This window comes from Acanthopagrus latus, chromosome 16 (assembly GCF_904848185.1).
Source record: "Acanthopagrus latus isolate v.2019 chromosome 16, fAcaLat1.1, whole genome shotgun sequence".
NCBI classification, from domain to species: Eukaryota; Metazoa; Chordata; class Actinopteri; order Spariformes; family Sparidae; genus Acanthopagrus; species Acanthopagrus latus.
The window spans coordinates 15,215,137-15,472,605 of record NC_051054.1 but is presented as its reverse complement, the minus strand read 5'-3'; the positions used below and the strand labels follow the sequence as shown (position 1 = coordinate 15,472,605).

The 257,469-nt window shown below is 44.6% G+C and overlaps 9 protein-coding genes and 1 long non-coding RNA gene across 20 annotated transcripts in view; 6 read left to right on the top strand and 4 right to left on the bottom strand.

Annotated features, from left to right (window-relative positions):
* Positions 1-13,168: 13,168 nt before the first annotated feature.
* On the bottom strand, positions 13,169-17,742 carry LOC119004579 (adhesion G-protein coupled receptor G2-like). Of its 3 annotated transcripts, XM_037071609.1 has the most exons (11): positions 17,575-17,742; positions 17,286-17,442; positions 17,044-17,175; positions 16,601-16,711; positions 16,470-16,509; positions 15,597-15,697; positions 15,399-15,520; positions 14,886-15,151; positions 14,720-14,810; positions 14,346-14,629; positions 13,169-14,264 (listed from the first exon to the last, which is right to left on the bottom strand). In XM_037071609.1, exons 2-11 carry the CDS (start codon positions 17,433-17,435, stop codon positions 14,143-14,145), a joined length of 1,419 nt encoding a protein of 472 aa, XP_036927504.1. In that variant the 5' UTR covers positions 17,436-17,442; positions 17,575-17,742; the 3' UTR covers positions 13,169-14,142. The 3 variants fall into 3 exon arrangements, with proteins under 3 accessions (XP_036927504.1, XP_036927505.1, XP_036927506.1); XM_037071610.1 differs by lacking the exon at positions 16,601-16,711 and having other exon boundaries at positions 17,575-17,741; XM_037071611.1 differs by lacking the exons at positions 15,597-15,697; positions 16,470-16,509; positions 16,601-16,711 and having other exon boundaries at positions 17,575-17,741.
* A 14,138-nt stretch (positions 17,743-31,880) lies between these two features.
* On the bottom strand, positions 31,881-34,510 carry LOC119034317. The gene is made up of 2 exons (XR_005079531.1): positions 32,241-34,510; positions 31,881-32,143 (listed from the first exon to the last, which is right to left on the bottom strand). It is a non-coding gene; the product is annotated as an uncharacterized LOC119034317 (long non-coding RNA).
* A 5,273-nt stretch (positions 34,511-39,783) lies between these two features.
* On the top strand, positions 39,784-53,031 carry LOC119005096 (bcl-2-modifying factor-like). Of its 2 annotated transcripts, none has more exons than XM_037072575.1 (4): positions 39,784-39,983; positions 41,864-42,060; positions 42,725-42,927; positions 48,537-53,031. In XM_037072575.1, the coding sequence occupies exons 2-4, from the start codon at positions 41,889-41,891 to the stop codon at positions 48,651-48,653; spliced, it is 492 nt and encodes a 163-aa protein (XP_036928470.1). In that variant the 5' UTR covers positions 39,784-39,983; positions 41,864-41,888; the 3' UTR covers positions 48,654-53,031. The 2 variants fall into 2 exon arrangements, with proteins under 2 accessions (XP_036928470.1, XP_036928471.1); XM_037072576.1 differs by lacking the exon at positions 39,784-39,983 and adding an exon at positions 40,938-41,048.
* Positions 53,032-103,827: 50,796 nt separating this feature from the next.
* crim1 (cysteine rich transmembrane BMP regulator 1 (chordin-like)) lies at positions 103,828-140,237 on the top strand. 3 transcript variants are annotated; one of them, XM_037072430.1, is made up of 15 exons: positions 103,828-104,617; positions 108,960-109,121; positions 109,392-109,565; positions 118,277-118,519; positions 122,601-122,780; positions 125,054-125,257; positions 126,118-126,246; positions 126,574-126,727; positions 129,529-129,650; positions 131,438-131,656; positions 133,413-133,628; positions 134,943-135,164; positions 135,939-136,061; positions 136,658-136,836; positions 137,910-140,237. In XM_037072430.1, the coding sequence occupies exons 1-15, from the start codon at positions 104,320-104,322 to the stop codon at positions 138,102-138,104; spliced, it is 2,820 nt and encodes a 939-aa protein (XP_036928325.1). In that variant the 5' UTR covers positions 103,828-104,319; the 3' UTR covers positions 138,105-140,237. The 3 variants fall into 3 exon arrangements, with proteins under 3 accessions (XP_036928325.1, XP_036928326.1, XP_036928327.1); XM_037072431.1 differs by lacking the exon at positions 122,601-122,780; XM_037072432.1 differs by lacking the exon at positions 134,943-135,164.
* A 690-nt stretch (positions 140,238-140,927) lies between these two features.
* On the bottom strand, positions 140,928-165,290 carry eif2ak4 (eukaryotic translation initiation factor 2 alpha kinase 4). Its single transcript, XM_037072429.1, has 39 exons — positions 164,869-165,290; positions 164,633-164,748; positions 162,664-162,766; positions 162,359-162,532; positions 161,947-162,027; positions 161,697-161,848; positions 161,503-161,603; positions 161,252-161,409; positions 160,435-160,973; positions 158,078-158,193; positions 157,811-157,965; positions 157,294-157,727; positions 157,129-157,201; positions 156,958-157,047; positions 156,753-156,875; positions 156,493-156,597; positions 156,348-156,411; positions 156,150-156,229; positions 155,967-156,068; positions 155,835-155,885; positions 155,500-155,736; positions 155,147-155,222; positions 154,696-154,817; positions 154,406-154,455; positions 153,597-153,765; positions 152,873-152,989; positions 152,676-152,741; positions 152,408-152,578; positions 152,189-152,323; positions 151,877-151,984; positions 151,396-151,524; positions 148,288-148,374; positions 147,642-147,754; positions 147,503-147,558; positions 146,940-147,043; positions 145,762-145,830; positions 144,871-144,915; positions 143,882-143,997; positions 140,928-141,358 (listed from the first exon to the last, which is right to left on the bottom strand). The coding sequence occupies exons 1-39, from the start codon at positions 164,995-164,997 to the stop codon at positions 141,301-141,303; spliced, it is 4,974 nt and encodes a 1,657-aa protein (XP_036928324.1). The 5' UTR covers positions 164,998-165,290; the 3' UTR covers positions 140,928-141,300.
* A 2,666-nt stretch (positions 165,291-167,956) lies between these two features.
* On the top strand, positions 167,957-171,643 carry LOC119005037 (actin, alpha cardiac muscle). The gene is made up of 9 exons (XM_037072433.1): positions 167,957-168,103; positions 169,505-169,655; positions 169,745-169,873; positions 170,014-170,124; positions 170,217-170,301; positions 170,589-170,750; positions 170,843-171,034; positions 171,130-171,311; positions 171,401-171,643. The coding sequence occupies exons 2-9, from the start codon at positions 169,527-169,529 to the stop codon at positions 171,542-171,544; spliced, it is 1,134 nt and encodes a 377-aa protein (XP_036928328.1). The 5' UTR covers positions 167,957-168,103; positions 169,505-169,526; the 3' UTR covers positions 171,545-171,643.
* An 872-nt stretch (positions 171,644-172,515) lies between these two features.
* On the top strand, positions 172,516-179,505 carry arhgap11a (Rho GTPase activating protein 11A). Its single transcript, XM_037072268.1, has 12 exons — positions 172,516-172,960; positions 173,049-173,208; positions 174,173-174,240; positions 174,334-174,430; positions 174,521-174,777; positions 174,885-175,048; positions 175,144-175,284; positions 175,905-176,078; positions 176,178-176,307; positions 176,454-176,562; positions 177,249-177,363; positions 177,457-179,505. The coding sequence occupies exons 2-12, from the start codon at positions 173,080-173,082 to the stop codon at positions 178,911-178,913; spliced, it is 2,841 nt and encodes a 946-aa protein (XP_036928163.1). The 5' UTR covers positions 172,516-172,960; positions 173,049-173,079; the 3' UTR covers positions 178,914-179,505.
* A 1,805-nt stretch (positions 179,506-181,310) lies between these two features.
* Positions 181,311-183,748, top strand: grem1b (gremlin 1b). Its single transcript, XM_037072598.1, has 2 exons — positions 181,311-181,633; positions 182,090-183,748. The coding sequence occupies exon 2, from the start codon at positions 182,091-182,093 to the stop codon at positions 182,637-182,639; it is 549 nt and encodes a 182-aa protein (XP_036928493.1). The 5' UTR covers positions 181,311-181,633; position 182,090; the 3' UTR covers positions 182,640-183,748.
* Positions 183,749-184,650: 902 nt separating this feature from the next.
* Positions 184,651-237,445, bottom strand: LOC119005105 (formin-like). 3 transcript variants are annotated; one of them, XM_037072597.1, is made up of 18 exons: positions 235,888-237,445; positions 227,258-227,424; positions 222,544-222,664; positions 220,189-220,250; positions 217,817-218,517; positions 214,498-214,639; positions 209,916-210,003; positions 206,912-206,973; positions 206,554-206,642; positions 205,565-205,694; positions 205,321-205,467; positions 205,186-205,245; positions 204,977-205,097; positions 198,490-198,582; positions 193,696-193,747; positions 189,055-189,204; positions 186,646-186,727; positions 184,651-186,561 (listed from the first exon to the last, which is right to left on the bottom strand). In XM_037072597.1, the coding sequence occupies exons 1-18, from the start codon at positions 237,443-237,445 to the stop codon at positions 186,517-186,519; spliced, it is 3,870 nt and encodes a 1,289-aa protein (XP_036928492.1). In that variant the 3' UTR covers positions 184,651-186,516. The 3 variants fall into 3 exon arrangements, 2 of the variants coding, with proteins under 2 accessions (XP_036928492.1, XP_036928491.1); XM_037072596.1 differs by lacking the exons at positions 227,258-227,424; positions 235,888-237,445 and adding an exon at positions 222,809-225,556; XR_005070382.1 differs by lacking the exons at positions 184,651-186,561; positions 186,646-186,727; positions 227,258-227,424; positions 235,888-237,445 and adding exons at positions 190,570-190,657; positions 222,809-225,565 and having other exon boundaries at positions 189,076-189,204.
* Positions 237,446-241,125: 3,680 nt separating this feature from the next.
* LOC119005103 (ryanodine receptor 3-like) overlaps positions 241,126-257,469 on the top strand; it is a 112,053-nt gene continuing 95,709 nt past the window's right edge. For all 4 annotated transcript variants that reach the window (XM_037072595.1, XM_037072593.1, XM_037072594.1 and 1 more), the window contains exon 1: positions 241,126-242,926. In XM_037072595.1, the coding sequence (XP_036928490.1) occupies positions 242,879-242,926 (48 nt within the window). In that variant the 5' untranslated portion in view covers positions 241,126-242,878. The remainder of the gene's footprint in view (positions 242,927-257,469) is intronic.

Sequence of the window (257,469 nt, the reverse complement as noted above, 5' to 3'; positions counted from 1 at the left end):
AATGCTCCTGTTATGCCTCATAATCTTTGCAGCGGTGAGAGAGAGGGAAAATGGACAGCCCGCCATTATTAGTTTGACACATACTTTGCATTCATTTATTAACACGCTCCATAATGCATAGGGTTATGCAAGAAAGACTCACAGTAGAAGTCATTACTCTCTTAGTGACTCATCATCCCATATTTATCACATCTAAAATGCTGACATAAAGCCTCAGTTTTAGTCTGAGACGGGACAGGACTGCGTTTCAGGGAACTTGCATTTTTGCAATTAATCTTTCAAAGAAGTTTGACAGAAAGACCCGCTTGGATTAAATAATGCTATCATAAATAAACACACTCGCTCTGTGAATCATTAACTGTCGGAGCGATACTTACTGGCTGCGCTACACTTGGACGACTTTATAAAGAAAGTGTCTTCTGGGTCACTGAAAACAAAATTAAAGTGGAAATCCACCTTGAAAGAGAAATCACTTGCACATGGGACACATTTCTTACATAGCTGGAAGCTAGAAAGACACCACTTGTGGAATATGTTTTCTGAAGCTCTTCCAGTGATTGTGACTCGAGTGACACTTGAATTTTAGTTCACAAGTTGATTTGACTATCCGCGAATTATGTCAATGTACCGCAATCGCATGTGTTTTCATTTGTGGACCAAAATGAAACAAAACAAACAGGGCATAAACGTTAACGATAAAGCACAGCACATAGGAATAAAAGCATATGCAGTATGTGTACAGTGCTTTATGTGATCAGGAGTTTCCTGGCCGTGACCTACATACTCAAAAGCTTCTTGGTTGATTGTTCCAGATTTTTGAAAGTCTGGGATTACGTGGCACTCCAAGTGATTTAGCAGAGACATGGCTACCTGTCTGTCTTGCTCAGCAGCTTTTCTCACTTCTCTCTGACTGTCATCATTCGTCATCCGCTTTTAGTTCAACTCTACAATCGCGTAGCCCCTCTGCACGGACTGCTGTGTCTCAAAACATTGTGTATTGTGTGCCGGTATGTGAACCATTAAAACAAATACCAAATCAGTGAGTCACCTGAGAGTATGGGAGTGATGGCAGGAGAAAAAGGGGAAAGGGAATACATCTTAACATATTGTTTGTAATGCTATGCTGGAATACTGCTTTGGTTTTATAAGAAAGGGTTTATATGAAGATATAATATTATTCCACATGTTTCAGACTATGTTCAAACACAGAGAAATTTGTCATTTTTACTCAAGGTGGCAGTGTGTTCCATTTGCCCTTCTGTGGGTATTTGTGTGAACATTATCTGGCTATTATCTGATAGCATGTCAGATGTTTTGATCGAGAGACCCCCAGTAACACAAATTATACAACACTCACATGCTCCTGGGATGGTTCCGTCTGTCAAGTTGGGAAGTCATTCTTCCGACTGTTCGCTTGTGTCATGTCAGGATGTGGGAGCAAAATGGACTCGTAAAGAAGTTGATTGGCGCTTCATCGCTGAGAGCTCAAACTATACTGTGATTATTATAAGTCATTTTTACTAAAGTACTGTTTGCACGCAGGCATGCAAATCTTTCTCAGCGTACTCATGCTTATTGACTCTTTCGTCATAGTTTGTAAATCATTGCACTCCTGGGCCTTGTTGAGCTAGAGTGATTGTTTGCTTTCAATGCAATAGTTGCTATAACTCTGAATATGCTTTCTGTCTGAGAAATGGTTAACCATGACAACATTTTGTCTCTTGATACCCAAGAAATCACATAATCTGCAGAGCATCTGCTCAGTCCGCTGCGATACAGGACGTTCCTGTTTCTTCTCTGTACTTTTTACCAACTCACACATTTATGAGCTGCTTTGTCTCTTTATGACAGACTGTCCCAGACTGGGATCCCTGCATGCAGGCAGGCTGAGCTGGGCTGATCGGAGCTGAGGGGGCCAGCGGCTCAGCCACAGGCACACTGAACATTACGTGCCGTATAGATACTACCAGCGGGTTGCTCTTCTCATTGTGTAATTGGGCGGATAATGTTCCGTGATTCCCTCTCTTTTGCACCTCCGTATGTTCCGCATGAGCAGCTCGGCGCATTTTAGTATCCTGAAAATGAAGCGGGGTCAGCGAGCGGTCGGGTTACCCCCCTCCGCTGCTCCAATTCTGCAGATGAGCTGATGGTATCGCCACAGCAGCGGGACGGAGACATCAGAGGGCAGAGTTCACCCACTGTCCTGGGCCGTGAGGAGCCCTGCTGAAGGCTCACTGCTGCGATAAAATTAGCTTTCTTTGTGATTTAAATCATCAATATAAAATTATAAGCATTTGGGAAAGAAAAGAGAGTGATCTTTGCGTTGAAAACAAAAAAAATACGTACAAAGAAACACTTAAAATCTCTAAAAAGTTATTAATTTATGAGTTAGGAACAAGCAGAATTGAGTGTGTGGCTGTATATTGGGCCTGGGTGCCCAATTCGCACACCTCGGCCCTGCGTATCTGGGTTTGCAATGCGTGGAGCAAGACCAGGGAATTAACATGAATTACTTCAAATCACAGTTACAATGTAGTTAGGGCCCTCTTCCTAATGTTGCTCCTTTTCCTTGATTGACACTCCAGTTGTCTCAAGCTTAAAACATTTTTGTTTCTAGGCTGCTTCTACTTATCCACACTCCCTCATCCGTGATAAGTATAAATCCGGCGAAGGTAACTGTTGTGGGGTTTTTTTTGGCAAAACTTTCAATGGTTGTCAACCCATTTATCGGCTGTATTAGTTCAGCTTCAGTTCTCACTTACTGACTGAGATCTCTCGTAAAATCTGCGGTCATTCAATACTCTCCTTGCCGCCTCTTGAGGAGCAGAGATTTCTCCAACAAGCGGCCAAAGTGTTTATACTTCTTCTACAGAAAGAGCGATTACAGCTGACGTAAAATAACCGCGTGACCCTTGGGGATGACACAACTCTGGCAGCCTTTTGCCCTCCGGGGCTTTTCAGAAGTGAGAGTTGTCATATTTGACTTGAGGTGAGAGATGACAGCTGCTTTCTTGGCGTCAGAGAGCATTTTTGTGCTGCAGAAAAAGCTGTGAGCAGTTCTAGAAATGATTCATATGATGAATTTATCTGATCCTTTGTTCTTCCCTTGTTTTGCCTGGATGATGATTTGAAATGCAAATGATCATCTTCTGATTTACAAGTTACAAATGAACCCCAGATATTCCTAATTTACTGCCGCCTTTTTGTGGTGGTGTTGTTGTTTACTTGTGTGCTTGCTTGAGCAATCCAGCTCAGAAAAATGATCAAGATGTCATTTTTTGGCCCATGTTTGTTGGTCGGTTGGTCAACAGGATAGCATAAAAACTGCAGAAGGGACTTCAATGAAACTTGGATGGAGGATGGTCTGGGGCCAGAATAGACCCAAATAACTTTTGGTAAGGATCTGGATTAAGGGATGTAAAAAAAAATGTATATTGTATTGTATTTATATTCTATCATTACCTCATTGATATTAGAACTACACAGTGCCCCTTTAAGTGAAATGGGAACTGACATCTGACAAAACAATGTGGCAAAAATGCAGGTTTTTTTTTTACACATACTCTATCATTTAATAAAACCGCCACTTGTTTCCAGGCTTTTGTCTCACTCTGGCATGTTCGTGAGTCCCGGTTGTACTGGAGTCCATCTCCTCCTCTCATCCTGTCGGACTGCAGCGCACCCTGTGGCTCGGCCCATGTGGAAGCAACCTGGAGCCGCTGGCCTGTCCAGCTGTCGGGCTGAAATAGTCACACTGCATGCTGATGCCTTTGCATTTATGCAGTGCGGGCAGACATGAGGACCGTTTCACGTAGACACATGCTGCTTTACTAACAAGGTCTGTTAGCATGATTGAAGCGCTTACATCACTGCACCTTCTCTTGCGTATGCAGTTAGGGAGTCAGAGGCTCTTGGAGTGAAAGAGAAATACATTTGCAGGGATTGTATCTCGGCCATCTCCTCTGTTTAGGTATGGGAGAGGTTCAAATGCTACACTCAGCGGATTTTGTCTATATAAGGCGTGTTCTTTTCAGTGCTACACTCATTTATGGGGGAATGTAAACACGTGGCTGTCGGCGGACTAATAGCCATTAGCAGTCCTATTGTTCAAGGAGAGAATGTCTAAGATGACAGCCTTGATTGTACACCTTTATTGGTAGGTTCCATGTGGATATACTCCTGTATTGTACTTCTATTCTCTCTTGGGTGTAGTGGAAGCTGGTGGTAGTAAATTATCAGGAGGAAAAGGTGTGAAAGGTCCTGACTCTCCGAAAAGTTTGTGTGACGTGTGTTAATTCGCAGAACAGCCCCCGAAAAAGTTCACTCAGCGGGGAACAGAGTTTTTTTTTTTTTTTTTTTTAATGGTGTTTTGAACAAGCCCTGCAGGCATAAATGGAGCGAGTGGTGCTCTGTCATTGTTGGGAACAATTCGACAGGCAAGTGCAATGAAGACGGATGCTGGACCCCATATTTCACATAGGATGATACACCTTTTCCTCCCCATTCGATATGCTTTGGCAACCTCTTGACATTAAAGGGACCTCAGGGAGGAGCTGCATTTGAGGCAGATGTGAAGGCCGAGGCCCGCGTTTCGAGACGGCCAGATAAAGAGGTCATGCTCCTGTTTTAAACCTCTTTTAGTGCTAAACAATATACATTTTGTTAAGTGTGCAGGCCCACAGATAACTTTATGAATGGTGTAACCTGAGACATCCCATCAACAGGCTTCCCTTGGAGGCAGACCCAGACACAAACAACCTTATAGTTTGACCTCCTTACCCTGTCCCCCTGCATCCTCTGCTGCCCCCTTTCCCCTGATGCACCCTCTGCCGGAGGTGATACTTTTCCAACAACCCCGCAGTCTCTGTCGGCAAAAGCGAGGGCTGCCTCTCAACCCAAATAGCTTAAGAGAGAGCAATCTCCAAGGAGTCCCCCCCCATGCTCAATGTATTCCATATGCTCACTCAGAGGCCGAGAGGCACCCTATACCTCACATCTGGCACAGACCACCTATGCTAGCTGACATATCCCTCCTCAGACGATCAGACCGGCTGCCTCTCAGTGGAAGGAAGCTGGCCTCGTCAATGATCTCCTCCTCTGATCTTCGTATTTGTTTCCAAACTGAAGACGTCCAGGGGTAGTGGGTTTATCTGGCTATGATACGAGGAAACTGATTACTTTTTACTAACATTATCTCTTGTAAATGGCATTGTGTCTATTATTTATATAATACACAAAAGTATAAGTAGGTAGTAGGATGGTTTTGTCTGATGATGATGATGACGATGATGGTGACCACTGGTTTGTGAACTGCTGTTTTGAAGTTTGCCGTCGCCATCTTGGTCCTCTGGGACCATGTGACCAAGTTCAGACTAGAGGGTGGAGTTGAGGAGGACATCCTGATTGGGTCTAAGGCAGTGGTGGTCACTTGTCAGTCACAAGGTAGCCATGCCCTGGAGCATGTCACGCTTAGCTTAAACATTACTATAAATCTGCATGCAAATAACGCAACTTTAGTCCAGTTGTGTGTGCGATGCTGCAAAAGTCCAAATGTGCATTCAGGTGATACGCTAATTGTTCCTATTAAGTTCCGTGGCAAACAGCTGCATCCAAATTCATATTGGATTCATTTTATTTTAACCTTTTCGTGATCTGTGACCAGGCTGAAGTTGTTTTATTTGTGCACAGACCATCTTAATAAATCAAACCTCCAACATAACTATCTGCCGCTGAACTTGCATCATAAATCCAGCCTGTACAGTAAGTGGATGTAAAGGCAGAGCTGCTGGCCCTAACATACAGATGGGAGCATCTTTGCCATAGTTTGCCATTGTGTTTTTCAATCCTCAAGGTTGCTTTTCTTCAAAGGTTAACCGAGGACATGGTGTGTTTAAACAAGACAGGTCTGATAGCTGAGGCTTTACCATGCAGGCAGCCTGCCGCGCCGAGGTGCACTGAGGTCACCGGAGTGGTTTAGTAAGACTCCTCTAAAAGGTGAACAATATATCCTCCCTCTCACTTTTACACTCTCCGAGGAGAGGGAGGGGATTGCTCTTCTCCCCTCTTTCTCCTCCTTTGCTCCCTCGCTTTATTACCTCCGTCAGCCCTAATTTGGGTTGATGGGGTGGCTGTTGCATGACAAGACACATGTCTGGGCCCCTGCGTGAGAAGCCTGGCTCACTCTTGCTGGGCTTGTTTTCTTTGCGTGACCATGTCCCTCCCTCTGTCACTCCTGGCACCTCCCGGCGAGCCCCCCCTCTGACCCTGTTCATGCCCTCGTTAGCTGGCATGTGGCTGGTTTATTTGCTTTGGCCAGCCGCCCGTGTGAAAGGCACATTCTGACCACGCTCAGGGAGGGGTCATCTCAGAGGGGGAGCGATGGCAGAGGTGTTGGTGGAGGTGGTGGTGTGTGCGTGGAGGTGGAGACAATGAATTGGGGGGGATGGGGGGGTGGCACGATGGGCAGCTGAAAGAGCTCTGTGCTTTGCATGTTCGTGATAATGTGCAGCTGGTATATCTGAATGTGTGACATCGCTGCCTGGTCAAAGGGAAATATGCCCCACTGTAACTGCTTTTGAGGAATGGCATGCACAGGCAGGTCACTCAGAGTTTACCGTCCCCCTCGCCGTCCATTGAGAGTTCCAGAAGAAAAGGGAGCAGGAGTATCGTGGCAGTGCGTGGAGATTTCTGATGTTCCCGCTGATGTAATCCAACAAATGCTCACGCAAACATTCCTGTCCGTGCACATTCGCTCTCCTGCCAAAGTTCATCCATTGTGTGCTGAGCGAGTATACAAATATAGATTGGGGCAACGGGACAGGACTGACACGAATCTGCAAAACGGGGTTCATGCCAATTTTAAAGGCTTCTCCCACACTCACTGCGGAGCCTGGGCAGATTCTGCGCACATGCCGATGACACGAGAGGGCGTCAAACTGATCGAAAACAACTTAATTGCATTACAAAATCAAAAGTTACAAACACTGAAAGTCAAAAGTTACATAAAAAACAGCCATTCAGCAACAGGCCATAGGACACTCCACTGAACAAGAACTTCTTAACAGTAAAATTAGTTTTAACAGGCGCAAATTTGCAATAGCTGCAACTAGGTTTGCACAGGCATCCACACATTTATGGATTCAGATTGACACAACCTCACTGATGTGGTAAAGTGTTGCTACACTGGCACACCTGCATGCGCGCAATCAAACCTACTTCCATACACAAACATTATATTTCAATCTTTGCACTGGATTCATTTTGAAATCTTGTTACTTGTCAATAAGCACTATATGGTCTCAGGCTTAAATACAGCTTTATTTATGATCTACAAAGCATTCGGACCCAGCAGGGACAGCATAAACACAAAAGGAAAGTCAAATCCACTTGAACCTGTCGCTGTAGTGTCCATGGTTTCACCCATCTAGTTCGGTTGTGCTTCATTTTTCTCCTCTGCCTGCTCGCCAGTGCCATTAACTTTAATTTAATCAGACATATCCTTGATTAGAAGCAGCCCTATTCGCGAGAGTGGTGTCAGAAAATGTTGCTTAATTATACGAGCCGTTTCCTTTCACACAGGCACGGAGAGAACAAGCTTGGCTGTCACTGCGGTGTCCTGTGTGCAGCATTGTTGGCCGAAACTCGGGCGATGCGAGGCGCCGCAAAAGTCGGGCCTTCGTTGAAGTTAAGGCAAGGTCATGGTTTCAGTTATTATCAGAGCAAACATGCAGGTCTTTGATCGGATGTAAACTCTCTGATCCATCACCCCAATCTCTGCGTACTTACTTTCTGCCTTCAGACATAAATCCAGAGGCGTGAAATGGTCCAATAAGGATATAATTATTCTGTATACCGGCTCCACTGTATCTATGCCCTTATCCTTGACTGATCACTTCCAGTTGCCTCTGATTGGCCACCAGTGGAAATCCAACAACTCCAGGAAGTGAAACCCTCAAATGGGCACAATAGAAGTCATCATGCACAGGCCTCAGGGTATTTGAAAATGTGCAATATCTAAATAAATAAAGACACTGGGAGCAGGAGAAAACAGCACATGTGGTCCTAATTCTCTGGAGCTTCAGTTGGTTGTGTTGATTTTACTCTCCACAGTGTTTAGTGGACCATCATTAACTCAACACAACGGCATAACACAAGACTGTAAAAGGCGACCACTGTATCGTTATACCACTTGGTACAAAAGCACGCGCACCTTGACGCACAGACCGTCGTGAAAAATATAGAGAAGTAGGGAACTTTCAGCTGATGTCACTTCCCTCTAATCCTTTAAGTCAGAGAAGAGACATAGCGAACGGCAGCAAGACGAGGCCCATAAATCAAGCAGGATGTCGAGACAGCAGGATAACACAGTCCGACATGGTCGCAAGTATGTTCCAGATTAACCTCTGCCACCGCTTCAGTCAGTACTTCTGCTGGGGATGGAATCACTTGGAGCTGTCTGGCTCTGGAAGCTGGAAGTCACGCTTCGGCTGTAAACACAGACACTGGTCTCTAACGAGGATCCGAGGAGCAGAGTCACACCGCTCTTTGGTCTCTTGAGTCCGTAGATCTTATGTTCCCGGCACAGCGCTGTGATTTTTTTTTTCTTTTTTTTTTTTTTCGCGTGATGACTTTTAAACATGTTATTACTGAGCGATGAGTGCGTCACACGGGTAGGACTCATCTTTCATGCATTTTTAATGGACGCGTTCGAGGAAGCATGTGAGGAAGATTTATTTTTTTCCAAATGAACACTCATCAAACCTAAATTGTGCGGTCTGACAATACTGTTTTGTGAAAGAGCTGGACCGCACATCCTGACAATGCACGAATAACTTAGAGGAGCCACATCCTTATGTTTCGAGGCTGCCATAAATGACAAACAAGAGACATTAAAAATGAGCCACGGAGACGATGAAAAAACAACCTTCCCCCCGCTGCTCCAGGAAACAAACTTTTCTGGTGGTCTCATCGCATTAAACTGCCACTTACCCCAGTGCTAACACACAGATACAAACAGGATTTGATTAGGACTGGCACAGGACTTGTATTTGTCTCCCCATGTGATCTCCGGGCCATTTATTTACACAGTGGAATATATTCTCACACTTGGATGTGTAGAAGGAAGCACTATGGAGTGATTAAGGGCTCCCTACAGAGTGAGACGGAGGAAACAGACAGAGTTTATCACGCTTGGGCAACGGAGTAACTTAACTGAAATCAGATCCCTGTGGGCACACACACTCGAGACACATGTACATTTGAACCACTGTGGTACAAAAACACACGCTCATACACGACCTCTTTCTTTGGGATTTGACAAAAGAAGGAAAAATGGTACAACTAGCTTGATATTTGGACCCTTGGGGGCACTGGAAACAAGCTACAGACCTACCGTTGACGCATTTTCACATTATAAGGGCACGCTTACAAAATCAACAGTGGCAAATGTTCACCTCCCGCTCACTTCCATTCCATATGAGCGAGAGGAAAAAATAAAAGGAGTAACAATTCGGCACCCATTATAAATGTATGTATGTATGTACTGACAGAGAAATGGCTGGAGAAAAATTATACCATTTGTGCATACATTGATTCCTTATACATCGTCCAGTTACTATGCTATTTGGTCTGCTTTCTCCTGGAAAAATTACGGTTAAAAAAAAAAAAAAAATCAGAGGAAGGACGCATGCCATTGCGCAACCAAAACAAGATGAGGTACCTCGGTCCCTCTATCCCCAGGTAACAGTGGAACAACTGGAATTACACTGCAAATAAAAAGAAGGGGCAAATCAGGCGTAGAGGGAGAATGATAGAAACTAGTGCCCATGTTGTTGCGTTACCTCTCATCACTGGAACTCCAAAAGGTTCCACTGGATCTGTCCGTAACAAAACCTGCCTTGTTATTAGCTCAACAGGTTGTTTTACTCTGGCTCTAAGGAGCGATGAGATCAGGGTTTCTAGGTCAAATCGGGGTTCTTTTTGCTCATGTAACTTGTTAAACGGGAATAAAATCAACACAATTTGTTTTGTTTTTTTCAGTTTCCATGTTTTGGCACCACATCAGGCCTTAGATATATTACCAGCTTTAACCACGGCCACTGCAGAACACTGTAGATGCATTTTATTTTAGAGCGCAGACCGAGCGCTCGTTTCCTACCTGTGAAGCTTTTTGTAATTCTGCAGCATTAAACCAGCGGGTGAATCAGTCCCTGTGGTAAACTCTCTTAGCATTGTGGGAAAGCCTGCACCATTTGTGTGAGGCGAATACCACAACTTCACCAAGTGTGAATTTTAAGGGCCGAACGACAGCCAAGTTAATAGCGAGCAAACTAGGGCGCAGAGTGAGTGAATCCAGACGACTTAAGCCTCTTAAACAACAACTTTCAAGCCTCTAAAGCGCGGGCCCGAGCTAGTAGTTATGATGTCTGTGTGAATCCTGGTTAAATGAGGAAAATGCGTCGGAGCGAAATGCTGGCAGCAGTATATTAAGAAGAATGAAGGATGATATCATGACATGTTTACCACATTTCTGTGGAAATGTTCGAGATTAATCGCATGTGTTATCAATGCGTTTTTTGTTTTCTTTTTATTATTTATTCAGCCTGCTCTTAAAGCTCTCAGCATCTGTGAAATACAGCTTTTCTGACTGCCACTGAAGGTTGCTTTGTTGGCGGTTTGTAAAGTAACAAACATCATAAATTCTCATCTTGTTTCTGTTTGTCCGTTCTGATGGTTCAACAAAAATCTACCACAAAGCTCGCTACGCTGTCGCATGCAAGACCGTGCAACGCAAACCTCATAGTCGTCAGTGTCGGACGCACGATAGAGTGATTTTGATAAACCTGCTGACATACGACGGACAGATCTGAATGTGTGAGAGCTGTTTAACGTTCCCACTCTTGAGTGAGCGATTAGGAGACGCTGAGGTTACGTGATACGAAGGCCCAACGATCATTCCTGCTGCTGCACATGACGTGAGAAGGGGAGACAAGCAACTGTAGGGAGGAGAAGCTTGAAACCCAGAGGTCACGCTTTCAATCCCAGTGTTTCAGCAAGGTCGCGCCCTCTGTCCCCTCCCCTCCTCCTTCCCCGTCTCCCCTTTCTTGACCCCTGCGCTCTCACCACATCGTCTTCCCACCTTGATGAAAGACGTCGAGGACAGAGCTGGAGCCGACTTCCAGGACTGTGTGCGTGCATCTGGAACCGTCTGGCCACCCCTCCCAAAAACACAAGGCGGGGTGTTTGTTTCGAGACTTTTTCCCCGAGTCACGGCCAGTAACCTGAAAGCACCTTGGATGCCCCCCCCCCCCCCGCTTTCCTGCAGGAAGAGGCCTCATTTCGTGCTCCCTGCAAAAGTAACACAGTTCCTCTGACGCGCCGCAACTACCCGTCATAAATCTACACACTTAACTGCGGGCCCTCAAATCTATCAGCCTGAGTGCTTTGAGTCTGGGGGCCACATCATGACACGCAAGGAGGCGGGGGCACCCAGTCACGCAAGCGCTGCCCCACGCTTGGACCTCAGCCTGATTTTACTGCAGCCGGCAGGGAAACCAGACGCTACAAAGGCCCCGGGTCCACATCAATTTTCATGAGGAAAGTTACTAGGAAATAAATCATTTTGGGGATTTATGAAAAACGAGATGGGGGTGGGTGGGGGTGGCGGTGGGGGTGGGAGTGTTCGAGGAAGCGTGCTGCTTTGACCCAAAGAAAACGGTGAAGCAGGGCTGCATAAAAGTTAGCAAACCTTGACATTGCAAGAAGGGTCAAATTTAAGGGAACTCCAGCCTAATAAAAAAAAAAATGCTGTTTGTACATAGTTGCATATCATTAAGTTAAAATGAAAGATACACCTAGCTGCATATTATGTTATGACTAGTCATAATTCCTCCAGACACGCAAGGTTCCAGGAACAAGACCTCGGGCTTTATAGGTCATTTGAGATCAGCAATTTGGCTTTTACAAGGCAGGATTCAGTCCAGACTCCATTTAATAAAACACACGCAAGGCCGATGTTGCCTTTCCTGCACCTGAACTACGCCAATCATAAAACCAAACCTACTCACACTTCAGGAACAGTGTTATTAATATTGTTCCTGTTCTGCTAAAGCCTAACGATCTCCAATGAAAGGGAGGTTAGAAACGGCTGCATGGTGGAAATTTTCCACTTTTCTGGGAATTAGTCCCCTTACTTACTAATTTTATCTGTCATAGGTGCCTGCAGCAGCGAAATCCACCCACTGACTCCTCAGTAAGGGGACAGTGTTTTGTGTCATCAGTCGCATAAAATCTGAAGACGCGTGCCAATGTGTTGGTGCCTCTCCAAGCCACCACACTCCATGTAGTTAAAGAGTAAAGAGCAATTAAGTTGTTTCTCAGTTCCCCTCCACTAAAAGAAACACATCCAGACATGTAAAATTTTTACCCCGGTGTCCAAATTTTCACTCCGCTTAACTGTCAGTTTTATGGGACGACACAAGAAGAGAACACTCCTCATTCACCAGCAGTGCGAGGTCATCTTCTTTTTTATGTATATACATATATATATATATATATATATATATATATATATATATATATATATATATATATATTTTAATAAATTTCTAGTTTCATGCATTTCATACTGGTCTATCTATTTTCCCTCTTTCCAGAAAGCAGCGAAACCACACTCACCACAGATCATAATCTCCGTGTGGGAAAACGTTTCCTGACTTTTGATTTTGCACATGAATGAATGAAAAGCAGCGTTGTTGATCTTTGGCTCAAATAAGTCCACATGCTTGGCTGTGAAACCTCTAGTTCTAGTTTTTTCCTCTTTTCTTTTTTCTACAGCGTGTTTTACCATCATTTACCACAGTGCTGTGATTTGTAATCGCAGCCTGCATGCTAATGTCAGTGCTCAGATGAGGCCTCTGCTGCGGCTTCCTAACGTAACGGACACACACAGGTACATCACAGAAGCCCGCTGTGCTCCGCATGAAAGGCCGTTTTTTCGGGGCAACACAAATCAGATGTGTATGGCTGTAATTACCCTAGTTTTCAGTTGGCACGCTGCGGCCATTTAGAAGATTAATCAGTCATAGATAAATAAACAGGCTTCGCTCTCTGAATGTCACTCCCAAGCTCTACACACAGAGTGCTGCATAAGTGAAGACTGAGACAGACAGAGATCCCATAAACTTTATTACACCAACAAAGAAAAAGGACATGTTTTTAGCCGTGAATCTCCAGAAATTTCCTCACATCATGTGTACGTAATGATTGAATTTTCAATTTTGGTGAACTTATCCTTTAACAAACCACTGTGATTACAAATGAGTTCATAAAACATTACTGGTTTTCCATTAAAAAAACAACAAAAAACAAACAAACAAATGAAGTTAAAACAGCAGAGAGTATACACATGGAATCAGAAATATAACGTATAACATGGTTAAAGATTGGAACTGTTGTGAACTCTTGAATGTTGAATACATCAGATGTGAATCATCACACACAGAGAAAAAAAAATATATACAAAATGCATAGGTGGCAACAACAAAGATCAGAAAATCCCCATTGCAGTTTGCCAAGACTTACTAAACTCATTAAATGATATAAATGCTACTTAAATACAATCACATTTCAGAGAACAGTTTCGACATCATGCCGTGCCCTCGGGCCTCCCATCACTAGGTAGCCATGAGCTCATTTTTTCTTGTTAGCCAGTTCAGGCTCCCCGCACAGTGGATACTGCTCTCTGTAGGCACAAACTAATTATCTGCAGGCACGCAAAGCGCTAGCTGGCTAGCTCGGCCCCCCAACACCGTTAAGCCTGTGAGGGACAAGACTTCCCTTCAGCTTTAGGGGATTTTCTTCTTTTCCCCATCTTCAGTCCACGTGACAAACACATCAGCCACAAAAGGGGGTAATATTTTCCTCTTAAACATTTGCATTCCTGTGTATGACTAAAGCTTTCATTTAGGCGCTCTGTTGTGATATATTCTGAGTGAATCACAACCCTTGCTGCAAAGTTTTCTCAGTGAGTCAGACGGCGCTTGTGCCTGACCAGATGAAATGAAATGCTGCCCTCTTGTGTCAACATAATCTCACATCACTTTTTTTTTTTTTTGGAAGAATGGCCAGTACTGTGCGGACACTTCATTGATAGGGGGACGTCCTCACTGTGTTTGATGTAGCCGTGCTGCCGCTGCTGCCTGCAGCGTTACTGTCCCCTGTGGCCCTCTTCCTGGAATTGTAATAGTAGATGAAGAGGAAGAAACCTGCAAACAACAGGGCAGGTGGGTTACAAACGTTGCGTCACTCTTAGGCAGTGTGAGCGTGGTTCAAACTTTGGACGGTACCTTGAAAGGAGTTGAGGATGGTGAAGATGTAGTAGGAGGGCACGAGCAGAGGTCCATAGCTGAAGAAGGCAAAGGCCCAGGTGATGCCGAGCAGGAGGACCAGGCCTATGATGGATAAAGAGTTTGCCTTGATGGAGCTGACGTTCTGGGCCTTCTCTTCTTTGGGTTTTATGGTAACAATCTGACGCACGGTTGTGATGAAAACTGCAAAGGTGAAGAGGAACACGATGGCATAGTAACCAATGTTCACCCCCTGGTGGACAGCAGCATCAGGGATCCAGCACCTGAGAATCATGAAGAAAAATGATCATATTATCATATTATATTATTATTCTCTGTGAATAAGAAGTTAAATCAGAGTAAGAGTTGCTCACATTTTGGATGAACTCCCATTGTCAGTTTGAATGACCACGTAGCCATAGTTTTGAGAGGCAAGGAGACCAGTCACCACCACAGCCGGTGTGCCTGAAGAGGAAGACATTTACATTTTTTTCCCTGCTTCGAATTAAAGCACGTCTTGCTCAGTTTCAGTTTTCTTACCCCATCCTGCGACGTAAACCTTGGTCAGGTAGTGTTTGATCTCTGCAGGGAGCTTCCACAGATTAAAGTACAAGTGTATGGCCTCCATGAAAAACCAGGTGAAAGTGGCCAACATGGTGTAGTGCATAGTCGCCGCCATCGCCACACATGCGCCGAAGATCCTCAGGTTGGCAACGCTCTCGTTGACCAGGAAGGACAAGTTCAGGGTGAACATGGCGACGAAGAGGTTGATCAGGATCTTAGTTGCATCGCTTGCTTTGCCTTTTCTGTGGAGTGAGTTTTGGGGTCAACAAAGGCTTTTACAGGGACAGTTCACCCCCAAAACTAAAAGAAATATTTTTCCTAACAAAGGCAGTCAGCTCCAGCTGATATCTGCCAAACTCGGCAACTCACTCCAAAAAAAAAATCTAGATGGATAAATAGCACGACAGGTAAAGGGAAAAATATGCATTTTTAATTTTTGGCTGACAGTATAGTTAGTTAGAATTAAACATCTTCCTTGTTATTCCTTACCTGATGAGACAATGCATGAAGAGAGCCACTGCCAAGAAGAACAGTGACATGCCGCAGCCAACTGATGTGATGTAGGTCAGAGCTCTGAAATCTGAAGCGCTTATGTTCTGACGCACGGGTGACTGGTGAAGAAAAGAGACGTGTTAGGGTATGTGTGAAACGATCGATCTGAAATGACTTGTAACGCCATCGTCTCACCATCAGTATTGCAAAAAATGTCAGATGAGAGCACTGGCATGTGATGCTGCCATTTTTCTCATTTGTCTCGCAGCCATCCGTGATCCATTTTTCTGGTTTTCCTACAACGACAGAAAACGTTGCTGTACTTTCTTTTTTTTCTCTTTTTTTAAAAAAAAAAAAATCTTTTTCACATTAATTTCTGCAACATCATGCAGAAATCAGTATTTTGTTCGATCATTGTTGTAAAAAGAAATCCCAGGTTTCTGTAACAATATTATCAGATGTAATGTCAGGTGAGCTAACTAGCTAACTGCAGCTACAGTTAGCAGCAGTTAGTAGTTATTTTAGCACCACTGTACATATTGACAGTTGGCATTACTTTAAAAGACTGATAAAGTGAAGCAGACTAATCATTCTCCAGTTGTTTAAACTTCTCGTACAACTTAAATTCAGTGGTCTACTTGGTAATTCTGAGGTAATCGATACAAGCAAATGGGCAGATACATCATTCACCTCAATAAAAGTCGGTGTTTGATGACAATTTTTTTGAAGCTGTCATTATAAGGTAAAACAGCTACATGGTGTTGCTTTAATGAGACTTGAGGACATTTTCCATGCTTGTGGCAACAAAGCCAGATATTTGTCTTGGTGTCTTGGTTCTGTCGCCTATACTGTTTTTTTTTTTTTCCCAACTCTAAGCAAGTGGTTTTTGTGCCTAAACACAAAGAGACCATAAGCCCAGCATTTTCATGAGGAAGAAGTTGCAACATGCAGACGTTTAAAGTTTCAACATGTGTAACATGAACACAGAAACATAGATTGCCATCATTTTTTCTGACAAATGGGCTGCATGTGACCAAATAAGACCTGCTATTGCACATTGGAATGTACCTTTGCCATCCCACGACACACAAGTGGCGTTTAATCCATTCTGTATTAGAATAAAAAAAGAAAAATCAGTATACTCATTCTCTCCTTGACCAATTTATAGTCATATATCATCCAGTTTTCATTTATTCCACCTTGTCCGTGACATTGTATTGAATGTCTATAGTTTTTGAGAGATTGGAAATGGCTGTCCCCATTTCAATTCCAATCATCTCATTGTTGAGAAAAGTGCGGCCGGAGTCAACCTGTTGAGAGGGCAGCACCATTTACAGTTAATGACAGGAAATGTATGTTAAGGATGTAATTATATATTCATTGTGATTCTATTAAAGGTGCAGTGTGTAAGACTTTTTAGTTTTAAACATTAAAAAACTGAACAAAATGTGAAAAGATGCTGTGCTGTCATGTCAAAGAAATATGTATTGTGTTGCGGAGATTTCTACTGAAGTTAGCACGCAGCTACTTAGCAGTTAACATTAAGTATGAATATGAATTTGACAGGTGGCCAGCTCTTCCATGTTACACCTTTAAAGTTGTCAAAATGACATAATGTAAGGTGAACTTTACTTGACTTTACCTGACGCACTCCTGGAAAAACCACGACTGCAGCAAATGAGCCATTCCTCTTTACTGCCATCCTGCTGGCCTCTTTGGGGATGCGCACCAACTTAGAGTACTTTGTCTCGGAATCATAGTTTTCGTCAAGAATCTACAAAGAACCCACCAAAGGATGAAGATTAAGAAGATTTTCAGACAACTCAGGGGAATTCACATTTCTTAAGATTGTGTTTTACTCCTGCGTCGCCGCAAAATGCGTACCTTGACTTCGTTTTTTGTTGTAACACTGACGCTGATACTGCCTTGTTCTTTCTCGGCGAGTTTCGTAATGACTCCTTTAATATCTCCGCTCGAAATCTCTGCTGAGGTGTAATTCCCCAACATTTCCACCAGGGCAGTGATATCATTCATGATTTTTCTGCCATGGAAACAAATCACTTATATTTTTTATAGTAAGCTAAGGTCACAATGCCACACCACAATGAAGCCGCCGAGTCCAACAGTGTGTGTGTGTGTGTGCTTGTGTGTTACCGGAAAGCTGGACACTTACGCGGCATTTTCGAGGCTGCTGCCACTGTTGGCAGGGGTGGGGAAAGTAACAGAAATAGGAGAAGAAGAAGGAGGAGGTGGAGAAGTAGTAGTAGTAGTAGTAGAAGAAGAAGTAGGAGAAGAAGTAGTAGTAGTAGGAGAAGAAGTAGTAGTAGTTAAAGAAGTAGTGGTAGTAGGAGAAGAAGTAGTAGTAGTTAAAGAAGTAGTGGTAGTAGGAGAAGAAGTAGTAGTAGTAGGAGAAGAAGTAGTAGTAGTTAAAGAAGTAGTGGTAGTAGGAGAAGAAGTAGTAGTAGTAGGAGAAGAAGTAGTAGTAGTAGGAGAAGAAGTAGTAGTAGTTAAAGAAGTAGTGGTAGTAGGAGAAGAAGTAGTGGTAGTAGGAGAAGAAGTAGTAGTAGTAGGAGAAGAAGTAGTAGTAGTTAAAGAAGTAGTGGTAGTAGGAGAAGAAGCTGAACTGCATCTCCATCTGCAGTAGCTGTCTGTCTTCAAGCAAACGGTGAGATTGAAATTTATTTCTGCAGAACAAAACACACACACACATACAAACTCAACAGAAACAATTGCCTTTTACTACCACTTTTTTCCTTTTGAAAGAATGACTACTGAGGTGTGTTTAACATACTACAATGTAAAAAACAAATGACAATACCTTTGCAAGCAGCTTGTGTACAGTTTCCACAGATGTTGTCTTGGCTCAATCGAATATTCTGAATACCTTTAACACATTGAAACACAATGTTACATCTTGTATGTGTGGTGATGTGTAAAGTAAAAAGGGCTGTGGTAAATTTGTGTATTCACCTTTGTTCAAGCAGTTGTGAAGGTTTAAAAGGAAACCTGCAACAGAATGAAAGGTGTATGAGATGACTGGATAAAAGGATGAATTAATTAATATTTTATTTTCGTCTCTGGATATTTTTCTCCACCCGTTCCTCATTGAGTTATTCAGACACATTTACTAACTGCAAAAATAATAATGTAGTAGCACAGTACATCAACATCTGAACAGAAACACCATCTAACTGTAAAGACCTCCCCCAAATGAGAATGTTCAAGGAGATTAAAAAAAAGAAGAAGAAGAGCAGAAACAAAGAAAAAGCAGAAACTCACGGCCCAGTTGCCAGGATGTAATGTTAGCGGTTAACTTTTCTGCCAACCACAGACGTGGCATTTGACGAGGCAGAGGCTATGAACCAGACTGACATTTGGATCTCAGGACATCTCGAGAAATTTCAACCTGTATTGTGGAGACCAAACCCGAATATTCTTCATTGGAGATCAGGCCGTCTCCAGCTGTGTTTGTGGTGACTAAAAGAGGTATTCAAACCGAACCATGATGTTCCTGCCAACCCTAGCCAAGCGTTTTTTGTGCAGAACTCTAACTGGGGCATAAGCATATCATTTGGACCAAAGAAAAGTTTAAAAAAAAAAAAAAAAAAAAAAAGTCATGTTGCCAAATAAAGAAATGTAAAGCTTGGTCTTAACTGTGATTTAACAGAAACGTACTTTGCCAACCTTTATCATCAGGTGACAAACTCAGCCCCCTAAGCGCAAGACACTTTCCACAAATGCAAACAAAACAAGAACGTTTCTGCATCTGCATCCATCAGTGCCAAACACTGTACATTTGATCCAGTTCAAAGCACAATGGTCTGCTGTCCCAAAGAGGCTGAGTAATTCATCTGTCGTGTTACATTTCTCCTCCCATCCCATGCTTCAGAGAGATATTCAAAAAAATGCAAATACGTTATCAAAGTGGTATTCAGTTTAAGTTCCGTCCTCGATACCTGTCTAAAGTCTAAATCGGGAAATAATTTCTAGTATACATCCTGATATAAAGGACGGTATGAAATTAAATGATTTTCATTCTCCACATTATTTAACTCACAATACGCAGATTCTGTTGCCTTCAGTCACCCCTGGACTAAGCTTCTCCACCTCCACATTTACTATTTGGAGGTACTGTTACTGTACTGTCCACCGTTTCCTGATAAAAAAGACATTTTGACCAACAGGGGGCAATATCTCACTGCACTGGTAACAACCTGTCTGTTGACGCACATGCGATGACATGTTTTGATGGATTTTTTGGTGTTTGAGTATCTCTCAAATAAAGAGGGCTTATGCTTGAGAAATATGCCTGGCTATATCTAAACTATATGATTCATTTATCAGCATTACCTGAACTTTTGTTGTAGAACTTTGACGGCATGCAATTGTCATAGCGTTGGTCTTGCTTCAATAGAGCCTCATTATCCACAGTCAAGTTGGTTCCAAGATCCCTTACTTGGAAGCTGCAGTTGAAATCTCCTGTGCGACAACAGCCTTAAAAACACAAACCACAATACACTCAGATTCATCATAACACCTAGACAACAAATTGAATTGTATAGGTTTTTTTTCCCCAGTGGCTATTAATCAGGTAATTTTAACTGTTTGTTCACTGTTGACATTGAAACAGAGTTTAAGTCCACTTTTGCTGTGATCCCGATGGACAACCTCTGAAATGTGATGCAAAACCACAATTCAATCTGGATTTTTCTTTTTAATTTCAGCCGCACACAATTATCCCTGGACAGTGTGGTCAAGCTTACCTGATGGATATTGAAATTCAGCCCCTAGATTCCTGGTACTGATAAGCAGTACATTTGTTTGGCTGCAGGTCTCATTTGTGCCTGTAAAAAAAGAAGAGGTTAAAAAGACAAATATAATATAAATGTGAATCTATAGACCAGACGCCAACTGTTTTATGTTGGTTCCTGTTAAACCCACTCACCTGAGCTCTCAGATATGTTGGGCATGAGGAGTACTCCAAAGAACAGGATTAATGCAGTCATCCAGCGACTCTTTCCATTTAGTGGTAACATCATCCTAAGGAGCGAGGACAACAATTATAGAAATATTTTATGGTCAGATCAATTATGTGTCATTAAGCTATCTATACATCTTCTTTTAAGCGCAGCAGTTTCCGTTACCTGAGTGAGGTGATGTTCAGAGATGTGTTTCCAGTGGCTCACCTCAACCTCACAGGCAAAACATGTTACAGATAAGAATACCACTGAAGTCTGATGACCCCTCCTGTCTGATTTACCTTGCAAATCACTTCTCATGTTCGTGCTCTCAGCACGGAGCTGGCGGGCTGCATTATTTAAGCTCACCCGTGCTTCAACTCATTCTCTCTGTTAGATGTTTTACTTTTAAGACAAATCTTGAGGTGTGCTAACGATTTTAAGAAGACAGCTCCGGAATTTCCCAATTTTCCAGTTAGTGGGGCTGGTGATGATGCCACATTTTACAGCAAAAGAAAAGTCTCTTTTGTACATTGGTTCACTGGCTCACCTCAAGCCATGCTAATGGTGTAAATTATCTCAACAGCTATTTGCATGGTCCCCAAAGCATGACTTCTACTGACTTTGGTCCTCCTGTGCCACCGCAATTCACATTTACGGTTTTGAGTGAAATGTCTGAAATTTGCTGCACACAGTCAAGCACCCCTCAGGTGAAATTCAACTCCCAGGTAAACTTAAGCAGAGGAACACACTAAACATGACAACTACCAAAACAAAGATAAGACCCACCAATACGACGGTGGGTAATGAAGAGAGTCCACAGTGAGTTGGGCGTCTGAAATTATTAGTTTTGATAGAATGAAGCTAAACAAGTTCAGATTCTGTTCTAAAGTAAAAATGCCATTTTTGTGAAAATCTGTTAAATGCAATGAATGCTGATACAGAGCAAAAAATGGAGAAAAAAAGAAAAGATGCATGATGTGGTGTCACTTTAAATGCTTTCAATTGTGCATTAATAATCAAAAAAATCTCAAAACACACAGGTGTGTGCAGGTGTGGGGCCTTGAAAACCCATTTTCTACCAAAGATGGGGCCCTGCAGACGTTTTGGAACTGCTGCACTCGACCAGGATGGGAAATAGGGTTTAACCATAATAACTGCTTAATCTTAGAATCAGAATCATTTTTATGGGCTTGACATGATGACTGGACACAAGAGAAACAACTAGCTCGGCCGGCTCTGCCCGTAAGGAATAAAATCTTTACCACCAAAGTGGCAAATCAAGTTTCCAGAGACACCCATTATGCCCACTGACTTACTTGAAGTTTATTTTTTTTTAAAAATCATTCCTGTTTTTGAACACTACATTACAGTCAGCATGATGGTGCAGTAAGAAATAATGCAAAACCCACCTGTCATTCACACAGGTCCACACAGTGTCGGCATGTTTGGATGCAAATAGAATAAACAAATTACTTTCAACCCTGCTATGCAAAGACTGTGGACAGTATGTTTGCACAGTTTTTTGCATTTTGTGCGAATATGAATACATAGCATCTGTTTCCCTTTTGTGATCTGAAGTTAGGAGGCAGGCTCCGAGGACTGATGGAGGGGAGGGTGCGCTACAGATGAATTGGAAGTCTGAAAATGTGTTGGTGCTGCCCCCTGGTGAAAAGAAGGAAGTTAACACTCCTGTTTCTCAGCATTCAACAAAACTTTAGAAGGGCACTATGTAGTTTTAGAGATGACGCTATTGACGAGGTAATAATGCAAACCTTTTTCAGTAACTGCACAAACAAGCTGTTCTCAGATGAAAATAAGGTCCTCAGAACACTGTTTGAAGCTAGACAGGTGGCAGGGTCCGCCTCATATTAACAGTAAAGCAGTATGAAATTGTGTTTCTTTAAGGTCAGTTTGTTTCTTCAGAGAAATATCTTCCTCTTCCGATAAAAAAATTTTTAAAAAATGTCGTCCCCACCCCAAAAACTACACCATGCAGATTTAAATATAACAAGCCTTTTATTGATCATCTCTTTCTGAAAACATTTTGGCTTCAACACCTTTTTTGTATCGTCTGGAATGTCGCCAATGGGCTAATGCAACCCTGAAAACATGAGAGACCCGAACAGACAGCGCTGCAGATAAACAACACTGCGGCGGACCATAAATTGACGGATGGCAGAGCCTTTAGAGGAAAAACTTGAGCTCCTCTGTGGTTGTTAACAGGTTGAAAATGTCATTATAGCCAGCCTGCTAGCCTGCTAAGGCAATTACTGCCCCCACCAGCAGCACTAAACACATTTAAGACCTGATCGCAGTCTGGATAGGCCTGGTCGGATTCATTGATGGAGTTTTTATTGACAGCTTGGAGTTAACTCAGCGTATTGAACCGTGCGGTCGGTCCGGTGATGTCATTGTTATCCCTCATTAATGCCTGTGTGGCCATTAGCTTGTTGTTAGCGCTGCATAATGCGGGCAGGTGAGCAGGCAAACCTCTCCCTCCATTAAACTGTCTCCTGCTTCATTTGTCATGTGCAAATTGAACAGCTATTATGTTAGTGATGCTTGTAGTCGATGTATTAAGTGATTTGTAAATCGCTGTAGGTTCCGCCAGCGCTCATCAATAAACAAATTGGCGTTGCCTGGTGTGAGGCCGGAGATAATTAAAGCCGTTTCTCCTGTTTCTGCAGGCTTTTTTTTTCGCCATGTTGTTGTTGTTTTCAGGAGCGGGTTTCTTGGCGGTTTGTTGCATGATAGAGCCGAGGGCTTGGTGCCGTATGGCAAATGAATATTTGATGGCCCTTAATGGAGCCTTCACCCTCACAGCTCCGTTGTCTCCCACCATGCGCAGCAGAGGACTGTGGTGGAGCTATGTGGTCGGCATCCATTTTGGCGCTTCCCTGGTGAATTTGGTCGCCTGTTTGGTCTTGCCACACAACAGCTGCCCGTTATTTCGTCATGACGGTTGGGGGCCTAGCTGTAAAGCTTAACAGGCAGACAGCTGCTGGTGACGCTGGAGCTCAGTGGTATAACACAATGCACCAGATCCACGCCCCTGCCCTCGGTCCTGTGCCCTGTGCGTGAACTGTGCTGTCCTCATCAAGGTCAGCAGATCACCTGCCTTCCATGACGGAGCGACAGCCTCATGTTACACGTCATCCCACACACATCTGGATGCATGTGTCAATGTTTGTGTCCAGTGGGTATAAAACATGGTCCACATCAATCCTGTTGAGGAGATTAAGATCTATACTCCGGGGCGATATGACGCAGCCTGTCATTCCAATTAGGAAAGTGACAGTGAGGCAGAGCAGCTATGCATTTCACTCGGTGACCTCATCCTCCATACAGCACAATCCATAACTCTCTGACAGAGACTAATGTTTCACTATCGGCCTGGTTGTGTAACCGGATCCTGCAATCAAAGTGTTTGGGAGTCTTGATGAAGATCAGATGAAGGGTGTGAGGAAAAGGAGGAGTGGGCTCGGCCTCGTGCTGGAATGTGGGATATCGGAAAGGTTGCGTGCCGTGTGTGTGTGTCTGTGTGTGTCTGTGTGTGTTCGCGGCACCTGTTTGTGCTGTCTTTGCATGTCCGAGCCTGTGTACACGCATGCACACACACACAATCACAGCTGCCCCTCGCATTACACAGCTATTTCTGACCTGCTCAGTCAGCCGGACGCATGGGGGGGGGGCAGATAGGTCACTTTCTCTTTTGGTTAATAACACAAACACACTCTCACAGTGTGCGGCAACAGCACATCAAAGCTAATCTTCTTGTGGTATCTTTGAATGTACAGCACAGTGACTCCTTGTTCACCTCACTGATGGTGTCTGTCACCCCGCACAACCATGACTGATGTGGTGGGGGGGTTGAGCTCACTGATTGCCTTACAGCCACGGTGTAAAACCAGATCGGCATTCGGCTAAAATATTTCAGATATAAATCAGTTTAATGCAGCTGGGCTCGTTCTTGGGTTACCCAACTACAACCGCAGCCCCCGCCTCGGGTCTCCTCCGTACAACAGTTTCGTGTCAGATACAATGTGAAGAAAAAATGTGGAGAAAACATAGTTTATGAACTGTGGAGATTCTGAATAGCCATAGGAAAAAAAAAAAAGAAAACAAGAGGTCGGGTTTCTCACATTAATCTTGCATCACTTCTCCCTTACAAGGTCACAGGTGGCACCCTACACTGGCCACTGCTGTGCTTCCCCAGACCTCCACCACACAACCAACCCAAGCAAACAAACAAACAAAAACAGACGGACGCTGAAGCGGAACGTCATTGTGGTTGACAGACATGCATTCGTCACCATCCTAGAGTTACAGTAGGCCTGCTCAAGGTTACCTTGGTCGGAGCCGGGATGAACTTTTGTGATCTTTGAGGCTTTCGGATGCCATCCCCGTCACGACAATGGGAACAAAACTGAACACCGCAACATATTCTTAATTACTCCACTACTGTGTCACTGTAGCTCACAGGTAGACAGCGTTGACCACTCTATGAGAGGTAAATGGACTGATCCCCAGCCCGTGCAGTCTTTTGTCTCAGTGTCAGTGGGCAAGATATTGAACCCTAAATTGCTCCAGGTGGCTGTTCCCTCAGCAGTGATGGAATGTAATAAAGTACATCCAATCAAGTACAGTTGTGAGTTACCTGTACCTATTTGAAAAGGTAGCTTCACCCATTTTATACATTAAAGTGTGTTTACAGGTGTTGAGGAGCACTACTACATATTTGGAAGAAAAAAGTATTTTGTGGCTCCAGAGGAAGCTGCATGTAATCTGATAAATAGCCTCCATTACCCAAATTGTATTGTGGGTAATGTAAGAGGCAGGTGTTGAAAAGTAGTCCACTGTCAGCATTGTGCTCCTATAACACTGTTGGACTCACTGAAGAAGGTTTTCTGTTTTCTCTTTTTATTCTTCCATGTCAAACCTCAGCCTACATTACCCACAACGCAACATAACCTGTGAGTGACATCACTGGAGGCATTTATCAGATTACATGCAGCTTCATCTGGAGTCATGGAAGGCTTTATGCTACTCTTTTTCACAAATGCAGTAGTACTGCTCAAGACCTGTGAACACACTTAAATAAACTGGGTTCATTTCAAATTTAAATATTCCCATTGTCTGATACGCTGTACTTCCACCTCACTTTGTTTTGGAGGTAAATATTGTAAATTTTTTCCTTCTTACATTTTTTAAAGTAATTTGGTTTTCTGGCAGTTAGAAGTTGATCAAAATAAAGAAAAGAAAGAAAGAAAACTCTGATCTGGATCCTTGCATGGCCACCTCTGCCTCTGCCACCTGTATATGAATGTGTGTGTGAATACATAAATGCTAACTTCAGATGTAAATTGCTTGAGGTAAGACTGGCAAAGTGCTATAAAAAAAAGCAACCACCGCGTTACCAGGAAACACACAGTATGAGTGACAGTATCTGGCCATCATCTGCCTAATTTTAAACACATTCATAACCCCCGTCTCCCCCATCACCCACCCACCAGATTTTCAAGCATACTATGACATCACCAGTCTACATCTCGTCTCTGAGACGTCTTGCCATGACATCAGCGTCTGCACCCGGACAGGGGGTGTCTCTCTCCTTCCTGTGACCCAACAACTACACTCTTCTTAGCGGCCAGCGACCCCAGTACAGAAACCATATCCAGGACCTCAGAGGGGGGTAAAAGGTGGAGCAGCGAGGAGATGTGGCGACACTGGAGCAAGGTGAAGAGTGACTAGCATTTAGGTTTGAAGTGGAGGGAGGGAGGGTAATGGTCAACTTATCTCCTTTCAGGTGTGGGGTGTGGAGGTCACACAGAGGTGTGAAGGGCCTGGGAGAGAGCCAGACTACAAACCTTGGACATGTGTCACAATAGAGGTGTGAACGAGGAGATGAGTCTCATAGGAGTGTGAGAAAGTGGGGAACAGAAGGAAGGATGGTGAGGAAGGAAGGACGGAGGCAAGAAAGACTAACATCTCGATTGACAGAAGTTTTATTTATGTGTTTGAGAGGGTCAGCAGGTTGAACTTTTGTTCCTTAAAGTTGACCTATTTATGAAAATGTCTACTTGAGATTTATCTGACAACAAGATGTCAAAAGAAACCAAAAAGGGTGAAATCTAAAGCACCCTATTGTCCAAAATTTCGCTGCAGTTAGCAATTTGTAAATGTATTTAATTTGTAGAGGGGCCCATGACCACATCTCTTCATCCTGTCTATAAATACCCCCCAGGTAAGTCAGAGGGGCAAATACAGACAGGAATGATCTCACTGTGGGCAACGCCTGCAGATCCACTTTCCTTATGAATTGATGATTTCATCACCCTGTGGTAGAGTTACATATTTGAGGTGCGGTGCGTCCTGACAAAGCCTTTATTATGAGCACTTTCAAATGGGCCAGGCTGTTCTGTTAATAGCAGTGGTATTGACTCACTGCAGCCTTCATGCAGTATTTAAAATGTGCACTTTAAAATGACATGCTGTAGCTTAGCGACTCCGTGCATTTAGCAGCTTGTGGGTCAGTCGAGTGGCTAGAAACAACCACTGCACAGCATTATGTGCCTCTAAACCATAACATGGAAGTGTTGAATGTAGGCAAAGAGGGGGAAACGACACAAAAATGGTCAGGTTTAGGAACATGTGCTAGCTCAACAATTTCAAAAGTTCATATGAATGTGTGTGAAGTCTCAAACCAATGTTCTTCACTTCATTTAAATAAGGTTTCTGTTAGTCCATAAACACTGCATGTATACTCGCCAACATTCATAAAAAAAATATGTATAATGTGACATTCCTGAGAAGAGCTTTGAAAATAAAATTCTACATACAGCACATCATCATGTATTCATCATGTGTAACCTGGATAAAGCGCCCCAGCTCAGCCCTGCCTCTGTTTTTGCCCAGTGGTCATTCGTGGTATTGCAAATCCCCTGCAGCCTAAAAACACATCTGTAACACTGTACACATGTCACCTCGGAGTGCAAACAAGGTCAATTGTGACTCCTTCTGTTAGGATTCTTTGATCCATTAAGATTTTTTATAAACTCCTGTCATGCGGAGGAAAACATTTTCAGAATCATGTAATGTCAATAGGCTGAGGAGAGCCAGCGAGAGGAACACTACTCTGACGCCATCTTTGGGTCCAGTATCTTTTTCTAAATAATATATCCATCAGCTCAACATTATAATCTACAGTTCTGTACATTGTGTTGCTCAGTCTTGTCAAAATGCCCTAATGTTCCCACTATTCAAATTTAATGGAGGCGATGATGGAAAGGAATCCCTGACCTCCCTCCCGGGATCACTGTAAAGAGGCTCGGCCCCTGCTGCTGCCCTGGTGTGTGGGACATAAATAGGCACCCAGCGTGACCTTAAGGAGGTCCCATTGTTTACGGCGACATGATCATTCCTGGGCTGTCCTCAGCTGCAGGTGGTCAGGAGCTCCCTGCTGAGTGCTGGAGAATCCCAGAGTCAGCACATTAGCCTGTCAAAAGGAGCAGATAAGACAACCGGGAGGGGGGAGGGGGGCTGCAGGGAGAGACCCCTGCACCCCCACTGAGTTACCGGGCCCCTCAATCACCACTGCTTGACGGCTGTAAACATTGTTTTACTAACTACGAATATCAACTGGAATTCATTTACTGCATCCATCCCAAACTTTGCTACTTTGCTTGTTATTACTTGTGTTTAGCTGGCTTTAAATCTGAGCTATATTTACAGTGGAGCTGCATTACTGTATAGTTAACCCCGGGAAGTTCAAATTAATATTCAAAGGGGCAGGTCATGGAGTTCAGCGGGCAATCTGCAGCAGATTAATGAGGCGAACAAAGCAGTGGTGTATTTCGAGACCGATTTCCAGCTGGATGGAAGTAAACAAACATGACCCTCCGTCGAGCTCGCACAGGCCGAGCCAGCAGAGGCAGGGGGTACGAGCACTGAGGCGGGAGCGGAGAGAAAACTTCACAGCGCATTTGTCTGGTCTGAGAAATCAATAAAACTGCTTTCATGTGAACTTCACAGGAAAGAACAACCTCGAAACACTCACAGAGGTTCATTAGCGATTAGCTTTTTTTTTTCTCTCTCTCTCTCTTTCTCTTTACTACAGCAGGCAGAGGAGTGCAAGTAGTTGTTGCCTTTGGGCAAAGTGAAAAGGGCAAAAAAGAGAAGAGGAGGATGATGTTTTTTTATTGCAAAGCCTGTTGGCGCTGTACAGTGCATCTCTTCACCATATGGGACTGACAACATAAAATATGCATGTTAATCCATATGTTGAGTCTTTTTTGCTATGAATATTTAACACTCCAGTCACAGTGAGGGATATAAGACGAGGCTCTGCGCTGTCTAATAACAGCAGAGGGGTCTAAAGTGCAGTGCCAGTCTTTTCCCCCGATTATCACAGGCGTTGCGATCAATAAATCAGAGCCGAACCAAAAGACCCGAATTTCAAAAGTCAGCTCGTTTGTAACTTTGCTAGCCACCTGACTCAGAAGAACAAAGCCACTGTAAGGGGGGGAGGGGATATTGATCGAGAGCCATGGAGAGGCGTGGCGAGTTCAGGTGCAGGTGAGTATGGATCCGTACATACGTAGTTTGGAAGGACAGATGTTGGGGTTGTGTGGAGGTGAAGGTTACGGGTTCACACCCACGGCAGCTGTGAAGAGAAGTTGTCTGAGGGTTACTGGGATCTTTTATTGATGCAATAATTCAACAGGGGCTTTTGTTTTATGTGAGAAGCTGCTCTTTAAAAAAAAAAAAAAGTAAGAATTTTGAAATACCTTGAGGATGTTACTTGTGAGAGATGGATTTTGTTTGATTTTCATTATCTAAAATTCCCTCCCACTTGAAAGGGGACCCTTCCCCTCCATTAATAATTGACATCTTATTACTTATCCCCCCCTCATTTCAGCAGGCTTTGATGTTAGGCGCGCTCTTTTTTTATCAGCGCGGTGCTACGTATTGATCGCCCGGGCAGATAGGAGCACTATCAAAGAGATTCCTCGCGGGGCAGTCAACACCCGGTCACCTCATACTCCTGGAATGTGGTCAAGCTCACTCTCGCTGTCACATCTCTTCGCATCCCCGTACTCCTCATCTGGCTCATCCTCTCTGAGCGCAGCTTATCTGGGTTAAATATTCACAAAGAATAACAAAGCTGCCGAAATGACATCATCTGAAGTGGAAGGAGAGGATGCGTTCAGTAGGGGAGGGCATATGGCTGAAAGAGGGGGTTGTTCACCAAATGAACCTGTTAGGTCTCGTGTTCTGGCTGAACATTACAGCAGATGATGATCTCATTCATAAAGCTCATTATGGTTCACTGGAGATGCTTATCGTCAGCTGAGAAACAAACAACTGCAGACAGAATGTAAACACTGTCAAAGACATGTGGCGTGGCGCGCTGGACAAATACTGCATGGTTGAAAACAAAGTGGATTTAATATCGGATGGGATCGGCTTGTTATCGTACCCGAACAACCTACCCAAACAATAACCAGGACACAAAAAAAAAAAAGCCTATCAGTCACACGTGAGCGGCGGGAAAAGTGCTCAAGAGTGTTGTGAGGACGATAAGCGCCATGCCGCCACACGTGAGATGGATTACGATTTCAGGAGATTTATATAATCCATCCATATTGGCAAACATAGAACTTTCTTTGTTCACACTCTCCAATCCTGGCACATCGCATACATTTAAGCCCCATACGCAGTCGCTGCTTTACAGCCCGGGCATCGATTGTCATTCGACACTCGGAGACCAATCATCAGAAGCACTTACAACAAAACACAGAGCTTGCTCATAATGAGCATATCCTATTTAACTGAACAGAAAATACATTTTCACTGGCAAACACTTAGAGACCATTAGCAGTAGTAGTGGAAGAGCCAGGCGTCTCTCCATCATCAATATCCCATAAGTGGGCCGCTGTGCGAAAAATCTCCCAGGCCGCGGCTGCTGCTGTTGTTGTTGACGACTTGTCCAGACTGACTGACAGCACTTTTGTTTTCCGCGGATTAGGCAATCTGACTTCATCACAGTCCACGAGGGGGTTCGCGTAACGCTGCCTTGGAGGTCACTGCACCCAGGTGACCCCGACGACGGGGCCGCCCGAACTCCAGACCGAGACTAGACAGTGAACGTGGTGACCCCACCTCGCTCAGACACACACAGGTGCACGCACACACATATACCTCACATACACGCTCCGACCAGGGTGTAAATTTTTAATGGAATATACATTAAGGAGCATTCATGGGCTGATACATGATGTTTGCCCACAGCTAATATTTCAGCAGACAGCGTATCAGATCAGGATTGAATGATTGATTTTCTATCAGGCTGCTCGTCTTGAATGAATAATTCAGGGTCATAGCTTGTGACACCTCCGGCATATTCCGTTACATGCTTTTCAACGCCAGGTACAGTTTGATTTTTGAAAATGTTATTACAAATGGTCAGAAATTGATGAAAACAAGGCTTGGATCAGGTGAAAGCGGATTCTATCTCTGTGCACACCGAATGTATTTTTTGTCATATCCTTGTGCTTGTGTGTTTGTGTGTCTGTTTGCACATACACGTGCTTCTTTGAGAACGCTTTGGGGAGTTTGAGGGCTACGTGCACGTATCTATTGATGACTTTCTCTGCTGGCCTGCTGTCTGTGATGAGAAATGAGAGATGGCTGTGTCTGAGGTCACACACTGATTACTTGTCTCCACACGGGGTCAAATGACACTTAAATGCTTTGTTTACACTTCTACAGCTACGACGCAGCCAAGTATAGTGAAGCCTAAAGATGAAAAGCTGCGGAGTCTCTAATGTGGCCTCATGGTCTATGTGTCATACAAGGGAAGAGGATAAGTGCCACCGTAAAAAAAATGTTTTAGATGACTTTATTTTTCACAATTCTGATTTGTTTGGTTTTTTTTTTAAATCAGAGAAAGATGTTGAAATTCCTACATGAAGTGTAATTCCTGAGAAAACAAGGCAGAATTCTGAGAAACAATTTAGAATTCTGGAGACAGATGGTCAGAACTGTGAGGGGAAAACTGTCACAAGTCTGAGGGAAAAAAAGGCAGAAATCTAAGAAACTATTTAAAATTATGAGGAACAATTTAGAAATTTGTGGGCAAATGTCAGAATTCTAAGGAAAAAACAATGACATTTCTGAGAACAACTTATAATTCTGAGAGACAATTCCGCATTCTGAGTTGAAGAAGAAAATCTGAATTGTGGGAAAAGAAGTTGTAATTCTGAGTATATAGCCTCTATTTATATTCTGAGATTAAAGTTGGAATTCTGAGATAAAGCAGAATTGTGAAAAAAAAGTCAGGACACAATTTCTTCTTCTGCAGTGTCCCTAATCCTCTTAAATATCACAGGGACAGAAAACAGGATACGCCCATAACTGACATACAAAAGACACATCTGTGTATATCTTGTTACCAAAATACTCACAAAATTACGTATGACAACCAAAATAACTCAACTTACCAAATCAAAACAGTAAATTGAAGTTGTTGCCTCATAGTTTATATGTATACAGTGTTTAGTTTCAGTTGGTGACCCAATTGTGGTCTGTCTGTGTGGGTTGATGATAATCAGCTATCTTAATTTTCACTCCCAGATTCATAAGAGAGACACCAGACATGAGGGGACTGGATTTATGTGTTGATTCACAGCTTGAAGAAAGACGATAGCGCGCTGTTTTTTGTTTAATAGCTCCTGCATTTTTCAGGAGCATCTCCCGTTTCAGCTGGCTGGAGTCCTAGAACTGGACGAACAAGCGGCGGATAATTATCCACACCAGTGTTAAGTACAAATTGCACAGACTGGGTAACTGAAAGGACTTGCCGAAGCACATCACTCACAGTAACTTGGCCGCGAACTCGCACTGACAACCTTTTTTCACTTGTGCAAATAAAGCACTCCTGGGAGACAGGGGAGCACAAACACACAGCCCGATCCAAAAGAAACACTTGACGCGGACTGCTTATCGTGAAACTGTCTCCGCTGCATGATATGAGTGTAGAGCATGACTCAGTGTATTCGGTTACACTATGAAGGGCAGGTGGCCCCGAGCAGACCAAAGTCATATTTGATGTCCAACATCAGACTGCCTACACCTGAAGAGTGTGACATCACAATGATTCTAAGCTGATAACCCGGCAACAGGCCAGCAGTTGTTGTGAGGATAAAGGATTAGCTGCCATTTGCTTTTGCTGCTCTTTGAACCAGAAAGCGCAGGGCAGAAAAGGATCTCACATGAAAGCACCAACTTGCTGAGAAAGCACAGAATTGGGGGGCAGTACCTCTCATCAAAGAGCCTGATGCACTTCAAGAGCAGAAAACTCAAGCAGGGGAGGGCTTATGTGTTGCTGGTGTTTGTCTTTGCAGGTGACAGTGTGTGTGTGTGTGTGCATATGAGATTTTTTTCTTTTCTGTCTGTACGTTGACCGTGTCTGTCTGGCATATCAGGTAAGGTCTCTGTCTCCTTCCTACATTGTTGGTGGATAATGAGGTGTGATTAAATATGAATGCTAAGTGTTTGGTGGCTGGAGCCCAAAAGCTGAAACTGGATCCAGTCGGGGCCCACAGGCAGCATAATTAGCAGCTGATGATAGATGCCATTAATGGCACTTTTCCACACACTGTGCTTTTGCAGGCCTACTGAACCGGACCTCCGCGCAGCAGCGCGCTGCCTCTCAGCCATCCACAGTTAATTAAGTCACAGATAAATAAATCCTGATGTATCTGTGGTTGGTGCCACAGTGTTTTGAAAGCAAGAGCTCCGATTGTTATCAGCCTTTATTTAAATTGTTTAATGATCAACAGCGATTAAATATTAAGCCATTTGTCACATTTATTTGATCTCTTTTTATTATCGCCTCTGGGGATTTCATGTTGAAAGCATGATGAAAATCCTGTGGAAAACAATATCAGCATTTCAAAGCGTTGACGGGCCAGTGTGACGCCTTTAATGGTGGAGAAAAGCCCTTTGTGCGCGCTCGCAGGGCTGTGTTGGGTTTTGAGGGCCCTCTGGATTGTCATAACCCCAGTGTGAGATTGACTCATTCATGGCGGGCAGCCTCCAAGTCTTCATCCTCTAGCCTCTCCGCTACACGGCCCCGGACACCGCTGTGCTGCGTCACTTCAGAGGAGAGAGATGGAGACATGTCCACAGCTGTTAGCACATGCCTGCTTTGAGGTGCTGTGGCTTTAATGTGTGGAGCAGATTAAACAGGGGCCCTTTGTGGAGGCTGGATAACTGGTCAGCTCTCCCACACAGTTAGCCAGTCTTATCTGTGTTGGTGCTGCCGCCACACGTACACCCCCATATTCTCCAAAGAGCGAGCAGAACAGCTTGACACGCCGGTCAGTCTCATTAAGCGAAGCCCAGAGTTTCCCAGACGAAAGCCTGCCTACGAGTAGCCGACGGGCAAAACACTGGAGAAACTCGAAGAGACAGGCTTCTGCCTCCCAATTGATTCTTCTCGCTTGACATGAAAGCATCACCTGCAGTCTGTGAGTTGCTGGACTTCTGTGTGTCTCAGCTATAAGCTGCGGTGCACCGCGCACGGCTGTGCTGCGCTGCCTGCAGTGAAGATCAAATGGTGGATGGTTCAGCAAAGGGTCAGCGTATGTGGAGCAGTGGAACATGCCAAAATAGTTTTCCTCTTTTCCCACAGAGAACCTTCATGTGCTGGGATTAATGGGGGAGTGAAATGAACATGTCTACACAGCAGATCCACATTGACATGGTGACAGTGGGTCTGTGGTTTGTCATCGTGGGGATCAGCTGACATGGTTTCAAATGTTTAACAGTCAATCACACAAGGAGAAAATACCTATTAACAGGATATGTAAGTCACACCCTCATTTAATACAAAAAACAAACAAGAAGCCTATTGCCACTCCAGAAAAAGAAAAAAATGGATCAGTGCCATTACTTCCACAGTTATTATGAAATACAGACTCATCATGTTACAAGAAGTATTATAACAGCATCATGATAAAATGTGAAAAGTTTTGTTATGACAATAAATGTTTCATATCAGATCTTTTACAGATACTATGAAAAACAAACCTCAGATCACAACATGAACATTTTTATGTTATAGCAATAAATTATCACATTATATTAAATTATTCACACTAGAACAAAATAATAGTATATTGTAATGATAAAAAAAGGTTTCTTGTTTTAATGTGACAACTGTTTATGATGATGAAACATATAACAGTAACGACATTATAACAATAAACTTTTTGCATTAGAACATGAATCTGATCCATTTGTCTTTTGCTGGTGTGGCCATATTAAAAAAATCAAGACCAAGACGTGTTCGTCCCTGTCTCAATACTTTACAGCTTCTCTACTTTGTCTTCGGCACACAGTCCAAAGCCCATTTACTGAAGACATAAATCTTTGGAAACAGGTCACAAATATGTCTTAATTTTCAGAAAAGGCTAAAACATATGGGTATTATGGTATGGTAGTTTTCAGCACATTTGTTGGGGACTCTTTTCAGCCACGTGTCGGTTGCAGTCAGTGTGTGTGGGACTGACGGAAAATAAACCGCAGTACTCGCATGTATGGTAATGCAACAACATGTCACCCAGCCTTGAGAGCATGACAACAATGGAGGTCTATGGCACGGATGAATAAGCTATATCAAGCTTTGTTTACGCAGACAACTCATTGTAGGCTTTGGTCTTGTCATGGGATTTGTTGACAAGAAGAAAAACACAGCCAGAGTGATGCTGTCTTCAGTCATCATCTAGACTACTGGAACGACAAAGAAGTAGGATGATCTTTACAGTAAAGCCGCTCTGATGTGATGACCTCATTCACTGTAGGATCCCTATAGGGATATTTAACACCAGACGCATTCGGCTTCATTCATATGTGTCTATATTTCTCTTTAGAATGACTTTTGTTTAGTGTGGGATGATCCCCACGCTAAACAAAGATCTTTGTGAGTGAGTCAGTAAGTCAGTTTGGGAGTGCGAGTTTTTGCTGGTAGTCTAGAGCCAGACAGGGATGTATGATTACCAGACAGTGTTGAAAATGGGGGCCGTTTGTGTGTGTGTGTGTGTGCTCTCAGTTACGGCGGTCAGATCAGATGTCGTGGCTTCATAGCCGGCGTCACCTTCACATTATTCTAAAAGAGGCTGGGTTCAAGCACAAAATTAACCCTCTACACCTGCTACATTATTCAGTCTGTCTTCACCTGAGAGGGCCAGTTAGGGGCAGTAGACTGAGGGAAAATACACTTTCACCATTTGTCTTCTGACTGTTGGTAAAAATCAGTTGTAATAAAACTTATAAAACAACTGGTAGATAAAACCACATTTCGACATTCATATAAAGGGACTATTTTCCCTCATCTGGGTGGTGATAGTATATGCAATATACATGTTTGTTATTGTTTGTAAGGCTGCAATGATTAGTTGATTAGTTATCAACTATTAAATGAATCACCAAATATTTTGAAAATCAATTATTGGTTTCAATATTTTCTTTTAAGGAAAAAGGTCCTAATTCTGTGGTGGTAAGTACACCAATTTCCCACATGTCACTCACTGGATAAGTTGCATTTTGGGTACTGTAGGCATCAAGCCTTTCTCTATTCCACACATTCCAGTTCCTTTTCAGAACCTGGTGCCCACAGTGCAACTTGGCCACTAAGTGACATCACTGGAGGATATTTGCGGAATTTCATGCAGCTTCCTCCGGAGCCACAAAAGGTTTTATACTATTTTTTTCACATATTCAGTAATACTCCCCAAGGCCTGTAAACATACACTAATGTGTAAAATGGGTGGAGTTACCCTTTAAATGTGAATTTCCTGGTTTCCTTACTCCACATCATTTGGATCTCAAAAGAAACATAAATCAACATTTTTCATAATCATATTGACCAAAAAACAAATCAATCTTAAAAAAGTATTTGGCGAGTGACTCGTCAATGTAATAATCGTTAGTTGGCCTAAATGTTTGAAAGTGGAGCAAAACGTCAGATACTGCATACATTTCTCCAGATGACTTGACTTAGAAAAAACAACAGATGACTTTGATGATGATAACAAACCTGAGGCAAGAGGTTTCCACAGATGTCTCAGCATATGTGTGTGCACACCCAATCTTACAGCTTCAGAAGCTGTCTCACTCTTTGTTCCTGATCTGCCTTGCTGATCCCGATCATGTCCAGATTTAATTTAAGAGTAAATTTGTAAAAATATATATATATATATATATATATATATATATATATATATATATATATATATATATATATATATATATATATATATATATATATATATATATATATATATATATATATATGTCCTGAATATGTCCTGAATTACAGTGATGTCACTGATAGAAATACAAGATTTCTCAGTGTCTCCAGGGATTCTTTAGCTGGAGTTGACACGAGGAGTTCTGGGAAGCGCAGGAAGTCAAGCGTCCCTCTGTTATCGGGTCACTGCTCCAGCATGATCTCTGCCATTGGGTCAGTGTGCCACACATGTCTCATCTAACTGGCTCGCAGTCAGGATGCGGTTGCCATGGAACACGTCCAGTTGGAGCGAATGAAATCCCTGCTTTACTAGTTTCTAGGCAGGATTCACATGCTGAGAATCTTTTGGTAGCAGACAGGCAGCGTGTGTCTGTGGCGTGTGTGTTTGTGTGTGTGTGTTTGTGTGTGTGTGTGTGTGTGTGTGTGTGCACGTGCATATAGAGAGTGAGATATCAACAGGGAGAATGGGCTTTTGAGGTTACAGAGGAAGTAGGGCATGTGATTGCGCAGCCATGTGTGTTTGTGCGTGCACGGGGCATGCACGTGCGTGCCACTTCTGCGAGTGTGTGTGGGGGCGTGCGTGCGCTGCTCTCCAGAAACAGCTTTCTGATGTAACACAAACTGATGCCTGCCTTCGCTTACTCTCTCAGGGCTCTCAGGCGTCTTTGGGAACTTATTTATGAGCACTTGCTCTCCACAAGGCAAAAACAAATCAATGATAATACTGTTTTGCATTGAAGAGAGAGGGTGAGACATTAGGCTCTGAATTCCACTAATGTATTCTCATTTTGGGCGAGAGAATTCGTGGGTGTGCACTTCAAAGACTTAGAGACATGCCTCTCAACAACACAAAGCCATAATCCACATACTGATAGACACAGCTCAATTAGTTAAGTCAACAATGTGTTGTATTCATAATTTATGTTCCTAGCTAGTGGTAAGAGCTGCAGTGGATTTATCCATATTCATTATTTATGTTATAGAGGCCTGTGTATGTGTCTCAGCGAGAGCTGCCTTATGGCCTCAGTGATTTCGGCAGCTCCTCTCAAACACTAATACATCACAGACTAATGCATGTTAATGAATAACTTGTTTTCTCAAGATATATGTTCTAGCAACAATACTGTATGCATAGGATTTTCATTAATATTTAATTTTTGGGCTTTCGAAGAATAAACCGAAGGCTTGGTTACAAATTACCATGCAAGGGCACTGGAACATCTTAACTCTATGACAATGGCTTTAGTTATTACAGGTGTTTTCTTGCAATCTCTTAAGTAGGGGTGTCTCTTTTGTTCATCTGAAACACAAAAGAAAACGGCAACTAACACTGCCACGTCTTTGCGCCTTTTGTCGTTTACAGTGCTCACTCATGCAAGGAGTGATCAAGTTTCCAATATCACAGCGAGCGAGGAAACCAATCCCCTCTTCCACGCCGCATCCCTACCTCTTTTTTTTGGAGAGGCCACAGGTGCGCCAAACCTCGAGGTTCGTCCAATTCAGACAGGACAGAGGAGGCAGCGACCCATGACTTCTCACACAGCTCAGTGGTGATCACAGCTGAAGGGCGGGGAGGGAGAAAGAGGAGTTGGGGGGCAGGGTGATGCTCTGTGAGAGAATGCAGAGGGGTCGGCTACAGCTCCAGCTGTCCGTGGGTTTATTGATCTGTGATAGCCCTGAGGGGGAGGGGGCAGATCACCAGCACTGCCTTGCCCTTTAAAATAACAGGGCCACTAGTATCAGCTCAGTGAGGACTGTCAAGCTGCAAGCTGACTGTAAATCATTCGGAAACTCAAGAGAGAAGTGATTATATTGGGAATTTCCTGAGGTAACTATGGGTCTGTCTAGGTCCGGAATTTTCTATGCACCTGTGTTAGACAACATGGTGTTTATATGTGATGACAGCAGTATGATTCCAACATTCAGAAGGATTTCCAGGGAGCTAGAATGAAACTAAGTTGAATAGTGTAATTTATGATTTAGGGATGAACATAATGCTGACCTGAATTTATGTCAGTAAAATGTGGCCTGGTTCCTCACTGCCCTACATTGTCATTTACTGAAAAAAACACCAATACACTTCAGAAGGTGGGCATGAAAACAGTTCAATAAACTCTGCTATGGCGTTACAATCACTTGTTTTTTTTCACTGCAAAATGGTCAACTCAAGAACCCAAACAACCAACTGTTTCAAACGCCTGCTTGTCTCTTGTGACACCATCAACCTGTTGTTTTCATGTTTTCTCGGCTACAGGTGCCTATATAGACTGATCATAATCTAGACCACTTCCAGCAGGATCTAGGTCAGTTCTACTTTTAAAGAACAAAAAAGTCAAAACTGCCTCTCGGTGAACAGTTTGTTGATCTAACCAGAACATATTTGGGTGTTAATAACTTTTATAGTCAGGCAGCTTCATGTGAGGATTACAGTAAAAGGTAAACGTTGGCAATGTCATCATAACACTGGAACACTAACTGCATATTTAGGCAACACTGTATAATAACCATAATGAATAAATTGTACATTTTAGACTAGTTAATTAAGCTTTACTTTATGGTACCTCTGCTGTTCAGTGTGCAACTGTTTATAGCAAAGTGGCAACTGATGTTTGTAGGCTAAATGGTTAATAAATACCGTGCAGTTAATCTATAAACGTAATTTGGATAGCCGTTATGAAGTTGCAGATGAGTTGTCTGATGAAAAGTGTATGAAGACTTCATTGTCATCATCACTTCCTAAAAGGATGTTTATACTCTTAAACTGCACATACATGTGGAGGCTGATACCAGATCACATGAGCGTGTCGCAGCTCTCAGTGTTCCTATTTTCTCCCTCCGTTCAACGGGCATGTACCCTGAAGCCTCCTGGTGACAGCGCTCCACAAACGAGCACGGAAGCGGCGCGAAAGCGGTCTCGTGCTACGGGGGGAATTTCCCGTCCACGTGTCTGAATACGCGATGAGGAAGGCGGGATAAAAACAAATGCGGCGATTGGTCGGAGCGGCCGGGTCCGCACACGGTTGGCGGAGAGCTGCCTTCTTGTCGAAGGGGGAGGGGGAGGGGCGTTTATTTACTAACTTTCAGCACCACACCACGAACGGGAGGAGTCAGTTTGTAGCTGACGTCGGCGAAATGAAATCAGCTTGATGCAGCCTTCCTCGCAGAATGGAAGTAGCCGTGGAGGTGATACGGACTAAACTCGCCTGACTTTTCCCCCCAGGATACTGAACTCCCGATTTTGTTTTTTGTTTCTTTTTTTTGTTTTTTGAGTGCAAGGCGACAGTTACAACGAAGCCGTCCTCTGTGGTAAGTCCGTTAAAGAACACATTTTAATGCGGTTGTTCGGTGTACACTTCACGGACCTTAAAAGCGGCGCCCGTGACCTTAGGAAGGCGCAACAAAACAACGTGCCGCTGCTGTCTCAGGAGCAACAGCTGCAACGCAAATATTTGGACATTTAAAGGGAGAACTACTGAGCCCAGACTTTCACACTAGTACAAATAAAATGGCTTAAAGTTCAACTCAGCCTGTCATTCATACAGCAGAGATTTAAAATACACCGGCTTTCCCGGTTTATGTTTCACAGTCGGTGAATGGAATTCAAACCGCTTCACTGTTGTTTTTGAGGCATGTGTCTGTCCTTACTGGAGCGCAGTGACATACATTTTCTCCACGAATTAAAACAGTTACAGCTCATAAACGTGTATTTACATGTTTAAGACGTATGGACATTTCGTTGTTTTTTCCCCCAAATGTGTGCGTTTTACGTTCTTTTTATGTCTCCTTACCATCCTTTTTGACACAATTCATGGGTATGACTTAAGCCGGCGGAATGATAGCTACGTTTCAATCACAAATTGTCGCGAGGCAATTGGGGCTTGAGGAGTCCCCGCGCCACCATGGGTCTTGATGTGCATGATAGGCTATAATGTGGACAATGTGTGATATAAGGCTTTTGATGCCACTGGACTGAAACTGTGTCAAAGCTGCCTCCATCTCCACCACCGCCATCTCACCCCCCCCTTCCCTTCCCTTTTGTTCGGGTTATTTCGCTTGCAGCAGGGGGAGCCACCGCCTGACACAAACACACTGCTCACTACCAGGACAGTGGAGCAGCAACCCTGGGTGTCTGGAAGTTGAGCCTTTTCTTTTTTCTTTTCTTTCTTCTTCTTCTTCTTTTTTTTTTTGCCTTCCATGTTCTTACTCTTTGTTTGTCAAAACAAAGCATTAAGCGGTTTTACGCACAGGGTTTATTGTGAACGCACACAGTATATTGTGAGGTCTGGGCATGCTAGAGACAGGCCGGTCTGCTTATGTTGGGTGAAGAAATGAAAACTGCTTCTCAGGGTGCTGGCAAGCTGACAAACCAGGGTAGGGAGAGTGGCTTAGGATTTTCCTCAAAGACTGTCATTACTCTTTTGCTGTGGACCCTAATTTGGAAGTGTGGTGGTAGTCTAACCCTGAATTACAACTCAATGGTGACTTGGGGGTGAGCCGGTGAGGCAACTTGAATTTCACCCATATTTTGATAACTGTTTGACCCACCGTATGATTCAGGGCTGAGTAGAGAGCATCACTGACGCCATGCTCCTTGAGATTCTTGCCATATTTTATTGATTTGTTATCACACATTTTTACTAGTCCTGTCCTCAGGCCTACATATTTATTCATAAGTGCACTGATACCTGTGATTGTTTGTATTATTATAAGCTAGTAATCACGGGGTAGTTCTTTGGGAAGACAGGGCTTCTTAGCACATACAAGAGAGGTTCTGCCTTTCATTTAACCAAGTCAGCCAAACTCCCATTTGTAAATGTGACTCTACACAGTCTCCTAACCACAGTGAACTTTGTGGTTTCATCATAGAGATGAACTGAGCCATTTGTCTAAATAAGCACCAAGCTCTTTGCCACAAATGAAGGCAGGGCTTTTGCTCATTTTCTCTTCCCAACTTGTCCAGTGCGGTTTTATTGATTTGAGGGCACTCTTTATACACCAGACAGGTTGTCTATAAAGATAATGAACACTCTGGGAGAATGAATGTGTCTGAGATCATCTCATCAGTCCTAATGAATACTTGCCCAAGGTTTTCAATCATTAATGAAGTCAAATCTTGGCATGCTTTCAATTCATATGGAAGACAAATGTCCTACATTGAGATTTTTCTCTGTCTTTTTTTTTTGAAGGCTGCTCATCCGTTTGTCCCCCCGCATGGACGATGAGGAGGATGATGTGTTCGAGCCAGACCCCCACTGCTGGCGCACAACATTCCGGGAGATAAAGTGTGAGGACCGGGGCACACAGACACCTGGCCCTGCCCTGGCACCGTACAACGGCATGCTGCCTTGTGGAGTCGCAGAGGAGCCCAGACCACTCTTCTACGGTGAGGCTGATGACGTACCATATTTCAAAAAAGAAACAGGAACGCTGTCGTGTGCGTGACAATCAGTGTTATAAAACTGAAGCGTGAAACTATGATGTGAGACTCACTGTGAGAAATGGGTAACAATGTTGCCACACTGATCTCATCCTTGGCGCCTGGTAGTCGTGATCACAGCGGCTTTTATGGTCTGTATGGAGTGTACCCAGCTGCTTTGCTATTCAATGGCGCCAGACGGGCATTGTGACTGAAAGGACGTGACAGAAGTGCTCACCTGCATAAGCAATAACTGCACAAAGATTATCAGTGGCAGCAAAGTTGCATTGGCGCCATACACAAGTAATCATTCCAGAGTAGCTCCATGACAACTGACTGGAGTCTAATCTGTGTCATGAGAGTTTATTGTGGGTGAGTGACTCCTGGAACTCCTATTTCACTGATTAAAAAGGAACAACAAATGGGAAAGTTGTGATTAAAGCCAAACATTCTGACTGGTTGAAGACATGTTCAACAGCGCTTGTCTGGTCTTTGTACCTGTTGCTTAATCAGCATAGATATCATCACAGAAAAAAACACCCTGTCAGGCGTCATTCCTGTACTTACATTTTTAAGACTCAACACTTGTGGTATTGACAAAATAACAAGTCTCGGCCTTGACACTCAACAGGCAACGCAGGTTTTCGATTGCACTTCCCAGCACACTTTGAGCTTGTCGGAGATCAGGAAGCGAGGCGACGAGACAGCGGAGGGGAGCAAAGAGGGATGGAGCAGCTTCCCCGGCCGCAACCTGTGGCACGCAGTGTGGAGGCCTGCATCGGCCAGAAACTCCAGCTGATAGGAGACCAGTTTCACCGGGAACACCTACAACTGGTGAGGAGGAAATGTGCATCATCACAGACACTTAGGCCTCTAGTTTGATGGTAGTAAACAAGTGCAAGTGGGCCACTAATATCCCAAGCAGTGACAGAATCTCCCCTCAGTGCCCTCCATGAGGTGATGCATTGGATGTGTCCAACAGATTGTTCCCTGTGACAGATCTCTTTCCCATTACTTGGATAGCATCTTTAGAGAACACTTAAGGTCAGCCGGCAAACTAAAGTGCGGTAAAGACAGGAGGATACAGTGTTATACAAACCCAGTCCTTTAATATTCTGCTCATAAGGATAATGAGAAAAACACCATAAATACTTCTTGGTACTTCCTTTATAACATAGCAGTTGTAAAGATATAGTGAATTTCCCACCTCATTATTTCTTATGCAGGAGGAAATTTAATTTGTTAAATGAGCCATTTTTGGACCTAATGTGCCTCCTTGTTTTACCCGGAGGTGTATTCTCAGGGTAATACGATTTGTCTAACCTCAAGTTTTCAAATGAAACTTAATATTAATGTTACAATATGTTCTGGTTATGGCTCATTGCATCAGTAGCTTATATGGGTTCATAACAGACTTCCAATAAAACATAACCCTACTGCCGTCAAAGTAGACGTTGCTCTGCTTGTGTGTGTGTGTGTGTGTGTGTGTGTGTGTGTGTGTGTGTCAGGTTAGGCTGACATTTGTCAAAGCCAAAGCAGAGAAAGGTTTTGTCCACACATTAATAACACCACCCACACAGTTGTTTTTACACACATATAGACATACATACATAGATCCCATGTTGGTATGGTGAAGATTTATGTTGTGCAAAAAGTTTGCCCTCTTTCATTGTGTTTGCTACATATTTGTTTTGGAGAGGGTTTGCACATACACAACTTACAGAGCCCAGCGTCCCCCCCACCACCCTTAAGCCAAAGACATTGCTGAACCAGGACAGCCCTTCCCCCACCTTGCCAGCCCTAGGCCCTCCCCCTGCCTCCTCTTCCTGTTTATTTCTCTCTCTCTTTCTTTTCTCCTGTTTCCTCAGTGTGCTGTAGAGGCAAGTGGTGTGGAGGATGCCTGGCCTCGAACAATACACTGTGGTCAGGATGACACTGTCCACTGAGTCTGGGCCCTACATAATGTTGCTTGTCTTTTACAACTGTGAAACACGGTTGTGTCATTGGCTGGAAAATCAAAAAATATACATAAACCCTCAGCGTAGTGCAGGAGTTTCTTGTCGCACAGTTTAACACACATATTTATTCACACATGCGCATTTAAACCCACGTAGTGATACGTCCATGAGAAAGCAGAAGTAGAGGGAGAAGGTAAACATGTTGTAACCTGAAGCTCAGTGCGTGAGCCTCAAGGGGGACAGCTGTGGTTGTAGGGAGTCTCCAGTCAGCCCCTTCCCTTGGCCACAGGAGACAACCAAATAAGCGGTCTAAGCAGCCATAGAAAGAGGGGGGTGGGATCCATAATGATGGTATAAAATTGTATATGAGTAGAGGAGGTTGGAAATGAACCTCAAATGATCAAGTAACAAACATCTTAAGTTGTCTTAAATAGAACCCTCCCTGCCCTGAACTTTATAGAATTCTCTTTTTTTTGTTTACTTCATACTCTGAAGTGTGAGACTGTTTCTGATTTTCTCATGCACTTATCAAGTTATTTATACCCGTGCAGCTCAGCATGACTCATGTATTGTGACACTGGGAAACGCATTGCAGACAACCAGACAGTCAGGGTTGCTGCGATGTGTGTGTGTGTGTGTGTGTGTGTGTGTGCGACTGGGATCTGTTGACGCACAACTGAGGCAGGCCTGGGTCAGGGGATGAGGAAGTCCCCTGTGCTCTTTTTTGCTGGTTGAGTAAACAGCAGAGAGGACAGTCAGAGTGAGAGCGGCCCCGTGAAGTCATATCCTGATGTGACAGGAGACAGATACACTGATGTTGCGATAGTGAACAAGCGTTAAGAGCTAAGTCTTTTGCATACTGAAGAGGCAGGGAATTTTTAATGTTTACTTGCATAGAGAGCAGCATGCAGAGGTGGAGACAGTACCCACATATCATTCTTTAAGTAGCAATACCTTAGTGTAGACATACTGTTCAAGATCAGAAGTGTTAGCATCAAAAGAAAAAACTTAAAGTAGCAAATGTTAAGAGTGCCCATTGTGCAGAATGGCATGTTTCAGAATAATGTCTTTGATTTCTCTTTAGTAGAAAACATTTAAAAATCATCCAAAAACAATTCTAATGTTATGAGATCTATGTATCGTGTTGTAGATTTCTCCTGAAGTTAGCATGCTTACCAGCTAGCCACAAGTCCAAAGTTTCTATTGTGGTGTTGCGAGTGGTGTAAAAACCAGCACCGTTCAGATTCTCCCACTCTGGACTGCTAGCTGTACGGTTAACTGAGCTAACTTAGCTATGTCAGCTACAGTTCGCAGTTACTCTAGTGATATGCTTCCCCTAATTGTTTTGAATTCAACAGATGGTTAATTCTTGCGTATTGCACGTTCATTGTTGGTGGTTGAACTACTTTGTATAGTGTATCTGCTGGGTCGCTTTTGAATATGTATTGTATCAAAAAAATACAATAACTGGCACCCTGAATTTTAGTGGGGTATAATTATTAAGTAGCAAGTACCTCAAATCATAGGTAAGTACAGTACTTAGTTACCTTCCCCCACTGCCAGCATGACCACTGTTGACACTTGCCATTCAAGTGGAGTGTGTAAGTGGCTGGAGGGATGTTTTTACAACCCAAACACCGACATGCGGTTTTTTGAATGCTTGATTGAAGCCTCTGTAATTGCTATTTCTAGCTGTGCTTGTGCAATTAATTGTATCATGTGTGTGTGTACTTATGCATGAATACACCCATACTTGTTTTTCTGCTTGTTGCTGCCTGTCACTATCACACGCTCTGACAGTCAGTACAGAAACTCTCACTCCATAATAGCTTTGCAGTTTGTCAGGTCCCGTTCCTGTCAGTGGGTGATTGCAACCATTCAGTGCAGACACTTGTCTCTTAGCCATCCAAGTGCTTTTGACTGCCCTCTTCTTGATGGATTTGGGGAGCGACGTGGCTGCAAGTGCTCTCCATGGGAGCCCTGGCCCCTCGTGAGAGGAGGGATTAGGTAGCGAAGGCGCGCTGGTGGATGCTGACAGATAAATTGCTCCTCAGTCAGAGAGGGCTGGAGGGGACGGCGAGGTCCCCAGAGAATGGCTGACATTAGCCAGCCCGCCATTCGAGACACGCCAATAATGACGGCCACAATGGCAGGAAGATGGTTCTAGCCTGCACAGGGCAAGGAGCGGAGTTAGGTTTCATCCCCATGTTTTTTTAAGAGAGACGACTCCTGGTGCTTTCGATAGGAGGTGTTGAAAGCAGGGTTGAATATCGCCTCTGTGAGTGTGTGTCTGCACGCACACACTGTTTGTGGCTTTATCTCTTGGCTGTTGCAGCGAGGGCACGGCACTCTCTCCTTTCAGCACTTGCGGAGGGGGGAGGAGTGGAGTTGCACTGGAAATAAAAAACACATGAAGCTGGCTTTGGATATTTACTTTTCCTTCATTGTTCTGCGAGGACTGTCGTTCACATTGATGTCCAATTGTGCTGCTCTGTGTTATCTAACACAGAGGCTCCGTGTTTGTGTTTTTCCTCGGCTTCTTGTCTCCTCCGTGACGTGACTAATCCAGAGGTTCTTGCTGTTGGGGCTGTCCTGTTTGCTCGAGAGATAGGGCAGAGCTTCGTAGCAGCTGGCTGGACAGACATGCCGCATGGGACGCTGATAAAGCACATCAGGCTGGTGTCAGAGTGACGACACCAAGCATCTGGCTAGACTCTGCCGCTCTATCGCTGGCTAAATTTAGAGCCCAAGCTTCTTTTTGACAGTTGGTGGCGTGACTCATGACTCAGTTGGGGAAGGCCTGCGCACACTTCTTTTTTGTCACTCGCACTTTCTCTTTCTCTCTGTTTGTCTCTCTCTCTCTCTCTCTCTCTCTCTCTCTCATACCTCAGTGGGGGCTAAAGGTCACCATCACAAAAACGTTCTGTTTCTGTTTCTAAAGATAAATTGCATCTCACGTAGCTTGTAGTTAATACGCAAGCTTTGTGTCGTGATAAATCCCTCAGTCAACTTTACGTTTTACACATATTCACACACAATATACATGCTCTTTAATCGCCCTTCATCTTAGAGATGATACTGACTGCAGCCTCGCATGTCATCTAGTTTTAAGTTTAAAAGACTTGGAGCATGCCTGTGTTTACTTAGTTGAGCCATGTATGCTGCCAGCTCACCACTCTGCGCTACACATAAATATTGCTTGTTTATATGAAGCATACGTTCTGATATTATTATGTACTTATCAAAATATCCCCAGGCAAGATTTAGCTGTGTCATACAACACAGAGCTAGTCTTATCAAGAGTCCTGTCAGCCTTTGATTTGATTTGATTTTTTTTTCACCTCTCGATTTTTCTTCTGAACAAAAGTGAATTGTTAGTACGACACATACACACTGGTTTGAACCTGGCAAAGCTTATGCAACACCCTGCAACGTTCACCGCAACCTGATAAGAGTGCAGAAACCCAGAGGCTTATCACAATGGCAGTTCTTGGCTGCTAACTGTGTCAATGTTTGGACACCAACTTAACAGTCATGTAAATATGGCATATCTTATCTCTGTTTTTGGATGTTTTACCTTTCGTAAACAGTCGCGGAACATTTCTGAGAAAAAGGTGCCACACTTTGGTGCATTCTCAAGGAAAAAGTCATTGCAAGTTTCCCGCAGTTCACAAACCCCATGGGCGGAAAATAGCCACGGCATTATCAGGCGCGGAGGAGTCTGCCTTTCGTCCACAGAGGAGCCACTGCACTACTGTACCTCTCTCGTGCAGATACGTGTTTCCCAGAGGCACCCTGCCTCTCATCGAGAGCTCCCTAATCCCATTTGCTGCAATTATCTTATCTTTGCTTCTCAATGGCAGAGATAGCATTATCCCCCTATAATCGCACACAATCCAATTGGTTCGCAAACCTGAGAGAGCCTCCTCCTGAGCCAGTAGCTGCTGGTCCCTGCCAGAAAGATTTAGAGAAAGTGTGACCGTATGATGAATGTGTTTATGACTTGGAATGTGTGTTGGGAAGGACAGATTGTGTAGGTATCCGGCGGCACACAAAGAGAGGCCTCACTAATAGGTATTGTTGGGGACAGAAGCAGACTGTTGTGAAAATATCAGCGCCGTTCCGGTGTCTGGTTTTGCCTTACCCTCTTCTCAGCTGACCCTTTTGACCATGCGTCCTGTCAATTAGCTTTAGGGCCGGGTGATATGACCTTCAAAAAAAGTGCAATATTTCTAAACTATCTGGGGATAAATGATAAATCTCAGTATTCTGAAATCTCCTCCTTAACACAACAAGGTTTTAGTTAAATGAACATCAGTTATGTGGATATAATGACTAAGTGAGCTAAGGCAACAAGTAAGAGGGTCTGGTAAGTTCAGAAAATCAGTTTAATTACGTAACTGTAATGCAGCCTTAACTGTAATATTTTTATACTTTCGGAAAAGTGCACTAACTTGTGTCTGTTTTGTCTTGTTTTTGTTTCAGTATCATCGAAACCAAAGGAACCAGGGGCCGCTGTGGTGGCGCCTAGGCGCAGCTCTGCTCAACCTTCTGTTTGACAGGGGGTTCATCGCTGGAGGAGGTGGAGCGGGACGGAGGTGAGGGGGGTCTTTGCCTCACATCCCGTTTTCTTCATCTCTCTGAGGAACTGGACTCCTAATGGCACTGTCAAATCTAACACGGGTCTGTTTTGGGGGGGAAGAAGAAAGGAGACTAAAAGTCACCGCGGGACGGGGACAACCAACTTTTATACAAGGTCATGTGTGTTTTTTTTTCTTTCCAAGAAGATGCCATGATGCTCCGAGATTCCTCTACAGGACAATGTTCATATTTTGGTATACGTGTGGTGTAGCAGTTTTGTACAGTACATTGTTCTCTTTCAATTTTTTGCACTTCCAAACATGTATCCATCTTTAATGACCTCCCCAGACCCTGGGAATGCCTTATTCATTGTATTCTGCCAGAATGAGTATTGAGAAATTTCGACAGGCAAGACGAGATGGTTAGGAAAATGAAAGGAAATGTGGTGTGAGGTTTTCTTTTCTGAAGTTTCCCAGGCGACCGGACGAGTTGAATTACTAATTTCCAAAGAGGCAACTTCTCAGAACAAAGCATTTTGCACCTCACCTCAATGGAACATCTCTTCTTATTTTCTTTATTTTTGCTTTTTTCTATTTTTTTTTCTTGGTCCTCTGTTTTCTTTGGTATGCTATTAATTTGTGAACACAATCCCTCGGTATCATTCGAAACATTGGGAATAAAGCAAAGTGCACCAGCGGTTTAAATAAGCCTTTCTTCAGTCACGTGCTACATGTCGAACAATCAGAACATTTTGATGGGAACTATCAGGGCCAAGTGTACACTAGTACCGAACATCAGTGACGGGTCAAACAAGCTACGTGACTGTCTACAAATGTGTACAGCAGCATTCAGTCAGATTGCAAACAAGCACTGGGTGCTGTTACTGAAACTGAAACCTTATTGAAAAAGAAACTGTTAACTATATTATAAAAGTATTATGTTAATTGGCAAAACCATAGAATATCTGCAGCAAACAATCTAACAGCTGGAAATGCACAAACAACAGTGGAATAAGTCAGCTGAGTCAGTATTTTAACACACTGCATTTGAACACCTTGGCTGGATGTTGTCTGAGATGTAGCACACTGAAGAAGGGCTGGGAAAGAAACTCCACAAGATGCATGAGAAGATATTAAGATTAATGAGGTGTTGTGCTAACTTTTGCATGGAGGTCGAGCACCTGTGCACTAGAGTCTAACATTACAGTAAAGCATCCTTTACCTTGAAAAAAAACCCAAACTATTTGGCCAAGTCTGCCGTTTTAAATTTCAGCGTGAACACCAGACTCTCCCTCCCCAGTTTAAATTTGTCCCCAAATTCGTCCCCCAAATTCCAGTCCTCCCTGTGTTTTAGATGTGTTTGTGTCATGTGATTGTTTTCAGACCTCCATGCCCTTGAAGTGGAACTGTGGATCCACTGTTTTTGCACTAGACGTACACCCTTCGAGAGTTCAGATTGTTACCAGGCTAACCTCTGTCTTGTATGAAGGTTTTCAGTTATGACTTGTTTTCTTGCCACAACATTTCACTCTTGCGTCCGAGACAAATAATCAATGTTGAGACCTGACTGAACTGAACAGCCTGAAATCAGGATCGGATATGTTTTTTTTCTGCAAAATCTCACACACACCAGTGTTTCGGACCACAATTAGTGCCGCGTGCCTCCATTGCAAGGTTCACGTTCCTGGTTTGTTTGTTTTTTCGCCGCCCCTGTGTGTTCTGAACACCAAACAACACTGCATAATCAATCTGTGAAACAGATCTTCTCAGGCTACTTTTATGGGGTTTTACATCATTTTATAATCTATTGGGTGGTCTCGTGTTGTTTTTGGTGCTCAGTTCCAGATCTGGGACAGTTTTAGTACGCCACCACTGACTCAAATGACAAACAGACAAAAGAGGAAATGACTGTAATTATTGTTGAAATATGAATATGTTTAAAGACACTGTTGAAGATGCTGTTTGTTATATTCTCCATTGCTGAATTCAGGCCAACCTTTGGACCCAAGGAGCAGTACATATCAGGGGTCTGTAATTACTCGCTCCTTACAATGTGTCAAGTTTATCACTGCATAATTAGGGTTTCCTCTCATTTTCTTAAGGATGTCTCAGGGACAGACTGTGTGGGCTACTGGTAACCTTGAGAATCTGTTACATGGTTAGAAGGCAAGCAGTGTTTTTATGACGAAACCTCTCGAGGTGTTTTTCAAGTCTCTTTCTTTTCATTTCAGTTTAAAACAAAAGAAAAAAACCCCTCTTGGCTGATTTCTTTGCACACATAAAGGTACAGTTTGACTAAGGAGTCTGAGGCGGACTTGCTGACTGTGGTGGTGACGGGGGGCTGCTGAACATGTAGTAGTAGGCGCGTGAGGTGCACTGAATGTGGTTGTGGTCATAGTTTCCTGCGGATCCTGAACGCTGAGCCAGTCCCCGTAGCGCCCCGTCTCACCATTGACTCTAGGTTCCCCCTTTGCGTTGCTCCTTTATAACATGGGTATTGTTCATTGGTTCATTTTTTTTCCCTTTGTAATTTATTTTTTACCCTCTTATTTATTTTTGTACATTTGCCCATTTCTACTGTATACACTTGTGTGTGCAATTTTCTTTTTTTTTTCCTCCCATTTTTTTCTTTTTGGTCTTTGTTTTTTGACTTCTGTTGGTTTTTCCTCATGTGATACTCAACCCAAACTCTCCTTTTTTAGTGTCATTTATCTCCCGTAGGCTGTGAAAAGTTTGAAGTTTGGACCTTTATGAAGGAAAACACCTGTGGTCAGTCTGAATCGATGTGGGTTACAATGGATTTCTATGGTGGCATGTTTGCGCAGCGCAATTACACGTTCCACATGGTCATTGTTGCACCAGAATTCAGTACTCATGTCAAATCTTCACAGCTTCAAGGAGAACTGTTGTGTAGAGGTAGTAGAGTGTCCATCCATAAATCCATATAACCATTTGGAGAGTATTGAGCACACAGGTAGACCGCAGAGCAGTGGAGTCGAGCTTACATGTGTTTGATACTCGGAAAATAGATCTTGGGTGGAGTTAAAAACACTTTAAAAGGTGGTGATTTTCCAGGGATGGGCCTAACCATTTCAGACCTTTTTCATTATCTTTCACCCGCCACTGTGGGTAGTTTCACAATATGTGGCTGAGAAAAAAGCAGCAGCTTCGATGAAGTTTAACCTTTCAACAGGATATGACCTTTCCTATTTCTAATTAATGAGTCATTACCCATCCAAACTGTTACTAAAGATACACATGACATCAGAAACGCTTCACGCAGCAAAGAGAAAAAAAAAGGTAGCCTTCGTATTCTTCTCAAGTCACGCGTTCAGTTCTTAAACCTTGATCATTGTGTTGTAATCAATATGCACTGGAAAGTACTTTGTTTCTGTAGATCCCATGGGTCCCTTATATGTCGTGTGTTCATGTATAGTATATACTCTGGATTGTTCTCTCGGGCTAATCTTGCCACGTGTCAGACATCTATCTGCGCACCGACCAAGTGCGCTCGGATCGATGGTCTGTTTGATTTATTGGAAAGGGAAACAAGCCACCATGGTGCCCTGTATAATTTTGTTAGAATGAGGTTCCCAGGCTGCACTCATCATGTTATATGTGAGTGTGGAGAATCCCTAGAGTGGGACATGTATTTTATGGAAACCGTCAGTGTCTTGAATTTTGTAGTCCACTTTATATAAATTTGAAGTTTTTCAAGGAAGGTTTCAATTTTGATTTTTTTTTTTTTTTTTTTAAACAATAACATTTCTTCTTCATGGTCTTTCTTAACTTTTTAAAATGTATTTTCTTAAGAAAAAAGGGGTCTGCTTTTACAGTTCGTGCTTGTAAAATAATTTTAACACGAGTAGGATCCTGTTGAAGTCCATGAGATCAAGGGCATTTTTTTGTTTTTTACCATAAAAATGAACTTGCAACATTCCTTGCACATGTCATCACGGTGTATAAACAAAAACCAAGCAAACCAAAATGATAAACGGTTGTGGTTGATTTGGCCCATGAGCTTATGGCTAAGGAATATTTGCCCTTTCTTTACAGAACAGATAAAGTGTACATGTATTTGTAAAACCCTGGAATATGCCTTTAACTGCTCAGTTTCAACAAAGTCTTGATTATCACACACTCTCTGTTGTACCAAGAAATGAGACCCAGCGAAAATGTAGCATTTTTGTAAACATTGACTGTGTGTTTTCGAGACTCTACTGTGCACTCATTTTTGTGTTTATATATATTTTTTGGTTGTTGATATAATATGGAAGTAAAGACAATTTGTTATGTAGTGCAATATGCTGTACATATGGAGCTTTGCTCTACAAATCTTTTTTTCTGGATTCCTTGTTGTTTATTGGTACTTTTTTTTCAATAAAATTTTATTGAAGGTGTCAAGTTGAGTCAAGTTTGTGTTTGGACGATGATATTACATCTCGGTGGGCTTTACAGGAACACAAACCATCGTGCTACCCGAAGTTCCAGCTTTCCTTAAACTCATATGAGGAAAAATTTAAGAAGTAGGCACATGTTCAATTTGCGCTCCAAACAAACGGGGGGGCAGCATATCACCAAGGTACCTGCTAACATTAGCGAGTGAGCTCCATTAGCTGTGCAGTTAGTGGTCGAGACTGGGAGCTTGTGGCACCAGGGGATTGTAGGTGTTTACACTGCGAGGACAGGAGCTTTGGACAGTGTGGGGGCTAGTTTGGACAGGCCAGGGCTAGCTGGCTAGCACGCTAAACATTATATGCAACACAATAATAGACATCACCTTTTATTACTCCCTTCACATTCTGTTAATAACTTAAGTGTTAAATGTTTCCTGCCCAAATTCTTATGCTTTGCGCCTTAAATTGGTTATAAAACTGTCCTAATTTTAATACTGATGCCTCTTTATGGCCTAAATAACCAAAGCAGACCATCAGTGAGGAGACTGTCTATTTCTTCATTGTTATCATAGTTATTGACGTTTTAATGCATGAGGGTCATATTCCACCTTATCCATGTTGAATAAGTCATGAAATAATTTGAGTACTTTGAGTGCTGAGACCCTATGTCTCATCACTAGCCCAAGGAAAGAAGCTGTCGTATAGCCATACCATGCATCCTGCAACAACTGTGTTTAAACAGAGATTTACAGTATTTAAAATGTGTGGCATCTTTCTGTAACCTGCTTTCAAAACAAACGTGCATGCTTGCACTACCAACTTTTCAACTGGATGTCGACAGCGGCCGCCGGAATCAACAGAAAAATGAGTAAAATCGTTAATGTGTAAGAAAAGACAGGCGAAACAATTTAAGAATTCAGAGAAAAGAACAGGTGTTGCAGATGAGGAATAACAGTTACGGAAACAAACTAAACACGCACAAGTCTCGCTGTAATTTCAGACCTTCACACCTGAAACTGAGCTAAAAAATCTTGCTGGAGAACAAACACCCCTCTTCGCTCTGTTCCAACTCATTGAGCTTGAGCTTTTTATTTTAAGAAGTTCTATTGTGAAGGTAAGCCATTGATGGATTAGCCAAGTGTCTGAGGCCAGCCAGGCATTTAAAGTTGGCCAGGCGTTTGGCAGAGACTGCCCATCACATCCCTCCCGCTGGTAGGTCATTAATTTAGCGGGGGGGGGGGGGCTCCCAACCTTCTCTAATAACTGTTGTCTGCACTCCACACACGAGCCAGTGTTGCATGACATCTGAATGAGCCGCTGTATGGAGCATATGAGAAGAGTTACCTCACAGTGCATTACTGTCACTTTCTAAAAGGTTAAGGCCGATGCTGCCGAGCCTGCGGATTAGTTACACTGCAGCGCTGGACGCCCTGGTGACATGGCCGTGATTGATCACTCCTGACACATATAAACATGAAAGTTAAGTGTGTACTGCTGGAGCGGAGTAGTGTTTAATTCTCAGTGCTCCAAAAGTTTGTATCCACCCGTATGGAGGACGTTTCTTGATATCTATTGAGCGCACACAGTTCTGTTTGCTCCTTGCAGTGTTTTTACAATCACACCCAGGATTTTGTTGCACCTTTATTCAACAGGCCAGACGACTTGCAGTCGCCTCCCTCGGGGCGGACGCGTGGCTCTGCTATTGTCAGGCACGCCAAGTACGGTTTCACGCTCCGCAGCACCTGACTCACCTGTCTGGCCACTTTCAGTAAAAAGAAAACTCCCTTGTCTGTGGGCCCCTCGGCGCGTACGCACGAACACGATGACGTGTCAGAGGATGTGGTTGAAACAGAACAACAGCTTCCACCCTTGTCACGGTTGGTGTTGTGAGACCACAACTGCTGAGCACTCACCTCCTAACCCTGTGAAAGGTGTTTTGAAGTACAGGAATTTCAAGCATTTGTAGGAGCAAATTAATTAAGTATTAATACAACTGTCACAGCATGTAAAGATCGCGATATATCGGATCTCAGTTTCATCACTGCAGAGATGATTGCTTGCGTTTTTTTACAATGTTCTCCTAAATCCTGAGGCAGCAGTGTGCTGAGGATGTTCCCCGCCTCCATTGCTGTTTACCTCGGCTCCATGGCTCCTATGGTCTTCTCCTCGAGGCCCAGCACTTTAATGGGGAGAGCATTGGCTTTCCCTGGCCCAAACAATGGCTCCTCTGTTCCTCTGGCCGGGCCGCCAGCTGAAAGAGACACCCATTAGAGAAGCGTCTATCTCTGGGGTCAGGCCCAGGGGTCACGCACAAGTACGGCTCTTGTTTATGTCTGCAAAGCCAATCAAAACACTGCAGCCTACGCCGTTAACTCCTACTTGCCTGGCTCTCCGGCAGACTGAAGAGGAGTTTCTGCTCGAGCCAAAGTCACAGGGCGCAACAAATTCAACCACAGCTTCGACTCGTCCCTCCTTCTCCTAGCTAAAGTGGCGTATCGTGCCACTAAGTGTATAGAGCAGCAGTGTGAGAGAGAATAGAAGCAAATTAGTGCTGACAGGCACCTCAGCACCTGCTCCCCACCGCCGGCCGCAGATTCTCCCCCCAAGCCCCGAGAACTCCTCAAGTGGCTCCTCTCTCCAGCACACACAGGCAATTACTAAATTATCACCTGTGTGCTCGCCCTTTTGATTGGGCTATAATGTGATGTGGGTACGGTTTGAGGAAAGGAACGGTAGTTAATTTTAATGAGTCTGAAATTACCTAAATTAGTTAGTGTGCTCGCACCAAAAATAGAAAGGACTGTTCAGAAAACGCTGGAACAGGAAGTCATGTTGGGGACTTCCGTAAAACAAAAGAGAAAGAAGGAGCTTGGCCAAACGCTGCAAAGCTAACAACTTTCCCTTCAACCACAGCAACCTCTGCAATGTGTAAGAATTTTAGGAAAAGTTGACCAAGGTTATCAACAATGTAAGAATAAGTCATGACGTTAAGATATCTGCATATTGTGGTGCAAAGATATTTATGAAAGCTAGCATGCCAGTCAACCAACCCCTGCACATCTTTGTCCAAAGCTCCTGTACTAGCGGTGTGAACACCAACACTTCACCGGTGCCAGTGTTGGTTCAAATACGACCACACCGACCATTGCTGCCCCTGGATTTGCTTGCCTAGCTTTGCATCCAAACATTAATGGGTGAAAATTGTGAAAATCTTTTGTTTATTCTCCCAGGTATAAGTCAGAACACTCTACACTAGCTCTGGTCTTTAAAAATGTGTTGTCAGTCCGTAGTCATGACGATCTCTCCGCAAGCCCCGGATTTAAGTGGTGGACCAGCAAAGTGTCGGTGCAACTCTGGAACCAGATTACTTGGCCGGGATCTTGAACCACCTGAACCGCCTTGGCCGAAACACTGGTAACAGAACCACCAGCACGGCTGTAGAAGGCACTTCCTGTTGGTATGATGGTGGCTATTTTCCTTGCCCACGTGTTCGAGCTGCAGGGCCTATGACTAAGGTAAACAACGCAGATAGTATCTGCCATGTCTGCACAACCAGTACCACAGCCCCTCCCACTGCCCCTACTTCCTCCACTGCCCTGACTCCAAACACACACCTAGTCGTCCTCTTTCAACTCTGATAGCACCAAAAACACTGCGGGCAGACAAGTGTACTTTGAACTAACTGGAGTCATAATGGTAAGTGTTTGAAAAGGGCTTTGCCAATACCGAATGGCATTTCTGCTCGCTTGTGCATTTGTGAAATGTTAGAAATCTGTAAATATGAGAGTAGAAAAACAACAACTTTTAAACATCAAACTTAACTCCCACTAGCCCCAGCCATCGAAGCGGTCGAACACTTTCAATTCTAACCCCCCCCACCACCACCACCACAACCCCCACCCTCTGCACACATCTGGTGCTCAGGCGGCCAGTTGTCATGGGAATAAGTGGCTAAGCCAACAGTGTTGCATGTCGCTGTGCAAGGGGGAAGAAGGGCTGATCGGGGTTCAGCTGAGCATGCCGTGGGCGCAGCAACTCAGCAACCTCCCCCCTTTTTCTGCTGTGACTGAACACAGCTGACCTCCTCCTGACAAAGACCCCGACCCTAACCCCCCTCACCACCACCCACACCCTCCTCCAGCCTGCCCCGCTCCGCCCTCGGGCCACCCTTATATCACAGCTGGGAGGAGAGTATGCAGAAGAGTTGATCTGGTAACACTTGGTGGCTGATAATGAAATAAACAGGCCCTAGCTTTCCGCGAGTGCAACCGGGGGCCGTTCTCTCATTTTTAGTTCCTCTAACTTTTCCTCTAATCCACCGCGCTCGACCGGCTCTTTTCTCTACTTTCTCTCTTTGGAGGAGAGGTTGGGCAATCACTACACAGCACTGTGAGTTCCCTTTGTTTACCAAGAGCAACCCAGCAGAGCGCAGAGCTTTGTTGAGCAGCAGTCACTCCCGGCCTCACAGCTGTGACACACACACACACACACACACACACACATGCACAGAACTAAAATCTCTGACTCACAAACACTAGCTGTATCCTGTGGTCAAGGGGAGGGATTTAAATCCTCCGAGCACAGCACATGAACCTGCTGAACTTGTCCTCTCCGTCTCCTGCTGGCTATTGTCCCCCCCCCACACTCTTAAGTTTTTGTTTTTTTTCCCAACTTTATCACAAAAATCTTCATACTTATCCACCGCTATTTGGACCCAATTAAAAGATACACCCCGTAAACCTGCACGCAGCAGGGCGGCCATCTCTCACCATGTGCGAAAATCCATGCACTTGGCATGTAGCTGAGGAGAGAGCTCGGTCTAATTATGATTTTTTTTTGGGGGGGGGGGGTGTCACTCAATAGACAGTGCATAAACAAGCCGGGTCATTGTTGGGAACTAATTGGCAGGAAAAAGGTTCCTGTAGCTAGATAAAAATAAGCAGTCACTGTGGTTTTCCTGAGGACACACGAGGAGCCCTCTGCGCTGGCACGGCCTGTGGTGTGCAGTAATGAGAGAAGAGCTCGCCTGATGCCCAGTTTCCAGGCGCACTGTCTTCACAAGGAGGCAGCACGCACAAAAGCCTCCGAGCCACAGAACCGGGCCAGTTCAGTGGGTGCAGGTTTTTCGTTTCTTTTTTTTTTTCTTTTTTTTTTTTTTTTCACCCAGCAGGTTGGCAGCACGCCAGAGACGACAGGCAGGCGGCCTGTCTTGTTAGCACACCTCACCTTGATAACAGGAGTGGATGAGACCGAGGAAGAAAAACAACCAAGCGCACCAGGGGTGGGGCTCTGGGACAATTCTGTGAGTGTGTGTGTGTGTGTGTGTGTGTAGGTCGAAGTGCGTGTGTGTGCCGGCTCACGCAATGGACCTCCTCCAAACAGTAACAACTGCAAAAACATTGGGTAGAGTGTTAAACTCAGAGCAGTTTTTCCGAGCTCATGTTTCACAACAGAGCACCAGGCACTCCCCCCCTCCCTTCCTCCCTCCCTTTCTCCTTTTCTCTCTGACTTTTCTATTTTTTTCTTTTTTTTTCTCCTCTGGCCTCCCATCCCCCCACTCCGCTGCTTCTCCTTCACTTCTTTTTTTTTTTTTTTTCTTTTTTCTCACTTATTGGCCCTGTTTTTCTGCTCTCCCTGGCTATCTGTGTGTCTATCACATGCACGAACACACAAAACTTCTCGACCCCCAACTCCCCCCCCACCACCACCACTACTATTCTTACATGCATGCCCTCCTCCCCCTCCTCCCTCTCGTCCACCCTGCCTCCCCCCTCTTGCTGGCTGTTGTTGCTGACTGACAGTGCTGATTTACTCCAGGTCTGGCCGGCTGCCAGCTCATCTCAAACAATTGCATGAGCTACAGGGGCCGGCTGGTGGAGCCAAGTTTGGATGGCAATAAACAAAGTCGTACATTAGCTCCTCTCCTCTCCTCTCCTCTCCTTTCTATCTTTGTGATCACTACTAAACTCTTTAGACTTTATCGTTACCAAATGTTTGGGAGACCCCTTGCCGGGATTACATATGGCTGCACATGATTCATCCAAATAGCCAATGGTTGTAGACTTTCTTCTCCTGTTACATTACAGTTTCTTCCATTGTCCTCCGTCTCCGAGCGTCCCTCTGAGAGAACGGTCCAGACGTTGATCACACACACTGCCATCTCAGCTGCTGGCCACCTCCAGCAAAACAGCGACTGGCTAATGCAAACGCCCAGAGGACTGTGGGTAAACTATTGAACCCATACTTTTCAAAGAGAGAACCACCTGGGATGGAAGCTGAGAGAGAGCGATGCACACTCCAGTCGCCGCGTTCCTGGCTGCTCATCATTAACCTGCAGTCACCTCCATCCCACCATGGGGGGGACATGAAAACCCTGCTTAAGACAAACAACACAACAGATACACACATTCCCCCTAATAACGTTGGGGAAATGGGACAGGGGATATTTTGTGCAGAGATTATTAAAAATCCTCTAATGTAGCTGTAATTATATTCCTGTTTTTTTTTTCTTTTTCTTTCTTTCTTTCTTTCTTTTTTTCTTCAAAAACAGCTAACTTTTGCATTTTTGGTGTTTTGGCACAATGGCTCCATTAAAAAGCGCTGGTTCTGACAGGCGGTCCCAGCAGAACTGCATCAGGGGAGCGCAGCCGAGCAAAAAAACAAGACAAGCCATTCCAACGAACAGATTTGCTCATAAATAATTCCCTTCCAAGACAGCTGAATGAATTTCAAATGCAGACAGAGACGAGGGTGGGCTGGAAAACAAAGTAGCGGCGTAATGTGGAGTCGTGTGCAACATTTGTCAGTTAAACAGATTTAAACTCCAGCGGTGACAATAAAAAAAAAAAATAAAAAAAAAAACAAAAGACCCCCACTTCTGTTCTAATGCTGTTTGTTGTACAAAAGTTTACCTCCAAATGCTATTATGGCCTCAAGGGTTGACCTTAATTCCCTGGTATTTCGCTCTGTGCACCACGCAGAGCCGTGAACCACCGCGTGCTAACGATATACGAAGTGGTTGGGTTGACCCTGTGAAGTTTATGTCCACTCATATTACAGATTACTGCGCTTTCCAGCAGTGAACCTGTGGTTCGGGGTGAAAGAGTTTTTGGTTTTAAAGGATAAGTTCCCCACAAAAATGAGACTTCAGCCATTATCTGCTCACTTTCTTTGCCAATGCAAAGTCAGGTGGAGCGTGGCAGTCTGCAGAAATATTTCCGGAGCTTCACAGCAAAACAGGGTGACTGTGACCTTAACAAATAAAGTAGATGGGGACTTATTTCAAAAACTCAAAAAAATGACCGAAAGAAAGAAAACAGAAAGTTACTCTGTACTGCTTGTCCAATGTAATCCAGGTCTCTGGAAGCGCCAAGATCTGAAATTGATCTGAAAAGATGTTCACTGAAGTTGTTAAGGAAAATGCTGCAATGGCGTTGTGCTGTGAACCTCCAGATAAATGTTCTGTGCACTACGAAACCTCATCCAGCTTTCCATCAGCATGGTGGGTGAGTAGATTATGACAGAATCTGAGCTCTTTTTTTAATTTACTCCCTCGAACCTGACAGCAACTGCACTATCATCCCCTGAGACTGATGTGAAACTCCTCCGACAAGCACTGTGAAAGCATCACCGAACCAGCGGTGTGCTTCTGTGGCGTGCAGAATGTGCAACACCACTGCAGACAGAACAAGCTGCTCTGCAGACTTGTGAGGGGCGTGAGGGGTTTCATGTGACTTTGTGCTGTGTTGTGGTGTGGTGAGGTGTGGTGAGGATGGGCCCTGCCTACCGAAACGGCTGTGACGCCGGAGAGAGACGGCGGTGAACCTTGTGGTCGCCGCAGACGGAGTGTGGCAGCTGAGACTCACCACACCGGGCAGAGGCAGGCTGGGGCCTTCAACTGTAGCCTGACCACTCTGAAAGCCACCGGCATACTATGTTATTACATCTTATTGAGCATTATAACATGGCTGATCATTTGGGTTTGACATGCATGGGCCTGCCAGCTTGTCACAATTGCAGTGTAGAGCTGTCAGCGAACCATGAGTCTCCTCCTATCTCGCTGGAAACTGTTTATGTAAACCCAGGTTTGTTTTGCAGACGAGAACGCCTCCTGATACTGTTTTCAAGGTTTCCTGGGGAAAACAGCAAGCAAGCGTGATCTGCCTCAAAGCAGATAACACAGATGTAAATAACTCCTCGTCCCCAGCTTCAGAGATAACAAGAGGCCTAACACCATTGTTTTGGCACACCCTGACCTATGACAGTTGTCCGCATTTGACAAGATCACAGTCTGGGCGATTAAACGGACAGAAGTTGGTTCTCACTCGAAAAACAGTGAGAGTCCTGTATCATCTCCCCTGTCGTTATCTTACCCCCAGCATGTCCCCTAATGGGTTTACACCGAAAATCAAGTAGATTAACAGCATTAGGCTTAATAAATCCAGTCATGGGCGCGATAAAGACGGGGCTGGGGAATCTAAGCTGTAGCCAATCCCTGCCTGCTGGGCTCTAACATCGCAGCGCTGCTCTAATCTGGATACCGGCAGAGGGATTTCACGCTGGGAAGAAGTGACATCAGCCCTTCCGCTCTGCTGGTTAAGGTGAAAAACACATGCAATTATGGTGAATATTTATGTCAAGCATCAGAGATTTTGTGATGAAATGCAATGATGGTGCAAGGCAAAGTCAGAGGTCTATAAAGCCAGACCAATCTCTAGAGTGCTTGGGCAAAGGTCTGGCTGTACCCAGTATCATTCCGTTATATGGGGAAAAACTGCTCTGGCTTGTTTGTATTTCTTTAAAGGAGACATAATTATGCACATTTTCAATATCTTCTGCGGCACGAACACAGGCATGTAGTCCGCCATTGTTGTTGTTATGAGACGTCACAGGGTTCAGAGGTCAGAGGCAAGAGGTCGAGGGGTGGGGCGATGGCGTCATGGTTTTGGGAAGTATACGGATTCGCCGTCCACATGAGAACGGGAGGGCTGCGTTTTTGGGATTTCTCCACCCAGAGACCCGTTTTCAAAAAAGTAGTTTGTGGTCTACTAGCACTTGTCGGCGGTTTTTCAGCAAACTGAGTCTGTTGAATAGACAGCAGAGCCTGTTGGTGAGCCATCAGACACTCTGATAGGCTGTTCAGAAAAAGTGAAAAAGAAAGGGAAAGTCCCATGAGCCTTGCTTTAGCATCCATGGCACCATCTATTTAGCACAGTATCTCCTTATATTTCATCTCAGCCTCTTTGCCAGTGCCATTTGCAACTTTTAATCATTCTGGATTAGAAGTTTATGCTAGTGAGAGTGGTGTGAAAATTATAGGTAAGTTAATCATTAGACCGGTTCGTTTCCTCTCACACAGGCACAGAACATACAAGGCAAGTTGGACATCGGTCCTTACGGTGCGTTCAAGTGCAGCTTTCTGGCCAAAGCACAGGTGACATGAGGCAGCTCAATAGGCCAGTTCTTTGTCAGGTTCTTTGATGTCTGTCTGTCGTGTCTGCGCCCTGGTACCCACAGTCTACATCCAATGAGTCAAGAGTCAGCAGCAGTGACTCAGTATGACGGTATCGATGCTAAACTGTGACTGTAAGAACTGATTTCTGAGTGTGTAAGTAAGTATGTAGCTGTGCCCGACTGTGACAGTGTGGAGCCACAGTCGATCTCATTTCGGCTGGTTGCCTAATTCAATCCAGCGACACACTGTTGCACTGTATCATTTAGCGGGCCGCTCTCAGACGTCTCATTCAAACATGTTGCTCCCCTCCAAAACAGATTTGTTGTAAAGGTCGTTCCACCTCAGTAAATAGAGGGCACCCGGGGATGAATGGCGACTGCTCTCACGGGCCCCCAGACAATACTGACTCCTACAATGCCTTTAGCTGGCACACAGATTTCAGTAATTAGACTGTGACTGTTGCTGGCAGGGGGCCAGGGTCAGAGCCGGAGGACGGGAGGGGGGAAAAGGCACTGTTCCCTTACACACAAACACACACGTAAACACACACATGCACTGCATGCCCATAGCTTGCCCCTCCTGCTGTCATGCCATGTTTGCCCTGTAAGCTGCAATCCTTCAACCCCCTCCCTCCATCTCCATCTATTCTCTTGTGTCGTGTTTTTTATGGGTCTGAGTCAGGGTCCTGGGGTTTGTTGGGTTTCTTTTACCACTGGGTAGTTTGGGCTTTTTAGGGGGGGAGGGGTAATTACAATGGTGGGGAAAACAAACAGGGGATGGAGCGAAATGGGACTTGGCCCGTGGTCACATGGGAGCTATTTATTCATTATTGGGCCAATGGGAACCTTTGTTTTCTTTGCTTTAGGATGTTTAGATGGGGAGGTGCAGACAACAATTATATTGTGGAACGGTAAATCTGCTGATTCATTAGTGGGCAGTGAAAATAGTGGAGTCTTCTTGTCTCACAAAGTATTACCATACAGTTCTGGGCTTGTTATCTCAATTTCTAAAAACAGATCAGTGTGCAGCAGAGGTGGAGTTGAACAGGCGTCTGTAGAGTTTGGCTTAATTTCTACTCTCCCCTCCTCCTCTTTTGCTCTCTCTCTCTTTCTCTCAGAGTACCTCCATGAACTCAGGCTGAACCGCCCCGTACTCCCGAGGTTTTATGATCTACGTATCATGGTCAGTCACCCCAAACCAGCGCTGGTTGGCAGAGTGGCGTCGAGTGGTTAGCAGCATAAGACAAACTATCCAGATACGATCTTGAACTCTTGAACTTATCGCAGATATACAGCGAGAGAGTGGGCAATCAGTCTCACTCCGTCTCTTTAAATCTGTCTCCCTGTCTCTCTTTCTCTCTATCACTCTTTTTGCCTTCCAGGCTCGTGGCAATTAAACTTGGCAATGAATTTGATCATGCAGCCAGACAAAAAAAGAGAGCTCCAGGAACCTGCGTGTCTGTGTTGTAATAGTGATGTTTCGCTGCAAACAATCGTCTCTCATGACGGTTGTTTTTATGAGCTCGAGCGCCGCGAGTCTGGACATTGTCTTTACCCACTCCAGCCTAGCGTAGCTCCAACTTTTCCCCTGGGGGGGGAGCGCAGGGGGGTGGGGGCGGGGGGAAGGGAAGTTGGCAATCCCCTGCTCTCACGCACCCTCTAGATTAGAACATTAGAAATCGCAAATGGGGAAGAGGACAGAAATATCCTCAGTGCCTATACCGGCCCCTCCTCCACCCTCTGTGACCCCGGGGTCATCTGCTTGGTAATGACCCCCGCTGAAACGCCACTCTGAGGGGTCAGCCGGTCCTGTCAGTGGAGTTGTTTACATATGGAGGTGATGAGTGAAGAGCAGGAACAAGGAAAATACAGCTATTAATCAAAAAGGAAATTAAGTTATTAAGGAACACTGCGAGCATTGTGCCTTTCTCTAGAAGTATGACCTGATACAAGAAAAAGATGCCTTTTTTTTTTTTCGCAGGAGCTCCATCTGACATGTGAAACTCAGTTGATTCCCAACAGTTTGTTGTATCTTGCTCAGTCTCTCATGTAAACAAATAACCATGGAGTAATTGCTGAGAGTGTATTTAATGTGCTAAGCTTATCAAATGTCATCACATTATCTCTCCCTCCGATCTCGCTTCCCTATTTCTCTCACAGCACATCGTTTAACTCGCTTGTTTGCCTTGGCAGCACCAGCCAAGGCGGTGTTTGCGGCGCAGGCCCTCATGCGGCAGTGTTTACCAGTGGCTGTATTAAGTCAGTGTCATGCTGCAGCATTTGAATAATGAAAGCTGCAGCAGCTGGGCCTCTGAGAGCAAGAAACAAGAGACCTTGTCTCCCTCTTTCCCTGACTCTCTCTCTCTGTTTTTGTCCTCTCAACAACTTCTCTCACGTGGTTCTCACACCCCGAAACCTCATGCTTTCAATCACGGCCATGAGGTTTGAGCGCGTTACAATGGCCTGCACCAATTCCCTGGAGTCTGCAGAGCCAAGTCATGCTCATGTTGCCGCGTCGGACAAGGAGGTTTGTGTCTGAATTAATGTGATAATCAGCCCAGGGAAGGCGCACTACCATTATTTTTATGTTGTACAGTATGCACCCTGTAGCCTCGCCAATGTCTACAATCAGGGCTGTGTATATATACGGGCAGTAAAACTCATAATTTGCTTTAGTGCACCTAAACATTTGATGTATGATTCATGAAGACCATGATTTGTTTACATGTGACACATGGATGGCTTTACCCACCGTGGTAAGCCTGTTTATTGGGAGTGCATGACTGTTTGGCAAAGTGTTGACGCCGCGAGGGCTGAACTCCTAAGAATTATCAATAAAGGGTTAATGACTTGACCTTTGGCGACTCAGTGGGTAAATCACGCTTGGAAATCCCCCTCAAAGGGTGGCACTTCATCTGCACAGCTTAGAATCGTCCCCCTCCCCTCATTAACTTTCAGAGTCCACCTCCAGCTAACATCCATCCGACGACAACCCCCCCGGTCAGCCTCTTTATCAGTCGTGGGGCTACAAACACCTTTATACTGGTTGGTCCGTTAATGCTCAAAGGACTGTGAGGATGTGTCAACCAGAGTTCAGTCGCATGCTTAAGCTGTAATGATCACAGTGTAAATGTTCCGTTCACCACCTGGAGGGAGGCGCTCATCTCTCAGCCACAGCAAACAGTGGCAGCATCACGATGCTCAAATGTTTGTTGCTGGCAAACTGCAGAACAAGCTTTTTTTTCGTCCTCATCCACCCATGGGTTGTGTCTGTTTTGGTCACCGACACTTGTCGAGATTAACGTGAGAGGAAATGTTCTCTTGCTACAAATTGCAGGCAGCATGTCGCGAAGTGGGTGAAATGTGAGCCAGGACTCAGGAGAGCCAAGCAAGACTTTCTGGAGCAACCCGTCCAGCAGTTTTTACAAAGACATAACACGATACCACCAAGCTCGTTTTTGTACACTGAAGAGAACAACAGTGTTATAATCCTGGCCAACTGTGTGATTTTGGAGAACATGCCAACTTTCTGCAAGCAACAGAGACACGTCGTGTAATGCACGACAGGGATACCGAGGCTGTGACCGCACTGACAGCACGGTCCAGAAGAGTGTTTTGTGGTACCCATTCAGAAAGCGTGTCCCCTATTCATTGCAATCACTGAAGCTTTGCCTGATAACGTTGCGAAATCTTTAGGAGGGAGCGGAAAACTACGGGTATTGATTTCAAAAATTAATTTCGAGGACTGAGCAAACAAAACAAGGAGTCCTGCTCCAGGGGGTTTGTTTTCACTCCGTGGCGATGGCCGACAAACTTGAGCCAGAGGTGGATCAGTGTTGTACGGCGCTGTCGGTTTGGAATCGGGTGCCACTGGATCTCTAAAGCACGTTGTTTGTTTATGCTGGAGCCATGCCTGATACTCATCTGATTACACAAATAAAGGATCAGCAGATTAGATTCACTTCTGATAACAGCTCCGTATGAAAGGCGACAGGCGTTATTGTGCCGTGACCTTTGGCCTAAAAACCATTTCTTCATTGCCATCGGAGCAGTAGAATTACTGTAAACACATTATGTCTCTTGCTCTTGTCTGCCTCTCATTGTTATCCTCTGGTGCGTCCGAGCCTGATCTGCAGAGTTAAACTAAACAAGCTGAAGTCTTCCTGGCCAGCTATTACTATTACTGGTAGAGGAAGCCAGCAGAGGCTCCGGTCTGAGGTAATCTCACCACCGGGGTAATTGCACTCTGTAAAACACTAACTGGATGTTTATGTCCAGGCCCAGAGGGAAGTCATTAATGCCATCTTAATTAAGGGTAATAAAGCTCTTTTCTTGCCTTTCGGGGTGGAGCAACCTTGACTTGATCTCCGATATGCCGTACGGGTCAATCCAGAGACTCCATAGCTACACATGGCATTGTGTTCCACCCTCACCTTTGCCTGTGTCTCCATCCCTCCATACGGAGGAAATAAGATGATGGATTTTGTCCGCTCTGTGAGTGTAAGCATATGTGTTTTGCCATACACGCAGAATGTGTGTTATGCTGGTTAATCTTTTCTGTGCCAAGCCATAAACTCCTCTCACCCTCCCACACACACACACACACACACACACACACACACACACACACACACACAGACACACACACACACACTTCTCTTGATATTTCACCGTGGCAACATCTATAAACAACAAAGTGGAGAACAATGAATAATTCATCAACAGGTCCTCTGTTTTTCACCCTGCACCGTTTTTTTTATGATAGATAATTCTGGGCACAATGATAGTGGGAAATGATTAAGCTAGACAAGCATTTTCAAATGAGATGCTTCAAACCGCTGCGGCAGGAAAAACAGCCCGCCAGGGTTGGGCCAACACAGTCATACAGTGACTGTAGCTCCGGTGGCTTAGAAAGAATAACAGTGGGTCAGAGAGGGAGAGAGGGAGCACACACTGATATGAGTAATGGCAAACAGCTGTGCGGGCCGGGCCGCTAAAAATACACGCACATGTGTGTGACAGGTGTGCATGTGTGTGCATGTGTCTGTTGTAAAACTGCAGCGCGGTGCGTGCTCAATTTCGTAGATGGAGAGATAGTTTACATGAAATAGATGAGAAAATGTCCTGAGTTTACCGCAGAGTTAGCACGAAAAGATTGTGTGAAAGAGTGGGAGGCACTCTTTTACACTGCTGGATGAAGTGTACAGATGCTTTATTGACGTATAGAGAACCAGTACAACAGTGTTCAAGTAGACCATGTAAACATCCTGCATTTAAAATCTTGACTGATTAAAAAGAATGGAAGTCTTATTAAATAACCTCAGTAAAAGCACATGCATGAATGTTCATGTATCATGTCATATCAAAGGAAACATCAAATCATGTTACATCATTACACTGATGTTTCAGAGCATCAAAGCATGTAAACCTCTTCTAGTCACACAGTTACAAAGTGCTTTACAATAAAAACTGCAGAATAAAAACAAAAAAGTGGTAAAGGCACGCTAACAGCCATCCAAACTAAACACAAAGAGAGTAACACAGAATGTCATAAAGCAGATTAAAAAAAAAGTTGAAGTGGGGTTTTCAAAAGGAATTATTAGCTAAACCGATAGCCGGTAAACATGGACCTAAACAATGCAGGTCTCAAACCTGTTGGTAAAGTCGACTTTGCTAATGTTTTACGAGGAGGGAAATGCAATCAGTGTGTTTGTTACACCTCATGGACACACACATCGAAGCACGGTGGAGAACTCTGAATGTAAACAGAAAGTTTGTTAGCTTGCAGGAAAACTCCACGGGGCCCTCCTTTAATCTATAATATATCCGGAGCTGTCACATTAAATGCAGTGGTGTAAAAAGTGTGATGTTTCCCCATGGACCGAGATGCAGTAGAATAAAAAAAAAGAAGAAGAAAATGGAAATACTCAAATAGCTTTACTTAAGTACAGCACCTCTCTTGAAAGTACGAAGATGCTATTTTCATCCCTACAAGAACTGCTGTTGCTACAAGCAAATAAACAGACAATCTATTTTAAATGAAGTAAACTCTTAGTGTTTGCAATGCAGTTTCGTCTCATTCCCTCCCTTTACGTCCAACTCTCGGCGGGAACCCTGTGGAAAGGTTCCACAGTTCCAGTAACAGGATCTGGAGAGGTAGGGTCTGGACCCCAGGCAGCAAAAACAATCATCTGGCTTCTACTGGGAGTTAGGAGCAGGCCCTCCGCCAATAATAACAACTCTCTCATCAACCGAGGGAGCGAGAGCAACGGAGAGCAGCGAGGGGGAGTAAAAGTGTTTATCTCTTGTTGTGTTGTGTAGGTGGATATGAGCGTTTCTCGGCGATGCTTCACTTGTGGGATCGAACGTCGGAGGGACTCATGTGCGACCACAAAAGTCAGCCCCGTGACCTTTTGTTCTGTCACATGCACAAACACTCGCACACAAACTGTCAAACAGCAGAAAGAAGCAACAGGAGGTACCTCTCACTGCCATTGCCACCATCCTCCATCACAGACACAGACACACACACACACACACACAACCGAATCCATGTAAACACAACATGCGTTATCAAGGATGTGGCTTCTACTCCTCGGAACGGTGACGCTGCTAAAATCTCAGAAAAAAGTGGGATGATAAGGTCGACGCAGCACGCGGGCTACACGAGTACGCATTAAGATCGGCTGCAGTGCATGTTTTTCTAGACAAAATCACCCTTCCACTTGCGTCTCTCTGGAATGTAAAAATTGTTTTGGAAATCCTAAAGTGGAAATGCAACGGAAAGATAACAATACACGCGCAGAAAAACAAACACAGATGCACACAAGCAAACAAATTTAGTGATATCCTGTTTTCTTGTGAATCTCTTCCTCTAAATATAGTTTGGTGTGTGTGTTTGTGTGTGTGCACGGGGCCCCGTGTGTGTGTGTGGTGTGTGTGTGTGTGAGTGTGATTTCAGTCTAACTAAAGGGATTAGGGAGGCCTGTCTTAAATATTCTGTCTGGTTTCCCCTGAGGCCTTCTGGTGAGGACAGATCCCTGCTGGAGACCGACTCTGTCTGCATGAATCACAGCGTGGGCGTACGTATGTGTGTGTGTGTGTGTGTGATCTTGCATTTTTATATGTATGGACTTTGTTTTTGCTTGGCCGCTCGCGTTGCCGTCCATCTTATCCCCGTTCCCCCAGATTTCCCCCTCTCTCTTATCTTTATTTTTCTGCCTGACAACCGTCCTCTGCCCAGAAACACCGGCCGTAGGCTCCCGGCTGGAAAGACCCGAGCCGATGTCATTCACACCAGTCAAAGCTGCTGTAAAACACCCCATTAACGCACACCTGTGACCGCATAGCAGCCACCCGTACCGGTGCTTATTTGTCATTCAGCGAACTGGTGTTTTTAGCTACTGTACCAACATTTAAAGCACTTCGGTGCGACTGACATCCCTGGTGGCATGTGGTAATTTTTGTCCCAAGTTGTTATTGAAAAAAAAAAAGAACAACTCTGAATTTTTTTTTTAAAGAGGACTTAATTGCCCGGAAATCAGTGAAGTCAACGGTCTGTGCTGTTTAATGTCTTTGAGCTGCTGATGAGAGTGGAAGTGGAGAGCAGTCTTTCAGCGGCATGTTGACATCCTGTTGAGTCAACCATTCTCCGGATGAAAAGCTGCTTTTCTCTCTCTTTTTGTGCAGACATTCTGAATGGTTGCTTCGAAGTGGGAGCATGCAACCAAGTACATTTACTCAAGTACTGGACTTAAGCACAAATTTAAGCCATCTGTACTTTGAAGGTTTGGACTGCTGGTTGGACAAACGAGCATAGTGACGATGTCACTTTGATCTTAGGTTAATAGTGGTGGCATTTCTCACAGGACTTTTACATATCAATTCATTAATGGAGAAGACTGATCTATAGTGAGGTTGCAAAGTAGCTGGAGTCCTATAGAAAATAGTTCAACCCTGCTCACACATTAAAGAGGAATTTCTGTATTTTTTTTTTTTTTTTAAACTGGGCCTGATATTTACTTTTTTGGGTGGGTGAATGATTTATACTAAAGTTCTGGAATCCCTTCCGTAACTGTGTCTGATACTAATAATTGCAACCTCAGCCTAAGAGTGACGAAATCAAGAGCTTTTAGTGGATGTAACTTTGACAATCAGTGTTGCCCCAGAGGATTTCATTACAGCGCTGTCTCGGCTCCCGGCTGAGGCTCCCAGCTGCAGGACCAGCTCTAAAACTTTTCATGACTGAGTGTTTCTGGTTACAAAACGGATCGTAGTATTTAACAAAAAGGTCTATGTTGTCAGACAACCTTGATAAAAACAAGCATTTTCAGTGGACGTAACCTTGCGGTTGGAGCTGCCCCAGTGGATTACATTGCATCCATTACAGCTGTATTGTGGGTACTAGCTGAGGTGATCGACTGGACTGATTCCTACACTTATGTATGAGGTATTAATCATTTCAACACCAGAATATGTAAATAAAGGGCCCATGTTTAACAATGCCATAATTCCATTTTTCATGCATGATTAATACTTATGGCATGAACATTTTTCTGGATTGAGTACATTCACTTTTAATATTGTATGTACATTTTCCTGACTGTGCTCACATGCTTTAATTTCTACCAACTATGTCCCGCACCACTGTCACTTTCCTGAACATAAAGAAAAGAAACTGTACTGTACTGTATACGCAATTAAGTCACACTTTCCCCTGTTGAATCCCCCCTTGGAGATTTACAGTAGTCTGAAGCGAGGGGTGGATTTTTTAAATAAACATCTGATGATGAAGCAGCCTCAAGGCTGCTATGTTAAAGCAATAAAGCTCTCTCCCCTGTGAATCGCAGTGACATAGGAACAGCTAACAGAGGATTTCACTCCACTTTGTGTCATCCAGTGGCTCTCAGTTGTCCTCAAATCATTGTAAAATACTGCCTCTAATGGCTTTCTTCTTCAGGGTGGTTGAGCAAGGAAATCCTGAGAGTCCTCCTGTTGAGAGAAGAGAGAATTATTCTCTTTGAGACGAGCTGTGAGGTTGGTGTGCATGTCCGGGTTTAAAAGTTCAGCTGTCTGAAAGACGGAGGTTGAACTGGGTGGTGCTGTGAACACCTCTGTGGCCAAGTAACCCAGTGTGTGTACGTGCCAACATGTGCATGCCCTCTGCAGATGCAATGCAACCCATTTAACTTGCATCCCCCTGCAGCAGACACTAAGACTCCGATGTCCTGCCCTCTCTGCCTTTCATTGCATTGCAGACTTTACTGTCGACTGACCTGATGTTGACCTACCAGCTGCGGTATCTATGGTGAACATGACCTTGATACACAGTTTGCTCTGCAGATCTGAACATGGGGTACACTGTTGCTCTGCTCTCTTATCAGTGCGGTCTATCATGATTGAGACTCATTCACACTGTGTTTAACTCCCAAACTTAACCACAAAGACACACACTGCCATGTATACAGCTGATGTATACTGAGGGCATATTCAGTTGAGCTTTGTTGCACAGCTGGAAAAAGCAGAGGTTATAAAGGTCTTTGTGGATCCTGCTCGGATTTGGACCCTTCCTGTACAACACCTGCCGTCTGTTTCTGGTTACTTTATGAGCGCCGGGTCACGGTGTTCCAGCTCGAGCCCACAACTGTTGAGCGGATTTGTCACCACAGCAGGGACACATCCTGCTGACTGGGGACTCGGAGGAGAAGTGTAGTAGTTTAATATCACTGCTTCTGTCAGAGAAGTCCAGTCTGCCATAGAGGTTTTGCATTGAATGCATTTAACCGCAGCTACAGTTAGCTGCAGTTAGTGACTACGTTTGGAACTGTTTGGAGTGTGAATTTGCATATAGCACCTGGTGTTTTAATGGGCGTGTTTAAGCCATATAATCAACCCACAGTTGTTTAGAGAAGTAGGCACCTATTTGGTTCAAGTGTTGGAATGAGGTGACCAAATGTGTTCATTTTCACTTCTGTTTCTTGCCACATGCACGACTCCAGCTCTGTAGAATGAGTTAAAAAGCTGAATGTCTGAACGCACTGTAAACTGTGCATCTGTTGCCGGTTGTTTTCTTCACTCCCCTCTCCACTCTGTCTCCTCCACTCCTCCGGAGCCTGCAGGGTCTGCCCAGGCTGTTTTGATTTCGCGGCGGGTGAGTGGCAGCCTCGACCCCACCTGACCCCCAGCGCAGCTTCTGCTGATGTCAGCGTCTTGGTGCAGATTGGAGCGTGTAGTTTTTAAACAAAGCCCCAGTCTCGGCGCCCCGAGGGGGGCTCATCCACTCCGTTTCTTAAAGGGGCCGCGCGCTAATTCATCCGGTGGTTTTGCTTTGACGCACTCGGATCTCTGTTCTCTCACCCCGTGTGCTTTTGCTTTTCATTGTCTATGTCACATGCTTGGTCCTGCACACTTCACGGTTGTAGGATTAGTCAGGTGTGTAATACTTGTTACATAGGCAAGAATGTTCTTGCAAAATACAACAAGTGAAGACAATGACAGCGGAGGGCTGGATGCCAAGCCTGGTCAGGATATCCTGCCATGCCCCCTCTCTGGTCTGAATGAGCTCTCTGTGGAGGAGGAACAGACAGCATTATGAAACCTACTCATATCTTGTCCTCTTATCACCACTGTCTGCCTGTACACTCACCATATTAATCAGATTTATTGGCCTTTTGAAAACTTGTTTTTTTCTAATCTTTTTTTTTTCTTATCTTGGTCAGGACATTATCATAAAGGAGATTTTTTTTTTTTATGTGAGTAGCCAAGTTTCTATCCAAATGTACTGCAAATGTTAAGGGTGTAAACATTCATAACTTTCCTAAAATCATCAGTATGTGAGGGAGTGCCAGTTTTGACGTTGTGATCTCTGTGTTTTGTTTTACAAAAAGCATGTTTAGCATGCTAACCGGCTAGCCTGGGCCTCTCCCAGTCCAAAGCCCCAGCGCTAGCAGAGTGAACAACAGTACTCACCCTGTGCTCCGAGCTCCTAGTCCAGACTCCTAACTGCACAGCTAACTGAGCTAGCAAGCTAACGGCAGCTACAGTTTGCAAGCAAGCAGCAGTTGGTAGAAAACATTATACCATGGCAGGAGAAGGGTCCACAACAAGATGACATAAGTCATAAGACATAAGTCTGTCATTTGAGTTAAATGTTCGCTTCATCCCAGCATACTCAGAAAAGGTTTCCATCTGCCATTAAGCACATTAACTCTTTTTGAAAAAAAAAAAAAAAAAACCTTTTGCAAATTGAATGTAACTGTTTTATTTATTTATGCATTTATTTATTTACTCTTAGTTAAATCCACTAATAGAAAACTAGTAAGGCTTTTATGGTTAAAAAAGGTAAAACACGGTACCCTTTCTCTATTTTGATCCATGATGTAAAACAGACAGCAGCCTCCGCAGCAACAAGATAATCACCATGTCGTGACTATTGCAACAGTTTGATTTGTCTCAAGAGTGACTGCAACACAGACATGCAAGTTTGTGACTGCTTTTCGCGTGCGTGAACATTTGTGGTTTCTACATGCTGCACACTTTGCGCCTGTGGTCAGCTTGCAGTTGGAAAACATAAAACAGATACACACACACTGTCACGCTGATTCATAGCAGATATTAGTGCATCGCATTTTGCAATGAGGAGGCGGTCTGCGCCGGGACACAGCAGAGCGAGTGGCTGCACAAAGGGGAGATCAGCCTGGTTAGGTCAATGTAAACATCCCATACAAAACGCCCTTTACATTCGCGCAGGACACACACACACTCACACGGACACACACTGAAGTCATGGTGCTGGCATGTCGCCTGCACCTGACCCAGCTTTATTGCCCCTGTGTGCCCTCCTTGGCTGAGTGTGCTGTGTGTGGAAGTTTTGTGTGAACAGCTGGGCTGAAGACTCCAGGCTCCAGAGCTCGGACATCTAATATCTCCTGGCTGGCCCTGAGGTCTCCAGTCATGGGGAAACACCATCCATAAAGGAGCTCTTATCTGAACTGGGGCCCCTTTACATTGTGCTGCTAATAAAACACCACAGAGACTCTTTGACTGTATTCCAAAATCCCGGCCATATTTTAGATAACAGCTCTGGATCAAAAGAGTGAATCATCGCGGGGTCTTGCCATCTTAATCTTTCCGTCATTTGCTTGGTTCAGCAGCCGTACTCTTACTCCTCCAAATGAAATTACACATGATTAATCAGCTGTGTTACAGACAACTGTCCTTCTCAGTTACTCTTGCAACAAAACAGGGACTTCACTTTGGCGTTAGCTTTTGGATTTACATTTCGGGGGCTTTTAGATGCAAATTGAAGCACGTTGGTCAAATTGATCTTCGCTCACTTTATGCCCTTTCAAATTCAACCAGTCACAGTGTCTGATTTAAGGGGTCACCATTTAAGTGTAATGTTACAGTTACACAGATCTCAGTAAATCAGATAAGAAGTCATTATCTAACACTGGTGCCGTTGTCTGAGAAGCCACACAGCACTGCTGACCGTCTCATCATGAGATTTCCATTAGTTCATTATTAGAAAAGGCTTAGTGCATGTGCATCGTAGAGGGGAAGAGGGTTAGGCAGCTTCACTGGCAAAGACTGAGAGGGACACATTAAACTACTAAGAGTACTTAACACTTAACACAACTTTGATACAATTAACTATATCTATTCAATGTATATGCATTGTGTAATTACCTCTCTACAGCACAGATCAATGTTACTGTTACTGAATACCACATGGTATTATTTTGTGTAATGTGTCATTTCTAAGGGTGAGACCTGTAATTATTAAAACAGACTTTCAGTTACAACCAATAACCAAAGGTGTCGCCAGATCAACCCAGAGTTCCATTTTTAGCTTTGGCGACTTTGACATTCTGAGGTGCAACTAGCAGCTGTGTTCAGGTGAAAAGTGCCACAAACCAACTCCACACTCGCACCAAACAGAAGAAGGACACAGTTGACAGCTAGACGGTGAACGCAGCCACATATTTCCCACAGGAGCTGGCGGAGACAAAGAAACAGGGCTAAAAAGAGAGTAAATATTTGACTTAGATATGCCAGGTGGCTGGGAACAAAGCTCCAAATGAATCCCAGAATTTGCTCTGTATCTGCTCTGTGTTTGAATTGGCAACTTGTAGCTTATCCAATTGCCATATCAACATAAAAGGTGGTCATATTTCAGCATCGCGTTCCCCCCAAAAATCTGTTGTTGCGGAATTAAAGAGAAGGATATCAGAGCTTGGTGCAGCCTCTGTAGTGTCGAGTTCCTCTACTGGACAGTCTTGGGTAGACGTGCCTTCAATATAAGTAGTTATGGAGTTGGCGACACTTGACCTTGTGGTCTCCGACTTGTTTTCCTAGCCTCCAGGCCACCACTGCCTCATATACAAAACATAACTCTTCTTCTGTCTGGTCTGCCTTTCTTCCTCCTGGCATCTCTCCAGTGCCTAAAGACATCTGAGTAGTCACAGGAGATGAATCTCAGCGGAGGCTGGCCGATTGTTTGAGATCCTAATGAGTTGCTTATGAAAGCAGCACTTCCTGTCTCTCCTTCCCACATTTTTTTTTTTTTTTTTTTTTTTTTTTACAACCGCACACAGTCCAAAACCAATTCCACCGGACAAAATTAAAGAAATATTAATAGATTCCTATAAAGTTAAGAATCCGGTCCCCTCTGAGAACTTTTTTTTTTTTCTGCAAGATTGTTTTTCCTTGAACCACTGCCATGCTTTACCCTGTGCTGCTCTGCCAAAAAGCTTTAGGGGAACAGAGGGGTGAGGTATTCAAGGGATATGAGGGCAGTTTGGTGGGGAAGGGTGCAGCCTAGAGAAATGTGATCCAAAATTATAAACATGGCCATGAACATAATACGTATTCATTGTGTCAGTATAGGACAAAAGGGAATCAGAGAAGACATACTTTGCGTATGAGACTTTTTTTCTGGTTTATACTACTATTTTGGGTCACCACGATAGGTTTACAGGCTTTAATGCTCAAAAAAAGTTTTCTTGTACTGTCAGTTTTGCTGTGTCCAACCAAACCAGACCACCTCTGATTCTCTGACCAGAAGTCCTCTGATCGGTCAGCTCACACGTGCCTGAGCCGGCATCATTCAGAGCAACAGAGCAGCTGTGCTTAATCAATTATTATGGGCCAAACTATCTCTTAAGCATAAATTGTGCAAATGTGTGACACGGTGACACAGTGGGAACACTGACGAGGTGTTTCAGGAGCAGTGTTTTCTGTGGGAGAGAGGAGCTTCTGTTGGTGCGGACTTTGCCTTCTTAACTCTCAGTGTCTTTTACATGCACATGATCATACACAAAAATCTATATAAAACAATGAAGGAAAGGGAAAAACAACATTTAAAAGCAAAACAGGTCTCCTTTAAGTGTTTCAGTGCACCGAATCTACAGATGGTTGTTCTTATGAACAGTTAAGTGCAGTCTGAAAAAAGTTGGAAGTGACTTTAGAGGATGAATTTATTGTTTTTAGGCAGGGCTCAGAAAACCACTTTCTCATATATATATATATATATATATATATATATATATATATATATATATATATATATATATATATATATATATATATATATATATATATATATATATTTATTTTTTTGTTGTTGTTTTTTTTGTTTTTTTGTTTTTTTTTTGTTTTTTGTTTTTTTCCCGTCCTCATCCTGCAGCTGTGGTCTTTTATTGAGCTGGGTTTAAAACAGCCTGTCACAATTAACATAATAAGCATCTAATATTGAGGGTCATTACAAGGGGGGGTATTTAATGGCAGAGGTGGTAACCACAATGTGACTCAGCACACAGAACACACACACATACACACACACACACACACACACACATACACGAGCAGCAGTAATTAAATCTCCCAGCCCTGTACAGTGAGCAGTCGCACTGCTAGATTCATGTCCTGACATGTACCCTGACCTCAGCAGAGAGGGGAGCAGCCTGAGGCGTGAATCCACACTTTAATAAGTCGTTTCTCTGACACGCTGCACTGGCTACAGTCCACTGTTCCTGGCAATAAGTTGAGTCTGAATTTAGAAAGAAATCAAGTAAAAAAAAAAAAAAACCTTCCATTTCTTCAAAGGCATCCACCTTTAATAAAGTCATAAACGCGCACCACTCTTGCGGAGTGATGTATGATTGACATACGCTGCGTTTGAAGGAAGCTCGTCTTCTGCACTCGTGCTGCCCTCTCCTCCAGCTCCAGCACAATGTGCAACATAAAAGCCAGCCACTTCAGAGGGCTTGTTGAGCTTTCAACTTCAACATGCGCCTCCCGAGACCTCCACTCACTGTCAGAGCGCTCAGAACAAAGCAACACCATCCACACGGCAGCCGCTGGAAACATTGGGCTGCAGTGTGTGTTTGTGCCTGTGTGAGTAAGATAGCGAGGAGGAGGGCATACTGCATTAATGCACGGAGATATAGTTTAATAAGGTCTCTGTTTATCCTCATTTGGTTTCTAACTTGACTGACATTGATTTGGGTTGGTGTGTTAGTGCTCAAACGGTATTAAACACAGTGTGTCAGTCAGAAGGGCTGTATCAGACATGAGGCTTATCCATTTGGCATGGAGTCTGTGCTCGTGGTAATGCAGGGTGCATAATAATACAACTTAGAGTAAACAAACCTGCACAGATGTGCAACCCTCATGATGCGCCATTATTAGACTAAACATGTCACGGCATGAGGCCGTTTGAATATGGATGACCTGAGTTTCTGGGGAGGGAAAAAATATGCGTCTTGCGGAAGAATAATGTTTTGTTTCTCTCCGTGTTGTGCTCCAGAGAACGCTGTTATGTCATTTGGCAGCCACGTTGGCTTGCAATAACGCCACCTCCTGATGTGAAAGGTGGCCAGTAAAGCATATGATGTGTACCTGATGTGCCACATTTTGCACAAATGTCAACCTTGGTCATGGTAGCTGCAGTTTACAGAAACCTTAACTGCTAATGTTACATCAGGGCAACTGGGCTGTTTTTCTGAGTTGTTCATGTTGTACTGTGTCTATTTGTTAGTTTGTGGTAGTAGTAGTACAAGTTCTTGATTTACCTCAATACTCACTTCTCCTCTGTAACCATCACTGGTAGCCTCTACTGGACTACAGATGTCAATTAGTTTTAGCAAAATCGGGTACAATATGTGTATTGTGCATTGCCCTTTTTTAAATGAACAATCAGCAAACAATACATTGAAACTACAGACATCTGGGGGGTGGGGGTAGACCTGAAAAATGATTATGGCAAAGCTTGAAAGCAAAACTGACTCATATGACTGTAAGCGCACCTAACTAAACTGCAGTCCACGCTCATTCAGTCCAATTTGTCCTTTCTTTTATGTTGTCCTTGGCTCGGACGCAAACAAGTCTTCAAAGGGAGCAGATGACCTGCGTTCTGCCTCCCTCCAGCCAGCACACACACTCAGTACCCCTAGCCAACACACTTTGGTTTTTTAAATCTCCTTGAAGATGGACACATCAAAGACATCCTTTGGCAGGACTGACCCGGTCTGACCACCATGACTGGAACCTGTTTCTTTTAAAACAAGCAGTCCCGCTCCGAGCCATGACTTTGCAGGTCACCTGCCTCACCACAACCTGGGGGGGGGGGGGAATGAGAAGTGGGGTGGGGTGGTGTTTTTTTCTTTCTCACACACCTGCAGTCGTGCAATTTCCTTCGCTCTCCTCAGGTTCCTCGACTCCTGTCTCTTTTAGACATGTAGCTCTTGCTCTCACCTCTTCTCCCCCCTCCTCCTCTCCTTCATCCCTCTCTCCTCGCCTCATCTGGGCGGCATTAGCGGGACTGCTGACACGCATGGCTCTGATAGGCGAGGAGCAGTGTGTGGAGACATGCTAAGTGTGCCAGTGGAAAATTCTGCCCGCAACCTAAAACAGGCCAGCCCCAAAAGCGAGGCCACAACAATACTGCCACCTGGCTCAGCTGGGCGTTTAGGGCCGGGGGGGCTGCCGTGGTGGAGTGGTCCCGGGGGAGTTGTAAGAAAAGTTTGTGAGGAGGAGAAGAGAAGAGAGAGATACAAGACTCTCCTGACGGAGCAGGCTGATGGGAGGTGGGTCCTGACCTGTCACTCTGGCTGATGCATTAATCTGTTGACAAGCCCAGCTGCTCCCACGGCTCAAGCCTTCCCAGAGAGCCTCCGCTCACAGCAAATTGGCCGTCCGCTCCAGTCAGAGCTGCCTGACTCAGATCTATGGGCTGAGCTGTTACCTGAGGCGAGTCGGGCCAAGAGGCCGCCTCCCTCCCAGCCCGCTCTCCTAAATTATAGCCCTGCTTGGTTCACAGCGCCTGAGGCCTTGTGTGTGTGTAGAAACGCAGTGGCTAGCTTGTCGTTGCCGTGCACACAAACACAAATACAGGCACCAACACACACAGGAAGACACAGAAAAGAGAGACAGGGGCCCTGTTTGGTCCACTTATCTTTGAACAGAGTGTTCCAGTCCAGCAGCTCCAACGGCCTTGGACGGTCTGCCCTCCAGACAGAGCTGCATGCTGTAATTATCCTGTAATAAGGCTGCTAGCGGTAAATGCTCAGTGCTATATTCCTTGAGGTCCTCAAGGAAGTAGCCTTAGGCGTTCCCACAACCTGCACACACTCCTACCGTACAACTACAACAATGTGCCAGTGTGTAAGGTGCATTTACCTATAGAGTGTGACTATATAGGCTTTGTCCAGTCTGGACTTCATGCTGTTCTCCATATTTCAGCACATTAAATGAATCTTTAAATATTACAGAAACCAATTGATCTTATCTTTATAAAGATATATCTGCATATGAATGTAGACTCGAAAGGCAAGTGACAAGACTTGATTTTAAGCAATCTGCTTTTTCTTCATAGCCTATTTGCAGTCTGAGTCATATTGGCGAAACATGTATGAGTGGGTTTTGGTTGCATAGAGGTAAATAGTTCATCTGGAGAGCACACTGGCAAAAATGCACTCACAGGACCCATCAAATATCATCAGACAATATTTAGCTTTAACTGCAAGATAAAAACATACATTCTCTCCACTTTAATTAATGCTTGGGTGAGGGGAAAATATTAAATAAAATAAAATTTTCACTTTTCCCATTGATATACTTTTAAATGCCAGATATGTTTTATCATCCAACATTATCTGTAATGGTTACAGTGTAGCTTTTTGTGTTTTCAAAGCTCTATTTTTCTACATACATTATTAATTTGTGTTCTTCAGTGAGTAAATATAGGAAGTTCATCTTCGGGACAGCGCTTGTTGCGGGACGGTTAAGCTTTTTGACACAGCATTTATTTCCAGCTGATATGAGGCCTGTCATTAGGCTGTCACACTTATCATATGCTAGCAACAAGTCTTGTCACCATCGATCAGCTACAGGGAAAAATCTTCTGTGTTTGCGTTGTCATAATGTCATTGAAGACCGCACCAATGTTATTCAAAAAACAGAAAAAGCCATTTGACTCAATTAGTCTTTCAAATCACAAGTGAGGGTTAACAGATTCATCGACAATGAGATTTGCAATAATAATGTATAGATATGTAGATAATTTGATCCAAATTCATTATGGAGATCACCACACCTCAGTTGGTGCCGTAGACTCTCCGGTCCAAGATTTGTCATTCTGCTCTGATTACTGGCATGTAATAAAAACAATGTTGTTGAGTTTGGATGAGAAATGTCTCTACACTGAAATGTTTCCATTGTGTATTTTCTCCCTTGCAGCCTCTACCACAAGTGTAATGTTGAGTGATTCAAAAGAAACGTGTCAGGAGGTTCTGGAGTTTGCTTTCTTAAAGGTTGACTCCACCAGTTTTTACGCAATGACATCAGTTTACAGGTCTTCTTGTGCGCTACTGCATATGTGAAGAAAGTAGTTAAAAAGCCCTTTGTGGTTCCAGAGGAAGCTGCACATAATCTGACGAATTAACCTCCAGTGATGTCACTCGGCAGCTAAATTGCATTTTGGGTAAAGGAGATAGCAGGTTTTGAAAAGGAGGAAGCATGTGTGTGATTAAAAAGAAAAAGGCGATCTGATCATTTGTTGTCAAACTGTGAGTCCAAAACTGTCACTGGAGTTAATCTATCGGATTACATGTAGCTTCCTCTGGAGCCACAAAAGGCTTCAACTGCTTTTTTCACGTATGCAGCAGTACGCTCCAAGGCCTATAAACACACTTCTATATGTAGAATTACTGGAGTTATCCTTAAAGCCCAGACCCTATCATTAAAATTGACTGCTGCATTTTTTTTAATACTTCAATTAGTGACAGTTACAGCTATCGCAATACCATAGCAAACCATGACAAGTAAACTGAAGGTCTTGTGACAGTGCTGGTAAGCCAAACACATCTGTCCTTATATCTAGGGTGCTGCTGGTATAAATGCTTACACACAGTAACATCTTTCCCAGAGTTACACAAATAGCCCAATACATTTTGAACTAATAACAGGGCCATAGTTACACAGTTTGATTCATCTTTAGGTCATACAAAGTATGCCTGGGTTAAAATGGCAATAGTTAACAAACAAATGATGCTTCTCTCTTTGGCACAGATTAGTTGGTGCTAGATGTGCCAGTAAATATGACTTCTGTTTCAAATACAATATAATATTGTTTGTAGAATCTTGATCAGACAAATGAATATAGTATTTAGTTAATTATGTGAGTTATTTGCTAAACATAATAGTAACTGGTAACGTTGCCCAGACAGCATGAACTGATTGCTGGTTTTTCCAATCGACATGTTTCGCTATCTCGATTGATGAAGTGACCAGCCTTGAAGAGTCCTCGTTCAAAAACCTTTACGTGTATCTGACAGATGTCTTGCCTCGAAAACGAGAAACCAAAACTGAAAACTTTTTCTTTTAAATTATTTTCACTTCCTCAAAACTCAATTCAGTTTTCAGAACTTTTTGTTTCTGTCCAAATGTGACTGTACATCAAGTGCTATATCCTGTAATTTAACTCTACCGTGGATATCAGTGAGAGATTGGTCCAGAAAGAGACAGAGATGAAGAGAGATGTCACAGACGGAGACAGAAAGAGTGTGTGTACAGTCAGCGTTCTCGACGTCTGGTGTCTTTGATGTCGACCGAGTAGTGCCCACATGTCCAGCCCCTCTCTGCCAGGAAATTACAACTCCGTCCCCCCGGAGCCCCGCTGACTGCTGGGAGAAACGCTCTCTGTTTGATGTTCTAAAGAGGGATCTCCAATGCAATTTAGCCTTTCATCTCTTCCCTTTTTCTTTTGTCTGTGATTCATCCAGGCTCTGGCGAAGTTGCCGACATTTTCACAAGTCAGAAGTAATATTGTCCTGAGATGTAAAGACAAAGAGAGGAAGGCGACAATAAACAGAAACATATAGAGTCATCTGTAATGTCAGTGACGGTCATTTGTGTCATTATTTCAGATTTTCTGAGCATATCAAAGCTGCAATGAGAAATATTCTAATGTTTGCAGTGTATCAAATGACTATGTGAAACGGGCCAAACCCAGCGATGATACTACAGTAAATCATGTAAGACTGCATGTCAACTCAGCGCTAAAGAGAATTTTAGCATCTCTCAGGTGATTGTCTAGGTTTTTATTCTCACACATTGAGGTTTAAGCCAATGTAGCATTTGTAAGCAGAGGCGACTCCCCTGGTCTTAAAAAATAATCCTGATTGAATTGTAAGCTTATGAGAAAATTACCCTACTTCTCACGCGATTTATCACTTCAGTGAACAGTTTGCTAATTACTTCATGGTGTCAATCTATAGTTTTAAGGCTTCTTGAATGCAGCACGGTGTGATTGGCAATTGTGACCACAGTGTGTTTTTTTTTTCAGTACATCCTCCCCAACTTGATCCCTTTGACCGAACTGGGTCACTTCTGGCCCCATAAAGCCAAGATGACAACGGCAGGCTTCAAAATAGCAGTTCTCAAACAAGTTGGTGATGTCACAGGGTTTACACATGGTCTGACTTTTCAAATTTGGACAGATTCCAGTCACAGCAGGAAGCCCTTTCAACAAAAAAGATCTATATTAGTCAAAGTACATGACTTACAAAGCACCAAACAGCTGGTAGAGCATTTAGTGAGACCAGAGCAGCAAGGCGAGTGAATATTGGATATTGCAGCCAGATCCACAGCTCCAAATGAATGCTAATGTTGTTTCATTGTCTGTTTGCCTTGTCAACTTTATAATGGGAAAAATATGCCAATGCTGTGCTAAAAGTTTGTTGTGCTGCTCCCAAGTGGCCATAAAACACTTTTTCTATATATAATATAAAGGGTAACTCCCTCCACCAATTCGAAAGGCTTTATACTAATTTGGTGGAGTTATCTTTGATTCTAGCCATGTATCCTATGGCTGCAACTGTTCTTTCAGTGCTGACCTCGAGGTAGTTCAAAATGCAACACTCCATTTCCCTTCCACCCCTCTGACAAGTGCAGCTCCTTTTTCCTCCAAGCCTCTGTTTGGACCATAACTCAGCAGACCTGCCAGTGAACAAACTCAGGATCCAACATCTGTCTTCTTGCTATTGTGGAAAGGGCTTGGCACTGCTTCGCTTTGGATCGGGTTCAGTTTCAGATTTTATGCCCAACCAAAAAAAGAAACTGGCTTCTCAGGGTTCATAAGCTATCGCTGATGGATTCATGCAGTCACAAAACAGCTGTTTTGCGTTGCCCTCCGTTTGCTCTGAGTTTTATTAATCAGCTCTGGGTTCACCCTGGTGATCTATGATACATTAACAGTCTCGTGTTGGACCGAACATGCACACTGCAGACCCAGCTGGGGGTGTTTGTCTTACGCACCGAGTCGGATTAATGTTCAACATGCTGTCGTTTGGCTAAAGGGTAGATTGCTTTTCAAAACTCAACTGCGTATTAACGCCGCATCCCTCTGCCCACTAATGTTCACTACATTCATGAGGTCGAGTGGGAGTGCCAGGTGATAAAACCAACTGTGAAAGCCTCCTTTCTAGTTTGGTTTATTTTCTTCAACTGTGACTGTGGGACATCCTTTTATCTGGCGAGGCAAAAATAAATAAATATGACCACAGCAGATCATTTGATTGTTTGAAGTAAAAAAAGAGAGCTTTCATGACACGAACACGTCACCACCGCTGTTGACAACGTTTCGTTCGGAGGGCCAAGTATTTTTCCTTTACCACTGGACCTCAGCCTGGACTCCTCAAGAGTTAAGTGAATAACAGCCTGGCTCTGGTTGACCTTGGTGAGCATTAGACCCGTCCCCTTTGACTCCGTTTAAATAGCCTCTTTGTAACTTCACAACCCATGAAGCAGAATATATCAGATTAATAGCAATGAGGCTAAATTGCTTTCTCAGAGGTGACTTCAAATGCACTCAAAAGAGCAAATCATGCGCAACCATGCTTGTGTGCACAGTCACAACAAACAATGTAATTAGCAGGTCGGCGCGAGTGCTGGTGAATGATGATCACACTGACAGTATTTGACAGCTTGCAGGTAAATCATCATTACCTCAGCTGAATAACACCGGTCCATCTATAAGTGAGCTGTACTTCTCCTAATTGTATACGATGGACTCTGCAGTCAGGGGATTTGTTTTGAGTTAGCCTCAACCTGAAACATATGGAGCGCTATAATTTCTTGGCAGGCTTATGTGGCAAGTGCCTGACCTCTTCCTGTGGTTCTTTTGTTCTGCGAGGGGCCGGGTGGTATCAGGGGATTGCTTATCACTCTGACACAGGATGCCAGCGGGGGTCACGGTGCAAGAGGGGAAGTGACAGTGTGGCACTTGCTTGTTTTCACAGGGAATGAGGCGATATTGTGACACGCGGGCCGTGCACCTCAACGAAAAAAACAGGAACAGCCAATGACGTCCTTAAAAGATTGTCAATTTGCGGTAGGTAGTGTTATTTTCTGCGGCGTGTTCGTTGAACTTACTGACAGTGCTGAGTTTAGCTGTCGTTTGCCGAATGTTGCACGTTCTATTCTGTGTCTGTCTTGACTTCTGTTTTCATGATATATCCAGGCGCATAAGACACTAGAAAAAAAAAAAACAAAACAAAAAACGATGCGTGCAGCAGTAGGGCAGACATGGTGACATGCTGGTTTGGGGTGTGTGTGTGTGTCTGGTGGAGGGATGTGGTTCTAAGGTCGGGCTGAGACGACGGGGAGTGATAATCTCACTCTGTCACAGGTGCATTTCCCTGGAGTATCTGTGGTTTTACACACCAGTCACACAGCTGTGTGTGTTTGCATTAACGCTGAAACAAAGACGCCACAGCTGCCGCAGTTGCAGAACAGAGAGCGCTATCATAGTGACCAAACTGATTGCTGAAGAGTGTGAGGGGAAGTGCAGGAGTGAATTTTGTGCAGAGGCACTGAGAGAAACTGTTACATGGCCCTATATGTTGTGAGGGCCTGTCACCTGTCTGCATGCTGGAGAGTGATGCTGAAAACAGTTGATTTACAACACCTGGAAATGTTGTTTATGCTCAGCTCACGAGAACTTGTGCACTGTTGAAAGAAGCATCTGTTGGTCATTTCAGTGCTTAAGTAGATACAGAAGTATTATCAGCTAAATGTAGTTAAAATTGGGCAATATTAGATTATTCATACTGACGCATCACTGTGGATGAAGCAATACTGTTGTGACTGGTTAAAGTGGAGCTGGTTTTAACTCCTCCGTGCAGTTCAGTAGTTGAGCCTGATGGTTCATGAGGGTTGCGCTCACTCCAAGGCTCAATCTGAGGTATTCTGAAATTATTAATGAAGCAGAAAAGAAGAAAGAAAACAAGCTTCGCCTCACACACTTGTACGATTTTATGGAAATTTGATAATTGCATCCTTGTAGGCCTCAAAACTATTGTTTATATCAAGCCATCTGAGAAAATTGGAGCGCAAGTATCTCATAGATATCTGACACTAGACTGCTTTTTTGCAATGCACAAGGACAAAATGATATGTGCATTGTGTTGCATCTTTAACAACAGCTGGTCCTTGAATAAATGTACTCAGTTACTTTCCACCAATGGTCCAGGTGACTGTTTCAGTACTGACTTTACAGCTTCAGTAAATAATGTAATGATGTTGACACAGTGTGGTCAGTCAATGGCATACTCAGTGCACACCAGCGGTCACAAAATGAAAGATCCTCCCATAACATATCACAAAAGATTTGTTATCATTTGCCCAGTTAGAAACCTTATTTGAGTAAGTGAAAAGAAAAGTGAAAAGTCATGCATGTAGAGCCAGATATTAAGCTGTCCAACAACAAAGGTCACGTCATGTGTACAAAAAAGAAAAATCCATTAACTCATAAATCATTGCTGAACATGTTTGTCTTGTGACTGGTCTCAACAGAAAGGAGAACAGAGGTTAGAGCTGGTCAAACGTCTCCGCCCCCCGTGACCTTCTGACCCCTGATCCCTGGGTTCCCCATCAGAGCTCAGACTTGGAGGTCAGAGGTCTGACCTCACCCGCTTTAGCTCAGCGGGCTAATGGCCTGCCACTGTCACCGCCTGCCACAGTCTGACAGCTCTATGAGCCCTCATCACACTGGGCAAACTGGAGAGCTGGGTTAAGGGGCAGCTGAAGGGGGTTCGTCTGTGGGCTTCAGATCTTTATATGCATTAGTGTGACACAACACTGATATCTGTTATGCTTGAAACACACATGGACAGAGGGGCTATAGTTATAGGCACTGACACAGAGGGATTGTGTGTTTACAGGCAGTGGAAGCATGTGGAAGCATGTAAGCCACAGAATATTAAAACAAGGGCGACTCTGGTGGTCACACGAATGGCAGCGCAAAAGGAGAATTGTGTGTGTCTGTGTTAAGAGGTCCTGTGATGCCGAACAATGGTTCCTCTTCATCTGGTCATGTGGTGTGTGTGTGTGTGTGTGTGTGTGTGTGTGTGTGTGTGTGTGTGTGTGTGTGTGTGTGTGTGTGTGTGTGTGTGTATGCATGCGCACGTGTGATTTTGTATGCAACCGTGTGTTAGTGTGTTCCTAGTAGTGCGGCTTGGTCACATGAAAATAGTGCTAATGAGGGACTACTGTTCACAGCTGGCACCAGTGGTCAGACCTCTGTTGCACACACACACACACACACACACACACACACTGCAAGGAGATTAGAAAGTCTGGCAGGGAATAATGACAGCGAGCAAGATTTTCACCAGGCCTCATAGAGAAGGTTCATCCTGTCATCGTGTGACAGAGGTCAGAGCCTCTCAGTGAGGTTTAGTGGTTCAGCACACATCACAGATGACCCACCAACTGCACAGCTATTAGCTGTACATGCCAGAGCTGATTTAAACTGGCGATTCGTTTTTCACTGCACATTATAATTGTAAATGTGTCCTGCTTTTCTGAGCTGCATATGCAGAATCCAGTAAAAAAAAAAAAAGAAAGAAAGAAAGAAAGAAACACCTGCTTCAAGCTAGCATCACCTTGTCCAGCATCAAATAAGAAATAATAAAAAAATAAAAATAATAAAATGCTCTGGCAGGTTGGTGGAGACCAAACAAGAGCTAAAAGATGAGTGAATTTTAGATTTCAGTTCATCAGGTGGCCAAACACAAGACTCATGGCTAATGCCGAGATAACACTACCACCTGCGAGCCAGTCTGCTGGTATGTTTACTCTCAGCGGACCGCTATTAGCTGTGCGAGTTATGTTATCAATGTGGGTTTCTTCTTTTGTGAGTTTTCATTTTAAAACGTAATTATTGACGCACTACTACAGGAATTGATCATTAACAATTGTGTTTTCTTGTCCCTCTGTGCCCTCTTCCTCTTCAGTATTAGTCAGCAATATGTGTTTTGCTAGCTTGTTTTAATGGTTACCTTTCCCCCACGTGGCCAAAAATATTTCACACTAGAATTGAACACTGAATTATAATAAAAGACGAATAACTGAATGATCGAAGTTACTGGTATGTTTCAGTTTTCATTGTTAATTTTCATAATTTCCAAAAAGAAAAGTCCTTAACTACTGTTGTGGAATATTAAGAAGAGGGTGCAGCAAGATGACATAATCAAAAGGATCTTAGGGCATTTTCCCATTGGGATTAATTAAGACTAATCTCTACATATCTCTACGTTACTGCCTTATATGGCATTAATAACTTATTAATCACTTGAGTTATGTTTTTTCTTCTGTTCACACATAATTTCTTTTTCCTCTTATTTGAGTGCAGGAGCCGCAAATAAGGATTGCGGGAACAGGCAAAAAAAGGATTTCAGTTGTTGATTAGCGCACACATGCACACATGTGCTCACCAGAGCCCATACATATGAACAGTCGAGGGCCTATTGCACCAGTCGGTAATCACTGTCCCATTAGAAGGCTTTTGGCCGTAGGGGGTTGTTTTAAAAACCTTAATCCCCTGTCCCAGCGGGGTGCTTTTGCTTGGCCACTGCCCAGCGTCCAGGTGATACATTATAGGAGGGCAGTGGATGCTGATCGCCGTGTATGTGTGTGTGTGTGTGTGAGCGCTCCTGGCTCACAGGGTTTCTCATTGGAAACCAGCCAGCTGACAGCATTTGGCAGTGCCTGTTGAGTCTTTGTGCGAAAACTTTCTTCGGCCAGGGAACCAAACACACTGTGTAATTGTTGTTCGTGTCAGACACTACCTACTACAATGTGCACTTACTGCAGCCAGATGAAGATGGATGGATGGGTCTCCGTGTTCGAGTCACTTCGGAAAACAAAAGCTTTTCTGGGTTTGTTTTTTCAGCTTTTTTCTTCCTTCGTTCGCTCTTCTGGTGCCTAATTAGAGAGTTAGATTAAAGCAGCGCAGCGTGACTCAAGAGCAGCCATCTCATCCCCGGCTCCTTTTGATGGAGGGGATCCGCTGCTTTAATTACTGGTCTTCATTCATTCATGTTTCACTCAAATTGCTCCACGGTCACATGACGGGGATTATCCGCTACTCGTGGTCATGGTTGGTTGTTTGAAGATCACACAGCCTCTGAAGCACTGATCACACAAACACACCAACTAACAAAACACTTTCCCTCACCGGGTTCGCCTCATCGACACATTAGGCCGCCTGACGCAACACTAAATCTTTAAGAAATCAAGGCTATCAAAGATTTTTTTTTATCTTTTCTTTGTGCCACTTATCAAAGTGCATATTAATGAATCCCAGGCTGGTAAGTCTGGTGTGGAGAGAACAGAAATAAATGAAAATATCCTGCAAAATAATTCAGTTACTGTCTCCTCTGAACTTTGGATCGCTTCGCTGGATCCAACTTTATCTGCTGTAACTCTGCTCTTCTTCATGCAACATCAGATCCTTCAGGGAAACACATGCAGTCAGTCCATACAGCACACTGGTCAATACTGAGGAAGCCTAAGAGAATGATTGCTCCTTGGCAGTGTTTCTGCTAATGAAAACCATACGAGGCTCCTCTGGCCGAGGGGAGGATGTGCAGTGGAAACAGTAGATGAGCCTCGAGGCCGTGAGTGATACATTACCGCCTAACCTTGAGGGACCGCTCGGCTGACAGTGGGATCAGAACAGTGCAATCAATGCCACATGCCACGAGGCGCGAACGCACGCAGAGTGGGAATCCATCATGTCTCTGTGACGAGACCGTCTTCGAGTTATGTTTCTGTTAAGACATGTCCTGATGGGGGGGGGGTTACTGCGTGTGAATGTACACATGTGCGGCGAAAAACAGAAAACAAGTGAAGGAACCGCTATTAAAGCCATGTGTTTGGGGCAGTGCCATGCAGCCGTGGGTGCCAGGAAGGAGAGATGGTGATTTTGCAAGCCTGCGCGTTGGCACGGGGTTTCAATCAAGGGGAGAAGTGACAAAGATTTAAGGCTCAGGGAGCAGGGGTGCATGGGGGGGGGGGGGGGGGCGGACGGGCTGGCGAGCTTTGGTCATGGGGATGTGGAAATAAAGTTTTTACATCCCCAGCTGTTTTATAGCGCCATTTACTTGGGAGCAGGTGTGAGGCTATTCAAATCTCCTCTTGCTAATAAAATCACATCAGAGTGAGTTGCGCATCCAGCCTGTGCGACGACAAATAGGGAGCTAAAGTTGCAAGTGAAGGTGGAGAGAGGCATGGAGGAGTGATCTCTGAAGGTCGGAGGCGACTCCTGCAAGAGCCCAATCCCCCCCCCCCCGATCCTCTGTCGTTCAGCTGTAAGCTCGACTCTTTGTCTGACTCCTTCAATTAAATGTGCGCCCTCAACTTCACGTGTGCAACTCTTCGCACACGGATCAGCGAGGGCAGGGGAGGGGAGCAAAGGCGGTCCCTCTCACGCAAAGAGCCGTGATTGTGTCAGTGCATCGGGCGCCATGCCAAAGGGAGGGGGAGGGAGGGGAGGGGTGAAAAAGTTTAGGCGGGGGAGGGGCCCACAGGTGCCGAGCCTTAAGCCTGGGGGAGGAGTGGAAGGGAGAAAAATCAGGGAGAGGCAAGTGGATGCATTAAAAGGGAGGAGGAGGAGAAGGAGGGAAAGAGGGAGGGAGGTAGCAGCTCCCCTCTCTCCTGTGAGGATGGGCAAATGAGGGCCAGCGCACATTTTTACGACTCCATAACAGCAAATGGCCTCAAACAGGACAAGGAGGCCAGCGGCACGCCAAGGCCCCTGACAGAAAAAAAAGTTCTGTGAGGGAATAGCGTGACATTCGAATGTGTCAACAAAAGGAACTAAGGCATTTCTCTAAAGATACCCTAGCCACGACATACGCTCGCCCACTGCATGATAAATGCTTTCCGTCAGCTTTTCCAAAAGTGCGTGTGTGTGTGTGTGTGAGAGAGAGAAGAAGCCGGAGTCACCGCTCAACATTTTTGAAATACGATGTGTGAAGATTCTATTTTTTTTATTTCAGCTATTGACTTTCCCCAGCTGATTTTTTCTCCCTTCTCAAGCACACACACACACACATACACACACACGCATGCACTCACATTAAATTAGCTCCTTTCAAAAAGAAAAGAGAGAGGAGAGAGGGAAAAAAAAACATGCTGCTAGATTGTATTTGCTCAGCAGAATTTAATATGAGCGAGCTGGAGGTGCTTTTCTTCTGAGGCCAATCCCCTGGAGACACATCCATCTCTGGGAGATGGTTGGGAGGACAAAGGAGGACTGCCCCCAAGGCTCAGCCCAGGCGTGCTTAAAACACACACACACACACACACACACACGCACGCACGCAGATATCAACAGTTGCGAGTGCACACATAGACGTGCACACAGATGCGCTTATTCACACAAGAGCAGCGCTCAGACAGAGACCGCCTTGTCTGACGACGACTACAGACTTGGTCAAACAGAGGGAGGGAGGAGGGAATCGGGGGAGAAAAAGAGTTGAAAGGGACGCAGAGAGGTAGGGACACGTACCATAAAGTAAATAGATGGACTGGAGGAGAGGGCATTTAATGAGAGGCGACATGCTGGATGGAGGGAGCTGAAGGCAAAGGGGAGGTGGCGCTGGTGAGGGGAACACAGAATGGAAGAAACAGAGGGAAAAAAGAGAGTAGGAGGAGGTCGTAGTAGGCAGTAATGCCCCGTGACAGCCCTGTCAGACTGAGGAAACTGCATGTTTATGTGTAGGGCTGTGGCAGGCTTGCCAGGCAGCTTGTGCTGAATGTTTAAACCGGCTCTTCACACCTACTTACTGTCAATCACTTCAGGTGTTTGTCAGGTACACATCCCCCGAAATGTAACTGAAAACTTTAGACCCTACGCTCCTAAACAAACTCCTTCAAACGCAGCCCGCAAACCTGCCTCAGCCTATCAAAACCAACTGCAACCTATTATACAAATGTGATATGTAGTTTGGGGAATTGGGTAATTGTGTTTTGGTTAGTTGGTATAAAAAGTCGCATAATCACTCGAGTGCGAACCCCGCTGAGGATTCATGCCCTGGAACAGCCTCTAGCCTCGCTTAGTTCATTTCCTGTTCCTGGCGGAGGCAATGAGGGATAATAAGCTCTGCGCTACGCTTACTGCTCTTGATGATGTGGTCACACAACCTCACTAATACGGCAATCAGAGGGGAGAGGGCCGGACAGAGAGCTGTCTCACTAAAAATCCCTCCCCCCCTTCTCCTGTGATGGATGCAGAGTGATCCTCCGGAGAAAAGTGTGTTGAAAACATGTCACCAAGACCACTAAATGCGATGCAGCTGAGAGGGGGATCGCCCATCTTCTCGTCTGAAGTGACGGCTGCAGTGAACCACTCCTCTTGGTGTGGTGTAGTGTGGCACAGACAAGACAGTCGGATATAAAAGCAGCAGTCCCCCGAGGAACATTGGCATAGACGGGCTGTTTCTCGACGGAAACTTAGGAAAGATCGTGTTTCTGGCCGGGGGTGGGGGGGTCTCCACAGCGCTGTCAGACAACTGTGATGGGTCATGGAGAAGGATGTGTGTGTGCATTGTCCCATGAAGTCACACTCACTCATTTTCTTAGCCCCTCAAAACAATTACAACAGGCTATAACATGTGAAACACAGCTCCAACACTCCAACAAAGCGTGATTACACAGAAACCAATAAAACGGGGGATGTGAGTGATTCACATTAAAATCCTGCAGCTTGAACCAAACTTGAATGTGAGTGCTACCGCAGCCCCACTCCCTCCCTTCCACACACACACACACACACACACACACACACACACACACACACACAGCACTCCTCAAATCATAAACAGATCCTCAGTTATTTCCACAAACGTCGCTGCTGCCTGGGTCACATTTACCCCGGCCTGGTCGCAGATACCCATGACCAACCTTATTACACACTTACCCAATTACCTAGCGAGTCCTTGGCAGGTGGGGGGAAAAGGGGGCACGCACCACACACACACACACGCATGCATGCATACAGGGTGAGCTGGAGGCTGCAGGGGTCGTCAAGTGCGAACAGAGTGCGAGTTGATATTGACAAAGTGCATCGGGGTTGCGTCCAGGCCTGGCCTCTATCCAGCTGGCTCCGGACCACGATACAGGTGCCACACTGGATCACCACCCTTCTCCTCCACCCTACTACACCCCCCTCGCCCCACCTCTTCCCCTCCTCCCACATACAGCTCTCCAGCTAGTGTGAGCCTCCACAACAGGTGCAGTAGGTTAGGCTGCAGGCCCTGACATGCGAGGAAACAGACTGTTATTGTGGGCCTTCCTTCCATCATCTCCTCTTTTTTTTTTCTTTTTTTTTTTTCCCCTCCACCTCTTCTCTTCCCGACAGCCCTGGGGAGCAATCGAGAGGTCCAACCTGAACGTCGTGTAACCCGAGAGCAGCTCGTCTGTATTGTGCAAGGATGTTGAAAAGAGGGGGGGGGGGAGATATGTTGCACATGCAGAGGATTGGACAGCTTGGCAGTGGATTTGTGTGGAGATGTGCGTGTGTGTGTGTGTGTGTGTGTGTGTGTGTGTGTGTGTGTGTGTATTTTGGAGGCAGTAATAAGACCGTGAAATGATAGATTCCCTTCCCTATGGCTGGCAGCGGCGCAGGATTAGACACACTGCTTTTTCGGTTTTGCTGGCAGTTGGATGGCAATTCATCCATCTGTCAGCGTCCACCGACAGTGCGACACTGACAGTCCCGAAAAAATGCAAAGTGTGCACGTTACATAAATACGATCGAGTTATAAAGCTCTCTTGCAAAAAAAAAAAAAAAAAAAATGGTCCAGCAAAACAAAAACCTGACAATTCACAGCGACTGCTCTCTGTCTCTACTGTATATTTGCACAGGAAAAACTTTGCAGCCTACTGCATTTCATTATGAGAAATCCAGATGTGCTTCTTGGCTGCCAGTGAATGTCTTCAGCTGTGTATGACACTGTTGTTGGCCTCCCTGCACCGAGTGCAGACAGAGAAACGACGCCTCAGGGCAAGACTTTCTGCTCTCTCCCTCTCTCTCCCTCTCTCTCCCTTTGCCATCCCTCCCTTTTGCTGATCTCTCTCTCCTTTGTCTCCTTCCTTCGCCCTCCTCCTCTCTTTACTCGTGCTTTTTTGCACCTTCCTGCCTCTCATCTCTTGCACTCTCCATTGTCCGGTCCTCCTTTTCAACCCTTCCTTCCCCTGCTCTTTCTCTCTGCCTGCTGCCCTTATCGCATCATCTGCCGCATCAGAGAGACGAGGTTGGTCTGACCAGTGACAGGTAGTCAGAGGGCATGTGGGAGACGGCTCCAGAAAGTCTGCCCCTATACCTACTTCGACACCGGCTCTCCTTCCCCCCTTTTTTTTTTCTTTTTTCCCACTCAAGCACACACAGTCATTCTCAGCCTGCATGCTGGACCTGTCGTGTCAAATGCCACATTAGTCAAAAGGAGTCCTGGAGGTTCATAGAGAGCAAGTTGTTGCTGATATCGATTGAGCCACACGCTACACGAAGTTAGTCACTGCCTTTACTCTTGAAACACCTCAGGGCCCAAGGCATTGACATTTACAGTTTCATGTTATCCTGATTCGGGATCAGTGCTTCTTGTTTTTCTTCTTGCTTCTGGGGCGAATAATGTGGAAGCAAAGGTCAAGGTGCACCAAACAGCCAAAAGCATCACAGCACCTTTTTTTGTGTGTGTGTGTTCCTGTTCCTCGAATCTAGCTGCACTGATGAAGGTTGGAGTTGATAGATAATAGCTGGAAGGATGACGGAAGGAAAGTTTCTGCTGCGATTTGTATCGATTTTCCAGCTAATGAGGCACATCACTGTTGATTTCATTCACACCTCCCAGCCTTTCGCACCGGCAGAAAACCTGTGTTGCCCTGAGGGATCACCACAGGGGAGACTCTGTCGGATGATTTTGTATTCTCTCTTTACTCAGCTGATCAATAATCACCTCACCATGCCTCGAATTTAAATTCATATTTACTCCTTTGCAAGTAAGTGACCTTAAAGAAACCCTGATTATTGGATAGTTGTATCATTCTGCCCTCTATTGATGCCATCACGCAATTGCAAGATGAATTTAGTCCAAAATGATTATTTTCTCTTTAGATACTATTTTAAACATGTTGAACCATGTCAGTAAAGCGTCCTGACCTTATAATTTGCACCTCTCACCTAAAGCAGAACCATAAAGAGGATACATAAAGAGGGCACACAAATCCATATGCTCCTCAACGGGCTGGAAAACACTGAGGAGTTGAGGGCAGAGCAGGCTGCATCAGAGTTCTTACTTCAGTGGTCTCATTGACCTCGGCCAGACAGGCCAGTGGACACGGCTGTGCACTGAATCGGATCAGACGCAGCTGACAGACCACCGTCTAGACAAAGAGCAAAACGCCTTCCTAGAATTGTTTGTTGGTTGGCTAGTGGTGGAGAGAAAAACAGGAAGAGTGAGTGACTAAGTCGGTAAAAACCTCGGCCCGGGAGGAATAAAAGCCTTCCTGCCTTTAGATGTTTCTCCTCACACGTGAGGCGACTGGCAGGCAAGGAGAAAATGTCATCGAGTGTATGTTATGTGTGATTAAAAAATAATAATAATTAAAAAAAAGGAGCCTGAGCACTGTGGGATGAGGTGCAACTAAGGTTACAATGCACTGCCTGCATGCCATCACACGGGGGCAGCACCGCATTGAGGGAAAATAAAAGTGAGCTCATGCGTTTTTTTTTCTCTCTCTGGCACTTGAAGGGGAAGTTTGTAAGACATGACTGGAATTTTGGTTGGAAGCATCCAAATTATTTTGTGCTATCAGCACAGAGTGTGAGGAGCACGAGTATTGATGTCTACATACTGGCTTTTATGATGACATATAACGTAATACCATAGAGATAAAGATATGATATCACGTGTAACAAGTGTTCCCGCTTTGACATTTTGGGAAATGTGCTTATTTTGTCTGGACAAAGTCAGCATGCAGCCAGTTAGCATAGCTTAGCATAATGACTGGAAAGAAAATAAAGTGGGGGGAAACAGCTAGCCTGGCTCCCTCCAGAGGAAAACTACATTAAGAAAAGCTACTTTTGCGCAGGGAGAGGCTAGCTGTTTCCCCCTGTTTACTGTCTTTACTGTGCTAAAATAAGCTCACTGGCTACTCGTTCATATTAAACAGACAATTCTATAAGACTTAGAACCATATAATAACCCTATTTACCAAAATGCTGAGCTACATCTTTTAAAGTCTACCCAGCAAGACCACCTCTACTTCAGAATGCTCAATAAAAAAATGTAAGAAACACTTCTCATCATTCCTTCCACTCCTTCCACTTTACCTGGAAGTGGCAATTCAGACAATTTTACATCCCTCAAGTGTGTTTTGTGTGTCAAGTAAACACAGAGTTTATGGATTCACAGAAGTATTTATACAGCACATAACTTGCACTCTCCCCCTCCTCTGACCTGTATCTACTTTCCTTAAGGCCCATGTGACTGCAAGCACGCACATGCCGGCGATGGTAATGATGTCAGCTCGCTCGCTTCACCTTCATAAAGGTCAGAGAACGCGCACATTTCTCGCATTCTTGCTCCCGCCGCCTGTCCTTCCCCCCACAAAGACAGGAGTAAATCTGTGTCCCAGACATAACATTAAGCAGTGATCATTTTCCCCTCGCAAGGTGGTTGTTTCACCTCGATGTTTGAGTTAGTGGCACTGTAATTATGCCAGAATTTACAGCTGAAACACAGGTTGCGACATTCCTCTGCCAGCTGGAGGTCGGCCTGTAAATCTGGCACCTTTACCTGAGGGTCCTCCCCCTCGAAGCCCACAGAAACCGCTAGAAACGTCTGTGTATGGTCACAGCACAGGTGTATGCGTACGTTCAGAGCGAGAGCAGGATGTGATGCGAGTTAATCAACAGGATGAACTCCGAGGAGGTGGAGTTAATTACATTCCCTTGATTCTTAAGAAGCCTCATTAGCCTGATTAATAGTCACTTAATGAACACCGCAGGCTATTTAAGACTTGGAGTTGATATTTGATGAGTGGAAAAAATCTAATGAGATGACTCACCTTTGTTTGCTCATTTCCTTTTATTTATTTTCGAGTTGGGAGAGTTTACAATCAAGTGGGGTAAAATGTTTTGGAGAGTTTTGAGGTATTATGCATATGAAACATTTCATAGCTGATAACATACAGCTGGAAATGTGTATGTAAAATGTGAGACACAGCCATGCTGCTGCTCAGGGTAAAAGGTGTTTTCCACAATCTCTAACAAGGAAGAAAGTCTCTCCCAAAGGTCTGTATATATGGTTAGAAGACATCAGTGACACATGATGGCACATTTGGACCCATTCATAATGGTCAAAGTTATGCTACTGTTGGGCTTAATTTGATATATATATATATATATGATTGGTCTTTATCAGAATAGAATTACATTTAGAAATGTCCTGAAAGTAATGTACATTAAAGCTGCAATAATCAATATTTTTACAACAAAATAGGAAAACAGGTTTGATTTTTTTTTAACGTAATGTGAAAGGAGGACAAATCCACATCCAGACTTTACACACAAAAGCTTTTTATAAACAAACTGTATGCTACCTGTCTAATATGCCACATATTTCCTTCAGGGGCTGGTGGTGACCAAAAGAGAGGTATAGGAAGCCTATCATGACTTGTTAACCAAGCCTTCCCAGTATGCCTTGCAGGAACACTTGCCCCTACTCTTTTGCCTAGCTATGCTATGATGCTAACCAGGACTACAAACTAGGCTTCTAGGTGATGCTTCTTGTCTGCTGGACACGTAAATAAACGGCAACATAGTCTCTGTGATGTCACCCATAGGTTCCCGAAGAGCCGGCGCTCAGTGTGGTGGCTCTGGTGTTGCCATCATGGCAGTGCCTACCCAGTGGGCATAGAAAAGGAGCGCAGGTGGAGCTGAGGCAGGCTGAATGAAGCCTGGTTGTTCACTGCTAGCTAGACAGTGGATAAGTGTCACTGAAACTACACTTTTGGCACTTGGCTTTGGCTTCTTTCTTCAGCCGGAGAGGTTGCTGCTTGTTTAAAATACATTCTGGACAACAAGATGTTTGGCTCCTTTACATTGAAAATCATTTAAATTGCGTTACAATGACCTCATGCAATATAATGCCTGTGAAACACAAATACATCATCTACTTTAATAAGATTTTGGTGACGAGGACGTTTTGGACATGTCTGACACCATCCATATTATACTGTTCAACAGGGAGCCAAAAGAAAAGGTCTTGCATATGCTCACGTATACTGTAAATGTACAAGACAGTTTCAGTTCATCTGCATGACAAATATCTCCAGCTACACCCACTCAAAATGGTTTATGACCAGGTAGAAAATATGGGTTACAGCCTCGCCCTCTACTCATTTGCTGTAACTGAAGACTCTCCGAGGCTCACTCGTTCAATAGACTCAATGATCCCATGCAATGAGGAGGAAGATTACACTGGCCAGGTGTTATGGGAATGGGACACAAGGGCTCATTTAGGCTTCAATCCACTGAGGAATTCACCATCATCACCTAGATTTGCAGATTAAAATTTCTGAGAGGACCACTTAACGTTCCGCTGGAGCGGGACAGGGGTGAGCAAGTATGCCACTTGTAATTGTCAAACAAGCTGGTGGCCACTCACTCCCCGAGGTCACAGGATCTCACCGGCAGAAGGGGATGGAGGGAGAGCGAGAGGCCCAGTGTTGGGCACAATCCGAGCCAGAGGATCTGAGCCATGACTGTAGGAAGGGTCCGGGGCTGAGTCATACCAACTCATGATGCCAATCGAACCCAAAAACCTTATGTGTCATTACGCTTTTAGAAAGTGTTGATGTAGTTGGTTGGTTGAAAATGCTGTAAGTCGACACTGCGCGTGGTGTAGAGTTTAGAGTTATTCTATTAGCACTAGATGTTGTAACTGTATCTTGTCAGTGCTGACATTTGGATGTTTAGCACATGCAGTATCTGCCTTTGATGTCTGCACATCTGAGTTTAGCAGTCATTTGGTTATATGTTAACTTTGCATGATCATGTGATTTTGAGAATCCATCTAGACAGGCTTCAAGCTGCGTGCTTGTAGCCAAACACACAGTGGTTTGGACCAATCAATGAGAGGAGCGCCGTGCATGCATGTCTATACCTAATTTTGCAGCCATACATCAAAAATGTCAACCTCATATAGGGAGGGGATCCTTTGTGTCATTACAATACATCATCTAGGAGCCATTAGTGCAAAAGTTTGTGCCAATTCATCAAGTAGATGTTGGGATATTTTTCACAGGATAAGACAAAAAAAACCTGTGACCTAATCTGATGGTAGATCAAATGACATCTGCCGAAGCCTCCGATCGAAAAACACCTCACTCAGCAGTGATTTACAATATTCAGGATGCACCTCCCTCTAGGTGGCCGGCCATCTGCTCAGATTTCTGTACTCTCCCCATTACCTCACAGAAAGCAGCCAATTCACGGACTACAAAGCCAAAGTGGAGTACCTAACCCTCAGGGCTGGATGAACCCACTGAACCCTAAGAACATTTACAGCTTGAAGCCAGAACAAGAGGGGCGGACTTGTAGTTTTGTGTCACTGTGTCGGCACACTGCTGCTGCGATGACTCTGGGGGTGCTGCGAGAAGACTGCAGGAGACCCGACGGTGTCAAAACACATTATTATAGGCCCTGCATGGGAAACAGCAGCTGGAGCAGACCTCACAGAGAGAAAGAAACAACACAGGGTTAGGGAGGCAGAAGAGAAGGAGACAAGAGGGGCGGCATGAACAAAGAAATGATGTTGGGTGTTTTTGTGACCTAGACCCGTGAATCAGCTCTGACAGCCTGATGCATGATGAGTTAGTCTTTCTGTTGGACTTCTGCGACTCTTTCCGAACGTTTTCGCACAAACAAGCGAAGAGAAGCAGAGTGAGAAACAAAAGCACTTGTGAGTCCCTCTGGATGGCAGTCACGGAAAAAGGGAAGTAATCATCTCTGTCGATTATTACCTCAATGTGCTGTAAACTCTCAGAAGAAAAATCATCGTGCGGGAACTTTTTGGCTCGTTTTCTTCGCGCTTTGTTCACACCTCTTTGTCATGCATCAGATCTTTTATTTCTTATTTTGGCTGCTTGCATTAAAGAAAACAGATGACCTCACTGGTTCTGGGTTTTGAAACAAGCCATTCATTAGTCTCCGCGCTAAATGCTCCGACTGGCTTTCATACTCTTTCGGCTGTGAGTATGCATCGCCATTAAAAAAAACCCCTTTACCACCACGACCACCTCCCCTTGGCCTGGATCTGTGAAGTATGTCTCCATGCGTCCACAGATAAGCTAAGCAAGGGCGATAAGCAGCACTGTACACTGATCCTCGGGGGGGAAAAAATCCTGGAGCACATCCCAGGGACTTGTAATCAGGTGTGCCGCACGCTGTCCACTCAGCGTGCACTCAACAGCCCATATCGCACTCCACATTCAGCCCAGTGCCACCTCCAGAGTTGTGTTGCTCCAACCATCATTCGCACCCTTCTACATCCCCGGGAACACCTCCTCAGCCACCGGTCTGACGCCTCCGCAGCAGTCGGGGTGTAAATCAGCTGCCTGTGCAATGGATAAACGAGAAGCAACAGGGGTGGGTGACACGAAGAGGTCGAACAATCTCTGGAACAGATTCAACGCCGCTACCCCACCAGTGATGATTAAACCCACTGTCACAAACATTGGCACGAATAGGATATCCCGGGACTTCAGTGCTGGGAGACGCTGGGAAAAGCTGGTGCCACTACCGCTGTGTTTTCCCAGAGCTCTGTGACTCAGAACATCATTAGCACACACACACTACCGTTAGTCAAAGCCCTGTGAAACGCCCTTTACTGCCTCACCTTTTCCCCTTGTTTGCTCCACTCAAAGACTCACGTGCAACACCCGGGCGCATGGTGTAGCAGACTGGGCTCTGTTTTTTACGTGAACATGGCGTCAAATCTAATTGTCTCTGTTCGCGCCTCATTCGGCACTTATTTGAAATCTCAAACAATTCAGAAATGATGGATAGTGTCACCGTGGTTTGCGGCGCCAGGTGTAACAAAAGGGAAGTTTTTCCAAATGCCAGACTCATGCAACATTTGACACAGCGCACATGCTCAGAGTGAGTCTAATGAGGGTGTGTTCTAGTCGTGTCGTTGATTGCTGCCATTCTTGAAGAACAATGCCTCATTTGTGATCCCCAACAGTATTTATACTTTTAGCAACTAGTGAGGATGGATAGAAAGAGAACCAGAAGGTGCTGTGTTGACCTTTAGGCTGGCCAAAAACAAACCCCAGGTCCTTGATAGCAGGATGAGAGGGCCCACAGAGCAGCCAGCTGGCCCCGTTTGAAAGCCCATCACCCAGGCAAATAGGTCAGTGCCGCTGGGCCACAATCTCTGAAACCGAGGCTCTCCAAGGTGCTGGTCTGATCTGTCGTCAACCAGCAGTGGGTGTCCGGCCAGCGGTCAACGGGTCGGCCCATTTGACAAGCGCTTTTAAGGAGGGGACGGAGCTGAGGGAGGGCGGGGGGAGAACGGGAGGACAAGAGCCGGGTTGTGCTGCGAGGGCTGATTATGCGTACTGCGAGGCCGCTTTCCTGGATGTTGTGTTTGTGTTGGAGCCGGTGGCTCCAGGCAGATGTTGCAAATGAAGGAGGTGCTGTTGTGTGTTGACATTGTGGGGGGAAATCGTCCCGGATGACATCTGATTGGCGTTTGAAGAAGAGATGTTTCCAATGACAATGAAAAACAAAAGATCCCTAATATTGGACCATCCTCGCACTTTGGATATGTGATATTTATTACAGCATCAATCCTTTCCAGTTCCAGTTTTTATTGCTAAGTTCTTCAGAGCTGGCAGCCAGCTTCTTGTAAAGCAGACTTTTTCTTAAGATTTGTCACGGTGGGAAATAATGTGTTTTTATATGCACTCTTTATTTTTGTTAAACAGTGTTGTTTCTCTGGGTCCTCTGCCTCTGTGGCACAATCAGCCTCCAGCTGTGCCCACTGCCCACACACATATACACACACACTCACACACACACCATCCATCTGCCAGTGTAAGCACACAAACACTGCCACAACAAACATCAGATGACCTTTTACCTCCCCGAAGCCGCCTGCGCACACACAATCGGACACCTGCAAACACGAGTGAGCACACACTCATCCGCACACAAAAGGTAAAGCTGTGGACTGATATATGGGCTTGATAAAGCCCGATGTGTTTGATTACGGGGCTCTGACAGACTTTACGGCTGCATTGTCGAAAAGAGATAAGCTGCTGGTGACAAGAGGTCTTACAGATACTGTATATCAACTCTGTCGTAAAAGTTGGTCTTAATGAGGAAGGGAGTGTATGGACCATATACTGTCCTCTGGTCCAGACGTCCTCAAAGTCCTTGAGTGGGTTCCAGTGGGGTCTGCGGGGAAAAGGGGAATCATTTATTTTTGCTAACATTCCAGCCATAAGTAACACAGTGACACAGGGGTTCATACACTATCTGTAATAAACAACTCTAAAAGCCACAGTCTTATCAGATGGGGGACCCGGAGGCTAAATCTTTGTAATGGACCTCCCTGGTCTAATTGAGTCAGTTAAACGAGACACATTATTCTTTCTTGTTTTTTTTTATTTTTTTTATTTCGGTCAGTGTTTTATATAGGTTCTTGTGCATGTACAAGAATCTACTGAGTTTAAAAGGTCAAAGTCTAACAGGACAACTAGCAGAAGCTTTTCTCTCCCACAGAAAACACTGCTCCAGAAACGCTCCATAGGTAGTACCCCCTTTAATTCTGTGACTTTGTGACATCACATCACAACACCCTGTCACACATTTGCATAATTTATAAGTAGAGGCTTAGAAGATAAATTAAGAATGAGAAAACTAACTAACTAAAGCATGTAAATGTATTCTAGTAGTAATACAAAATGATGAGCTTGAAATGAGCGTAACATGTGTTCTTTAGGGAAATGATGATCTTGCTGATTTTATTGCCATGATTTTATAGACTGTAATCAGTATTACAATATGTAACATTTTGAACTAAAGCAAGGACTGGTGATAAAATCATCCATGCTTTTCTCTCTCTCAGAACACTGTTTAAAGCCAGTAGGGTGGCAGGGTCCGCCACGTACAGTAAAACAGTGTGAAACAGTTTGCTTATTTAATTTAGGCAAGAAGCTTTTCCCCTTCTGATAAAAAAAAAGTTGCACCTTTAAATAGTTCATCACATTAACAATATCTGTTAAACCACACAAAAGGTGTGTGTTTGGTTTTGTTGACAGAATATGAAGCAGAAACACACACACAAAAGCAACTTGCACTCGGGGCATTCAAAGTTGCATCATTGCGCAACACGGCGCGGGGATAAATCAGTTCAAACCCGCCCTCCGTTCGCTCCCTGTGACTGGTCGCCGCATGTGTCAGTCAGGGGGAGGGGTGCACCGCTAATTTCTATATCCCTGTGTGTCAATTTAAGAGTCAGATTGCGCTCTCTCTCGCGTGTGCGTGGATGTCAGCCACCGCAAGACCCCGAAAGGTAGTCGGCGACAGCGAGCCTGCCCCGAGCGGACCTTCCACTGCCTCGGTGCGGGATTTCCTTGAGACCAGATGAGACTCTGGAGACGTGCGCCTACCTGCTCGCGCTGAGCCCCTCTCCGCCTCTGGATATCACTGCCGCTTCACACGCATCCTGCACACTTTGAGTCTCGTGGTATTTATAGATATATATTTTGTTCTCGTTCTGTGTCACGGAACGGCACACGCCTGAGAGAGGACTCATCAGAGTGAAACTTTGAAAGGAGACTTTTCAAACTTTGGAGTTCCATCCAGTAGCGGTGAGCTCATGTGGTTTCTCATCTGACAAGAAGAGGAAGAAAAAGAAGAAGAAGAAGGAGCATTTCTCTGGGAACTTACAGAAGGCTTTATTCTTTGGGGGGGGGAACATGTTCAGCAAGTGCTCCGTGGTGTTATTGAACGTGCTCTTTCTGGTGCGGGCGCTCTCGGCTCACGAGTGCACGCCGTGTAGCCAGCGGACGTGTTCCGGCAAGGCGACGCACGGCTGCGAGGGCGGCCGGAGCCTGGCCAGGGATCCGTGCGGATGCTGCGACCAGTGCGCCCGGCTGGAGTGGGAGCCGTGCGGCGGACAGGACTGGGCGCACGGCTACTGCGCCCTGGGGCTGACGTGCGCCTCTTTCAACACCACGGGGGCAGCCACGCTCCCTGAGATCGGAGTGTGCAAAGGTGGGTAGCACTAACAGTGTTTTAATGAAATCACTGAGAGATTGAACGTGTTGAGTTGTTTAACGGTGCTAAGAAAAGAGCCGGAGGCGTCAGTTCTTTTCAGCCGACCTCCTCATTGAAGCGTCCTGAAGGCACCACCATTCAGACGTCAGTTAAGTCCTGGCTGCAGGGACTGTGTCAGTGTTTACCTCGTCTCTGGTCTCGCCTGGAGCAGCTCCCCCCGGGGTCTGAGGGGGGCTCTTGACTGGGCCGGGGAGAGGAGTCATGTTCAAGCTGCTCTTTCTTTTACCCCCTTCAGAGCTTCATTCACTCTCAGGATGACAATAAGATTGGCAGCGGTGATCTGGCACCAGGTTACACCTCAGCTTCAGTAGGATGAGTGGTGGAAAACAGGCAGTGATTTTTAGATAAGACAAAAATGTCCGTTTGAGTCCATGTGAGGGGCAAAATAGTGGATTACCCCCATAGCGTGACTCTGCTTTTAAACTTGGACTGTGCTGTAATTCAATAAATCAGCTGCCTGCTTCTTGTCTGTAATGTTTACACCAGGGGCTTCAGTGTGAGATGTCATGGTTTGACAGCGCGATTGCAAAAGACCCCAGCAGAGTTTCATTGGCAGTCCTGTGAAGGCGCACTGCTGGGGCTTGTTTTGCCCTGGATGTGCTCGTGTTACGCACAATTTGAGCAACCTTTCTGAACTTCAAAGAAGAAGCTGGGTGTCAGATTCCTGGCGGTGAACGAAGTAAGTAGCAATGGCCTCTTCCCCTGAGGACCACCCCCCCCTCCAGGCCCCTTCACCTGCACTGTGTCCGCCCTCTTTTGGAGTGATTGAAAGGGACTGACAGAGAGTAAGCAGCTCACAGTGGGTGTCTGGATCCCCCTGACCCGGCCCTCCCATCATCCCTCTGTGGGGTGGTCCAACAAGGGTTTTTCAAGGGGTCTCGAGCCCCCAGGCCGTCCCGGGAGACGCCGCTGCTGATTGTGCCTCACACACAGGTTAGCTTGGCGTCTGGAGGACATCTCCTCCGCAAATTAACAGCTTTGGAGACCTAATGGCTCCCCTGATTGAGTCGTGCCTCTGGTGCTGTGGCTCCAGGGGCCTCGGAGCACGCCGCTGACCCCTAAATCAGACACACGAACGCACACAATCTTGATATCCCAGAGGGTCTTGGTGGGGGTAAATCAACACCTCCCAGTGTGTTTTCAGGGGCCACGGTAGGCAGGCTGCTGGAGGCTGATCCCAGATTTCCCTCCTCGAGCTCCAAGGGTCTTAAAGTGATTAGACTCGCAATCAGGAGTAGGGGGTAAATGTTTCCGCTTTCTGATCCGCTGCTTTTCTGCTCACAGTTTTGATTTTCTGGGTGGCCATAATCTAAGTGACTGTGGAGGCACAACAACCTTAGGACACAGGTGATATATTACACGAGACGTGGCGATGCATCATTGCCCAGCCTGTGACCTGTTATTCTGTGTTTAAATCCAGGCTTATATGCCATAAGATCTCAATATAATTTGGCTTTTAACACCAAAGCTGATTAATATATCAAAAAAAAAAATGCAGATTCAGGCTGCACTAGGTGATTCAAAAGGGAGTATGGAACAGGTTCCTTTCAATCATCTGCGACTATTGAACCGACTCTTTCGGTTCTGTTGGTTTCAGAGCCATCAATTCTAACCTGCACAAGCCTCAGTCGGATCATTAATGAGTCAGACGGACTAAATTGACAGGTTCCCTGTCCTCCCTGCTACCAGGCGATGGCAGTTTAACAAGGGGGTTGCATTTGGATCATTTGGCTAAAAAACAGGATGTCATCCCCCCGTGAATCACCAACTGGGTTGCATGTTGAGTCTGTTGGATGTCTCGTGACTACGCAGGCACCTGCTCTTGGGAAAAGTCATATTTGAGTCAGTGATCAGGTGAAATCATTCAAGCCTCTGCTGCCAAACGACTTGTTCTGGTGTTCTCATTGTATTCTCGCGTCTGTCCTCCCACGCCGCGCTTTCCCCGAGCTCCAGGGGCACTTAACATACCACGTAACAGAATGTCTGTTTTACTGGGACGCTATGTTCGCTGCACTCCTTCACATGCCTTCTCCTTCTCCCTTCCTCTGGTATTATCTAATGTTTCAAAGACTTCCTTTTTAGCTCGCTATCAGCCGGAGGGCCTCTAGAGGTCAGTTTTCCCATCCTGGCCCTGGATGCCAAGACAAGCAGTCTCAGTGGCTGAGAGAGGAATCCCCCTGGGATGAAGCCATAGACCCTGGCTACAGTCGTGCCAGGCCAGATAATAGATACCAAGGGCCAGACCAGACCGGGGTCAGGCTAAATGGGGCTAGACTGAGGCAGACCAGCTTAGGACAAACTGGGCCGACTGGGGTCAAGAACAAAAATGAGTTAATGAGACAATGCCCGCAGTGTCCGGCCCAGCCATTCATTAATTGTTTTGACTTCCACCTCTTTTTTCTACATGCCAGATTTAGCGCCCCACACAGACAGGCACCCCTGCCACCACCACCTCAAAAGAAAATACCCTCCCAGGCACAGGAAAGCCTCGGGATGGAAAAAATGTGGAGCCGAGGATCATTTTAAGGTGAAAGGAAATCACAGCGAAAGTTTCGGTGTGGTTTATTGAAAAGGCTGCTTGTGCTTTGCCAGCCTCGTTGGCCCATCTGGGAGAGCTATTAACAGCACAGGCTGGCTCAGGTTAAAGGTAGTATTACCTTCACCCCCCTCCGTCGGCCGGTGTTTACTGCTCTGCCTGTGAGCATCGTCCATCACAGAGGAGTCGTCCGCACCACCAACCTCAACTTGAGGAAAGTGTTTGCTGGGATGCTGCTTTCTTCTACAGTCACAATGACTCACTTCGACAGTAAAATGTATTACTGAAAGACACTGACTTTACCCCACAGTGGAATATCTGCTTTCAGTTAACAGGCATGTGTGTTTTATCATGATTTACAGCATTTCAAAGCAAAGCTGTGGAATTCTGTTTCTTTCCAATCACTTTGAGTCATCGCTTCATTAATCCTCTGACTCCTAACTGAGAATGAAAAGCATTTGAATTTGAAATTTTGTTTGAAAGGAACGCATCCAGGAATTGTTTCTGAGTTTCTTTAACAGTGTGAGATTTATTAGGGAATAATGCAAGAAATCAGGTGTATTCAGATTGCTTGTATCTATGATTGCGTACAAAAGGTTTGTTTGATCGGTTATGATGTATTACTATAGAATAAAGCAGTTGTAAGTGATATATTTTTGTTAAGATAAGTGTTGAATAGCTCAGTTTTCACTGTTACAGAGTATTTGGTTGGTAACCTGAATGTCTCTCCTGCCGTAATAAGAGAAAATAAATGTTATGGTATCCCTGCCCACTCTATCCAATCACGACAGAGAACTCCGTAAACTAGCGGTCCTGTCTGCTTGTGATCGTGCTGAGAGTTTGTTGCTTGTGTTTGTATTGGATTGCTAAACCTTTTGCACCTTTTCCTCCGCTGCATTGTTCTGGTGTGTAGCTGTTTTGAGAAGAAAGCCAGAGTATTATGATAAGCTCCAATCACGCGTCCACACTGCTGGTTTGAGGCCTGGGAGCTAAATGCTTGGGAAGGGGTTACTCTGTGTTACAGTTTGTCTCATCCTGTTTACTCTGCTGCCACTCTTAGCACGCTTGGACGACTGTGAAGGAGGGTAATTTGGGGGTATATATATATATATATATATGGGTGTGCATTCATGTGTGCATGTGAAAGGAGCACAATGGGTGATGTATATGTTGGGGCTGTTTAATCCCAGGGGTTTCGGTGGTTGTTCAGCCCACATGGCAGTAACGGGACACATTCCTTCCCATGGTAAAGTTTTCATCCGAGCTGGGCTAAGCCTCGAGGTGCCCTCCCAGGGGGGTGAGGCTCACTGGGAACAATAAAGCGGGTATGGTGCAAGTGGCCTGCGTACAGAAGAGGCGTTCCAGCAACCAGCAGAGATGGAGACCCTGGGAGGGCCCCATGCTGTGGAACAAAAGCAAACAAATGGGCTCAATGGCTAAAGTAGCGTGGCACGACGAGGAGGGAGGAGGTAGGAGGTAGGAGGGAGGAGGGACAGCAGCCCAGAAATACACTGGTCACTTCAGGAATGACGGTGCCAGGGCGATGTGTTGCAACACGGCCTGTAAGCTGGCTAACCCTCCGGCACTTTTGGGAAACCAATCTCGGCTTCTGGCACGTTTCACCTCGTGATTACGCCCTGTCCAATGTCTTTTTATTCCCAATTAGAATAGACAAGCTAGCCAGATTGAGAAGTCAGTGTTCTTTTCCCTCATGACCCCCGTTCGCCTCGCTGTCCTCCGCAGTGCTCCCTGACCATCCAGAAGCAGGCCTGGAGGACGAGCGCTGTCCCCTGATGACCGGCTGCGACAGAGCTGGAGGTCAGTGCGTGTGCGATGCCCGTCACTCCTGCCTGGGCTCTTTCGCCTACCCCGACCAAGAAACCTGCATGAAGGCCAGCAAGTCAGGTGAGCCCTCTCCCTCCGTCACGCACACATGTTGAGATGCAGACACACAAGCACAGAAGTTAGGGGGAATAAAGCTGTCCATTGAGAGGAGCTAATCCATAACAGATGTGGTTCTGAGGTGACTAACGCTACTTACATATCATAGTGATGACACACACGCTAAAAGCTTTGTCTAGCGGTTCCCCTCTCACCCTGAGTGGTGCCATTGTCTGTGACTCATTGATGACAGTGGTCTGTGTGTGTGTGTGTGTGTGTTTGGCTGGATTTCAGAGGGTCGGAGGCACGAGCACCGGGACAGACACAGAGAGAAGTATGTGGGACCATCCAACCCGGCCTGCATGTTCTCAGGGTGTAACCTGACCGCCGAGGGCTGTGTGTGTGAGTCTCAGAGCTGCCATCACCACTTCGCCTACATCAACCGCAGCCAGTGCCAGGAAGCCGCAGGTAACCTTCAAATGACCTGCGACTGGAACTGACAACCACACGGCAGCCCAGAAGCGGCTTTACTCAGCTCGAGTTATTTAGTGTTAAGATGTGGGGATTTATACCGGAGTCTGAAATAGATTCTGCAACTACAAAGTTACAGCCCACACTTAAGGACCATGCGTGTGCTGGGCATACAACATTATTCAGTATGTATCTGACATGATTTTTGCAGAAAAAAAGGCATAATTACAACACTGAAATGGCACATTTTGGACCGGAATGGACTGGGGCCAGCTGTTTAGCATGCTGATCTTCAATAGATATCTCTGCCACACAATGCATAATGTTCACAATCACAATGTTAAAACTGCTATTTATTCACATTCTGTTGCTTTGCGATGGTTTTCAACTAAATTTCTTACATATTGCCCCTTTAATATAAACACTGATATAAGCTGCTTAAGTTTGCCCTCTTGTATAAACAACCTGTCAGCGGAACACAGAATTCCTTATGTCTAAGCTCATTATGTGTGTAAGGAAGCATATTGGCGCAGACCAATTAAATGCTTGTGACTCCAAATATGGTCGCCTTTGAATATAAGTAAAGGGGACCTTTTAAAGTTTAGGGATTTTAAATCTCTTAGATGCGATTTATTTCGGAGACATATCATTATCATATATTTTAATCTGTTCTCTCATACTGTACAGTGTTACAGCACTGTATTCCCCCTCCTTAGCATCTCTCTCTTTAAGACCCCTGCTAAATACACACTCTCCTCTGATTGGTCAGCTCACACACGCCTGACCCAGTACCACTAACAACAAGATAGCAGCTGTGCTAAATCAATTTCTTACATGCCAGACTGACTGCTAGACATACATTATGTAAATATGTGAAATAGTGAAGTCACAGAATTAAAGGCGGGACTACTGATGAGGCTTTCATTAGCAGTGTTTTCTGCGGGAGAGAGGAGCTTCTGTTGGCGCGAACGTTGCCATTTTAAACTTTCACATGCACAAGAACATATATAACATGCTGAGGGAAAAGAAAAAATCAGAATGATTGAATGATTGATCATCAAATCAGTTGCAGATTAATTTGATCATTGACAACTCACTGATCATTGCAGCTCTACTTTCCATGTTACAGTCAGAGGCTGGGGCAGGTACGGGAGGAGGGAGAGAAGGAATGAAAATTAAACAAGAGTGAAAGAGAGAAGGTGCGAACCTGACTGACGGAGGAGCAAAAACAGAAACGGCCTCCAGTAGCTGCTGAGACTGATGATGGAAATATGGAGTGATTCAGATGGATAGAGTGTGTAGGATGAATGCTTTGCCCTGTGTGGGAGGTAAAAAAAAAAATTCTTTGAATCATTTGAGAGAATCCAAGAATTTATGTTTACCTCCAGCCCTAGCAGTCTGCCTGATTGACACTTCTAGGTGAAAAATCGTTATTGGCACAGAGACTTTAGTTTCCTCAACTGGATTGTGAGGTGACTGGTAGATAGACAGGCGCTAAGTGGTGGCTGCCTCCTGAGTGACTTGGATTGCAAGATTGGACAGGACTGCCAGTGAGTGATCCCCTGTGTATGTTGGGTAAACCTCATCTTACTGAGTGAGCTTTCTCCAAGCCAGAAAACTGGAAAAACCATGCTGTAAAGCTGAGCGAAACTGGTTTCGGTGTTATGGTGAACAGATTAAGTCCGAAGCATGTGACTGTGACTGCTTTGTTTTTATCCACATGTTGTTCTCCTCTGGGACTCAAGGTTCTCCTTTGCTTTGCAATTGGCTGACATTTCGGATGGAGAGCAGCTCGCTAGGAACTTCTTGAGGTTATTTAATAACACAGAGGGTTATCACAGAACAAGTCTGGAGTCATTTATTTCAGTAAATCCCACAGGAAGCGTGTTCATCAAACATCATATTGTTTAGACGTATCATTGAAGTCTAGTGTCCCAATGAAAGATCTGCTCCACTGTGTTTTGCAACTCCCTCATTTCAAAGCCGGAGCCCAAACGGATGACAGTTTAAACTCACACCAGTGAAAACTGTAAACAACATTTTTCAGCAGCTTATGAGTTCTCGCTGCGACACACACCCACCCTCTCTGATGGCCCCTCATTAAGTAAGAGACCAGGATGTGTGCGTCTGTTATGTCTGCAAGTATGCATGTGCATGTGGAACGATGCACACGTGTCTGCGCGTGATAATTATCTTGTTTGTGTAGATGTCTCGGCAGAGATTTTCCTTTGTCTGTCATCAGGAGGAGCTTCCTGTGCGACCAGACTGGGAATCTGTGGTTAGGATCCTTTTTCGCTCAGTCCTGTTGGACTCCGCAGTGACTGCGTCCGTCAACCCCTTGTTGTCCTGACACAGGCAGTTATTAAGATCTGCAGTAGCTTGCCCTGGTAATGTGCGATAGCAAATGCATCCCGTAAATCTGCTCCTGAGGTTGAACGCTCCATTTGTATTTGCATGCGTTGGGAAAATTGCTTCGTAGATGCATCGTGATTCTCTCTTGAAAGAGAGAATCGAAAATAATGTAAATAATAAAAATAGATAATAATTTTTAATAATTTAAAACCCTTTGTTTATTTTAATCATTGATCGTTAAAGGTGTAATATGTAAGAGTTAGGCCACCTGTTGAATGGGGGCAGCATATTGGTAGTGTAGATGCGAATTGCTGCTTAAGTAGCTGCTGTTAGCACAGTTAGCCGTAACGAACTGGAGCTCGGAGCACCGTGACAGTGTCAATGTTTACACCGCTAACACTACGACTTCAGACCAGGACAGGCCAGGGTGGTTCTGGTAGAGTAGAGTATTGCTCAGGCCTCTGGAAATAGCAGCTTTTGCTCAGGGGTAGAGCCAAGTTCTTGTTATCGGAAGGTTGCTGGTTCGATTCCCCCTGGTCTGCTTGCGGAAGTGTCCTTTGGCAAGATACTAAACCCTGATGTGCTGGATGGTACCTTGTATGATAGCCACCGAATGTATGAATTACTGTGAGACGTTTTGGACAAAAATGCCCTAAATGTAAATGTAAATGGGCACTGACTGAGACCCATCCTCCCTCTCACTCCTCGCCTGAACCTGCCATATCTCTCTCATACCCGTAAATCACCTCTGTACTTCATTCCCTGTCGTCAGAATGGCTGTGTTGAGTCTGACCTGAAAACCTCCTCTGTTATTAACAACACCAACCTCCAGAATGAGCTAATAGGACGGTGGCTAACAGAACTAACTAGTTAACATCACCTACAGTTAACAGCAGTTAGCAGTTATTCTGATGATATGCTGCCCCCCTCTTTGTGGGGGGGGCAGGAATTTGAATTCAACACAAGGCCAATGCTTACATAATGCAACTTTCAAAGTCGACCTTGTGTTCCAACACTTTCACAGAAACCCTTTACAGACATCAGTAGGAGCATACTGTAGATTCTCTTCTTCAGATCTCACATGTGGTAACGGTTTGGCCTCTCACTTTCTGTCTGACGCACTCAGCGGCTCATCCCTCTGCCGGGACTCACTGTGATCTGTTAAAACTCAACATCTTTTCTGCCTCACCACAGTTGGTGCTCAGTCACCTAATGCTGCCTCGTGTAGCAGCAGCGGGATCCCGTTCTCTCCCTGGCGCACAAAACCACTGATGTAATTTGGCTGCGAACGTTCAATCGGCGGCAACGTGGTGTGCTAGACGTATCACCCACATGTCAGGGAAAGAGGATGTGATAAGTGCGGGCGGGAAGATAGGAAATCATAACATTTTGTCGAGGTATTTGTGTCAAGAAGAGGCCCCGGGGTCCTTGGTTTACATATTTCATTCATGATAAGGCCCCTAACTGCTGTTTCAGAGGAATTCCCCTGTTGCCGCTCACTGACAGGAACAAGTCGACAGTGTAGCTGATTCATACATCTGGCATCACTTAATACTAATATTTGCTCAGACAAAGTGATTATTATTAACTGTGATTTGTCTCTTGGTTTGTCGACTTATTTGTCCTTGTGGACTGAGAATAGAGCAGAATCATGTAGAAGTTCATGGGCGGTTCATCAGACGATGAAACGGTGCCCACTATGATGCAATGGCGCAAACTGACCTTGCGCCCACAAATTCACTTGCCCACCTATGCCACCTCCGTCCTGCCTCTCTCTGCCCTTGTGAAAGGCCTGTTAGTTCTGCTCGGCTGCAGCCTCTTTGTGGCAGAGCTATTACTGGCCGAGCCAGACCGCCACTCACTGGCAGGGGCGCGAGACGTCTGTTTGTGTGTGCATGGAAGCGACGGCCCCTGTTGCACACCGCAAGCTGCTCGTTTCCCTGCGTGTGACTATTTGTATGTGTGCAGGTGGTGATTTCAGAGAAGGAAACAAAACTCTTGTGAGACAAAGAACTTCCCTTAAAGGTATGTTGGGACTGCTCTCAGCCCACTCGCTACTCATGGTCAGCCGCTGACCAAACCGGCCAGCGTTAGGCCAGCAGGAAAACCCAAGAGACACACTCACATGAAGTCTTCCTGCATTCCTACATGTGCGAACCTAACCCCATTCAATAGATCTGGACCTAAAACCTCAGTCGTTGACCCAGCCATAACCATTAAGAAATCAAAGACACACTGGCTGCAGCCTAAGCCAGCTCTTGTTGTTCACAGGCACATTTCTTCTATCATCAGCCAATCAGTTCCCAGAAAGGGAACAGATCCTTATGGCCAAGATCCACACATAACTCAACCGGCTCGTCCACAATTTATTTAACATCTGTCTACACCTCAGCCCCCCCATGGAATTGTTTTCTATATTTACTACCGATGAGTGTCCTCTGAGTGCACGTGACAACTGTTCAGCTTTATGCATAATGTACACTACCCTAAAGCACAGCACAGCACACTCACCCTTTTCATATGCATTTTGAGGGTAGATATAACGATTGTCGATCTCCGTTTGAGGGATGGGCCCTTCAGCCAGATAGACGTCCCGCGCGCCTAATCTTATTGGCCATCTGACGGCAAGGAAAGGGTGTGTTTCAGTGGAATGCACACATTCTATGTTCACTAACTACACACACACACACACACACACACACACACACACACGAAAAATCTATGTGCAGATTTTCACCTACATGTGGACACTCTCATTACCTCACCCAGACATGCTCACTCACAGCCGCAGCGGTGTTACTTAGGACGCTGCGATCACGTTTTTGAAATACAAATATTTAGCCAAAGAGCGAGAGAGCAAGAGAGCAAGAGAGCGAGGCGTGCAGGCAGCAGACGCAGGCCTGCTTGCATGCCTACGCCCGACTACCTCAGGCTTCCCACCACGGTGTGAAGTTCCCACCGAGCGTTTCTTCCCGGTGACCCCGTCTGTGCCTTTTGGCCTGGACCCCCTCCCAGGCCTGCTCCGCGCTCCTCACACGTACACTCACACACGCTGATACACACGGCGAACAATGCCGACTCTCTCGCCTGTAACTGCTGGTGGGCGACGGGCCAGGCCCCCACAGCTTTACGTGAGAGACGGCCCTGATGTGTCCCTTTGCAGAGCAACTTTATAAAACCTGAGGACAGACCAGAAACCCACGGAGGGCAGCTGGACTGAGACAGCTTTGTTCTCAGCTGACTTGCTTCCAAAGTCAGTCAGCGAACAGAACTCACATTGTGCGCTTTTTCCATGAGTAAACTCAGGCTGTCAACACAGCCTCCTCTGCCTGGCTGAGCCGCTCTGGTTCGGGGAAAGACTGCGCTCCTTGTACAGCGGGGCTTGAAGAGAAGAAAAAACCCATTTAGATAGGAGGTGTTTTTCTTTCTTTCAATGAGCTGCTGAGATGCCAGAAATATGCATTGTTAAAAAAAGAGACTATTCCGTGGTAATGAAGCAATTTCCGTTCCTCGCCTCTTCCAGACTAGTGTCAGGTGTGTGTGTGTGTGTGTGTGTGTGTGTGTGTGTGTGTGTGTATGTGTGTATGTGTGTATGTGTGTGCCTCTTGCAGGTCAAAGGTCTCCCATTCTTTGCTATCTTACAGTCGCACAAGTGCATGTGTTGCCTAATCTGCACAGAGAACTTATCAAGCATACCAAATCAGGCTTTTTGTGTTTGTGCAAGCTGGAGTATGGCCACCATTGTGATACGAAGATTGGTTCAGTGGTTGCTGACTCACTAATTACAGCCATTTATGCTCAGAGATAGAACACAAACAGCGCAGGATAAAATCCATTTGCCGCTGACTTTTTCCATCCTCCCTGTCTGCCTATTGTGTTTACAAATGCGGCAGCGGGAAAATTATATTAATTGGACCTGCAAGGGTTGGACCACTTCCACGGATGGATACAATTCTATTCATTTGAATGACAATGGTATGTCTGCCAGCTGCTTTTCCCAGCGCACTCTAACCCCATCCATTATCACAACTGAAAGAGTAATCAGCCTTCTCTGGGACTCATACAATTCGCGGAAAGTGTTTTTTCAGTGCAGAACGTTGTGCAGGATCGTCCCAGGGTGTTTTCTCTATGGCTTTAAACACTGTGAGGTTTTCATATGCAAAACCAGTCTTCAGCTGAGCAACAGCAGCGGCGGCAGACTACGTTTGGACTTTATTGGAAGTAAAACATTCGCCAATCAGCGTTTCCAACTGAAGTTTATTTAACTCCGGCGCAGGAATTAGGCCAAAAACCGTTAAAAGGCTCGCAGCCTCCCTTAATTTGGGGGTTTTCCCCTCATTTTCTATGACACTATTCAGCCACGAAGTTTATCAATGAGAGCTTTGTGGTGGGCCCTCACTGTTCCCAGGTTGCTTGAGTAAACAGTACAGTACAGATACCTCACACTCCGGCTCTATTTATCTGGAGCCAGAAAAATTCAACGTTTCCCTTATCCTCAATTTCATCTGTCAGAAATGTTACCTCCACCCACCGAAATACAGCAGGCGCAGTCTTACAGTCCCCTCTCCGCCATGTTTATCCTGAGTCAGGCAGACATCAAACAGCTCCTCAACTGCGACGCCAGCAGAGCATCGGGTCGGAACAAAGACGATGTAGTTACGGGGAAGAAATTCTAATCAGAAGAGAAAAATCTTCTGAATTTTTTTTTCTTAAACACACTAAATACACAACCTCTTCGTTTTCTCGACTGAATAAACTGAATAAGCAAACGGACCTTAATGGGCAACACAATTTCATACTGTTTTACTTGACTTGTTTACAGTTGGCGGACCCTGCCACCTTTTCTAGCTTTAAACACTGGGAAACTTATTTTCCTCTGACAACATCTTGTTTATTCGGTTATGGAAAAGATAAATGTCTGAGTTTGTATTATTACCTCACCAATATAGTCCAAATAAAATGAATTAGAATTTTCTTCTCCCAAACAACACAGTGCCCCTTTTCGACAGTATACAGTGTAATTCAGAGGTCTGTCTGTTGAGATGAGGAATCATTATCGGAGGATCTGGAAGTCTGGACCCTGAACCGCTCGCTTCGGTTTCCCCGTCTTTTGGCGAAACCCAGAGGGATCCACTTACAGGTCTTCAAATGTCAGGGATGAGGCACATCCTCTGAGAGACTCGTGTTGCTCCGTGGAGCCAGCAACGGTCTGGGAAGACCATCAACAGAACTTGGCTTCTGGAAACACTACCAAAACCCCAAGCGCAGTTACGCAACCTCAGCCCGTATCATTTCCTCCCCTCAAAAACCCTGCGTATGCAAAGATCGTCGAGCATTCCCAATAACTAAATCACTATCCCCTTAATTGAACTTTCCTATAAGGCAGTCATTTGTTGTCACGTTTTCCTCCTTTAAATGCCAGGGATGATTTAAACTACATGGATAACTACCAGATTATCCTCATTCTCATCCATCATCCCCGCGCATGTTAATGTTTCCGCTCTTCCTCTTCAGCTGTCAGAGTGCTACAAAGTGTGTGTTTGCTGTGCTTTCAGCGGGGGGATCTGGGAAACGACTTAGTGATTGACAATCATGGGACGGGACCCGAGTCTGCTTCGCCGCAATCCTTCTCCTCTGCCTGCACTGTATACATTACAGCGACACTGAGAACCAAAATAAACACGTCTTTGGTTCGGAGTAATCCAATCTTTGTAGGTAGCTACTGTTCTCATACAATGTCTGCACAGAGGGGCGCTCCACTTTTCTTTTCCTGAACAGGCTCCAAAATACACCCCTGAGCCCCAATCCCAGATTTCCAGAACCTCCTGCACCCCCTTTCCTCGCTAACAAGGGGTATCAGAGCTATTATGTGAATGAATAGACAAACACAACCTGGTATGCTTAGCGAAGAAGGGGAGATTCTAGACTGGCAGGAAGAAAAAAAAACACTCTGTTGAAGGTTGGCTGGTATTAATGACTGCTTTTTAGAGCGTGAGGGGCTGTTTGGGTTGCGAGCCAGGCTGGGTGGGATCAGAGGCCCGCAGACAGGATACGCATGGAGCCTTGTCGTGTCTATGGTTGCCGCTCACGCTTCTCTGGCAGGATGCTGTGAAGCTGTCACGGACTGAAGTGGGGATCTGATGGCTGCACGGGGTTTGTGTTGGGCCAACCGTGTGAACTCCGTAACACGAGTAGCGCTGCTCTGAAGTGTCTTAGCTGACACTAAGAGCAGGCAGCCCTCGCACACATGCACAGAAAAACCGGTACTTGCTCTTGGAGAGCAGCGTCGGCACTGTCACAGCGAAAAGCAGCCAATGTTTTACTAGCATTAATGTGCGTCCTTGTCTGTGTTTCAGAGGAGCTGCGGTGCGCCGGAGTGACGTGCCCCACTCTGCAGGTGCCCTCCTGCCCCAAGGGCTCAGTCCTGACCAAGAGCTACACGCCCCCTGCTGGCTGCTGCCCCTCTGTGCCGCCCCAGTGCACCTGCGACCTCCGTGCCTGCCACAAGCCTCAGTGCCCGAGCGGACAGCGCGCCGTGCCGCTCAGCCAGGCCAGCGGTCAGCCAGGAGACTGCTGCGACATCTTCGAGTGCCAGAAAGGTGATTACACAGAGCTGCACGCCGCTCTACAAACCATTTCGATTGGCCTCCCGCTGGGAGTGGGTAGCAATGGCACAGTCGGTGTGAGATTCATCGCCTTTGAGGAAGCAATTATTTCCCTTAGAGTAAGGCTTTCCTCCCTGCTGACTAAATGTCCACAGATGAAAAGCAAAGCTGCTGATTGGATAATTGCTGTTGGGCTGTTTTTGTCAGGCTGGGTCAATGCCTCTCAGGGTTAAGACCATGGTTCAAAGGCATTTTTTCAGGGGTGTATCCACAGATTTTTACTGTTGCCTGAAGCAATATTGCAAATATAATGGATTTTAAATACGCCTGTGCACCATTTTCTCACCTGGTAAAAAAGAGGAACTGCAAGGAAAGCGAAGCAAAGGGAGATCACATGCAGAGCATACCTGTCAACACTCCGGATTTTCAAGGGAAGTCGCCCATTTCTAACCCTGTTCTCCCACTTTGCTCCCAATCTGTATAATCTCCTGTTGCATGCACAAAAGACCCTCCTGATGTGCATCACTCATCGCTGCGCCCGCTTAAGCCCTACGCTGCGCTCCGATTCCCGCTGAAGAAATTGATGAAACGGGTCCCAAAAAGAAGAAATATGCTTCCAAATCTTCCCCCTTTTTTAAAGTTAATTTCAGATGTTGGCTTTCAATCACTTTGCTTCACTTTTATGTACTAATTAACTTTACTGTGAGCCCTGAATTTAAGACTTATTACATGTAATTCTGCTTTATTCTGTTAATCTGGGGTGTTAGGTTATATGCAGGTGGTCTCCGTCTTTTCCGCAGCCTTATGTTGGCAGGTATGATATAGACGTGGCCCGGAGGCAGCCAGGAGAGTCAGGAAGGCAGGGAGGGGACCTGTGGTATTGGTCTGTTTACTCTGTGCTCCCAACAAATATTCGCTGTTTTACCAACAGAACAAATTCCCATTCTGGCCCCTCCACATGCATAAATGAGTGCCGTGTCCCGGAATTAATGGACTTAACGAGCCCAGTGACCAGAAAAGTGCTTAGGCTACGAATTTGCTCAACAGAAGTGCAGTGTCAAAGGGTTCCTGTCTGGTCACACGTCCAAAGGGAAAAGGTTCAACAGTTCATTGATGGGAATGCTTTTTATGTGCTCCAGTCTGCCAGTGGGGAGGGTAATCGAGTCCGGCAGGCCGGCGGGGGCTGAATGGCAGCCGTGGGGGCCATGGGATCAGTGTTTTGATAACAAGTGTCTGCTGCTCTTTGGGCCCGGGGCTTGATGCCTTTTGTGCTGCCCCTACCGTCCGTTAGGCCTGCATGACTGCGCGCCGTGTCAGAAAGCTCCACAGACAGGGACACGGACAAGGACACACACTGGGGGCCCCCCTAGTCACCTCCCCGGCCCCTAAAAGCACTGGCTCCACATACTGTATTCATGTCAAGTCTAGGTTGCTCTCAAATACCGTACCTTTTCTCTAATGGAACACACTTTAGCACGGCCCCCTATTGTCTCCGTGTGTCAGGCTTGGACTGATTAACTTGTTTCCATTGCCCACTTGGCTGAGGGCTCGTATTTAGTCAGGGTCAGTGTGTGCGGTGACAATAAATCCCACCTGTGTGTTTTGGCCGCCGTCGCAGATATAGTCTTTCCACTGCTGGCCGGAGAACGGCTGCAACTGGGTGGCAAACTAAACCTGGCAGCTCCGTCCTGACCTGATGTCATCTGATGTCACAGATAATCCCGTTAGATCCTGTTTAGCCGCGCTCTGTTGTTTATCAACACGTTAGCTGTAACATACACCGCATACGTCCTCTGGATGCCGCCTGGGCTCGGGGCTGAGATCGTCACACCGATGGTTCTCAGGGCTCATCTAAGAAAAACACACAACAACCATGTTCTCAGAAAGTTGATGTTAGGGACTTAATCAAAATGTATATCTCTACATTGTCATTTAATATTCGGAACTAATCAAAAGTCTGTAAAAAATGATTTTAATAAATCCTGCCACTATTCCTCCCTGGGGAAAGTCATGCTTCCCTCTGTGGTTTTGCCTAATTCGCCTCTAAACCACAAGAAGCGCCAGTATGACAGTCCATTATGAATGATTTAGACCTGCCTGGGGTCAGTGTTTTATGGCCCATCCATCTCCGCATCCAATCCTCACCTCAATTTAGAGAAGACTGAACATCACAAAGCATGACTGGAATTTAGACTCGGTGCCGCAAGTTGTTTTAGGGATTACCATTAACAAACACTGCGGAAATCACATGCGAGCGTCCCCTCGTGTGACTTCCTATTGCTTCTGCGAGCGTTAGAAAACGTTGCCGCGCCTTTTGATTTCGGCCAGCTAGAGTGCTTATTGCATTTTCTCTGCTTGGCTTTGCACGCACGCAGAGCGGAGGCCGGCAGGAGGACTGAGGAGGAGGGAACACAAAGACGGCGAGGAGGAGAATAAAAGATCAACAAATCCCCGCTCCGCTTTCAGCTAAGTTGGCCCACCTGCTTTGCGTTAGAGCGCGGCGCTGCTCGTCGGGAAGGCGCGGGGGTCATCGGCGCGGACGCTTTGAGTCTGCGCTCAAAGGCGTGCAGATGCCGGCCACCAGCCTCCACTCTCGTTTATGGGGAAAACCGCTGGCCCCACATCTGCTTGCATCTGTGCAATGCATTTACTCGCCTAACTAGTGCAGCTACTCATCTGTGATTGTGGAGACTTTCTTACATAACCACGTTGCCTCACCTCCCTCATGTTGGAGTGTGTTTGATGAAAAGTTAGTGTGTGGTTACTTGAGATCTCCGAACGATGAGTCACCCAAACCGCCGTGGTACATTTGAAGACGTAATCGAGCATTACCCACTGGGACGTCGTGTTGTAATCTTCCTGTTCCCGCGGCTATAAAAACTACCACCATTAATTTTAAACGATTAATTATGTTTGTGTCATTATGTGGACTGAGGATGTTATTATTATGTCTTTTAGCTTTTTAAAAAACTTTACAAACACATATTCGGCGTGTAATGATTCTCCAAACCCATGGTTCAGTTCAGACCTTGATTTTTGTTTGTTTGTTTGTTCCTTTGTTTTTTGGGGGTGTTGAACAAGAATCTCAACAAGACTATAATTCCATTACGTCAAAGCCATCACTCACATCCATTACATATATTTACTATGTAAACAAAAGCAAATGAGTCACTAAAAAACTCTTCTCTTCAGACCAGCGCAGTGAAAAGTGGGATGGGAGTGAAATGCAACACATTTTTAGTTTACAAGCAGCCCCTGAATGCACCGTGAAGAGCACAGTCACTTAACAATAGCAGGCAGTTTTTCACAGTCCAACAAAACGTTTTAGGGAGACCAATTTGAGGAGAAAGGCTCTTATTATTTTTTTTTGCAATAATTGTTGCCCTTTTGAGTGCAGGATTGGCAGCAAACTGTTGTAAGTTAGTGTGAGTCAAGTAAAAAGTGAAAATAAAGTGTTTTGACGCGGCCCGTTTTCTGTGAACGAGACCAGACTCAGGTTTTCCAGCGGTGCTGTAACTAAGCCCATTTATCTCACAGTAAAAGGGAGCAGGTTCTGAGTGCTTGGATGCTTCTAGAAAAGGCAGTCTGGAGTACTGATTCACTCCACCTGCCACCAGCACACTGAGCCCAGATTCTGCCAAAGCCTCAGACCCACTACTGTTTTCTTTTACTCGGCAGTGCAAGAGCCCAACGCCTTTTCAATACTTGATAGATCCCTGTGAAATTCCTCCTCACGGACTTGGCTTCATTGTCTGATGAATGCCATTCCTCCCTACAGGCTTTCACCTCGGCACCATTTGGTTCAGATAAACATTTCCATCAATCGTGGAAAATGAATGGATGTTTACGGATTTGTAATTCGCTGTATACAGCTGTGAAAGTCTCTCACCGATCAGCCTTGACGTTTGTGATTAAAATCTGTGTTTCGTCTGTCACGCGGTCACGAAAACAAAATTCGTGTGTTAATCTCTGCCGAATGTGACGGACACCTGCCCGTGTGCTAAGCGTCACAATCCGCACATGGTGCCCGGTTTGATCCGTCTGATCATTCTTTTCCCTTGTCTCTCCTCCGTAGTCTCTCCCAAGTGTGTCCACAATGGGAAGGAGTTTTCCGAGGGCGAGGTGTACCGCATGGACCCCTGCTGGCTGTGTCAGTGCCGGGGTGGGATCTCCTTCTGCTCCAAGGCAGAGTGCGCTGAGCTGGACTGTGAAAACTTTTACATTCCTGAGGGCGAGTGTTGTCCCGTCTGCATAGGTACACACATTTACCTTTTATTATTATTATTATTATTATTATTATTATTATTTAACCTTTATTCTGTTAAGATATAACAACATAATTCTTAATTTGGCCAAACGATAGACTGTTAAAACAGGTGGAGTTTGATTCACGGTAGTGTCTTGGATTTTTTTAAAGGGATAGTTCACCCCAGAAACAAAAGTACATATTTCTCCAGTTTCCTGTATTGCTATTGATCCATCAAGATTCTTTAAGTATGAGTTGCTGAATTATGGAGATATAGATGCCTTCTCTCTGAAATATGATGGCACACAGTGTATCTTTCCAGAAATTGTGACCCGGTTACTCAAGATTATCCACAGATCTTGTTGTAAAAAGTTTAATGTCAGAGCTGTTTTCTTTCTGCCAAAAAACACCCGGCAACCATATCACTACGCAGGAGGAAGCGTGCATTTACTCACGGACAAGAGGCTCAGGTTCATGACGGCATGGGGCGCAAACATTAATGCTGTTCTACTCGGCTCAGATATAATGTTAGCTAGTTGGTTGGCTGAAAACTTGGGAACTCCCACTAAAGCAATCTAGATAGATAAATAGCACAGCTGGTAGCACCCACATGAGCTCAAAGCCATGTTGGGAGCTCTGATATGGCCCATATGGCGACCACATCACAGCCTGCTAAAGACAGGAGATGCAGACGGTTGCCAGTTCTGGCCTCGGCCCGCTCGGCTACAGTTGATCGGGCGTGTGAACGGTGAGTGAAGAAGACAAAGAGCGAGGCTGCGTCGGAGATCATGTCAGGTCACCGTTGGAAGAACACCTGGAATACGCAGGCATTCAGATGGTATGGAATGCTTTCATCTTCTTCCTATGGAAAGCTGCTCTCCGCTTACTGTACGGTTCACTGCGGAGAACATTGGCTGAAATACCCTCAATCTGGATCAACCATCGTATCTAAGGTTACCTGGTTGTGGTTACACTTGAAGCTGCATTAATCGTTATTTCTGTTTTAAAGGTATACTTTGCAGAATTTTCTGGGAAAAAAATGCAAAACAACAAAAAAAAAACAATGTAAAGGCTCTTACAAAAGTTATCCATCTCAGTCATCACTTATGATCCACTAGAAGTGCTAGAAGTGTGTGGTGCTGTCTTTTCCTTAAAGAGCTGCACACAGACACACAGAGGCATGATGTGACTTTTAAAGTAATGCTTGTGAAGGTTGTTGATTGTTGAGTCTCATTTCCAGATTTTCAAATACCAAGAGATGCAGCAATCAGCTGTCTCTCTGCATAAAGTTACACAGTGTTTCTTTAAAGTGTTTTTATTATAAGGGTTGTGGTGCTGAATACAGGAGGTGTCACAGTTAGACAGAGAGAGAGACCAGAGGAGAGAAAAATAGATGCTGTTCAGGTTAATCACAGCCTGATTAGACGGAACCTCTACGGCCAAAACTCTGCCGGGGTCTGACAGGGCAAACAGGACCCCCGGGTACATAACAGCGCAACCCCTCGCCCTCCGACACGCATTCAGCAAGCCCCATCAAAAACATGCAAACGCGCAGAAATATGAATACACCTTTGTGTCAGGCAGGGATAATGCTGAGACCACCTTCTAACCTGCCTCTGTTAGCAATAAACAGTGGAACAAAAACAATGAACACTGTTTATAGTAAATGGAAAAAAGGCCCGGGCACTGTGCATCACCTCAAGCTGAGCAGAGCTGCTTAATGGTTCCTTCTTAAGACTAATGGCTTACACATCAAAACATTTCTTGAAAGTGCTTTGGAGTGAAATTTATTGTATCATACTGTGATACAGGGTTAGGGTTCACAGCTGAAACTCGCATGGATGACTTCAAGCTCTGGGACCGGCCCTTGTGAATGTCATCACCCTCGCCGTGGTCCCGATGATCAAATCTCGCTCGGGACGACACAGTGATACCCCGAAACTCATCTGTCTCGTCTCAACTTAAATCCCTCCGTACGTCGCAGCCAGAGGCCTCTCCTCACTCGTAAATGTAAATGAGTCATTTAAATTCAACTCCACAGGTCTTGGTGATGAGCCAGTTTGCATATCTTGTTAGCTCACTCATGGGGCATCCTGCATCCTCTCAGCCTGTCTCCTGTTAATTCAATTACAGTAGAGGATGGACTGAAGCTATGGCTTTAAATTCCACTCATGGCAGCCAAACCAAACTGTACATGTGATTGTGCTAAGAATCAGATCCAAGATTCTCCTCTTTCCTCTGATTTTCTTCTTTAACCCTCAGTGTGTATCTCCCCCCCCCAGATGTGGAGTTACTGTCGATGGACAGCACCAAGGCGAGCTGCTGGGTGAACAACAAGCTGCGAGCCCACGAGGAGCAGTGGAAAGAGGACGACTGCACCTTCTGCCAGTGCGTGGACGGAGAGCCGCACTGCACGGCCATGGCCTGCAAACAGAGCTGCCAGAACCCGGTCAAGATCCCCGGAGAGTGCTGTCCCTTCTGCGAAGGTACGGCGCAGGCCTTCAAAAACCCGCCTGTCTCTTATTATTTATCGTATCTTAACATATAACCCGGATCTATGTGAGGCACACATTAGCCCACATACCACATGGAGGAGGCTCCTGTGTCCCCGCAGCTTTGCCACAGAGGCCATGTCAGCATGGGCTCATTAAAGGGGAGGCCACGGAGCATTCTTCGAGCTGCAGGGTTCTTTGTGTTCCTTTATTACTGTTGCCCGCCAAAATGAGACCCACCTGTGTGTGCGAGGCTGCGCCGGGCTTTTAAGGCAGGAGGCTGCGTAATTGAAGTGGATCCTTTTTTTTTTTTTTTTTTTTGTGAGCGTAATTAGTTACAGCTCGTTGGGCTGCTCCTCCCAACGAACGTGGCAAGAGGGCGTCTGACGGGAATGGCCGCGGTGCATGTGCGCTGCTGTTGTTGACTCCACAATGGAGCTGGCCCAGATTCAAGCGAGTCTGGGCAGTGCTAGACACTGTCTCCAGTCCAGGGGGACACTCTGTTATCTCCACGTGTAGACTAACCAAAACTAAAACATGCTCTTCAGATGCATTTGACTTATTAATAGGAGACGGTTCCACACAATAAGAAAGAAAGGTATAATCCCCCCTTACAGTGCGACCCACCCTGGTGTAATTGCTCTGCATTTATCCGTAATTACTGTTTACTCCAGAATAGGAGCACCGTAAATAGGTAGCTATTACAGTTGGCACAAATAGCACAGATGAGGTGTTACACCTGAGGGGATCCTGGCACACGTATCAAAAACACAAAGAAAATCATAAAATAAATCTGTTCTTCGTTGTGTCTTGTGCAAACTTTTTATCCTCCATCATCTCTTTTTCTTCTCCAGAGCCTTCCTACGAGACAGTCAGCCCCATGCTCTGTCCTCCCCTGGAAAACTGCTCCCTCTCAGGAAACGACTGCCCCTATGGCTTCCAACAGGACAGGAACGGATGTCTGCTCTGCCACTGTCTCAACAGTAAGTTTACTTTCCTCCAGAGGGTTCGAGTTTGACTGGCGGGAGCTTGAACGTGACACACTTCTCGACATGCCGCCTCTTGTAGCTTTGCCTTAAAATGTGTGGACAAACAACGTAGTATCTACGAGTTCGCTCGTGCTGACGTCAAACAGTCGCTCGGTTTGGATATCAGCAAAGACATGTTCGCATTCAGGACAGCTCATTTGTGTCCATGGCTGCAGTCTTTACAAGAATGTTCCTGCCTTTATGCCTCGTAGCAACTCATGCTCATGCCTTTGATGGATTGTTGTGCCCATGATCAGATGACCTCTCCCTCAACTCTTTCAGATGACTCCTGCCCCGACCTGGGAAAATACTGTTCCCTGAAATGCCCGATGGGATACGAGAGGGACGATTTCGGCTGCGAGGTGTGCGAGTGCAGCATCCCCATGCCCAAGTGCCGACCTCTGACCTGCACTAAGACCTGCCCCTATGGCTATGTGTAAGTACACCCAGTGAACCTGTGGGTTTCTCTCTTCTCCACCCCCCCAAGTCCACATTTGCTAATTTTTCATCTGTGTTTTCAGCCTGCTTCACAAGCATCTGTGGCTGTTGGTGACATCACATGCAGATATATCATTAAATATGCTCGCTGCATGTACATGCTCATAAAGAATAATCTTAGTGGGTAGTTGTCTTTATTTTACTACTGAGAAAATGGTTTTGGGGAAGAAATTCTAATCAGAAAAGACTGATTTTAATTGATTTGATCTGTTTCAATAGGTAGTTAAAAACGTAATAACCACAGGCCAGTGCCTGTTTGGTCCTGATCAGCAGGAGGTAGAAGAGGCTATGGTAACAGTACCGTAGTTTGGCATCACAGATCAAAAGGCCTACCTTGGTGGCCGGTCCAAGCCAGGTCTCTAAATCTGTGTGTCAGAGTGTGTGTGTGCTTGTGTGTGTGTGTGTGTGTGTGTGTGTGTGTGTGTGTGTGTGTGTGTGTGTGTGTGTGTGTGTGTGTATGTGTGAGAGAGAGTGTGTTTGTGTGTGAGTAATTCACTGTGAGGTCCTGCAACTCCTTTCCTCATAATCCCATTTAACCCAATCAAACATCTGGAAGTGCTCTCCAGCAGGACGCTCGGTCCCCAGGCGACGCTCTCATTTCATAAATCATCGCTCCGTCTCAAAACGACGATCAAAAACACATCAGGACAAAAGCTGCCTTTATGAAACGTATATAGTTGGGATTCTTCTGGTATCTCAACCATGCTATGTGGAGCCACGGCTCAAGATGGGCCTGATATGTCTGTGCAGGAGAGGAGATGAGGAGAGGAGAGGAGAGGAGAGGATGAGGAGAGGAGAGGAGAGGAAAGGATGAGGAGAAGAGAGAGGATGAGGGGGAGCCCATGGGGAAAAGAAGAACAGGAAGTCCCGGCTTTATCCTTCATAAGCAGCTGTTTAGGTCTACCCTCAGAAGTCAGAAATCCTCTGAGAGCCTTCCAGCCTCACAATGCAGATCTGTCTACTCACACAGGATCTCAGCATGCAGCCACCACAAAGCAACAGAAGGCACAAAGGATCTCTGTGTTTATACTGTTGATGACATCCTCTGTGTACTGTAATGCACATATCCAAAACTGCAGGCGCGGGATGAATGTAAACCCTGTAAAGCAATGCGTGCCCATGTGTTGAACACTCCTCTCCTGTGTCCAGATGAAGGGCTTTTCTCAGGGTCGCTCTTACGACTGAAGTTGTGTCTTAAAAATCCTCCATAGCTCAAAATCATCACTGTGACCTCACAGGCCATGAATGGCATTCTTCTGGCCATCACACTTGCGGCACACTGGAAATTGTGCCGAGCCAGCAGTCCCAGGGCCGGGGGGCCCCCAGTGCCTCCCCGAGCCCCTCTATCCCCCTGGAGCCCAAAGCGCTGCTTGGCATTCCACACACCATCTTTAAACAAAGCCTTGCTCTAAGGTCGCAGCACTCTCTGTCTCTGTATTTGTACAGTGAGGCTCTGGCCAAACCCTCACAATGTTGTTTCAATAGCTGTTATTGCTGTTTCAGCATAGATAGGGCGCTCTGTTTTCTGAAGGCTGACATGCTCTGTCCTCTTTATGGGACACAGCACCCATCCATGGGTTCGAGGGGCTTATTTTATTTATGCTGGCCTGGCAGATGAAGATTAATCGAGCAATTACCCAGACCTAATGAGGCCACTGCTTCATAAAATGGGTATCATCACTTACCCTGAGAGAGAAAGAGAGAGAGAGAGAGAGAGAGAGAGAGAGAGAGAGAGAGAGAGAGAGAGAGAGAGAGAGAGACAGAGAGAGAGAGAGAGAGAGAGAGAGGGGTGGAGAGGAGGCTTGCTGGGTTAAAGAGGCCCGAATGTTAGACAGAGAGGGATAGAGAGTGAGGCTAGAAGTGTGGATGCAGGTCACTGTTTCATCTGTGTTTTGACAATCTATCAACCTGCAGCTCATCCATGTTTTATCAGGCGGATAATTGGATCCGACCGGCCTATTTCCAGCCTCTGCAGCCTCTGCACTTAATACTGCTCCGCTTTCTTTTTAGGTGAAGGTATCCCTTTAATTAGGCTTTGTTCCGACAACTGGACTCATCCACCGACAACAAGGAACAAAATGTGATTTAATTCATTCATTTAGTCTATAACGGGGTCAGGGACCTGAAAGCAGATAGGAATGGTGTCAGGATGCCTTCATTTTGGATGACACAAGGATGACAGCAACTCCCATGATCCCATGCACCATACATCTTCTGTCTAGTTTTGATTGAGAGAAACCCTCTTTATGAATTGTCACTTATGCCTGACCCTCAGAAGGCAATATCTCTCTGTGCTCCTCAATCAACATGCCCACATTAGTTCTCTTCTGGCCGCTGCTCTTTGGCTCTCTTATATGTCTGCCAAAGGCTTTTGGAGCAATAAGGATGGCATCAAGGGCGAATTGAAAGCATCTGAATTGGCTTTAGATTGCTCCATCCACAGTCTGCGGGCTGGTATGATGTGCAAACCACAGGGAGCTCACGTGTTGGCCTTTTTATTTGGCTTTTCTTTAAAGGCAGCTAATGTAGAGAGAGAGAGAGAGAGAGAGAGAGGGGGGAAGCAGGTCCAGATGTTGATTATACCAGATGTGAGCATCTGGTTCTCAATCACAAACACCACGATGCTCTCCTCTTTTATCTTGGAGATATCCTCGATGTGGCGCGGTTTTCATTTGGACAGCACAGGAGTGGCATTGTTTAAGCTATTTGATTTTTTTTTTGTGATTGTTGTCCCCTCAGGAGGAACAAGCACGGCTGTGAGATGTGTCGCTGCGTCAAGTGTCCCCCCTTCACCTGCGACAAGCACTGCAGCGACGGCTATCGGCAGAACAGGAAGGGCTGCTCCGTCTGCATGTGTAAAGGTAACCGAGCTCTGGCCTTGCTGCAAAGCACAAGACGGTACCTCAATAGCAATTATGTGACAATAGATCAGGGGTGTCAAAGTGGTAATTTTAACACGATGATTGCCATGTACTTAAGGGCATTTACTCTATCGATCTACACAGGGTCTTAACTGCAAGCGGGACAAAAAAAAACCCCCACAAACATCTGGTTTTTGTCTTCAGTGTAAAAGGGTACAATTGGCATTCATTCCCAGACCAAATGACTGCTCTGATCAGTGGTGGTGGAGTTGGACATCTGGAAGAACACCCTAGTTTACACCCATTTTCCGACGCGGTGCTACGACACATGGATGTTGGCACACAGAGCTGCAGACAGGGGAGAACGCTGGATGAGTAGTCCCAGGCCGTTGGTCGTGGAAGGCCAGAAAGGGCCTTAACTTAATCTGTTGGCGGGGCCCTTTGGAGATCACCTCGTCCTGGGCCCGGGCAAGACCATTGGCAGGCTTGCTGACACGTGAATAACTTTACATCCGTCCCCGTTCAAGCAGCGCTCGGGCATCTTTTGGTGTGCCAAACAGCCAAATCAAGTGCAATGTAACGAGGAGGAGAAAGAACAGAGATGTCTCACACCTTCTCTACTTCCATCATCAGCTCCAGAAAGACCCTGTGTAATTCAGAATGTTATTAAGTTATCTGTTGCTTTCTACCTTCCTGTTGTCAGGAGCGTATGTGAGGTCAAATGTGACACAAGACACAGAGTCTTAGGTGTGAGCTGTATAAAGGGTAGAGGTTGGAAGGAGATAGGAGAGCTCAGTTAGCAGAGTTGAATTTCTGCCACTAAGCTCCAGCTTATGTTTCCTGTGACCTTCTGGTGCTCCACTGTGGAGACTTTTATGAAGGCTTGTTTTGGTCCTTGTCGGTGTGTTGCTTTATCCAGCGGCTGTGTGCGGAGCTCTAATTAGATTCCCTCAACCCCCCTGAGTTTGAAGCAAGTGTACAGACTCCATATTTATGCGCCACCACATTTTATGCGATGTGTTTATTTTTTTTTGCCAGTTTAGCTGCATTATAAATATGTCTGCCTCAAATATACCTCTGGTTTTCCTGCATGGCGAGATGATCAGTAGGACCAGCTGGCTCCTCGTCTCCGCAAACAGAGCTGCGACCTTCTGCAAATACACTGCTGTTTACCTGATTCTGAACCCTTGTATCGGCCTCTCTGTGGACTGCTGAAATATTCAGGGATGGGAAACTTATCTTTTTTTGGAAGTGCATTTTTCACTGTGCGTTGTTTCCAAGCCAAGGTTTCACATGAAAGAGAGAGGAGGCATCTAAACATAAGCCTGAACTCTGCAACGTAGCACTGCGTTCGGCTTTGTTCCAGATCCCAGCGGATCCCTGCAAGCTTTAACGGCCGTACTGTGTTTAACACGTGCAGGGTTACTGGCAGCGTGGGCCCTTCATAAGTTGTGATTGGTCTGCATTTTAGGTGTTATGTGATGATATGACGATATTTGGGGATTGTGGGGAATTCATTAAGCTTTATTCAAGGTTTGATTGTGAACTGACATTTGGTACGCATATGCAATAAAGTAATTCCAGCAAACAAAACCACAACCACTTAGCTCTCACTTAGTCCTACAGTGAAATTGGCCCCTTTTTAACAGTAAATCATAAATGCACTTAATGAAATTTCCACGGTGAATTTACAAGGTTCTTAACTTGAATGTTTGCACAGTTCCTCCATGGGTCTTTCCTCTAATCCCCCTCTAAGGTCTGTGCCTCTCTCGTTTGTGTCTCATTAGAAAGTGGCCATGCCCCGAGCACCACTGTCCCAGCACCGATGCCCAGCTACTGCCTCACCTCCAACGGGCACCGATACGAGGAAGGCGACGGATGGCATGACGGCTGTCGTGACTGCTACTGCCACGCCGGACGGGAGATGTGTGTGCTCATTTCGTGCCCCGTGCCCAGCTGTTCTCATCCAGTTGTGAGGCCTGACCAGTGCTGCCCCACGTGTGAGGGTACGTCAGTTACTTCGTTTTGTATCCAGTTAATACCATTTTCAAATCCTATCCAGATTTGGCCATGCTTCCTTTTGGCAATAGTGACATTGTGCTTGCCAAGTTAGTTTGTTGAGATGTGGCGATGTGGTGACATTGCTCGAAACAAACTCCGAGGTTAGCTTAAATGTGCAATATGTAAGAATCTGGGTTAACAACAAACAGACAAATACAATCATTAAGTGAAGAAATAACGTCTATGGGTTGTGTTGCAGAGATATCTACTGAAGTTAGCATGTTAACCAGCTAGCCTCAGCCTGTCATGTCCTGTAATACCCCTGCATGTTCCAAGCCCTGACCACTAACTGCATGGCTAACTGAGCTAACTACAGTTAGATGCATTTAGTAGTTATTCTGGGGATATGCTGCCCCCTTTCCTGTTTGGAGTGTCCTTGCCTCGACAGGTGGCCACTTCTTGCATATTGCATCTTTAAGTTTTTGCTGAAACTGTGTGTTGAAAACATCTGTCACAGTTTGCAGACTTCCTGGTGCAAGACTTGACCTCCCACACGTGCTATTATTTAGCTGGCAGTTTTGCATTTTCCACTTGCAACTGAGGGCTCATTACCAACATTATGGGTGCGCTCATGTTCAACGACTTTATTGCAGAAATATGTTTGCAGATTTCAGCAGTTACTTGAATTAACAGATGACGTATTAAGGACAAAAATGTAGACAATTAATTCAAATTTGCAGTCAAAATATTAGGTTTTTCTCAAGCAATAAGGATTTTCTTGGCAAAACCTGAGGGTTTGACTAATACAATCAGGACATTCCCACAAGGTTCTCATGCAATATAGGGAAGTAATGAACACTCCGGTATCGCTCATAATCGATTATTCATCCACATCATGGTGTGATCAACAAAAATGAAGGCCCAAACGACTAAAAAATGTAATGATCCTTTTGAATCTTCCCCTCATTAGATAAAGACAAACTCAGACGTGTTTGGCCTTCTAAATGAAGATCTGAGGCCTTTGTTGACTTAGTTAGCATGTGCACACTGCACTGCTTCACAGTTTTTAACACACACCCCAAAAATGCTTTAGGACTTACTTTGACATTCAATAACAGTTAATACACATGCTTCCTTGCACATATGCACACACATACATCTAGCAACACACACTATACAGCCTCCTAACAGCTCATTCAAGCGAGAGCTTCAGATCATTAGCTAGCTTCTAGGCCTTAGACTTGTCGGCCACTTAAACTCTCAAACACACAGTCTCTGTCTGTCCGTCTCTCTAAAAATGGAAGGCACACTGATCCACACCCACACGTTTTTTTATTCACAACCCTCCGACTCATGCGGGATATTTATGGAGGAGTGACTCAGTTGGCTGTTCAAATATTTAGGAGTGAAAGAATGTCTACAACTTTCAGAAGCTACGCACACTTTGCAGTCAGGGGACAAGGGGCTAACTCTTTGCAGATGTCTGCTACTCTGCTGGACACAGAGATGTTTTCAACTAAACGAGTGTCAAAACACGAGTTGGACACCGCCCTGCACTGCCCGAGGCTTCATTTTAATGGAGGATGGTCTCCCGTGCATCCTCGTTCGTGTAACTTATGACCCTGTTTACTCTTTCACTCCGTCGCGTTGCAGTGGGTGTTACGAGCTGAATGAATGTTCGTTTGGCACAGGCCAGAATGTGAAGTTGACTGCAAACCGCTAACATGACTGTTTCATTTCTTCTCCTCTCCTGCACTGTAGACGAGTCAGGCAGCGGTCAGCCAGAGGGGATGGACATGGTGGTGTGCAGAGCGCCCGGGGGGGAGTTTTACGTGGAGGGGGAGACCTGGAACCTGGACGAGTGCACACGCTGCACCTGCAGGAAGGGACGTGTCCTGTGCGACACTGAAGTGTGTCCCCCGGCCCTCTGCCAGATGCCAATCAGGAACAAGGACACCTGTTGCCACGTGTGCCCAGGTAATAAGAAAAAGGGCAGGAAAAAGACCCAGGGGGGTGGGGGCTGGGGGCGTCAGAAGAAAAGAATAAAGCTGTTTTGGATGTGCTATCAGCATGTGGTTCTGGAAGGTCTTGCATGTTGCACTCCGCCGGGCAGTTTTATGTCAGGCCCACAGACTCATAAAGAAACCAGCCAAGACCGGTTGGGTTTACATAGCAGCACATGTGCACCGCTTTCACCCAGCAGTCCTCGCCGAAGGTTCATCGTAACCTCTCTCATAGCTGGAGGCACAAGAATGTAACTATGTGATTTGCACTCAATCTGCGCTATTCCCCCCGGTTATGGGAATAAACTCCGACAACGAATGTCTACGCAAACGCAAAACCACACGCATATTTTATTTACAAGCGCACCCAAACACTCGAGCCTCTCTCATACACTTAGAATCAACATGTCCCGAGCGCTCCCCCAGCATGAGGCCCACAAATCAGCAATGCATGACTGCGCCTGGGAGCTGCTGCTCCTTGAGAATGCCGGCCCGCCTTATCGCTGCATCTCCCTTCACAAAAGCAGATTGTCAGAGGCCGGCCTTTGATATATGTATGGGTCTGGTCACCAGGAATGTGGGAATAATACACATCTCACTGACAGGCCCTATGATGTATGTGCACTGTAGAGCAGTGCGGTGTGTACATGCTAACTAACTCATGAGAGGGCCTCAGATCTCAGGCCTGCAGGGGTCTGATGAGACGGAGAGATAGGGCCACAGAGCTGACATCTGACATATGGAGCCACTTGTGTTTGTGTTTAACATACAGTAAAGCATCTTTCCCTTGGCGTCACCGTAAAGGCCCCATAACTTCTGTGGATTGAGATGTTATACAGCAGGGATAAATGGAGTCGTGTGGAGGCTGTAGCACTCAGACAGAATTAGGATTTTCTTTGAGAAATTCTCTTCAAGCTAAACTTCAACCTGACATTACAAAGGCTTATCAAAGGTGCAATATGTAGGAATGCTATCCAGCTAGCCCCAGCGATCCAAGGCCCTTGCCAGTCTGGCCATACTCATGTCAGAGTACAGGACTGCTGGCTACGTGGCTAACTAAGCAAACTAGCTAACGGCAGCCACAGTTAGCAGCAGCCAGCTGTTGCTCCTCTGATATGCTGCCCCCTGTATGTCTGGAGTCTAAATTCAACAGCTGGACCGTTCCTACATACTACACCTTTAAGTGAGGAAAGGAGTTGGAACCTAACCCAGCAGGCAGCTCCGTGTCTGACCTTATCCTTTAACTATTTTCGTTAATAACTTTATTTGAACCCGTGTGCAACCGCAGACGAGACCCAGAGCCCGCTGCTGCCAGTCAACAACAGCCAGCAGGAGTACTGCATAACCAACGACGGAGATGTGCTGCTGGCGGGAGACTCCTGGAAAGCCAACGCCTGTACCAGCTGCACCTGCAACAACGGCACCATTCAGTGTTTCTCCCAGCGCTGTCCGGCTGCCAACTGCCGGGTGCCCGTCTTACGCAAGGGCCAGTGCTGCCCACACTGTCTCGGTGAGTCTCAGTCAAGGGACGGCTGCCTTCAAGACTCAACTTTGAGTATTTTTATGGCTAAAACTCAACCCTGAGTTTATACATTCTGAATGCGGTTCATGTTACACACTAAATAGTTGTTTATGTACCACTTCCACAAAGTAAGAACAAGATGTCAAAGTTGTGGTACCACTGGAACGAAGCCCAGCCCGATGTTGTTGTTGGGAAAGTCATAATTTATAGCGCCACACGTCAAAAAGAGGGCGTCACCGAGGGGTTTCCTACACTGACTGCGCGGGTATGTGTTTGTTCGTTAGACACAGCCACTCTGGCGCTTCTTAGGCAAACAGAGCAAGCGTTGGCAACACCATTCCATGTGACATGCACACACGGGCACCGCTCGGAGCGAAAAACATTCCTCGAGCATCCGCACATTCACACGTGTTTCCTGTCCCCGACTGAATCGGCCCGCGTCGCCCCCTCTCCGTGGCGGCACAGGAAGGCAAAGCTCCATGTCAGCTTTTCCTATAGAGGAAAACCTCCGCAGAGGCACCCATTGTTCACCCTGACATGGAGCCGTTTCACCAGGCCTTTTGTTTTTGTTATTTGCCCGGTGGAAAACAGAGCTTTTCACGCAATGCGTTTTGAAAAAAAAGCAGTACAGAGGAAGTGCTTATAAACACACCTTATCAATTTCGACACCAGGGAGTTGGTACATTCCCTCGCAGTTATGTCTGGAATGCTTTGTATTGCACTGGTGATATCAGTAAATGGATCTTATTCTTGTCTGAACAGAAGTAACAACGTCGGTGCCGGTGATGGTGTCTACCAGCGCCCCCAAGACAACGGCCTCTGTGACGGTGGAGAGTGCAGCGTGGATCACTACTGTCACTGTACCGCCCATCATCGCTGAAACAGGTACCTGCTCGTTAAATCATCCACATATCCCCACTTACATATAACGCCCCTTTTTTAAGTTGTTCTCCAGTATAACGGATAGGCTAGGAGCTTGTCAGGCGCATTTAGCTGCCACCGCCCAGTGGCTTGTCTTGGTTGCCTGGAACTGACCAGCTGGATCTCATGACAGAGATTTGGTCTTACTCAAGGAGCTGGTTAACCAAGACGTTTTGGCTAACCGCATGCAGTGATGCCAGCGCTTTATTTAGCTTCCCCTTTCCTCCTTTTTCAAACATCCTCAAGCCCATCATGGATTCATCCCAGTTATTGGCATCACTCTGTAGCCTTCTTCCCCTTGCCAGTGTTTGGAGTTTGTAAATGTTTATCCTGATGGAGGGTGTTTGGTGATGCCTTGACAAATGAGCGAAAGGGAAATTAACTCATGCTGCACTAAAACGATAATGATTAATGGACGCGGGGTAAACATGAGCTCTCTCTCTCTCGAGTCAGCCAGTGTTTATTTTTCCATGTTTAATACCGAGCTGTGAAGCGAAGAAATAAACTGTTTTCAGATTAAGGGGCGGGGCACTAATATCGATGTTGTCTGTGTCCCACAGATGAGCCAGGTCTGGGTGAAAATTACCCCAGCCAAACAGAGATGGCCCTCATCTACCAATCGGCAGCCTGGATCCTGGCAGGTCTCCTGCTGGCCATCATCATCTTCCTCATCGTGGCGTTACTTATCAACAAGAAAAAGAAGTGGGTGCAGATGTCCTGCTACAGCGCACCAAAGAAGGTGAGAAGAGATCCGTAAATCACGTTAATCGGCTCATTATTTTCAAGCGCTGGCTTAAAATGCTCCTTGATCTTTTCGCTTCTGCTACCTGCAGCACTAAAGCCGTCATGACGTTAAGATTAATGCCGTTTCCCCTTTGCCCTGCACTTTTAACTGGAACAAGGTCATGGCCATCATGGGGATCTACAACTCGACCATGAAATGAGATTGTAGCCCCAGAAGATCCCAAATTTGTCAAGAGAGTATTGTCAGAGCAAACAAGTGCAAGATGAAAAAAATTAGAGAGGAGTCATCTGACCTGAGTTATGGCTCCAAGGGCAAGAAGGGCATTGGTGGAAGAAGTGTTCAGATCCTTAAGTAAAAGTACAAATACAGTTATCTAAAAACACACAACAGTAGAAGTTACAGTACAGTTTGTATTTCAAAAGCTTGTCATATTATTTCTTATTTCTTGTTTAAAATCTTCCCTTTCCACGACCATTTGGACTGAAAGTTGAAGTTTTGTAAGTATGCAAAACGTTTTTTCTAGAGCTTCACAGCAAAACCATGCTGCAGCATTCTCTGAAAACAGCTGAAATCACCCTTTTTTCTGTTGTTCAGGAGAATGCTGCAACATGGTTTTGCTGTGAAGCTCTAGAAAAAATGTTTTGCATACTTACAAAACTTCAACTTTCAGTCCAAATGGTCGTGGAAAGGGAAGATTTTAAACAAGAAATAAGAAATAATATGACAAGCTTTTGAAATACAAACTGTACTGTAACTTCTACTGTTGTGTGTTTTTAGATAACTGTATTTGTACTTTTACTTAAGGATCTGAACACTTCTTCCACCAATGCCCTTCTTGCCCTTGGAGCCATAACTCAGGTCAGATGTGAAGCTCCAGAAAAAATCATTTTGGGATGAACTTATCTTTTAAAATTAACTGGTGTCTGAAGCTGGAAAATGCTGTGGAGAAAAAATAGTAAAGTTAAGAACAAGTGGCACAAAATTTACTCCTTAGGTACAGTGTTTAAGTCAATCTACTTTCCGCCACTTAACAAGGGGCTGTGTTCTTTTTTTCCTGTCCTGCTCAGACTGTGATCCTGAAGAAGCATGTGAACAAGAACTCGGTGGTCTACATGGAGCCCTCCAAGGAGAACAAGTTCCAGAACGTGAAGAACGACTGCGGCATCATCCACTTCTCTCCGGAGATGAGCTCCCCCTGCCCGGACAAGATGACCATCCCCAGGGCCAAGCTGAGCATGGGCAACGACTGGACGCCGCGCTAAAAACAACAACACCGCTCCAGCTCCTACCCCCCCCTCCCCAACCCCCCAGCAGAGCAGCGCTGTCCAGCACCTCCCACTCTCTCTCACCTCTGTATCCAAGGCGATTGGGTGACGCACCTTGGGTGCTGCCCGTGTTCCCATCCTTCCTTTTCTGAGGATGCTCGACGAGAGACAACACAAGCGACCTCTGTTTTTCTTCTACTATGTGTCCATATTCTTCTTTGGGTGCAGTGAGACGCTGGGAGGTGGACGGATGCACGGACATAAACATAAAAAGGACTCTGCTTTCAAGCGGAGAAGGAGGCAGCCGGAGAGGCTCCTCTGTCAGAATCAGACTTTGACTGTGAACATTGTAATATTATTGCTCGTTATTGCCTCCTTTGAAACTGGAACGCTGAGGCAATAAGAGGGGCATTAAAAAGCTTTAGGACAGGGGTTTGGGCTGTAGTTTAAAGGGGCTGTAGAAGATGAAGCCCCCCTGAGATCAGCAGTGCTTCGTGGATGTAATCATTTTCAGCAGCAGGGAGGCCAAAGGAACTGATAATCCAGTTGGATCACGTTGGGGTTCAGCAGCCAAATCATAACAAAGTCAACAGGCTTTATGTAGACCCCCAGATCCAAACCCCTGCCTTAGAATGTGTGGTTTCCATCTTAGTTTTTTGTATATTTCTACAGTGTTTGTACTCGTTGTAGTGTTGTTCTTGGCCACCTCTCGTTTTTATTATGGGTGTCTCTGTGGGGCCAGCTTGAAAACATTTTGAAAATGCCAGTCCAAACATTCCCCCCCAAGCCCCAATCGAGTTCAGGAAGGACACACTTCCCAGATAACCGCCTCGTTTTCTACCTTCAACTGACCTGAGTCGTCCCATTCAGAAAACTCTGGACGACAAACAGCAATGAAACGTGAATTTCACCTCCAGTTCCTCTCTCGCCTTTTTTTTTTTTTTTTTTTTGCTTCATCATCATCTCAAAAAATCGCAAGAGCTGAGGTGGTGTGACGTTCATCTGGGAAGAATCGTTTTAGCTGTGCCAGACACTTCATCTGGCCTTTGATACCTCGCCTCACTGCTTCATTTACAGCTGTGTGTTTGTGTTTTGTGTGCGTGTGTGTGGATCTTCCGTTCACAATGAATGTTAGCGATAGTGATGAGTCGTTTTTAAAGCCTTAATTCTATAGCCTTAATGCATTTTCTCTGTTTCTCCATTTAATAACCGAGTTAGCCCATATCAAGTAAGCCTAAAAAACAAAACAAAAAAAAAACTAATATATTCAGATTTAGTTGTACAGCGTCACTGATGGTTCTAATCAACTCTGAAAGTGAAATTATGTGATGTGGAGATGTTAAAAGTGTATGGGGAGCTTGTTTGGTACACATTACAAATTAAGAGCATGTTAAAGAGACGTAGCACTTTTCTTTGGAGCCAGTGTTTTTCTTTTTGAGAGAGAGAGAGACAGAGAGTCCTGCAGGGATTCCTGGAGGGATAAAGGCCCCTAATCAGGGATTTGATAGGCATATTAGCCCCGCAGAGATGTTAAACCACTCAAGTGAACACGCTGTTGCAGCTAGAGGCTCTGTACCAATCTGATCAGCACGAGGGGAAGGAGAGAATCTGAGAAGCATTACGAAACAAGGAAAAAGGTCTTGGATCGGAGGTTTCGACCCACTGCCAATTTCTCAATACAAAGACCAATCTGATGCCAAAATTGGTTGGAGACCAGTTTTATATTGAAGTGTTTTAGTAACTCGGTAGATTTGTGTCTGTTTGAATCATGACTATGTGCTTTAAAAAAAAAAAAAATGAAGAGGTGACTGTAAAAGCTTACGCAGTTCTTTGTTCTTCTATGTGTAAAAAAAAAAGTAGTTTAAATTAGTAGGACAGAAGAGTACCTTATTTATTTTTTCACATAGCTTTATTTATTAATACTATAGGTTGAGATTTTTTTTTTTTTGGAAAAATGAACTTTTTGGTAGCCAAAGCTGCTGTACATTGTAGACTATTTACCATTTCTATCTGCTATATTCTATACAACCTTATTTATTTCACTGTTGCAAACCCTGTAAATATGTTTCCTAGATGATGAACTGTAACATTTACACTTATTTTGAAAAATAAATGTGTGAACCAAAGTAGCCCCTGCATCGATGATACTTAAACTCGGTCGGAGGAGCCATTCCCAAAAGTGCCGTGATGTCAGCCAAGATGGTATCTGTTAGTGGTTTGTACTCGCAGGCTTGTTCACATCTGGTCCTGGAGTTCTGCTCCAAATGGGAATTTGTCCTCTCTTAGTTGCTTTAAATGCTTAGCCAGGTTGTTCCCTTATCTCAGTAGCACTTGCATATGTGTTTAGTGATATTACTGTATGTTATTCCTGATGGGGGGGGGGTCCTCTGAGATTTAAGCACCAGTGAGGAGGACACCTCATGTATCCGGTGTGCTAATAAAACACTGGAAAACACAAAGACAAGCAGGCCAGACCTGGAAGCCTGGATAATCCTCGATGCAGACTGGGCTGTTGTTTTGACTTGTCCGTCAGAGCTCTCTCATAAACTTCAAGGTGAGGAAGCTTCTACGGAAGGATCAATAAAGCAAACAGTAGGGTCAGTTTCCCAGGCTGTGGATGTGTCTGAAGCTGCCACGCAAAACCCTCAGACCATCAAAAGCAGTACGTTTTGACTTGAGATATTTTCATAATTCCCCAAATGTTCTCAACCTGTGTCTCAACTGAGCAATTACTGGATTCATAAGGTATCTGTTACAATAAGGGAGTAGCTAGTGTCCAGAATGTTCTACTCAATAAACAGTTTAAAAAAAACACAGCTCCACGTGGGAAAAACATATTTATTTCCAGTATTGATCTTGCTAATAAGAAATGTAAAACTGCTGTTTCTAAGACACTTAATCTCTAGTAAAAAGTCCTCCATATTTTAACTTCCATTGTCCTATTAAGGCATTGAAGTCCAGTGAACCACTTGTCCACATAAAGGGGTTTTCAGAAAGTTATGGATTTTGGGTCGCCATTCAGTACAGTAAAAAATAAACCATTTGTCTCTGTTGGGGGCTCGCTTTCCAAATGGAAAAGGTATGAATCTGTCACTCCTCAAGCAGATTCTGCAGGTCCCAGGATGGAAACAGTCTCTGGGACTTGACTGAGCCTCAAGGGATCTCTCCAGAGTCAGTTGAACCACGCAGGTTTTCACAGAAGGATCTTGTAGTAGTCGTCCTTGTAGCTGTACAAGACCACCACGGCAAGCCTGCGAGAGGACAACATCTGTCAGTTATGAGATTCAGAGCAATGTTGAAAACATTATGGAGGACTTCTAAAATGGGACATTTGAACAGCTGATTGTTGTTGTTACTGGTAGCACGGGAGCACTGGACTGTGATGGACTGGGTTAGCGTGCTAAATTTTGTACGTACCTCTTTCTTCACATTCTGTTGAAAAATTTAGCACATTTTTGAATGTCGTCAACTAAAAATCTTACATATTGCACCTCCAAATACATGCTAAACAAATGACATTAACTGCAGCTGCACTTTGTAAAATCTAGCATGCTAACACAAAACAATGATGGTAAACATGGTCATTTTGTACTTTGTATTAACGTGTTTGCACCGTCATTGTGAGCATGTTAGCATTTAGCTCAAAGCACCAAGTGCCTATTGTAAGTGCTGTCTCACAGAGCCACTAGCATGGCTGTAAACTGTTAACAAACAGGTGTTACCCAAAGTAGTTTTGGATCAGGGAAAACTCGGTGACTGTGAATTATGTCTCTTCAAGGGGAGTGAGCTGAGCCGAAAAGAACAGCTTATTGTTCTTTTAAATTCTATTCATCTGCCAAATAATCACTGGGATAATGACAGGGTTGGATTTGGATTCAAACTGAGATACCCCACCTATAAAATGCAATTTTGCATGTGTGGACGAGGTTTAGCAGCACTGAATGACTCATATTGCCAGATCCAATCTGCTCCACAAACCTTATACAAGGTGGCAGTATATCCCTCCGTTTTGACAGTGAGTTTGCAACTTGAATTTACCCTCTGTATGAAATGTGTTGTGAAAAGAATGCCAAGACTCGTTCCCTTCATACCTATCAAACAGCCATTGAAAAGAATGGGATTGTTCACCAATGTAACATCACTACATTGACTGGAATAATTTCACTGTGTTGCAGCAGCCAGGTGACTGCCTGTGCCCTTTACCCCACTCATCTGGCCTCAGTTGCCTGCACCACACATTCACTGAAAACAACTAAACAAACACATAAAAACACATGCTGAATATATTCATTGTTGCCTCTGTGACGCTCATTTATCAGCACAGACTTTTACCCCCCCCCCCCCCCCCCCCCCAATGGCAAATAAAACACACAGCAGAGACAGGAAATTAAAACCAACTGCTCTGGAGAGGCGGACGGGAAGCCAAAAAGAGAAGCTTTGATTTTTTTTTTTTTTTGTTACCATCTCATTCATGAAAGAGAAAATCCGCTGAATCCCTCACAGGGTCGCTCTCTATGGGCATTCACAAGCGTCACAACACTGAAAGCAAACACTGAGGGTTTAGCCTGGGCTTTGAAAAAAAACCTTCTGCCGGGAAAATTGGGAATAAACCGCACCAGTCACAACCACTGTTTTGGTTTAAGCTAACCCCCCCCCCCCCCCCCCCCCGGGTGTTGCAATCTCAGTGTCAATCAACTTGGGTGTTAAGAGACAGACATCAGAAGACCAAACAAGGCTAATCCTTCTCCAGATTTCACCTCAGGAAATGGGATCAGCTGAGGATTTGATGTTCTTCAAGGCAGTAGTTATCCGTCTAACAGCTCCCTTTGAAGAACTGACTGTCACTGTTACACCTGGAGTGCGTGGGCCTGCTCTGAGCTTTGGAGTGGCAGCTGCCCATAAAAGGAAGTCTGTCTTTTTTTAAGTGGTCTTTAATATATTCTACTGTTTGCTTCAGGTTTCATTTTAATAAAAGTAAGATGTCACTAATGGATGGAAACGTGGGAGCAGGCAGAGAGGTGAAACCATGGGGTCTCTGGTTCATCTTCCAGGAGGACCCCCGCCGAGACAAGACGTCTACAACTGTTTGTACAGAAAATGTCTATACAGTCTCAAGTTCCAGCTGTTTCTCCAATATTGAGGCGGAAACAGTTTGGATGCTGAAGACAATTATGTGCAGGTAAATACTATGTTTGAATTGGACTTTTGAATTTTATGTTGGACCACATTTTTCCACATCCATTGAACAAATAATTGCTTTCATTAATTCAAACACAGTATCCCAAGGAGTACATCTGATTGACAGGATGACACATGGGATGATATTTGCTCTCTGGTTGAGTGTGTTGAAAATGTTGCTGCATCCCCACAACTAACACCAGTTTTCAGGGAACTTAAAGGGAAGTAGCTTATTAAAACACGAAGCTCATTTGGTGACAAATTTTTGACCATGAAGTTAGCACAGTTGAATGGATTGTATATGTCAATCGAACATTTTAGCACTGACGGATACTTATTGGATGATTTGCAGTGATTCCAGGCTTCAGCGCCCTCCAGCAGAGTAAAATATTTGTTTGACAATTATTGGACCAATTGGGCGGCCAATAAAATTGATCGATGGTGCTCAGATGATTTTGCCAACTAAGTTTGATGACAATAAATGATTTAGCAAGATACACGGGTAGAGCCTCAAGAATCTGTTTGGCTTCAACAATAACAAATACAAGCAAGTCAAAAGCGCAGGATAAGACAAATGTGCAAAATAATCAACTTACTTTTTCTTTATTTTGTAATGGTGGATCTCTTCGCAGATGGACTTCAGGTAGCGTTGCTTGGGGAGACGAGACAGCAGAGTCTTCACGCTGTTGTTGAACTGGTCTTCGCTATCAAACTGGAAAGAAAGAGACAGAACAGAGGTTAAAGAATTGAAAGCTAGGTGACAAAATATTAAGAAAAAGCTCAAGGACATTAAATAGTGCCTGGTACAGTAGTTTTGCTGATGAATATCATTGAGACTGTCCAACTCAATGTCATTACAAGTTTGTTAGCAGACTTCAGAATGTAAAAGAAGGGAATATGGAGTAAAAGGGTTTTTTCACATGCAGCCTTGAAGTATATTTGTGCGTGTCAAGTGTAGCGGGCCAGTGGAGGCACAAAGCAACACTGGGTTTATTGAGTTCTCTGGTTCCTTGTGTGACTTGGGGTAATTTGCCATATTTAAAACAGGCCTTTCCTGCATGCCTGGCTATACACTGCACACTGTGTATTGTCATGTGCTTTATATACTGAATGTGTTTTCTTTGACACATGTGCTACGGGGCTGACTGTATAGGTGGCCCATTCATTTATGGAGTGGAGGCTTTTGCTTATATAACAGTGGTGTAGGGAGCATGTTTCAGCTTTCTTTCTTTTAGCCTTCGTTTTTTTTTTTTTTTTTTTTTTTAAACCTCTGCGTGCAGCCGCGGTCAGGAGTTTGGAATGTGAATATTAACACCTCTGAAGCATGCATTTTGTTAACTGCAGTATGTGTTTGTGCCATATGTGAGTTCAAGCTAAGACTCTTGAGCAGAGCTGTAGGCAGGGGTGTTCCCTCAATCCACTCCTTGACAGGACTGTAAGGAAGGAGACGGGATCCCCTCTTCCTGTCTAGGAAATTAACCTCTACTGGCCATTCTTTCCACTTCCCCTGCCCTCTCTTCCTTCACTGGGGCACAGCCTTTTATTAACTCTGCAATGCTCTCGATGAAGCCAGTATGGAACAAACCTCCAAAGACAGGAAGTTGATCAGAGTTTCCTTCGGCAGGTCCACCTGCGGGATACAAAACAAACAGGGTTACATAAAAAAACAATGGAGCCTTATCTCAGGTTGCAACAATTCAACAAATGCAGAGAACAAAGTGCACGTTTCGCTTGGATGTGGCCACCGGTGCTGCCAAACGCTGTTTTCATAATCGAGCTAAAAATATCAAGCGTTGGACCAGCTGTCCATTAAGTTGTGTAATTCTTTCAACACATTGTAATCCAGTCCGGTAGAACATCAGTAAATTACTTATAATTCCACTTTCACAATGCTCTCTGACAGCCCCCCCACGTCCTTTTTACAGGAAGTGGCTAATACCCTCTTGAGATTATCATTAGAAAATAAGTGGTGTGTTCCAGTCTGACTGACGGACATGCGGGCCGTTGCAACAGCTTACCGGATCCAAGGTGATTATGCCTGTTATGTTTCAATAACTCTGCCCGGGTCTCTGATGCAATCCAGACCCCAACAGGGATGACAGATGTATTTGGAATATACGCCGACATGGTAAATAGGACAAGCAGGGTTGATTTACTTTAAGAATATCTGGCCATAAATCTACATCGCAACCACAAATAAATCCAATATGGCAGCCCCGGAACGACATGCTTGCTGCCTTCTGTTTAGTGTTAATTGTTCTGTAGCAGCTTCACAGCCATCCTACCTCCAGCAGGGGATTTTAGCGCGAGGTAAATAACTATAAAAGGGCAGCTCGCAGTGATGTTTGCTGTTTTAGTTATCAAAAGCGCTTTTTGCTCGCTCTGTGATTTCACACATGGTTTCCAGAGATAAGGTGGGAGAGCAGAAAAAATAGGGGGAGCAGGGATTTGGGGGTAAACAAACAAAATGACTTACTGCCAGAACTTCAATGTCACTGCTCTTGTTCTGCAAATTGCTTCCGAGATTCTGTAATCTGGTTTGGATCTGAAAGAGAGAGTTGGAGAGGAAGAAGGTGAGGAGAAAGAAAAAGGGAAAAGGGTAGAAGAAAATAATAACTGTTCCCACAGACAAAATGAACCAGCAGGAAAAAAATCTTGACATGCAGTCATTTCATAAGCAAAACAGTGGCCTAGTAGGGACATGTTTACTGTCGGTGTGGGTGACTGGCGACAAGAATTGCTCCAAACTAGGCGTTTTCCTGAGTATGCCTCTGTCGTGACCTGTCAGATGTCCTTATCATGATCCATGTTGTGGAATTCTAATTATCTGCAAATATTTATTATAATTTTGCATACTGCACACTTTGTATGCATTGCCGGGCATGGGGGACAACCCCTCTTCATGTCCAGAATAAATAAAGTAAGTACTAAAGTCTAAATTCAAAGTTTCAAATCAACAGCTCCTTGCAGTCAGCATTTACTTAAATATTATACTATCATTGTTGTTATGGATGCAATAAGACCTGAGGAGGAAAGACGGGAGACATCAGCCACCATCTATTCACTCAATTATTGCCTCCGATGTCTCAACAGATTAGCAAGCGAGTGTTAGTGTTTAGCATCTGCAAGCACTTGTCACAGCTCACGCTGACCACAGCCCAGTGCTTGAAGGATTGCATTTGCGCAAGCCTAGCAGAAATTCTCTCTCCCGACACTGCTTTTACACATGCAGATAAAGTTCTCTGCTCTCGTACCACATTCAGGTGCCTTTTGTTTTTATTTGCGCACATTTTGAGAGGAGCTCAGTTCCTTGCTCTTTAGCAGTCTTTTGCCTGTTTTTTGGGGGTTTTTTTGTACTGCAAATGATGCTTCTGCTTCCTGTTACAAAACCTTAAACCTTAAAAACTTCCCCTTTAAACCTACCCCTGTTGCTGTGTTTCCTTCTCCTGCTATGCTCACTGTCCATTAAGGTATTTTCATGAGTTTCTGCCTACTTGAAGAACAGGTGCGACTAATTTTGGATGACCACATCAGAGTATCTGGCCCAGCACATCATTTATTTCAGTAATGGTAATAATCCATCAAGAACAGGTGGGTCTGTGCAAGTGTGTGTGTGTGTGTGTGTGTGTGTGTGTGTGTGTGTGCATCGCAAACCTGAGTATCATAACGTCGTCTGGCACTGGATGAAACCTTTTCTGGGCTGATGATGTTCACATTAATGTTACTGTTGCTACTGCTCCCATGCTGCTCTGAAGAGCCTGGAGAAAGAAAAAGGAACATTTCCATATGTTATTAAAAAAAAAAAAAAAATCATCATAATTCAAATCAATCATAATTATCCAATTATGAAGGATTTTTACATTTCTGATATCCAATAGATAAATGTCATGTGAGACGTTTAACTGTTGCATAAATTAAAACATGTTGTTGGCTACATGTGTGGATCACAAAAGCAATGTGAGATTTAACATTTATTCCAATAATGCACTAATTGTCCATCACTCTGGGTAACATATCAGTTAAGTATTCCATTTCATAATTTAATACTTCTAGTGTAAGGAGAACATTGGAGGAATCAAAGCTCAACTGTATAAAAACAAAGGTGCAACTGTTTCATGCTGCAGTGAAACTTTAGGGTGACAAATGTACAGTTGAGGCTGTATATAGAGGCTGTCTGTAAGGAGTAAGTGGAAATCAGACTGAACTGAACACATTACCTGTGGTGTTGAGCAGTGATCCTTTAGGGTTCTGGGACAGGCTTTCAGAAATTTCTCTGCAGGAGCACGAGGACAAACATTATATAAGAACAGCCTCATTCAGACATCCGAGCTGCGCTTAAAACCAAAATGTCTTTACCTGATGTTTCTCTCCTCAAAGTATTTGGTTCGACATTTCTGAATGATGTGGTCCACCAAGTCTGGTTCGGGAATCCGCTTCTCAGACTGTCTGTCCTTCTCAAAGGATTTCACCTGAAGACAGAAAATGACTTTACCAGGCGCTGCTGAAAACAACCCTCTCATAACTCTCTTATCAAAGCAGTTTGGAAGGCTGTGTGACCTGTAATGCTACTGAAGGAAACAGCAGTTTTTCTCAAAATGTACTAAAAAAATGCTGTACAACACTCTGATGCACTGTAAAAGGTGCAATGATTAGTTGATTAATAAATTAGTTGATGGACAGAAAACTAGTTGCCATTTGTTTGGTATACTGTTTCATTGTTTTGCAAAAATGTTAAACATTTGCTGATCTCATCTTCTTAAATGTAAGAATCTGCTGCTTTCCTTATAGTGAATTAAGCTTCTCTGAGTTTCAAACTGTTGAGTTGACAAAACAAGCAATATGAAGATGCCACTTTTGGTTTGGGGAGATTGTGATGAACATTTTTTCAACATTCTTTTTTCCTTACAATATATGGAATAAATGATTGTGCAAATAGTCTGTACATATCGATAATGAAAGTAGTCGTTAGTTGCTGCTCTGCTGCACAGTAAGGCTGGTTTACCTTCACATAGATCCCCTCCTTGTCTGAGACCAGGGCCATGCAGCTGATGCCGGCTAGCCTGCAGTGGTCCATCAACGTCTCCTGAGACTAAACACACGCACAATGAGAAAAGGCTGAATTACTCACACACACATAATGTGAGTGGTGGTTTAAGGGTTCAACTCAACAGAACAATGCATTTAAAACATAACTGTCTTATCAGAGAGTATTAATTCATGCTGGATTTCTTGTCACATGGGCTTGAGGATGGCAGCCAGTTTAGAGGGAGGTGTTTACTGGAGCCGGCTTTATTTCTTAAAACTGCTGAAAGCTTGCTGTCCTCACACAAGTTCTGCTTCAGAGCGTTCTTCCATTAATTACTCAAAGAATTATGAGTCAGATTTAACAGTGTGACAGGAATTTCATAATAAAAGCATCAAAGCTGCCCATTTAACACTGAGGCTAATGTGGTTGCTGTGGGGCATTGTTGGGATACCAGTCGGCTAAAGCTTTAAGGTTGGAAACCAGTCCTGGAGAAGCAACCTCAAAAATTTGTCTATAGCAGCAGCCAGACGTTTTTTTTTTGGGACACTGGAACACAGAGTGTGCACTGAGCCGGTACTCCCGACCAAAACCAATGTGTATTCAGGTAATGCATTCAACCCTGACCATGTGTATGAATGTATATATTTGCGTCAGCCCAATTTATTCTCCAACTTCAGCCAGAGAATTATAGCTGGCTTCTGTGCGACTTTACCTCCTCATCAAATAAGCACTGAAACCTCCTTCTTTTCTCACCACTTTCTCATTGACAGAACACATTAAGTCAAAGGTAAGCCTTGAGGCCGATGGGCAGCTCTGGGCCATTTGCCTGAAGTGACTGCATGTGGAAGGGGTTTGCCATATTTGGCTAATAAAAGCTTAAAGAGTGGGACCGTCTCCTGGGGATGAATTAAAGCCGCACTTTCGGCCCGTTAAGACGCCGGCATGTGAAAGGTGTTAACAAAAGTCTAGCAAGGGGGAGCAATGGGTGAGTAGATCCGGACAAGGTGTTCTCCCCATCTCGCCACTGGTTGAGGCGCCGCCTGCATACATAATCAACAAACACGCACACAGTCCCTGTTGACAAATTGGACATAGTGCTGCTTGTTTTCAGCTAAACCCAACCTTTGCTAATTGCTTCTAAGAACTGCAGGGGGAAATGAAGGTGGCCAATCACTGATGTCCTGTGCCAGCACAAAAGACAATGAAGACTATTTAAGCAAACACTCGTCTACTGCAGAAGTGGAAAGTTAAAACAATAGGTTATAAAGAGCAAAGGAGGAAAAAACAGGAGTAGTATTTAAATGTGCCAGGGAGGGCGTCTACGCCAACACACAAACACAAGGCTGAGATCAGTTTGTCACATAAACATGGAGAATGTGGCAAAGGCATGGCATCAAGAGTTTTGGACCAGGCGATAAATAACTTTGCTTTGAAAGGACTGATCACAGCCTGGCTTCACGAGTTTCCTAAATGAGAGCTCATCAAAAAACTGTATTGGAAGCTGGTCTTACAGATGAATGACACCATCATTGAAATGATTCCATGTCGTATTGTCCTAATAAGGTATGTGAGCCTTAACCACAAAGAGCAGCTCATTCTCTGGGATGTTTACTATTTCTGATGCTGTCACGATAAGCAGCCCGCTGCTGACGAATGTGGGGCTTTTTCCTGAAGGACGGAAGTCGGGTGTTGCCCTCTGTAGGAGGGATGGAGGTATTGCAAAACAGGAAGAATGTGGAGGGGGAGCTCGGGAGATCACCCGCATTCACAATAGCTAATTTCCATTGTCTATTCAGGGATCTAGTACGTTAGAAATGTGGTTTAGTTTACGCATCCAAAAACCATGAGGGCACAGTTACATAATAATAAGGGTATGAACACAAATTCAATGAAATCCTTCTACTCAAACTACTACATGTACAGTGCAAATGTTTGTAGTCCTCTCTGCAGGTTCCTACAAAATTCTTCTTTCAACATGTCAGGAAGCAACAATGAGGGAGTGACTTACTGAGTAGCTTCCTTTAGCTGAGATATATTTAACCTTAGGGCATTCACTAGGTTTTTTCATTTTTACTGAATCATTACTTATGAACATGCTGTTTATCTGCACTTAGTGACGTTTTCAACAAACATCCTTCTTTCTACACCTCAAATCAAATACCAACCTCAATTTTATAACAAAATAAATACATTTTCTTGAAAATATGTTAAAAAAGACAAGCCCACAAGCCTTCATGGGGAATCTGGTTCTTGTGTCATAACTGTAGGCAAAGTATATGTTTATAGTTTAAAAATGTTCCCCGCAGAGCTACTGCAATGCTTCATGCACTTTTCCAACCGCCAGATCACAACTGAAGACATTCTCATTGAATTGACGTAGGTACCATGTGGAATTGTGATCATTATAGGCAACTATGGTGCAATATCTTTATGTGCACATAAAAGGTGCATGGGTGGTAGTAATGCACCAAGAAATGCAGCAATCCCCCAGCAAAGACAGTGAAGGAGAAGAATAGCTGCTAGAAGAGCAAACATAGATGCATGGATGTATATCAAGACCTGGTTAGGGCACTAACATTCAGTCTTGCTTCCACAGTGTTTCCCCCAGACACCACAATTATAAAAGGTATCTGTAAAACTGCAGGAAACCAGAAACTTCAAACTGCAATCAAGGTCAATTTTGACTCTTTCTAAAATATTTTTATTTAAATCCAAACAGGTTTTTGCAAAAAAATAAAATAAAATAAAATAAAATTGATTTAAAAATCTGTAATGTCATCAAAACGTAGTGATGTAAATGATGATGTGATGTCGTGGAAACAAGCCTGGAAGCTAGAAACCTTTCTGACGTATGTGTCAAGCAACTTACATAGAACTGAATGGCCATCTTTTGGTCCATTATCCTAGTTCTTGTAACACATCTATGATCTAAAAATATTTGTATGAGGAAATGCATTCAAGACTTCTGTTAAGACCTCAAGGATACACACAACACATTTTTGATAACAAAATCCTTCAATAACAGAATGTAAACAAAACTTTGTTTTACCATGATGAAACCCCACAGACACACTTCGCGCTTACCTGTGAGACATCATAGGCAATGTCTGCAGACACGCCGAAGCTCCACAGCTTCTGGACAACATTGATGGCTCTGGACATCGAAGAATGTCCCACTGGGACCACCAGGGCATCACATGAGCTCACTGATGGCTGATACAGAGAAAAAACAGAAGAAGTTGAAAAAGGGTCAAACAGTAAAAGATGCATCGAGCTGCAGTATAATATCTTTTTTGGGAGAAATGACTCATTTCAGTGCTAGTTTTCTGGGCACATCGTCTCACATTCTGAATGTGAAAAATAGAAAATGATGCACCTCCAAAAATAACTCCTCGGCGTCAAGAGTCACACTGATCATAGTTATTAACATGTTCCTAAAAGTGGCTGTGTGGCGGCCGCCTGCTGTAATAAGGCATCATTAAATATGTAGCTCTGTCTGCTGCTCCTTCATTACAATAATTAGGAATGTCAGATCCCAGTGTGCGTGTGTGTTAGTCTCTCTCACCGGCTCCTCCATGCTGGCCATAGCAGCACAGACTTTGTCCAGGGCCACACTGGCCCCTACAGCAGAGGGGGCCGGCACCATGGGGGCTGGTCCTCGAAACTCCAGGATCTAGCAACCACATGAAGATATCACTTGGACTGTATCATACAGAATAAATGCAAGACAAATGCAAGACAAAAAGCTATATCTCAGATGAAAAAAAATATGGCTTGCACACATTATGGCCATGTTTTTACAATAATAGCTGCAGATTTGCGCCATGACTTGACTTAAGTCACATGTGGGATGCGGATGAGTGTCAATAAAACCTACCAGGTGGTCGTAGCGTCCTCCAGCGGCCACAATATCCGGTACAATTCGCTTGCGCTTCCTGATGAAAGCCACAAACTGGAAGATGACCCCAGAGTGATGCTGCACCTTGTACACTAAGCCCAAGTTCACCACCACCTGTGGAGAGCACACCTCAGTGTTAAAAGGGGGAGAAAACACACACATCACAGCCTCTTTCAACAGAACAGCAGCACAAATCACCTGCAGTTTAACTCCTAGTTTATGCAGCAGCACTGTGACCTCCTCCAGTTCCTTGAGGCCCTGCTTGGCCAGCTGGGTCACGGCGGTCTTCTGTTTGGTGAGTGGTATCAGCAGTGGCGCCAGGTCCTGCAGATACCCCTTCTGCTCTATGTACTTGTACAGTATCTGCAACTGGACACGACAGAGAGGGGATCTCAGTGTTTATGAGAACACGAGAACACGACTGATTATTTTTTACAGACGGTTCGTGCACCGACGGGACACTCACACTGTTGGTTGACAATGAAAAGTTGCAGAACTTTGCCTCCACCTCACGTCTGGTCAGCTTTTCGCTCTGGAGCAAATACAGAAATGTTAGCGCTGCTATATTTAGGAAAAATGCTATTATGTGCGTTCATAACATTATATCAGCGACGGACACGCAATGTGGAGAACATCTGTGATGAACGTGCAACCTTCACTGACCATGGCGTCACACAGAATGTTGGCGGCCTGGCTCAGTTTGTCTTCGGGGATTCCGCTGTGGAGCAGGATGGCCTTCAACAAGCTGGTGTGGTTCAGGTAAATGTTATAGTTCCTTTCCTGCAGTCACAAACACACACACACACACACACACCTTTAACCCCCTTAGCTGCAATTACAGTCAAAAGCAAGAGCACTACTGTACAATGAGTGCCTCGGTGAATAATGACTGTTGTGTCCGGCTGCCCTCTCATTCCGTCTGACTCACATATTCTTAAAAGCTTTCACACAAAGAGCAGGGTGGTGGAGAGGATCAGAAACAGGATCTGTGAGGGATGAACTGGAGGCCAGACTCTGAGTTGACTGAGTTCATGAAACATGCACGAGGAGTGCTGCGACTGGAGACTGAGGCAGCACTGGGATGTGTGGACAGGAAATGGACTGTACTGGGAGGCAGGGAAGGAAGTGGGGAGAGCCACGCATTTTGGATTTACTATGTAAATAATAAACCCAACGTAAATCTGTCAGGCTTACACATACTTTGGTATGTTTGGAATGTGAGTGGGAAGTACAACGGGAAAAAACAAAGACAGGACAAGTTGCCATCAGGCGTCCGTAGGAAAGTAAGGAACAATGATGCATCAATAAACTGCTCAGGGTGAGGAAGCGCAGCACAAACTGTCAGTTCGCAGGATCATTTAAAAAACATGCAGTTCATGCGTATGACCTGGAGCCCGGGGAATTCCTGGACTATTTCAGAGATGGTGTAAATGGTCTCTGCGTCAGGGAGCAGGCTGTTGGTGACGGGTGTGATGATGTCGAAGGCACACTCCATAAGCTCCCTTGGGTGAGCGCGATCCAGCTTCCTGGGGCGGAACACCCGTTCAATGCTGTACCTTGAGAAAGACAAAGACAAAATCTGAATCAGTCAGGCTTATTCTCAACAAGAATGTCAAGTTTTCATGTGTCAGCGGCAGCAGGCCTACTTGTGATAAGGCTTGAACATTGAGCAAAACGGATCATGGTGATTTAATTTTATCTTCATTGGATTTTTGTTATATCTAAGAATATATAAGAAATAACATCCCCCCCCTAAGAAAGGGTTAGGGTTAATGTTCATGGTTAGGGGTATGTTTTAGAGGCAACTCCACCAATTTTACACATCAAGGTGTATTTACAGGTCTTGGAGAGTACCACTGCATTGAAATTAGATTACATGCACCTTCCTTTGGAGCGAAAGAAAGGCTTTATTCTACTGTTTCAGATATACAGCAGTACTCCCCATGACCTGCAAACCAACTTTAATGTGTAAAATTGGGGAGTTACCCTTTAAGTAAAAAGAAAAACATAGCATATGAGACAGGCTTAATCAGTAACATGTAAACCAACTTCATCGCTGCTACCTTGTTTGTAAGATACAATGTAAGATTGTTTTGAAGGGAGCTATTAGCCAACAAATAACCATTAGTATTATTAACAATTATGTTATTAAAAAGAATTATTGGCACAAACAAGCGTACATTCATGGAACTTTACCTTTTCAGATGTGTTATATTGTTGCGACCAACGAATCTTGCAAACGCCATCTAAAGCAAACAGAGAGTTGAGACTTGGGGCACTTGTATAATGACAGTGAAGTCAGTGCATACCAGGCTGTAATCAATCACAGTGTGGAAACAACCATTTAGTCCTCAGGGTTTCCTGAGGTGGCAGGATCTTACGGCGGCTGCTGATTGCAGCCTCACACTCTGTGTGTGTTTGCATGTGCTGATGCAAACAGTTGTATAGTTAGTGATGTTGTGCATGTGCGCGTGTGTTTGGCTCACGCGAAGGTCATATGGCAGCGTAACTAGCATTCCGCTGTGGTCCATGAAGCAAGCCACCTCGCTGCCATCATACAACTTCCTGTTTCTGGGGAGGAATAGCGGTGTCTGCAGACGCACGGCACCTGAGAACAAACATCATGTATCACTGCAACATCTGCATAAGATAATATGACCTTCACCCTGAGAGAGGTGATGCATGTGAGCAGATACTAACTGAGCATAAACAAATAAGTACAGCTGCACACCATCAGCACTGTGCACAGAAATAACACAAGCACCTGCATAGAATCTGTGCTGCCCAACAGTGAACTTATTGTTTAAGCCGCCACTCACTGGAGCAGATGTTGGGGTCCCTAAAATGGGCTTGCAGCGGGTCAGGAGTCCAAGTGGTTTTGCAGAGGAGAGTCAACAAAGCCTCACGTTCACACGCAAACAGGCGTAGTGTACTCACCGTGCTTCTTGAAGATCCTGGTGATTGTTTCATGCACATGCTGCTGCAATTTGGCACTGTTGAAGCTGAAGCTGCCCTGGAGGGAGACCAAACAAACAGACTCTGTTAGGGATCAGGAGACATCGATAAAGCACTAACAGGCCTTCTGCTGGCTGCTTATACAGACCAGATGAGTGAGGTAGCACTAAGAGGTTGGTGCAGACATTCATGAGTCTGCAGTGACATCTTCAGGTAGAGGGAGAGAACTACTTCTTACCATGGCTTTCCACTTGATTTATTTGAATAAATTAACAAAACCACTCATCTATATGTCAGACAGGTGACCGGCCCCGTGCAAAATATATCTGTCATACCTTGTGAAGGTCTGTGTCGTAGGTGTAATCCATGACTGGAGTGGTGTTCTGGGCGAAAAGCTGGCCCACCATGGTGCGGTAGGCCTTGCCGTTGATATTGGCCATAGTGTGCTGCAGCACCTCATGCAGCTCCGACTCCTCCATCTGTGGTGGGGGCAGCAGTTCGCTCTTCAGTAGCTCCTGGGCGGTGGGCCGCAGGGCTGGGTCATGCTTCAACAGCCACTCTGTCACTTTCCTCTGACAAACAGAAAGAAGAGACACAGATGTTTTGTTGATGGACTGGGAAACACAGAGAAAAAAGGTATGTACCAAATGTTGTGCTGTAGCATCCTCACCTGTGTGCCTTGCTCATATGCGGCAAAGTCCTCGGGGAAGCTGATGGGCTCCTGCAGCATGAAAAAAGATAAATTAAGTGACAGTTTCAAAGCCTCTACATAGATGGCTACCTTCTCTGAACATGGACCTACCACACGCAGCTGGCTAAGCACAGAGATGCGTTCCGCTCCCGTGGTCATGGGCCGATAGGACATCTCAAACAGGATGATGCCCAGGCTAAACAGGTCAACTTTCTACAGATGGAAGGAATGAATGAATACCAGACACTCAGAAACTAAATCATATTTATATTCCAATACTAACTGAAATCTTACTTGGTTGTAGGTGGCTTTGGTGTTCCCTTGAACCTCTGGACTGACGTATAAGGCAGTGCCAACCATGCCTGTCATGTTTCCTGTTCAATAGTGTTACCAAAGCAAAACAAAGTGTTAAAGGAAGAAAATTAATAAAATTAAATTAATAAAATTGTTATCATATTAATTACAATGTGAATGTTTTCAAACTCTCTCCACCTGTTGGGTCTGGTTTGGGCATCACTACTGAGCCGCTCTCCTCTACTTCAAACACACCTGCAGCCTGAGAAAGATAAACAGTATCTTGTCTACATTGGTTCTCATCTTCATCACTGTAGTTTGAGATTTTACATTAGATGCATACCACATTAGCTGGGTGGTCTGTGGCCAGGCCAAAGTCTCCAATCTTCACATGATCCTGCGAGTCAAGGAAAATGTTGACAGGCTTCAGGTCCCTGTGTATCATGCCCTAAAAGAGAGCAAATGGTGGATTAAAAGACCTGGCTTCATGGCTTCCATTTATGTTACTGCTATTAAAGTAAGAAAAAATTCCAGGTATGGGACACTAAAGCAAATAGGCTTATCATCTTTAAAGGAGGGTGGGCGTCAAATATGTAAACACACCTGCTGATGGATGTAAGCAAGGCCGTCCAGTATTTCCCTGAAGAGTCTCCATAAACGATTCTGGTCCCTGTGCAAGCCGCGATCTATCGTGTCCCTTAAAGTGCTTTTTGGACAGTATTCCATCTGTTCCAAGCAGAACGCGTGTATTAGATGCAAGGCAGAGAGACCTTTAGTAGTAAGAAAGGAGCATGGAGGTGAAGCTTACTTGTATGTAAAGGTAATGTGCTATTGGGGGGATTCGTTCTGAGTCTGTGCTCTCCGTTGTGTCGATCACAGGTCTTTTGCTCTGCTCCACCTGGGTGTGGAAAAGCCATCAGTTTGCTGCACTTGTGAAAGTGACAAAACAAGTGGATAAATGAGGGCTAAATATTTAAACCTGTGACATCTCGTCCACGCTTTCATCGCCATTGTCAAAGATGATGTCACTCTGTGAGTCGCTATCTGATGGCCTAAAAGCAAAAAAGGAAAAAGTGACGTTTCAAGCGTTTTGATCTAGGAAAATTCTTGTTGGATTAAAAGAAAAGAAAAAAAAAACACTTACAAAAAAGAGGCACCAAAAACATCCTCCTCATCATCATCGTCCTCTTCATCACTTGACTGGTGTCTGCTACATTTGGCACTAGAGGATCTCTCGATGGAGGTGGACCATTCCACAGAGCTCGACAGGACCGGAGGTGGTGCATTGTCCTCCAAGTTGTCGGGGAGGCCGAGCTCGTTGAGGCGCTGCCGAGACCCTTTGACCTGCGGACGCTTGTCGACGGCACTCTGAGGCTCAGAGCTGTCACTGCTGGTAAGGACTCCTATAGAGGGCGTCTCATGTCGCTCGATCCAGGCGTTGTAGTAGCGGACGATATTCTCATGGTTAAGGCGTGAGAGCAGTGTTACCTCGCCTTTGATCCGTCTGAACTGCTTACTGGCTGGGTTGACCTGGATGCGCTTCACGGCGTAGTAGCAACCATCGAGTTTGTTCTGAACCTAGAGGTGCAAGAGAAGGAAAGTGAAAGTTGAGACTTAGAAATCCCAGCCAGCTTGTCTCCCCTGTTAAAGTCAAATCTTACCTTAATTACAGCACCAAAGGCTCCCTTTCCAAGAAGCTGGAGTTCCTCGAACTCACTGAAGTAGCGAGAAAATGACCTCTGCATCCCGGAGATGAAGGGAGCATTGAGGATGTGGCTCTGTGGAATGACGGATGATGCCAAGTCAACGGCGAGATCTGAGTGGACAGAAAAATAACATTACCAACTACTGGACTGTCCTAATGGTGTAATCCCTTTTTGAGTTTTTCACAGTTGTATTGCAATATCTATTTTAGGGGCGTGTTTCACCTTCTGGGCTGGCATCCTGAGACTGTGGCAGGTTTTTAGGCGATGGAGGTTTGAGGAAGGCATGGTCCAGTAACTGCTGGGTCGTCCAGCGTTCAGCATCATTCAGGCACAGACACCTACGGCAAACACACAAACAGTATAACAGATGTGCAGTAAATCTGTACAGGCGATGAGCTAGAAGAATCTAGTTCACTGTGCTGGAGGTCTGCTGACGACACAAAGCAGGTGGATCAAAAACAAGGAAAAGATCTGAATAATTCAATAATTCAATGTATTCAATAAAACAACTGTAGTAGGATGACATCTCTATTACACTGAAATCTATGGAGAAACTACTTTTAAAACAGCCAGTAAAGTTAGACAGATCATAAAGGAATGAAGCTGTGTTTTGCATCTTTTTGCCTTATTACAATAGATAATCCTCAAGTGTCTCAGAGTTTTAAATGTGTATTTACTCCCTACCAGGCAGTCACTTGTTTCACTTAATTTTAATGCAATATCAAGATCAACTAACAGAGACATGAAACTTGCTGGTTTTAAGGTATTATATCTTTTAGTGTGGAGCTCCCATGATTAGTCAATTAATTGAATATAATAATTTGAAAGAAAATTAAATTGGAACTATTTCACTAATTCAGTAATGATTTGTCAAGCAATAATGTTCTTACATTTGAGATATTGCTGATTGCCTTGGTTTTTGGTTTTTTGTTGGGACGGTCGGAAAAAAACATTTGATGACATCACTTCGGGCTCTGGAATGTCATGATGCCCATTCTTCACTGTGTTCAGATGATTCATAGATCAAAAAATGAATTAACTGATTGAGAATATAATTTGCAGTGTTAAAATTTCAATGAGCACAAGGCCCTTTTTTGTTGGACTGTAATAATGCCTGTTGTGTTCATGTGAAATGTTTGTTAACAGAGACAAGAGCCCATTTTATTTATTGTTTTGGATGTGGGGTTTCATTATTACTAATGTTTTAGGATATTTTAACATTTCTTTTTCACATTCCAATTGGAATGTCTCAAAAAAAAAATTTAAATTTCATTTTTCTTTGAACAATCATACTTTGTAATCTTTCAGGGCAACTACAGTCCAGGCTTGTCTGACTTGTTCAGACTGCCATGAAAGTCACAGGGAAGAAAGAACACCAGTCCTTTCAGTCTATGTACGGACAGAATGTGCTTAAGAGGAGCGCAGAGAATATGAGCCGACCCATCCCATGTCCTTTACTCTGAGCACAAGCTTTTACCATCTGGCAGATGAGTGTCACAATGTCAACTTTAAACAGTAGGACATGGCCTGACACATAATCATGTCAGCAATTTGCAATACTGCTGCAGAGCGCAGTATGTTGCCAGGTGCAATATTACTTATGTATTCTCTAGTTCTTTTACTGGCCCTTGCAAATAAATATGTGAATGTATGTAATTATTATAAGTCAAAAGTGGTTTAAAATTGTCTAATCCAGCAACACTAAGCACAAGAAAAATTTTCCCAAGGGGAGGGTGAAGTGTATCATACTGTATCATACCATACTGTACCACACCAATGATACTGTACATAAGATCACAAGTTATGTTATCATAGTGTTATAATGGAAATGTGCTTATGTTCAGATTCCTTTAAAACATTCTCAACATAAATAATTTTAATGACAAGCACACATAGTGCTCATCAGCACCACACTCTACTATATCGTATCATACTCTACTTCAGTGGTGTCAAACTGATCCAGTAAAGGGCCACTGTGGCTGCAGGTTTTCATTCCAACCAAGCAAGAACACACCTGCAGCCACAGTGGCCCTTTACTGGATCAGTTTGACACCACTGCTCTACTTTAACATACCATACTACATTGTACTGTACAGTACAATATCATAGTGTATCATACCATATCTTACCATGTCATATCATACCATATAGTACCATACCGCACCATATTGTACCAGTGGCATGAAGTGGTCTTAAAATTACAATGATAGTGTTAATTGCGATTTTTTGGGGGGGGACAATGTATGGTCCAACAAAAGAAGTTACTGTGACAGATCTAATGAACACTATGTCTGCTTGTCATTAAGAACATGTTGAGAATTTTAAAATGAATGTGGATGTATGCACATTTACATCATCACATTATGATAACATGACTCTGACAGCATGAAAATCAGCACAAATGTTTGCAGTGTAGTGATATGAATGGAAATGATTGCTGGGGAAGCCAAACAAGACAGAAATCTGAAACACTGCAGCCTTACAATGCACTACAGATTTGGAAAAGGCACTGTTGTTAAATGTTAAATATACGGTAGACTATTTACAGTAAATGGGCTGATATATCCCTCCATACATACTTGTGGAGGAAATCCTGGAAGTCAGCAGGCAGGCTGGCTGGTACAGTCACTGGATACTCCTTCACCTCCTTCCCCTGACTCAGAGCCAGCAGCATCAGGCCCAAGTTCCACACATCCCCTTTCTTGCCTGTTTTCGTTGGCATCATTGTATCCTCTGAGAAACGCACATGGGCCTGCTCAAAAATGTCCTCCTTGCAGATATCAGCGAACCTCTTTGATAAGCTGTAATCAGTCAAACGAACGTGACCTTCCGAGTCCACCAGCACGCTGGAGGCCCCCAGGTGTTTGTGGACCACAGAGTTGGAGTGAAGGTAGTCAAGAGCCGCCAACAGCTCGGCCGTGTAATGGCACAGTTTATCTAGAGGGACTGGGCTGTGGGAGGTTAGGCTTTGGTTTAGGTTGATGCCGGCCACATGCTCCACCAGCATGTTCACCACGAGGCAGTCCTCCTTCTCAGTGGAGCTCAGCGCCGTATAGTGCACCAAGTTTGGGTGATCGAGCCTCAAGAGGGAGTTGAACTCATTTTCTGCCCCGTGGATCTGCACAAGAATTCAGATTTAACCAAGCATACTGGGTTTGGCTTTGAGAGGTATTTGGTCAGATTTCCCTGCTCATAGACGTAGGCACTGACTGATTATCTGATTACCAGCCTGGCCACTTTTCAGATTAGATGTCCAGCATTTTTCAGATTATAGTAATGTATGGATTTTTTCTCTGAACACTGATAAAATCAGTTAAAAATCTGCATCTGCAATAACTAGTCACTAAAATTATCAAATAAATCTAGACTAAAACGGTACAGTCCTTGTCTACTTGCCTGCTTTTTGCAGGTCTCAATCCTTTCCTTCTCCTGGCTGGTGAAGAACTTGCCCATCTTCTTGTTCCAGTGCAGCGACCACTCGTAGATCACAGCAAAGTCTCCTGAGTTCGCCTCAAACCCGTAATAAACGTTTCGGCTGAGCCTCTCACTTACACCTGTCGCAATCACAAACACAGACCCAAATGTACAAATGAACAGGTTTCATAGTTAGATTAAGGGTTCTGAAACTGCATCGAAACAGCTCTCACCTAAGCTTTTTCCTCTGTGGACGACAAGTACTCCATAAGTGTTGCTGTGGAAGTGAAGAAGCTCTTGCGGGCGGTGGTTGTCTTCATTAACTGTGTCACGCCTTGGTAAACAAGAACAACTCTGAGCATTTTGAAAGTATTTCTCCTAACAGGAGAAGCATTTGTTGTCTTCGTGATGCTGGTCTGCTACATACCTGTGGCGGGAATTTGAGGTAGTCCGGCGGCGGTTACCGACTGCTTTCCTGGCTTCAGTCAGTTCAGGAGGAGCTCTACACGGGCTGGGTGGGCTCTTCCCCAGCAGGGTGGAGTCAGCGGGGACAGACTGCTCCATACTCTCAAGTCGTTCCTGTGAATATAACAGGTCATATTTGTTCCTGTGACATTTCCACATGTGTTTTAACAATAAACTGTGCTTTTCTTTGGAGATCAAAATAAACAGGTTACCTGTTTGGCTATCTCCTTCCTTCTCTTTTCCTCTCGTTTCTCATCCTCTCTTCTTTGGATTTCAGCCATGATCTCTTTTTCCTGCACAAAATCGAAAATACCTCAGTTGACATCCTGTTCATCTAGAGCTTCTGCCTGCAATTTTTCAAACACTCAAAACACAGATGTTTAACCAGTAAAATAAATGACTGCAGACTGTGTTGCGAAAGTATGTTATTCTGCATTTATACTGTGTACTTAGATCAGTGGCATTCAGAGTAGATTTCCTGGTGGCTTAGCTATAAATAATTAATTGGCCGATAGTTTGTTTTTTTGCTTCCTATTATTGGTAAGAGTTGCACAGAGACGATAAACAAGAGGAAATTCTAGATTGTTTGTGACAAATCCCTCTGATAAAATGAATCCATCTCACCATCTCCTCCTCCAGCTTGCGCCGCTGGTCCATCCTCTGCTGCTCCTCCTGGGCTAGCTTCTCCTGCTGTCTCCGCTGGTTCTTCAGCATCTCCTCGTGGAAGGAGCGCGACGGGGGTTTGTTGTACTTGCTCAGGAAGCCCTGGATATGGTCTGCTAGCTCGTAAATCATCACCTAGGATGACGGGGAAGAAGGTTAACGGTAGTCTGTGTGGACTATTCCTTTATCTGTGTGTGTGTGTGTGTGTGTGTGTGTGTGTGTGTGTGTGTGTGTGTGTGTACGTGAGAGTGTATGTGTGTCCTCACCTCTCCACATCGTACTGCTGCCAGCTTGGTGAGCTCACTCTGAAGGTTCTGCAGGTTTTCGTTTGATAGACCTTTGGCGTTCTTCAGCTCCAGCTCCGGAGGCCTGGTGGTGCCCAAAGACTCAAGTTACTAGTGAACACTTAGGTGACATTTACAACTGCACAACGGATCTTTGTACCGATTCTGCCTGGATTAACATCTGGCATGACAGGCTACTGTTCCAGAATGTTAAAAGCTGTGTTGCCGTGTGGAGAGACATGCGGCATCTTTTTAAGTTGTTAACAATCATGTGAGCTCATGTCAGAGAAATCTAATAGTTTTCAGGCTTTGAGCAGATATAAATCTCAGTAGCTGTTGCAGTTGTGGCCGTGCCTGTGGGTCTTTTTTCTAATTACTTTCCAGTACAAAATATGCTTGTGTATTGCAAAACTGTACTTATTCCTACTGGAGATATTAAGTGCACAAATAGGAGTCAAATCTCCAGATATCCTATACCGTGGAGCTGCTTGTATATCTTAGATTTCCAACTAGTATGATATGAGGCACACTGAAAGGAAAAAGTAATTTGGAAATGATATGCTGATAAAAGACAAGGAGAGGGATCCGTTAATCCAGCCAACATGCTGCCAAGAACAACAAAATGATTTTAAATTTGCCAAGATGTTATTTAAATCAGGATCAGAGCAGAGGAAGACAAACAAGAGTATCTTCAGTCAGTCAGTGCCAGCTTTGTGAATTTTTCTCTCCTTTCTCTGCCTTTTGTGTTTTTGTTTTTCATTAACTTTCTGTTTATAACCGTAAGATAAACAGTATAACGTAGGATGTGCTGATCATATAACACTTCCTCTGATGGTTTTCTCGTGTCACAAAGCCGCTGTTTTTCGCAAAGAAAACCAGGCTCTAAGGCAGAGTGATATTTCATTTCCTGGGCTGAAGCATGTGAGTGTGCAACTATTTTGAGCCTGTAAACTGTGGCAGAATAAAAACAAGTAAACTTTGCTATCACGCACTGTGCCTTTGAACTGCCTCAGAGCTGCTCTTTTTATCCTCTGTGCCGCAAGGAACAAAACAGTGCAACCATCCATAAAAATTCAAATATAATAGTATTGCCTACATCTAGAAACAGTATTCAACCATGTAATATAGGGATTAAAAACTTTACAAAATAAATGTGTTGACAAAGTTAAAAAGAAAAATACAAGGAAACCAAAAATTGTGTTCAAGGGTATTTTCTTCCAGCTCATCTAAAAAAAAATATCCTGTGGTGCCACAAAGTCATAATCCTAGAAAACTAAGCCTTTTCTGTATTCTAAATTCTTCTAAATATTTATTTATATTACTGTTATATATTTTACTGTAGAATCCTATTCTATAAGTAAAGAATTTTGAAAAATATGGTTCAAAATTAAATGAAGTTTTTCAGAAAGTTGTTTGGAAAGGATTAGATTAAATATAAGTGTGCAAAGTAGTTTACCAAGGGTTTTGAGTTTTTCACGGTACGATGCCACAACTAATAAAAATATCATGGTCGAAAAAATGTTATTGTTGTTTTTACCAGTTAAAATGACCCTTAATTGAATGAAAGCCTTTTATTTCATTTTCACTAAATAATAAGTCCTGACAGTCAGGGAGGTGATTTATTCCTGGACGACATATATTCTTTCATCGCACTACTATGGTAGAATTCAGAACCATTGATAAACAAATGTATACAATGTGATAACTGTCAATTTCCAGACCATAAAACCTGTATATTGCTGCCCCTCTAATGCAGACAGCTAATAAATAGGTGTACTATAACCCAGTCAGTCTCTACATAACAAAAGGAACCCTGTGACATTATCTTTTCAGGAGCATCTGTTCATTGTGTGTCTGGATAAATTCATTGTGTGTGTGGATATCTGGCAGTGCAGTGGTAACAATGGCCTCAGTGAATACATGGCAGAGGTCAGGGGTCAGTGGTACTCACACGTCTGGGTATGTGGGTGGGCACTTGACCTGCAGGTCCACTGTGACGTAGCATTCCTCCCCTGTGCTCAGCCCGTTGGGCCGCAGGCAGAGGTACACCTCTGGGGGCCTTTTAACCTGGAAATGCACACTCCTCTTTAGTTGGGGCTCATCGCTCCATTACTGCAGCTAACAGAGGTCAACTTAAACCCATCAGCTCTGTTAAGGAAGTGCGCTCTGCCGAGCACGTCTAGCTACCTTCCACGGGTCCTTGTTCCGCAGATCCTGGAAGTCATCTCCAAAGATAGACGCGAGGGCTTCTAGTTCGTTTTCCTGCTGGACCGCTGGGTCGTCTGTCCCATCTGTTGGAGTGTGCTGACTGCTCATTCTTCTGCCTCAGCTACATGGCAGTGCTGCTGTCCTGTCACACTCACAGCCGTCAGACGAGAGGAAAGAGGAAGAGGGCTCCCTGCTCTGCACAGCGCTGCTGCTCCGCGGCTCTCGCCGCCGTCCTCCGCTCCTGCGACACTTGAGAAAGTCGACTTTTTGCGGAGGAATGCCTCGCTGTCACTAACTACTCGGTAACGGCTAACTCAACACTGCGCTGACCACAACAACGTTGCAGCTCGCGCATGGCTGTTCCCAGCTCTGTCGCACGTGAAACGTCATCACAATGCGTTCTCAAAAGCGGCCGCTAGAGGGCGGTGATTATCCTGAAGTGAAGGGATGCTGATGACAGAGAACGACTCAGTGGTGGAGGATGACAAAAATATAGAAATTATTCATCATAAGGAGCAAAAAAATACATCGAAGATGTTAAGAATTTGTAAGTGTTATTGCAAAATACACCTATCAAATGTAAAATGACCCCTTAGAGTAATACTATACAGTGGTGGCAAGCAACTAATTACATATACTGAAGTACAACTTTAAGGTACTTTTCCTGCAATTAAGTATTTTCAGTCTCTGCTAAACTATGACTTTAATTATCAGCAAATAAGTTAATGATGTATTATTGTAGAACACAATAAGATAAGACCTCGATGGAACCCTGGTGGCACATTCAGAAACTACCCAGTGGTATATAAAGTAATTAAAATTAGCTCCACCTCTACCAACCATCGCATTAAAGTGATGTGCACTAACATAATTATTATTTCAATAACATATTATTTTGAAATGGGCCCTTCTGCAAAATGTGTACCTTTGATACTTTAAGTGTATTTCCCATCTATCTATCTATCTATCTATCTATCTATCTATCTATCTATCTATCTATCTATCTATCTATCTATCTATCTATCTATCTATCCATCCATCCATACTATTATATATATCATTTAACTAATGCATTAATGTGTAAGTTCCATTTTACTGTTAATGTCCTATAATTTTAAGTATTTTAAATCATGTTGTGAAATGTAATGTATATAAAGACATCATATGTGTTCCTTAAGAAATCTCAATTTGTAAAGCAGAACTAAAAGGTGATACATGTAGGACAATGTTTCCATCAGAACTAGGTATGAATAGGTATGAATAGGCAGCGAATGGAAACACTATAAGCGAAGTGCAAGTACCTCACATTTTTTACTTCAGTAATTCCTCATTTTCTACAACCGAAAACCTCTATAAGATAAGAATGGCAGTGGTGTAGCAGAGAGGGTGAGGAGACAAAGGTCTCTGGGTTACTTCATGGGGTCCTGCAGTGATTTAGTGAAGTAAGAATGATGCAGCACAGGCTGACATATCCTGACCATTACCTAAAAACGCTGGATCCTGCGCTTCCCACTGTCCGAGCTGTGGAATTTTTGTGAGAGGTCTTCATAAACCCCACCCCTTCAGTTTGGAATGTAATCACTCTGTTGGGAATTCATAATTTTCGATCCAGAGCCGAGACCAGAGGTTGTGTTCTCGGACTTGACAGAGCTCTTCCTGAGCCACAGAAGACAGTAGCAACAGACTGAGCTTCAGGATTCATCAGTGAACACTGCCTCTCACTGTTGCCGGGAACAAAAGCATGATCATGAATCCCACCTCTTTTAATCATGTATCAAAACAATATTAATCCAATCTATGAAAGTCTTCTGCGGCAAGCGAATAACTATGAGATGCTTCAGCTGCATCCAGCTCCTATCTGTCCAGATAGAGAGGAAACAGCTATAAATAGGAGGCTCTGGTATCTGGTGGAGCCGGAGAGTGTTCTCACATACCTCCAGCTATGATAAAGAAAAAACTCACATATTCTATACTGCTCTTTTACACCCGAGTCATTCTTCCATAACTGAAGCTCTAAGTCAATACATTTCTTAAATAATTACAAACACATGAATGAGACTGTGTCTGATCCAACCCCCTTTTTTTTCTTGGCATGATGTTGCATCAACAAATAATCTGTCAAATCTTTGTATAATCCCTGCACAGGCGAGAGTTTTACCTCATAAGGTGCAACGTACATGGAGGAAATATATGGAAAAGTGGGTGGCACAAATATGGAACTCCTCTCCGGCGAGCTCACGGCTCCGGAGCCTCAGTGGCCGCTCAGCAGCGACTCTCCTGCTCACCATAACCCTACAAGGAGACGGCTGGGCCAATCAGCACTGAGCTCTGACACCAGCAGGCCACTCAGACAGCCAGATGAGATACAGAGGCCGGCTGGCGTTACCATCAGCTGTTGCACACGCGGTGGAGGCTCAGAGCGCATACCAGCAGCGTGGTTCGCAGACACATACAATGTTTTCATCTCCTTAACAAGACACCAGTGACGCTGGCCTGACTGGGTCATCAGAGTGGGTCTTCTTGGCGGTTATGAGCCTAGTTGCACCTCCTAAGACATGTAATAAGCGCACATTAGAGGCCCATTACAAATGAATGAAGTTCAAATTGTATATAGGCATGCCCCTTCATTATGCAACAGAAGTGACAGAAAATACAGTGTTTTAAAGTGCCGATTGCATGATATTCACACTGTCTTGATTTTTATATGTAACTTCGGGGCTAAAGATGAATGCGAACATGCATTATAAGAAAGCACAAATTACTTTGTAGGTTCATGAGATAAACTGTCATTTAAAATAGCACTGATTAATCTTTGTGTATCTTTCACAAATGAAACTGCATTTAATGAGAAGTTGAGAAGCATTTTATTCTCTTGTATTAAACGATATCATAAATAAAACAAATGGAGGAAGATGCCTGTATGATAAGCCCCCCCGGCACTTCCTCCTATCAGACAACCACCAATAATATTCCGCATTGACTTCTCAGTCATCAGCATTTCATTCAACTGTGTCAGCCAAGCAGTCTTCCATCCATGTATGTAAAAAGCACTTTCCTGCTGCTTGTTGATTTTTGCTGGCAGCTCTTATTTGGACTTGTGTGAACCCCTCAGCCCCGCCCCTGGTCCCTAGACCCGGTCCGGGTCTTATTTAAGGGGCTCCTCTCACCCTCAGCCTTTGTCCCAGTGGAAGCATCCGCCTGCCAGTGCAACTTGGTGAGTCCATTTCCCGGCTTGTTTTCTCTGAGTCACTGAGTTTGCCTGTGTCGCTCTGTGATTACTGTCATTTGTGTGATGACTGTCACAGTCTATTAGCTGTGCTTTGAGCAGATGATACATAGATGAATGAATGGAATAAGTGCTGTGCAGGGTTGCAACTGGAGTAACTGGTTATCCTACATTTATTGCCACTGGATTTTAAAGTTAACATTATAAGATCAGACTTTCTGTGGGAGCACAGGCAGAGACAGTGTCTCAAGCATACTATATGGATTTCCTTGGATCAGGGCTCAGAAAGCTGAGCAGAAGCTGACCAAACCCACCCATGCTTGAATGAATGAAGTTAAGAGGCAGCTGAGTCACGGAGCCATGTAGTAAAACACATCCCGACAGATGGGTGCTGGCCTGGCTCTCAGTCAACCTCTCGAGGACCTGAAATAGCAGGAGATGTCACTTGTTTCACTCCGTTAAGCACAGTGGGTGGTTGCTCAGCTTATAAATAGATCACAGGTTGGCTCTGTCATGCCCCTTTTTGGTGCTACCTCAGCAGCTCTGACAAGTCCCGGGAACAATCGCGACTGTGAAGATATGGTATCAGTAGTGGTCCAACAAGGTTAGCACCAGAATAGCACCCAGAGGCATGTTTTAATTAGCTGTCTATACATAGCACCTGTTGAGGTGTGTTGGTGTTTGAGGGTGGTAATAAGTCCAGAGCAGTTGCGATAGTGTTGGCAGGTCATCAAACACCATAGATTCCAGCTAATGCGTGTATTAAAGGTGCACTATGTAGTTTTGGGGATGAAAGAAAACAATCTTCATTGACAGTTTTTTTTTTTTTATGCCTAAACAAACTCTCTTCATTTTAATGACTGAATAAACAAACTACCTTTAAAGGACAACACAATTTCATACTGTTTGACTTTATTTATATTTGGCGGACCCTGCCACTTTTCTGGCTTCAAAAAGTGTTCTGGGAATCCTGTTTTCCTCAGTGATTAATATTAATTACAAAAACTGTTATAAGTAAAATGGACTAGTATATGAGGGGGTGTTATATATAGACAGCTAATTAAACATCCCTCTGTGTGTGCTAATGCAATATGAATTGCATTAGTACCTCATTAATACTGTAAATATCAAAACCTTGAGTTTGAATTCCTTCTCTAATACTACAGCCTTCCCCCTTTAATCATGTGCGTGATTTATTGATTATGTCACCGGTTCCTCCAGATATAGCAGGTCTAGTCATCACATCATCAGCCACTCCAGCCATGAAGTGTTTGTGACTGTTCAATTACAACAGGCCTTTGTGCTATGTATTCCATGAGAGGCCGTTTAGACAGCTGTTCCCTCCTAACACCCGGCCTAAACCTTCTCACCCCTCCCTCAAAATTTCAGACCAGCCCAGTGAAGCCTAATCATGTGCGACGACGACGAGACTACCGCCCTCGTGTGCGACAATGGCTCCGGCTTGGTCAAGGCTGGATTTGCCGGAGATGACGCTCCCCGTGCTGTCTTCCCTTCCATCGTTGGAAGGCCCCGCCACCAGGTAGGCCTCGATCCACCCCTGCCAAATCAATGGCAATAGCAGCTTCGCCCTCCGATATCTAATGCTACTCTTGCGCTTCTTCCCCCCAGGGTGTGATGGTGGGTATGGGTCAGAAGGACAGCTACGTAGGTGATGAGGCTCAGAGCAAGAGGGGTATCCTGACCCTGAAGTACCCCATCGAGCACGGCATCATCACCAACTGGGATGACATGGAGAAGGTGCGTGTTGACAGTCAGACTCATTTACAACATTCGTGGCAGCTGACCCTTCCGCAGCCCTGAGAATTCACAGCCATCGTGGAGGCTGCTTGTTGTTTCAGGCCAGACACCAACAGCTGTTCTTGTCCTTCCTCTGACAGATCTGGCACCACACCTTTTACAATGAGCTGCGTGTGGCCCCTGAGGAGCACCCCACCCTGCTCACTGAGGCCCCCCTCAACCCCAAAGCCAACAGGGAGAAGATGACCCAGGTACTTTATAATCACTACTCTCCACTCTGATATCATATACTTGTTCTTGGGTAGAGAGGAGCCGTTCACATTCTGTTCCCCTTTTCTTGCAGATCATGTTTGAGACCTTCAACGTCCCCGCAATGTACGTGGCCATCCAGGCTGTGCTGTCCCTGTACGCCTCTGGTCGTACCACCGGTCAGTACACTGCAGCTCTTTCACACGTGTCACATTTTTGTCTGTGGTTAGTAAAAGCAATAAGCTAAAATAAGAGGGGTCACTGTTGAACCATCTGGTTAGATTCTTGTCTCACTGTCAACTGGAGGTGTTAATCTCTGTCCCGCAGACTGTGGGCCATCCGAATTGAGCAGCATTGAATAGTTTATGACGTGAGACATACTTGAAGAGCCCAGACTTAGCTGCCAACCCTCGCCTTCACATGCATGCATAGCTGACTAACTATGGTTCCTTTCTGCTCGCTAAAGGTATTGTGCTGGACTCCGGTGATGGTGTGACCCACAACGTTCCCATCTATGAGGGTTATGCTCTGCCCCACGCCATCATGCGTCTGGATCTGGCCGGTCGCGACCTGACCGACTACCTGATGAAGATCCTGACTGAGCGTGGCTACTCCTTCGTCACAACCGGTAGGTTTACGCCACCGTGACTCATTTGTTCAGTGAGCATGCGTGAGGTGTGCAAGTGTTGTTTCTCAACATGTGTAATTTCTGTTCCTTAGCCGAGCGTGAGATTGTGCGCGACATCAAGGAGAAGCTGTGCTACGTGGCTCTTGACTTTGAGAATGAGATGGCCACCGCTGCCTCCTCCTCCTCCCTGGAGAAGAGCTACGAGCTGCCCGACGGTCAGGTCATCACCATTGGCAATGAGCGTTTCCGTTGCCCAGAGACCCTCTTCCAGCCTTCTTTCATTGGTGAGGAACTGATCGAATTTGTTTTTTTTTTGATAGACAGAAGACATGCAGCAAGTCTCAGACAAATCTCATCTTTTGACCTTGTCCTCTACCAGGTATGGAGTCTGCTGGTATCCATGAGACCGCCTACAACAGCATCATGAAGTGTGACATTGACATCCGTAAGGACCTGTACGCCAACAATGTGCTGTCTGGTGGTACCACCATGTACCCTGGTATTGCTGACCGTATGCAGAAGGAGATCACAGCCCTGGCCCCAAGCACCATGAAGATTAAGGTGAGGGAACTGCAAAGGTTTTACGTTATCAAATCAAGACAAGGTGAATTAGCGCTCATTGGAAACTAAAATGTCTATTTGTTACCTAGATCATCGCCCCACCTGAGAGGAAGTACTCCGTCTGGATCGGTGGCTCCATCCTGGCTTCCCTGTCCACCTTCCAGCAGATGTGGATCAGCAAGCAGGAGTACGATGAGGCCGGCCCCTCCATTGTCCACAGGAAGTGCTTCTAAACACACAACCAACCTCCTATCGTCCATTCATTTGTACGTTGTTGTCTCCTGTATATATATGTGTATGTTCTGTAATAAAGATAAGCCCTTGTGAAAGTATCTCTTGTACTGTTTTTGTGACTGACAGAAAATAAGCAGCATGAGCAGATAAATGCAGGGATCTGGAGAACATTGTGGAGTTAAACAATGCACCAAAGCTGAAAGCACACATTCATTATTTGTAAATATATATCTATCTAACATCTTTTCAGCTTCAGATCATCATTATAAACCAAACCATATAAAACTGTTACTGTTACTTTTCTTCTTTAGAGGTTAGATGTATTAGTTATGATGATGAACATGTATAAAAACAAAAAGATAATAATAATAGGCTGCAGCATCTAGCAAAATTGGCTTAAAGCCAGATCAGGAGAAATTTCTGATGGACGTTCAGCCATACATGATCTTGTCTTCGTGGGTTGCTTCATTCAGCGTATCAAAATAAATCAAATTATTTGATTAATTTTTGGTAGTAGTACTTCTGAAGATTGGCCCTGATCATCTGACATGTTTCAGTCATATACAGTCCTCGCACTCTGAAGTTAAAAAAAAGAAAAGAAAATAGCATAAAGATTGTTTTCATTTCCAAAGCATCATCAAATAGTTAACACGGTGGCTATTTATCATGTGCCATAAGAATAAAAACAGGTTGATATATATTACATCCGATAATAGTTACAACTTAATCAAACAAGGCCGTTTGTTTGTTACAATGTGAACAACATGATCCTTTAAGTCCAAACATTGCTTCGTGCATTTCCCATTTTAAAGATGCGAGTAGTTTCATTCACAGAGTCAACCGGTTGAAAAAAGCGTCGACTTTAAGGTTGATCTGCCGCAATAGAAACCACCCCGCCCAGCGAGGCTGCTCTGGGTATTAAAACACGCGCTCTACAAAATGCTATTCGAGCGATTTCAGCCAATCAGAGCGAACAACGTAGGGAGCGCCTCTGTTTGAATGCTCTGCGGAAACAGGCAGCCTTACAAACGACTTGACGAGCGAAACGTAGCACAATGCGGTTAGCTAGCTCGGTAATTAAACAGTAAAAAGTACGTTTTTTAGGCGAGTTCTAAAGTCTTTTTTTAAGTCGTGTGACACAGAGAGGTTCTTTCGTGTTTTCCGCGTGAGGGTTTTTAATGAGCGAATGCGAGTCGTTAACTTAGCTGGCTAACGTTAGCTAGCTAACTGCATTGCAGCCTAAGCCAGTACTGTCACGTTTGTCGAGTCGTTTACATCTCTATGGGACTTAGCAACTTTGTTGCTTTTAATATTGAGGGGGAAGTCGGCTGTTGTTTGTGAAGGTCCAGGCGTCTTGCGAGCAGTTAGCGTGAGGATGACTTAGCAGAAGTTTGGAGAAAGTGAAGCTGGAAAAGGTTCGTGTCAGGACAGAGCTTGCATAACTGCGAATGTCAAGTTTGCTTTGGTCCTGGCATAAGAGCGTGGACGAATTGTGTTTTTAAGGTCGTTTGGAGGTACAGGATAGAAGTGTAAAATGAAAGTCATGGAGAAAAATGTGATGCGTTTAGTGGCTGTGCAGCATCTGCGCACAGCGTACGGGATAAAGACAAAGAACTGGAACAAAAACAAAACAGCCAGCTGCAAGTCTGCAGCCAGCAGCTCGGTAAGTCAACTAAACACTAACCAATGTAACTTACAGCATAATTTATTTGTTTAACATGTGACTTGAAAACAGTTTGTTATTGCAGACCCAGATTCAGCGAAGTTTTCACAGTATCAGCTTCAGACATACTATTGTTAATCTGTTGAATCAGATTAGCATATTACTGAAAGCATGCCCCCACTGATGAAACCCATTTGTTCACAGGCTGTTGTCACCCCATGTCAGTCAGTGCAGATGCTTTGTTAGGGCTGTTCTCATGATTATTCACACCATAAACTTCTTGACCATCAACAAAAAGACCAAGTCTAACAAAACACAGAAAGGGTAATGTTTCCTCATAAATCTCTGTGGCACTTTCTTGTGGATTTTTGGACATTTAGGCAAGAAACGTCTTTACATTTGCAAGACAGTGACTGAATGAAATGTTGGTTGATTTTCAAATTAACTCTGAAAGCCATGTTTCTTCCTGTGCATGTCACTCATAATTGGCTAACAGGAGTCACAAGGTTTGTAGGGAGAGACTTTGACTTTTTCAAATGAATGCTGAACTTGTGGTAAGAGACAACAGACATGAACTCAGACTTGGTGAAGAAATGTGGGACTGAAATTAAGCAATTCTTCTACTCTTAAAAAAAGGAAAAAAAAAACACTGAACAGATTTTCAACGTTGTTTTCAGAAACAATTGGAATGTTTGGCTGCCAGCCATAAAACTGAATGATCGAAAGTCATGGCTGGCAATTAAATTCCTGTTTTGGTTGAAGAGGACCCTTCAGCATTTTAGTATAGCAGTAAAAAACAAAAACATGACTGAGGCGAATACCACAGGGTGCTGATGCTGCTGGCATGCAATTAGAATTAATTCACAGCCGAAAGGACATTTTTCCTCCTCGTGTTGTGTAGTTTAAATGTGATCAATATTGGATTTTAATGTCCTATTTTTCTTTTTTTTTATTGTTCCCTTAGACAAAAGTTTTTGGGGTGTCCCTGGAGAACTTACCGTACTATAATATGGAATGTGGGAGCGTGCCAAGGCAAGTTGAAATGCTTATTTACTTGAGCTTACATTTGGCAAGTCATGTCATGTCCTATATTTTGTGCTAATGAGATTTCCCTATCCTCTTTAGCTTTCTGGTCGACGCATGCATGAAACTGCTGGCACACGTCGACACTGAGGGCCTGTTCAGAAAATCTGGCTCTGTCATTCGCCTGAAAGCGCTCAGGGTGAGTGATGGCTAAAGTGGACCTTGAATTCACTGAGGGCCCTTGACCCTCAGAAAGGTCTAACACAACAGAACTGCTTTGTTTGTTCAGGCAAAACTAGACGCTGGTGAGGAGTGCCTGTCCACCGCACTCCCCTGTGATGTGGCCGGTCTAGTGAAGCAGTTCTTCAGGGAGCTGCCGGAGCCGGTGCTGACCACAGAGCTGCAGGATGCCTTTCTCAAGGCCCAGCAGCTCCCCACAGCGGAGGACAGGATGTCTGCCACCATGCTGCTGTCCTGTGTGCTGCCGGACAGAAACCTGACCGCCCTGCGTCACTTTTTTGACTTCCTCAACAACGTGTCCAAAAGGTGCCAGAGTTTCATTTAGTTGGATTCTTTTCTCTGATTCCTATGAAGCATCCATCTCTCATTTAGGACCTTTTTATCTTTACTGTTTTTTCTTTGTTTATTCACAGGAGCTCAGAAAATAAGATGGACAGCAGTAATTTGTCTGTAATCTTGGCCCCAAACCTCCTTCACTTTGGAGAAGCTACAGAGAAGATGAATGCCAACACTGAGAGGCGCCTCAAGCTGCAGGCAGCCGTAGTGCACTGCTTCATAGAGAATGCCCACAGCTTTGGTATGACTTGATTTCAGGCATTTTACCTGCAAGTCTCACATGTGTTAGTCCATACTGTAGCTTTTTAGTTAACAGACTGTGTCCATATGTCACAGGTGTGCTGCCACCATTTCTTCAAGAAAAAATTCCAGCCATGATGGGCTGTGAAGGGGGCGTTCTGTCCCCTATTCATGATGAACTTGAGGAGCTGGACTTGCACTCAGGGATGAAGAAGAGACACAGACGCAGCTTCGGAGGTAAGCCTTTTATTTGTTTGGTGAAAACTAACTCTTCTGGTGTAACCACTCTGGAAGTATTTTGTGACAGTACACAGACATTTCCATTTAAAATAGAGCACTGTATCACATTACTTGTGAATGAATAATGTTTTGCAGCAGCTTTAGTCTGTAAATACTGTTTCTATGGTTTGGTTTGTCTCATATTTCAGATTTGGTCAATGGTGCTCTAAATAAGATAAAAACTAATAAAACACCAACAAAAGCCCCCCAGTCAGACAGTTTTGGTAGGTACAGTGGTCCGATGAGATGACGTTGCCTGTTATGTAGCATGATGATACTGAAGTAATCTATTTGCTGTGCACATAAAACAACAAGCTTTCTGTCTTCTAGTGCGCTTCAAATAAAAAAGATTCACATTTACCTTGATAATGAAGAAGTCATATGAATGATGCAAAATTATGCCTGGATTCAAATGTCTTGTCTTTGCTTTTCTGCCTTCCATTTGCATGCATCATCCTCTACAATGAATGCAAAATCTCAGTGCCTTGGCTCAGAATCAACTTTTTAATGTTTTTAAATACAAAAAACAGCAAATCCTGCTCATGTAAAGACATTAATTCTCTTGTGATTCTTGCCAGTCTTTTCCTCCGCAACTCCTGTGATTGCAACGCCTTCCTCAAAACGAAAGCTTCCTCTGGAATCTGGTCACTCTTTTGGATTCTCAAACAAGAAACGTAGATCGGTCAAAAAGACCCTCGGGATTGATTTACTTCCCAATTCTTTGTTCAGCAGCACTTCCACTCCTGGATCAGGTATTTATAATTGTTTAATCGAGTGGGCATTAACTGTTGTGCAGTCTCGAAAGCTTGTGGATAATTTTGCATGTTTTCCCCCCCTTCTTTATATTGTAGCTTACAGTGCTTCAGGGGTGTTGGAGTCTTCCCAGAATATCATGTCACCAGCAGGCAGGTCTAGAAGGCAATCGGCTACATCTGTGAGGAGGAAGAGTCGACGACTCAGCAACAGACATGCTGTCAACAGGTACACATTTTCCTCTTCCTCCTGCGATCCTTAGATTTCTTGCCACACAGCCATGCATTTCCTACAATGATTCACTTTACAGAGAGACAAGAGTCGAATGGCACTGGGTCATCTCATGTTGATAATTGTTTTAATATCTGTTTCAGAGTTGAATCTGGGAAGGCTGGCTGCTTTTCTCCCAAAGTTGGCAAAAAAGAAGCACCACGCAAATCTCTGCGCTTACGTTTTAGCCTGGGGAAGAGCAGCAAAGAAGCTGTAAGTGTGGTTGCGTTTCCGACTTCACATTCTTCTGGTTCACAGATAAAATGGCGTTAATCAAGTGCACCCTGGCATTTCGAATGCTGTAATTAACTGTATTAAATCAAGTAACACATTTGCACATGGGGTGTTTTTATGTTGGGGTAACTTGTTGCACACTAGCACTTTTTTTCATTGTGTAACAGTCTAAAGTTTACTTTAAGTAGCTAACACATTTGAGCTAATGCATGCATGGCTTATAAAGAATCTGTACTTCTCATGTTACTGAATAAATTGTTGTATGGTACAAAAAGCCATAAGATACTTCCTGTGCCCCATTATCAGCGATTTACAATGTCAAACACTCAGGTGAAAAAATGTGATTTATATATCAGTAAATACATCAAATATATTGTAAGCTGTTGGGGGTACACAAGATGAGCTGTTTAACTTTTTAATGCTCTATAGTCAATGTATATTCTTCACTTAATAAAAGGTTGCTGACCAACAAATCCGATATCTTGTTTCTTCTGAGTGATTTTTGTCATCCTCTGAAGAACTAACAATAACAGTCATGGTATTAACATATTAATGGTACATTTTGGGAAACGTCTATGGGGTCCTCTTTAACCAAATAATACCCTCAATCTTAATCCTCCTACTTTCTTTCATCTTCCATTTCTCATTCCATGCTGGTGATAAAGGGATCTGAGTCCATTGGCTGGCGACTTGCCACTCAGGAGAGCACCACCAGTTTTCGTTTCACCAAAGAGACTGAGTTCAGTCCGTCAGTTCAGCCTAGAAAGGCTGAATCCAAAAGTGAGTAATGAAGAAAGAAATGAGTGAAGAAACTTTAAAAAAAAAAAGTATTTTAAGTTGTAAAACCTGCTAATATTGCACTTTGTTTTCCAGGCTCCAAGTACATCAGTAAGTCTGAAGACAACCTGCTGACCCCCCAGTGTGACTCCAGCGTCCACCGTACCTCGTGGTGTGGGGAGACTCCGGTAGGAGCCCAGGCTTTCGGTGGAGGATCTTTCACAGACACGCCCATGAACATGTGCCTAAAGAGCAGCTACAAGTCTGAACCAGCCATCATTGTATCAAAGCCCCCAGCGGTGGCCAGCCTTCCCAAGAAGCTGTGTTGCGCTTCTAGTGCTGAGAGCCTGGAGAGCGAGTGCTCCATCATTGAAGCCCAGAGCCTGACTGGTCCCACCCTGCTGAAAAAAATAAAGACCCTCACAGAGTTGGGGAGTGATCCCCAGGCTGTTATCCAGCAGCCCTGCAGCTCTCCGGGAACAGACCAAACCAAACCATCAGACAGCGTCTTGCTCCCTCCACCAGGGACTCCTACCGTCCTCCAGGCCTCAAGGTTACCTGCTCAGCAGAGCCTTCTGGCTAACGATCATAACATTACCTTTGGCCAGATTGAAATTGCAGCTTTATCACCTCTACATATTGATAGTGCAATTTTTGAGTCTGGTGTGTACTGTAGTCCAGTTGTAACGGCTGATAAATGTTTTCCATGTGAAGCTCCCAGCAGTAGCCACAGCAGTTTTACTGTGGAAGAGAGTGACCGGGAGGTGGGGCAGGTGAACTGCAGCAGGTTGATTGAAGCTCTGGACATCCAGAGCCCAGCTCTCTTCAGAGTGGGCGTCACCTCCGGCCTGCAGTCCACTCCATACAAGCTGGACCTAGAACTCAGAGATGAGATCGGTACTATAGGTGGTGCGGTACATGATGAATCGTCCCAAGAGATCGGTACCAAAATCCAAAACCAACAACCCCTCTCGCCACGCAGCCTGGAGACTGAGAAGCGTAGGGTGGCAGAACACATCGAACACTTCAACAAGCTTACCCTTCATTCACCCAGAGGCACCAAGGCTTCACACGTCCGATCACCGCTCAAGTTCCAGCGCACCCCAGTACGCCAAACTGTCCGCAGGATGAACTCTCTCCTGGGAGAAAGCAGGAGACCCACCAGAAATTCAAAACTCACCACCAGTCAGAGCAGTCCAGTGGTGAAGGCAGTGAGCATGGAGAGCGGCCTCTCCCCTCACCCACAGCTTCAGCCCTACCAGGATGATGCACGGGTGGGACTGTCCCACAGCGTCCAGTCCGTAAAGAGACCACCACCAGTCCCACCCAAAAAGCCAAGCACTCTGGCCCGTAAAGCGAAGGTCTGTGCTCTGGGCGACGTCACAAACAAGGTCCAACCAAAGCCCAAAATGGCCTCCTCTGATCCAGCAGGCGCTCAGAAGCCTCTGGTACAGCAGATAGTGGAGAAGGACACGACCCATTACAGAGGTTCACCTAGAAACCCTCTGAACCAAGGACGACTGATGTCTGCCACCAAGCCTGTAGATTTATAATCCCAAATCTGCTTTGCCTTTTACGTTTCTTCGTTGCTCTGCAGTTCTGTCTGGTATGAGGACACGACGTCAAACATTCCCTCTTTGTTATCCACATTTTCAGGGGTCTTAATTTATTTCTAAATTAGGTAGGTGCTGTTTGTGTCAAGTTAGAGCCTTAATGGGAGCTTTCATATGCCTTAAGTTTAGAAGTGAAATCTCGACACACATCAGCCTGTAAGATAATGTTGCATAGTGTCTAGACTGTAGTGTGCATGCCAGGTTTTGATTGTGATTGATGGTATGACTGGAAACGCTTAGATCAAGTCTTCTATTTATGCTTTTTTTTTTTAAATATCTAATCCTTAGATGTTTTTACAAAAATGTTTACTGAAGTTGCAGCTTTGTCTCTTATTAAAGAATATTTTCTTACTGTGTTGTCATGAACAGAAGGTAAGAGGCACACCTTTTGCTGGACTTAAAAAAAAGAAAAAAGAAAGCCAAGCAGTATTGATCATCTGTCTATCTCAGTCTATTATTTTTAAACAGCCAGTAAAACACTTTGCCATGTGAACCCGCTTCAGACAAATAAAATCAAACACTGTGCGCTGTATGTTTGTCTCCACTTGAATTCTTCTGGTTTGGATAATTAGCAGTTGTTGTAGCCACAAGGGGGAGTCGTACAACCACTGCTGCAACCACATCACACGAGGAATGATTTCGAAAACCAGAGGTTGCAACAACTGTTTAGACTGACCTGTTGCAACTGCACTCCAAATCCTTAACTGTTTGTATGCGGGAGTTTTCTTTTTTCTTTTCAGTTTGTTATTATTAATAACAAATTCAATCATAATAATCTGGTGATTCTATTATTGGAATAAACTTTTAATTTGCTTTATTTAAAACGTAATAACTACCGCTAAAATTGGTCAGTACAACCAGCTCAAAACATGCTGAAGGCATGATTTTTCTTTTCCTATTATTATTTCCCTTGTAAATAATCTGAAGAGTAGACAGTGAAAGGCTGAAGGTCAAAATCATTCTGTGTGTGATTTATGCTTTTCATGTGCAGGAAGAGGTGGCGTTCAAATCCTCTATTTGTGCAGCAGCTTAATGACATTATAGCTGCAGAGATTACAGCGCAGTGTGTAGGCTGTTATCTGTATTGATATTATTGGTCTGATTCTCCACATTCACGCGCTGCGTTATGATAACAGAAATATAACAGACTGGATGTTTGGGCTCGAGGCCATGTGTTCAGCAGATGCGTTCACGGACAGAGAGGACGGTGCGATGTTAGGAAGCTGAATACTCACCTGTCCCACAAATGAAATGCATCAATATACAACAGAGAAATAGGTGAAATCCACTGACAGACGCATTGCTAATTATTTATGTCATAAAGACAAATGACTATTCCATGAATATTCTGATCCTAAAGTAATTTAAATAGTTGGATTTTTCTTTTTAATAAATAGATCCACGGTTTGTTTGTTTATAACCATATTTGAACATTTTTAGTTGTAGCACATGCCTTTAAACATAGTTATCACTTTATTATCCGATGTTGCCTACATCATGTCATCAGGCATTAATCTCATGGTTGCCAGGTTGTTAAAAAAAATCCTTCAGCAGGGCGCCTGATTATCATTTTCCACACTTAATACTTCGACATTTTATTTAGTCACTTTACTCTAATTTGGACTCTGTGTCTGGACCAAAATCAATGAATCAACATTTTATTGACGTTTTAACGCGAGACTTGCGGCTTATTAGAATGTGCAAACACTTACATTTCTTTTAAACATTAGGCCGCCAACATCTACAGCAGCATTTTACCAGTCATGAAGGACAATCAGAGAAAAATTGCATCTGGCAACCCGGAACTGCTCTTAATAACATTGATAATTGATTTTTAGAGCATGAGTACATTACTTAATAACTTCTATTTGTGACGTTTTATAAACCATGTGCCTTATTAGAAAGTAAACTTATATTTTTCTACATTTAATTTAACACAGTAGTCTATACTTTGACCGTGCAAAAATAAACTACATTCAAAATTCCCAGTCTTCGGTTTCCATTTTTGTTAAATCATGCAGGAAAAAAGCTCTTGTTGTGTTCAGGAGTCGCATCTGTGCTGATGTGTGTTCACTCTTAAACTGCATGCTTGTTCACAGTTTTCGGGAGGACCGTGAACGCCTCCTTCCAGTTTTTATTATTATTATTATTATTATTATTATTTAATGAGGATAAATGGCACAGATTCATCATCACGCTCATTTCGATTCAAAATATCAACTGCTTTACTTTTTCCATTTGCGCACAAACCTCAGGCCTGTCCGCTCCCCGCTCGTCCCCTTCCTCCTCCTCCTCCTCCTCCTCCTCCTCTCTCCCTGCCCTCGCTGTTCCTCGGTTGTCTGCATGTCTTGAAGTGGGTTCAGGGAAGTGTTGAGGGGGCGGACAGTTTTGATTTTCTCTACATTGTGCTTAGCCAATAATGTAGAGGGAACTGTTGTGCACATCTCAGCTGGCAGACATTTAAAAGGGAGACAGTCCGGCGCTGCAGCAATTTGTATTAAACCCCCTGGCCCCTGTCTATGGAGCGGCTAGTCTCCCACCCATCCACAGTCCCGCCAGCGTTCAGTCGACAGCAGTAGGTGCCTATCACCTCGGGAAGGTGCCGTCGAGGACTGACAGGATCAGATCATCGCACTTTGTAGCAGTGGAGGCTCGCGCAGGTGAGGGAATTCGGACTATTTCTCCACGCGCAACCTTCTTCTGCCACTTTCACTTAAAGTTTTTTTTTTTTTAGTTTAATGCTGATAGACATGACACAACTGCGTGCCTGTCATCCAGTGGTGAGCGTGTGTAGATACGTAGTGAGCTGATAAGACATTTAAGAAAGTTTACGTGCTTTCGGCTAAACCTGGAGCCCCTGTGCCAAGTGATTACCGTCTAAACTTTTGTGCGTAACACACAAAACATTGTATTGTACACTCAGATGTTTAGACTGAGGTTTTTCAAATACAGAATCGACTGTTTTTGCACTTTAGTCTCGCTTTGCATTCCGCTTTGCAGAGAGGCAAAGCTGTTTCTGTGCGCTTTTACGCAGCGTAAAAGCTTTGACAGCTGTGCGTAACCCGTCCAGCGTTGAAACGGTGAGGGTGATGAATTATTTTCTTCTTCTCCCCAAGGATGGCCAACTCGACGCGTATCTTCTGCAGTATGGTTTTCATCATTGGGCTGCTATCCTCTCCCGTGGATTCCAAGAGAAACCGAGGTTCACAAGGCGCCATTCCTCATCCTGACAAAAACAACCCAAACGAATCGGAGCAGCAACCGCAGCCTCCGCAGGCGGGCTCCGGGTCCCGGCAGAGGCAGGGCGCATCCTCACCAGCCGACGAGGTGCTGGAGTCCAGCCAGGAAGCTTTGCATGTGACGGAGCGCCAGTATTTGAAACGGGACTGGTGCAAGACGCAGCCCCTAAAGCAGACCATCCACGAGGAGGGCTGCGTCAGCCGCACCATCATCAACCGCTTCTGTTACGGACAGTGCAACTCCTTCTACATCCCCAGGCACATCCGCAGGGAGGAGGGTGCCTTCCAGTCCTGCTCGTTTTGCAAGCCGAAGCGTTTCACCACCATGACGTTTACTTTGAACTGTCCGGACCAGCAGCCACCCACCAAGAAGAAGCGCATCCAGCGCGTCAAACAGTGCCGCTGTATATCCATAGACCTGGACTGAAGGCGCGCAGAAATGTGTTGTGTGTGTGTGTGTGTGTGTGTGTGTTTCATACTCGTATTCTTCGCTGTCAGGATTGTCCTTATCAAAAGAAGAGAGGCTGTCACGCAGCCAAGAACACGTGCCTGTCTCCACCGGGGAGGACGCACCCATGAGGGCGCCCTACGCGCGGGCTTCTCCTCTTACACGACGTGTGAATAAATGTGGACATGCAACTTATAAACCAGAGCTGAACCGCGTTGACCACTGTTACCCCTCACCGGTCTGAAAACAAGCATCACTGCACGGGAACGCCGACTTGGGAATGGGCACGTTTTACGCACGGCTTCCTCTCACCTGCAGAGGACTGCGCCACCCCGGTTTATTTACTCACAAAAAAACATTTTCCCCGATTTTGTATTTCTGTGTGCATACGTGTTTGTCCAACTGGATTGTTTCCACTGTGTGGAATTCGATGGATAAGAATGGGTTATTTGTAAATGAGAAAAATGTGATATTATTTCGATAGTTCCAGAATCTTTCAAAGTTAATTGATTGATTTCTTTTTCTCTTTTCTTCTGTAAGCTGGGTCAGTTGTAGAGACCGTAGTGTTTGTTAGTTAAACCAAACGGTGTGCAGCGGTGGTTTCTACATTATCGAGGTTAAATAGTTGTAAAATGTAAAGCCATCTTTTGATGTAAGCGGTTGGTTTTTATCTCTTTGATTAAATTATCCATGGAAAAAAAAAACAACAACAACAAAAAAACATCAAATAAACGGATGTTGGAATATCCTGCAAATCATCTGTTACTCTGCACCTGAAGGAGGAAGGTGTTTCTGTCTCCTCAGACCTTGGGACTCGTTTCATCGTTAAACTAGTCAGTTTTACGAGAAAAGCGGTTACCTGCTCCAGCTATCTCTTGAAATGACGCCATTTAAACTTCACTAAATTTTGTTACATGGCTCACAAATCTGTCGGAGGGCTGAGGAGAGGGGAACACGGTGCTTAAAGTCAAACGATGAGGGTTTTTTTTTTTCCAGCCTGGAACGGCCCCAATTGAACTTTTCTTTTTTTGGTTGCAGATTTGTTCTTGATTTAAAATGGCAATAAAAATCTCCCAAGTATTTTATGATCCAAGCCTCAGTCTGTGGGAGTATTCTGGGATGAGCCATAAGAGTCAAAAGCGTAAATCTACAGTCAGAAACACAACTTTGATTTTTTTGTGGCGCTTTTTTTTTTCTCTTTCTTTTTAATGACTATAACCACTTAAATGTCCATTTTAAGGTACAAAATTATTGTCGGTATTTTAGTGATACAGAATCTAGGCTGAGACACAGAAATGTGCATCTCATTAAAGGTGCATTGTGTAGTTTTGGGGGAAGAAAATTTAACCAGAAGGGAAATATTTTCACCGAATGATTTTCTGTTGCCTCGGCAAACTAAATTAACAAACTCTTTGTTTTCAGGATCAACTGAATAACCAATCTGACCTTAAAAGGACAACACAATTTCATGCTGTTTTACTTTGTATATATTTGGCAGACCCCGCCACCTTTCTGGCTTCAGACAGCTCTCTGGGAGACCTCATTTTCCGCTTGTTTATGCAGTTATGGAAACAATAAATATTTCTGACTACTTCTGTATTATTGCCTCATCAAAACTGTAAATATTAAAATTGAGTTTGAATTGCTTCTCCCAAAAGAGTGCCACTTTATATATCCCATTCTTCAAATCTTAAAACAAACCTCTTGACATGACAAACTCCTCATGTTAGTGACAATACTTGCTTTATTTTAAAAAGGGGTCTTCCAGGAACAAGTTTAATCGTCCTGGCTTTAAAACCTGACTCACAGTTTACTGAACAGTCTCGCTGAAAGAAAAAAAAACAAAAAAACGAAGCATCAGATCCTTTTTGACGAGTCAGATTTCCTACGTAAATATCACATTTGCCCAGCACAACTTCTGGCCCCCTGAAAGCCTTTCCCTACTGGACGTGCTGACAGGAGGAATATTCAGAGAAATCACTCCCGTTTGTTGGGCATCCAGTTGTTTATTCTTGAAATTTAAAACAATTCCATAAAATTACAGAGCACCTACATGAGAGCTACTGAAGGTTACATGAACCGATATACATACATACATACATATATATAGGTAGAGGCTACAGCAGTTCCTTGAGCTCATTTCATCTTTGTTTGTGGTTTTCAAACCCTCTGAAGTGAAACAAAGCATTTTAAAGTTATGAAATATCTATTTCTTTATAGAAAATAAATGGCACGAGACTTCGGAGGGTATAAAAGTAATTCAAGGTGCAGATTTACGGATAGTCTGATACTGGAAGTCTGTCTGAGGTACAACGACTTGCATGGCTTCAGATGATATGCTCAAACATTTTGACCCTCTCCAAAAATAACACGCACAAAGGTCATCGTTCGGTGCAGATTCCTCCATTTTCTGTAAATCGGTGAGCACAACATACATGTAACATCCGTGTGAAAATATATCATTCATTGATCAGGCAGCTTCAATTACAACTCATAAAAAATACAGCCTTGAGGGGAACAAAGCTGATGATTTTCTTTTGGCATAAAATACATTTCTCCTTACATAAATAGACGATTCTTGAATCTTACAGGCGTGTGTTTAAATCTTACATTTGCAAAAAAGAAATATGAGCGCAATTCACCTTTTTAGAAATAAAATAAACACAAAACCCTAATAGCATTTCATCATCTCACAATACAATTCATTTGATCTGTTTAACAAGGAAACCATATGCTTGCATAGGGAAAGAGGTGCAAAAAAGTGCAAGACAATCCGAAATAAAGCACGCGGCTAGCATAAACATGGAAGTGCGACTTATAGCGACGTACAGCTAAAGTGCTTAAACGTGTGCCGGACATAATGTGATGCACAGCGCTCGACGGAAGATTACGTTTTCATGACGTACGTTTAATATGTTGGGTTTAAAACTTGTTTTTACGTGTGTGTGTGTGTGTGTGTGTGTGTGTGTGTGTGTGTGTTTGGGGGCCCGAGGCTCGCTGCCAGCTTCTTCTCTTCTCTGGCCGTCACCCAGGAGAGGTCAGCCTGGTGCAGTGCTACACGATACAGTGGAAACCTCCACACACGTTTTTAGACCCAACGCCGCGTCTTCATCAGCGCATATCACCGCATAACGCACGCTTCCCTGCCGATTCCACAACATGACATATTTACAAGACTCTTAAGGAGCCGTGGTGAATGAAAAGCTACTCGCTACAGCAAAACAGACACTGGGAACTGCTTTTTTTTTTTTTTTTTTCTTTTACACTGTTTCCACAGAGAGAGAGAGGCATTTTCCCCTCAGGCAGCTCTATCTGATACATCTTAACACTTAGGATATGTAGGAGCTTCATCATTCTGCTGTCTGATGTAACGTCTACAGTCCAGAAAAGAAAATGGCTCCTCACAAGGAACCATTGGTGGACGTGTCAGCTGGCACTCCCGCTGACCCCTTGAGACCTTTCACAAGCCGGGCGCTCAGAGGTCACGCCGCGCTGGATGAATGAGATCGACCTTTGGCCTTTAAGACTCTCATCACTTGGGGCTGTGTCAGCCATGCATCCCTCGCTGCAGGCCCGGCTTCTTATCTGTTCAGCAGACAGACGGAGCTCGATGTGAGGGTGGTGGAGCGTAGAGGTGGGGGTGGGAGATGGGGGGGCTGGGGGTGGGTGTCTAGTACTGTTATAGTAGGGCAGAGATACGGCAGTACGGGTAGTAAGAGGTTTTCATTGTGAGTCCATACGGGAAAAAGGGAGGTTTGTTGTTGTTGTTGAGGCAGGTGGAAAACTGCAGGAGAGATGAAGCCTGCACATGTTCTGATCTCCACCACTCGTTTCTTCTTCCGCTGCGCCATTTCGCTCAACTGGATGGCACGCCAGCTTCCTTCTGCCGCAGCCTCTCTTTCTGTTGGTGGGAAACCACAAAAAAAAAGTGCATTGAGCTTTCAGTATAGTCCGTTTCTGCGCTGTGTGGAGATCAGGCTCTTACCAGACTGTTGGCGTTGATCTTCTTGGTTTCGACTCTCTTCTCCGCTGTGATCTTCTTGATGTTTTCTTGAGCTTCCTTCAACCTGAGAACGAGAAAAAAAACCCACATGGACTTGATATTTGCAGACCTTTAAAAAAACCCCAACAAAATAAAACTAGACGCTGAAATCTTTTGAGCTACATCATGAGAATATAAAGTCAGAAGCCTCTCATCACTGTGACCTTGTGAAGTTGTTTGTAAGAGCAAGACGTTTAAGTATCTCCCTCAGGCGCCCTGTGGCGCGTGCACACACACACACACACACACACACACACACACACACACACACACACACACACACACACACACACACACACACACACACACACACACACACACAGATCCTATCCTCTCAGGAGTTTGCGGTCAGTGAAAGCCCTCTAAGTGAGAAGCAGTAGAGAATGACAGTGGGTTGATGAGATAATGAGGCGGCCTTTTAAAAAAAAAACACGCTTGGCTTTTTATGAGTGCGCAAACAGTATTTAAAATGAAGTTAATTGTACGTAAGCACCATCAGCTGTAAGTACTGTGGGACACGTTCGCCTAGTAAACAATTAGGAGAGAGCGCATGGATGCATGGGCAGGACTGAGGAATCTTTAACTCCTCCGTCTCGCAGAGAGAAGAAGACTCAGCGAAACGTTGTAGCTGCATTACATTTACTCAAAATAACCCTGAAAGACCCCCGTTTAATTGTGTTGTGTTCTCCAAGGTAATAGTGTGTTTCACTTGGTCGGCCGGTGCTATAACTTTTGGGGAAACAGTTAATGAGACTGAAGGAGAAAGACAACAAATCTGACTTAACGTAACGTAAATAACATTTTACAACATCAGCTCATCCACGAACATTTCTGTCTATGTCGCGCAGTTAGAATTTCATCAGCAGTTGTTTAGCGATGAAGACAACAACTCCCATGATCCCACGCTGCTTATGTCTTTTGTTTTCAGTGGGAGGCCATTAGTGGCAGGAATTACAGACTGTGTGTTTAATGGAACTGTGCTAAATGTAATTTTCTGAGTGTGAATGGCCATGAACACACCACATGATGCTTAAAACTACACCCCAAAAACGACAATCTCGCCCACTGAACAAAAACATCTAGACACCTTTTCAACGTTTATTATTCGGTAACATGTTTTAAGAACTTCTTGTGATTCAAAATGAAGGTTTTGATGAACTTTTACTCCACACAGCAAAACATACAGCTTCAATCCCGAGCCTCGACCTCGATCTTTACCAGGTGAGCTATTTATCAGCTTTATTAAATACCGTGTTTACCACCATACCATAAAAACTTTAATTTTGAAATTTCTAAGGTTATCACTCTGACATCAATAGTGAATGTTTAAAAGACATCACAAAAATGTCATTGTGGCTCTCCACTGGACGTCAATCTGTAGTCTTTGACGACGTTGAATTGACGTCTTTTTGAAATAGTTTTGCTCAGTGGGTGACAAACAGCTTCTCTCCTCTCCTCTAATTGCAGTCTTGTTGTCGACCCTGCCTGCACAGCGCTCCTGCCCTTTGGGCTGCATGTCCAGCATCATTACAGTGTTTATCAGTTCTCCCGTAACGCGCTGCCCTTAATGGCCACAGGCCCCCGTCCGCTCGCTAGTAAAGCCAGGCGGCCGCCAGGAGGGTCTGCTGTCCCCTCAGTGGAATGCCCCCCCCCAACACGACGCCTCAGGTCAGAGGAAACATCATAAATTCAGGCCCTGGTCCTTCAGATGCAGGGCCGAGGCCTCGGCTACTCCTGTTTGCCTCCTCTTTGATGGCCTCCCTCTATGCTTTAATTCCAACCCAGCATCTGAGCGTCACTCCTGTGCAATTATTGCCAATAAGACGTGATGTCCAGAGGTCGTTAAGCACCTATCGGAAGGTGACGGAGACAAGAAGTCTGACCCGAGGATGAGATGGTTAAGCCTCAGTGATATTGGACACTAAACATCAGGATTTATAGAGAATAGTTGGGTTTTTCACATAAAGGGGCATTCCAGCCATTTTGCAATGTTCTTTCATTATGTTGGGGGGACTAACAAAAGGCAGATGAGTGACAGAGTGGTCAAATTCTACGCAGCAGAGACAAACAATTTTTACCACCCCCCCATTGTGGGTCAAGCTTCAAAAACACCGTATCCTACCTTTCCCAGAATGCACCTCAATAGCTTCTTTAATAAGGCCCCTCCTGCCACGTCTTTCTAAACTCAATACATATCTTAAATTTGTGGGTTTTTTCTAAAAGAAAAGTCTCAAAGACTTGTGACAGGAGGATTACAACTGTAAGATGTCCTCTACAGTCTCTTTTTCAGGTTCTTATGTGTCTTGGACAGGGAAATTAAGAAAAGAGCAACCTCGCTAGACTCCAACTCACCTCTCCTTGGAGATGTTCTTGCTCTGTTTTATCCAGGTGTTCTTGAAGTCGTTGCAGAACTCGTACCAGAGCATGAAAACGTAATTCGGCGCCACTTCTTTCTCCCCGGACTTTGGCTTCACCCCAAAGTAACTCACCATGTCCTGGAAACTGCAGGGGAGGGGGGGTGGGACAGAGTGGAGGCACAAATGGCGTTGTCTTATCATACATAAACACTTCTAAATAACCTCGGACATAAATAATCGTGCGTTGCGGGAAACCACTCCAGATTTACAAGACAGAAGTTATGAATAGGAAAAGTGAAGGAGTACAGAGAAGTCAAGGCATGTGTGCCCGAGAAACAAACAAAAAAAAAGAGAGACGAGAGACAGCGCACACAGAGAAATGATGGATGTAGTCGGGCGGAGAGGCGAGAAACAGAGCTGGAAGGAGAGTGTCCACCCTGCTGGGCCACGGGGGAGAGCTAGTAGCGGCGGCTCCATTATCACATTGACCTCCACAGCCTGCAGGGGAAAGACTGCCAGAGGAGACGGAGACAGCCAAGAAACAGGCGGCTGCTCCTCCACACAAACACACACAATAACCGACAAACACACACACACACACACACACACACACACAGTGAAACTCCTTCAGCTCCAGGAACATATTTACTGCCAGGCAATCTCAGATGTGAATACGATCTGATATACGCACATGTGAGCCCACTCAGATGCACATCAGATATTACGCGAATCAACAGATTCTGGAGGTTTTCTCCACCGATTGTAACCAAATCTTAACTCTTTGCGAGGCGGCCCAGCAGCACGCACAAGGCATGAAAAGCAGCCCGCTGCGCCAGATTCCCTCCCCAGACCGAACATGAAAGACATTTTCGAGCCCCTGCCTGTCAGAGAGTTGACAAAATGGGGCTATGATTCAAGGGATGCTCCCTGTCCCATTGACACACAGATAGGCTCTGACCTCCAGATGCTAGGTGGCTCTTTTTGCGACGCTAATCTAAGACATGTTTGTGCAGAAGTGAGACGGTGCAAATATGCTGCCCAGACGGCCTGCGAAAAAAATCTGGAATAAAAAAAAAAGAAAGAAAAAAAAGCCTTCTTCACGAGCCTGCTTCCCATTTCCCAGTGATGCGTCATTTTTTGCTCACAAAGCGGAGAGCGCTGTAGATCATCCTACAAAAAAAGAAATCAGAGGCTCCGGGATGTTTAGATTCACCGAACAGACTTTCCGCCCAGATATCTGTGCTGTGGCCGGCCTGGTCTGGCATGATGAACAGGGTCTCTCCTCCATCAGCTCCTCTCCTGACCCTGGGTCATCATGTCAAAGCATGCACAAATCAAGCACCAGCGCCTCCCCCCCTCCTCCTTTTACTCCTCCTGAGCACATGCAACAAGCAGATACACAACGCTTCACTCAAAACAGATGCAAACACTCTCACACATGCCAGTATACCTACGAGACATAAACAAAATCAAGCGGACCTTTGTTCGAGCGCGGAACAATTACACTCACATGCGCGCACTCCTGCAATCCACGCTATGATGCCATTGCCGTGAGAGGGTTTACTGCGGCACCCACAGCCGGCATTCCTCACTGACAGCTATAAAAAAAAAAAAAAAAAAAAGACCCATTACAAAACCATGAGAATCAGGAAATATTTAGCCAGGCAACTCTGCATTCCTTTTGTTTCCCCCGGTCAAGAGATTAGAGGAGTAAACTTTGTGTTGTTGTCCGATTCAGCAGAAGGAACCGAGTTTCGTTTCTTTGTGCCGTCACACAACACCCGGGGAAGGATAACACGCCGACCGGCATCTATGAAACCATAACTGTGTGGTGACTATAGAGGAAGGCAATTTGGGCCAAATGAAATTGAGCATGATGTGGGAGAAAGGGAACTTAATGAGATGGAACTGAGGACAGAACCAGAAAAACCTCAGCGGAACCCAAACACGAAGCAGACAAATTAGGACTGCATGTTGAGGAAAAAGGCACCGGCAGCTGCCACGGGCGGGCCGCTCCACAGAACTCCAAATAACACGGCTACAGGACGTTATGAAACGCTCAGAACGGACTGCATGGGGATGTCATGCTCGTGAAAATGATGCAGGTGTTTTAAAAAGCTGAGCTTTCATATCATATTTGATACGGGTGCAGAAATAACACCTGAGATTTAAAACCAAGACGATTCACACGCTCTTTTCCAACACTTAAGACTGAAGAATGTAAAAAAAAAAAAAAGTTTTGAAAACAGAATCCAAACTTTTTAAACATTAAAATGGTGTCTGATCACAACAAAACCACACAAAATTGCCTGAAATAATAGTCTGTAATGGCAACGGTCCGATCAAATAGTGAAGCCACATCAATTTCATTTACAATATCAATTACCTACAAATTACTTTTAGGGCTTTACAGCGGCTGAAACAACTAGTTATTTAATCTATTAATCAAGTCACAGAAAATACATGGGCAGCTATGTCATGATTAATTGTTCACTTTAATATTTTTGTATTCTTTCGTAGTTTAAATGTATCACAAGTTTAGTTGGTTGTTTCTGGAAACTGTTGTGGACTTTTTTTCCATATATTTTATATAACAAACACTCAACCAAGAAAATAATACGCACATTGATCAATCAATAATGAAAATAATCTTCAATCATTTGATAGTTTTTGATATGGACACATTTTGGTTTAAGCCAGCCCCAATTCCTGTCAATATATCCAGAAACTGGTTGAGTCACAGGCGTATAAACTCACTAACTCCTCACAAGGCCGAGGTATGAGGTAGCACTAAGGACGTGTTGTCCATTTCCTTTATCAGCGCCGAGCAGTTGTGTTGCTTCCACTGCTGCCGTTGTGCGCGTCTGTGTGCGAGGATCCCTCGTCCAGCGCAGATGTGAGAGCCCACCCAGGGCCCGGTGAGCCCGCTGACGCCCATATTCATCAACAGCGTGTCACTTTTACGAGGTGGCTCTGTGGGAACCTGAGAAAAGAGCCCCCCACCTCCTCCCCCCTCCCTCGGTCCCTCCTGCTCTACCTAGCGCCAGTCAGCCAGCCCCCCTCCATAGATGAAATTAAAGGAAAACTTCATTAAAGGCAAAAGGTGCTGTCAGCTGTGAGGCCCTTTTGATCAATACTCCAAGTTCAGCACCTTCATTACAGTGGTGTCACTCATGCAAACACACACACGTGCACACACACGCGTGCACACACGTGCACACACACACACACGTGTCAGTCTCATTCAGCGGATAGAGATATCACTTTATGTTTAGGGCGGGGGGTGAGGGGCCAGGACAGAGAGCGAGAGGTGCAGTAGTCCCTCAGCGATTCTCTTGGCTTAAGAACAGGAACATGAAACAGAACAGTTTGTAACCGTTGCCTGAGTTATAGTTTTGTCCAAAGCAATCAACTTCCTAATTGTTTACAGTCTCCATTTCCCTGCGTCCGGGCCTCTTTCACTTTCTCCTTTATGTGCATTTCGTGATTTATTCTGGAAGTGGGAGCGTTACGATATAAAGCAAACAATCCTGCTCTCTATCCAAACAAGGCAAAAATAATCTATTTGCTTTGTTTGTCTGCTCCGCCATCTTTTTCCAATATGAAATGTTCCAGATATGATTTGCGCTCGGCGGCGAGCTCGGCGGCTGCCAGTGTGTGTCTTGAGCCTATAAATCAGATGCCTCTCGGACAACTCTCAGGAGTCTCCTGCACAAAACATGGCAGATAAGAATGATGGAAAACTGCAGGGGAGGAAACAGGCTTAAAATACTGTATGCCTTATGTTACGGGTCTGTAGAAATCCACCGCCATTTCTAGTGAGCCTGTGCATTTTGTTTATCTGTCTTTAAAGTAGACATATTATGCACATCTTAAGGTTCATAACATTATTTTGGGTTACTACTAGAATATGTTTCCATGCTTTAATGCTCAAAAAACACATCAGTTTTCTCATACCGTCCAGTGCGGCAGCTACTCCCCCTCTGTCTGAAACGCTCCGCTTAAGCTCCTGTCTCTTTAAGGCTGCTCCTCCTGAATACCCAATCTGCTCTGATTGGTCAGCTCACACATGCCTGAGTCAGCACGGCTAACAACAACAACAACAACAACAACAGAGCAGCCCTGCTATATTAATTCTGCCAAACTATATGCTGGACACAAAATATGGAAATGTGTGACAGAGTGACGTGGTGTGATGTCACAAGTCACTGAATTAAAGGCGGGACTACTGATGAGGCATTTCAGGTACAGTATTTTCTGTAAGAGAGAGAGGAACTTCTGTTGGTGCGGACTTTGACCTCAACTTTTAACAAATTTCCAACAATCCAACTATCACATCTTGTAAAAGTTGGTTTGCAGTTTAGGAATTTCTCGGAAACCTTATCAGCTGATGCCAACAACTGTGTACAACTTAACAAATAAGAGGCGTTGGTGCTATCTCATTCCAGCTATGTTACCTATGTGAAGCATGCTAAATAACACCGCTCTGTGACGTTAGAGCCCAGAACACTTGGCAGAACTCTGTGTTGAGGGATGAAATCCACAGGAAATTATAAATATTTCCTACCCAAACATGATCTTTCATTCATATTTTAAAATGCATCTCAGCCTGAGGTTGTTAAGGTCCGTCTCCTACCTTTTCTGTGCTGCATTGAGTCGGTCCTCTTCAGACGAGTGCTCCGTTTGAGCTGTAAGAAAAACAGAAAATATTGGATTAAGAAGATCATGTGGCTTTTGGTGACATTCATTTCCTTCGACAGCCACTGGGCACTGATCCCAGGAGTCCATAGGGGGGCGCTGTGTTCACTAGCCATCCTCAGGATTGAGAGAAGAAGAGGGGCTCTGAGTTGACATGTCGCTGACGCAGCGAGTGTGTTATCCAAGTGACAGTTCAGCACATTGTAAAGTTTGACGTGCCTCTGCGCATTGACGTAGGAGAGTGTGAGCCTGTGACGCCTGGGTTCGGGGCGGGGAGCGGTGGTCTGTTTGAGTTGTGTGTGTGCGTTGACGTGCAAGTGCGTGTTTTTAAGCAGAGCCGACGCTGGGGCGCATGGTTGAGCAGAGAGGCTTGGGAACTGGAGGCTCCTGTGGACTCCTGCCATGTAAAAGTGTCTAAATGCAAGGCAGATGTGTGCGGCGGGCCAGGCCGAGGTGCAAGAATTTATCTAGGGCCAGAGAGTGCCTGTGATCTCAGATTTATTGCATTTTTCCAGATTCATCCTTTTTACAATGATGGGGGGACCTTTCCTACTTGAAGATTTAAGAGCGGGAAGTCTCCAAAAAATTGTTCAAAGGCAGGTTTGGGGGTCTTTTGGGAGAAGGTGAGCTTAAGCCTCCGACCAACCACCCCTTTTACTTTTACTCTTTTTTTTCCCTTTTAACATGTATGTGGGCAAGGGGGCTGAGGTAAACCTAATGAACGGAGGTTGTGGCCATGTCTGGGATAGAGGGAGGTAGGGGGGGAATAGAGGGGCCGTGACCAATGGCGTTAGTCTCAGTGGGGGTCAGGCTGGCGCCTGAGGTACCCCTCTGGTGCGACTGTGCAGAGGTGGCACTGGAGCCGAGAGGCTGGGGGAGAGAGAGGGAGAGAGTGGCCCAGAGAGAGAGAGGATGTGTGAAGTTTCTCTTCCTCCGCTCCCCGTGTAAACATGAAACCAGTAGTCGCTAACTAGAAAGTTATGAGATGTGCATGCTGAGAGGGACAATAAATTAGGGCTTTAAAACCCTGACACACTTTTCCAAACCGCTGCTACACCGAGCGGCGAGATAACAAAGAGACGGAGAGCAGTGCGAGAGGGATGCTGAGGGGTTTCCACGAAGCATCCCTCTCCGTTTCCCCACGCAGACGCGACTTGAAATCAACATCAAAAAACAGGCTCCCCCGGACGGGGAAAATTCTGCTTTGTCTACGTAATTCACAGTCATCTGAACGAGTGGAGTTTTTGGTTACCGGGGTCTGACTCACTGACAATAAAGGAAGCGCGAGAATGCGATGATGAACGTGTCTTTCCTAAGAGGAGCCGATGGAATGAGACTTGCACAAGCGGAGATTAAAAGCAGGAATTTGTTTTCAATTAGCCATGGCTCCGATTCAAGACGAGAAATATGGCCATCAGTGTGTATCCCCAGAGGTTTCAAAGAGCTCCTATTAACAAGGGAAAACACAAAAGGTGGTTGACGAGATGTTCTGATCTTGGAGGCCAGTTTTGTTTTTTCCTGATACACCTTAAGGAATAATTCGGAATGCTGTCTTGGTAGTGAGAGAGCGAGAGAGAGAAACAGATTGCAGGCAAGATTTTCTGACTTAACAATGTATAACTATAACGACTTTGCTTGTCCGTCACTGGTTTTTCTCTGCGTCTGAGCCGAGCAACAGCCTTACAAGAGAACGGATCACTGGGTTTTCGGAGGTATCCCCTGTTAGATCTGGTAGAGATCACACAGGCACGTTTAAGAGGCAGAGCGCGGGGCGTTTGGGTTCACCTGCGGGCCCTGCTGTGAGCTCCTCCACAGGCTGCGTTAAGGGTCAGCGCAACTTCGAAACACAACTCTCAGCACTCCATCCGCTGATTCACTGGTGCACTTTGATCCTCTCGCATGCGTAAGAGGTTATGCCATTTCTTACCGGTTAATTTCAATATCTCGAAAAATCATGTGTCAAACACATGCATCCGCGGTCGGCCTCCCGAGCCTTTTACCTGGGTGAGAAATTCACCCGCTCGCCGATGAGTCAGAATTTAAGAGGCCTGGGCGCGCTTTGATGTGAGAGCTGTTGCTTTGTTTTGCCTTTTGAAGTCATGGAATCATCACGAACAATGATTACACAGCGCTCCTCCCGGAGCACGGGCGAACTCTCGGAGCTCGAGGAATTCTGTTTATGAAAGAAAAGGTTTACAAGTATTCCACTGGGAAGTTTATGTTGAAGATGTGCCTCTTGCAGAAACCAACGCCGTTTTGTAGCCAGTGGCAACCACAGTGGTTTTAAAAAAGGCTTTCAAATATTCTATACTGAGAAGAAAGCTCACGGGAGGCTCTGGCACTCGGGAGTACTTAAAGGTGGATAAACTAACTAGAACAATGCCACAGCACATCTCCCCCTCTCTCAGGAGACACACTTGGTATGCAATAACAAACATATTTTCTGGATTTGCGACGCAAACATGGACTTTCCCACAAATTCTCACAGTCCGTCGCCAACATATGGCTACAATCTCCCTGCGAGATACCTCATGTGACTCTTTACGATGAGGGAGTCTGTTCTTTCGACACTCTGGAGTAACGCAGGCAATTAGTTCTTTAATAAAGTCTACTGTGTGTCTGACGGGACACTTTCCTTGATCAGTAAAACTTAGGGAAGATGTTTCAGGGACACTTTCACACCTTAGTTAGTATCTGGTCATGCAAGTAGTTTTGGGCCCTTTTTTGCCCAGATTTCTTCCTCTCAGATTTGTGCCCCTACAGTAGCTTAGAGGGATTGTTTCTGGAAAGAGAGCATGTAGTTAATTCCTGAAAACCGACCCTTTAAGAAAAAAATAAAATAAAAATGCTGTGCTATAGTTTCCCTCTGGTCTCAATTGTGGACCGTAAACCCAACCCTGATGTCACCCTCTGGTGTGTCTCTTGAAGCCTTGAGTGAGACATTATGCCCTTTGCCATCTTGTTTTCTTTGGAGACGTCAGGGACCATATTGGATGAGAGGTTGGAGCCGAGGACATGCTGTGGTGGTGACCGGTCAATCACAGCACTCTCTACACCACCCCACTGCTTTATTGTAAATTTTACTCTGAATTAAACCATAATTTACTAAATGAACATGATCATGCTGTATTAAAGAAGACTTGAAACTAGTGATTGAGACAATGAACTCATTAGGAATCGGTTAACCGAGGCAATACATCAAGCGAGAAGTTGGGTCATTTTCTCATAAGCTTATATATAATCGTGCTTCTATTTGAAACCACTGAAGTCACCCCTGATGGCTATTGAAAGACTGAAATATGAACTTGCCTGAAACCTGCATGTCAATAAGTCCACAGCCTGATGCACAAGCTGGCAATTGACAGTCTACTTGTCTGATAATTGCAACTTTATTCAGGTTAACAATACTCCCCCCCCTGTCTTGGATTTTTGCCTAAAAGGCATCAAAGAAAATATCAGAACTGGTCAACTGAGCACCTTTAATGTTTATCCAGTCACAGCTGAATCCCTGATGTGACAGTGAGAGAAAGAAATGTGGTAAACTAAGATGCCTTAATGGCATTCACTCAGATGCAGGGGAAGGTTTGTGTATAATAAAGCTTCGGTGAAACAAACGCAGAGCCACAACTGGGCGTCTAATGTCCAGCGTGGACCATCACTTCAATGACAGGGGCGCCACAACTCATGGAAATGTGTACATGGTCACCTTCATCAATGAACAAATCGAGGCACTAAATCCTCTCGCTCTACCACTCGTTTCCTGCTAAAGTGATGAAGGTTGAAAGGGACTTGGATGTGCAGGGATCTCTTTCTTGGACGCAACTAGAACAAATATTGAAGAGGTGGGAAGGATGAGAGCAGGACCAGTGTCTGGGTCAGAGAGGGGACAGATGGGGAGATGATCGGAGCATGTCAGGGGAAGCTCCTGCTCCCGTCCCGGTGGTCCACGGGCCCGATCCACTGAGGCCGGCCAGTCTTTACAAGGCCGCAGCCAAAGATGTCCCGCCAGCTTTATGGCAGCCCAGAGTACATGAGAACCATGTTAGAGGCAATGTGATCCTTTCTACAGGCCTGTGCACTCCTGTCCTCATGCTGTCTTACAGCGCACCGAGACGCCCTCTCTCAGCAAGAACAAGAACACTACACACACACACACATGCACACACTGAAAGGCAGATTCTGCACCACCCAGCTGACTGTCTGACACGGCAAAAAAACATAATTATACCTTCCACTTTTTAAAAAGGTCCCATGCTGTGCGTCTGGGTGAGAACTGGGCTTTTCTAGCTCTGTAAGCTCGCTTTCATGACAATCTCCTCGGCTATAAATCCTCTGACCAAATGAATGTTTCATCTTTGAAGGCACTGAGAATTTTCACTCCGGGGGTCCTTCACAACTTCACGCAAGACGGGCCGGCTCAGGACTGAGGGCAATTATTGTGCATTATTTTTGAGGGAGACGTAGAAGATGGAACAATTTATGCCTCCTCTTGTTTGACAATTTTTGTGATTATAGTCAGTGAGAGAGTGCACATACAGGTTACACTTACAGCAAGTGTGTGTATTGGGGCAGAATATCTAAAAATCTGTGATATAATACATTTAATCTTAGTTTTTAATTTCTTAATTAAAAATATTTTTTATTTTGCTGTGTTTTGGTGTTGTAGGGTCAATATTTCAATAATGTTTCTTCGTCAACAGTTTTCACACGGATACAAATCTTCTTGACTCACCAGAGGTGAGAAATCTCTCCATCTTCTCCTTAAAGGGCTGCAGGTTGTCCTCCGACGAGTTGGCACACACCTTCTGCACGTCTTTTTCTCGAGCTGGCAAAGAGAGCAGAAGACAGAACGGAGGGAAATGAACGTTGGTATAATGGGAGAAAATTGACTTAATAAAGGGGGAGGAGAAAAAGGGTCAGTCAGAGAAACACTGAAAAACATGCTAATTAAAGTTAAACACCGGGAAATTAGGTCAATAAAAATGTGGTGAGGAGAAAGACGAGATCACTTCAAGGAAAGTGAAAGTAAAGAAAGCAACCATATCTAACTTTACCAATATTGTAATCCCAGAAGACATATATATTATGTGTGATATGTTCTCTATTGTTATAATCTTCTTTTTCCATGACCTTCCTTTTGTTGTAAAGTGTCCTGAGAAGTGTGATTTCAGACACAAAATAAACACAAAACAGACGGCCACGGACACACACTCCTTTTTAAATGAAAACAGCAATGCAAGGAGACAAAACATTTGCCCCAGTGATTGAAAGAACATTTCTTTTCACTTCTAAGCGATCCAATTTAAATTTCCGAGACAGCAAACCAAACATTTATTTGACTTATTTACTCCTTTTCCTCCGAGCCGCTCATTTAGACGGACACCATTACTGGAGAGCTTCCTGTGGTTTACATATCAGCAACACTCGAGTGTTGTTCGGCATGTTGTTGCTGTTGCTGATGTCTTAATATCGCACATGTGAGCGCAGCAGATGTGTTTGCTGTTTGTGGACGGGTGTTTTCCGTGCGGCGCCAAATGACCCAACTCACACGAGCTCAGAGGAAACAGCCGTGACTGAGCGCGTTCCAGCCGAACCTTTCCCCAATTTCCTCTCAACTGTAAGCCCGGGTTACTACACAGACACACACACACGCAGAGACGCCTGGTGAAAGAACTTTGCCACATTCCTCCAACCTGTAAGTCATTAATGGCTGCAATAAATACCTTCACTTGCTTATGACTGCATAGCTAAGTAGTTCTGCAACACAACAAGAGCATTAACAGGCCTGGCCGACGTCTCACTTCTCACTTCGTCGCTGCTCTTAGATCCATTTTGGCTCTCATGTGCTGCACCTGCAGTTCCGTAAGCTCCCTCGTTTCCATCTTTTATTTATTGGCCGTCCAAATAAGTCAGACAGGAAGCGCGATGCCCAAGCATTAAAAAATTGAGGAATAACGATGTACAGCCTCGTAGCCTGGATTCCAGGGCACTCTTCTTCAACGTTGTGGATGGCGAGAGCCGGCGGTGCTCGAAACAAGAAACAGGAATCAGCAACCATACAAAACATGACAACCAAAATATCCTGTTTGGACAAACCGCGTTTCCTTACCAGAAATCCCCCAACTCAAAAAGACCCATTAAAACAGTGTTCAAAACAGCAAGTCTACAATTTAAAAGGCGGCTCTCTTCCAAATGTGGTCCAGACAGCAAAGGCCACAAGGAGGAAGCCCACAAAAACACAGCAGCTGTAAAGAATAAAACTAAAACCTTGTGTTTGAGACAGACATTGTCTTGGAGCGATAAAGCACTTTTCGGAGGAGGATTCTCCTGTGAGCAAATGGCCAACGCCATGCATCAGGTTAGATGGAGGTCCTTAAGGGCCTTCGCTCAAAATATTGAAAAATGTTAACTTTATTGGTTACAAATGAAGCTAAAAATGTGTGTCAGTGGAGCAGCGAGCATCAATGTGTTGCCGTTTTGCACAAACAGGCCCCACAAACTTTAACAGGACAAAACCAAGAGAAACCTGATTCAGCAAAAGAGAAAGTTGTGGTGACGCTTCAATCTGTTTTTTTTTGTTTGTTTTTTTTCTTCTTCTCACATTGTCAAGTTTTTTTTTCTAAAGCCTGTATGTATTTATGTTTATATTCAAGGGCTGGCTAAATATGGCAAAAAATAAAAATGATGAGAAACAGATATTGTGTCCTTTGTTCATGTGGGCTTACAAGGCTTTACTGTATTTGGAATAGCTCTATATTGTGTTTTTCTCTAAATGTAGCAAGCATGTCATTTTTACTAAATGGCACATTGTCTCCGAAATTAGGTAGAGTCGAAGTATAAAGTTGTGATACTTCATGAAAACATTGTACTTTCTACTGCATTACATTTATAAAATAACTTTAGTTATTATCATTATTGGCTACTTTGCAGATTAAATGCTGCATCAGAGCAAAAGAAGCAGATTCACATCAGCTGAAAAGAAATGCTGAATCAGATCTAGCCAGGTCGGCAACCAATCATCCCATAATACTCAATATGTACATAGATGTAAATATATGTAAATGATAGTGAAGTACATTTATAGACAGAAAATTACTTTCGATACTATAAGACTCAATATCTCATAGAATATTTCAACACTGTCCATTTCACCACAGGCATGACTTTCCAATGTTCAATGAGCTAAATCTATTACAGATCACCCTGTGTAAATAACAGCTGACTCATTTTAAATCGATTATATGTATTTATTCTATTTTGTGAAATTTGATGCCTATCTTATTCTTAAAAATACATTTCATTTATTTATATTTACTATTTTTTTTCCTCTTTTTTCTTAGTTTGGTTGTTTTTGAACAATGACAAAAACAAAGACTTGAAACTTGAATCATCACTCAATTTTTTTTTCTTTTTACAACAAAGCTTTAAGCTATTTCCAACTACTGAGTGAGCAGCACTTGATGTTAAGGTAAAAGTTCAAAAGCAAAATTACAATTTTGATGTCTAAAAAAAGGCGCATTTCTAAAAATGAATATCAGATATCCTGAATTATTGTGTGTATATATATATATATATATATATATATATATATATATATATATATATATATATATATATATATATATATATATATATATATATATATATATATATATATATATATATATATATATATATATATATATATATATATATATATATATATATATATGTATAGAGGCAAACAGTCACAATATAATTACTGACAGACTGACTTGGTATCATTTCGTGTGTATTTGTATGTGAAATAAAATGCAATAATAATTCCCCCCCAATTTTTTTTAATTAGTTGAGATAAACAGCCATTCTATTCCGGCTAATCAACCCTAAATTATGCAAATATACTATTAATATTTTCATTGATCAAATCATTATGAAGCTTAATAAAATACAAATGACTCTGATCCACAGATATCAAAATGCCCAGTTAATACTGTCAGACAAGAATGATGCAATACAATTTGTCACAAGCAACTGTGCTTCGGCTTCATTTAACCTGGGGAAAAAAAAAGAAAGAAAAAAAAAAAGATCAGGGCTCATCCAGCTTGAGCCAGGGATACGACGAGCCACCCTGTGGAATTAGCAGGGCGAATGAAAGGCCTGTACAGCCGTCATATCTGAATGACAGAGTCGACTTGCCATTGCGCAACATGAGGTAACATGACGACGAGCTGCGGTGGAGTAAACGCGAAGAAAAACAAACAAGGGAGCCAAACTCCTGCTCCACGATTTACCCTGTGTGGTTTGAGAAAATGGGCCACTCTGATGTCAATATGTACTTATGATTTTTACTGCAGTAAGCAAGACCCCCCCCACTGCTGCTACCAGGAAATCACAACACACCAAACAATGCACGACTGTGTGAGGGAGGATTAAAAAACAAAAAAACAAAAACCCAAAATGGATAAAAAGTAGATTTAGAGCCTGTGGAGCACCGCAAGACGAGGGGACGAGCCTGTTTGATGAATGTTTCAGTCTCAGATAGGTGGCCTGAACACGTAGCCGCTTCCTGTCTCTGTAGCTCTAGATCATTATAAGACATGGAGGGAGAAGATGAATGCGATGATACGCAGGTGATTCCTTTTTCCTGCATGTTGCTGTTATAAAAGGATGGGTTCCAGCTCAAGTACAGCTCCAACTGATACTATAATTCACTTCAAATAGTGTTTTTCTTTGGACAGCATTTCAGCTTTTTCAGCTTGCATCAGAGGTGAAACGAATACAGTGTTCCAGCCCTGGTCTGTTCTAGTATTTATACCTGGAAAAGTGAATTCTCCCACCGATCCCCAATTATCTCCCGACACAGCGGACCGTCAAGACTTCCAGCTCCCCTTCCTACGAGCTGAGGGCCTGCTATTCCCCTCTCGGCGAGGCCAGCCAGGAGGCTGCCTCAGTAGGAGAAGGTGAAACTATCTCTTCCCCTTCCCACTCCTCATAAATCAACCCATATCCATCGGAATTAAACCCTTCTCCCACATTTTTGCAGGACAATAGTGTGCTGACGGGTAGAAACATCAGGCAGGACTTAGAGAATATGAAGTGGTGCACAACCCGTGCTGAAATTTGGATGTAAGCAACATCAACATCACTTCTTATACCATTTTTATATTAATATTATGACATTTTTATTTCAAAAAATTGGACAGCTCTGATATAAAATTGCAGACACACTCAGCTCAGATGTTCTTGACTCACCAATCGCAACAAGTCAATGCCAAATACCTCAACATTCAGCATGACTTTTTTCTCTTCTTCTTTTGGTCAGACAACTGTACTCGAGCGCGCCGACTTCACACATGCCGGTCTGAGCGGAGCCTCCGTCGTAAAACAGGGCTCAGGCTAAAGGCCCTGCCTGAACCTGACATTAAAGGCCATTTAAAATCAGGACACTGTCTGATTTGCCACAGTGATGAATGCCTAACCTGGGCCAGGCCTTCTGTGAAACACTAAACTCCCCTGAGCAGCAAATGAGCTCTGACTGTTTCTTTTTATTTGATCCTATTTCATTCGGTAGCGTCCCCTGCCTCTCTGTCCAGTCCAATTACGCGGCAGTTAAAGGGATCTTTATGTTGGTGCTCGCCGGCCAGAAACCGGTAATCTTCCGAGCCCGACCGGCAGCTTCTAGCGATGGAGCTGAAGCTGTTTTCAAGATAAACCTAAGCTTTTGATCGGGTGCTGGCTTCCGGAGCTAATTGCACTGCTATACATGACAGAAACAGAACTACTCGTCTTCATGGGAGCTGAGAGTTCTACAGTACGATCTAGGTTGCTGTGCCCTCCCACTCATCCCCCCCCCCGCCCGAGAGGAGCGCAGAGAGAGGTCATCACCCTCTCCCCAAACAGGAAGCCCCATCAAAAGAGGATCATGTTTCTACACAAGCCAGTGAAGGAGAGGGCAGCCAAGCCGGACCCGCTCCGGAGCATCACTGATGACTTGACGCTGTGCACGCACACACATACACACACACACACAGCAAAACTACTGCAAACACACTGTGAGATTCTGGCTGAGGAGGAGGCTGAATTTCTGACTACTAGCACCAAGTCTCCTGACCTTTGACCCAAGCCTGGAGGGCAAGAAACTGCAGTCGCCACCTCAGGATCAGGTGAGGGGCAGGCGGCCTCGCTACATCTCAGTCAAGCTGGAGTGAGTAAGCCAGAGCGTGATTCAGTGTTAGTCTCTCGCCCGTCAGATGCAATCCACGACGTGGATGGAAGTGATCTGTGTTAGCTTCATAATTAAGACCACTTGCTTTTCTTTAGGCTGGTTTATAATAGCCGGGCATAAATATTTATTCCTGGCGGCTGGAGAGGATAAAAATGGTGGGAGTCAGAGGTGGAGCTCGCCAAAGATCCAGAATCTGACGCCCGCCCTGTGATGCTAATGCCCCCGAGGACTACTGTGCCAGACTGCGCTGCAGCAGAGATCAAATACGAGGGCCCTTATGTTGCATTTATTGTCTTCAGGTCTTCCATTTTTCCTAATAAATGAGTGACAGCTTGAGGTGGGTCTGGGTACTTTAGTAGACTCTTTGTATTTTTCCCCCGGGTCAGAGAGGAGAGGGCTTTAACAACGATCTAAAAAACGTAGGGGAGAGCTGCAGAGCATATCTAATTGCTTTCATATGCCGTATTATTGGTTGATTTAAATAACCACAGACACCAGGGGCACTGGGGGGCATCGCCTTTAACCTCCGCATGGCCCTGGCCAAGACTGACTGGCTGGGCTCGGCGCCCAACGACACTTGGAGCACAGAGCGCCAAAATCATGTTTACTCATTTGTCCGCTGATCATCATGCTCATCAATCAGATGGAATTTGTTTTTTTTCTTTCTACTAAACCCCTCTAGAGGAAAGAAATGCTTACGATGCTTATTTAGAGAGCTGCTCTGTATTTGGTCCTTAAATAGGAGAAGTTGTGGTGTCACGATGACATGGGAAACAATGTCTGGAAACTGAGAAAAGCCGCCTCAGGCGAGCCAAGGTCATGAATACACCCACAAATCTCTCTGCGCAGGTCAGGAGCAGTACATGTGATAGGACATTTCTATTTAAACTGCTCTGGTGAAGGACGGTAACGTATACATTTACAGAAAGATCCACAACGAGAGAGTATACTTTGATAGCGACAGTAAAAAAAAAGAAAAATGACTGCACTTTTACAACAGGGCACGTCTCACCTGTCAGGTCTCTCTTCAGCTTCCTGATGTCCTTGGTGAGGTCGTCAAACTTCACCTGAGCAGCCTGGAAGAAATCCTGAGGCTCTGGCAGAGGGAACACACTCTTATCTGTTCCGGCGTGCTGGAATATAAAAGCATGTGCAAGAGCATTTTGGTAACAGATGTCGGTAGTGTGGTAAACTTTGTGAATTCAACTGACATTATCTTACCTTGTCAAAATTACGCAGGTAGTATAAAACGACATAATCCACCAGATTCATGTGATTCTCCTGAGGAGGAAACGACCGATGATTAGCTGATATTTAATATGAAATGACGACAGTGTAAAAAATGTTGTGTGTTACCCTGCTCTTGACGTCCTTTAGTTTCGGGAGGATCTCCAGCCCAAAGCCGTCCGCCTGACCTCTTGTCCTGTTCCCTCCGTTCATGTAGTTCCCAAAGGCCAGAATAAGACCCAAAATATCCCGCAAACGTTTACACTCCAAGAGATCCTGAGACACACACACACACACACACAGCCTTTGAGTTAGTAAACCGTCACATAATTTATTGACACTTTTCTGAAGCAGCATTTGCTGACATTCTTACTTTGCAGACATTCGAGATGATGTCCACCTTGCGACGGATGGAGGAGATGGTATCGAGGAACACCGACTGAAAGATGATGCACTGGGCTCGGCCCACAAAGTCGGGAATCTGGGAGAGCTCATAGAGAAACCTGGAAAACAAAGGGGGAGGAGGGGGAGGTGATGGGAGAGAACGGGGTGCGATGTGTTATGACAGGATTAAACAAAACGTCTAACAGGAAGAACTATTTTCGGGGGCGTTGGCAGGCCGTGCTTTCCCCACGCAGGCGCGCCTGAGTCAATGTTGCTGCTCACAGGCAGCTGATAGTCATGAGCGGTGCTGCTCGGCTGGGTTTGAAAGGTCCACGGGGTCGGGTGGAGGGAGAGCGGCGAGCGGCTCACGGGGGATTGATCAAAGGTAGCTCTGGCCTGATGCGGGACGACTTATGTAAACAGCGCCGTGTCAGAGGGGAGCGGAGCGGTAACATCCTGTGTGATTAGGCCCCGCTGATGGAGGGAGACACTGAGTGGGGACGACTCGGGCAGCCGCAGTGACAGCTCTGGTCAAACATGGAAGTAGGAGGGCCGGGCTGAGCGGCACCACTTGGGCCCGGGCCTCGTTAACTGACCCGGACTACTTAACCTCAACAGGAACTACCGAAACTACTGAAGCAATGTCCATTAACACATATTAATAACACACACTAAGTTGTCAGAAAATGAAGACTCTAAGGGGATTGACACATGCTGCCCTCATTAAAACAAAATGACCGATGACCTGTGATGTCCAAACAAACAAATCAATAATTAATTCTTGGATAATTTCATGTCTTGGTGGTGTGCATCTGAAGCCTGAGAAAACACATGTATATTAATGTATTTTAGCTAAATTAATGGGCGAAATACAAATATTATTAACAAATTCTGATGACACTAAATTTACTACCTGAGCTGACCTTCATTTCAAAAAGGAAACTCATGAGTGTAAAGTTGTCTCTGAGGTGATCTTACTGTTCAGGTTTGTCCAGCAGTTTGACTTCATCTTCTTTCGCCTTCTCAAAGTGCCTCATTATCTTTTCCATCTCATCGCTGGTGGCTCTCTATACAAAACAGCCACAAATTGAAATTGTACATTCACACATATTCAGAAAGAGAAATGACATGCAGCAGAAATCTGAATACTGCCGCCGCACAACAACAGCACAAAAATTGTGTTAACACTGATGAAAAGGCCGTATATTGTGGAAAAAACGATTTTCAGCCATTAGAACAATATAGTTCTCCCTCTTTTCTATAAAGCTGTCAGAGGACTTTACAGCCTCGTGTCTCTACATTTCTTTATCACCTTTGACTGCTCCTTCATACTCACATTTTCATATAAAGCCTCGATGGTCTCCAAATCCACCACAGAGTTGTCCACAGTGAGAACAGCTGGAACAGTAAAGACGTGCGTTGTGAGAAGTCAGTCTTATAAATGGATACGACCTTGGCTGACACGTGCAGCCTTTAAAGTGCTGCCAGAGCAAGAAGGAGAAAAAAAATGGCGCATAAACACATGCTATTCCTGTGCTTTTGTAAAACTTTGGTTAACAGAACGTGATATCTGTGGGAAAACTGTACGCATGACATGTTTTGCAGGAGAATGAAAAAATAAATGTCCAAACCAGGAAAAAGGGAAACACTTGTGTGTCCTCACATGTACACGGCCCCAACAATCAAAACACTCAATTACATTAATTCATTTAATTGAGGTATTAGCTGGGGTGACGAAGATGCAAGTGAGGGCAGGTTCACAAGGCAGGTGTGTGTGTGTGTGTGTGTGTGTGTGTGTGTGTGTGTGTGTGTGTGTGTGTGTGTGTGTGTGTGTGCGCCCTTCACTGCAGCTCATAAGAGAGAGCCTGAAACTGCTTCACCTTGGGCCCACAGCTCAAACCACCGCGGCCAACTGTAATGATTTTTAGACTGAGGCAGGAGAAGGTGAGCCAAGTGGAAAACAGAGGATGCATGAGGAGGCAGAGGGAAGCGAGGGAGAAAATAAAGTAAATAAAACGGAGGGTGGAGATCACGACTTAGACACCAAATGACAGAAGTAATATGAAGGCCTGCAGGCTCGGTGTTTGTTTAGATCCACTCACAGTAAAAACTAAAAATAAAGCACGTGGAGAAAGTGTAAAGAAGAGGATGGTGCACAAAGAGAAAGTGACTCCTGTTCTGTGTCTGAGGGGTGTCACGGGTTTATAGCTCGGTGGGGGAGGAGGGGGACGAGGACGTGGTGGGAGGGGTGGCTCCAGTGCTCCTGGATCAGCTGACAGTTGTCTGGTTGGTGTCATTACTGAGGAAGGCTGCACACCACCTTCTGCTCTCAGATCAGTCACTCAATGTGACAAATACATAAAAAAAAAAAATCAGCCATGGTTAAGGATTTCAAGCCCATGAAGGAAAACTGATGCAGCTACAGTAAACCAATGTATAATAAAGGCTTGGTATCAAACCTCTTCACGGCAGAATTGCATTACTAAATATATCATTATCTTGTCAACTTAAATCAGCATTAAAATCATTATTTTGTCAGTGTTATACTGACTTATTCATTGTATGGCACCCAAAACACAAATGCACTTGAGTTTTGGAAAAAAGTTTCAGCTAGAGAAACATGTTTATAGCCTTGTAAAAGAGTGCTTTTTTTAATATCAGTACCATGCATCAGGCATTATTAACAACACAGTCCTCTTCTAGTCTATCACTCACCGCGCCCAGCTAACAAGGTAATACTTTGCATTCTGGTTCCCAGCTGTTCCTGTTGCAGGGAAGCTGTCAATGTGGTCCCAATGTCTGGATCAGAGAAAAACGCTGGAGGTCCATTTCCTACATCTTATTAGAGTGGATTATTCAGTCCCTCAGCCATGCAGCCGTCAATCACACACCAAAGGGGGGCCTGCTCCAGTGTGCACAGGAGCACTCTGATCCGAGGGGGGAGCCGGATATCTCTCCACACCGACAGATCAAAGCCGGCCCTGCCAACCGCCTCACACCCTCTCCTTCCACTTTTCACTCATCAGCTTTGGTGTGGAAGGGCATGTGTGGTGTGTGAACATGTGTGTGCGTGTGGTGAGGTGGTATGTATGTGTGTGTGTGCGGGGGGGGACGTGGGGGGGCTCCCTTTGCCCTTGAACCATGGTGGCCCTTGAGGTCCCCCAGTCACTCCGGCGGGTGCAGTTGACCCCCTCTCTCCCTGAACCAGAGTGCTACCTTCTGTCCTGCCCTCCCTCCCTCCCTAGTAGCTCTAATTACATTACATGTCCCATGTCCTTTTAATTTGGCAACAAAGGGGAGGCAAGCAGGCGAGGCCAGGGAGTAGAGCCCTTAGAAGTGCTTATTAAGGTGCTGTCCTTCATTGTCAGATTCAAATTGTTAATTTCACATACACCTCCCATTAAGGCGCAAGGAAGCAGCCTCACGCTGGGTGTGAGAGGCCTTTTTTTAACCAAACCACCCCTACGAACTGACACTGGAACAGAGAGAAAAGGACTGAAGGAGAAAGGGGAAAGAAAAAAAAAAGTCTAAACAAAATGGGCGTCCTGGTGCTCTGCTGCTGTTTGGCTTGTGTTTGAGGTGGTTTTATGTGGTAGCGCAGTGTCTGCTAACTGTGGAAGGTGGTTTTGTACATGCTTAGATCATTAGTGGGGTGTCAGTCCCATTAGGCTTGTGGAAACCGTCACTGGCTACAATAAACAGATCTGCTGGCCGCATGCTCAGACTCGCAGGCGGCAGGCACTCTCCGCCACAGTCCCAGGACAGGACCAATTCCTGGCCCATCTGCACTGTCCCCAACTCACACATTACGTGTTTACACACATATACAGCCACTTCAACACACGCACGCACACACACACACACACACGCCAGAATTTTCCATAACCAGGCATGTCATCAATCCATGCAGCTCTTCAAATGAAGGAGATGGCAATTTCATTTTAACCAGCGCAGGAGGGGGATTTTTTTCAAGCAGCCCGACAGAAAAACTGAAAGGCTGCTTTCATCCCTGTGTTGCCGTCGTCACGTTTTGACAAATCGAGGCATTTTCTTTCCCGCCGCGGTATCTGGAAAAATCATTCTACTCGCAGAACACAAATTAATCCCAAATAAGTATCTCTAGTTACAAATTAGTAGCTGTCAAGGGGTCGGAAATTATTCTGCGCTGCGGGGCTCGCTATCTCATCCCTAAAAATAACTCCATCTGCGTTTCATCAGGAGTCAACCTCCATTTATCGTTAAATGGAAGTGTAAATGAGGTTTATCACACGCCGAATCTAAAGAAGAGCTATTTCACATGATATCATAGAGTGCAGAAGCATCTTGACGTGTTTTTTTACCGTGCTGGATGTCCTTCATCTCCAGGTGCAGGCTTGATATGAGGATGCCAACTGCTTGCGAACGCTTTCCATCCAGGAGCTTGATGAGCTGCAATGACAGAAATGAATGAATTCACATGTTAAAATGGAAGATTAGTGGGATTCAGTGTGAAAATCCACAGCATGCACTTCAGTTAATGAGGCTTAAATTGCCTCATCTTCATAATTAAGTAAGCCGGTGGTTTCAGATCTCAACAATAATTACTTTGAAGCGCTTTCTAATTACGGCTTTATATCTTTACTTTCATCAATTCTATTATTTAAACGCTGACAAACTGGAGAACAGATGGTGAATAAAAAGTTCATTTCTGTGATGATAGGCTGCGTTCAAAAAAAAAAATAAAAAAAAATCATTTAGTCACTTCCCCAGCTGTGGAAGCAGATGACAGATGAAGAGAGAGGCAGAGCGCCTGAAGCCTCACTCAGTCTGAGTGGCCTGGGAATCATCCGGATTGACCCGCAAGACCAAACTAATCAACAGGCATTGCCGTGACCCGTCATCGCTTTTTTTTTTTTTTTTCGTCAAGTTACATCAGCGAAGGGCAGCGGAGTCGAACGGGAAAAAGCACCTCCCTCCAGTTTACCGAAGAACATGTGTGAGATATAATCTGAAAAATATCAAGTCGCAGTGAAAGTACAAAGGAAAAAGTGGCACCATAAAAGGACAGTCTAGAAGAGCAGGGCAAAAGAGAAGCAGGGCATTTTTATAACAAACTATAAATTCACAGGATTTTTATTTGTGCCTACACATGGTCACAATTACTTATGACTGAATTAGCCGTAAAGCCAGAGAGAGTTTTGGCAAGGTAAAGCCCCGCTCTAAAAGTTAATGTGTCAGGCTTCTTCATTAGGTATTATGGCGTTGTCGGCTACTGGGCTGTCCACTGGGAGCTGGAGAGCAGAAGCCTTAGAAGTGGGTATTGCATTACAGGGCGTTAGTGGGTGCCATGCTGCTTCCAGCTCTATTACCTGGATCACTGGGGATCTCCCACTCTAAGGACTTGAGACGGCTGAGTACCAGGCTTTCCCAACACCTCTAATTAACCACTTTGGACGGGCCACACTAAAAGCAGCCCAGGAACCCCTTCTCACTCTGGCTGCAGAACTCGCCAATTAGCCTAAACAGTTACGCTAATGGGAAAAGACAACTGATGCTGGACGCTTGGGTTCAGACACACACATACACACGCAAAAAAAATACAGCCGCGTGATGCTGATGCTGCTGAGACAGGTAGGCTTGAATAGCACACGGCTCCCTCCTGTGGACAGGAAGGGAGTGGAGGCTCTCCCTTGACACTGATGTGGGGCACTTGAAGAAAAGAGAAGAAGAAGAAGAGAGAAAAAAAAAGCGAGCAGCTTAGGAAAATAAACAAAATGATGGAAGGAGACACTGGGAGTGTCAGCGGGCTGAGGCGAAGCAGGTGGCCGATGTTAGGGTGAGGTGTGCAGGGCGATGCAGCTTCTGAGCCCAGCGGATAGTTTACACAGCCATGGCTGAGCGGCCGGCCCGCTCCGAGGTGACTGTCTGTCTGACTGACTGTCCGGAATCACCGAGGCAGATGTTACAATAACAACTGGAATCGAGGCTTCCCATCAATAACCACCTACGATACACTCAGCAACCCCAGTCTCACCCAGTGATGTTAGTCTTACACCCACTCTCCCACGTCAGAGCCAGAGCTTCAAATATGCCTTTAATAAACGCACGGTGATCGCTCATAAGTTATTCCCATAAACCGGTTAGAGCTGCTGTTTATTTAAGGAGATCGGCTACATATAAACTTGATACACGTTTGATTTATGCGAGTGGAGGACATTGCTGTCTTCTTGCGTTTGCTGACGTGCGTATTCAGCTCGACTGACTTCTTCACCGTCATCCATCTCCACGTCCTCCCTCGAATCAAGAATGCACAGACATGCCCATCCTCTCAGATACCCCTATAGGTGCCCCATCTTCATCGCCTCCCTCAAGCCGGTGGAGTGGAGCCACATGCCTGCAATTATACCCTTGGTCCAGTCGGGTCCGGTCTGCTCTGGTCTGCTCGGGTGGGAGAGCACTCTTCCATGTCATCTCCTCCGCTTTGATATGCTAATCGGCAGGGAGAGGAGGGCTCCAGAGTAAACAAGAGCTTTGATTTTTCTATGGCACACATGATAAAGATTAACTCAGCTCATGTAGGCATCGGCTGCATCCCCCGAGTTTAAGCTTTTTGGCGTGTGGAGTCGTCGGAAACAAAAGTGGGGAAGTGGCTCATATGCATAATGTACACACACATTCCATTCCCTCCCACTCATCTCCTCTCGCCGCGCAGAGCCCCCCCCCCCCCCGGGCTGTGGTGTTAGCATGATCTGGCAACACTTTCTGAGCAAGTGCATAATGACTCGCGAGGACGTGCCGTCATCACACACGTGCAATCCGGCGAGCAGGCACACACAGAAACAAACAAGCGGCTGCGCATACACAAACATGCGGGGGAAACAAACACACTCCTGCAAAGAATCCACCTTTGTCTGAGTCAGGTAGTCTGTGCTAAAGCCCACTGATACTGGTGGTCACGCAGAGGGAGCGAGACCATCGACTGGTCACAATCTGCAGAGTTGGGTGGCCATGTTGAGGCCCCCTGAACTCTGCAAGTGTTACACTTAGAATGCTCCAGAACCAAATGAAGCGTACAAACATATTCATCACAATGTGAATGTTAAGACAGCTTTATCAAGAGACTCATTCCTACACAGAAGTGTAGGAGGGGCTCTCCAGTGATTATTCATAGGGAGGCAGAGAGAGAGTAGCCAATTAAAAGTATGGATCGAAACTATATCTGGCTATAAAAAGAATGATCTCATCTTTCGAGTTAATTTTATTTGTCTCATGAAAGCTTTACTAATCTCCAATGCCGATTAGTCCCGAACACAGAACATTTTGGGGATCTGCTTCTCAATAACCACGACAAGCTCTGGTCTCTTCTTCGTAGCCGAGAGAATCTTTGCGTACACATCCTGTCCATTTCACCATCCAGTTTGTTCATATTCACATCTAGCCCCACATTCAATCCACTTCTAATGGTCTACTCCTCTTTACGTCACGAGCACCACATTCTCTGCTCCGATCCCTTCCTCTCCACCCTCTTAGAACTAGAAAAAAATAAATAAAAAGGAATCTGTTTCTTCGTCCTTTGCTTCCCTTACTCTCTTTCCCAACCGTTAACCAGCTGAACTTCTTGGAAGCCATCATCGGCGGGTGATTCAGATGATTTCTCGCTCATATGATTTCTCTCTCTCCCTCTTTAACTCGGGAGTATAAACTTTCAGGGATAAAAAATGATTAGGTAAACATGTTTCTTTTTATTCTGATGACCTTTTCCAGCGAGTTGGACTCCCGAGCGGGCTGAAAACAACCATGCCTTCGTGTGTTTCGCTTTCCCTCTTTAATCGTGGAGTTGCACTCTGAATGCTCTTGCTGGCTCCAAAGACAGACCTGTACATTAAATGTTAGGCTCCTGTATAATCACAGCGCAGGGGGACAAAATGTCTAAACACAGATATCAACCGTCGCCAGCGTAACATGTAAAAAAAAAAAAAAAAGCGCATGTTGGACGTGGAGTTTTTCTGATTGATATGAACTTGTTTTCAGCAGTGTTTCCATTAGTGGGGTCAGACCTCTTCCAGGCTGATGTAAGTCCAGACGGGAGACAGTTGGCAGGATTTGTGTCTGGATGTGGCTGTCTGAGTTGGATCAAATGTTGGACAGTTTGCCGCTTTGGAGTGACCAGACTGAACGGAGAGCTCTAAAGGACGGAGGTCGGTGACAGGAGAACACACACACACGCACTCACACACGCACTCTGCACCCTCTGGAGCGCAGTGGAGCCTTGACAAATTGATCAGAATAGGGGATGTGTATGGATTTAGAGGGGGCCGTCTGAGGCAGTGGCCGATTTTTTAACTACTCGGACGCCACAGTGAGGACCACCAGGCAGCCAGGATGCTGACGACGCGCTGGCTGCCGCAGAGGTGCTGAGTTGCAGCATCTGAAAAGACGTCAACAAGTGTGTCTTTCGAGCGTCGGGGGAATGGTAGATCAATCCGGCACAAAAAGCACATCTTTGCTGATTTTTCCAAACTCGTTTCATCTTCAAAAACTAAACACTGAAGCTTGCACAGATGGAAAAAACATAACTCTGAAGCCGACCTTTGTTACGTTCCCGCCCAGAAAAAACAAGGGAGTGAGCTCATAAACTGATAGCCTGTGTTGGCCCGGTGCAGGACCTGGCAACTGCACACAACAGTCTGGAAGGAAGACTCGATCAGCGCGGCAATCCATTTCTTCCCACTTCACCTTTTGTTAGTTCTTTCTTTGATTTATGATTGAGCATGACAGCAGACAAAGAGCCTTTTTTAAACAAAAGCCTGATAAGAAACTAACAACGCTCTCAGGTGGTTGCAGAGAGACCATAAACAGGAAATAAGCAATGATTTCAACACAACCGGGGTCCAAGAAAAACTGAGAAGCTAAAACCCAAACTTAGAAGGAGAGTGAATTTACCTTCTTAGTTTTGGCCTTTTTCTCGTAGGTGTCCGACAGGGGCTTCTTCTTCGGCTGCAGCGTGGCCTTGGAGAAAAGATCCTCAAACTCATTGGTGTTGGTGATGTTTGGTTCCTCCAAAGAACCCCAGAGTGTGTTGTTGCTAGAAAAAAAAACAAGTGAAAATCATTCATTTCATTCATCGTTCATTTCATGGTGTTTTAACTTAAGTGTAACATCTTAAGTCATCTTTGGCTGGAGCAAGTAGCTGACGTTACCAAAGTTAGCTCAGCTAGCCATGCACCTAAGTGGCCCTCTTATCTGATTAAGTATGCCTGGACTGGAGGTCATTTCAACTGGGCCACTTCCCACTGAAAACGAGGACTGGGGCTGAAAACAGCCTCTGAGACTGACAGAGGTCAGTTTGCCGACAGGGGACTCAGTATGGAGGTGATTTACAGCAACTCTAACCTGGGGGACAAGAAGACGCAGCAGGCGGAGACATGAGAGGATTAAGCAGCAGAGGAGTGAGAGTGAGTTGGGGTATCAGCAGTGGGCGAAAATGGTGCTTAAAGCTAGAATATTTTCACATCTTACTTAGTGATATGAGGATTTATTCCAACCAAACCAGAGGCAACTGTGGAGAGACATATAGACTATTTTGGTTTTTCATTTTGTATGCAGCAATTTAAGCTCATCTCAGTTTGGAAGAGAGACTGGTGTTCAGAAGGTGTACGGTGGTAAAAGAATAATTATCTTATTGGACTACGTAGTGAGGTATAAATTGGACAGGATGACCAAGGCTAGCTGTTACCATACCAACTTCAGTAGACATCTCTGCAACACGATATCATATAATGTATAAAATATTGCTACACTGCTGTTTGTTCATTCTGTTGATAATGTTGAAATGTTTAAAAAAAAAAACCCAACAACCTGCGTGTATAGATTTGAAGGGGCAATTTGTGCGATATGACCAAAGTGAGGTTACAAGATGCACACTCACAATGACAGTGACTTACAGGGCAGGCTTGAAACATCGTTTATTTGAGCTAAACAAATAGTGTTCTATTTGTGGAAGCTTGTTTGATGTTTATGCACCCTTCCCCACTGTTTTTTTCATTTTCCATTTCGCCGTCCGGCAAAAACTTGGCAGGAACAGCCGCGATCCCAAACTTTAAAAAGCACTGTTTATGAGCGAGGTGATAAAAATAACAAAAGTTTAAGGCGAGCTTGTTTCTGCAATAAAGCTCCATTTCCAGCAAACAGAACACAGAATACGGGAGGCAGTGCTGTGTGTCAGAAGTTGCTGAGTAACGTGGAAAAAACAAACAGAGGCAGAAATAAGAACAAGAGGTGTCTAAAGTCAAGAGGATGTTCGGGATTGTAAGCACTCGGCGGACTTTTCTCTGTTTTGCTAAAACTAGACACATCTGTCTCTGCTTTCCCTCCCCATGTCTGTTAATCAAACGGACATTAACGGCATAATAAACACGCTTACTTGGAAATAAACTTATTCTAAAGAAAGACTTTGGAGTGCTGACACATGCCTAATTACCGGTTTCCTTTATATTTTCACACACACTGCAGTTGTTCTTGTGGGTCATAGTTTACTGACACTACATCTCATCTGTGAGCTCATGAGACTGGCGGATTGATCTCCCCAGAGTCAAGGCTCATTTATGGCGAGAAAAGAGAACCTGGACACAACGTGCTAACACAAGCGCTTGGCAGGCTTACTGTGGCTTAAATACGTGAACAATCAACAGACTTTCCAGTGACTCAATTAGGGTCAAGCAAGTCCAATGGCACTGGTGAGGGGATTCATCTGGGGGAAGCAAAGAGAACATAATGATACCTCCCCACAATCCTCCTTTGATTTCGCACTCCCCTTCTTAGAGACCGAGGAAAATAAGCTCAACAAAGTGTGCAGGAATTCAGCTCAGAAAAAGAAAATTGCATCCAAAAGCTCAAGACATATTTCCATGCAAGACAACTTTCTAATTGACCGGATTATGAGTCTAATTGAATTCAAATCCCCCTTAAAGCTCTGCTCCCCTTTTCTTGAAGCAGCTTCCCAGGAAAGTCTGCCCCTGCGTGCTGCCAACTGTACTTGCATTTAGACACCTGGCATCATTTCAAAACCTGATGCTGTTCCCCCCCTCATAACCTCACACCATTAACAGAGATCACACAGCTGATCCAGCTACAGTTAAACATCTGACCCTTTTAATGCACCTTAACTTGGCCCTTTACAGTTAGATTTATAGCTGACATGAAACTGCTGTAGTGTAGTCAGTCAGTCCTGCAGTGCTGGCCAGGACCAAAGAGAGAGAGGGAGAGGGAGAGGGAGAGAGAACCACAACTCAGCTTCCCCCCTACTAATCCAGCCATGGAAATACAAGGCCATAAAGCCTGGCACTCAGAGGCAGCAACCACAGCCTCTGTAAATGGGCTGGATAATCCACTTACAATTACAGAGTATCTGGTGCAGCAAGCATATCTTTGATATCTGTCCTCTGAACAAGAGTGACCCCATTAGAACCAATGAGGCAGAGAACCTCATCAGCCCCGCGAGTACTGGAGATCTTCATCTCAGATCTTCAGACTTTGTGAAAACTCATTTAGATGACACTGCAGAATCGCTCAAAACTAATCAGCTAATGAAAATCAATCCCAGTGAAAACAACTGATTGAACAGTGAGTCACATTAAACATGCCTTCTGATGATTTTAACAATTATTTCAGATTTTCTTTCATTTCATCCTCTCGTTTGAAAAAATTCCTCCAGAGTGTCTTGGATGCTTCTACAGTAACTAAAACATGATGAAGTGCCCTGTAGGATGCCCCTCCAGTGCCTTTTTGGCAAGCTGGTGCGCCCCTGTCTCAAACATTCTGAGCCTGCCTCTGGACACATCCACCTCTAAAAAGATAGACCTGCAATATGTGACTACTGACGATTTTAGATATAATCCTTAATGCAGCGTTTTTATAATTATAAAAAAACAGCTATTTGACTATTTACACCTGGCCTCATCATCCAAATCCATATATATTGTTTTTTACTTTGCATCATTGCACATTTTCTTTGTGCTGTGACTGCAAGTCCAGATACTGGCAAAAGGGAGAAGTTTAGCAACAAGGTTGTGGTGGATGCATGAGTCCGACACAGGATTTCCACACAGCAGACTGAGGTTTGTGTTGCGCCTGAAGCCGAAAGTCATGACTTCTAATCTTTTAATCAACCAAGTCAGCTCATATCTTCTTCTTAACAACATTGCTGATCTCTGAGCTAGCAGCGTATATCATGATTACTACTATATGAAAATAAGACACATACTTATTGTCCTGTATCTGTATCCTGCTCCAGTACAGAGGCTTCATGGGACAGGCCGGCTCAATGGCAGGTTTCCGTGGGGCCTTCTCCTGCTGGCCTAGACTGAAGCCCCCCATAGGGGGAGGAGGTGGCAGGCCACCGCCTGGAGGAGGGGGAGGAGGAGGTGGACCAGCTCCAGGTAGGCCAGGAGGGGGAGGCGGAGGCGGTGGGGGTGGCGGACCGCCACCAGGGAGAGGTGGGGGTGGTGGGGGCGGTGGCGGGGCTCCCATGCTGCCTGGCATAGGGGGAGGAGGTGGAGGAGGAGGCGGTGGTGGTGGAGGTCCTGAGAGGCCTGGTGGGAGAGGGGGAGGAGGGGGAGGAGGTGGAGGTGGAGGTGGTGGTCCAGGAGGCCCCGGGGCCGTTCCAGCGTTTAGATTTAGTCCGATAGAGTCCAGGTTGAGTTTTTTGGGTATGTTCTGGCTGGGGCTCTGGGTACCCTCTGGGCTCTTGATGAAGGTCTCCCTGTCCGTCTGGATGCTCACGTTGCGGAACATCTTGCCGATCGGGTCATCTGCCGTGGACACAGCAACGTCGCGGACCTCGCCACGCTCCTGGCCCGCATTATACCCTCTGTCTCTCTGCATCTTGGCAATAATCCCTTCGAGATGTGATATTGAGACCGCATTCTCACCTCGCAGTTGGAAGAGCTGGAGCTCAAAGTCAGACTGTAAGAAGCAAGAGCGGGAGAAAACAAACAAATAAAATTCAGGCATTTCTATCACATAATATAATGAACCATATTTGGTGGCAGATGATGTGTTTCATTAAATGAACTTGGATCAGACTGTGTAATCATTCTTTTTAAAAGGGGCTTACATGAACGTGATTCTATGTCGAAAAATACAAATCGCATTAATTCGTCTCAGCTTTGTTTTTAACTTCATTGTCATTATATTGGTTTATTAGTAAAAAATCTTGCAACTCCAGATTTCATTTGACATTTCAGACAATGGCAAATAATCCAACCAAAGCGAAGTATTGATTTGATGCAGAAAGGAAGTTGTTTTGCAATAAATCTTACACATGTTCCTGGTTAGCTCGTGTCCATTTAGAAATAGAATTAGGCACGTTCCCGCCCTTTCTTGTGGGCCGACTGCGGTGCATGTTTCTCGGTGTCAGCATGAGTGCCCTAAAGGTCGACGTCAAATTAAAGGCTTTAAGCGGACGGGCTGAGAAATCAATTCTGAGGTCAGACTTTTTCAAGGAAACGCTCCGTAAAGCAATTTATCAGTGGTAGAAATTATGTAACGTGGCCATAATAACTATGTTCTTTGGGTTTTCCGAGGGTATACAGAGAGTTTTACTCTTGATTAAGTTGACAGATGAAAAACCCCAATGCAACACTTTGCCTAACCTCAGCTTTTGATGGATGAAACAGACACCTTTAAAATGAATTAAGGAGAGAGCTGTCAAACAAAGAGATGTCTATCACTGAACTCTGTGTGGCATGGACTGATCATCTGGAAGTGACAGTGTTAGACATTATACAAGAAATATAGGTATTTTAATAAACATAATGTGAAATCACTACAACACTGAAAAAGATGATTAATATATGGTATTTCATTGCCGTAGTTCACTTTTGGTATAAAAAGTGCTTGAGGTTACAGAAGGCGTTATCGATCAAGACATGAAGCCATTGCAAAGAAATTGTCTTATGATTCAAAAGTTTTAAGTTTCAATGGATTACTAAATGCTCACACTCAGCTCTAATTTGATTATTTTTGTTTTTAAACATTTCAATTCAATTTACAATATCCCCAGAATATCCTACAACCACACTGACATTTGACCACAGATATCAGAGTTCCATTTAAATGTATTTCAAAATTGTGTTTACCCCAACTATACCATCTTTCTAGGAGAGCCAATGTACAAAAAAACATAAAATAATTCACATTCAAAAGACATTTCATTGTATTCAATTTACTAAACACAGTTTTAAATCAGCTCAGCTGCACTTGAACATTTTGTGCTCACTCAGTGCCATCTTGTGTTCAGGAGGCTCAACTGCGAGGACAGACTAGCTATTCAATAAGTGCCTTAAAAATGTTACTTTTCATTCATCTTCTTCCTACACATGTTTTAATTTCTCTCAAAAATGTATTGCTAAACTTTTGTTTCACACACCCCTTATTTCTGTTTGACACTATGCATCAGAACCACATTACTTGGCTTTAATTAAGTGCTCTGAATTGCCACGTTGTTGAAATGTGACATGCAAATCGCTTGTCTTGCCTAGTCTGCCCTCACAGATGCCTGAGCTAGTTTTCCCTGCCACATGATGTGTTTTCAGTCAGTTTTTCACATGTCTGCTATGTTGATAACATACTTACATGCATCCTCTCCAGCTCTTCTTTGCACTCTCTCTTCAGCTGCAAGAGGGCAGCCTGGTGCTCTGAGAGAAGGCAATACCAGAACATTTGCATTAGAACACAACTCACTCTGCTGGCAGTTTTGATTCAATACATAATACTTATGCACTGCATGCTATCAGCTCAATAATTACAACACATGAGCTGGTGCTTCTCTGCAAATTAAGAGCAAATACTTTTTTTTTTTTTTAATCTCTGCCAATGAGGTTATTATTAACGGTTGGTCAGCATGATAACAAAACTACAAAACTACAAAACTACTGAACAACTTTCCACAAAACTTGGATGATGGATGAGACCTGGCCCGGAATAGACCACATTAACATTTGGGGCAAATCTGGATAAAGAGACGGAATCATCATTTCTTATAACTTTTCTCTAAGAACATTTCTCAGGGAATCCAGCTTGGATCTTCTAGTTAGGTGGCTGGTCTCTTGGAGCAAGTACAGAAGTGGACTGACTGGCCCCTATTAGAGGTATGGGCTCTACTAATAAACTATTCAAGTTAGCATAGTTCTGTAATCTTGACCTAAGGGCCGAATGATTGGCATGTTAAAGCATTATCAAGCTAATCTGCAAGACGAGACACATTCCAACAAGATGAACATTTTTTTTGTGGCCAGCTTCTTCACAAGGGTGGGTCACTTTCACAATAAAAAGCTAAATTTGTAACTTGACCGACCAGTTTTAAATTCCAGAAGTGAGAGCCAAAACAAAACATTCTGTCGTCATGTCAAAACACAAATCAAAAATGCTGATTCAGCTTGATGCAGACACACTTGCATACAATATTTTGAGCTTTAGCCCATTTTCACTGCAAAATTGGTGATGAATTGCAACATCCTGTCCTATTCTATCCCATGTGCTCCACAAAGTCACACAATGTGTTGTGTCATCTGCTGTCAAGATTGTATTCCAGTTTATTTTAGGACGAGTCTGTTTGGAGCTCATCTTTTTTTTTTTCATTTGAGAGTTTATCATCATTCCATTTGAGACTGATTTAGATTCAGATCCACTTTATTGTCCCACATGGGGGAAATGATTTGATCCAGGGCTCCAGACATGAATCAAATAAAATACAAGGGCCTTCACAACAAGACCACAACATAATGATGACAACACCTTTGAACACATTGAGACAGATTAAACAATAAATTCAAATAAAAGTAGTCAAAGCGAATCAGTAAATTTAAGTTTGATATGAAAGGGCAGAAGTTCAAGTGATTTTAGACGAAAGCTGCATGTAATACAGACTGATGGCCCAAGTAATCCAAGGCTTCTCGTATCTACTTGTTCTGATTTACTTCAGAAAAAGAAAATCTTTCCCCGGGTCAGACTGCAGCTAACCATCACTAATTGTGGAGGCCATACGCACAAGCAATCTGTTGTAATGATGATGATGGTACTGCAGCAACGATTCATCTGATTCAACGATTAGATTCAGGCATATCAAAAAGAAATTCAATCCCCTGTAACTACCCAACAGACTGGGTAATGCGTAGTCATTATTTACGCCAGTTAATCTGTAATTGGCCATACGATTAAGTGTGTGACGAATTAACAGACTCTTGTGTGAAGCAGGAGATATGAATGTGCATGTGTTGGCTTATCTATATGGCTCACAGTCTGGACTTTTGCTCTGCTTCCACATGACAGCAAACCCTCACAAATCACCAAAATAATCCACACTTGCTAATCTATTCTCGTGGATGAAGCTGCACGGCACAGAACATCCAACAGATGTTAGTCGATAACTCCACCGAGAGGGAAAGGCTTTTTACCTTGTAATGGAATCAGCCTGCAGACGATGGTGTGCGCTTTTAACCCAATGCCGAGTCATTACACCTGTAGAGTACAAGGTGGGCCAAACATGGCGCGCTGCCCAGAGCATACTCGATCCCATTAAATGACTTCACCGAGGGCCAAATGCGCCATCCTGTTGGGCCGCAGCTGCACAAACGGCAGCATTAAGGTGCAGACACTGCCTCGCTGTGTTCTTAAATTGATTTAAAGGATGTTTTACACACCGCTGCCGAAGCTTATCTAGCTCTGCATGGTTCCTCTCCGAGTTTAAAAGTAAAGTGTGAGTGCTGAGTGAGGGTGTGATATCAGTGACTTTTCTTTTTACAAGAGATCAATTAAAAAACACAAAACAAAAACACTATGATATAAACATGATATCTACAATGGCACTTATCCACAAAGCCGATCGGTGTGAGGTGTGTCAGTGTGAGCCGGACTGTTGTGATCATCCATCAACATTCCTGCAGTGAACGCAGACAACAGCGTCTGAAGCAATAAGCTTGTGGCTCTCACCTGCCTCGGTGTACTTGAGCCCCACCTTCTCTTCTTCATCCTTGGTTTTGGGTGGAGGCCACACAGCCTGCAGACGACCTGGAGTCCGGTCCTCGCTGTCAGCTGGAGACGTGACCTCCGTCTGTGGGGAGAGAAAAACGCAAGTGAAAAACGTCAGTGTCATGTCAGTTTTATCCATGTTCACACAGCACATTTGCTACTTACAACCAATACATTTTCTAGTAAATAAAAAGAAAGATGACTAATAATTCAGTGAATTTCATACATTAGCCTCTGTGGGACTCCTGTCCTTGCCAGGGGATTTGGAGGCTCTCTCAAAAATGGACCTTAGATTTTCCTTGTCAGTCTTGATTTTCTTTTTCACCGCTTCCAGATCCACATCTTCCATTTTTTCCTTTTTGACAGCTTTGGGGCCAAAGATGTTCCTGAAAGTTTCATAAGCCAGGTCTGAGGTTTTCTTTTTCTCCGGCGTGGATGCTGGGGCTTCTGCGCCTGCAGGTTTCTCACCCACAACCTCTTCTCCGGTCTCTGACTCTTTGTTGCCTTTCGGATCCACATCCTTTCCCTCCTCAGACTTTTTAGTGTCTTTTTTCGTGTTTGGATCATCATCATCATCCCGACTGTCAGACTTCTTGGTCTCATCTTGGCTGTCTCGGCCGAGCAGGTGACTCAGCTGTCCCATCACAAGGCTTTTAGTTCCTGTGGCGGGTTTAGCATCTGGGAGTTTCTTGGTCGGAGAGACCGTCTTCTGCTCAGGGTAGAGCTTGGCCTTGTTTACCGACTTCTTCAGGTTGAGCAGGGCCAGGTCAGCATCCTTCTCCCTCTGCTTGATCTCGGACATCGTCTCCCTTTCTTCCCCAACTGCTCCTTTCTTCAGCACCCGCAGCCCACTGAAGAGAGCCGGCATCTGGAAGGAAGGGGACGGAGAGAGCGACGTGCCCTTGGATGGGGACGAAGTGGAAGAGTTAGGGGAGCGGGTAATGGATGAAGCTGGCGGCGGCGTGTTTGGAGAGGTTGTGGCACTTGGCTGAAAGTCAACGGGTGACTCTTTAGGTGTAGATGGCAGAACCGTGGTTTGATTTGTGACACCTGTAGAGTCTGACTGCTCCTCTGGGGTTTCCGGGCTGAGGGGAACAGTAGAGGACACCAGTCTGTAATGAGATTCATCTGGTTCCTCCTTTTGTATATGATCCAAGTCCTCCATCTGCCTTAATGGAGAGGCCATGGTGGAATTACAGCCAGCATCCTCCAAAGTCAGATGCCCAGAGATGATGGAAGGAACAGGCAGAGAACAGTCTACCGCAGTATACTCGTCGCTCTCATCTGCCCTCACATTGTCGTCACTAATCTTTCTAGCACTGGATTTTTCTACATCCGCATGCATGGTTGATGGGCTCTCCTTGAGACTACAGTCATCACCCTGTTCGGCTGTTTTTGAGCCCGATTTGCCGCTGAACCTGCTGGTCTTAAATAAAATGGATTCTACTAAGGACCTCTCCCTAACGTTGTGAGTTCTAAACGAAGGAATTTGATACTCTTCATCTGCCTCACCGGACTCTTTAAGCTCATATCCATCACCATAGTCCACTTTGTTATTGTCCTGAGCAGGTAGGGTATTTTTCCTGGCCCTGGCAATCGTCTCTAACAGTCTAGAGCTGCTGCCGGTTGTGCTCTCGTCCTCATTTTCTGTGTCACTGTATGTTTCAACTCTGGTGACCTGGACCAGATCAGGGTCAACTGAGGCTCCAGTTGCCGTTTTAACCTGGTCGGAAGACTCCTTGTAGCTTTCTGATGATTCAGCCCTCTGCCGTGTATCACAGGAAGCAGTACCATCATCCTGATGGATATCTTGGAGCTCACTATTCTCATCTGCAGGAAGAGGATTCTCCCCATCTGGCAACTCCTTGAAAGACGTCAGCCTGGCTGATGGTATATCAGAAGAGGCAGATTGATCTCGGCGAAAGAAACCAAAGCTTAAGGCATTCAGGAGGGAACCAGTGGGCTGCTCCGCAGGCCCCGAGTTCTTACTTGCACTGTCCATTTTTGTTCAATCTGAAAGTGAAGCGAGGCAAACCGAAACAGGTAGCAGCTCCGGTAAAGTGTCCAATGAAAATGTCACAAAAGGAACATCTCCCCCACCTCCAGTTATCCAAGCTGCTCCTATTCCACTTCTGCCACTGACTGGGAACAAAAGGCCTTTGTACAGACAAATCTCCCCAGCTCCCCTTACCTTCTCCAGGAGCACACCAAATTCAACAACACTACCCTGTATTCCCCTTTGGTGACAAGCAAACAGGTTGCATATAGTAGACTCATTAGATCACGGTACTACTGACAGTACAGCACGTTGTCATTAGTACAGTTCGGTCTCGTCAGTGTGAGCAGGATTCCCATGACGCTGCAAATGAAATCGAGCTGTTCACCGGCGGGAAGCATGTCCTGCTGTAAGCTTCCTGGGAGAACAGGGGAGCAGAGTTCACCTGCCTTCCACAGAACTGTTCCCAACTGTTCCGGCAAGTTGAGCGGTGTTATCCATTAAGTTGCAAGTCCCTTCTATTTGCTGGTATACACTGTGGAATCCATGACCAAACTGTTCCTGTAGTTTCTCTAACTTGTGTCCCAGCATACAGGAAAGTCCTGTGTGCCTCTGTGTGAGAAAAAATATCCCGCAGGTTGGAGAAAAAAAAAAACAGAAAAGTGTCTTTCTGGTCTACCCAGTCTGGGGACGCCTCCCTTCAGGTTCCTCCCTTCCTGGGAGGAGACCTGCAGAGACCGACACCACAGGTGTCTGATTACCTCTGCTCACTCCTGTGAAATGGCTGCTGAGGTAACAGGGCAGACGCGGAGAGGGAGGCAGCCTGTGGTCAGGTGGAGAGCTGCAGAGGTCTGTTATCCTCTCGTTGTGGTGCGTTAGTCCAATACAGGGCTTAAGACCTGGTGATTAGTCAGCCTGCCAGCTCTAGCTAACATGCTAAGAGGCTAATGTGTGTGGGAGGCAGCTCATGAGCACTCAGACAGAGCAGGAAATCAGTAAGAGAAAAAAGACAGTTTGATTTACTTACCATAAGTCTGTATATAGGTTTGATTCAGTTTAGTTGTGAGGAGGTTTGCAAGCCAAATCCAATTTGTGTGTGGGAAAGACTACCTAAAAGACTTTTTATAAATAAACAGCAGAAAGAAACAACTGTACTGTATAATCTTTTTCAGCTTATCCTTGATTGAACCTGCTCCAACCTTTGATAGATTTCTGTATAAATATCAAGGAAGTGCTTAGAAAAATGCAGCATTCTTCAAACTGTGGTCGCCCTTAGCAGCCAAAGGTCACTCTCCTCAACTGCATTCCTTCAGGCTGTCTGAGCTGGACGCAAGTTTGAAATCCAGTCCATTGAGATGGACAAAATGGTCGATTTTGGTTTCCACAGCTCGGAATAGTGACGTTGAAAACAAACCCGGCTGGACAACCGTATGAACGATGGGAACACTGTCGTACAGGCACATTCCCAACAAGTATGTCTTTGTTATTGATATGATTAAATGTTTTATTGGTTATCTCCCACCAATAAAAATGTAAGTGAATAAAATACCACGCGTAATTGTATTTTCCATGGATTGTGGATTATCATTTTGTTCCCATCATCTGTAGAAAGCCACAAAGAGAGAAGGGGGGGGGGGGGGTTCTGAGACTGAGGAATTAACTTACATAAGGGAAGTGGTATTTCCAACACACACACAGTAAATCCCCCTCCCAGCCCCACCACCTAGAGCTTATACCAGAAAGAAACTCCACTGAGGCAAGACTGCGCTGTGAATGTAGATCTCACAGCTCAAAACAGGAGGTGAAATCATTTGCAAGTGGCGTATCATGCAAAAGACTTACACAAGTGTATCCACATACTTGGATAAATCATCACAGCCCTCTGTCTGTGTATTCATTTGTTATGACACACTCAGAATATGTCATGTACAATAGAGGTGTGTGCACTTCTAAGGAATGTAAATGGCCGACACGACAGATGGCTGCCGCTTACGCAGCAATGCAGAGGGCATAATTTGGTGTGGCGCAGCCTTTTGTACTGGTATGTTACTTGATCACTGTCACAGTCAGGCCAGTTACTGTGTGTTGGGCAAACAACGTGCGGATTGTGCTGATACACCACCCTCCTAAAAAAACTAAACAACACCCCAGTAATGTGGCTCATCTGCTGCAGGAATGAACACCAGACGGCATGACGGAATCTGGAAAGACTTCACAGACGCAATCGTTTTTTTTTTTTCTTATCGTCGATTTAGAGGTGTAGCTTGGTGGCCTGCAAACACCTGCAGACAAACAAGGCATTGTTTGCCGCGGGCTTATTTTTAGAAGACACACATACAGGTCAGGAGGATTACATCGCTCACATGCTCCGTGGCAAACTGAATATCGTGGTGCAACTTCACCTCTGAAAATAAGATTAAAAAATGTACAAGGGAAGGAGAGATTTCCTGTCTTTGTTGTGAGGTTTGAGTGGAATTATCTCAGTCAGTTTTTGGCTCAGGACCCCAAGTCCACAGATTAGAATCTATGACCGGTTAATCCATTTCAAAGAATTCATGATCAGGTGATTAAATGCCTGAGTGGAGAGAAATCCCCCTGAGTCCCACGAGGGGGAGAGAAAGGAGTGCTTCGGGTGTGTAAATATGCATGACAGCTACACTTTGTGTTTGCGCTGCTCACCGTGCACTCCAGCTTCGGGCAGTAGGGTGTGTCCCCGATAATGTCGTCCTCAGGCGGCGTGATGCGCAGGAAGTCCAGGTGATCGGGCCGTGGGACGCGGGAGAGGGGCTCATGAGGGTCGTCGCCATCCAACATCCAAATGTCTTCCTGGCGCAACAGGGAGTCATCTGCAGAAACACACAAGCACACACAAGCACAGGGTAATTTACATGCTGTGTTGGAGCTGCAACATTCAATTCAGTGGTTTTCAACTATTAAAGGATAAATTCAAATAAAAAATGAAAATCCAGAGATTATCTCCTCAGCCCCAGGCTGGTGGAAAGGTGGGTGAAGTTTCAAAGGGCATGGGGGTACGTGGATGATTACAGAAGTTTTCATTATTGGGTCAAACTATCCATTACATTTATGGCCAGCTATTTGGATATTTTATTGAATTGGTTTGAGTAATTTTTTCGGATTAAAAAGAAAAAAAAATGTTAACGTTCTTCAATTCCAGCATTTCAAACATAAATGTTTTCTACTTTCTTTACCTTAAACTGAATATCTTTGGGTTGTGGACAAAACAAGACATTTGAGGATGTCATTCTGGACTTTCAACCGACTTTTCTTCTTTTCTTGAATCAATTAAACCCAAGGAAATAAATCGACAGACTGATCAACAATTGAATATAATCGTAGGTTCCAGCTCTACACGCTTTGCTGCTAGGAATAACAAATGGCATAGCAGGTGTGATCGTGCTTGATGAGGCTAAATAAGCGCGGTGACTCCAGGCAAGTCGTTTTCCTGTGTAACTTGCATGTGCGATAAAAGTGGAACGAGGTAGAAGGCAGGCATCGGAATCTTTTAGCATCAAACAGGCAGCGAGAGACAAAGAGAGAGGGAGAGACCCCCTGTTTCTGCTGCAGGCTCGAGGGCAAAACAGCTATTTTTATCTGCACTTAGACGGCCCTGTTCCCACCGTCGACACCGGCAGAAAGCCATCCAGTAAGGAAAAAAATGGCTGCAGAGCACTGGCCTCAAATACCGCCGCCTGATATTGATTTGCATTCAGGATGCGTTCACTGTAACAGTGAATGTGTGCCAGCGTCGCTCTGCACTGTAACGCCGCTGGAGTAAAGTCAGCTGCAGATAGCTGTGTGCGATTGTGCGTTCAGTTATCCAAAAGGCCCTCGAGGAGGAATTCATTCAGATTGAGAAACACTGCCCTCTCCTGACCAGGCAGTCACACAGAGGCCACTGATGAGTGAGCTGTGATGATGCTCAGGAAACAGCTTTTAACAGGGTTGTTGTCTTTGCTGCAGTGTTGCGGTGAGGCTGGATTCATTTTGTACATGGCCTTTAATATTTACAGCTCAGTGCGGCGCAGAACCCTCCTCACGCACTGCGTCCTGAACAAATCACACGCTGTTAACTTCAGGAAAGCAGGCCACTGCCAAAAAAAAGAAGCAATTTCACGTTCTTCTCATGTGCATGGGAGCACGGTGTATCCTACCTTGATGCATGCATTCACTTTCTCAAGAGATTCAGTCATGCAAGTCATATGAGCTTAAGAGATATAGGACAGGGGACAGTGAGGTGAATGACTAAGGAGGAAGGAAAAGGAGGTAGAGAAGGTGGAGAAGAGGTAGTGTGAGTGAGAGGGGGGAGGGTGTAGCTCTTGAAGCTGGGTGACCTCAATTTCATCCAGCTGTAAGACAACACCTCGTCCAGGGCAGAATTGTGAGCTGGAAACGGGGAAAATCACACCACTTCCTGTTCGATAAGATGCTAAAATAGCCCGACGCAGGCCTTTGTAATGAGTGGCCAAGAACAAAGCGCATGTCATTACTGCACAATTGATAAAGAAAATTATTAAATTACTGAAAATCGTAAGATGGCCGAGTGCAAAACTGTCCGGTAGTCAAATAGCAGAAGCTGCGATTTTTTTGAAAAAAAGGACAAATGTGTGACAACCAGCATTAGAATGAAATGCTGTGGCACTGCAGAAATGCCCTGCCACACAAATCATCATGATCACGTTTGTTGTCTTTGGTGCAGGCTTCAACAAATGTCCCATCATAACGACTGTTCTTTCAGTGAAAATAAAAATGTTAATGCAAAATGATCATTCCGACCGATTGAATGTTACCACAACCATAAAATGTCAAAAGTAATCGCAGTGTGATGGTTTTATTTGCAGTATTGTGCAGCCGCAGTCGGATGTCCCCTTGTATAACTCCCTGCCAAATGTTTTAAATTCAGTTATGAGAGCCCACACACACACACACACACACACACACACACACACACACACAAAGGAAACAGGGGGGCCCCATTGAAATTCAGCTTCAGTGTTCTACCGTAATCACTCATTATGAGACGGCAGCAATGCCTGCAGTCCTTCCAGTTATCTGGGACTTGGACAGCAGGGGGAAAAAAAGCAGTAGGATTAGATTAATAACTTTTCATTATGATAATGCTGCGCCGCATGGACCCGCAGCGGGAACTGCTGACTGCAGGCTGGGCCACTTCCAAATGCAGAGTAAAGCTCGGTCCTGCCAAGGAAAGAAACCACTGAGCAGAAACAGCCCTCGTTACAGTTCCTGCTTCCAGCTGAACTATTAGATATATGAAAGAAGATAATGAACACTTATTTATGTATGTATGCCATGTTCCTTCACGGGAGCCCTCACAAAACTTTACAGTCGAACAATTTCTAAAGCTTGCTTGAGCATGTGTGCCTCTCTGTATGGACAGCCAACTGGTCACCCAATTAAACATGCATAAGCTGGCCCACACTGCCACCATCTGGACAGGGAGCTGGAGGAGGTATGCCTGGCCTGTGTACCTGTGGTGAAACACTGCAGTGAAGCTCCGTCGTTACTACTGTATGCTCAGAATAAGACTGTAATACACTGCAGGATTACGAATACACTGCAATGACATGACGGGCATGGAGAGACAACTCTCTTAGACCAGGTGTGCCCAAACTTTTCTCCTTGGGGGATGGGGGGGTCAAAACTCAAAGTTAATGGACAACATCTGCTATACTGTATTGTTCAGAAAAAAAAAAAAATCTGAATTCTGCCACGACTCACACCCTGCGCATAGATTAACTTTGCCTGTCGAGCTCAGACTATGGAAAGTAGGGATCCTGCATATCTAAAAAGAGCTTTTTTACCTTGCAAAAATAAAACAGAATCAACAAATGTCAATTATAATTCCTCTTAATTTGCAATTTTTTTGCCAAATACAACCTTTTGGCTTGCCAGCTTTGGCATGCGGGCTCCACTGTGGGTAGCCACGTCTTAGACCCATTAGGAAATGAATGCACTGCATTTGTTGTTTTTTTTTACGATAGTTGTTCCATCACTCTCTTACATGCACTCACACACAGTGAGCTTAAGTTCACCAACCCCGGGGAAAACTGTGCGCTTATTGCAATTTAATCTCCCTCACTGCTGCTCTAAAAGCTGAGACTGAATCACAATGTCCATAACTGAGGGGACAGCGGGTGCAGATGGGATTGGGTCTGACGGTGATGCAACTCTAACTACATCATCCCAACCCAAGAAACGGCAGTCTGCCAAATACTGCCGAGGTCTGTACAAAAACACTCTTTCAGCAAAGTCAGTGTGCTTTAATAGAGCCTCCGACATCTACAGGTGTTTCCACCGGGAAAACCTGCAGGTGTTGAATGACAGTGCAGTAATTTGACAGTGGAAAAAAAAAAAGAAAAAAAAAGAAAGATCACAGTGTGTGAGTGAGCAGCTGCCGGACAGCACGGGTGCTTCTGTGCTACAGTGAGCATCATCATTTCAACAATAAAGTATTTGTGTTTGGGGCAGCTCAGAGTCCATCAATTGTCTGATCCCGACAGGTGGGTGTTGTCGGCGGCGATGGATTAAACCACCTGTCACTGTGTCTGCCGGCCATCGCTCATCCAGTAGTCAGAGAAAGATGTGGCGGAGGATGTATTGATCACAGCAAAAGCAGCGGGAGGAAACCACAGAGTTTTTCTTCAAACCATTAAAAGCGCAGACCATCTTGTTTTTAGTTCGTAAGCAGCAGTTAATGAAACCTGATCGTTTGTTTGGTATTAAAAAGGGGACTACAGTCTACAGCACAGAGAGCTATCACAAATGAACAATAGTCTAACGCCTCCCCCGCTACAGATTCTCTTTCTTATTACAGACGCAACAGCTTTTCCCAGTGCGCTCAATTATATCCACTTAAAATCTATAGCCTCATCATTTGTGGGCCATGTGGCATGGTGAGTGCATCTGGCAGCCTCCACCCCCTCCCCACTACACTTTTAGTCAGGAAGGAGGATCATAGATTTTAATATAAATCATGGAAAATGCAGGATTAGTGAATCACCCCGTTTCTTTCCTGCCTGTCACAGCGGTTCCTCCACGTAGGCCTGTTGGTTGTGGATATCTGTTTGTCTCTTGCTTATGTAGTAAAAGAGAAAATACGTTTTTCTGATATCCTCCAGCCCACCAACTACATAAGAGGCGATTTGGTCTATATCAACAATGGCAGAACAGGGAAACCTATCAATTCCAGTGCCTCCAGTGACAAACAGGCAACGTGATGAAGAACACTGGATGAAAAGACAAAGGAATAGTGGTGAAACTGTGGTGACATAGAGAGGAGGGAGGTGATTGGTAAGGGCAAAACAGACAAGAAGTTAGCTACAGTGATGCCTACAGCAGCTTTAATCACCTTTTTATTGGCCATACCACAAGTGAGCAGTTTGTAACCTGATGTGCAAAATGAGATCTGATGATCTTAGCTCGTGCCCCCGACAAATACCCTCCATAACATGCAAAGATAAACATGTTAAACAACGCTTCTATTATTTACCTTGTTGGTAATAATCACTGATAGTGCTGGCCCGTGTTTATCCGTTGTGTTGAATCAATTTGAAGCCACTATTTTTCATTTCTCATGCGGAAGAATGCAATATTAACAGTTATCTTTCAATCATACATGCTCTTTGTAGATCACTTTAAAACATTTATTGTTATGAGGAGGATTTCTTTGTTTCCCTGGCACAATATAGGCAGTACGTAACAACAAAATCAAAATCAACAGCAAAAAACAACATTTTTATTTTAAGCACCAGTAGCAGCTTAGAATTAAAAAAAAAAAAAATCGGTTCATGTCTAGCTCATATTATGAAAAAGATTAAAAGACAAACAAAACTACTTCTGAAATTAAGTGAAAGTGAACTGAATTGAAAACAAAAAGTGGAAACTCGGTAAGGAGCTCTGTGGCACTCTGAGGGCCAGCACAGTAACGTAGCATGACATGATGCCCACAGAGTCATCATTACTGATTTGAAATGCAGTTCTGCAGGCTGATGGGTTTACACAGAGCTGAGGAAGAGGGAAGAGTGCTCTCATTGTGTCTGGCAGGCCATTGACTGGGAGACAGTGAAATTTGGTTAGGTTCGCTTCAATCCACCGGGTGGGTGTATCTTTAAAATAGTGGAACGCTGAGAAGAAGCATTAAACAGCACGAGATGGAACATTGCTAAAAGCAGCATAGCAGTCAATTATTAAAGGAAACAAGTTACACGTTATACGATGATGACCTTTGTGCACTGTTTGTCCGTCTGCAGTATGCAAACGAGAGCAGAAGTGGGAGACGGACTGGTCTGTTTCGGCGGAATCCACTTCATTATTTGAATAGAGCTGGGCCTTGTCCACACTGGGTGGAACAATGTTGCATGGCAGGGCACTTTGTGTTGAATGACAGCTAGCAGGGAGGGCAGGGGTGATACACTCTTGCTCTGCACTGATCAGTTTCATATGACCTTGCAGGAACGCATCGAGTAATCTGATTATGGTACTGGCTGCCATATGTCAGACAATAAAATGAGTAGGGAACTAAGAGGAGGCGGGTGGGGACATACTAAAAGCTGCTACAATCAGTAATTTTATAAGGACATAAGATCATATGACTAACGTGCAATATGAATAGGAATGCGCAGGTTGTTAGCACCCAATAGTGTCTTTTAGCCATTTGTTTTGGTTTTGCTATTGCGGGTTTAAAGTTTCGTTTTATTTATTTATTTTCTTTTTAAAAAGGTTGATTATGTTGACTGCCCTTATCATAAAGCTGATAAATATAAGAACAAGCAACATGAGCGCTGGCACAAAGAGGAACTAGCAGGCGGGCAACCAGTACATACTGTATAGACATTGTGCAAACACACATAAAACAACCACATACACCCTCAGCAAACACATCAGCTATTCGGTTACACAGACCGCATTAACACATGAAACGAACAAAAGAATGCATTTCTTAAAAATAACCATTTTCATCTGCATAATAATGACAACACTCGTTTATAGGCGCCGAGCTTCAGCGAGAGATTAAAGAGCCCGGGTCATAATTAGTTTGACATTTGCAAACCATGAAGGGCTTCACACTGACCCACTTAGCCCTTTTGGCTGGACCCTGTGATGTTCATTTATCTGTGTTAGCGTCTGAAGGATATTCAATTATCGGGCAACACAAGGCCGATCTACTGAACAGCTAAAATGCAGCAAAATCGACAGAAGGACTTTCTGTTTTGGATTAAGGGTTGAAGCTTTCACTGTGACGGCTGTGTAGCATGAAGCATTTGGTTGGCATGAGGTACGCAATTACGTGTATCGTGCAGAGTTTCATACCAACAGCTTATCCGTCTTAATATCACGCGGTCACATCTGATGAAGAATTATGATATCTGGCCTTGCTGCTGCTGAGCTGAGCAGTGCTGGCTGATTTGGCAGAGTTGGTCTATGACGTAAGGACTCAAACGCTCTTTCCGTTTTCGATGACTTAAAAAAAAAAAAGGGAGTGCAACCACTGTCCATGTTCTATCTGTAAATGACATAGTCCATGGAAGGCCCTCTATTTGCTGCTGTAGATTAAAGCAAATATTGTCTTCTAGTGACTAAAAGGGATGATTTATCATGTAACAGTGGTAGCTGATTAATAAATAACAATGAAGTCTTGAATAAGCATTTGAATAAGCATCAAACTGGCTGCAACATCATCAATTTGGATCGTGCAGTTTGGAAGGATTCCGTACAGTGTACACATTTTAACACTTTGAAATCTTCTCTTAAGTACTTCGTAAATGCCTGGACTGGCTGACAAAATCAAATATTACAATATTTTTGACCAACTACCTCAATATCAATATTGCAATGATAATAAAAGGGGTTACTATTGGCACTTTCGCAGAATATTATTAACACAAGTACAAGTACATGTTTCACGTCACCATCCTGACTGTTGTATTTCTCTGGTTGATTTCAACATACAACTACTGATGGACTCAACTGTTGTTGCATTCTCAGATATTGTTTTTGCACAAGGAATTTAACCTTTTAATTGGTCGAAGGTTGCTTGCTTTCCCATTTTTCCCCCAGTCATTTTTGATGAACAATCACCAGTAAGGTGGACAAAGACCAAGTGGGTAAAGGCAAATATCAGACCAAGTACAACATTACATTACTTTACCATGATGCAGCCTTTAAAACCAGGACAAGATGACGCTTAAGCCATGTCAAGACATAACAATATTCAAAAACTAAGAAAGTATATCGCCTCATATAAAGACACAACATAGGCTTGATCTGCCTCTTCATGGAGGTATCTGTCTGGATTGAATTAAGTGGGTAGAGATAACGGAAACTCTGTTTTCTCTCCCACAGGGGGAGTACAGACATGGGTTACTGAGCAAAAAACGACCAAACACTCTACTATAGCAGTGATTGCTTTTGGAATATAGAGCTTAAGACACTTATTTTGACAATACATCGCTTACAGCAGCTTTAATCAAGGAGAAAAGGGCCACAGAATCGCATGAGCAGTTATCCTATAAAGACTTCTGAAAATAAGGAAACTTGAATCCTGTCTTGTGTAGCCCTTGCGCCCAGTGGATCACTGATCCTTTGTCAGTTTCCTGCGAACTGGATAGGATGTGGATTTCGGGGAGGGCCAGCAGATCCCTCAAAGTCTAAATTGGCAATGCTTCAGTTAACACTGTGCTCACATGAACCCCAGTCAGGTTGAACCCAGTGTCAACTTTGAGCCTTTGATCTGGGACACTCCCACTAATCTCTGCCTTCCCAGCAGCACTGACAGGGTTAACGGGATCATCAGCCAAACTATTCTCAGGCCCTGCTTGCCCCTTGTACAACTCTGTTGGGTAGTTTTTAATTTGTGGTCACACGTCTGAGCCAAGATGGGAACACAGCGGCTAAAGACTAACAGGGACATTCTAGAAAACAGTGCTTATTTATTGGTCTAACCAGTTTATTAGATAACAGCCGGAATGACAAAGTAAATCTCTGTCAGTTGCAATGCTGCAGAGTAAACTGCTCGAGCGCTTTAACAACAACAACCTCAGGCAGTAGGTCTGACACACTCACGCAGAGACACACACACATTCACACGCTTGAATCTCTCAAGGCATCCTTTTTCTTTGAAATCCAGCAACAGCAATGCCAGATGAAGGGCACGTTCTGACAAACGTTTCACGGTGCTGGGATGATAAAAGAACCGGTGTCAACATCTAGATGAAGGCAGGATGTTGGAACATGAATCAGCGTGTTCAGAGTAGGAGCATCTGATAACTCACCTGTTGTTGTGGAGTTGCTTGAGGAGTTCCACTTGGAGTTGCTGGGCCGCCTGCCGAGGTTCAGATCCAGACGGGTGACGGTTCGCTTGTTGCCGTTCTTGTCGATGACCTCGCTGAAGATTCTGGCCTCGTCGGTGTTGCTGGAGCTGTCTTGTTCGGGGTCCACATCCTTGTCTGAGAGGAGTACGATGCGGTGGTTGAACTGCGGGCTTGCCTGCTTCGAGGACAGAGGGGACAGGACTGGGGACATGCTCTGGAGACTGTTGGAGGCAGGGAAAGATGTATTGAAGACCCCGGCGAGAGAAGGTGAAGTAGGGCTCCTTAAGCGTGACTTGGTTTGAGTGTAAGGTTCGGCGGTATGGGATAGAGGCAACCGTAGCCCCTCGGAGAGCTTGTTACTCGTCTTGTGGTCTCCATTTGGTCCTCTCCACTGTCCATACTCTTGCTGGCAGCTGCTAGTCCCTGGGTGCAGCATGGTCGGCCCTGCCCTGTCTGAGCTTCTATGGCTGACATGTTGCACCTTGCCTTCTACCTCCTGCACTTTGGCCACCACCCTGACCGCTGTATTACTCTGGTTGATCTCATCATACATCTGCTGAGCAGACTTGACTGTGGACGCACTCTCGGTCTCACCCAAGGAATCAAATCTCTTAAGAGGTCGGAGATTGCTGCCGCTTTCCCGTCGGGTCAGACCATCCATCAGGCTGCAAAATGACGATTCAAAGCCCAGCTCGCCATCGTATTCAGAGAAGTCGTTGCAGAAATCCATGTCAGGGTCAAATGTCCGGTTGTCCTCCATGAAGTCCCAACCCTCACGAGAGATTTGGAAGGGCTCCTCCATGGGCAGGATGGGATTGCTGACTGCACTAACATAAGAACCGGTGACAGGGCTGTCAGACATGAGGACAGAGGGTGGGGTACCTGGGATCCTGTCCACGTCTGAGGCTGAAGATACAGACACATTGCTGTCAGCAGGAAGCACAATAGATGGAGTTCTGTTCGTAACTTTCTTCTTCATCTTACTGTGCAGGAAATTCTCGGCACTATCAAGCTTCTTGCCTCCCGACTTCTTTAACTTTTTGCTCTTGGGTGCAGCTTTCTTATTCTCTGGAGGCACTGTGGGAGAAGAGTTGCTGCTGCTGAGAACCTGGCCTCCAAGGTGAACCTCCTGACCCTCCATGTAATCCTGTAGTTTCCCATCCTGGTTACCCATCCTGACTTTGTTGGCACAAACCCTACACAGCGATAAGAGGTCCGCCAGCAACTGGTGGTGCTCCGCCGCCAGCCAGCAGAGCTCTGCAACAACTTCCTTTGTTGCCTGCTGGGAGTTAAGGAGTCCGCCTGAGGAGCTAGAAGACTGGCCTCTTTGTTCGGACACTGCAAGATCCTCCTTTCCCCAGCCATGGTCATTACCGGCCCTTTCCGAATGAGGGGCGCGGCTCTTGTACTTGAAGCTCGGGGCCCGCCTCTTCGGGAAATACAGGCTGATGTTGCTTAGTTCACGGATGGGTGCATATAGGAGCAACACGGTGTGTGTGCCCTCCATGATCGGTGCCATGTTATTTACTCAGACACTCTGGGTAAGTGGTCGGACCCCAGACAGAGTGACTGGGCTCGAAATGCAGAGGAGGATCTCTGGCTATTCATCACCCAGCCTGTCCAGACGCTGTCAGAGAGAAAGAAGCACATCAAGTATAAATCTGAAAATACAGTATGTCAAAGAAAATGTTAGTTCCACTAGACATTTGTACACAATCCTGCTGCCAGACTGCTTATATTCTTGTGTGAGTGTAATCTGTAGACAAAATATAATCAGCGTTTCCTCTGTAATGGTTTTGAAGCTGGGATTTCAGGGGGTGATTTGTGATTTGCTCCACATCCATCCCTGTTGGTCCTAGTGTTGCAACCAATTACAGCACAAGAACCAAAACTTATATTTGTCATATCTGTTTACTTGATCGTGATTATCTGGCTACTTGTACACACTCGGCAGAATGCTTGTTTGCTTGTGTGTTTTGTTTTATAAGATTAAAAGGGGCACTTTGTAGTCTTGAAAAGAAATCCAAATTCAGAATTGTAATATTTACATCATCAATGAGGTAATGATACAAACTCAGAAAGGTTTATATTTTCCATAACCGATTAAACAAGCTGTTCTCAGAGAAAGACACAATCCCCAGAGCACAGTTTGAAGCTAGAAAGGTGACGGGGTCCGTCACATATACACACAAGTAAAACTGTCTGAAATTGTCTTGTCCTTTAAGGTCAGTTCACTCATTCAATTCAATCATTTATGAAAAGTCAGTCAAGGAAGATCTTTCTCTTCTGATTACAATTTCTTCAACATATAGCAGGCATTTTCTCACAGATAGAGCCCTATGGACTCTATGGATGACATTGCAGAGGTAGTTTTTAAGGATAACAGTACTGGCCGCTCCTGTCCCAGCAGCAGGCTCTCCATAATTCTCTGTCAGCCCCATTTGCTAATCAAAAATTAAAACAAATCCAACACTGACACTGATGAAAACAGGACAGATTCTCTTCCTAACCCTGTCTTACCTCTACCACCACCATTCCCCTCCTGCTCCTCTTCACCGGCCTTGTTGTATAAGTATTTCTGTCCTGAGCCGCATTTCATCAACATTTCACAAGCTGCCGCATGAAAAAAAAAAAAAAGAAAAAGAAAAAAAAAGTGTCACACAAGGTGACGACGCACACACAGGCCAATGTTACGGGATGCCATTTAAGATGTTTTCAAGCATAACAGGCGCATAATGCACTAGTGCTCGCTTTCGACGGACGTCCTCAACCCCACTGGAACTGTTTACATCATAACATAATCCCGCGGGTTTACTGTCACCTTGCAGGCGTCGCGGGTGCACTTGTCAGCGTTAAGATGGCAGCGCAATTATCGTTATCCTGCGTGACACTGCCACGACTCAAACATAAAACAGTCCATCTAAATTTAAAGCATATTTAAATCCAACGCATGAAACTCCGCATCAGCCCTAATGTCACCCTCAGTTTGTTGTCACTCACTCAGCCGCGCGCTGAAAGAACGTTTCCGGTGTGCTACACCTGCAGCAGGTGAGGGAACGGCAGCAATCCCCAAATATAAACAGTTTACTCACCCGACGCGGTGGCATGGCAGGTATTTCTTCACATCTCTGTGCTGCAGCCGGGCCGCTGCTCACCGCTGCTTATCTGGGCTTCGTCCGCCGGGATTGACGGGACTTCGGTCCAATGGATAAGCTCAGCGCCGGCCCGCTGCTCTCTGATTGGTCCTCCGGCCTTCGTCCACGTCCCACATCTTGAGCCAGTGCAGCTGCGGCTCTCAGGTGGGCCATGTGACGGGCTTCGGCGCGTTCGGCGGAAAAAAAAGTGTGGTTGAAATACCGTGTCGTGGCAGTTTCCAGCGTTTCCCGGGCTCACACACGCATTTTGCTGTACGAGGTGGGGAAAGATGAGGGAGATGAGTGTGTGTAAAGGAGCACCTGCTCTGTGAAGGCCCCGGGTGGCGCCATTTCTAACGAAACAGAGACACCTAGTGGCTAACACGTGTATCACAGGTAAACTCTTCTCCATTCAAAACAGGATTTTCTTCCATGTTATAGTCACCTCCACATAGGAGGTCATGTTTTAAGAGCTGTTACGCTAATATTTCATAAATATGGCATATAGTTGTGAATAATATGAGCGTTTCCTTATTAAATACTAATAGATTACAGATAAAAATGATAACAACAAATAACATAGACATATACATAGATTTAAAGGATATACTGCGACAGCACTGGCAGGAAATTGCCAGAGAGCCAGTCCCAAAGCACAAAAAATATATTTAAAAAAACAGTATTCATGGGGACATGTTGCCTCAATAATAATGAAGACATGCCTCTTCAGGGGTAATGAAACTTAATTAACCAAACTGACTGAAATGGAGACAAAGAAAAGATGTAGAAAGGGGCTTGGGTGTCAAGAGGTTCAGTGAAGACAAACAACAAAAGAAATTTGCAGGCGACCAGCTATCAGGCAAGCCAAACTCTTCCAAGAAACAGCACTGAACACAACCCTGATGCAGGTAAACTTGGTGAACTTTTGTTAGTCAGGTTGCTCAAAATTCCCCGCAACCAGGAAGAACAAAGCACAGCAAAGGAACCTCAATTGGGCCTCAGCTAACTAGAGTGATGGTGTGCCATTCCCAACCTTTGCACAAAAAGGGCGCTGTCACACCCTCATTGGTCACGAGGGGGATGCCACAGGCTCCCCTCAGTCATTAGTCTCCACACCCTGCACAACAGGTGACCTGAATCTGCCGTAATCGATCCAGAGGGATTATGACATTCAGCTAAAATTAAACTATAGCTCAAGTTCAGTATAATGGGACTGCTTAAATACATACAGTAGATAAGCTGTAGGAGATTTCAGTGAAATTTGGTGGAAAGCTATGCATGGATATAAGGGTTATATCAGTGGAATAAATCATGGCAGGAAGAGTTTGTGAACTCACAAGGACAGAAGATAAGAATAACATGCCACTCACTTTCACGTCAGATGACCCACATCCAGAAGAAGGTGCTGCAACCATTAGTCGATTAATCGGTTTGTTGATCACAAGGAAATTAATCGCCAGCTATTTTAATAATCGATTGATTGTTTCAGTCATTTGTCAAGCAAAAGTGTCAAACATTGCTCCCTAAATGTGAGGAGTTGCTGCTTTTCTTTGTCATTTATGAGAGTAAATGAAGAGTCTTTGGGTTTTTGACTGTTGGTTGAACAAAAGAAACACTTTGAAGATGTCAGTTTGGGCTCTGGATAATTGTGATAAGCATTTAAATTGTTTTTCTATCATTTTATAGACTGGAATAATAATTGGCAGTTTAATGCATGATTTTAAAGAAATCCCTACAGTACCTTGAGTTATATATTTATTTATTTTAACTAATAAAAGCCCAGTAGCAGTGACACACAATTTAATAGGAAGAGAATATTCCAAGAGGTACAAAATAAATAAATGATACATTTTTTCATTAGCCTGTTTCTTTCAACAAGCTACCAATTGAGCAATGCAAAAATGAGGGAGGGAATAAATTGTAATAGTAAAGGAAGGAGGAAATAGGGGAAGGGGAGGATCTAGTAAAAAAAGAGGGTAGGAAACATGCATCATGATGACACTAGGGGGCGGCATCGCACCAGGATACGGGCGCTTCTATGTTTATTTAATGTGGTTGTAGAGAACAAGCAGGCGTCATTATAACCACGCTGACAGTCAGCTGTGATTCAGATGTGGGTTGACCGGACTGATCACTGCAGACAGTCCACGGAATGAGAGTTAAATGAACTTATACATTACATCCATTCATTTTTTATTGAGCTTAATCTCATTTAATGTTAATAATTTAACGGCCGTCATAATGCTTTGAATATTTGAACACATGTACAATTAAATGTCACTCCTGCAGGCTGGGATGTGCTCCGCAGCTTCTCAGACTCTAATCATGACACTCGCCGTTTCCTCTGAGGTTTTCTTGCAAAATGCATACAGTATACGTCATAAAAGAACATTGTATGTTTTATGAGCAAATGCAATACTTTTCTTACAGGTTAGATAAATTGGATGATAATGTCATTATTAGACAGGCACTAGTACTGCTACCACTAATATACTCCACCCCCTTCAGATACTGCAGGTAAGACTGCAGTACTTTGGGGGTTGGGTGGAGAAAAAAAATACTTGACTGAGGACTTGACTTGCCTTAAAGGATAAGTTCACCCAAATAGGAAAATCTGATCATTATCAAGTCACCCGCATGCAGATGGAAAGTCAGGTAAAGTTTCATAGTCTGCAAAATCTTTGCAGCAAGAGAGCATTGCAGCATTCGCCTAAACAACTGTAGTTAATGGGGACTTGTTTTAAAGCTTAAAAAACAACCATAAAACAAACAAACAAACAAACAAACAAACAAACAAAAACGGCTCCATACAGCTCATCCCGCGCAAAGTTGTTTCAATGTCAGATCTCAGGGAAAGCCCTAAATACCAATTACATCTGACGCTGCTGTCATCTTATGTTTTCTCTCTTTAACAGTTTAAAACAAGTCTCCATCTACTCAGCAGAGAGCGGCAATGCTGTTTCACTGCAAAGCTCCGGAAATGTATGTATGCAGACTGAGAAACCTCACCCGACCTCACATCTGCGCGGGGAGCGTGGAGATAATGACACAATTTTTATATTTTAGGTGACCTTATCCTTTAAACAAGGACTTAACTTGACAGGACCAGGATACAACAACATGTGACCTGACTTGGCTTGAAGAAAAAAAATAACCTAGGACTTGGACCAAATCACCTGAATTACATATCTACTATTTCTTTATATGGACACACTGTAAATAATGACTAGCATTTGTAAAACATATAAAAAATAATCGACAGCCTGTGAAGGAGGCAGCGCTCAGTATAGAGGCGGGTCTGCTGCTGTCCGTGGTGCTGATCTGTAGCAGCACCGCCAACAGCAGATGCATTTCCTGCATACCATCTCCTGATCCCACATCTGCATGCTCTCTGTGCGTCCGCAGGTAAAAAATAAAATAAAATGAAAAAAAGAGTCACGAGACAGCCGTCGGACAGTCATCACTCCGCCGCATCTACAACTCCCGCGTTTGAATCTTCGCGCTCTCACGCCTTGTGTTAATCAGGTCCGCCGGTGACGTCGAAGATAAAGACCCCGCTCGCCGCTGTCTCTCTCTCGGCTGCGCGGCTCGCCTCTTCCACCGGTCTCCCCCGCCGCACCGTCCCCCCTCACAGTCGCTCCAGCCCCGCCGATGCTGACACGCACTCCTCCTCCGGGCGGCGAGCACAGGGGCTTGAGTGACACATGCTGCGGTAGTCTCCCCCGCTGTATGGCCGTGGATTAGCTATATATGCTAATATCGACAGGAGAGAGGAGCCAGCGGAGGCTTCCCGAGTCTGAACAGGCTCCTTTGCAGCCATGGCTGAAGGTGGAGAAGGAGAGGACGAGATCCAGTTCCTCAGGACCGTGAGTACACTCTCCGCCGCACCGGTGACTGTAGAGAAAACGTGCAGCTCTGGTTTTTTTTTTCTTTCTTTTTCTTCTTCTTCTTTTTTTTTTTCGTGGCACCTTGTGTGTTTGTGTGTGTGTGGGATTACGCCTGTCACTTGTCCTGCCTCACAGATGTTGTGTGTTTTCTGCCGTAGCCTCTGATCACCCCGCGCCTCCTCGCAGATCTCTCAGGCGGTGACAGAGCTCCATTGTTTTGCGCATCGCTCGCTGACAGCTATTGTCTCTCCTTGCAGCTCCAGAAGTTGACAGCACTGTTTCCACCGTGCCCTGTGTCGAAACTTGCAGATTGCGCCTCCATGCATTGTTGGGGTCGCGGTTGTGTGGCGATTTCCAATAAACTCTCTCTTCTTGTGGGAGCCTCTTCTTGCGTGCATGCGTGCTGTTTAATAAATTCAGACCCTGGCAGTGTGGGCTGCCTGTCCAGACCGTCACCCCAGGGTTCCTGTGCAGCAGCAAAGGCAAATCTTGGCAAATTAATATTGAGATAAAGACAGTGTTGCTGCACCCCAGCAAGAGCACTAATGCTGTCTTTCCTGATTTGACATGAAGTCAGTGTAGATAAAAAAAAAGAGGCTTTCATTTAGAACTGAGACTCTATCATATTTGCTCTCCTTGTCTCCAGTCCTACACTTCAATGAGAGAATATGTGTCACTCTGTAAAAAATGCATTGGAAGTGAGCGGTTAGAGACAGGGACACTTTTACACTGTTGACAAAGATAGATGGTGACACGATCTGCTCCTCTGTGCTGAAATGCACCGAGAGACGGATCATGTCTGAAAATACACACAGTCGTCTAAGGGCGGATGAAGGAGCGGAGTGCTGGAGGTCTTCCAGATAGACCCCGAGACAGTAGGAGGTGTTTGGTTGCACATATCGCTGGCTCCGCCGCTTGTGGTTTCCCTTTATTAAGCTGCTCGCTGAAGCGCAGCCTGCTGTACTTTTGAGGTAAACGGAGCAGGGATTATGACAAGCCAGCCATTTGTTGTTGAAATTTCCCATTGATGTCCATTTTAAGGGCTCGGTTGAGGTGTTTCTAAGGCACTGTCTTGTAGCAATCAACCCAAAAAATAACTGTGTTAACATGTCAACATAGATCCATGCAGACAATAGTAAATAAGTGATGGGTTCTGATATTTAGGCAGTGTAGGTCTTGGCAATATTATTATCGTGATATGAGACTTTGTGTCTTCGTAAAATTTGGATATTGTTACGTCATGAAATGGAATAAGAGTTATCCGGCTTTTAAAGGCTGCATTACAGTTAAGCGTTACCATTTTCTGAACTTACCAGACTGTTCTATTCATTGTTAGACTTGTCTTTACCCATTTAGTCATTATATAAACATTACTCTGTACGTTAAAACATCTCATTGTGTTAGTAATTTGTAAAAGAACCAACCCAGTGACCATTTTCCCGTCCAAAAGATGCATAAAAAAATGGCTATTGTCACTGGTGAAAAGGTGTTCCGAACTGGTTCCAAAGTGAACGTTATCGTCACCAACTATTTGATCCAAGTACTAAGTTCACCAAGCGTTCACACCAAGATCGATACTTGCTTTCAGCTGAGACGTTTGCATGTAGTTCCTTAGGGGCCATTCGTTCCCCAGTTTGTCCGCATGATACCGCTGTTTTGGGGGTCTGAAAAGGTAAACTTTTGAAACTTGTTTCCAGAGTGCAATCCTGTGAAAAATTTCTGTTATGCACAAATATGCACTTCCTGTGAAAACTGTGACGACACAGGTGTATGTGTATTATGTTTTTCGGAATGTGGGCAATAGCAGTGGCGGCCCATCTAGCATTGTTTGTGCTGCTGACTCGACTGTGTACATTGATATTTGGTGCACTCTGATGCTTCAGTTTCATGTGCCATCACTCAGGCAGGTGGTGTTATGCTGTTGTGTTTAATTGAGCTACACCTCCACCTATGGGCCTGGCATGGCTGCTGCATCGCTTTCAAACGTTTTTTTGCGGATCTGTGTGCTCGATGATACTTTTCACAGACATGTCGTATGAACATGACAGTTTCTGAAACACAAACGACAAATCTGTTTTTAGATAAAGATGTTCCGTTTTGAGCAAGGCCTCAAAATGATGATCAGCCTTTATCTGCACACTGGATGAAACATGTCTCTGCATCCTGATATAATACAAGGAACAGCACCCAGTTTTCAACTAGAAATCTACATTGTAGTCCCAGTTGGTGCTTAATGCACCTTATACAGTATATGTATCGCAATGTCATCATGTTATTTTAAGGCCACATCGGTCCTAAGTGGGTGTTTGCACTGAAAGAAAAAGCAAAGGAAAGAAAGAAAAAAGCTGCCACCTCCTCCGTGTCTGTCCCGCAGCCACCCCAACCTTTTAACCACAGCACATAGAGGTCACCACATCAGCATGCCTGCCACTCTGTAAAAAAAGAGCTGACATTTTAGCACCGCTCCTCCCCTACTTTCTGTGGTTTGAACTTAAATGCCACCAAATCCACAATCAGGATCTTTAGAAAAATGAGCTACAGAAGAGTTGTGGATTTTTTTTTCGCCTACTTGACAGTTTTTTTGTCCTATTTGTCGGATTCACTGTGAACATTTTTTTTTGTGTTTTTCAGCAGATGTAACCCTGGGAGAAGAAGCAAGATGACATTGACTAATAGGGAAATGCTGTTGCTTTAAAAAAGGGCTTAGCAGCTTGTTGCATCCCTCCACACAGGGCAGCAGCTGACAGGCTGGATGGTGTTGGGATTGGGGGGGGGCACAGGCAGCAGTGAGCGGGCTTGGTGTTCATGAGTGTAAAAGTCTGTGTGTGTGTGTGTGTGTGTGTGTGTGTGTGTGTGTGTGTTGAATGCAAATGCGGAGCCGTAGCTGTGTGGTGCAGTCAGGCTGCACCAGACGTGCCACAGCAGAGCACAGTGCAGAAATTATTCATCAGTCCAAGCATGGCAGCGGCTGAACTGCTCGCTGTATGGGAACAGAGCAGATTCACACCAGCACGTACATGCACGTATGCATTTATTCAGTACATGACCAGAGTCAGTCCTGCAGAAACACAAGCTTACACGTACCTTTTTATAGACCCGTGCCTGCACACACAAACACTGGCTCCGGGCTCGCCTTTTACAGCTTGTAGCACCAGGCGACAGGCTGTGCTGCGAGGATGCGCGGAGGTTATGTTTCTTTTGCCGGCAGCCCAAACGCTGCTTGTTATTGGAGCCGAGGAGCTTGATAAAGCAGTTCACAAACTGCCTTTTCTCTAACAACGCAAAAGTAATTTCCCTGGAGTGGGAGCAGAAATTACCCCTGCCGGACTGCTGCCTATAAAGCCAACTCAGTGGGAGGAAAAGGAAGGGGAGTGGGGCGGGGGGGGTACAAGAGCGAGGATTTCTCGGCCACGGGTAATTTGATGTTACAGGAAGAAGAACAGTGTTGATTGTGAGCCGGGAGACGCAGAGAAAATCTTCCCCTCAAACTGCTGTTTCATGTCAGAGGGGGCAAAGGTGGCGGGGCTGCGTGGAGAGTTTAATATGGCTGCATATTCTACAGGAACTTCATTCGTCCTGTTACGAAATTGGTAACTTCCTCAGACGCACCGGCTCGGGCATCAGCGCACAGGCTTCATTATAAGCAGTATGGTGGATAAAATATCATCTTATGGTTACATAGCTCGGGCGGCTCATTATGTAAGAGCAGTTTTCTAAATGAATCGCTCGCCTGCTGTGCGTTGTGTCATTAGAGCTGGCGAGGGAGAGGAAGTGGAGGAAGAAGAGGGGGGATCTTAACAAACTTCTGTTCTCATCTCGCTCGGCTTTTTCTGCCTCTGTTTTAATTTGTGGAGCTGCCCTGACAGAAGCCACTTGTAAGTAAAACACGCACAGCATCCTTGAAGAAGCACAGATGCGCATACAAGCCCTCTGATACAAGTTTCCCCACAAGGCGAATATTAAAACCGGGTGATCTGTTAGCAGTTGGAGTGGGAGTCGAGGCTTTGAAAAGGCCAGACCGGGGCTTTGACTGATGCACTGTGGCAGCGGCGGGCTTGTTTACGTGGCAAGGTATCGGTGTCAGTTTGCGTCCGGGCGACGGCCACGCAGACGTAATTCATTGAGGTAGAGCTGGCAGAGAGAGACGAACAAATCTGAGTGAGACACGGGGCTGTAGAGCAGCAAAGTGTTCATCTGTGGCTGCGCCCCCGTGACATCAGCGGCAGAGCTGGCTGCCTCCTCACCCACTCACGTCTCTGCGAACACCCTGCTGGGTTCCTCCTTTGTTGCCGTCACTCCTCTCCGCTCCACGTTGCGTCTCTGTCCTTCCCCTTTCGTCACTTTTTGCTCCTCACATTTTCCCGCTTTTTCACTTTTATCTCCCTCTTTAATCTCTCGTCTCCCCGGGGCACTTCTGCTCTCCATGGTGACGTGTTGTGGCTTTGCTTCTTATTAACAAGGGTGGAACGTAACATCGGCACAACACGAGCGCAGTACTTAAGTAAACATTTTAGGTACTTGTATTACACTCTTTACTCCGCTATAATTACCTTACAGATAAAGATATTGTTTTTTTTGACATGTAAATCATATGAAAAGTTTATCAATTATGGTATTTTGTTGTAACTTAAATTGACAAGATTAATTGGAAATGGTTCCAATTAGAGGATGGTGTATTGTGGATTTTCAAATGCATTATGATACCATAGTTTCGAGCAGGTAGGATCATTCATTGGCTGATAATAGTCACCGATAATTAAAAAAAATGAGACGACTTGCTTGATTTCCTTGTAATTCTTTTCAGCAGCAAATTGTTTGGGATGTTTGAGAAAAAGGGGCCCCTGATGGCGACCTGTGAAGGTGAAGGCTCTCCCTGAATGCACCACGCTGCCGGCCCAGAGGCGTCCGAAGGTGCCCTTGGGACGTTACTCCTTACTAAGAAACTGTCCGGAATCATCTTTGGTTCGCTTCACCAGACACCGTGACGGCCAAATTTTGCTGACCTCTCATCAAGCGCCAAACGAGGATGACTGCTCGCCGATGTGTCCGATATCTAATTGAATGCCCGCTTGTACACGACTTTCGTGCCACAAGTCTCCCCGACTTGCTTCACTTCTGGTTCCTCCCGTTACTGTGTCACTTGCCCCGTGTATAATTATAAGAGATTACCATGAAATTATTTTCACTGATGGGAATTCAGTCCAGCACATCATCGCATTCTACTTGACACTAAGGAGGAGAGCTTTAATGTTATTATGATGGGGTCTGCCGTCATTTCATGGTTGAATTAAAAAAGTAATGGCTCAGTTTCATTAGCGAGCGAAAGGCATTTTGAGCATAATGGTGCAGATTCCGGCGCCGAGATTCACACCGAAATAGCTTTGTGACGAAGTGATTTCATGAAAACGGAAAAAATGTTTTGCTTTTCATGCAAATTGTCGCCGGGAATATTGCCTCCTCTGGTGTGTTTGGCGTATGTTGTTACCAGCTGTTGCTGCATGGGTACTGAGACGCAGAAAACTGACGCTGCGTTTTGAACGCTTTGACCTCGATTTGTTTGTGCAAGTGTGAAGTCGAATGGATTTATTATAGTTGTTTTTCCTGGAGGAATTGGGTATAAGTACGGCGTGGCTTAGCTCAAATACTCGTTTATGCACTGCGTATGTACGTCCTGCCGCTGTGTTGATTCTTCTCATATCTCCCATTAGCAATCGCCCGAGACTTGTCCGCAGCTCTCGGCGTTGCACTTTTTAAGAAACTCAACTTGCAGAAAAGTACGTTGGCGTAAGGTTTAATGAGGAGGGAGTCGGTGCCGCAGAAGGCTGTTTCTCTGCGTTGCGTGATGAAGATGGACAGCTCAGATAGGACTGTGATGTAGAGGGAATGAAGCCAGCGGGCCTGCCCAGAGACAGCCCAGTGTAAAGCTGCTGTAATGAGCTATTGATCGAGTCACCAAATGAAGAAATTTCCTCAGTAATGTCAGTGGCATGCAGTAAACGGGCCTGATTGATCTGCAGTTTCAGATAATGAATATTTAATATGGCTGTGTTAGACGCCTCCTCCCAGAGGGGACCCCGTTGTTAGTCGTGGACCTCCGACATGTCCGCCATTTACATTTTCAACTATAGAATGAGAAGGTAGCACCTTTATTAAGACAGGTCTGACTAATGAATGCTGCAGTGGTCCATGTTATTGAAGAAACATATTATACATCAGAGATTAGAGAAAGACAGGGCTGCAACAGGTTGCTATTTTCATTATTGATACAAGAGACAAACGGCTTGTCTTTAACGACTCATGAATATTTTAACCAACACCCAGTATTAAGACAGTCACTGAAGCAATGATCTGAAACAAAAGCAGCAAAACACTGACGTTTTAAAGGTGAAATATGTAATTGTGGGGAATATATTCTTCTTTTTTTTCAAAAGAGAAAGCTTGTCATCGATTATTTTTCACATCAAAACAAACTAGAATAACAAACTCTCTGTTTCCATGACCAGATAAACAAACTGACCTTTAAGAAAAACACAGTTTCATCCTGTTTTACTTTGTTTATACATGGCGGACCCTGCCACCTTTCTAGCTTCTGGGGACCTTATTGTTCAGCTTGTTTGTCAAATGTAAACAAAATAAATATCTCTGATATATTGTATTATTACCTCATTATTATTGTAAATCTTTCTTCTCCCAAACTACATACGCGCTTTTTAAATATTTAAACAACAACAAAAGCAAGTAAATAAGCAAAACACACACACACAAAACAATAAACACACACCACATAATTTAGTAATAAGTCATATTAAGTGTAATACTGTAAACATTCAAGTAAACTTTGGGAATTTTTTATCATATAAAAAGTGACCTCATACACAACATCTAAGAGAAAACATCTGTAGGTTGTGATGAAATTCAATATGCTTAAATAATGCTGGACAATTAATCACAATGTGGCCAAGTGCAATATCCAAATTGCAGGAACAGCGAGTTTTTGACAAAGGTAAAACGCGTCACGCCGTGGCGTTATAAATGAAGCACTGTGGTGCCATTGAGACGCCCCAGCCAACAAATTATATTCTCAAGATATAAGGGAGCATGCATGTCTGATAAAGACCCCAGCAGTGATCACATCATCACGACTTTAACACTTTTTTCAGTGAAAATGAAATGCAGAAATTGCAATTCCCGCTTATACCATGAATTATTTTGCAATATCTTTTCTAATGATCTCAATTTGATTTTATTTGCATATCGTTCAGCCCTACGCTCAAACTTTTTTCATGTGGCCAGCATCTTCTTAAAGCATATTCAATGATGTGCAGTACACCCTCTACATATTTAGAATAAACACCGTACGTACTGTATATTAAACCCCTGCTGTGCAAAGAATCAGTAATGATTAGTGTCAAGACGCCTTTGGGGAAAGACTTGAATGAGTTTACAACTTACACTCTAATGTGTAGATCTAGTTAGAAGCTGAATGAAAACAATTACCAGACTTGCTGAAGTGGATTGTATTAACAATTCATATTTGCCCGCCTGTAATCAGATGTAGAGAGTTTAAAAACAAGGCCCGGTCTGATTTGAAATTTCTTATTCATCCAAATCATATGCATGTGAGGACAACGAGCTTCCACGCCTCATCAGCACTCATGAAAGTTTCATATTATTTTAAGCTTTTGCATAAAGAAGGGGCTTCCTGCCAACTGATGAGACTAACATAAAAGTTCAGATGTGTTGTGTTTACTATCACATTTAAATAAAATAAAAGCAAAACCTACCTTTTTTTGATTCTGTTATTGTCTTCTTTGTGTATAACAAGTTCATTGTTATTCACGCCAGGGTGAAAAGAGCCATTGAACCCAGACCGGTGCATCCCTGGCACTTTCAGCAGGGACAAAATGATTTCTCTCTCTTATCTTTACAAATAGCACTGATGTCAGTGAGTCATAGCCCTTTTTGGTTTCCTGGAACTTCTTTTGTGCTTCAGCCACCTCTCTGATATCCACGGCTTGCTGCTTTGGACCAGCAACAATGCGGTGCAATTAATCCTGCAGGCTCCACCGACGGCATACAGAAAAAAAACAAAAAAACAAACAAACATGCAAACATAAGACTGTTGTGCACCACTTCTGTTGTTTTGGAGCAGGGTGTCTTGTTGGCAATGGAAGATACATTCTATTATAATTGCTTTTGGTGTGCCATCAGTAGTAGCGGTAGTAGTGGTGTGTAACATCACACCTCCCACAATAAGGTTTAAAACATAAGTTGAGCTCATTTACTTAGAAGACACTGTCTGAACCAATTAGCTCCACGTATCCTTCTGTAAGTCAGCGTGTGTGGTTCAGAGCTTTTGTTCTGCTCTCCATTTCCCTTCGCCTCTTTCCATCTTGTTTAGTTTTAACCCTGAATAATACTCCCAACACCGGAAGGCTGAGCGCACACTGAGACTCCACCCCCACCAGCCCCTGTCAGCTGTGGTTAGCTTCTGCCACCTCCGTGGCTCGCAGGGCCATCTCTGTCTCTGCCTCTATTCGCCATCGCTTCTTGGCAGTTATTGTTGGCACATGAGAGTCTGCATTTCCCAAAAAAATCTGTGGCTTTCCATTAGTCATTGGTCGTAGTAAAGCTGTGCCCTCCACAAATTCTTTCGCTGGCGTGGCTCCCTCGAGAGTAGAAGTAGCAGTCGAGTTCAGGTACGTTCATAAAATCAGCATGGCTGTTGTTTTAGATGTCATTTAAAAATACTGCATGTACTATCAACTGGATATCAAATATATGAGGTAGCTACCACTATTTTACGCCTTCAACAGATAAGAAGTTTGATATTTAGACTCCCCAATTTGTATGCTGAATAATAGTTAATAAATAATTAGTTCAATTAATTACTGATCATTAATGACACCTATATGCCAGTATCCAACAATGGCAAAAAATAATTCTGTAGGAATTTGAAATGGTATTTTAGAGGTTTTAAGTTCCCCAAAAATGGATGATTGATGACTCATCCTGCACTCGAGGGCGGGTACTAGTTTGGCATCCAATGAATGCTCTCTTAATTTTTGTGATGCCACCTATACATATTATATATAATAACATATGTATGAAAACACAGCTGCATAACTGTATTTGCTGTTTTGGTGGTGGTGGGTGAAGGAACATCATCCGAAACCGGGGCCGTGCGCAGCCCCCTGAGACAGACAGTATCAAACATTGCTTGTCGTGGTTCCTAAACATGAAAAGGGGAACTACAGTAGGCTTGCGTCTACCAGCGTTGTCAGGCGCTCTCAGTCTTATCTTTGTTTTCCCAGCCATTTGATGATGAGTTGCTTCACACCGCGATATGGTGCACCGCATCAATTATATCATCCTCCAAGGTGTCACCATCTGCTGCCATTTTACCCAAAACAAACCCCCCCAAAAAATTGCTTCCTAAATTCTAATTAGCGGCGGGGCTAGTACCGCATCCGTCCGGAACAGAAAAAAATTTTTGGCTTGCTGAAAAGTTTCTGCCAAATGAAACGTTAAGCCGTAGCCTCGACCAAACAGTGTGCAGCTTGTGATGGGCACAAGTGAACAGTTACACGGAGGGTTCTGGTGTAGTTACCAAATCAGAGAGGAAGTGTTGCATGTATTTCTCGAGCGTTCCTCTCTCAGCTGACAACCTTAACATTTTCGGGTTTCCCCACCTCTGCAGCCGACATCCCTGTTACCACAGAAACAATGTCGGTGTCTCTGACATTTTACCACGGATGAACACCATTAAAACTCTCTCTTCTTTTCAGCCATGCTTGTGAATCACTCTCCTCCTACATAAAGCAGCTCCGGTATCTGCCGTAATTATGTCCAATGTTCTGTCTCCCCACTGTGCTCCTAATAGGCCATTTAGACGAGTGTTTACTGCTGCAATCTGCTGCTGTTGAGCTGCACTTTTGTAGGAGAAAGTTGAGTCTCTTTCTTTTTTTTTCTTTTTTTTTTTTAAAAGCAGATGTTGACAGCCTTCCCTCGAAAATGTAATGTGGGATCGCTATGCTGCTGTCAGTGGCACCAGTGCATGTTAGCGAAGAATCCTATTGACCCTGTAATTGAGTAATTTGCAGCATCTTCACACGTAGGTGCATCCGGCGCTACAACAGTTGCTGTGCTGAGCAAATCCAGTGTTGTCCCCCCCCCACCGCCCAGGTCAGGTGCCAAAGTCTCAGGCTTTTCATCTGATATTGACAACAGTGGCGTTTCCACCACCTCATAAAAGATTCATACCTCTTTAACAACCTCTGCGTTGCACCACGCCAGCACAGACAAGGCGATATCGTTGCTTTATTGGGGCTTGTTGCTGCAGAGTCAACTACGTGTGTTATAAAGAAACGCGCTGTCCTGCCTCACCGGCAAGCATGGTTGCAAGGATGCTCGTAAAGGCCCGCACATGCATGCAAGCGCATATTCAACCCCACGTATTTGCACCTTTTTTCGAGAGCAAACACGCCATTATTTTGCTGCTTCCACTTTCTTCCGAGGCTCTGCAGTGCTTCTGTGGAGAGCTTTTATAGCTGGGTCTATGTCTAGCCCTGCAGGTGAGGGAGTGCATAGAGACAGTGGAGCATTTTTTATACCTCCGCCGGGTCTCTGCAGCATTGCTCAGTTTTTTTTTTTCTTCCTTTTTCTCAGCACTCCCTCCCAACTTACAGGAGTGTTGCCGTGGCAGTATAGCTGACGAGCTGACACTTCAAAAGTGCCTCACCGAGCTCTTAATGGCCTCTTCCTGAAACGTATGACAAATCAGACTGCTGCCGGTTGATATCTGATGCAGTAAAAATTGCCCTACAAGAGGCTGTCTTCTGACTCTGAGCCCCAGATGAGTTGAGATGTGATTTTTTTTTTTTTCCGGCTCTTTGTGTTTTCCACCTGCTCTTTCATGACGTGTAGCTCAGGGTGGCATGCCCCTAAATTCGGCAATTGCCATCGAGTCAGACTGTGTCTACGCTCGCTATTTGCCTCCGTCTGCCTTCTCTCCCCTCGTGTGATGCTTTTTCTCCGAGGCTGCTCCGCGCTTTAGCTCTGACACCAGAACCTTTCACCTGGGCATCATCACCAGTCCTTGCACAAATAGAGTTTGACGCAGCGGTGTCTCAGCTGCAGTTCAATCTCGGCTCTCTTCTGTGCCGGGGGCCCCAGTGAAGCTATACTTACGAGCATGTGTATGAGTGCTCTGAAGAATTTTAGTCAGGTCAGGCCTTAAAGGACAATGGATATTTTTATCCCAGAGAAGCTGACACTGCGATCAGTGTTATTGCACATATAAGGAATAAGTGTAATACCTTTTAAACACATTTCTGTGGAACATTTATCTCTCCGATTTGTGAGTAGAAAATCCCGTTAGAATATTAAACAGTGTCTTTCTTGGCAAAGTGTTGAGGGCACGTTCCCTTTAGATATTTAATATGTGTAATGATATAGCAATGGACACCAACTGTGAGTTGTTATTCTTTCATGGCTAGCTGTTTCTGATTTATTCTAAGCGAAGGTAACTCTTGGTCACGGCTTCACATTTAATGGACAGACATGGGAGTTGTATATATTGTCTCATCTAATGCCAGCATTAAAGTGAAAAAAAAGCTTATTTCCCAAATTGTCAGACTATTCAGGGCTCGAGACTGATGGCATTCAGTTGCCGCAGGGACAGTAGAAAATGTGATTAGAACGGACAGAGTTCTTCCCCGGGATGCCTCTGGGACGAAAGGGATTTTTGGATGCACCTGTGTATAACTATCCCTGAGTACATGACAGACTAAAGCAAGTGATAACTACAATAAAGGGTCTAATGAAGTCTAGCAATGCTGCATTTTTAGTGGCTATAAAACTATCATGTGTTAAAATCTACACAATATACTCCCCATCTACAGAAGACGGGCCCGGACAGAAGATGAGCGCCAGTTAGCTGTTAGCTTTTATCAGCCGGTGGGCAGCAGTGTGTTTTGGTGTGTTTGGCTAAGGGAGCAGACAGCTGATGGAGGTGCTACCTCACAGCTAACAGAGCTAACAGAGCTAAGAGCTAAACACACAGCAGGACTGAGAGTCACCGGAACATGTTGAGTCTTAAACAGTGAACTACAGTTTAATGTGAAAACACAGTAAATATATGTATGGAAGTACTTTGGCCTGGTACAGCTTGGAGATAAAAGTACTTTGAATAATAATCCTTTTTGACAAACAACAAAAGATGGTGTTAACAAAGTAAAGAAAAACAGGACTGTGGTTGTTGACATTCAGGTAAGTTTTTTTGGACAGTTCCTGAAAAAAATGAATAATATGGAGTCTTGCATATTTCCTAGTAGACATAGCAGAAGCTGAACTTCTGTAGTTTGATAGTCAGTACAGTAACAGTACAGTTCCATGTGGACGGAGCACAAGCCTTGACATTGCAGAAATACCTGCCGGCCACTGCTCCCTTTAATATTCTAGGCCACATATACAGTACTCCTGCTTCCCTTGACCCGAAATCAAAGCATCGTCTCCATCTCTTCCCCACTTAGGCCTTCCTTCCTGGCATCCCACGGTTGAAACAGAGAGTCAAAATTCACGGTTCGCTTCCTGGACGCAGGGTGGTTGCAAATGCACCTGTTAGTGCTGCTCTCCCTTTGGACCTCCCAAGTAAAAATCTCTTCCTCTAAAATTACACAGCGCATCACTTGTAGAGGCGGCCTGTTTTCCCCTCCCTGTGTTCTGCCACAAAAAAAACCTCTCAATTCCCTCGGTGGATGAGGCTACTTTGCGAAGAGGAAGCACAAGGACTAGGAGGCGGTTTGTTCCTTTTGTTCCCCGGTGGAAACCCCAGCTTCAGTGCCATCGTGTAAACAGTGGAAAAAAAAAAGGCAACACTGCCCTTATCTTCTTGCATCGTCATTGTATTAGCACTTAAAACGATCCGGACGAGGTTTCTTTTCCCCGTTTTTGTTCAGCAGTACGGACAGTGGACGCCTAAAGCTAGGAAGTGATGAAAATGCTTACTTTAGCCCTTCGCATTAAAGTAACCGCCGTGGAGGAGAGGCGGTGCTGCGAGGTGCAGTGAAACACTTTACAGCCTCCCTCCTCTGCTCCCCTGGTGCTGAAGCATGCAGACAGGCTTAATACCTCCAGCCCTGGGGGTGTTGATCTGCCTGCAGGGCTCGCTTAGTAACACTTGTTTTATAAACTTTCTCCTCACATGACCCCTAACGGAAGAAATACGTCGGACTCTTTTTATAATATCCACTCTCTGACACGCTGCCACACCGCACGGCTTTACAGCAGCTACAAACATTCCGTGTCCATTTAAGGTGGAGCCATTTTTCACCCCAAGCTATTTGGTTCGCAGTGATCGCCCTACCTGTCCAATCTTCGAGATGGATTGCCCCGGCCCATATGGTCGCTGCTGTTCACAGCTGTATAGCGCGAGTCTATGGTGATTGGGTAATTAGATTGCCCGCAGTGATTAGACAGTCCGGGTCTGAAGTGCAGTATGAGCCAGATGACTGTTGCGTACACACAAGCAAACAAGCTGAGAGGATCAAATATGAACAGGATTATTGAACCACCACAGATTAGATTATCTCCCAGTGCCTTGGTGGTATCTTCTCTTCTGTTTATTCCTAGATATTTGACCGAGCATCGGTAGAGTCTTATTTCAGAGTGCAAAAATATGTTGATACTCAAAGTTGCTGTAGTGTAGATCTCGGCGTAGAGAGATTGGACTGCTTCAGGAAGTATTGCTGATGTGGGCCTTTAACATTCTGGGGATGCACGACGATATCAGCATGTCGTCAGTATCGGCAAATAAAGGCTACGACCCAAAATGAACATTTCTGCTGATATGACATTCGAATTACATGATTCTTTAAAGATTCTTTAAATTCTTTAACTTTTGCAACACAATGCACGGGTGTCATAAGGTTAAAATTGTTCATTCTTCACGTTCTGTTGATAATATTAGCGTTTAAAAAACTTTTTTCAACTGAAATTCTTAAATACTGCACCTTTAATTCTGGGCATGCAACACAAAACCGTTGTCTCAGTAGTGTTCTTATTTTTACTTGTGAATACGTACATACAAGTGTTATTTGTCTGCCCCTGCTAGTGGGCAACTGCTATAACAGTACGTACAGTATTTGATTCCGCTCCGGGAAAGACTTGATGATGTTCTCTGCAATTAGGTGGAAAATGATATGCGCATATGTCGGTATTGGCATCCGGAATTGCCTAAAATGACTTGTAAAATGCTGGAGTATTGGATTTTGGCAAAAATCCAATATCCTGCATCTCTTAATACATGCAAACAAACTTGACCTACATGACCTGTGTTTAATGAGTCTTCAAACAACATGCTGTGTCCACGCCAGTGCAGTCTACAATGCAGCTGCGTGCATTTTGTGCCAGCGTCTGGTCACTGACACTGTTCAATAATGAGCTGTAAAGCTGTCATCCTCAGCTCCCTTAGCAAAGCCTTTAAAGGAGGCTGAAACTTCAGTGGATGTTGGGATTAATTT

Coding starts and splice junctions, on each gene's coding strand:
- LOC119005037 (XM_037072433.1), top strand. CDS start 169,527: ATGTGCGACGACGACGAGACTACCGCCCTCGTGTGCGACAATGGCTCC. Junction 171,035..171,129: donor CTTCCAGCCTTCTTTCATTG/GTGAGGAACTGA, acceptor GTCCTCTACCAG/GTATGGAGTCTGCTGGTATC. Junction 171,312..171,400: donor CAAGCACCATGAAGATTAAG/GTGAGGGAACTG, acceptor TTTGTTACCTAG/ATCATCGCCCCACCTGAGAG.
- arhgap11a (XM_037072268.1), top strand. CDS start 173,080: ATGAAAGTCATGGAGAAAAATGTGATGCGTTTAGTGGCTGTGCAGCAT. Junction 175,049..175,143: donor AGAGAATGCCCACAGCTTTG/GTATGACTTGAT, acceptor CATATGTCACAG/GTGTGCTGCCACCATTTCTT. Junction 175,285..175,904: donor ACACAGACGCAGCTTCGGAG/GTAAGCCTTTTA, acceptor GATTCTTGCCAG/TCTTTTCCTCCGCAACTCCT.
- LOC119005096 (XM_037072575.1), top strand. CDS start 41,889: ATGGACGATGAGGAGGATGATGTGTTCGAGCCAGACCCCCACTGCTGG. Junction 42,061..42,724: donor GCCCAGACCACTCTTCTACG/GTGAGGCTGATG, acceptor GACACTCAACAG/GCAACGCAGGTTTTCGATTG. Junction 42,928..48,536: donor ACCGGGAACACCTACAACTG/GTGAGGAGGAAA, acceptor TTTTTGTTTCAG/TATCATCGAAACCAAAGGAA.
- LOC119004579 (XM_037071609.1), bottom strand. CDS start 17,435: ATGAATGATATCACTGCCCTGGTGGAAATGTTGGGGAATTACACCTCA. Junction 15,698..16,469: donor TGTGTCGTGGGATGGCAAAG/GTACATTCCAAT, acceptor CTGTCGTTGTAG/GAAAACCAGAAAAATGGATC. Junction 15,152..15,398: donor TTCATGCATTGTCTCATCAG/GTAAGGAATAAC, acceptor CTCACTCCACAG/AAAAGGCAAAGCAAGCGATG.
- eif2ak4 (XM_037072429.1), bottom strand. CDS start 164,997: ATGAGCAGTCAGCACACTCCAACAGATGGGACAGACGACCCAGCGGTC. Junction 152,579..152,675: donor TTTCATTGTCAACCAACAGT/GTGAGTGTCCCG, acceptor TGTCGTGTCCAG/TTGCAGATACTGTACAAGTA. Junction 151,985..152,188: donor GAGGACGCTACGACCACCTG/GTAGGTTTTATT, acceptor TGTGGTTGCTAG/ATCCTGGAGTTTCGAGGACC.
- crim1 (XM_037072430.1), top strand. CDS start 104,320: ATGTTCAGCAAGTGCTCCGTGGTGTTATTGAACGTGCTCTTTCTGGTG. Junction 126,728..129,528: donor ACCTGCCCCTATGGCTATGT/GTAAGTACACCC, acceptor TTGTCCCCTCAG/GAGGAACAAGCACGGCTGTG. Junction 133,629..134,942: donor CTGTTGCCACGTGTGCCCAG/GTAATAAGAAAA, acceptor GTGCAACCGCAG/ACGAGACCCAGAGCCCGCTG.
- grem1b (XM_037072598.1), top strand. CDS start 182,091: ATGGCCAACTCGACGCGTATCTTCTGCAGTATGGTTTTCATCATTGGG.
- LOC119005105 (XM_037072596.1), bottom strand. CDS start 224,584: ATGGACAGTGCAAGTAAGAACTCGGGGCCTGCGGAGCAGCCCACTGGT. Junction 222,665..222,808: donor GGAGTCCCACAGAGGCTAAT/GTATGAAATTCA, acceptor CTCTCCCCACAG/ACGGAGGTCACGTCTCCAGC. Junction 206,643..206,911: donor TCGAGGCTTTATATGAAAAT/GTGAGTATGAAG, acceptor TGTTTTGTATAG/AGAGCCACCAGCGATGAGAT.